Genomic DNA, 288,358 nt, shown 5'->3' on the forward strand with positions numbered 1-288,358 from the left:
AACACTAAGGAAGGGGGAGTGAAGACCCCTAGGCAGATCTAACATCACCCTGTCTGCCCTATCGCTCCTATATAGCTTCTGAACTTATCGCCGAACAGGATTCCTAATCCCTGCTTGACCCTGGCGATAAACCCTGCATAGGGAAGGACAGGATGATGAGCAATAGTCAATCCCCAGTACCACTAAAGACAGATGAGATGCACAAACAAGGGGAACACTTAGCTTGAATAGACTCAGAGAGAAATGCCAACGTCCTCCAAACACCAAAGACGAAGATATCCGGCCCTCCAAGCCTCAACAGGGAAATGGAAATATCACCGGCAACTTCAAGCAGCAAGCTGGGAGTTATAAACACCCCAGTCCAGTTGTGTCAACTAGAGCCAGGGGAGGTTGCCACTGGGTCCTAAAGTAAGAAGGACTAGGAAGGAGTCTGCAAAGCCAACCGCTGAGACCTTCTGCAGCTAGATGCAGTGCGACTTTCTGCAGCCTCTGACACACCCGTGACAAGAAGTCATTGTACATGGTTTTATTTTTTGTGTTTCATGGGCTCAACCAAAAACAATGATGGAGGTCTTTATAGTCTGCATGTCAAAGGGGAGATATGGTGTATTATTTTAAAATATAGTCCTAACATATTAGGGAACTTTGGAATAGTAAAGAAGAGTCTGTCATTTCAGTCATCCATCTGTTAGCTAGAAGGGAGAGTGGCTAGAAACATTCTCTGTCTCTGGAGGGCCCAGCATGATTTTAGATTACATAGCCCATCGAATTCAATGAGCACCATATTATGCTTCATTTTTCCTGTGATGGCACTAAAGGGAAATAAAAGACTTATTGTAAGGTTCTCTCAGCTGATTGCCTGCTTGTCCCAGCAGCTGAACAACTTGGTATTGGTTATGTACAGGTGTTTGTTCAGAAAAAAGAACCACTTTGAGAATTAATTGGTAGCAACCTAAAAAAAAGTTACTGTTCAAACTATTCTTATGAAAGAAATAAAAGCTCACCACTGACAAACTGATATAAAACATAATTTCTGTAATAAATGTCGGAAAGCACAGAATTGAACCATTTTGAATCTTTAAAAATACTTAGTCACAGTTTAATAGCTAGTCTCTAGCTGTGACTAAGAATTCACGACGACTCGAAATGCGTCAGCTGTCTTTCTGAAATGAATTTAAATGTATTGTTTTGCATAGTGATGGATACGAGGGCACCTACATTATACAGTACTTACACATCTAAATTCTAGTAGTAAGTAAAACATTTCATAGATACAAGACAGTAGCAGTAACCTGGAGCCTAAAGGGGCCCAGGAGCCCTCTGCCAGATAGAAAGATGCATGCTTTGCTGCATTGGGCCCCTGGAGCTAAATGTTACAACGTAGGTGCCATCTGCACAGGGTTTGACCTTTCTGGAGAATATGGGCTGATCATACATGATACAAAAATATGAGCTATTCATTTGATGGCACCTCATGCATTACTCTCCAAAAAGTCCCTCACCATTGTGTATCAATCTATCAATCTACCATTAATCATCAGCACTATCCAATGCATAAATCAAAAGGCAGTAAGGAACATTTTTGTTTTTTAATGTGGTAGCCTCTAGTGTGGATCGTGATCCCATGACAAGACACAAATGGTATACATTACAATATATTGTTATGCATCTAAGACCTAGTTACACTACCCTATACATACAGATCAAATAATATGATCGTTCAAAGTAGAGTTGAGCGACTTTTACTTTTTTCTGATCGAGTCGGGTTTCGCGAAACCTGACAAAAGTCGGGTCGGGTGAAATCGGACGATTATTGCGAAAAGTCGGGGGCCGACTGAAACATGAAACCCAATGCAAGTTAATGGGGAATCAAAGTCGGCAGTGAGTGGAGGACAGGAAAACACCTACAGTGCCCATTTTAATGCCAAAAACATCAATTCTTATTACTTAAGCTTGTCAATCTTAATTTACTTTATAATAATAGTTAGGCATTGAAAACTGGGGGTCATTTGGCTAAAGTTGTGGGGCGTAGGGCTGGCTCAAGATTTTCGTGGGCCCAGGAAATGCGGAATACATCACGGCGGTGGAGCAGGGAGAGGTAAGTATTTAAACTTTGCAAGTGATGTGATCCTGAGCAAGCAGGGGGGGCCCACTCGTTGGCACTGGCACAGGGCCCCTCATAGTACGGCAGTGTGTTTGACGGCGGGTGGCACCTCCCACTGGCAGAGACACTTTTGCGTACTATGAGGGGCCCTGTGCCAGTGACATCGCCAATGAGTATGCCCCCCCACCTGATGAAGGAACCTGCACTTTCATCTGCACCTTCCTCTTTGTCCCTGTGTAAGGTGGTATAGTATGCGGGAAGGGGAACCTGACTTTCAGCAGGGTCAGATTCTGGCTGTGTAGAGTGCAAGGGGAATGTAGTGTTCTGGGTCAATGTACCAGCAGACTCAACTAGCAGTGGCTGGGCAATGGGCAGGATGAGGAGGAAACACAGATATAGGCCCAAATAATAAAGTAGGCTAAATGTAGTTCAAATGTGGTAACAGGACTAAACAGGCAGCATTGCTTTGTTCAGTGGAGGAAAACTGTAATGAGTGGCAGACACAGTTAGTAGGCCCAAATAATAAAGTAGGCTAAATGCAGTTCAAATGTGGTAACAGGACTAAACAGGCGGCATTGCTTTGTTCAGTGGAGGAAAACTGTAATGAGTGGCAGACACAGTTAGTAGGCCCAAATAATAAAGTAGGCTAAATGCAGTTCAAATGTGGTAACAGGACTAAACAGGCGGCATTGCTTTGTTCAGTGGAGGAAAACTGTAATGAGTGGCAGACACAGTTAGTAGGCCCAAATAATAAAGTAGGCTAAATGCAGTTCAAATGTGGTAACAGGACTAAACAGGCGGCATTGCTTTGTTCAGTGGAGGAAAACTGTAATGAATGGTAGACACAGTTAGTAGGCCCAAATAATAAAGTGGGCTAAATGTCTGCCAAAAAATTGTTCATAAATAAACAGGTGGCATAGCTAGGTACAGGGGTGGGCTCCTCTGCTGAGTAGCAGACAGTGGTAGTAGGCACAAAGTATTAACTGGTCTAAATGGAGGCCAGGGCCCCAGTATATTTTAACTATCATCTATCATTTCAACAAATTTGTATTGGCAGTGCCATTGAAGGATTTAACAGCACAGACTACACAGTGGTGGAGCAGGGAGAGGTAAGTATTGCAAGTGGTAGAGCACTGTTCGAGCTGGGGGGAACAATCTCTTGTGGGCGGCGGTACTGGCACAGGGCCCCTCATATTACGATGGTGTGTCTGACGTTGGTTGTGCACCACCACCGTCAGAGACACTGAGGGACCCTGTGCCAGTGCCGTCGCCCAAGAGTGGGCCCACCCACCTGTCCAGGCAAACGGCACTCGCACGGGTGCTTGCGCCAGGTTGGTGACCACGGCCCTGTGGGGGGAGTCAGCCCTTTAAGGGAGGTATAAAAATGGCCTATGGTGGACATTCAGCAGCTGCAAATGGAGGAATTGGAGAAGTCAGTAAGAGGAGGCCAAAAGCAAGACATTTTTCAGGCAAGCTACGTGTCAGCAGGAGAAGGTGGGGCAAAATAATTTGAAATCCATGATTGGTTCATTTTAATGAAGGTTAGATCATCAACATTTTGGGCAGCCAGACGTGTCCTTTTTTTGGTCAGTATTGAACCAGCAGCACTGAAGACTCTTTCTGATAGCACACTAGCAGCAGGGCAAGCGAGCTCCTGTAATGCATATTCTGCCAATTCAGGCCAGGTGTCTATTTTAGATGCCCAGTAATCAAAGGGGAATGACCTTTGAGGGAGAACAATGAAAAGGGAGGAAAAGTAGTTCGTAACCATACTGGACAAATGCTGTCTCCTGTCACTTTGAATCGATGCAGCAGTAGTGCACTCCATGTCCGATTCATCTTGTAATGGGCAGTTAACAATTTCCCTTTCTAACCCAGGCATGGTATGTGTAAAGAGCTCCATGGAGTAACCTGTAGTGTCGCCTGACGCATTCTTCACATTTGGTTTGGGTGAAGGACACAAGGAAACGTCTTGTTCCTGACCGGGAGCATCCACTGACGACTCGCTGCTTTTATATTTGGAACTTTCTGAAGAGGAGACGAAACAGCTAGAGGCTGAGTCAGCGAGGAAAGCCAAAACTTTTTCCTGCTGCTCCGGCTTTAAAAGCTGTTTTCCTACTCCCAGATAAGGGAGCCTTCGAGGCCTTGTGTAGCCAGATGATGACGCTGGCTCAACACCTCCAGCCTTAGGTGCTATTGTGCTTTTGCCACTACCACCAGATGCACCACCACCACCATCACTACCAGCTGGCAACCACCGCCCACAGGCTCTTCCACCAGACTTCCTCATTTTTTGGAAAATGTAACCAAAATAACAACCGTTATATGGTACTGTAAAACAAGGTAGAAGGTGTATATAAACTTGTTGAGAATTTAAATCTCCCTTTTTTTGGGGAGACTGAACCAAAACTCAGGCCCTGTGCATAAAACAACACAATGTAAGTGGCAGAAAGTGGCTGGCTGACATACGACAAACTAACAGGACTGAAGTATATCCACTTTGTGAGAATTTGAATCTCACTTTTTTTTGGGAGGGAAACTGAACCAAAACTCAGGCCCTGTGCATAAAACAACACAATGTAAGTGGCAGAAAGTGGCTGGCTGATATACGACAAACTAGCAGGACTGAAGTATATCCACTTTGTGAGAATTTGAATCTCACTTTTTTTTGGGGAGACTGAACCAAAACTCAGGCCCAGTGTATAAAACAACACAATGTAAGTGGCAGAAAGTGGCTGGAAGATATATGAAAAAATACAAGGACTGTAGTACGATTTCAATCTCCCTACAATGATCTCAGGACAAGTATGGCAGCAATAAAAAGGACTGCTGCACACAAAAGTGTGGACAAATAAACAAGATAACTGTGCAGAAAGGAGCAACAGGATTTTTGCTTTTAAAAAAGCAGTTGGTTTGCACAGCAGCATGCAAACAGCAATGCAGCTATCAGGGAGCCTTATAAGGCTGCCTAATAAGCTACAAAGCTGATGCACAAAAATATAGCCTCCACTGTCCCTGCAAAAAAAAGGTGGTGTTGGACAGTGGAAATCGCTACAGCACAAGCAGTTTGGGGGTTAATCTTCCCTCCCTAACTATATCCCTTCTTCTGATGAAGCTGCAGCAACCTCTCCCTATGCTAAGATCGGCAGAAGTAAGATGGCGGTTGGCGTGCATGCCCCTTTATAGCCCCTGTGACGCCGCAGAAAGCAAGCCAATCACTGTCATGCCCTTCTCTAAGATGGTGGGGACCGAGACCTATGTCATCACGCTGCCCACACTCTGCGTCCTCCTTCATTGGCTGAAAAATGGCGCTGAAAGCGTCATATGAAACGCGTCTTTTGCGCACAGATCGGCGACCTCATGGCTGATTCCACACTAGGGTCGAGTTTCATGAAACCCGACTTTGCCGAAAGTCGGCGATTTTTGAATTTGTCCGATCCATTTCGCTCAACCCTAGTTCAAAGTTCTAGCCAATAATGAATTTGGCTCCAACATATTTTAAGTTTCTGGGGTTTTGGGCACAATTTTTGGCCTTAAAGGGTTAATCCTGGACTTTTTTTAATCTATTGGATTAAAAATTAACCGGCAGTCCTGCAACTCAGCTGCTCAACATCAACAGACAGCTCTACCGGGCTGTTCTGTCAATGGGAAGTGACTACGAACATCATGCTGATTGACAGGTGGCTTCCTGCAGTTAGACAGCGTGAAGTCGGCTGTCAGTCAACATGATGCCATCAGTCACACCCCATCAAAAGGGCAGAGCAAGAAAGAAGCCACTGTTCTGTCAATGTGACGTCAGCGGAAGCTGCTGAATCATCAGCAGGAGTGTAAGAGTGTAACAAGGTGGCATGCGGTGGTAGTTATGGTCGAAGCCACAAAGTCACAGTCAGTGAGCACCCCGGCACCTTGCACATAAAATGACAGGTGAAGTCCCAGTCCTGTGGTACAGTCAGTTACCTTCATCACACACTCACTTCAGCTGCTGGTGATGAGTATTCAGGAAAACACCACGGGCTACAGTTCTATTCCAACAGGAAAACTTTACTATAAACAATCCAATGCTTCCGGCTCTGTCCCTGCAATGTCAGGAGGCTGCACACCATCAATGGCTCCCATCCAGGTTTGGGAGCCACAAAAGTCTTTCTGGGGACGGTCCCAAAACACTAGGGCCCGTTCACACTTCCTGGCAGTCCTTGGCAGCTTGTATCCCCCAGACTGGGGTACTTTCTGTTCCGGGCTGTGATAGGCATCCTGCCTCGGGCAAGCCTGACCGGGCTCTGCTCCAAGAACAGGAAATCCTTCTCCTGTAATCCTGCGGGGCTGCCCTCCTTCTTAACCCCTTCTGTCACAAAACTTGTGCACAACAAACACAGCACATTATAATATACACAGTATAAGAAAAGGCATAACAAACACAGCACATGACACATTGCACATTACACATTAATACATGACATCAATATACAACATTAGTGAGCCATCAGGGTGCCGCATGTGTTATGATCCTTAGTGGCTGAGGATCACAGAATGAACTAGCTAAGTTACTGAACATAGAACGAGCTCTAGGGAGGTGGTAACTGGACTGACCACAAACCTGATCCTAGCCAAACACACTGCAGGTAGCCGGTGAACGTGCCTCAATTCCTGGACGTCTCGATGCAGCCTGAGAAACTTGCTACCCCTATAGAGAAAGTAAGACCTCACTTGCCTCGGAGAAATGACCCCAAAGATATAGGAAGCCCCCAACAAATAATAACGGAAATGAAAACAGATTCAGCAAATGAGGCCCACTAATACTAGATAGCAGAAGACAGGCAGGGAACTGTGCGGTCAGTAAAAAACCCTATACAAAATATCCACGCTGAGAATTCAAGAACCCCCACACCAACTAACGGTGTGAGGGGAGAAACTCAGCCCCCTAGATTTTAAAATGCGCGCGTGTCCAGCCTCCCGTGACGTCACGGCTTGTGATTGGTCGCGTCGCCCATGTGACCGCGACGCGACCAATCACAAGCCAGAACGTAATTTTAAAATCCTGAAGGACCTGAAATTACGTCACGGCTTGCTGTGATTGGTCGCGTCGCGGCCACATGGGCGGCACGCAACCAATCACAAGCCGGGACTTCACGTAAGGAAGTAAACGCGCGAATTTTAAGCAAACAACGCTGCCGGTTCCCTCGGTGAGGTCCAGGCTGCGTCGGAGAGGTGAGTATAGCAATATTTTTTATTTTAATTCTTTCTTTTACACATTAATATGGATCCCAGGGCCTGAAGGAGAGTTTCCTCTCCTTCAGACCCTGGGAACCATCAGGGATACCGTCCGATACTTGAGTCCCATTGACTTGTATTGGTATCGGGTATCGGTATCGGATTGGATCCGATACTTTGCCGGTATCGGCCGATACTTTCCGATACCGATACTTTCAAGTATTGGACGGTATCGCTCAACACTAGCAGCACTCGTCGCAAATCTGGGGAAATGGCAGACAAAACCACTCCCTCTCTGAGGATACCAGCCGACTCTGAAACGCCCGGAGACTCAGGCACAAAACTCCTAGAAAGAGCATCAGCCTTCACGTTCTTCGAACCAGGCAGGTACGAGACCACGAAATCGAAACGGGAGAAAAACAACGACCAACGAGCCTGTCTAGGATTCAGCCGCTTGGCAGACTCGAGATAAATCAGATTTTTGTGATCAGTCAAGACCACCACACGATGCTTAGCTCCCTCGAGCCAATGTCGCCACTCCTCAAATGCCCACTTCATAGCCAACAACTCCCGATTACCAACATCATAATTCCGCTCGGTAGGCGAAAACTTTCTTGAAAAGAAAGCACAAGGCTTCATCACAGAGCAATCAGAGCTTCTCTGCGACAAAACAGCCCCTGCTCCAATCTCAGAAGCATCAACCTCGACCTGAAAAGGAAGAGAGACATCAGGCTGACACAAAACTGGAGCCGAAGAAAACCGGTGCTTCAGCTCCCGAAAGGCTTCCACGGCCGCAGGAGACCAATTAGTCACATCAGAACCCTTCTTGGTCAAATCTGTCAAGGGTTTAACCACGCCAGAAAAATTAGCAATGAAGCGACGGTAAAAATTAGCAAAACCCAAGAACTTCTGAAGACTCTTAACAGATGTAGGCTGGGTCCAGTAATGAATAGCCTGGACCTTGACTGGGTCCATCTCAATAGTAGAAGGAGGAAAAATAAAGCCCAAAAAGGAAACCTTCTGTACTCCGAAGAGACATTTTGAGCCCTTCACAAATAAGGCATTAGCACGCAGGACCTGAAATACCATCCTGACCTGCTTCACATGGGACTCCCAGTCCTCAGAAAAGACCAAAATGTCATCCAGATACACAATCATAAATTTATCCAGATATTCTCGGAAGATGTCATGCATGAAGGACTGGAACACAGAAGGAGCATTAGAGAGTCCAAAAGCCATCACCAAGTACTCAAAATGGCCTTCGGGCGTATTAAATGCTGTTTTCCATTCATCCCCCTGCTTAATACGCACAAGGTTATACGCACCACGAAGATCTATCTTGGTGAGCCAACTGGACCCCTTAATCGGAGCAAACAGATCAGATAATAATGGCAAAGGATACTGAAATCTGACCGTGATTTTATTTAGAAGACGATAATCTATACAAGGTCTCAGAGAACCATCCTTTTAGGCCACAAAAAAGAATCCTGCACCAAGAGGGGAGGAGGACGGGCGAATATGTCCCTTCTCTAAAGACTCCTTTATGTAACTCCGCATCGCGGCATGTTCTGGTACAGACAAATTAAATAGTTGTCCCTTAGGGAACTTACTACCCCTATAGAGAAAGTAAGACCTCACTTGCCTCAGAGAAATTACCCCAAAGATATAGGAAGCCCCCAACAAATAATAACGGTGAATGAAAACAGATTCAGCAAATGAGGCCCACTAATACTAGATAGCAGAAGACAGGCAGGGAACTGTGCGGTCAGTAAAAAACCCTATACAAAATATCCACGCTGAGAATTCAAGAACCCCCACACCAACTAACGGTGTGAGGGGAGAAACTCAGCCCCCTAGAGCTACCAGCAAGCAAGGAAATCACATATTAGCAAGCTGGACAAGGACAAGTAAATAACCAAGAAACATATTGAACACTGATGAGCAAAAAATAACCAAACAGAAAACTTAGCTTCTCTTGGAGAGACTGATAGCGAAGGAATTCAGGAGAGATCAAAATAGCACTGAATACATCGACAGCAGGCAAACACTGAAAGTCCAGGTGAGCTAAATAGGAAACCAGCTAACAGATAACGAGACAGCTGATCCAGCCTCAGACCTGCAGAATGACACAAAGAGCCACCAGAGGGAGCCCAAAGACAGCACTCACACAGTACCACTTGTGACCACAAGAGGGAGCCCAAAAACAGAGTTCACAACACGCATGGGCTCGGTGTGTAGGAGAGAGGAGGCAATTGAGGGTCCCCGCCACCTCCTTACAAGAGGGCGACCAGTGCTGAAGAAGACGCCGTGGCAAGAGAGAGTTGAATTTTATATATGTTCATGTTTTATATCTAAAAATATGCATTTTATCCTTATGGTCGGTTTGTGTCTCGGTTTCCTGGAGATTTTACCTCAAGGCCGTCACCAGGGATTGGGGAGGGCTGCCCATAAAGGAAACAGTGGAAGGCATAGGGATATATTTAGTAGCACTTAGGGCAACAGATAGTTAAATGGTTTGGGAATAGGCTATATACTGGGAGATGTTAGAACAGATAAAAAAGGGAAGCAGTTCCTGGGGAAGAGATAGTTAGGTTCAGTCAGAGTTTCAGTGACAAGGTCCAAGTTCAAGTACAAGCTGCGATGAGGCCTAGCAGTACTAAGCTTCCAAACCACGAGAGGGCACACTGAGAGTCTACTATAGATCCCTGGATGGTTTGGGGCCTATGACCTGGAAGAGGCATTGGAATCCATGCCTCATTCTCTCCTAAGAGGAAAAGGCTGGTCAAGGAAAAGATGAAATTGTAGCAGGCCTCAGGAAAGCTGGTTTGCTGCACATGGAGTCCGCAGTGCCAGCAGGAGCTGTTTAGGTGGGGACAGTTTGGGCTGTCCCTTGGCAAGACCTAGAAATGTATTGTGAAATGGGAACAATAACCATTGAGGGCTCTGCCATATACTGTGTAACGCAGCTAAATGTACCTGAACTGTACAGGAAAACTGAACCTGTTGAACTGGACCTAAGGTCTCCTGGTGCATGTGGTACTAATCCCAGTCCCAAGGACACAGATGTAGCAGAGGCTTCCAGCAAACAAGTAAGTGCAGATCAAGCACAACAGCGCAATACACATGGGAAAAATATCTGTTTAGAAGAGATGTCTCGGGGTGAAGAGAAATCAGGACCGGTCTACAGCACCGGCCTTGAGCCCCCCTTCAGGAGCGGTTAGCGACTTCTCTGCTCCAGCAGAGATTGGCGCCGAGCACCACAATCAGGTAAGTTGCATCTACCTGCCTGTTAGATTTTAAGCCCATAAATAGAGAGAAAACATAGTCTTGGATATTCGTGAATAGGGTTGAGCGAAACGGATCGGTCATTTTCAGAACTCGCCGACTTTTAGGCAAAGTCGGGTTTCATGAAACCCGAACCGATCCTAGTGTGGGATCAGCCATGTGGTACACGATCAGAGCGCCAAAGTCGCGTTTCGTATGACGCTGTTACCGCCGTTTTTCATCCAAGGAAGAAGGACGCAGAGTGTGGGCAGCGTGATGACATAGGTCTCTGTCCCCACCATCTTAGACAAGGGCATGGCAGTGATTGGCTTGCTGTCTGCGGCGTCACAGGGGCTATAAAGGGGCGTGCACGCCGACCGCCATCTTACTTCTGCCGATCTGAGCATAGGGAGAGTTTGCTGCAGTTAGTCAGAAGCAGGGACAGAGTTAGGGAGGAAATATAAACCCCCAAACCGCTTGTGCTGGAGCGATTTTCACTGTCCCACACCACCTTTTTGTGCAGGGACTGTGGAGGTCGTATTTTAGTGCAGCAGCTGCATAGCTTTGTGCACGGTGCTGTGCAAACCAACTGCTTTTTTCAAAGCAAAAATCCTGTTGCTCCTTTCTGCACAGTTACCTGTCTTGTTTATTTGTCCACACTTTTTTGTTCTGAAGTCCTTTTTATTGCTGCTATACTTGTCCTGAGATCATTGTAGGGACTAGGGAGCGTGTTACTGCAGTAATTTTTTTTTTTTTTTTTATAATAATTACAGCCACTTTCTGCCACGTTCATAGTGTTGTGTTATACCACTGGGCCAGAGTTGTGGTTCAGTGTCTCCCCCCAAAAGTGAGATAGTATTTCTCACACAGTTTATATTCTGCAGTACTGCTAGTGTGTCATATATAAGGCAGCCACTTTCTGCCACGTTCATAGTGTTGTGTTATACCACAGGGCCACAGTTAGGGTTCAGTGTCTCCCCCCAAAAAATGGAGATTCAAATTCTCACACAGTGTATATTCAGCTGTACTGCTAGTGTGTCATATATCAGGCAGCCACTTTCTGCCACGTTCATAGTGTTGTGTTATACCACAGGGCCAGAGTTAGGGTTCAGTGTCTCCCCCCCCAAAAATGGAGATTCAAATTCTCACACAGTGTATATTCAGCTGTACTGCTAGTGCGTCGTATATCAGGCAGCCACTTTCTGCCACGTTCATAGTGTTGTGTTATACCACAGGGCCAGAGTTGTGGTTCAGTGTCTCCCCCCAAAAAATGGAGATTCAAATTCTCACACAGTGTATATTCAGCTGTACTGCTAGTGCGTCGTATATCAGGCAGCCACTTTCTGCTACGTTCATAGTGTTGTGTTATACCACAGGGCCAGAGTTGGGGTTCAGTGTCTCCCCCCAAAAGCAAGTCATCTTTCAGGCAAGCTACGTGTCAGCAGGGGAAGGTGGGGAAAAAGAATGTGAATTCCATGATTGGTAATTTAAATGAAGGTTAGCTAATCAACATTTTTGGTAGCCAGACGTGTCCTTTTTTCGGTCAGTATTGAACCAGCAGCACTGAACACTCTTTCTGAAAGCACACTGACAGCAGGGCAATCGAGGTCCTGTAATCCATATTCTGGCAATTCAGGCCAGGTGTCTAGTTTAGATGCCCAGTAATCAAAGGGGAATGACCTGTGAGGGAGAACATCGATAAGGGCGGAAAAGTAGTTTGTAACCATACTGGACAAATGCTGTCTCCTGTCACTTTGAATCGATGCAGCTGTCCCTGTCGTGTCAGCGGTCATTGCGAAATCATTCCACAACCTTGTCATAAAACCCCTCTGTCCAACGCCACTTCGGATTTCTGCACCTCTGGAACCTCTGCCATGTTGCCCCCTGCAGCTCGTGTGAGAACCATCACCGCCGCTGTGTGCTGGGAATGCCTGAACCAAACGGTCTACAAGAGTTGCTTGTTTGGTAGCCAATATTTGACCTAGGTTCTCATGTGGCATGATATTTTGCTGTTTTCCTTTATATCTTGTATCCATGAGGCAGGCCAACCAGTTGTCGTCATCGGTCATCATTTTAACAATGCGGGGGTCCCTTTTTAGGATACTCAAGGCATACTCAGCCATGTGGGCCAATGTTCCAGGTGTCAATTAACTGTTTCTGCTGGGTTGAGGACCACTTTCTTGCAAATCAACATCACAAGTGTCCCGCAATAAACCTGTACCAGACCTTGCAATGCCACCAGTTTCTATTGCCACCTGAGAATCATCCTCCTCCCATACATATTCATCCCCATCATCCTCATCCTCTTCGTCCGCCAATTCGTCCTGGACAGTTCCCTGAGCAGACAATGGCTGACTGTCATCAAGGCTTCCCTCTTCCTCGGCTGCAGACGCCTGCTCCTTAATGTGCGTCAAACTTTGCATCAGCAGATGCATAAGTGGGATGTTAATGCTTATGATGGCGTTGACCACTGCACACCAGACAACTCCATGTCTGCCATCCAAGTGCCTGCCCGTGTATCTCCCACAAATTAATTACAGCACGCCTCTGTTCGCACAGCCTCTGAATCATGTGCAGTGTGGAGTTCCACCTTGTTGCAACGTCGATTATTAGGCAGTGCTGGGGAAGATTCAGCGATCGCTGATGGTTCAGCATACGGCTGGAGTGTATGGGCATCCGGCAGATGTGCGAGCAAAGTCTTCACACCTTCAGGAGCAGGGCTGGGCCCTGCACCACCAGGTTAAAGGTGTGAGCCAGGCAAGGTATGTGTTTCAGTTCTGAAAGGGCTATGGCAGCCATAAAATTCCTTCCGTTATCACTGAATACCTTGCCTGCCTCAAGATGTACACTGCCCAGCCATGACTGAGTTTGTTGCTGCAAGTACTCCACCAGTACTTCCGCGGTGTGTCTGTTGTCGCCCAAACACTTAATTTGAAACACAGCCTGCTGACGCTTACCACTAGCTGTTCGATAATGGGACACCCCGTGTGCAACACTGGCAGCTGCGGATGGAGTGGTAGGGCGACTGCGCTCTGTGCACGAGCTTTCGCTTCTGGAGGAGGAGGCGGAGGAGTGGCGAACACCTTATGCCAACTGTTTCCTTAGACTGTGGGATAGGCTGAACTGTCCCACTATGGCTGCCCCCTGTGGACCCTGCATCCTACACATTAACCCAGTGCGCCGTGATGGACACGTAACGTCCCCGGCCATGCCTACTGGTCCATGCATCTGTTGTGAGGTGCACCTTTCCACTGACTGATTGCCTCAAGGCATGGACAATGCGGTCTTTGACATGCTGGTGGAGGGCTGGGATGGCTTTTCTCGCAAAGAAGTGGCGACTGGGTAGATCATAGCGTGGTACTGCGTGGGCCATCAGGTCTTTGAAAGCTTTCAACCAAACGGTAGGGCATCATCTGTAATGAGATTAGTATAGCAATGTGAGCGTTCAAATCCTGTGTACGCGGATGAGAGGATGAGTACTTTCTTTTCCTAACGAGAGTCTCTTGTAGGGTGAGCTGGACTGGAGAGCTGCATATGGTGGAACTAGAAAAAACACCACAGAAAAACAGGCAAAGGTGCTTACTTGTCTAGGCCTCAAATCAAATGCACTCTCATGGTGTGCATACTCTGTGTGAACATTGCCGCAGATTATTTATTTGCACTGGTGTGCCCAGCGGCCAATCCCTGATTGTAGGCTGGCTGTCTCATTTGGTATTACCACACCTGTGTAGTCGCCATCTTTACTTGGGACCCACTGCACCATGAGAGTGCATTTTATTTGAGGCCTAGACAGGTAAGCACCTTTGCCTGTTTTTCTGTGGTGTTTTTTCTAGAATAGTGGAGGTTTTTTCCTCCTTTTTTTTCCTCCTGTTGTGGTATATGGTGGAACTAGCGGTGGTGGTGGTGGACATGGCGGACTGAGAGAGAGTTTGTTATGGTATTCTTGTTGTTGGCCTACATACAGTCTTTCCTACCAATAACCTTGTGATTCCCTGACTGCTTTGGCCTTACGATGATACCTCCACATTTGCTGCTGCTGGTGTCCTAACCGGTGGGCTTACAGTGAGGGAAGCAATGTAGCATTGCTGACTACCTTCATTCCGAGCAGGTGCACCAACGGTACGGGACGTTTGGTAGTTAGTCCACGCTTGCAAGTGCATGCTGGTTAAATGTCTAAGCATGCACGTTGTATTTAAATTTTGAAGATTCTTCTCTCTGCTAAAGGTCTTTGAGCATTTCTTACAGATAACTTTTGACTGATCATTCTGATCTTGGTTAAAAAATTGCTACACTACACTCTTCCTACTATCAAAAACCTTTTCAGGCATTGTGCGCTGTGCTACTTTCACCGAATGGCCACGCTCTCCTAAAACTGTTTTTGTTTTACGCAAACATTTTTGGCCTGATACGGGCCTGCCAGATGACAGCTGTTGCAATGTAGATGGCTGCTGCGGATCATCCTCCTCCGCTTCTGAGCTAGTGGCAGCGGCACCCTCTTCCCCCAATGGCTGCCAATCTGGGTCAACAACTGGGTCATCTATCACCTCCTCCTCAATGTCATGTGCACCTTCCTCAGTGTCACCGTGTAAGGTGCTATAGCGTTCGGGACAGGGCCCCATAGTCTCATCAGGGTCACATTCTGGCTCAGTAAACTGCGAGGGCAATGTAGTGATCAGAGTCAATGGAACAGCATCACAATCTAGGTGTGGCTGTGCATCAGTGCACTCCATGTCCGATTCTTCTTGTAATTGGAAGTGTACAAATTCCCTTTCTAACCCAGGCACGGTATGTGTAAAGAGCTCCATGGAGTAACCTGTAGTGTCGCCTGATGCATCCTTCACTTTTGGTTTGGGAGAAGGACACAAGGAAACGTCTTTTTCCTGACCGGGAGCATCCACTGACGACTGGCTGCTCTTACATTTAGAACTTTGGGAAGAGGATGCGAAAGAGCTAGAGGGTGAGTCAGCAAGGAAAGACAACACTTTTTCCTGCTTCTCCGGCTTTAAAAGCTGTTTTCCTACTCCCAGGTAAGGGAGCCTTCGAGGCCTTGTGTAGCCAGACGATGACGCAGGCTGAACACCTCCAGCCTTAGGTGCTACTGTGCTTTTGCCACTACCACGAGATGCAGCACCACCAGCACCATCAGTACCAGCTGGCAACCCCCGCCCATGGCCTCTTCCACCAGACTTCCTCATTTTTTGGGGGGAGACACTGAACCACAACTCATATTACACCGTCGTAATATGAGGGGCCCTGTGCCAGTACCGCCGCCACGAGAGAGTGTTCCCCCCCAGCTTCAACAGTGCTCTACCACTTGCAATACTACCTCTCCCAGCTCCACCACTGTGTAGTCTGTGCGGTTAAAACCTTAAATGGCACTGCCAATACGAATTATTTGAAATGATAGATGATAGTTAAAATATACAGGGGCCCTGGCCTCCATTTAATACTTTGCGCCTACTACCACTGTCTTTATTATTTGGGCGTAATAACGGTGTCTGCCGCTGCTTCTTTTTTTTCCTTCACTGAATAAAGCTGAACTTCAACTGTTGTCCCGTTTCAAATATTAAACTGCATTGGCCTACTTGTTGGGTTGGGGCCTACTAACGGTGTCTGCCGCTCCTTGGTGTTCTCCTGGTTTATTTTTCTTGCTCTTCAATCTTCAGGCTTTCGTTTAAATATTTTTTATATTAAACTGCATTTGGCCTACTTGTTTGGTTGGGCCTAGTAACATTGTCTGCTGCCGCCTCTTGTTTTCCTCTACTAAACAAAGCTGAGCTTGAAGCTTCAGGCTTTCGGCCTGTAACAACAATATGAAACTACATTTGGCCTAGTTCTTGGTTTGGGCCTAGTAACGTTGTCTGCTGCTGCCTCTTGTTTTCCTCTACTACACAAAGCTGAGCTTCAATCTTCAGGCTTTCGGCCTATATTTAGAATATGAAACTGCATTTGGCCTACTTGTTTGGTTGGGCCTACTAACGGTGTCTGCCGCTGATTGTTGTTCTCCTCCACTGAACAAACCAATGCCGCCTGTTTACTCCTGTTACCAATTTTTAACAGCTTTTAGCGTACTTTTTTATTTTGGGCCTATATCTGTGTTTCCTCCTCATTCCTGCCCATTGCCCAGCCACTGCTAGATGAGTCTGCTGGTACATTGACACAGACCACTACATTCCCCTTGCACTCTACACAGCCTGAATCTGACCCTGTTGAAACTCAGGTTCCCCTTCCCGCATACTATACCACCTTACATGGAGACAAAGAGGAAGGTGCAGATGATAGTGCAGGTTCCTTCAACAGGTGGGGGGCATACTCATTGGTGACGTCACTGGCACAGGGCCCCTCATAGTACGCAAAAGTGTCTCTGCTGGTGGGAGGCGCCCCCGCCGTCAATCACAACGCCGTACTTTGAGGGGCCCTGTGCCAGTGGCAATGCAAACGAGTGTGCCCCCCCTGCTTGCTCAGGATCACAGCACTTGCAAAGTTGAAATACTTACCTCTCCCTGCTCCACCGCCGTGACATAGTCCGCGTTTCCTGGGCCCACGAAAAACTTGAGCCAGCCCTACTCCCCCCACAACTGTTGCCAAATGACCCCCAAATTTTCAATGGCTAACTATTATTATAAGGTAAATTAAGATTGACAAGCTTAAGTAACAAGAATTGATGTTTTTGGCATTAAAATGGGCTCTGTTGGTGTTTTCCTGTCCTCCACTCACTGCCGACTTTGATTCTCCATTGACTTGCATTGGGTTTCGGGTTTCGGTCGGATCCCCAACTTTTCGCAATAATCGGACGATTTCACCCGACCCAACTTTTGACAAAGTCTGGTTTCGAGAAACCCGACTCGATCCTGAAAAAGTAAAAGTCGCTCAACCCTATTCGTGAATATTTTTCTTTACCAGTTTACCTGACTGTTCTCCCTATATTCATATATTAATATTGCTCCAGCCTATGAGTGAAAGTGGTTGTCAATTATTGGGAAGCCATATTCATCCTTTTTTTTTTAATTGAAAAAAATGGCTGAATGTTTTTGTAGATTAAGTTGCCTGATTGATGTAAATATTGGGTTGTATGTAATGACAAATTATAATGGCCACCATGTCCACTGTTTGTGTTGGCTTAGTGTGTTATAGTGAGTCAGGAATATTCTTTGGCAAGATGAATCATTTGAAGTGTTTTCCAAGTCACAAAACCTAAGAAAGTGATATGTATAAAAATCACTGGTTCAGTGTCACAATTTACAAATTCTGTACCAAACATTCTGAGAAAAAGCGATGTGGTAAATTTCTAGAAGTTAGACCTTTTTCCAGGAACATTAATTCTCCTAGGACCTTAACCTTTTTTTTTTTTCTTTTACTGAAATTCTCTGGCCAAAGCTGTAGTCCAAAAGCTATAAAATCAGACTGTTTTTATGAGATAATGATCCTATGTAAAACAGGAACAATTATTGCTGCGCCTGCAGTCACTTGAAGACCTTTGATCTTCAACATAATCCTTGCTGAGTTAAAAGAAATAAAGTATAGGATTTGTAAACCCTACAAGTTCTAAATTCAATAAATAAAAAAATCCAAATGTACATAAAAAACTTATTGGTAGTTCCTATGATCGTCAGCGAGGACTAGCATCCAACTAGACCTTTATTCAATGGCACCATAATTTTCATTGACATCAACCAACCACCTCTCCCTGAGATGCTAACAAAACTTCACCTAAAGTCATACTGCAGCGCCCCAGAGTCCTGGTCGTTGCAGTACTGTCGCTCCGCCACTAAGGGGAGTGATGGTACGTCTGATGGCACTAAAGGAGTTCACCTGACCAGGTATCACAGTCACACATTACACTTCACACTCCGGCCACCAGGGGGAGCAAAGAGTTCTATGTATTAGGCCACTCCTCACACTCTGGTAAAACTGGGGGTTGGATAGGAAGTTAGGGAGAAGCTGACTGGGTTTTGCCCAGGTAACATCTAGTGAGAGAAGAGCGTTGCTTGGGAAGATCCAGGGGGGTCCCTGTCAGGGGTGGGATCCTGACAGAGGCCTAGCGAAAGGACAGATCGTTACGGAGCCGTGCCTGCACTTCATTGCGGCGGCATCTTAAGAAAGGACACGTAGCAAAGTATATTGTGGAGAAGTGAGAAACAAGATCACAGCACAAAGGCAATAGAACCAGTAGGAGTCGTGCCCCGAGATCGGCAACATCCTACTGAGGCGCGTAGCCGGTGGCCGGAACGCCGAGGAAGTATTGGGCTCTACGCATTACTTCAAACCAACGGCAGGGCAGTTAATTTTAGGTTGGCTGCCTCACCTAATGAAGACAATGGAGTCAATTGTGGGAGAGGGGTGTCTCTAGGGTCCCTATAAAATAACTCCAGGCCTACCCCTTCATACGGGTGCGTCCTATCCAAACCATCTGGGGGATGGAGAGAAAGAACAGAAACATTCACGACAGTTGTGAGGACTATCCCGTGGTGCTCAGCAGGGAAGTACTACAACACCCAGGCGCTAGTAGGTAGGCACTGATTTCCACCTGCAAGGGGAACTCTGGATGTGCCTTCGGACCGGCCGGTCTCAGCCAGCCCTGTTAGCAGTGCTCTGGATTGCGGATGCCGAAGCCTTCAGTAAAGAGGTAAAGAGACTGCAACCCTGTGTCCTCGTTATTTACTGCGACCTACACCACCACCTACACCTTTTATTGGGCGCCCCTTAGCAGGGCCACGGACCGGGTCGGGCCACCGTGACATCCTCAGAACCGAGAGACCCGGATCCGAGTACCCCGCTGTCCTGCATCTGGGGGCCGCTCCAATACCATACCATTTAAAGGCTTTTGCTAAAACCTTCCAACAAGAGCTTCCACCAAACAATTATCTAAAGGGCTGAAGGTCCAACCAACAATTGTCTAAGCATATGACATATTTGCTCGAGATCTTATCAATGTGGTCTACCAGCAAGCAAATTTCGAAGGAACGGTCAGACCTTGAAGGTCCTACCAACTATAACTTTTCTACAAATCTTACAGACTTTTGATGAAAGTTGGCCATACATGTTTAGATGGCTGTCAGCCAAATGATAGATACTCTAGCCGATCCTTCAGCAGACAGCCATCTTATCTGACACTCCCATACGTAGGAGCGTTCGCTCGGCCAAGTGCTAATACCACCAAGGACATCTGCAAAGAGTTTGTAGGTTCTCCCCGTGTTTGTGTGGGTTCCCTCCGGGTTCTCCGGTTTCCTCCCACACTCCAAACACATACTGATAGGGAATGTAAATTGTGAGCAGCAATGGAGAAAGTGCTGATATTGTCTATAAAGTGCTGTGGAATTAATGGAGCTATATAAGTGAGCAAAATAAATAATCTCTGGTCTCTACATAAAATCCTTAACTTCACCCACAGTAACTCAGCTCTGTAAGATTCCTGGAAAGAATGTGAAATGTCATGTTAAGGTTGCTGATGGTGCATATTGTCAGGAAGCTGGGAGTATTAGAAGCACATGGCAGCACAGCTGGACCCGGAGAGCCGCTCTTACGTCACTGCATCTATACCAGCAATGATAAATGAAAAGTCAAGTGTGGAGTTACAGAAGAAAGAGCCTTCTGCTACCCGGGTCTATCAATTCTATGCTCTCCAGGCAGATAATTACTGGAAAATGACATATCATATGTTCATCACAATTATTCTTCAAACCGCAGTAAATGAACAGAAGCCGATTCATGTCAGATACAGCAAATGTCATATATTGTCATTTATAATGTTCTGTAAATGTAGAGATGAGTGACAGGAGGAGATAGTGTATGAAGGAAGCTCAACGTTGTCTACAAATAATAAGCTTGTCCACCTGTCTATTATCTATCTATTATCAATTTATTATCTGTCTATTATCTATCTAAAAAAAAAAATGGAACAGCACCGCATATATGCATTCAGGGTGCAGGGCCCTCCAAATATCCATTTGTATAACTAAGAAAAAAAGAGGCAGCACTCCAATAAATGATGAAAAAAAGTGGACTTTATTAACCCATATGGTGTGGTAACGTTTCGGCTGTGAACAGCCTTTCTATTTAAAAAAAAAAAAAAATTAGAAAAAAAAATGGTGTGCGTTCCCGCGCAATTTTCTGTGCCAGAGAAGGAAAGCCAGCAACTGGGGGCTGATGTTTATAACCTAGGAAGGGGTTAATACCCATGGATCTTCTCAGGCTATGAACATCAGCCTGCAGCTGTATATTTAGCCTTTACTGGCTATTAAAATAGGGGGACCCCCCAAAAAAACATGGGGTCCCCCGGTAATTAACACCCAAAAAAGGCTATGCAGACAGCTGTGGGCTGATATTCATAACCTAGGATGGGACCATGGATATTGGACCCCCGGCTACAAATACCAGCAGACAGCCGTCTCAGAAATGGGGCATCTGTAAGATGCGCCAATTCTGGCAGTTAGCCTCTCTCTTCCCACTGCCCTGTAAGGGTGGCATATGGGGTAATAGTTGAGGGTTGATGTCACCTTTGTTTTGTAAGGTGACATCAAGCTGGCTTAGTAATGGAGAGGCATCAAAAAGATACCTATCCATTACTAATCCTATAGTTGTTAATGGGATAAAAAAAGACATAGCCAGAAAAAAGTATTTTAATGAAATAAAACACTACACAGTTTTGCCATCTTTATTGTTCTGCCAATCCATGCGACGCCCTCAATTTCCTGTAAAAAAAGAAAAAATAATAAACCAACACAAATACTCCCTGGTCCGATGCAGTCCATTTAATAATTAGTGTCCCACGACGATCTCCCTATAGAGCTGTCACATCAGGAGATGTGACCACTTTACAGGGCCTCCAGTGACACTCTACAGGGCCTCCAGTGACACACTGACAGGAGACAATGGCTCCTGAAGTGTTATCACTGAGGGTGCAATGGGCTTTCACTTTACGGCACGCAGCGGTGCCACAAGTGACAGTATGAACTGTGCTGAACTCAGCGGAGGGATACAGTGCGGAGGATTACCTGCCATCAGTGTATCACTGGAGCCCCTGGAGAGCGGTCACATCTGCCGATGTGACAACTCTCCACGGGAGATCGTCGTGGGTCATTTATTATTAAATGAATTACATCGGACCAGGGAGTATACTGTTGGTTTATTATTTTTCTTTTTTTACAGATGATCGAGGGCTTCAGGAACTAGGTGTATGGTGAGTATGTACTGTATGTTGTATGTATGTATGTACTGTATGTGTATATGTGTGTATGTGTTTTTTTTATACAGTAGCTGGATGATGGGACTACTGATGTCCCATCATCTGGCTAGCTGTCACTGTAGCAGGCATAGCCAGATGGGACTAGTAGTCCCATTGGACGATGCCTGCCTACACACAGCCGCACACACACACACAGCCCCGCACACCCATGCACACATACACAGCCCCGCAGACACTCGCAGACCCTGCACACACACAGATACACACAAACACCCACACACAGATCTGCACATCTTCTCCGCCTCCGCACACACAGTCTCCACCCACACACATAGTCTCCGCCCACACACTCTTCCTCTTCCCGATCTACCGTGTTTCTCGCACCCAACTCTGCAGCAAAACTGCAGATCTTTTTAAACCTGCGCTTTTGCTGTGGATTGTCCTGACACAATGGTAGTCAATGGGTGCAGAAACTCTGCAGATCCGCAAAAATTTGACATGATGAGGAAAATAAAATGCTGCGAATCCACGCATTTTTTTCTGCAGCATGTGCACACCAAATGTCAATTTTCCATTGACTAACATTGCTTGTGCACTACACTGCGGATTTGATGCAATTCTACATGTCTAAAAATGCTACGGAAATGCATCAAAATCTGCAATGTGTGCACATAGCCTATTGGTCACGAGTGGCTTGATACAAGTAATGCGACACTTGTAGCCCATGTCCTGGATACATCTGTGTGTGGTGGCTCTTAAAGCAATGACTCCAGCAGCAGTCCATTCCTTGTGAATCTTCCACAAATTTTTGAATGGTCTTTTCTTAACAATCCTTTCAAGGCTGCAGTTATCCCGGTTGCTTGTGCACCTTTTTCTACCACACTTTTTCCTTCCACTCAACTTTTCATTAATATGCTTGGATACAGTACTCTGTGAACAGCCAGCTTCTTTAGCAATGACCTTTTTTGGCCTCCACTCCTTGTGGAGTGTGTCAATGACTGCCTTCTGGACATCTGTCAAGTCAGCAGTCTTCCCCATGATTTTGGAACTGCTGAAACAAACTAAGGGACCTTTTTAAACGCTTAGGAAGCTGTCATGATTCCCCAATGGCATGGGAACATCAGAAACACAAAATAACAGACTAGCCCTCGGGTGATGGAAACTCAAGCTGACCGTGACCTAAATCTACCACACAACTAACAGTAGCCAGGAAGCATTCCTACGGCTGCCTAGATGCCATGCGCCAGCCGGAGAACTAACTACACCTGGAAGAGGAAGGAACAGACCTGGCTTACCTCTAGTGAAATTCCCCAAAGATGATAGTAGCTCCCACATATATTAACGGTGAGTTCAGAGGAAAAGACACACACAGTATGAAGGTAGATTTAGCAAAGCGAGGTCCACTTACTAGATAGAGGAAGGATACAAAAGAGGACTTCACGGTCAGCTGAAAAACCCTTTCAAAAACCCATCCTGAAATTACTTTAACCCCTTCCTGACATTTGACGTACTATCCCGTCGAGGTGGGGTGGGCCCGTATGACCGCCGACGGGATAGTACGTCATAGCCGATCGGCCGCGCTCACGGGGGGAGCGCGGCCGATCGCGGCCGGGTGTCGGCTGCATATCGTAGCTGACATCCGGCACTATGTGCCAGGAGCGGTCACGGACCGCCCCCGGCACATTAACCCCCGGCACACCGCGATCAAACATGATCGCGATGTGCCGGTGATGCAGGGAAGCATCGCGCAGGGAGAGGGCTCCCTGCGGGCTTCCCTGAGCCCCCCGCAGCAACGCGATGTGATCGCGTTGCTGCGAGGGTCTTACCTCCCTCCCTGCCTGCTCCAGACCCGGATCCAAGATGGCCGCGGATCCGGGTCCTGCAGGGAGGGAGGTGGCTTCACAGAAGCCTGCTCAGAGCAGGCACTGTGAAGCAGCCTGTACTTCTCGCAGATCGGTGATCTGTCAGAGTGCTATGCAAACTGGCAGATCACCGATCTGTATTGTCCCCCCCTGGGGCAAAGTAAAAAAGTAAAAAAAAAAATTTCCAAATGTGTAAAAAAAAATAAAAAAAAATATTCCAAAATAATGAAAAAAAAATATATATATTATTCCCATAAATACATTTCTTTATCTAAATAAAAAAAAAAAAACAATAAAGTACACATATTTAGTATCGCCACGTCCGTAACGACCCAACCTATAAAACTGCCACACTAGTTAACCCCTTCAGTAAACACCGTAAGAAAAAAAAAAAAAAAACGAGGCAAAAAACAACGCTTTATTACCATACCGCCGAACAAAAAGTGGAATAACACGCGATCAAAAAGACTGATATAAATATCCATGGTACCGCTGAAAACGTCATCTTGTCCCACAAAAAACAAGCTGCCATACAGCATCATCAGCAAAAAAATAAAAAAGTTATAGTCCTGAGAATAAAGCGATACCAAAATAATTATTTTTTCTATAAAATAGTTTTTATCGTATAAAAGCGCCAAAACATAAAAAAAATGATATAAATGAGATATCGCTGTAATCATACTGACCCGACGAATAAAACTGCTTTATCAATTTTACCAAACCCGGAACGGTATAAACGCCTCTCCCAAAAGAAATTCATGAATAGCAGGTTTTTGGTCATTCTGCCTCACAAAAATCGGAATAAAAAGCGATCAAAAACGGTCACGTGTCCGAAAATGTTACCAATAAAAACGTCAACTCGTCCCGCAAAAAACAAGACCTCACATGACTCTGTGGAGCAAATGTGGAAAAATTATAGGTCTCAAAATGTGGAGACGCAAAAACTTTTTTGATATAAAAAGCGTCGCTGGTTTCACACTTGCGTTTTTGTCTGCAGCGTTTTTTGCACAAAAAAACGCATGCGTTTTTTCCCTATATTTAACATTGAAAACGCATGCGGTTTTTTTGTACGCGTTTGGTCGCGTTTTCAAACCCATGCGGTTTTTTTCTGCATGCGTTCATTTTCAGAAATACAACCTGCAGTATTTTCTTGCGTTTTTAAGCACATGCGTTTGTTTGCGTTAAAAACGCATGCATTTTTATCGAAAAAAACAGAAAACACACTGAAAAGCCACCCACCACCATCAAGGTGATAAAGGGATCCAAACCCTAACCCTAACTCTACCCCTAACCTCACCCCTAACCGTTTAATGAACATTTTCTGACAGTCATAGTGCCACGTATTTCAGTGCCACGTATTTCAGTGCCACGTATTTCAGTGCCACGTATTTCAGTGCCATGTATTTCAGTGCCACGTATCACGTATTTCAGTGCCACGTGTTTCAGTGCCACGTATTTCAGTGCCACGTATCACGTATTTCAGTGCCACATATTTTAGTACCACGTATTTCAGTTGCACGTATTTCAGTGCCACGTATTTCAGTGCCACGTATTTCAGTGCCACGTATCACGTATTTCAGTGCCACGTGTTTCAGTGCCACGTATTTAAGTGCCACGTATCACATATTTCAGTGCCACGTATTTCAGTGCCACGTATTTCAGTGCCACGTGTTTCAGTGCCACGTATTTCAGTGCCACGTATTTCAGTGCCACGTATTTAAGTGCCACATATCACATATTTCAGTGCCACTTATTTAAGTGCCACGTATTTCAGTGCCACGTATTTCAGTGCCACGTATTTCAGTGCCACGTATTTCAGTGCCACGTGTTTCAGTGCCACGTATTTAAGTGCCACGTATCACGTATTTCAGTGCCACGTATTTCAGTGCCACGTATTTCAGTGCCACGTATTTCAGTGCCACGTATTTAAGTGCCACATATCACATATTTCAGTGCCACTTATTTAAGTGCCACGTATTTCAGTGCCACGTATTTCAGTGCCACGTATTTCAGTGCCACGTATTTCAGTGCCACGTATTTCAGTGCCACGTGTTTCAGTGCCACGTATTTAAGTGCCACGTATCACGTATTTCAGTGCCACGTATTTCAGTGCCACGTATTTCAGTGCCACGTATTTCAGTGCCACGTATTTCAGTCACGTTTAGGGTTAGGGTTAGGGGTAGGGTTAGGGTTAGGGCTAGGGTTGGAGGTAAAGTTAGGGTTGGGGCTAAAGTTAGGGTTGGGGCTAAAGTTAGGGTTAGGGTTTGGATTACATTTACGTTTGGATTAGGGTTGGGATTAGAATTATGGGTGTGTCAGGGCTAGGGGTGTGGTTAGGGTTACCGTTGGGATTAGGGTTAGGGGTGTGTTTGGGTTAGGGTTTCAGGTAGAATTGGGGGGTTTCCACTGTCCAGGCACATCAGGGGCTCTCCAAGCGCGACATGGCGTCCAATCTCAATTCCAGCCAATTCTGCGTTGAAAAAGTAAAACAGTGCTCCTTCCCTTCCGAGCTCTCCCGTGCGCCCAAAAAGGGGTTTACCCCAACATATGTGTTATCAGCGTACTCGGGACAAATTGAACAACAACTTCTGTGGTCCAAGTTCTCTTGTTATCCTTAGGAAAATAAAAATTTGGGGGGCTAAAAATCATTTTTGTGGGAAAAAAAAGATGTTTTATTTTCACGGCTCTGCATTATAAACTGTAGTGAAACACTTGGGGGTTCAAAGTTCTCACAACACATCTAGATAAGTTCCTTGGGAGGTCTAGTTTCCAATATGGGGTCACTTGTGGGGGGTTTGTACTGTTTGGGTACATCAGGGGCTCTGCAAATGCAACGTGACGCCTGCAGACCAATCCATTTAAGGCTGCATTCCAAATGGTGCTCCTTCCCTTCCGAGCTCTGTCATGCACCCAAACAGTGGTTCCCCCCCACATATGGGGTATCAGCGTACTCAGGACAAATTGGAAAACAAATTTTGGGGTCCAATTTATTCTGTTACCCTTGTAAAAATACAAAGCTGGGGGCTAAAAAATCATTTTTGAGAAAAAAAAAAAAATTATTTTCACGGCTCTGCGTTATAATCTGTAGTGAAACACTTGGGGGTTCAAAGCTCTCAAAACACATCTAGATAAGTTCCTTAGGGGGTCTACTTTCCAAAATGGTGTCACTTGTAGGGAGTTTCAATGTTTAGGCACATCAGGGGCTCTCCAAACGCAACATGGCGTCCCATCTCAATTCCAGTCAATTTTGCATTGAAAAGTCAAATGGCGCTCCTTCCCTTCCAAGCTCTGCCATGCGCCCAAACAATGGTTTACACCCACATATGGGGTATCAGCGTACTCAGGACAAATTGAACAACATTTTTTGGGGTCCAATTTCTTCTCTTACCCTTGGGAAAATAAAAAATTGGGGGCAAAAAGATCATTTTTGTGAAAAAATATGATTTTTTATTTTTACGGCTCTGCATTATAAACTTCTGTGAAGCACTTGGTGGGTCAAAGTGCTCACCACACATCTAGATAAGTTCCTTAGGGGGTCTACTTTCCAAAATGGTGTCACTTGTAGGGAGTTTCAATGTTTAGGCACATCAGGGGCTCTCCAAACGCAACATGGCGTCCCATCTCAATTCCAGTCAATTTTGCATTGAAAAGTCAAATGGCGCTCCTTCCCTTCCAAGCTCTGCCATGCGCCCAAACAATGGTTTACACCCACATATGGGGTATCAGCGTACTCAGGACAAATTGCACAACATTTTTTGGGGTCCAATTTCTTCTCTTACCCTTGGGAAAATAAAAAATTGGGGGCGAAAAGATCATTTTTGTGAAAAAATATGATTTTTTATTTTTACGGCTCTGCATTATAAACTTCTGTGAAGCACTTGGTGGGTCAAAGTGCTCACCACACATCTAGATAAGTTCCTTAGGTGGTCTACTTTCCAAAATGGTGTCACTTGTAGGGAGTTTCAATGTTTAGGCACATCAGGGGCTCTCCAAACGCAACATGGCGTCCCATCTCAATTCCAGTCAATTTTGCATTGAAAAGTCAAATGGCGCTCCTTCCCTTCCAAGCTCTGCCATGCGCCTAAACAATGGTTTACACCCACATATGGGGTATCATCGTACTCAGGACAAATTGTACAACAACTTTGGGGGTCCATTTTCTCCTGTTACCCTTGGTAAAATAAAACAAATTGGAGCTGAAATAAATTTTGTGTGAAAAAAAGTTAAATGTTCATTTTTATTTAAACATTCCAAAAATTCCTGTGAAACACCTGAAGGGTTAATAAACTTCTTGAATGTGGTTTTGAGCACCTTGAGGGGTGCAGTTTTTAGAATGGTGTCACACTTGAGTATTTTCTATCATATAGACCCCTCAAAATGACTTCAAATGAGATGTGGTCCCTAAAAAAAAATGGTGTTGTAAAAATGAGAAATTGCTGGTCAACTTTTAACCCTTATAACTCCGTCACAAAAAAAAATTTTGGTTCCAAAATTGTACTGATGTAAAGTAGACATGTGGGAAATGTTACTTATTAAGTATTTTGCGTGACATATGTCTGTGATTTAAGGGCACAAAAATTCAAAGTTGGAAAATTGCAAAATTTTCAAAATTTTCGCCAAATTTCCATTTTTTTCACAAATAAACGCAAGTTATATCGAATAAATTTTACCTTTAACATGAAGTACAATATGTCACGAGAAAATAATGTCAGAATCGCCAAGATCCGTCAAAGCGTTCCAGAGTTATAGCCTCATAAAGGGACAGTGGTCAGAATTGTAAAAATTGGCCCGGTCATTAACGTGCAAACCACCCTTGGGGGTGAAGGGGTTAAGACTCCTGTGTCAACTCATGACACAGGAGTGGCAATTTCAGTCCACAAGAGCTTCCAGTGTCATGATTCTCAATGGCGAGAGAACATAGCCCAGCATATATGAGAACTAGCTCTTGGAAGATGGAAACTATACTGACCATGAACTAAACCTGCCGCACAACTAGAAGTGGCCGGGTAGCATGCCTACGTTTTTTAACCCTAGATGCCCAGCGCCAGCCGGAGAACTACCTAATCCTAGCAGAGGAAAAGACAGTCCTGGCTCACCTCTAGAGAAATTTTCCCAAAAGGCAGACAGAGGCCCCCACATATATTGGCGGTGATTTTAGATGAAATGACAAACGTAGTATGAAAATAGGTTTAGCAAAATCGAGGTCCGCTTTCTAGATAGCAGGAAGACAGAAAGGACACTTTCATGGTCAGCAGAAAACCCTATCAAAACACCATCCAGAAATTCCTTTAAGACTCTAGCATTAACTCATAACACCAGAGTGACAATTTCAGATCACAAGAGCTTTCCAGACACAGTAACGAAACAGCAGCTATGAACAGGAACAAAATGCAAAAACACACAAGGACAAAAGTCCAACTTAGCTGGGAGTTGTCTAGTAGCAGGAACAAGCACAGAAGGCTTCTGATTACATTGTTGACCGGCAAGAAACTGACAGAGGAGCAAGGTTATATAGCGACTCCCACATCCTGATAGGAGCAGGTGAACAGAGGGGATGATGCACACAAGTTCAATTCCACAAGTGGCCACCGGGGGAGCCCAGAATCCAATTTCACAACAGTACCCCCCCCTCAAGGAGGGGGCACCGAACCCTCACCAGAACCACCAGGGCGATCAGGATGAGCCCTATGAAAGGCACGGACAAGATCGGAGGCATGAACATCAGAGGCAGTGACCCAAGAATTATCCTCCTGACCGTATCCCTTCCATTTGACCAGATACTGGAGTCTCCGTCTGGAAACACGAGAGTCTAAGATCTTTTCCACAACGTACTCCAACTCACCCTCAACCAACACCGGAGCAGGAGGCTCAACGGAAGGCACAACCGGTACCTCATACCTGCGCAACAATGACCGATGAAAAACATTATGAATCGAAAAGGATGCAGGGAGGTCCAAACGGAAGGACACAGGGTTAAGAATCTCCAATATCTTGTACGGGCCGATGAACCGAGGCTTAAACTTAGGAGAAGAAACCCTCATAGGGACAAAACGAGAAGACAACCACACCAAGTCCCCAACACAAAGCCGAGGACCAACACGACAACGGCGGTTGGCAAAAAGCTGAGTCTTCTCCTGGGACAACTTCAAATTGTCCACCACCTGCCCCCAAATCTGATGCAACCTCTCCACCACAGCATCCACTCCAGGACAATCCGAAGATTCCACTTGACCGGAGGAAAATCGAGGATGAAACCCCAAATTACAGAAAAACGGGGACACCAAGGTGGCAGAGCTGGCCCGATTATTGAGGGCGAACTCCGCCAAAGGCAAAAAAGCAACCCAATCATCCTGATCCGCAGACACAAAACACCTCAAATATGTCTCCAAGGTCTGATTAGTCCGCTCGGTCTGGCCATTAGTCTGAGGATGGAAAGCAGACGAAAAAGACAAATCTATGCCCATCCTAGCACAGAATGCCCGCCAAAATCTAGACACGAATTGGGTCCCTCTGTCAGAAACGATATTCTCCGGAATACCATGCAAACGAACAACATTTTGAAAAAACAGAGGAACCAACTCGGAAGAAGAAGGCAACTTAGGCAAGGGAACCAGATGGACCATCTTAGAGAAACGGTCACACACCACCCAGATGACAGACATCTTCTGAGAAACAGGCAGATCCGAAATAAAATCCATCGAGATGTGCGTCCAAGGCCTCTTCGGGATAGGCAAGGGCAACAACAATCCACTAGCCCGAGAACAACAAGGCTTGGCCCGAGCACAAACGTCACAAGACTGCACAAAGCCTCGCACATCTCGTGACAGGGAAGGCCACCAGAAGGACCTTGCCACCAAATCCCTGGTACCAAAGATTCCAGGATGACCTGCCAACGCAGAAGAATGAACCTCAGAGATGACTCTACTGGTCCAATCATCAGGAACAAACAGTCTACCAGGTGGGCAACGATCAGGTCTATCCGCCTGAAACTCCTGCAAGGCCCGCCGCAGGTCTGGAGAAACGGCAGACAATATCACTCCATCTTTAAGGATACCTGTGGGCTCAGAATTACCAGGGGAGTCAGGCTCAAAACTCCTCGAAAGGGCATCCGCCTTAACATTCTTAGAACCCGGTAGGTACGACACCACAAAATTAAACCGAGAGAAAAACAACGACCAGCGCGCCTGTCTAGGATTCAGGCGCCTGGCAGACTCAAGGTAAATTAAATTTTTGTGGTCAGTCAATACCACCACCTGATGTCTGGCCCCCTCAAGCCAGTGACGCCACTCCTCAAAAGCCCACTTCATGGCCAAAAGCTCCCGATTCCCAATATCATAATTCCGCTCGGCGGGCGAAAATTTACGGGAAAAAAAAGCACAAGGTCTCATCACGGAGCAGTCGGAACTTCTCTGCGACAACACCGCCCCAGCTCCGATTTCAGAAGCGTCGACCTCAACCTGAAAAGGAAGAGCAACATCAGGCTGACGCAACACTGGGGCGGAAGAAAAGCGGCGCTTGAGCTCCCGAAAGGCCTCCACAGCATCAGGGGACCAATCAGCAACATCAGCACCCTTCTTAGTCAAATCAGTCAATGGTTTTACAACATCAGAAAAACCAGCAATAAATCGACGATAAAAGTTAGCAAAGCACAAAAATTTCTGAAGACTCTTAAGAGAAGAGGGTTGCGTCCAATCACCAATAGCCTGAACCTTGACAGGATCCATCTCGATGGAAGAGGGGGAAAAAATGTATCCCAAGAAAGAAATCTTTTGAACCCCAAAAACACACTTAGAACCCTTCACACACAAGGAATTAGACCGCAAAACCTGAAAAACCCTCCTGACCTGCTGGACATGAGAGTCCCAGTCATCCGAAAAAATCAGAATATCATCCAGATACACAATCATAAATTTATCCAAATAATCGCGGAAAATGTCATGCATAAAGGACTGGAAGACTGAAGGGGCATTTGAAAGACCAAAAGGCATCACCAAATACTCAAAATGGCCCTCGGGCGTATTAAATGCGGTTTTCCACTCATCCCCCTGCTTGATTCGCACCAAATTATACGCCCCACGGAGATCAATCTTAGAGAACCACTTGGCCCCCTTTATACGAGCAAACAAATCAGTAAGCAGTGGTAACGGATATTGATATTTGACCGTGATTTTATTCAAAAGTCGATAATCAATACACGGCCTCAAAGAGCCGTCTTTCTTAGACACAAAGAAAAAACCGGCTCCTAAGGGAGATGACGAAGGACGAATATGTCCCTTTTCCAAGGACTCCTTTATATATTCTCGCATAGCAGCGTGTTCAGGCACAGACAGATTAAATAAACGACCCTTAGGGTATTTACTACCCGGAATCAAGTCTATGGCACAATCGCACTCCCGGTGCGGAGGTAGTGAACCAACCTTGGGTTCTTCAAAAACGTCACGAAAGTCAGACAAGAATTCAGGAATCTCAGAGGGAATAGATGATGAAATGGAAACCAAAGGTACGTCCCCATGAGTTCCTTTACATCCCCAGCTTAACACAGACATAGCTCTCCAGTCGAGGACTGGGTTATGAGATTGCAGCCATGGCAATCCCAGCACCAAAACATCATGTAGATTATACAGCACCAGAAAGCGAATAACCTCCTGGTGATCCGGATTAACACGCATAGTCACTTGTGTCCAGTATTGTGGTTTATTACTAGCCAATGGGGTGGAGTCAATCCCTTTCAGAGGTATCGGAGCCTCCAGTGGCTCCAAATCATACCCACAGCGTTTGGCAAAGGACCAATCCATAAGACTCAAAGCAGCGCCAGAGTCGACATAGGCGTCCGCGGTAATAGATGACAAAGAACAAATCAGGGTCACAGATAGAATAAACTTAGACTGTAAAGTGCTAATTGAAACAGACTTGTCAGGCTTCTTAGTACGCTTAAAGCATGCTGATATAACATGAGTTGAATCACCACAATAGAAGCACAACCCATTTTTTCGTCTAAAATTCTGCCGCTCGCTTCTGGACAGAATTCTATCACATTGCATATTTTCTGGCGTTTTCTCAGTAGACACCGCCAAATGGTGCACAGGTTTGCGCTCCCGCAGACGCCTATCGATCTGAATAGCCATCGTCATGGACTCATTCAGACTCGCAGGCACAGGGAACCCCACCATAACATCCTTAATGGCATCAGAGAGACCTTCTCTGAAAATCGCCGCCAGGGCGCACTCATTCCACTGAGTAAGCACAGACCATTTGCGGAATCCTTGGCAGTATATTTCAGCTTCATCCTGCCCCTGAGACAAGGACATCAAGGCCTTTTCCGCCTGAAGCTCTAAATGAGGTTCCTCATAAAGCAACCCCAAGGCCAGAAAAAATGCATCCACATTGAGCAACGCAGGATCCCCTGGTGCCAATGCAAAAGCCCAGTCTTGAGGGTCGCCCCGGAGCAAGGAAATTACAATCCTGACCTGCTGTGCAGGGTCTCCGGCAGAGCGAGACTTCAGGGACAAAAACAATTTGCAATTATTTTTAAAATTTTGAAAGTGAGATCTATTCCCCGAGAAGAATTCAGGCAAAGGAATTCTAGGCTCAGACATAGGTGCATGAACAACAAAATCTTGCAAATTTTGTACCTTTGTGGCGAGATTATTCAAACCTGTAGCTACACTCTGAAGATCCATTTGAAACAGGTGAACACAGAGCCATTCAAGGATTAGAAGGAGAGAAAGAGAGGAAGGCTGCAGTATAGGCAGACTAGCAAGTGATTCAATTAAGAGCACACTCAGAACTAGAGGAAAAAAAAAAAAAAAAGTTGTAGCAGACTTCTTTTTTCTCTCCTTTCTCAGCCAGTAATTTAACCCTTTTTTGGGCCGGTCAAACTGTCATGATTCTCAATGGCGAGAGAACATAGCCCAGCATATATGAGAACTAGCTCTTGGAAGATGGAAACTATACTGACCATGAACTAAACCTGCCGCACAACTAGAAGTGGCCGGGTAGCATGCCTACGTTTTTTAACCCTAGATGCCCAGCGCCAGCCGGAGAACTACCTAATCCTAGCAGAGGAAAAGACAGTCCTGGCTCACCTCTAGAGAAATTTTCCCAAAAGGCAGACAGAGGCCCCCACATATATTGGCGGTGATTTTAGATGAAATGACAAACGTAGTATGAAAATAGGTTTAGCAAAATCGAGGTCCGCTTTCTAGATAGCAGGAAGACAGAAAGGACACTTTCATGGTCAGCAGAAAACCCTATCAAAACACCATCCAGAAATTCCTTTAAGACTCTAGCATTAACTCATAACACCAGAGTGACAATTTCAGATCACAAGAGCTTTCCAGACACAGTAACGAAACAGCAGCTGTGAACAGGAACAAAATGCAAAAACACACAAGGACAAAAGTCCAACTTAGCTGGGAGTTGTCTAGTAGCAGGAACAAGCACAGAAGGCTTCTGATTACATTGTTGACCGGCAAGAAACTGACAGAGGAGCAAGGTTATATAGCGACTCCCACATCCTGATAGGAGCAGGTGAACAGAGGGGATGATGCACACAAGTTCAATTCCACAAGTGGCCACCGGGGGAGCCCAGAATCCAATTTCACAACATTCCAGTAACAGGAAATGACAAACTGTAAACTGGACAAAAATACAAAACAAAAAGGACAAGAGTCCACTTAGCTGATCAGCAGACTGGCAGCAGGAACATGCAACTGAAAGACTCAGGTTACAATGATGACCGGCAAGGAAGTGACTGGAGAGCAAGGCTAAATAGGGAACTCCCAAAACTGATGGAAGCAGGTGAGCTGAGGCAGAAAAGAACACACAAGTCTCCAGTACCACCAGCCACCACTAGATGAGCCCAAAAAGCGGATCACAACAGTACCCCCCCCTTAAGGAGGGGGCACCGAACCCTCACAAGAACCGCCAGGGCGACCTGGATGAGCCCTATGAAAGGCACGAACCAAATCCGAGGCATGAACATCAGAGGCAGTTACCCAAGAATTATCTTCCTGACCATAGCCCTTCCATTTAACCAGATACTGGAGTCTCCGCCTGGAAATACGGGAGTCCAAGATCTTCTCTATAACGTACTCCAATTCACCCTCAACCAGCACAGGAGCAGGAGGCACAGCAGAAGGAACCACCGGCACCTCGTATCTCCGCAACAACGACCGATGGAACACATTATGGATAGCGAAAGATGCCGGGAGGTCCAAACGAAAGGAAACAGGGTTAATAATCTCCAAAATCCTATAGGGACCGATGAACCGAGGCTTAAACTTAGAAGAAGAAACCCTCATTGGGACAAAACGGGAAGACAACCACACCAAGTCCCCAACACGAAGGCGAGGACCAACCCGACGTTGGCGGTTAGCAAACCGCTGAGTCCTCTCCTGGGACAAATTCAAATTGTCCACCACTTGTTCCCAAATCCGATACAACCGATCCACCACAGCATCTACTCCAGGACAATCCGAAGACTCCGCCTGACCAGAAGAAAAACGGGGATGAAACCCCGAATTGCAAAAGAAAGGGGAAACCAAAGTGGCCGAACTAGCCCGATTATTAAGAGCAAACTCCGCCAACGGCAAAAAGGCAACCCAATCATCCTGATCCGCAGACACAAAACACCTCAAATACGTCTCCAGTTCGCTCCGTCTGGCCATTAGTCTGAGGATGGAAGGCAGACGAAAAAGACAAATCAATGCCCAACCTGGCACAGAATGCCCGCCAAAATCTAGAAACGAACTGGGTACCCCTATCAGAAACGATATTTTCAGGAATACCATGCAAGCGAACCACATTTTGAAAAAACAAAGGAACCAACTCAGACGAGGAAGGCAACTTCGGCAATGGCACCAAATGAACCATCTTAGAAAAACGGTCACACACCACCCAGATAACAGACATCCTCTGAGAGACAGGAAGATCAGAAATAAAGTCCATCGAGATGTGCGTCCAAGGCCTCTTCGGAATAGGCAAGGGCAACAACAACCCGCTAGCCCTAGAACAACAAGGCTTGGCCCGAGCACACACATCACAAGACTGCACAAAAACACGCACATCTCGAGACAGAGATGGCCACCAGAAGGATCTAGCCACCAAATCCCTGGTACCAAAAATTCCAGGATGACCCGCCAGCGCAGAAGAATGAACCTCCGAGATGACTCTACTGGTCCAATCATCAGGAACAAACAGTCTACCAGGTGGACAGCGATCAGGTCTATCCGCCTGAAACTCTTGCAAAGCACGTCGCAGATCTGGGGAAATAGCGGATAATATCACCCCATCCTTAAGGATACCTGTAGGTTCCGAATCACCAGGGGAATCAGGCTCAAAACTCCTAGAAAGGGCATCTGCCTTCACATTCTTAGAACCTGGTAGATATGAGACCACAAAATTAAACCGAGAGAAAAACAACGACCAGCGCGCCTGTCTAGGATTCAGGCGCCTGGCAGACTCAAGATAAATCAGATTCTTGTGATCAGTCAAAACCACCACCTGATGTCTAGCACCCTCAAGCCAATGACGCCACTCCTCAAATGCCCACTTCATGGCCAAAAGCTCCCGATTACCGACATAATAATTTCTTTCGGCGGCAGAAAATTTTCGAGAAAAGAACGCACAAGGTCTCATCACTGAGCAATCGGAACTTTTCTGCGACAAAACCGCCCCCGCTCCGATCTCGGAAGCATCGACCTCAACCTGAAAGGGGAGAGAGACATCAGGCTGGCGCAACACAGGAGCAGACGAAAAGCGGCGCTTAAGTTCCCGAAAGGCCTCCACAGCGGCAGAGGACCAATTGGCAACATCAGCACCCTTCTTAGTCAAATCCGTAAGAGGCTTAGCAACACCAGAAAAACCAGTTATAAATCGACGATAAAAATTAGCAAAGCCCAAGAACTTCTGAAGACCCTTTAGAGAAGTAGGCTGCGTCCAGTCACAAATAGCCCGAACCTTGACAGGGTCCATCTCAACAGAAGAAGGGGAAAAAATGTACCCCAAAAAGGAAATCTTTTGAACCCCAAAAACACACTTAGAACCCTTTACACACAGAGAATTCTCCCGCAAGACCTGAAAAACCCTCCTGACCTGCTGAACATGAGACTCCCAGTCCTCAGAAAAAATCAAAATATCGTCCAAATACACAATCATAAATTTATCCAGATATTCACGGAAAATATCATGCATAAAGGACTGAAAAACTGAAGGCGCATTAGAAAGGCCGAAAGGCATTACTAAATACTCAAAGTGGCCCTCAGGCGTATTAAATGCGGTTTTCCACTCATCCCCTTGCTTAATTCGCACCAAATTATACGCCCCACGGAGATCAATCTTGGAGAACCACTTAGCCCCCCTTATGCGAGCAAACAAATCAGTAAGCAGCGGCAACGGATACTGATATTTGACAGTAATTTTATTCAGGAGTCGATAATCAATACAAGGCCTGAGCGAGCCATCCTTTTTAGAGACAAAGAAAAACCCAGCTCCTAAAGGTGATGAAGAAGGACGAATATGTCCCTTTTCCAGGGACTCCTTAACATACTCTCGCATGGCAGCATGCTCAGGTACAGATAGGTTAAACAAACGACCCTTTGGAAATTTACTGCCTGGAATCAGATCTATGGCGCAATCACACTCTCTGTGGGGAGGGAGAGAACCAATTTTAGGCTCTTCAAAAATATCCCCAAAATCCGACAAAAATGCCGGAACCTCAGAGGGAATAGATGACGAGATAGAAACCAAAGGTATGTCCCCATGAGCCCCCCGACATCCCCAGCTTAACACAGACATAGTTTTCCAGTCCAGTACTGGGTTATGAGATTGCAACCATGGTAATCCAAGCACTAACACATCATGTAAATTATGCAACACGAGGAAGCGAATCATCTCCTGATGGTCTGGAGTCATACGCATAGTCACTTGCGTCCAGAACTGTGGTCTATTACAAGCCAGAGGTGTACAATCAATACCCTTCAGAGGTATAGGGACTTCCAGAGGCTCCAAATCAAACCCACAGCGCCTGGCGAAGGACCAATCCATGAGACTCAGAGCGGCGCCAGAGTCCACATAGGCATCCACGGTAATAACTGATAATGAACAAATCAGAGTTACAGACAGAAGAAATTTAGACTGTAAAGTGCCAATAGAAACAGACTTGTCAACCTTCCTAGTACGTTTAGAGCATGCTGATATAACATGCGCGGAATCACCACAGTAGAAGCACAAGCCATTTTTGCGCCTATAATTCTGCCGCTCGCTTCTTGACAGAATTCTGTCACATTGCATTTTCTCTGGCGTCCCTTCAGAAGATACCGCCAAATGGTGCACGGGTTTGCGCTCCCGCAAACGCCGATCAATCTGAATCGCCATTGTGATGGACTCATTCAGACCTGTGGGCGTAGGAAACCCCACCATGACATCCTTAACGGCATCAGAAAGGCCTTCTCTGAAAATTGCCGCTAGGGCACACTCATTCCACTGAGTAAGCACAGACCATTTACGAAATTTTTGGCAGTATATCTCAGCTTCATCTTGCCCTTGAGACAGGGCTATTAAAGCTTTTTCAGCTTGAATCTCCAAATTAGGTTCCTCATACAGCAACCCTAAAGCCAGAAAAAACGCATCCACATTGAGCAACGCAGGATCCCCTGGTGTCAATGAAAATGCCCAATTTTGAGGGTCACCTCGCAGCAAAGAAATCACAATCTTAACCTGCTGAACAGGATCTCCAGAGGAGTGAGGTCTGAGAGAAAGGAATAATTTACAATTATATTTGAAATTCAGAAACCGAGATCTATCTCCGGAAAATACCTCTGGTGTAGGAATCTTAGGTTCAGAAATAGGAGTACGTATAACATAATCTTGTAAATTCTGAACCTTCGTAGCAAGATTATTTAAACCTGCAGCCAAACTCTGAGAGTCCATCCTTACACCGGAGAGATCAGAGCCATTCAAGGATTAGAAGGAGAGAAAGGCAAGGCTGTAAATAGAGCAGAAATACAACTGAGCCAACTAAGTAGCAAACATGTGAGAAAAAAAAAAAAAAAAAATCTACAGACTTCTTTTACTCTCCTTTCTTCTGCCAATTACTTTAACAGTGGCCGGTCATACTGTCATGATTCCCCAATGGCATGGGAACATCAGAAACACAAAATAACAGACTAGCCCTCGGGTGATGGAAACTCAAGCTGACCGTGACCTAAATCTACCACACAACTAACAGTAGCCAGGAAGCATTCCTACGGCTGCCTAGATGCCATGCGCCAGCCGGAGAACTAACTACGCCTGGAAGAGGAAGGAACAGACCTGGCTTACCTCTAGTGAAATTCCCCAAAGATGATAGTAGCTCCCACATATATTAACGGTGAGTTCAGAGGAAAAGACACACACAGTATGAAGGTAGATTTAGCAAAGCGAGGTCCACTTACTAGATAGAGGAAGGATACAAAAGAGGACTTCACGGTCAGCTGAAAAACCCTTTCAAAAACCCATCCTGAAATTACTTTAAGACTCCTGTGTCAACTCATGACACAGGAGTGGCAATTTCAGTCCACAAGAGCTTCCAGTAACAGGAAATGACAAACTGTAAACTGGACAAAAATACAAAACAAAAAGGACAAGAGTCCACTTAGCTGATCAGCAGACTGGTAGCAGGAACATGCAACTGAAAGACTCAGGTTACAATGATGACCGGCAAGGAAGTGACTGGAGAGCAAGGCTAAATAGGGAACTCCCAAAACTGATGGAAGCAGGTGAGCTGAGGCAGAAAAGAACACACAAGTCTCCAGTACCACCAGCCACCACTAGAGGAGCCCAAAAAGCGGATCACAACAGGAAGCCTTTGCAGGAGGTTTTTTTGTTAAATATTCTAATTTACTGAGATAATGACTTTTGGGTTTTCACTGGCTGTAAGCCATAATCACCAACATTAACAGAAATAAACACTTGATATAGATCACTGTTTGTATTGACTCTATATAATATATGAGTTTCACTTTATGTATTGAAGAACTGAAATAAATTAACTTTTTGATGATATTCTAATTTTGTGAGAAGAACTTGTATCTATCTATCTATCTATCTATCTATCTATCTATCTATCTATCTATCTATCTATCTATCTATCTATCACCTCATCTGTCTAACCTCATTTTCAGCATTATCCTTTTTCAGTGACTTTATCCGCTTTGGCCCTTTCAGTGGATTTCACCTGCGGCCCATTTTTCAGAGCTTTGGACGAAAGCCCCGACAGCTAAAATGTGATGTGAACATAGCCTAAGGATATGTTTAGTTAATGCTGTTTGTCTTTGTCTCTTTTCAGGCTATTTTGTATAGCATTCAATATTAAGGAAAGCTGAATACATATCTATATTCTCACAGCACACATCAGCCTTCTTGTTGAATAGATACATGCGTACAGGGTTTAAATGAGGACACTCGAGTCTGAAAATCAATTGTAGGTCAATAAGATTTACCTCTTTCACTGTTGGATTCTCTGTGCCAGTTTCTAAGGAGCAATTTATATGATAAATTCTTTTAAAAAAAGCAGAGAAGCTGAGAGGCAGCTAATATTGGCAGAAGGCGCCCAGGCTGGTGGGTCTTAAGAGTGGTGGTGTGTCAAACCATCAACACTATAAGAACAATACCAATAGCTATTGGCAATCATTGACTGGTTCCCAGTTGAGATTCATTGTTTTCCAGTGTAATATTTCCTCTAACTTCTGGTTAGAAGGCAAGAATGATTGCTTGGCTATTAGGAACTGTAACAAGAGTTGTTGTTCCACTACAATACTACAAGCCAATCCAAGAACAAACCTCAATTTTACATATTTTTTAGAATTTCAAAATCCGAAATTCCATGGTGATTAATTTCTTAGTATTCATAGTTTCCAGTTCTATTTTCATTATACTGAGCTCCAAATCTTCTGCATAGAGGTCATTCCATTATAACATTGTGTCTACTTGCTAGCACCACTAAAGAAAAAAATCCATATGTAGTGAAATCCCTCCATTGATGGTGATAGGTAAACTTTTATCATTTAAAGGGAACCTGTCATGTCCGCAAACACTGTTAACGGGGTTAATCTGCATGTAAATATTAGAATTAGAAACACACAGAACACCCAAAACTATCCAACAGATATGATATATATATTTAAAAAATATTATTATATATGTATAAATAAAAAAGGGGGATGTCAAGGTGTGCTGTGAAGGATTAGTGGGATCCACTATAGAAATACGGGTTTAACCAAAACAAATACAGAACATGAAAACCACCAAAAAGTGTACAGGCTAGAATAGGATTTAAAAAAATGTGCCTTTATTCTATAGAAGTGGCAAATGGTTACACAATATTAAAATATATGTACAAAAGTGCGCAAGACAGGACTACAAAGAAAGCATAAATCGTATAATTGTAATCATTAGCAGCAACCTCAGAAGAATCAGTACAAAAATGCCTATATACTATATTATCCAGCTATGCATACCAACTGTGCAAAGTAGCAAAAAAATAAATAATAAAGTGAAAATGTGCGTACAGAGTTTAAGCAACATATGGTAGAAAATTGTCAAATAAGGTGCAACACAGTGCTTAGTGTAAAATATCATCAGCCAAAGCCAACCAATGACCGAAACATATATAAAAAAATAAATTCACACAGGTTAGCATAAAGTGCAAAAGATATCACAGTGGTATATAGTATACCTGAGGGGTATGCTGAATAAAGTATATAAACAAGAATCACCAAAGATAGACAAAGTGTGCGATGATAATGAGGTTTATCTCAGCAATATATATATATATATATATATATATATGTACCATATTTTTCTGACCATAAGATGCACTTTTTTTCCTCCAAATTTGGGAGGAAAGTGTGGGTGTGTCTTATGGTACAGGCGTAAAGTGGGGAGGGGGCAGCGGCTAGTGGGATCACACTGTTATCCCACTTGCAGGAGCAGAAAAATGTCCCCACTGCCGGAATCCAGTGCTGGGGAAACCACATGGTCCCGATGATTAAAGTGCAGTGAATATTCATTAGCTGCTTCCCCGCCCACCTGTCAGCTGAGCAGTGAGCAGGGAGCAGCAAATGAATACTCCTTCACTTAAGCAGCGGACACACATGGTTTTCCCAGCACTGGATTGCTGCAGCAGCTGGGGAGAACTGTGTCCAGTGGAGGAGGGGTCAGCAGCAGGGGGCCAGGGGAGACACAAGATCGCTGCATACCTGCCTGGGCTGTGCTGGATGCTGATGCTTAAGGGCCTGTGTGATGTCATGAAGTGGGCGGGCTGGAGCATCACATGACAGGACAGAGCCCTCCCTCTTCTTGACGTCATCACAGGTCCTTCAGACTCCCCACTAGAATCTGCTGGCTTCCTCTTATGACATGTGGAGAGGCAACAAGAGGGAGGGCTCTGTGTTTGCAGTCATGGGATGCTCCAGCTTTTTACCTCACCACAGCGTGGCTGGCAGGCTGCCACAATTAAAAGGTTAGTCTTTACAACACACAATAAAGCACTCTGCCACTCCTGTAGTGAACTATAACTCCCAGCATGCCATAGCATCTGCAAGACATGCTGGGAGTTATAGTTCTCCCATGGATTCTTAAAGCAGCACTCCAGTGTTATTTTTCAGTGCTGGAGTGGTGCTTTAAATATAAGCCCTGTGCCCCCATTCTTATACTCACCCTCCCTTCATATAGTACTTTACAGACACTACACTGGTCCCACAGCACCTTCTTCTACCCGTAGCTTCCAACATAATAACATACTATTATATATAATAGCAACACATATAATAGTATGTTAATTATGTTACTAAATATTTTACCACTTTTTTTGCTTCAAATATGTTTTTCCCTATTTTCCACCTCTAAAACCTGGGTGTGTCTTATAGTCCGGTGCGTCTTATAGTCCGAAAAATACGGTATATAAGATATACCTAAGGGGTATGTTAAATAAGGTGTACTCAGCAGAATAAATATAAGGCACAATAATAGTGATGGAGGTATTACAGAGAGAAAGGCTCATTTGAAGCCGAAATGTTGCCCAGACATGTGGGTCTAAATAAATCCTGCATATCACTTGAAAGAATATGGAGTGCTGCCTGCTTTTTTGAATTATATGGACTAATGACAACCAGTGGACAGGCTGTTGGAGGGCTTTGCACCCGAAGATAAGTAAAGGATTTGTGCTGTTCCTTTTTTTACTAATATATATATATGGGTTTGAAAATTGTACCTGGAAGGTATGCTGAGTCCCGTGCCTGTGCACCCCGATGCGAGTTTCGGAGAAATTCCTTCATCATTGGGTCCATCCACCAAACTGAAAGTGCGGTGCCGGTTACTGGGAAGAACTTTACTTCTCCTGGCAGCCTGCAGCTTTTAATCATAGATGGGTGCATGGAGCTTCTTCAGTCGCACTGTATTCAACACAAGAATTTGCTGTCGGCTAAGTCAGCGTAGGGTATTCAACCATTAATTACAATTTGCCAAAGACAACAAAAATCCTATCTAAACACCATAAAAATTAACTTGTAACTCATTATCTAAAAGGAATATTATTATTATTATTATTATTATTATTATTAAAAACCTGTAGAGATCAGTGTGTGTAAGGCTTCTTTCACACTTGCGTCGTTTGGCATCTGTCGCAATCCGTCGTTTTGGGAAAAAAAACGGATCCTGCAAATGTGCCCGCAGGATGCGTTTTTTTCCCATAGACTTGTATTAGCGACAGATCGCGACGGAAAGCCACACGTCGCGTCTGTCGTGCAATGGATCCGTCGTGTTTTGGCGGACCATCGTCACGAAAAAACGATTAAGGGCACGTTTTTTCGTACATCGCGTCCACAATTTTCTACAGTGCATGCGCGACCGGAACTCCGCCCCCTCCTTCCTGGACTTCACAATGGGCAGCGGATGCATTGAAAAACTGCATCCGCTGCCCACGTCGTGCACAAATTTCACAACGTGCGTCGGTACGTCGGCCCGTCGCTTAGTGACGGACCCATACCGACGCAAGTGTGAAAGTAGCCTAAGGGACAAATCAGGTATATCCTTATCTCTCACTGATCATAATATCATTATTATACTTATCTCCTTATCCCATTCATTAATGCTGTATACTTATTGTTCACAGGAATAGTTTGGCGTGACCGCTACCTTCCTTCAGGCTGAACATACACAACTGGCCAATGCTAATTAAAATGTGCCCGAAGCATCCCCAAAGGGGAACAAGCAGCCGCTCTTCCAAAATAATAGTGGCTCCACTTTGTTCACTTGAACTGGTTGGCTTCAGGGATCATGTGACACAACGTCACATGACCTGCTGTCATGGCCTGCTACAGGAGGTGAGCGTAGGTTGTTTTTATTCTTTGGGGATTAAGCAGGAGTTGTCCAGTCGTAGACAATACCTTTAGCCGTTTATTTGTAAGCTGGGTAACAACCAATATGGGGCTATTGTAGTTCACATAACGATTATCAGATCTTTTTTAACAACCCATATGGGGCTCTTGCAGTTGACTTAAGGATTATCAAATCTTTTTTTTTACACTCATAAATGGCAAATTTGTGTTGTTGTGCAGCTATAAATACCATCTTACCATATTCTTCAACCATTGATATGTATAGGGATCAGTGTTTGTATTTTGTTCCTGTGCCTCCCCAATATAGCCTTCTCTGCCCTGTATGTATGCCTTTTCTTCAGCCAACCAGATGTGGTCCTGAAGAGGATGTTCACTGACAACATATGAAAACCACACCCACTTGGCTAAAAACACCTAGATTTGATCCAGCTAAATAAAAACATCAACAGATTCAGGAGAACAGCGGCTTTCACACCATGAAAAAGCGAAGGCAAGTGTGAGGTCGGTATGGTCTCCTGAAAAACTCTGGGACATCTCATCCTGGAGAAGTTGTTTAATGGCTAATATATCTCCTCTGTGGGCTTGTCAGCCAGCTCGCCAAGACTCCTGAATGGCAGATCAGTCCGATTATGCCGAGATACTGCTCCTTTATGGTATAAAAGGCAGTTTCTTCATCAGGACGAGACCTGTAAATTCAGGTCGGTTATTCGTAATCCAACTTTCCCGGATGCAGATAAATCAGACACGATCTAAGGTTTCGATTCCTTTAATCCTAATACACAACATTGGTGAGCAGCGGCACTGCGGCATCCTGCGTCCTCCAGATAATAATGAAGCTGTGATGAATAGTGCGCGGCTGTGGCGAGGTGGCGGCTCTTTCTCCGATGTGAAATCTGCAGTTACATAAAGTTTTACCCTGTCCTGAAATAACCTCAGGATTTGTGCAGCAGCAGCAGGCGGCGAGCGTCTCCTCTCGCTGTAACTTATGTCTTCGCTGTGAGGATTTCTGCACGTTCCCCTCTTATTCTGACATGACACCTGACAGGTGCTAAGCAAATTCATTTTGGATTTTTTTTTTTGTGACCTGAAACAATATAGAAAATGAATTTCAGGGTGGCAGCCTCATGTGATCCGAAACGGATGACAATGGCATTGTAGGCGGCAAGATGGTGTTTATAATCTGTTAGTTTAAATGAAGACTGTGCTGCAACCAAAAGAAAATGTGCTGTGACTTCTGCTAATTCTCGCTGGCTCTTACCGGCAATCACAGACAAGAGATTTAGAAATGTTGAAGTATTTATTTAAAGAGTATCTGTCATTTTAATTACTGTATATATTCATATATTAATAGTGAATGTGAAAATAAGAAACTTTGTAACCTATATTATTAGATTAATCTTCCTTTTTCTCCTGAACTGATCATTCATTCATTCATTCATTCATTCATTCCCGTCATTCTCAATTAATGAGTAAAATCTGTTTTCAGTGAAGACCTAATTTCCTATTACTGAGATAGAAGATGGCATTTGGTGCTCATGAAGTTCTAAATGTCTGTGCCGGCCTCTATCTTCTTAAAAGCACCAAATGTCGTCGCCCATCTCAGTAATGAATACATTTTCTTCACTAAAAACTGATGTCATCCATGAATAGCAAATCTTGGAGTAGAAAGAAGCACATTTTTCTGATTCTTGATTTATGAATAAAAAACTGAAATGGTGGCTACTCTTGAAGTCATGATATCTGTCATTTTGCACGTTTCAGTGTTTCCTTTTATATTTTTGTGTAGCCTTATCAGTTGAGTTTGACTTTGTACAGTCAAAATGTGTTACAATAAGATGTCCATTTTACTTGTGGTCATCTGTAGGGTGTGATTGCTATAATTTTGGCTACACTCACACATTCGTATGACGCGTCCTTGTGCCGTCTGCTTTTTTCTTGGACAACACGTGGACCCATACAGTTTTGTTGATCCATACATACTCCAATTTTTGAAGTCATGACAAAGGACCATGTGGGTCTGAAACATGTTGCCTGGGAGTGCAGTGAATATTTCTTTTCTCTCTTTTTAATTTATGTGCTCCTGTGTTCAACCATTTTTGTGCCTTTTTTATACTGTTGGATTGATTTTAAAAACTGATCCATCTCTTCAGTGTGTAACTCAGAGCAGTTCCTATTCTCATCCATATTGCGGATCAGTCATTAAAGTCTATGGGGATCTGTGTAAATGAGATGACACACTGAAATCATACTTTGCACTTCAATCTGTTATCCAAGTTTCATCTGTTTTTAACTAATACATTGTTAAGAGTCAATGAATAAAGTTCAGACAGCAACTTGGATGACACCTGAAAAAAAAAAACAGTCCGTTTGTCTTGGATGGTAAAACTCACAAGAATGTTTTAATGTAATCCTAAAGAGTTAGTTCCAAGATAGAAATTTCTCTAATACCCATAGAAAAGGGGATAACTTACTAATTGCTGGGGCTTTGAGCACTGTGACTCCTGAGGAAGGGGCTCTGGGCACTGTGACTCCTGAGGAAGGGGCTCTGGGAACTGTGACTCCTGAGGAAGGGGCTCTGAGGACTGTGACTCCCGAGGAAGGGGCTCTGAGCACTGTGACTCCTGAGGAAGGGGCTCTGAGCACTGTGAGTCCTGAGGAAGGGGCTCTGAGCACTGTGACTCCTGAGGAAGGGGCTCTGAGCACTGTGACTCCTGAGGAAGGGGCTCTGAGCACTGTGACTCATGAGGAAGGGGCTCTGAGCACTGTAACACCTGAGGAAGGGGCTCTGAGCACTGTGACACCTGAGGAAGGGGCTCTGAGCACTGTGACTCCAGAGGAAGAGTCTCTGAGCACTGTGACTCCTGAGGAAGTGGCTCTGGGCGCTGTGACTCCTAAGGAAGGGACTCTGGGCTCTGTGATTCCTGAGGAAGGAGCTTAAGCTCTGTGAATCCTGAGGAAGGGGCTCTGAGCACTGTGACACCTGAGGAAGGGGCTCTGAGCATTGTGACTCCTGAGGAAGGGGCTCTGAGCACTGTGACACCTGAGGAAGGAGCTCTAGAACCCAAGCGTAGTCTCAAGGCTCAACCTCCTTTCCATTCATTGTCTATGGGTCAGCCAGAGAAAGCCCAGTTCATGGATAGGGGAATAACTTACTCTATTGGGAATAACCCATTAAAGTTATCACTTATCTACAAGACAGGTGATGACTTGTGGATCGGCAGGGGTCTGACCACAGGAACCCTCTACCAACCTCCAAGCTGAACTGAGTGCAGCAATTGGACAGTCCTCAAGTAAGCCTTAAGAGAATGAATGCAAAAGAGGCAAAAGTGGCACACGCATTACAGAACTCCATTCTTGGGTAGTCCCTGGAGCTCACCGTGGTAGGATACCCTCCAATACACAACAAATCATCTGTCCTTTAGATAGGTAATTACATAGTTACATAGTTGGGAATGATGCACTAAGGTCTTTGCAGACCCTCTGGGCAAAATGGAAAAGCATGTGGACATAATATACTGTCAGATTATGTCTGAATAGTCACAGTATGACAAGACTATATATAGTGTACAGACAGTATTACCATATAATTAACTTGAATGTTTCCGTACTATACGGTTAATATATAATAGTGCTTTATAGTACATGACACTGCCAGCACAATATCACCAAGCAGACTAAATCGTAGAACCATTCAGCATCTACATAATACTTGCATACATTGTTACATAATAATACCGAACAATAGCCATATCATTTCTGCCTGACTGTACCTCGCAGTGCCTATGTAACAATGGCAAAGAGTTAACACATAAGAGTGTAGCGCCTCAGGGTCCTGGTCATTACAGTGGTATTGCTTTCCTCCCGGGGAGAGTGATACTACGTTTGGAGGCAAGGAAGGATAACTGCAATCAGGTATCACAAACATGCAACACTTCACACTCCAGGCCACCAGGGGGAGCTTTTCATCTTATTTACTAGGTGGCTCCCTATATATAAGGTAGTTTGGAGGGAAAGTGAGTTCAAGTCCTGTCAGAGAAACAGAGAGGAAGGAAACAGAAAGATGTGCTAGAGAGAGAGAGATTGCCAGAAGGGAGCTTGTTGTGGAACATCAGCTGAGGCGGAGCTGGTTCGATAGGAGAATAGCTGAGCAGACGTGGGGGGTCTGCAGCTCCTGGCAGCAAGAGGAAACTGAGAAGGAAAGAACATCGGTTAGTTCCAAACAGGAGTCAGTTCCAGACATCCGTCTAAGGAGGAAAGAGAGTCCACGAAGCTGTGCATGCCCACAGAGCTGCAGCTCCCAGAAAGAGACATTTGATGGCCGAATTGTTTGCAGCGAGCATGCAGGAGAGGAAGCACAGGAGAGGATATCAGGAGGGGACCAGCCCCATGCAGGCTGCCTCCTTCTGAGACGCAGACACCGGTAGCCGGAACACTGAGGTTGTAAGGACCTCTATGACTTACATCAGAGACCGGCCGGACAGTTGAACTCTACGTTACCTGTCCAACCTAACACCCAGGAGGCACGGTGACAACCTTAGAGGCTGGGGCGTGCTAGAGTCCCTATAAACTGCCTCAAGTCACCCGTCATACGGTATGTCCTATCCAATCGGGTGAAAGAGAGAGATAACATCTGTGAGGACCTCATGAGAAGCTTAGCAGTAAGGGACTACACCACCATGGCGCTAGAGGAAAGGCTTTGATTCTCCACCTGGATAAGTGGACTCTGGATTTGCCTCCAAACCGGCCTGACTCTGCCTGCCCTGTGGTCTGGTGCTCTGGACTGTGGATGCTGAAGTCTTCAGAAAAGGTAAAGAGACTGCAACCCTGTGTCCTCGTTCTTCTTTGCACCACTCACCATTCACCATCTATACACCAGGAAGCCCTGGGGATACACTTCACCTGTGGGAAGGTATACCATCTAGCTGCCATAACATCACCTGAACAGACCCCTTAAAGCAGCGTCGGTCACCCTGACCAAATACCACAGGTGGCATCACGAACATAAACTTTATCCCTTTAAAGACTTTTCCCTTTTATACGGACGTCCCAGGGCCACGGACCGGGTCAGCCACCGTGACATCCCCCCTTTGAGCAGACCGGACCTGGTACCCCACAGCCCTGACGACGAAGAGACATGACTTAACCCCTTTCTGCCATTGGACGTACTATTCCGTCCATGTGGGGTGGGCCCTAATTCCCAAGGACGGAATAGTACGTCCAGCGCGTTCGGCCGCGCTCACGGGGGGAGCGCGGCCGGGTGTCAGCTGCCTATCGCAGCTGACATCCGGCACTATGTGCCAGGAGCAGTCACGGACCGCCCCCGGCACATTAACCCCCGGCACACCGCGATCAAACATGATCGCGGTGTGCTGGCGGTACAGGGAAGCATCGCGCAGGGAGGGGGCGCTCCCTGCGGGCTTCCCTGAGACCCCCGGAGCAACGCGATGTGATCGCGTTGCTGCGAGGGTCTCTTACCTCCTATCCCTGCAGGCCCCGGATCCAAAATGGCCGCAGGGCTGCATCCGGGTCCTGCAGGGATTACTTCCGGGTGCAGACCAGGCTCAGGTAAGCCTGCAGCACTGGAACTGAGATCGGTGATCTGACAGAGTGCTGTGCAAACTGTCAGATCACCGATCTGTGATGTCCCCCCCTGGGACAAAGTAAAAAAGTAAAAAAAAAAATGTCCACATGTGTAAAAAAAAAAAGAAAAAAAAAATCCTAAATAAAGAAAAAAAAAAAAAATTATTCCCATATTCTTTGTCTAAATAAAAAAAAAATCACACAATAAAAGTACACATATTTAGTATCGCCGCGTCCATAACGACCCCACCTATAAAACTATATCACTAGTTAACCCCTTCAGTGAACACCGTAAAAAAAAAAAAACGAGGCAAAAAACAACGCTTTATTCTCATACTGCCAAACAAAAAGTGGAATAACACGCGATAAAAAAGACGAATATAAATAACCATGGCACCGCTGAAAATGACATCTTATCCCGCAAAAAACGAGCTGCCAAACAGCATCATCAGCAAAAAAATAAAAAAGTTATAGTCCTCAGAATAAAGCGAAGACAAAATAATTATTTTTTCTATAAAAATAGTTTTTATCGTATAAAAGCTCCAAAACATTAACAAAAAGATATAAATGAGGTATCGCTGTAATCGTACTGATCCGAAGAATAAAACTGCTTTATCAATTTTACCAAACGCGGAACGGTATAAACGCCTCCCCCAAAAGAAATTCACGAATAGCTGGTTTTTGGTCATTCTGCCTCACAAAAATCGGAATAAAAAGCGATTAAAAAATCTCCCGTGCCGGGACATGTTACCAATAAAAACATCAACTCGTCCCGCAAAAAACAAGACCTCACATGACTCTGTGGACTCAAATATGGAAAAATTATAGCTCTCAAAATGTGGTGACGCAAAAAATATTTATTGCAATAAAAAGCGTCTTTCAGTGTGTGACAGCTGCCAGTCATAAAAATCCGCTAAAAAACCCGCTATAAAAGTAAATCAAACCCCCCTTCATTACCCGCTTAGTTAGGGAAAAATTAAAAAAATTTTAAAAATGTATTTATTTCCATTTTCCCATTAGGGTTAGGGTTAGGGCTAGGGTTAGGGCTAAGGTTAGGGTTAGGGCTTGGGTTAAGGCTACAGTTAGGGTTGGGGCTAAAGTTAGGGTTAGGGTTGGGGCTAAAGTTAGGGTTAGGGTTTGGATTACATTTACGGTTGGGAATAGAGTTGGGATTAGGGTTAGGGGTGTGTCTGGGTTAGAGGTGTGGTTAGGGTTACCGTTGGGATTAGGGTTAGGGGTGTGTTTGGATTAGGGTTTCAGTTATAATTGGGGGGTTTCCACTGTTTAGGCACATCAGGGGATCTCCAAACGCGACATGGCGTCCGATCTCAATTCCAGCCAATTCTGCGTTGAAAAAGTAAAACAGTGCTCCTTCCCTTCCGAGCTCTCCCATGCGCCCAAACAGGGGTTTACCCCAACATATGGGGTATCAGCGTACTCGAAACTCATTGGAGAACAACTTTTGGGGTCGAATTTCTCCTGTTACCCCTGGGAAAATACAAAACCGGGGGCTAAAAAATAATTTTTGTGGAAAAAAAATATTTTTTATTTGCATGGCTCTGCGTTATAAACTGTAGTGAAACACTTGGGGGTTCAAAGCTCTCACAACACATCTAGATGAGTTCCTTAGGGGGTCTACTTTTCAAAATGGTGTCACTTGTGGGGGGTTTCTACTGTTTAGGTACATTAGAGGCTCTGCAAACGCAATGTGACGCCTGCAGACCAATCCATCTAAGTCTGCATTCCAAATGATGCTCCTTCCCTTCCGAGCTCTGCCATGCACTCAAACGGTGGTTCCCCCCCACATATCAGGTATCAGCGTACTCAGGACAAATTGGACAACAATATTTAGGGTCCAATTTCTCCTGTTACCCTTGGAAAAATACAAAACTGGGGGCAAAAAAATTATTTTTGTGGAAAAAAAAATATTTTTTATTTGCACGGCTCTGCGTTATAAACTGTAGTGAAACACTTGGGGGTTCAAAGCTTTCACAACACATCTAGATGAGTTCCTTAGGTGGTCTACTTTCCAAAATGGTGTCACCTGTAGGGGTTTTTTACTGTTTAGGTACATTAGGGGCTCTGCAAACGCAATGTGACGCCTGCAGACCATTCCATCTAAGTCTGCATTCCAAATGGCGCTCCATCCATTCCGAGCCCTCCCATGTGCCCAAACGGTGGTTCCCCCCCACATATGGGGTATCAGCGTACTCAGGACAAATTGGACAACAACTTTTGGGGTCCAATTTCTCCTGTTACCCTCGGGAAAATACAAAATTGGGGGATAAAAAATAATTTTTGTGGGAAAAAATTTTTGTTTTATTTTTACGGCTCTGCATTATAAACTTCTGTGAAGCACTTCATGGGTCAAAGTGCTCACCACACCTCTAGATAAGTTCCTTAGGGGGTCTACTTTCCAAAATGGTGTCACTTGTGGGGGGTTTCAATGTTTAGGCACATCAGTGGCTCTCCAAACGCAACATGGCGTCCCATCTCAATTCCTGTCAATTTTGCAGTGAAAAGTCAAACGGCGCTCCTTCCCTTCCGAGCTCTCCCATGCGCCCAAACCTTGGTTTACCCCCACATATGGGGTATCAGCATACTCAGGACAAATTGTACAACAACTTTTGGGGACCAATTTCTTCTCTTACCCTTGGGAAAATAAAAAATTGGGAGTGAAAAGATAATTTTTGTGAAAAAACATGATTTTTTATTTTTACGGTTCTGCATTATAATCTTCTGTGAAGCACTTGGTGGGTCAAAGTGCTCACGACACCTCTAGATAAGTTCCTTAGGGGTCTACTTTCCAAAATGGTGTCACTTGTGGGGGGTTTCAATGTTTAGGCACATCAGGGGCTCTCCAAACGCAACATGGCGTCCCATCTCAATTCCAGTCAATTTTGCATTGAAAAGTCAAATGGCGCTCCTTCGCTTCCGAGCTCTGTCATGCGCCCAAACAGTGGTTTACCCCCACATATGGGGTATCGGCGTACTCAGGACAAATTGTACAACATCTTTTGGGGTCCATTTTCTCCTGTGACCCTTGGTAAAATAAAACAAATTGGAGCTGAAGTAAATTTTGTGTGAAAAAAAGTTAAATGTTCATTTTTATTTAAACATTCCAAAAATTCCTGTGAAACACCTGAAGGGTTAATAAACTTCTTGAATGTGGTTTTGAGCACCTTGAGGGGTGCAGTTTTTAGAATGGTGTCACACTTGGGTATTTTCTATCATATAGACCCCTCAAAATGACTTCAAATGAGATGTGGTCCCTAAAAAAAATGGTGTTGTAAAAATGAGAAATTGCTGGTCAAATTTTAACCCTTATAACTCCCTAACAAAAAAAAATGTTGGTTCCAAAATTGTGCTGATGTAAAGTAGACATGTGGGAAATGTTACTTATTAAGTATTTTGTGTGACATATCACTGTGATTTAATTGCATAAAAATTCAAAGTTGGAAAATTGCCAAATTTTCAAAATTTTCGCCAAATTTCCATTTTTTTCACAAATAAACGCAGGTAATATCAAAGAAATTTTACCACTATCATGAAGTACAATATGTCACGAGAAAACAATGTCAGAATCACCAGGATCCGTTGAAGCGTTCCAGAGTTATAACCTCATAAAGAGACAGTGGTCAGAATTGTAAAAATTGGCCTGGTCAATAACGTGCAAACCACCCTTGGGGGTGAAGGGGTTAAAGCTTCACAGATCTAATGCAAAATCTGTAACATTGCCCTCAAAGTATCTCTGGTCATTTATACTACTGGTCTTCTTCTATGAGAAAACTGTAATTGAAAAGTTGCAGCTGCAACCCCCTTCTCTCCCCTCCCTATGTCTTCTATGTACTGTATTACATTAGATGGATTTTATAGGTGACTCAAGAAGTTTCTAAACATTTGACCAGATCCTGCGAGCATGGAAAGGGAAATGCTTCTAAAGTATGTAGAATGTTTCATACAATGCAAGACGAAAACTTAAAAAGAATGGAAAACATAAACCTATATTCAAAAACGTAATCCCTGCTAAAGCAGTGGACTGGCATGGCAAAGGAACTTTTCATGTTGTCGTAGTGAGGGGGAGCAAAAAAAAAAATAGCAAAAGCTTTAGACGAGGAAAAGGTTCACTTTAAATCCAAATCCGTAAAAGCCAATCACACACAGTGAAAACAAGAAAAGCAGCAGGACGAGTGGAGGATCGAGGACAAGACTTAAACTCTGAGTAGCGAGCAAAAGCCATGAAAATAAAAATGACACAAAATGCAAATATTTGGAATAGGAGGAGGTCTGGGGGTGACCCAGAGTCAGAAAAGAAAGAGCTTATGCTGATCGGATCATAAAATCCAAGTTCTTGGAAAGTTTCCTTGTCCTGTATAGACGAGCGCGCACGTACTCGGAAATTCCCACAGGTCTTTACATTAGACTCGAACTGACTGACAGCTCAGAGCTACGGGACTCATTACTCAAAGCCGAGTGACCAGAGAAAGTGCACATAAACTTTTAATAACCTGACAATCGGAAAAAAATACATGTGTGCAGGAAATCCACAAACACACCTCGCATGACTTGCTGCAAGAATTTGCCCCCCGAGCAATGCTGCCATTTTGGATTGGAGATGAGACTTTGGTATCTTGCGCTAGGATGATTAATATATAAAAGGAGGTTTGGAACAAAATGGGGAAATGTTGCCTTTCTTATCCACCATTTGGGGATACATATAGAACTGTGTGCAATTTATATGATTTGTTTGCAGCATAGATACATGAAAAGAATTCATTCTTTTACACCTCTCACAGTTCACCGTAAATAACCTTTATAATTCTTTAGGTTATTGTAGTCGTGGGCAATGCCTGTCTTTAAGTATGTGTGATGCCATTTTTTGGTGTGCCAGTGATTTTTAATTCCATTTTGATTGGTAACATCGTTTTTATCATCCTCTCATTATGATACACAGCCAAACCTGACTGCAGTGAGCACATGGCTGAATGGCGGAGACCATAGTACTGACTCCACAAACCATTACAAGGTGATTTTGGAAAACAAAACTACTCAATGAATGCTGTAGAAAGTACATTGGAGGCCCAAAATATTTTGTGAATAGAAGATGGCTAATTTCTACCCGGCACAGCGCCATATCTATGGGTTATGTCTGGTATTACTGCTCAACATTATGGAAGTGAATGGGGCTGAAATCACTGAGGGCAGGTGCTGTTGTGTTTAAAAAAAAAAGCAGCCATGTTTGCCCAAATCTAGGTTACCCCTTTAAGGGCTTAAAATCAGGAAATCAAATTTACTTGTCAACAGAATATAGGTTGTAAAAGTTCTTTGTGAGGCAGAACGACATGGCGGAGTGCAGAGAGCAGAGTATGGACACAATAATAAGTCATAGGGTTTCTAATTAATACGCCCTCCGTTCCGTGTGCGCTCAACCAGGCACCTTGTGCTCTTGCCTTTCAAGCTACACTCTTCCCTGCCATCTTTTGAGCAATCAGTGCGGTCTCAGGACTTGTACCTGCACTGATCTGCAGGCATCCAAAGTGCCTGCAATAGTAAAAAAAAAAATGCATAAATGGTTAGTAAACGCTTTAAAAACATTTAGTCCCTTTCAGATTTTTCTTGCTGCCTCTTTAATACAACATTCTGCTTATTTTCAAATCTCCAGATGAAGCAAAGAGGAAACAAACTAAATTGTTGTTACAACCCCGACGACATAATCCCAGTACCACCATATAACTAAGCGCTCAGTACACGGATCTCTAAACCAGACAGCATAAAATCTTATGAAGGTACAAAAATATTGTCTTGTCACTACACCCGCCAATATAAGGGTAAAGTTATGCATGCAAAGCCTTTTCCCCATTCACAGTGTCCACCAGAATAGGGTCGTGGGGATGCCTGATTTTCTGCACAAGCTCCAGAGGTAGGAACAAAAACTATCAAGCATTTATGACATTTTCTTTTAATCTGCCATGAATGTCTGAGATAGGAATACTTAGAATCCCAGATCCCAGTTCCAGAACAGACCCACCCCTTAATAAAGACCCCAGGCCAGACCTCCCATCTACACGGATTCCATACTAGACCCTGACTTAATATACAAGAAACCACCTTAAGACAGACAGACTCCTTAGCAAACCCCTCTTAACATAGACCTCAAACTGGACCCATCTTAAGATAGAAAAACAACTAAACCCCTTAGGCTTCTCTGGTTGTACGCTCAGTATTTGGTCAGTATTATATCAGTATTTGTAGCCAAAACCAGGAGTGGAACAATCAGAGGAAAAGTATAATAGAAACACGTCACCAATGCTGCACCTCACCTGGTTTTGGCTTACAAATAATGATGTGAAATACCGACCAAATACTGATGATAGTGTGACTGTAACCCTATAGGGGTTGTCCACTACTTCATTCATTATATTTAGCCCATTTAAAATAAAAACACATATATTCACATTCGGCGCCATTTCAGCGGTGTCGGCACTGGTGTTCCCAGGGTTCATGTAAGTTTATGTCACATGGGCCCTGAGTCCAATCAGCGCTGGTGTCACTGGCCCTGCCATCAGACATTTATAACATCAATAGGAAGTCATGTCTGCAGCTGCTCGCTCACCTCCTCTTGATGTTCGAGTTGTCTGAAGGCGAGGACAGTGATGGTGGCGGGGATTGGGCTCTCTTAATTCAGAATCAGAGGTAAAACCAGACCCCACTTGAGACACAGCCAATACGATATTGTTTTTCTCCCAAGGAACAAGTTGGTCCAACTTGAAAATGTGTAGAGAACATGCGAATAAATCACATGAACCCATATTGTTTTTTCCCGGCTTCTTGGCATCCACATCGACAGCGCGGACTACCACCCTCATTCTGCCACCAATGATAAAACTAATACAGTGTAATAGATGTACAAAAAGTGAATGTGATTGAGATAAATGCATTGTATCACACAACTCATGGAAACCATTAACAAAGCTTCCCAGTTTCTACAACCCACGGTCTTGGACTAGATCGTAGGAGGGATATACCGTCAACTTTAAAATGCTAGTAGATTCTAAAATACATCTCGTCCTAAATATCACTCATGTGTGCCTAAGCAGCTACTTGTGGTCGAACCCACAAAGGCAGCTCTTTGGCTTCTGGGCTTGTCCAAGTGTGTTGGACGTAGTGAAATATGTTCTGTTGAGCACATTCCAATGGTTGGAAAGGCTAAAGTACAAAATGGAGAAATATTTACATGCCACAAAAGCAAAACATGTTTTCAGCAGAAGAATGTCATTTATGGGAAACACTCTGCCTACGGTACAGGACATCTCCCAGGCCTGGATAACCAGCATTTATTGAAATGTAACTCGCATTGGCCCACACAAAATGAAGCATATGTCAAAATAAGTGCGATGAATTGTGGTCAACCTCACCCGCTGTTTATATGGCAAGCTGGGCTAATTTGCTTTATGTACTATGGACACCACGGGTACTCAATTGAGCTGCATTCAGCCGTCCTCCAGGTCCATTGGCTAGCTATTTTAGGACTTGAGGAAATGCAATAAAATTGGGGTCCAGTTATAAATACAGCTTGTGCTGCCCTTGGCGCTCAGACTACATACACCCCATTACTCTTGCCAATGATCCATCATGGCTGTGGAGATTAGTGGACTCGATTTGGCATAATTAATGACTTTTCAAGGCAATCTTTAGAATTTATAGTGGAAGGAGTTGAAAGATACCTGTTGATACCTGTTGTTCACTTCAACAAACACATTGTCTCTTAGTCACGTGTGCTATGCAGATTACAGGATACTTTGTGTGCCCCAGATTCTGCCATCTTTTTTTAATGCATAAGGGTACCGTCACACAGTGCCATTTTCATCGCTACGACCGTACGATTCGTGACGTTCTAGCGATATCGTTACGATATCGTTGTGTCTGACACGCAGCAGCGATCAGGGACCCTGCTGAGAATCGTACGTCGTAGCAGATCGTTTGGAACTTTCTTTCGTCGCTTGATCACCCGCTGACATCGCTGGATCGTTGTGTGTGACACCGATCCAGCGATGTGTTCGCTTGTAACCAGGGTAAACATCGGGTAACTAAGCGCAGGGCCGCGCTTAGTAACCCGATGTTTACCCTGGTTACCAGCGTAAACGTAAAAAAACCAAACAGTACATACTCACATTCTGGTGTCTGTCCTCCGGCGTCTCAGCTTCTCTGCACTGTGAGCGCCTGCCGGCCGGAAAGCGAGCACAGCGGTGACGTCACCGCTCTGCTTTCCGGCTATGGTGCTTACACAGTGGAGAGAAGCACAGCGCCGGGGGACAGACACCGGAATGTAAGTATGTACTGTTTGTTTTTTTTACGTTTACGCTGGTAACCAGGGTAAACATCGGGTTACTAAGCGCGGCCCTGCGCTTAGTAACCCGATGTTTACCCTGGTTACCCGGGGACCTCGGCATCGCTCCAGCGCCGTGATTGCAAAGTGTGACCGCAGTCTACGACGCTGGAGCGATAATCATACGACGCTGCGACGTCACGGATCGTGCCGTCGTAGCGATGAAAATGGCACTGTGTGACGGTACCCTTACAATCAGCTACTTTGCTTGCTTACATAATAGTACAGTTTGTATTTGTAGAAAAGTGGGTTGACCACATGGGCATTTTAGCACAAGCGCAAGGCATGCCTGTCCTGCATCTTGGTAGCTGTGGAATTAACAAAAAGCATAGCTCAGGTGCAACAAGCAGATATAAGAAAGAAAAAAAAAGTTCTAATTTTTTAAACTAGCATTTGCCCTGCATAATCATACACTGTGTGCAGAATTATTAGGCAAGTTGTATTTTTATCACATGATACTTTTTATACATGTTGTCCTACTCCAAGCTGCACAGGCTTGAGTGCCAACTACCAATTAAGTAAATCAGGTGATGTGCATCTCTGTAATCAGGAGGGGTGTTGTCTAATGACATCAAAACCCTATATAAGGTGTGCTTAATTATTAGGCAACTTCCTTTCCTTTGGCAAAATGGGTCAGAAGAGAGATTTGACGGGCTCTGCAAAGTCCAAAATTGTGAGATGTCTTGCAGAGGGATGCAGCAGTCTTGAAATTGCCAAACTTTTGAAGCGTGATCACCGAACAATCAAGTGTTTTCATGGCAAATATCCAACAGGGTCGCAAGAAGCGTGTTGGACAAAAAAGGCGCAAAATAACTGCCCATGAATTGAGGAAAATCAAGCGAGAAGCTGCCAAGATGCCATTTGCCACCAGTTGTGCCACATTTCAGAGCTGCAACGTTACTGGAGTAACAAAAAGCACAAGGTGTGCAATACTCAGGGACATGGCCAAGGTAAGGAAGGCTGAAAAACGACCACCTTTGAACAAGAAACATAAGATAAAACGTCAAGACTGGGCCATGAAACATCTTAAGATTGACTTTTCAAAGGTTTTATGGACTGATGAAATGAGAGTGACCCTTGATGGGCCAGATGGATGGGCCAGAGGCTGGATCAGTAAAGGGCAGAGAGCACCACTCCGACTCAGACGCCAGCAAGGTGGATGTGGGGTACTGGTATGGGCTGGTATCATCAAAGATGAACTTGTGGGACCTTTTTGGGTTGAGGATGGAGTGAAGCTCAACTCCCAGACCTACTGCCAGTTTCTGGAAGACAACTTCTTCAAGCAGTGGTACAGGAAGAAGTCGGTATCGTTCAAGAAAAACATGAATTTAAGTGCAGAACAATGCAACATGACATGCCACCAACTACTCCACAGCGTGGCTGGCTAGTAAAGGTCTCCAAGAGGAAAAAATAATGACATGGCCCCCTTGTTCACCTGATCTGAGCCCCATAGAGGACCTGTGGTCCCTCATAAAATGTGAGATCTACAGGGAGGGAAAGCAGTACACCTCTTGGAACAGTGTCTGGGAGGCTGTGGTGGCTGCTGCACGCATTGTTGATCGTAAACAGATCAAGCAACTGACAGAATCTATGGATGGAAGGCTGTTGAGTGTCATCATAAAGAAACTATATATATTGACTATATTGGTCACTATTTTTTGGGGATTTTGTTTTTGCATGTCAGAAATGTTTATTTCTAAATTTTGTGCAGTTATATTGGTTTACCTGGTGAAAAAAAACAAGTGAGATGGGAATATATTTGGTTTTTATTAAAGGGAACCTGTCACCACGTTTTTGGAAGATGGGATAAAAATAGCGTTAAATAGGGGCAGAGGTGGGCGTTACATTAGTGTGTTTGTTATGCGTTTATTACCCACCTAAGTTGCCGAAATACCTTTGCAAAGTCTCCGTTTTCGCCTGTCAATCAGGCTGGTCTGGTCAAAAGGGCGTGTTGTCTTCCCCCAGATTTTGCGTAGTTTTCCGTTGGTGGCGTAGTGGTGTGCGCATGCCCAAGGTCCCAAATCCTCTGCCAGGGGATTTAAAAGAGCGCGCTGTTCGTTATTTCATTGGTGATCAGTGGGCGCGGCCATCTTCCTTTGGCCGCGCGTGCGCAGAAGCGGCGCTCTGCTGGCCGCGGCTTCAGGAAAATGGCCGCGGGATGCCGCGCGTGCGCAGATGGATATCGCGGCGGCCATTTTCCTGAAGCCGCGGCCAGCAGAGCGCCGCTTCTGCGCACGCGCGGCCAAAGGAAGATGGCCGCGCCCACCGATCACCAATGAAATAACGAACAGCGCGCTCTTTTAAATCCCCTGGCAGAGGATTCGGGACCTTGGGCATGCGCACACCACTACGCCACCAACGGAAAACTACGCAAAATCTGGGGGAAGACAACACGCCCTTTTGACCAAACCAGCCTGATTGACAGGCGAAAACGGAGACTTTGCAAAGGTATTTCGGCAACTTAGGTGGGTAATAAACGCATAACAAACACACTAATGTAACGCCCACCTCTGCCCCTATTTAACGCTATTTTTATCCCATCTTCCAAAAACGTGGTGACAGGTTCCCTTTAAGTTGCCTAATAATTCTGCATAGTAATAATTACCTGCAAAAACAGATATCCTCCTAAGATAGCCAAATCTGAAAAAAACCCACTCCAACTTCCAAAAAAAATAAGCTTTGATATTTATGAGTCTTTTGGGTTGATTAAGAGCATAGCTGTTGATCAATAATAAAAATAATCCTCTAAAATACAACTTACCTAATAATTCTGAACACGGTATAGACGTGAATGATAAAATTCTGTCTTTCTGTTGACACCACTAGGTGGAGCTCAGGAGCTATATTGGAGACTATATTATAGTGCATCTAAAATGATAAGACACCAGAAAGTTGGATACATTTCTCATAAGATTCAGCAGAGACTGGGCAAAAATGGCTTGCACGGCACAGCTCCAAGACAAAACCCACTGCCGAGCAATAAAAGCGTAAAGGCATGTCTCAGTTTTGCCAGAAAACATCTTGATGATCCCCAAGCCTTTTGGCAGAATACTCTATGGATTGACGAGATAAAAGTTGAACTTTTAGGAAGATGTATGTCCCATTACATCTGGCATGGAAGTAACACAGAATTTCAGAAAAGGAACATCATACCAACAGTAAAATATGGTGGGGGTAGTGTAATGGTCTGGCTTGCTTTGCTGCTTCAGGACCTGGAAGACTTGCTTTGGTAAATGAAACCATGAATGCTGCAATGTACCAAAAAATCCAGAAGGAAAATGTCCGGCCATCTGTTCATGACCTCAAACTGAAGCACAGTTGTGGTATGCAGCAGGACAATGATCCAAAGCATACCAGCAAGTCCAACTCTAAATAGCTTAAGAAAAACAAAATTAAGACTTTGGAGCGGCCTCGTCAAAGTGCTGACCCTACTACTATTGACATGCTGTGGCATGACCTTAAAAAAGAAGATTCATGCTCGGAAACTTCCAATGTGGCTGAATTACAACAATTCTGCAAAGATGAGAGGCCAAAATTCTTCCAGAGCATTGTAAAAGACTAATTGCCAGTTATCGCAAATGATTGATTGCAGTTGTTGCTGCTAAGGGCGGCCCAAACAGTTATTAGGTTTAGCGGGTAATCACTTTTTCACACAGAGCCCCGTAGGTTTGGATTTCTTTTTTCCTTAATAATAAAGACCTTAATTTATAAATTGCATTTTGTGATTACTCATGTTATCTTTGTCTAATATTTACATTTGTTTGGTGATCGGAAATATTTAAGTGCGACAAACATGCAAATGAATATGAAATCAGGAAGGGAACAGACACTTTTTCACACCTCTGTAGATATCTGTCATCTTAATGTTGACTGAGTCCAATTTGCAATTAGCAGAACTCTGAATGCAGCTCTGGAGGTGACACATGTGCACCACAACTCAAAAGTTGCAAAGTATTTATGAAGTTATTCCACATTTATATGCAGAATATTTTTGTAAGGTAATAATATTAAAAATGTGCTCACAGCACAAAAATATAATCATTAAGTTTCAACTTGAAAAGCCCATCTCCACATATTGCAAAATCCACAATATTTCCTGTTATTTACTTAGTTTTTGTAGTTTTTTCCTCTACCAAAAATTATAAGAGTAATTTTGGAACTTCGCTTTTCTCCATTAGTTGATTTATAACACTTGCTTGAATAGGACCTTGCACGAACTAATAGAGATGAGAACCACCTGGAGCGAGGGCTGCACTTACTTGCCAGAAGACTTCTTATCCCAAACAGCAGACTTGCCGTCAGGCGCTCCGAGTCTTGGCTGCTTTTATTGGCCTTCAGTCCCATGAATGATTTGTTTTTTTACTGCGAGCAGTAGTAGAACAACAAATTATGCAATCTTTATTTTTAAAGGGGAACTGTCACCCGCTTTCTTGCTTATAAACCCTGCCCATCCCTATATGTGGATGAAGTCTTGCACCTGTGCAGTGGAATCAGAGAGGTGCGCAGGCGCACCTCACTGTGCCCTATTGAACTGCGCAGCTGTGAGACTTCAGGCACTACACGGATAACGAGAGACACCATCCACTTATATGCATTTAGAAGAGGCGGCTTTTGAAGGACGGGGTTGGTGTTTGAGGGCAAATGGGGCGGCACTGATCACAATGTTGAAACACCCATTGAGTTGGACTGCACAATCCTTATATATTATTTCTAAACACTCTTTTTTGGTGACTACTTTGTATCTCCGTTCATACTGCACCCACACACACAAATGATATACCATTTGAAAGGTAAACTTGCCCCCTTCAGCAAGAAAATAGCCAAACAAACCACACATCCACGATGTGATCACAAAATACAGTTTAATCACTAATTTTCATAAACCTGCAGTAAGGAAAAATGACCTGCAGGTGGCACCACACTACCCCAAAGCACACTACCACAAAGCTGCTTACAGACATCACAAACAAATACTAACCTTTGCCTTGGGGGCTTTCCAGCTTGCCGAACTCCTTGCCCAGCCGATTTCAGGCACATTGGAGGATTGCACACTTCACTGCAGGTGAGTCACATATGCAAACACATTTGTAAACATGCACTGCCTATTCAATTGCACACTTGCTCCATTTACACACACAAATGATACACCATTTCAAAGGTCAAATTAACTGCAGGTGGCATTTGCCTTAGGGTACCATTACACTAAACGACTTACCAACGATCACGATCAGCGATACGACCTGGCCGTGATCTATGGTAAGTCGTTGTGTGGTCGCTGGGGAGCTGTCACACAGACAGCTCTCTCCAGCGACCAACGATCAGGGGAATGACTTTGGCATTGTTGAAACTGTCTTCAACGATGCCGAAGTCCCCCTGCAGCACCCGGGTAACCAGGGTAAACATCGGGTTACTAAGTGCAGGGCCGCGCTTAGTAACCTGATATTTACCCTGGTTACCATTGTAAAAGTAAAAAAAAAAAACACTACATACTCACATTCCGATGTCTGTCACGTCCCCCGCCATCAGCTTCCCGCACTGACTGTCTCAGCGCCGGCCGTAAAGCAGAGCACAGCGGTGACGTCACCGCTGTGCTCTTCTTTACGGCCGGCACTGACAGTCAGTGCGGGAAGCTGACGGCGGGGGACGTGACAGACATCGGAATGTGAGTATATAGTGCTTTTTTTTTTAACTTTTACAATAGTAACCAGGGTAAATATCGAGTTACTAAGCGCGGCCCTGCGCTTAGTAACCCGATGTTTACCCTGGTTACAAGTGAACACATTGCTGGATCGGCGTCACACACGCCGATCCAGCGATGACAGCGGGTGATCAGCGACCAAAAAAAGGTCCTGATCATTCCCTACAACCAACGATCTCCCAGCAGGGGCCTGATCATTGGTCGCTGTCACACATAACGAGATCGTTAGCGGGATCGTTGCTACGTCACAAAAAAGCGTGACGTTGCAACGATATCGTTAACGAAATCGTTATGTGTGAAGGTACCTTTAGGGTATTTCCAGCTTACCGAAGTGCTTGCCCAGCCTATTTCAGGCAAATTCAAGGATTTCACACTTCACTGCAGGTGAGTCACATATGCAAACACATTTGTAAGCATGCACTGTTCTTTCGGTGATTACTTCGCCCCACACACACAAATAATACACAATTGAAAGGTAAACTTGCCCCCTTCAGCAAGAAAAGATACAAATAAACCACACATTCACGATCTGATCAATAAATACAGTTTAAACATTCATTTTCAGAAACCTGCAGAAAAAAACAATAACAATCAAACCAATTTATTGAATTACCAATCTACATATATACAGTAAATACCTGTCTGTGTTCTTCATCTCATTAAATACATTAACATTTGACCAGCTTGATTTTCCTGAAATTGCCTGCGCCCCCGACAACCAATGTGCGAAAATTTCACATGGCCAACTAGTTTAGATATATCTATGATTAATTACAAACTAGATGAAGGCCCGATGCTATTGCATCGGGAGGGCGATAATGTCACGATGGGGACAGGCATGCGGCGCTGTTGTTGCCTAATGGCATCCTGTGATAATCTAATGACTTTTGCATCAGGTGACTCATGTGCTTGACGCCAACATTGTGCCTTTGCTGCTTTCCTTTCATTGTCATTGGCATACTTTTTATGATGAGCCATGTTGGCATTGATATTTCCTTTTTAAAGGGGTTTTCCCACGAACAAAAGTTCATTTTAAAAATTGTCTGTGTCTGACCGTGTACAGAACATACCACAGCTCCTGGGCAGGGAGAAAGCAAAAGACAATACTGACATTACAGCAGATCGCAGAGGATACATTTTGTGAGGTAAAATGTTTTTTTATAAACAGTCAGTGAAATATTTTACCTCATAAAATGAATCCACTGTGATCCCCTGCTGTAATGTCAGTATTGTCTTTTGCTTCCTCCCCTGCCCAGGAAATGTGGTATGCTCCGTAGATGGTCAAACCTAGGGTTGAGCGACCTTTACATTTATAGGATCGGGTCGGGTTTCACGAAACGCGACTTTTTCAAAAGTCGGGTCGAGTGAAATCGGCCGATCCTATAAAAAAGTCGGGGTCGGGGTCGGCCGAAACTCGAAACCCAATGCAGTGCATTGGGTTTCCAATGGTTCCCAGGGTCTGAAGGAGCGGAAACTCTCCTTCAGGCCCTGGGACCCATATTTAAGTGTAAAATAAAGAATTAAAATAAAAAATACCGCCATACTTACCCTCTGATGCGCCCTGGTACTAAGCGGGAACCTTCCTTCCTTAGAATCAGCCTTCCAGGACCTTGCGGTGACGTCGCGGTGACGTCGCGGCTTGTGATTGGTCGCGCGGCCGCCCATGTGACCGCTCGCGCGACCAATCACAAGCCGCGACGTCACCGTGACGTCACCGAAGGTCCTGGAAGGGCTGATTCTTAGGAAGGAAGGCTGCCGGAAAGAAGCCGAGGGTGAGTATATTCCTATTAGGTATATACTCACCCTCGCATGCGCCATGCTTCTTTCCGGCAGCCTTCCTTCCTAAGGAAGGTTCCCGCTTAGTACCAGGGCGCATCAGAGGGTAAGTATAGCGATATTTTTTATTTTAATTCTTTATTTTACACTTAAATCTGAATTCCGATACCAATTCCCGATATCTTAAACATATCGGGAATCGGTATCGGAATTCCGATTCCAGATTCAGAAGATCGCCGACTTCATGGCCGACCCCACACAGGGGTCGGGTCGGGTTTCATGAAACCCGACTTTGCCAAAAGTCGGCGACTTCTGAAAATTGCCGACCCGTTTCGCTCAACCCTAGTCAAACCTACTCACCCCTGTGTCTGGCCATGTACAGAACATACCACAACTCCTGGGCAGGGGAGGAAGCAAAAGACAATACTGACATTATAGCAGGAAATTGCAGAGGATACATTTTGTGAGGTAAAATATTTTTTAAAAACAATCAGTGAAATATTTTACCTCACAAAATGAATCCACTGTGATCCCCTGCTGTAATGACAGTATTATCTCTTGCTTCCTCCCCTGCCCAGGAGATGTGGTATGCTCCGTACATGGCTTTTAAAATGAACTTTTGTTCATGGGAAAACCCCTTTAATCCCTCAATGACTGCCGATACACCTTTTAACGGCGGTAGTTAAGGGTACTTAAACCACAGTACCGTTAATTAGCAGTGCTGTGGAAAAAGTGTATAGCGCCCCCCAGAGTCAGATTTTCTCTGGGGTCTCGGTTGCCGGGGGTAGCCAAGACCCCAGAGAACATGATTCTGGTCGTTTTTTACCGACCCCCGGGTTGCGATCCTCTGTAATTAACCGTTCACCATCAGCCGCAAAAAAAACAAAATGCGATTTGCCATTTAATTTCTCTGTCCTCCGATGTGATCGCACATCAGAGGACAGAGAAATGGGGTCCCCGATCGCCCCCGGATACTCACCCGTCTCCCCCGGTGCCCCTCGTGGTTCCCCATGGGCTGCCATCTTCTTCCGGCAAAAAAATGGCGGGCGCATGTGCAGTGCGCCCGCCGGGCGGCATCCAGCAGATCTTTGGGGTCTCGGCTGCCAGGGGTAGCTGAGACCACAAAGAACATGATCGGGGTCGGTTTTTACTGACCCCTGTTTTGCGATCACCGGTAATTAACTGTTAACCGGCGACCGCAAAAAAAATGCGGTGTGTCATTCTCTGTCCTCTGATGTGATCGCACATCAGAGCACAGAAAAATAGGGGGATCGGGGACCCTGTCATACTTACCGGTGTCCCTGGGTCCTCCTGCTTCCTCTCCTGGCCGCCGGCTTTTTACTTCGGTAAGAAAATAATTTTTGTGGGAAAAAAAGATTTTTTATTTTCATGGCCCTGCGTCAAACTTCTGTGAAGCAATTGGGCTTTCAAAATGCTCACCAAGTATCTAGATAAGTTCCTTGGGGGGTCTAGTTTCCAAAATGGGGTCACTTGTAGGGGGCTTCTACTCTTTAGGTACATCAGGGGCTCTGAAAATGATGCCCGCAGACCATTCCATCAAAGTCTGCATTTTAAAACGTCACTACTTCCCTTCCGAGCCCTGACGTGTGCCCTAACAGTGGTCACCCCCACACATGGGGCATCAGCATACTCAGGAGAAATTGGACAACTTTTGGGGTCCAATTTCTCCTGTTACCCTTGGGAAAATAAAAAATTGGGGGCTAAAAAATCATTTTTGTGGAAAAAAATATTTTTTATTTTCACGACTCTGCATTATAAACATAACGCCCGCAGACCATTCTATCAAAGTCTGCATTCCAAAACGGCGCTCCTTCCCTTCCGAGCTCTGCCATGCGCCAAAACAGTGGTGTCCCCCACATATGGGGTATCAGCGTACTCATCATAAATTGCACAATAAATTTTGGGGTCCAATATCTCCTGTTACCCTTGTGAAAGTAAAAATTTGGGGGTGAAAAGTTAATTTTTGTGGAAAAAATATGATTTTTTATTTTCATGGCTCTACATTATAAACTTCTGTGAAGCAGTTGAGGGTTCATAGTGCTCACCACACATCTAGATAAGCTCTTTGGGGGGTCTAGTTTCCAAAATGGGGTCATTCGTGGGGGGTTTCTACTGTTTAGGTACATCAGGAGCTCTGCAAATGCAACATGACGCCCGCAGACTATTCCATCAAAGTCTGCATTTTAAAACGTCACTACTTCCCTTCTGAGCCTCAATGTGTGCACAGACAGTGGTTTACCCCCACATATGGGTTATCAGCATACCCAGGACAACCAGGACAACAAATTTTGGGGTCCAATTTCTCCTGTTACCCTTGAGAAAATAAAAAATTGCGAGCTAAAAAGGCTCTACGTTATAAATTTCTGTGAAGTACTTGGGGGTTCAAAGTGCTCACCACACATGTAGATAAGTTCCTTAATGGGTCTAGTTTGCAAAATGGGGTCACTTGTGGGGGGTTTCCACTGTTTAGGCACATCAGGGGCTCTCCAAACACGACATGTCGTCCGATCTCAATTCCAGCCAATTCTGCATTGAAAAAGTAAAACTGAATTCCTTCTCTTCCAAGCTCTGCCATGCGCCCAAACTGTGGTTTACCCCCACATATAGGGTATCGGCGTACTCAGGACAAATTGCACAACAACTTTTGTGGTCTAATTTCTCCTGTTACCCTTGCGAAAATAAGAATTTTGGGGTGAAAAATCATTTTTGTGCAAAAAATGCGATTTTTTATTTTCACGGCTCTACGTTATAAACTTCTTGTAACAACTCTGCTGGCATCACGGCATGGCCTCTCATCTCTCACACTACCTTACCCACTGCTCCAGGTCATGACGTGGTTTCTGTTTCTTGCCAGCTCCATATTCTGTGCCTCTGCTCTCTGCATGCTTCCTGGCTATGTGCATAGGGGGGCGGCGCCTGAACTCTCTGGTTCTTATTGGAATCAGGTGCACCTGTCTAATCTGTTCCTGACCAATTACCAAGAGGCCTCCAGTATTTAGTGCAGCTCCACCCAGTGGACTGGGCCTGTGCAATGTGTAAACTCAGTGTTTAGTGTTGTGAATTAGACTTTTTTGGCTCCCTCTTGTGGTCACTAGTGGTATGACTCTGAGATTGTCTTTCCCTAGTTTGGCACCCACCTGGGTCGTTAGTCCAGGGGTGTTGCTATATGAACTTCCTGAATTCTTAGTCTGGTGCCTGGCATCGTTGTAATCAGTCCTTTCTGTTTGCTCCTGTCTGCTGGTCCTGGTTCATGCAAAATTAAGCTAAGTCCTGCTTCCTTGTTTTTTGGTTATTTGTATTGCTCTTATTTTTGTCCAGCTTGTACTAAATGTGATTCCTGATTTTGCTGGAAGCTCTAGGGGGCTGGTATTCTCCCCCCGGGCCGTTAGACGGTTCGGGGGTTCTTGAATATCCAGCGTGGATATTTTTGATAGGGTTTTTGCTGACCGTATAAGTCATCTTACTATATTCTGCTATTAGTCAGTGGGCCTCTCTTTGCTAAATACCTAGTTCATTCTTACGTTTGTCTTTTCTTCTTACCTCACCGTTATTATTTGTTGGGGGCTTGTATCCAACTTTTGGGGTCTTTTCTCTGGAGGCAAGAAAGGTCTATCTTTTCCCTTCTAGGGTTAGTTAGTTCTCCGGCTGGCGCGAGACGTCTAGAACCAACGTAGGTACGTTCCCCGGCTGCTGCTATTTGTGGTGCTAGGATTAGCTATACGGTCAGCCCAGTTACCACTGCCCTATGAGCTGGTTTTTTGTGTTTGCAGACTTGGTATTCATAGCAGAGACCCTCTGCCATTGGGGTCATAACAGTATGCCAGGCCAAAGTTGAATGTTTAATGCATTGCAGAAGTGGGATAATAAGAAAGGAAATTCTGAGTTTTTTTTTTTTTTCCTCTCTTTCTTCCTCCCCTTTACCTCTGAGTGGCTTAAGCTTGCTGCAGACATGAATGTCCAGACTCTGATTACAAGTGTGGATCAGCTTGCTGCTCGTGTGCAGGGCATACAAGATTTTGTTACCAGTAGTCCTATGTCTGATCCTAAAATACCTATTCCTGAACTGTTCTCTGGAGATCGATTTAAGTTTAGGAATTTCAGGAATAATTGTAAATTGTTTCTTTCTCTGAGACCCCGTTCGTCTGGAGACTCAGCTCAGCAAGTTAAAATTGTTATCTCTTTCTTGCGGGGCGACCCTCAGGATTGGGCTTTCTCGCTAGCGCCAGGAGATCCGGCATTGGCGAATATTGATGCGTTTTTTCTGGCGCTCGGATTGCTTTACGAGGAACCCAATCTTGAAATTCAGGCAGAAAAAGCCTTGCTGGCTATTTCTCAGGGCCAGGATGAAGCTGAAGTGTATTGCCAAAAATTTCGGAAATGGTCCGTGCTTACTCAGTGGAATGAGTGTGCTCTGGCCGCAAATTTCAGAAATGGCCTTTCTGAAGCCATTAAGAATGTGATGGTGGGTTTCTCCATTCCTACAAGTCTGAATGATTCCATGGTTCTGGCTATTCAAATTGAACTTCGGAAGTTCCTGAGTATTTGTCTGATTATCAGGATGTATTCAGCGAGTCCAGGTCCAGTGCTCTGCCTCCTCATAGGGACTGTGACTGCGCTATAGATTTGATTCCGGGTAGTAAATTTCCTAAGGGAAGATTATTTAATCTGTCTGTACCTGAGCATACCGCAATGCGTTCGTATATCAAGGAATCTCTGGAGAAGGGGCATATCCGTCCATCCTCTTCCCCTCTTGGTGCGGGATTCTTTTTTGTGGCCAAGAAGGACGGATCTTTGAGACCTTGTATTGACTATCGGCTTCTGAATAAAATCACTGTTAAATTTCAGTATCCTTTGCCTCTGTTGTCGGACTTGTTTGCCTGGATTAAAGGTGCCAAGTGGTTCACCAAGATAGATCTTCGTGGTGCGTACAACCTTGTGCGCATTAAGCAAGGAGATGAATGGAAAACTGCATTTAATACGCCCGAAGGTCATTTTGAGTACTTGGTGATGCCTTTTGGGCTCTCTAATGCTCCTTCAGTGTTTCAGTCCTTTATGCATGATATTTTCCGGAAGTATCTGGATAAATTTATGATTGTTTATCTGGATGATATTCTGGTTTTTTCTGATGATTGGGACTCGCATGTAGAGCAGGTCAGGATGGTGTTTCAGGTTTTGCGTGAGAATGCTTTGTTTGTTAAGGGCTCAAAGTGTCTCTTCGGAGTACAGAAGGTTCCCTTTTTGGGTTTTATTTTCTCCCCTTCTGTGGTGGAGATGGACCCAGTCAAGGTCCGAGCTATTCATGATTGGACTCAACCCACGTCAGTTAAGAGTCTTCAGAAGTTCTTGGGCTTTGCTAACTTCTACCGTCGTTTTATCGCTAATTTTTCTAGCGTTGTTAAACCTTTGACGGATATGACCAAGAAAGGTTCTGATGTTGCTAACTGGGCTCCTGCAGCCGTGGAGGCTTTCCAAGAGTTGAAGCGCCGGTTTACTTCAGCGCCTGTTTTGTGCCAGCCTGATGTCTCACTTCCCTTTCAGGTTGAAGTGGATGCTTCTGAGATTGGGGCAGGGGCCGTTTTGTCGCAGAGAGGCCCTGGTTGCTCGGTAATGAGACCATGTGCTTTTTTCTCTAGGAAGTTTTCGCCTGCTGAGCGGAATTATGATGTTGGCAATCGGGAGTTGCTGGCCATGAAGTGGGCATTTGAGGAGTGGCGTCATTGGCTCGAGGGTGCTAAGCATCGTGTGGTGGTCTTGACTGATCACAAAAATCTGATGTATCTCGAGTCTGCTAAACGCCTGAATCCTAGACAGGCCCGTTGGTCATTGTTTTTCTCCCGTTTTGACTTTGTGGTCTCGTATTTACCAGGTTCAAAGAATGTGAAGGCTGATGCTCTTTCAAGGAGCTTTGTGCCTGACTCTCCTGGAGTCGCAGAACCGGTTGGTATTCTTAAAGAGGGAGTAATCTTGTCAGCTATTTCTCCGGATTTGCGACGTGTGTTGCAGAGATTTCAGGCTGGTAGACCTGACTCTTGTCCACCTGACAGACTGTTTGTTCCTGTTAAATGGACCAGCAGAGTCATTTCCGAGGTTCATTCCTCGGTGTTGGCAGGGCATCCGGGAATTTTTGGCACCAGAGATTTGGTGGCTAGGTCCTTTTGGTGGCCTTCTTTGTCGCGGGATGTGCGGTCATTTGTGCAGTCCTGTGGGACTTGTGCTCGAGCTAAGCCTTGCTGTTCTCGTGCCAGCGGGTTGCTCTTGCCCTTGCCTGTCCCGAAGAGGCCTTGGACACACATTTCCATGGATTTCATTTCAGATCTTCCGGTGTCTCAGGGCATGTCTGTCATCTGGGTGGTATGTGATCGCTTTTCCAAGATGGTCCATTTGGTATCTTTGCCTAAGCTGCCTTCCTCTTCCGATCTGGTTCCTTTGTTCTTTCAGAATGTGGTTCGTTTACACGGCATTCCTGAGAATATCGTGTCTGACAGAGGATCCCAGTTTGTTTCCAGGTTCTGGCGATCCTTTTGTGCTAAGATGGGCATTGATTTGTCGTTTTCGTCTGCCTTTCATCCTCAGACTAATAGACAAACGGAGCGAACTAATCAAACTTTGGAGGCTTATTTGAGGTGTTTTGTTTCTGCGGATCAGGATGATTGGGTGACCTTCTTGCCGTTGGCTGAGTTTGCCCTTAATAATCGGGCTAGTTCCGCTACTTTGGTCTCGCCATTTTTCTGCAACTCTGGTTTCCATCCTCGTTTTTCCTCGGGACATGTGGAGCCTTCTGACTGTCCTGGGGTAGATTCTGTGGTGGATAGGTTGCAGCAGATTTGGAATCATGTGGTGGACAACTTGAAGTTGTCACAGGAGAAGGCTCAGCGTTTTGCCAACCGCCGCCGCGGTGTGGGTCCCCGACTTAGTGTTGGGGATTTGGTATGGCTGTCTTCTCGATTTGTTCCTATGAAGGTCTCCTCTCCTAAATTCAAGCCTCGCTTCATCGGTCCTTACTAGTGTTGAGCATTCCGATACTGCAAGTATCGGGTATCGGCCGATACTTGCTGTATCGGAATTTCCGATACCGAGATCCGATATTTTTGTGATATCGGGTATCGGGTATCGCAACAACATTAATGTAATAATGTGTAAAAAAGAGAATTAAAATAAAAAATATCGCTATACTCACCTGTCCGACGCAGCCGGGACCTCAGCGAGGGAACCGGCAGCGTTGTTTGTTTAAATTTTGCGCTTTTACTTGGTTACGTGAAGTCCCGGCTTGTGATTGGTCAGGGCGGCCATGTTGCCGGGACGCGGACCAATCACAGCAAGCCGTGACGAAATTACGTCACGGCTTGCTGTGATTGGTCCGCGTCCCGGCAACATGGCCGCCATTAACCAATCACAAGCCGTGACGTCACGGGAGGCTGGACATGCGCGTATTTTGAAAAGCGCGCGTGTCCAGCCTCCAGTGACGTCCCGGCAACATGGCCGCCATTAACCAATCACAAGCCGGGACGTCACGGGAGGCTGGACATGCGCGTATTTTGAAAAGCGCGCGTGTCCAGCCTCCAGTGACGTCCCGGCAACATGGCCGCCATTAACCAATCACAAGCCGGGACGTCACGGGAGGCTGGACATGCGCGTATTTTGAAAAGCGCGCGTGTCCAGCCTCCCGTGACGTCACGGCTTGTGATTGGTTAATGGCGGCCATGTTGCCGGGACGCGGACCAATCACAGCAAGCCGTGACGTAATTTCGTCACGGCTTGCTGTGATTGGTCCGCGTCCCGGCAACATGGCGCCGTGACCAATCATAAGCCGGGACGTCACTGGAGGCTGGACACGCGCGCTTTTCAAAATACGCGCATGTCCAGCCTCCCGTGACGTCACGGCTTGTGATTGGTTAATGGCGGCCATGTTGCCGGGACTCGGACCAATCACAGCAAGCCGTGACGTAATTTCGTCACGGCTTGCTGTGATTGGTCCGCGTCCCGGCAACATGGCCGCCCTGACCAATCACAAGCCGGGACTTCACGTAACCAAGTAAAAGCGCGAATTTTAAACAAACAACGCTGCCGGTTCCCTCGCTGAGGTCCCGGCTGCGTCGGACAGGTGAGTATAGCGATATTTTTTATTTTAATTCTTTCTTTTACACATTAATATGGTTCCCAGGGCCTGAAGGAGAGTTTCCTCTCCTTCAGACCCTGGGAACCATCAGGAATACCGTCCGATACTTGAGTCCCATTGACTTGTATTGGTATCGGGTATCGGTATCGGATTGGATCCGATACTTTGCCGGTATCGGCCGATACTTTCCGATACCGATACTTTCAAGTATCGGACGGTATCGCTCAACACTAGTCCTTACAAGATATTGGAAATCCTTAATCCTGTGTCCTTTCGCTTGGATCTTCCGGTGTCGTTTGCCATTCACAACGTGTTCCATAGGTCTTTGTTGCGGCGGTACGTTGTACCTGTGGTTCCTTCTGTTGAGCCTCCTGCTCCGGTGTTGGTTGAGGGCGAGTTGGAGTACGTGGTGGAGAAAATCTTGGATTCTCGTCTCTCCAGACGGAGGCTTCAGTATCTGGTCAAGTGGAAGGGCTATGGTCAGGAGGATAATTCCTGGGTGGTTGCCTCTGATGTGCATGTGGCCGATTTAGTTCGTGCCTTTCACGCTGCTCATCCTGATCGCCCTGGTGGTCTTGGTGAGGGTTCGGTGACCCCTCCTTAAAGGGGGGGTACTGTTGTGAATTAGACTTTTTTGGCTCCCTCTTGTGGTCACTAGTGGTATGACTCTGAGATTGTCTTTCCCTAGTTTGGCACCCACCTGGGTCGTTAGTCCAGGGGTGTTGCTATATGAACTTCCTGAATTCTTAGTCTGGTGCCTGGCATCGTTGTAATCAGTCCTTTCTGTTTGCTCCTGTCTGCTGGTCCTGGTTCATGCAAAATTAAGCTAAGTCCTGCTTCCTTGTTTTTTGGTTATTTGTATTGCTCTTATTTTTTGTCCAGCTTGTACTAAATGTGATTCCTGATTTTGCTGGAAGCTCTAGGGGGCTGGTATTCTCCCCCCGGGCCGTTAGACGGTTCGGGGGTTCTTGAATATCCAGCGTGGATATTTTTGATAGGGTTTTTGCTGACCGTATAAGTCATCTTACTATATTCTGCTATTAGTCAGTGGGCCTCTCTTTGCTAAATACCTAGTTCATTCTTACGTTTGTCTTTTCTTCTTACCTCACCGTTATTATTTGTTGGGGGCTTGTATCCAACTTTTGGGGTCTTTTCTCTGGAGGCAAGAAAGGTCTATCTTTTCCCTTCTAGGGTTAGTTAGTTCTCCGGCTGGCGCGAGACGTCTAGAACCAACGTAGGTACGTTCCCCGGCTGCTGCTATTTGTGGTGCTAGGATTAGCTATACGGTCAGCCCAGTTACCACTGCCCTATGAGCTGGTTTTTTGTGTTTGCAGACTTGGTATTCATAGCAGAGACCCTCTGCCATTGGGGTCATAACAGTTTAGCTTCTGAGCTGCCAGGCCTTGCTCTGTATTCCTCCATCTCTGGAGGCTCTACTCTTAGCTTTGCCTTGTTCTTGTTGGTCTGCCCTCCAGGATGCTGTATATCCTGGTATCTGTGTCTGTGTCCTTGCTTTGCCTTGTTTAGGTTTGTCCGCCCTCCAGGAGGCAGAATATCCTGGTCCCTGTGTCTTTGTTCTTGTACCTCGTCTTGTTCCATTACCTTGCCTGAAGTTTGTCCTACCTTTGTCTCCTTGTCTGTGGCTTCCTTCCCTGCTGTATCTTTCCTTGCGTCCTTTCTGTTTGCTTATGCTCTGCACTCTTGCGGCTCTTGTGGCTTTGCCTGTGCTCCGCTCTCTTGCAGCTTTACCTCTGCTCCGCACTCCTGCGGTTCTGCTCTGTTCTACTCTGCTCTGCTCCTGTTGCTGCAGGAATCTCTTGTTGCAGCTCCTCTCCACATTCCTTGTGGCTCCGCTCTGCTTAGCTTCTGCTGCTGCAGTAATCTCTTGCTGCAGCTCCTCTCCGCATTCCTTGTGGTTCCGCTCTGCTTAGCTTCTGCTGCTGCAGTAATCTCTTGCTGCAGCGCCTCCGCATTCCTTGTGGTTCCGTTCTGCTTAGCTTCTGCTGCTGCAGTAATCTCTTGCTGCAGCTCCTCTCCGCATTCCTTGCGGTTCCGCTCTGCTTAGCTTTTGTTGCTGCTCTATCTCCTGCTGCTCTTCCGCTCCTATCTGCAGCCTTGCACTTCTCTTCCTGTGTGAACAGGTCCCAACCTGTTCCTTCATACTACTTTCCTTCATACTTCATATTCATACCTGCATCTCCCGTGTGAACAGGTCCCAACCTGTTTCTTCATACTACTTTCCTTCCAGCTTGCATCCTTACCTGCACCTCTTATGTGAACAGGTCCAAACCTGTTCTTTCATAGACCACTCCTGCCAGCCCTGTGTCTCTGCCAGCCCTGTGTCTCAGCCGTGCCAGCCTACTTGTCTAAGTTTCATCCGTGCTCATCTGCCAGTCCTGCCTGATGCCCGCACCTGTCCTAGTGTTCCTGTTCTCCAAGTGGGATCAGCAGCCACAGCCAGACACCATCTTGGAGTAGCACCTGGCAGCTGCCTGCCACACAAGTCTGACCTGACCATCAGAGGCTCCAGCGAAGACCAAGGCAGCTGTCATAGTTACACCCCTTCCAGGGTAGTCTGGTTCATGGCACAGTGGTGCCACAAACCCCTTGAGCTCGCGCCCACCAGTCAGGGCGTGAGCGTGACACTTCTATGAAGCACTTGGGGGTTCAAAGTGCTCACCACACATCTAGATCAGCTCCTTAAGGGGTCTAGTTTCCAAAATGGTGTCACTTGTTTTATGCGCAGGTTCAGTGAATCATTCGGCTGATCCCGGCGGCAGATGCACGATGTGTCTACAGGCAGAGGAAGCCGATCACATTAACCCCTTAGTGACAGAGCCAATTTGGTATTTAATGACCGAGCCAATTTTTACAATTCTGACCACTGTCACTTTATGAGGTTATAACTCTGGAATGCTTTAACGTATCCCCCTGATTATGAGACTTTTTTGTCTCATAATCAGATGTGTGGTGTGAGCACTTTGAACTCCCAAGTGCTTCATAGAAGTTTATAACGTAGATTCGTGAAAGTAAAAAAATTATATTTTTCCCACAAAAATGATCTTTTCGCCCCCAAATTTTGATTTTCATAATGGTAACAGGAGAATTTAGACCACCAAACATGTTGTGCAATTTGTTCTGAGTACACCGATACCCCATATGTGGGGGTAAACCACTGTTTGTGCGCACAGCAAAGTTTGGAAGAGGAGTGCCGTTTGACTTTTTCAATGCAGAATTGGCTGGAATTGAGATTGGACGCCATGTTGCACTTGGAGAGCCCCTGATGTGAAAAAACAGTGGAAATCCCCAACAAGTGACACCATTTTGGAAACTGGACCCCTTAAGGAACTTATCTAGATGTGTTATGTGCACTTTGAACCCCCAAGTGATTCACAGGAGTTTATAACGCAGAGCCGTGAAAAGAAAAAAATATTTTTTTTTTCCTCAAAAATGATTTTTTATCCCTCAATTTTTTACTTTCACAAGCATAACAGAAGAAATTGGACCCTAAAAGTTGTTGTTCAGTTTGTCCTGAGTACACCGACATCCTATATGGGGGGGAACCACTGTTTGGGCACACAGTGGGGCTCGGAAGGGAAGTAGTGATGGTTTAAAATGCAGACTTGGAATGGTCTGCGGGTATCATGTTGCATTTGCAGAGCCCCTGATGTTCCTAAACAGTAGAAACCCCCACAAGTGACCCCATTTTGGAAACTAGACCCCTCAAGGAGCTCATCTATATGTGTGGTGAGCACTATGAACCCCCAAGTGCTTCACAGACGTTTATAACGTAGAGCCATGAAAATAAAAAATCATATTTTTTCCACAAAAATAATCTTTTCACCCCCAAATTTTTACTTTCATAAGGGTACCAGTAGAAATTGGACCATGAAAGTTGTTGTGTAATTTGCCCTGAGTACGTTGATACCCCATATGTGAGGGGGACCACTGTTTGGGCACATGGCAGAGCTCGGAAGAGAAGTAATGATATTTTGGAATGCAGACTTTGATCGAATGTCTGCGGGCGTCATGTTGTGTTTGCAGAGCCCTTGATGTGCCTAAACAGTAGATACCCCCCACAAGTGACCCCATTTTGGAAACTAGACCCCCCCAAGAAGCTTATCTAGATGTGTGGTGAGCAATTTGAACCCCCAAGTGCTTCACAGAAGTTTATAACGCAGAGCTGTGAAAATATAAAATCCTTTTTCTTTCACAAAAATGATTTTTTAGCCCCCAATTTTTTTATTTTCCCAAGGGTAGCAGGAGAAACTGGACCCCAAAAGTTGTTGTCCAATTTGTCCTGAGTATGCTGAAGCCCCATATTGGGGGTAAACCACTGTTTGGGGCGCACGGCAGAGCTCAGAAGGGAGGGAGCACCATTTGACTTTTTCAAAGCAAAATTGGCTGGAATCAATGGTGGAGGCATATCGCGTTTGGAGACCCCCTGATGTACCCAAACAGTGGAAATCCCCAATTCTAACTCCAACCCTAACCCCTACACACCCTAACCCTAATCCCAACCCTGACCATAACCCTAATCACAACCCTAACCCCAACACACCCCTAACCCTAATCCCAATCCTAACCCTAATCACACCCTTAACCCCAACACACCCCTAACCCTAATTCCAACCCTAACCATAACCCTAACCACAAACCTAACCCTAATCTCAACACACCCATAACCCTAATCCCAACCCTAACCATAACCTTAATCCCAAATCTAACCCTAATCTCAACCCTAACCCTAATCCCATCCCTAACCATAACCCAAATCCCAAACCTAACCCTAATCCCAAACCTAAGGCTTCTTTTACGCTTACCGGGGTTTTTTGTGGCCAATTATTGCGGGCCTTTTTTGTGGGCTGTATTGACGCAATTTTCACGGTCTGCCGCAATAACTGACCGCAAAAAGCGGATCACCGTTTTTCAGGTTTGCAATACTAGGGCAAAAGTATTGGAAAAAAAATGGCAGTCTGCAAAACCGGAAATCACGGTGCAAGGCAAAAACAATCTTCCGTTGTTTTTGCGGCCCCATTGAATTACAATGGGGGCTGTGTCCATAAGCCATGAAAAATATCGAGCAGGCTCAATAATTTTTTCACAGCCGTAAATACGGCCCTCAAGGCGCTCCGTGGAATTATAGAAATCTATTGGGACTGCAAAAACGGTACGCAAAACCACGGTAAGTGTAAAAGAAGCACTCCCCTAATCCTAACCCTAATTTTAGCCCCAACCCTAACCCTAATTGTAGCCCCAACCCTAGCCCTAACCCTAATTTTAGCCCCAAACCTAATTTTAGCCCAACTCTAACCCTAATGGGAAAATAGAAATACATTTTTTTTATTTTATTATTTTTCCCTAACTAAGGGGGTGATAAAGGGGGGTTTATTTACTTTTTTTTTTTTTTGATCGCTGTGATAGGGTTTCTCACAGTGACCAAAATGAAACAATAGGAAAAATCTTCCTATTGTTGCCGGGTGCCAGCTAGCAGATCACAGAGGGCGCACTGCGCATGTGCCCACAATTTTTTTCCCCGATGAAGATGGTGGTGCCCACCAGAGGAAGAAGGAGGGCCGAAGAGCACTGGGAGGTACTGGGGGTGATTGGGGACCCTATTTCTCTCTCCTCTGATGTGCGATCACATCAGAGGAGAGAGAAATTAAATGGTGCATCAGACTTTTTTTTGAGGCCACCGCTTCCTGGTTAGTACCGGCGATCGCAAAACCGGGGTCGGTAAAAACCGACCCGAATTATGTTCTTTGGGGTCTCGGCTACCCCCGGCAACTGAGACCCCAGAGAAAACCTGACTCTGGGGGGCGCTATAAAAACTGTTACCACAGCACCGTTAATTAACGGCGCTGTGGTTTAAGTACCCTTAACAACCACCGATAAAATGCGTATCGGCGGCCGGTTTAAGTGGGGACAGAACAATCATTTCTCTGACAACACTTTCTGCTATGCAGCTATTGGCAGAAACTGTAATTCCAAGACTTCTGCCTGTCATAGATAGATAGAAAGGTTACATAACTATATAGAAAAGAAATAGAAAGAGATAGGTTGATAGATCGAGTTGAGCACAATAATTCACAATAGCCCGATCCTGCGGCCACGTCGGTAGTCTGTGACAGCCAGACCAGAACCCTGTGAACTTCCTACTACCTACTGGCATCCTGGCCTTCACTTCTGATTCGTGAAACCCTGTGATTTCATGGCTATATCAGAATGCATGTAGTGACATTATGACATCACACCAGATCTACTATTCAGAAGAAAGCCTAGTATGCCAGCAGGTAGTAGAAAAGTTGCAATGCACAGGATGCCACAGAGCACCAATATGGTTACAGGCAGGGGCTGGCTGGCACTTTTCAGCCTGGGGGCAATCACAAGACAGTGGCCCTCGAGTTGCGGTGGCCCTCTTTTTTCCTGCTTATCTCTGGCCATTTCAATAAAGCAGCAGAGATAACAGGCATTAAAAACAGGCTGGTACATAGATATGGGATATACAATATGAAGTTCCCACTGCCTCCTATATATAGTATGAAGCTTTACAGTTTTCTACAAACCATATGCTATAGCTCCCCACAAATAGATTGTCTCCAAAACCCCTATACCCTATATATAGTATGATGGTCCCCTACAGCTCTCTAATTGCAATATTAAGTACCTCACAGCTTCCTATATATAGCATGATGATCCCTCATCCCCTCTATATATACACTCCCTGACAGAAGTTATGTCACTTATCCATGTTATGTAAATAAAAGCTTATAACCTGACATTAAATTCATCCATTGGTTGTATAAATTATTCTTTTGAAACCTGAAACCCTCCGAAATGTGGTTTAGGTTAAGAAAATAAATTGGCATCAATGCAGAAATATTGATCAGTTAATGGACACAAAATGGTCAGATTTTAGCAAGACAAAAGTTTTGTCGCCTGATCATATAATGCACCCAATCCTAGTTTACATCCTCACCTGTGCTCAGTAAATGATTGGTTAATTAGTGTGTGTGTATAAAAAGAAACCTAGCACTCCAGACCTTCACTTGAATTGCAACTTGAGCTCTGACAATATGCCAAAAATCCACCCTGTGACCAAAGCCTGGATTATCAAGATGCTGAAGACCAGATCCACTGCAGAGGTGGCTGGCACCTTTAATGTGTCTCAGCATCAAGTACAAAGAATTAAAAAAAGATTTGAAGAGACTGGAGATGTGTTTGACAAGCCCAGGTCCGGCAGACCCCGCAAGACAACTGCTCAGGAGGAACGTTTGTTGGTTAGAAAATCCAAAGCAAGCCCCTCTTCCACTGCAGCAGAGCTGCAACAGGCCTGGTCACCTCAAGTCCCTGTGTCAACAAGGACAGTTTGTAGGATTCTGTCTCGAAATGGCCTCCATGGTCGAATCAGTGCCCAGAAGCCAGCACTAAACAAAAGGCAAATAAAAAAATGTGTGGCATTTGCAAAGTCCCACAGCCTGCTAAACAGATGAATGCTGGAAAAGTGGCAGAAGGTGGATTTCTCTGATGAATCTTCAGTAGAATTACACCGCAGCTGACGCAAATACTTCAGACCTACTGGAGCCCATATTGATCCAAAATACACCAAGAAAACAGTTATATTTCGTGGTGAAAAGATCATGGTCTGGGGTTACATTCAGTATGGGGGTGTGCGAAACATTTGCAAGGTGGAAGGCAATATCAATAGTCTAATATATCAAGAAGTATTAGCTACCTCTTATATTCCAAATCATAAAAGGGGTCAAATTCTGCAGCAGGATGGTGCTCCTTCTCATACATCCATCTCTACAACAAAGTTCCTCCAGGCAAAAAAGATCAAGGTGCTCAAGAACTGGCCAGCCCAGTCACCAGACATGAACGTCATTGAGCATGTTTGGGGTAGGATGAAAGAGGAAGCTTGGAAGACAAATCCAAAGAATCTACATGAATTCTGGGAGGCATGTAAGACTGCATTCTTTGCTATTCCTGATGACTTCACTAATAAATTGTATGAATCATTTTTGAACCGCATGGATGCCTTCCTTCAAGCTTATGGAAGTCACACAAAATATTAAATATGACTCTAATTGCACCACAACTTCACTCACCAATGTTATGCAACATATATTTGTACTTTAAGGTAATTATTTGCTTGAATATCACATTACTTTCTGTGGGCGACAAAACTTTTGTCTTGCCAAAACCTGACCATTCTGTGTCCATTAACTGATCAATATTTCTGCATTGATGCCAATTTATTTTCTTATCCTAAACCACATTTCGGAGGGTTTCAGCTTTCAAAAAAATAATTTATACAACCAATGGATGAATTTAACGTCAGGTTATAAGCTTTTATTTACAGTGGGGCAAAAAAGTATTTAGTCATTCAGCAATAGTGCAAGTTCCACCACTTAAAAAGATGAGAGGCGTCTGTAATTTACATCATAGGTAGACTTCAACTATGGGAGACAAACTGAGAAAAAAAAATCCAGAAAATCACATTGTCTGTTTTTTTATCATTTTATTTGCATATTATGGTGGAAAATAAGTATTTGGTCAGAAACAAAATTTCATCTCAATACTTTGTAATATATCCTATGTTGGCAATGACAGAGGTCAAATGTTTTCTGTAAGTCTTCACAAGGTTGCCACACACTGTTGTTGGTATGTAGGCCCATTCCGCCATGCAGATCTCCTCTAGAGCAGTGATGTTTTTGGCTTTTCTCATGGCAACACGGACTTTCAACTCCCTCCAAAGGTTTTCTATAGGGTTGAGACCAGGACCTTGAAATGCTTCTTACGAAGCCACTCCTTCGTTGCCCTGGCGGTGTGCTTTGGATCATTGTCATGTTGAAAGACCCAGCCACGTTTCATCTTCAATGCCCTTGCTGATGGAAGGAGGTTTGCACTCAAAATCTCACGATACATGGCCCCATTCATTCTTTCATGTACCCGGATCAGTCGTCCTGGCCCCATTGCAGAGAAACAGCCCCAAAGCATGATGTTTCCACCACCATGCTTTACAGTAGGTATGGTGTTTGATGGATGCAACTCAGTATTCTTTTTCCTCCAAACACGACAAGTTGTGTTTCTACCAAACAGTTCCAGTTTGGTTTCATCAGACCATAGGACATTCTCCCAAAACTCCTCTGGATCATCCAAATGCTCTCTAGCAAACTTCAGACGGGCCCAGACATGTACTGGCTTAAGCAGTGGGACACGTCTGGCACTACAGGATCTGAGTCTATGGTGGCGTAGTGTGTTACTTATGGTAGGCCTTGTTACATTGGTCCCAGCTCTCTGCAGTTCATTCACTAGGTCACCCCGCGTGGTTCTGGGATTTTTGCTCACCGTTCTTGTGATCATTCTGACCCCACGGGGTGGGATTTTGCGTGGAGCCCCAGATCGAGGGAGATTATTAGTGGTCTTGAATGTCTTCCATTTTCTAATTATTGCTCCCACTGTTGATTTCTTCACTCCAAGCTGGTTGGCTATTGCAGATTCAGTCTTCCCAGCCTGGTGCAGGGCTACAATTTTGTTTCTGGTGTCCTTTGACAGCTCTTTGGTCTTCACCATAGTGGAGTTTGGAGTCAGACTGTTTGAGGGTGTGCACAGGTGTCTTTTTATACCGATAACAAGTTTAAACAGGTGCCATTACTACAAGTAATGAGTGGAGGAAAGAGGAGACTCTTAAAGAAGAAGTTACAGGTCTGTGAGAGCCAGAAATCTTGATTGTTTGTTTCTGACCAAATACTTATTTTCCACCATAATATGCAAATAAAATGATTAAAAAAAACAGACAATGTGATTTTCTGGATTTTTTTTTCTCAGTTTGTATCCCATAGTTGAGGTCTCCCTATGATGTAAATTACAGACGCCTCTCATCTTTTTAAGTGGTGGAACTTGCACTATTGCTGAATGACTAAATACTTTTTTGCCCCACTGTACATAACATGGATAAGTGACATAACTTCTGTCAGGGAGTGTAGTATCATGTTCCTACAGCCCCCTATACGGAATATGGTGGCCCCACAGCCCCAATATGATGGTCACCACAGTTTCTTTTATTTATATATATATATATATTATATATAGTATGTAGGTATCCCTCTGCCCCACATATATATAGTATGATGGTCCCCACAGCCCCACATATACTGTATATACTATGTAAGTTCTTATGAATTTTTGGGAGTGTGTAAAAAACAGGAGTGACAGGGTAGCTTTTAGTCAGAAAATCGCATGTTTTGGTGTCAAGGACACCCAGACTTGAGTACCTGTATAGAATGTCGGTAATTTGTTCCTGAATACTCTCTGTGGGATCCCTGGGTAGTTTAGTATAAATTGTAGTGTCATTAAGCTGTCTTTGTATTTCATTCACATAATCAGTCTTATCCATAACTACTCTTGCACCCCCTTTGTCAGCCGGTTTGATGACCAAATTCTGGTTATCCCGTAATGATCTAAAGGCTTCACGGTCCAAAGAAGACAAAATGGAGGGGTAATGTAGTTGACTATGGTCAAAATTGTTACATAGATCAAGAAATGATTTGTTGACAAAGCCTATAAAAGTCTCTAAAGCATGGGAACCATGCGGTGGTCTAAAATGACTTTCAGGCCTAAGACTGGCTGATAATAGCAGTTTAGGATTGTTCCCTACAACCACATCAGAAACGAGTGGTGAGGGGGATTCTGAGAAATAGACCTTAAGTCTTAGACATCGGAAAAAAATGTTGGAGATCCATCTCCAAATCGAAAGTCCTACATCTGTAGGACGGGCAATAGGATAATCCCTTCTGTAGGACATTATATTCCGCTACTCCCATGTTCTGGAGGAAATATTAACTGCTAGTGGCCATGTACCTGAGATCTGGTCATGCGCATCTGTTTGTTGTTTCGGCCTGTGTCCATGCCCGCGTCTGGTCCTCTTCTTCTGGGTTGCCACCTTCCTTTGGTTAAAAGACGACTGGTAGGTATTGGATCTCTCCTCTCTTGTTCTGAACCGGAAGCAGAAAGATCGGTGGATGATCTGAAGCCAGTCCTGATGGGGACCCGCCTGGTGGAGGGCTTGTTGTGCCATTTATAGACTCTGTCTAATTCGTAGTCCTCAGTGTCACGTGCAAACTTGCTTCCAATACTCTTCTGGATAATCCAAATGCTCTCAAGCAAACTTCAGACGGACCTGGACATGTACTGGCTTAAGCAGGGGGACACATCTGGCACTTCAGGATCTGAGTCACTGGCAGCCTAGAGTTTACTAATGGTAGCCTTTGTCACGGTGGTCCCAGCTCTATGCCGGTCAGTCACTAGGTCCCCACGTGTGGTTCGGAGATTTTTGCTCACCGTTCTTGTGATCATTTTCACCCCACGGGGTGAGATCTTGCATGGAGCCCCAGATCAAGGGAGATTATCACTGGTCTTGTATGTCTTCCATTTTCTTATTATTGCTCCCACTGTTGATTTCATCACACCAAACTGCTTGCCTCTACATGATTTACACTTTACATCACGCGAGCACCTCCATTCATCTTCGGACGGCCATTTGCTCTGTGTATTCCACGCTTTTGATCATCTCTGGACATTTAGGCTGTGCTGCTCTCTTTGCTCTTTTTTTATTGGACAGTTGTTGTTTCGAGCACGCACGCCTTCATTAAGAGTTTTTGTGGATTGATGTTACGGTGAGATTATTTCTATTTGTTTCACCACATCATGGAGTCCGATTTGGCACCTGTACGAGGCAGTTTGCAAGCCGTCCGGGAGGACGCTGTTAATTACTTTAAGGAGTGCGAACAGACGGACGAAGTGCATATGCTAAGCACAAGGTCTTTGGAGCATAAATTGACCAATCTCTCAGAGAGAGAGATTAGACTATTCTGGACAAACAACTCGTTACAATCATATGTTGATAATAATCGAGTCCCGAGAGGATTACGGGTAAGGAAAGAGATCTCTCATTACAGTAGTGATATGTCTTTTAAGACTGAATGGGAGAAGATTATGCTTAAATGTTCTCAAGACCTGCTGGAATTGGTCTTAAAGTCTAATATACAGAACTACGAATTACTTAATACAGAGATATTGAAAACGCAATCAGAACTACAGAATAGATTGACGGATAGCCAATGGGCGGCCTTTAATAAGAAATTGGACTCTAGGCTGATTCTCATACAGGCGGAAACAAAACAAAGGAAGAGGGACAAATTCCTGCGGGATAAGAATGATTATGATTCTGGCAACATCTTTACTTGGAATAAGCTGCCAAAAGATTAGGCTGCTTTCACACTAGCGTCGGGCTCGGCCCGTCGCGGTGCGTCGGGCCGAGGTTCCCGACGCTAGAGTTGTCTCTGCCGCACAACGGGGGCAGCAGATGCATTTTTCCAGCGCATCCGCTGCCCCATTGTGAGGTGCGGGGAAGTGCGGAGAGGTGGGGGCGGAGTTCCGGCCGCGCATGTGCGGTCGGAAAAAGCGGACCGCCGTGAGCAAAAAACGTTACATGTAGCGTTTTTTGGTCCCGACGGTCCGCCACAACACGGCGCAACCGTCGCACGACGGTTGCGACGTGTGTCAATCTGTCGCAATACATCACTTATTGTAAGTCTATGGGGAAAAAACGCATCCTGCAAGCACTTTTGCATTGTGGCGGATTGCAGTTAACGCTAGTGTGAAAGTAGCCTAACCGGTCTGTACATGCCCAAGGGGGAAAATTCAGACAAAGAAAACGCAATTACAATAAGAAAAGACATAATCAGCAGAGTGGTAAAGACTATTTAACGACCAAATCAGATTCTAGTCTCAGTGAGGGTCTGACTACTAACGCAGGATCTTCAGAGGATATGTCCTTGGAAATTCAAACTACTGCTCCGATCCCTTTAGGAGGAAAACACGGAGGGGCAAACGTAAACACCAGCCCCGAATGGCGGCGCAAAGGGAAGTACGTCTCTTGGAGACAGGAACGGTATTAAAGACTTCTCCTGGTGACTTTGTAGTTAATTGGACACATCACAGTCTGGACTCTGCCCAACTATCTTTGCTATCTAAGGGCTTGAATTACTGCATACCTGATGGGTTTGATTTTGTTTCTTTCCAAATAGATTTATTCAACGCTACGAGGAAAATGCACTTGTACAAATTCTTTCTTTCTAGTTCTACAGAGTCTACAATCTTAGAAGGAGAACGCCCTTGTAATGTGGGTCCTCTAGGCTTTATGGCTAATGCTCAGGAAGATGCCCTCGTAGATTTACATGAAGACGCGAAATGCCTGCTTAGTAGTGTTGAGCATTCCGATGCTGCAAGTATCGGGTATCGGCCGATACTTGCTGTATCGGAATTCCGATACCGGGATTCCGATACTCTTGTGGTATCGGGTATCGGGTATCGCAACAACATTAATGTTAAAATGTGTAAAAGAGAGAATTAAAATAAAAAATATCGCTATACTCACCTCTCCGACGCAGCCGGGACTTCAGCGAGGGAACCGGCAGCGTTGTTTGTTTAAAATTCGCGCTATTACTTGGTTACGTGAATTCCCGGCTTGTGATTGGTCAGGTCGGCCACGTTGCCGGGACGCGGACCAATCACAGCAAGCCGTGACGAAATTACGTCACGGCTTGCTGTGATTGGTCCGCGTCCCGGCAATATGGCCGCCCTGACCAATCACAAGCCGTGACGTCACGGGAGGCTGGACACGCGCCCATTTTAAAATGAGCGCGTCCAGCCTCCCGGCTTGTGATTGGTTGACCGCGGCGCAACCAATCACAAGCCGTGACGTCACGGGAGGCTGGACACGCGCCCATTTTAAAATGAGCGCGTCCAGCCTCCCGGCTTGTGATTGGTTGACCGCGGCGCAACCAATCACAAGCCGTGACGTCACGGGAGGCTGGACACGCGCCCATTTTAAAATGAGCGCGTGTCCAGCCTCCCGTGACGTCACGGCTTGTGATTGGTCAGGGCGGCCATATTGCCGGGACGCGGACCAATCACAGCAAGCCGTGACGTAATTTTGTCACGGCTTGCTGTGATTGGTCCGCGTCCCGGCAACATGGCCGACCTGACCAATCACAAGCCGGGAATTCACGTAACCAAGTAATAGCGCGAATTTTAAACAAACAACGCTGCCGGTTCCCTCGCTGAGGTCCCGGCTGCGTCGGACAGGTGAGTATAGCGATATTTTTTATTTTAATTCTTTCTTTTACACATTTATATGGTTCCCAGGGCCTGAAGGCCTGAAGGAGAGTTTCCTCTCCTTCAGACCCTGGGAACCATCAGGAATACCGTCCGATACATGAGTCCCATTGACTTGTATTGGTATCGGGTATCGGTATCGGATTGGATCCGATATTTTGCCGGTATCGGCCGATACTTTCCGATACCGATACTTTCAAGTATCGGACGGTATCGCTCAACACTACTGCTTAGCCTTACCAATATGGCATTAGATGCTGAACCCCCTGGTTCTAGTGATAGTGCCCCGTTCATGGGTGGGGTTCCTTCCACGTATATACCCCCGGTTTCCCCTGGCAATATGATCGATTTATTTGAAACGTTGGTCCTAAAAGACATGGAAGCTTTGTTATATAAAAAAGCTACCCCCAATCTTACCACCAGCGAAACAAAGGCGTTGAGGGAAATAGCTAGCTGGACGGATGTGATCGTACGCCCCGCTGACAAAGGGGGAAAAATGGTCTTATTGCCTACGGAATCTTATCTGGCAGAAGCCGATCGACAATTGTCAGACACGTCAACTTACATCAAGTTACAGGGTGACCCCACTCATAAATTTAAAGGGGAGTTGTGTACATTTCTTAGGAAAGCAGTAGAAGATGGGGTTATTTCAAAAAGGAAGGCAGAAAAGTTGCTCCCCATTTTTCCTACAAAACCTCATTGGTATTACCTCCCCAAAATCCACAAATCCATGACTGCTCCCCCTGGGAGACCTATTGTGTCTGGGGTAGGTTCGCTCACTGAACCCCTATCCCAGTACATTGATTGGCTATTACATCCCTTACTTGTTGACGTTCCATCTTATATCAAAGATACAAATTCGTTTTTAGGTCATGTCCAATGGTTCGAATGGCAGCCGGGGTTCTCCCTGGCATCCATTGATGTGGTAAGTCTGTACACTAACATCCCGCAGAGGTTAGGTGTAGACACCATTAGACGTATTTTAAGGACTACTGATAAGAGTCAGGGGTACATTGATTTCGTATGTGGAGGTTTAGATTTTATACTAACCCACAATGCCTTTACCTTTCTTGACACCTGGTACAGACAGACCACTGGGACTGCCATGGGGACCCCGGCTGCATGCACTTTTGCTAATCTGTACATGGCCGTTTTTGAAGATTACATCTACTCGATTGACAATATTTTTTTGAAACATATCACTTTTTTGAGGTACGTCGATGATTTATTCTTGGTATGGGATGGTACTGAGGCGGAGTTTGATTCATTTGTGAATTACCTCAACAGTTGTAATACCATGGGAATGTCTTTTACCCAAAAATTTGGGGGTATGAGCTTAGAATTTTTGGATGTTTTTGTGAAGGTTTTAGAGGGTAGTATCTGTACTTCCATATTCCGTAAACCTACTGCAGTGAATTCTATTCTACATTTCAACAGTTTTCACCCTAATCACACTAAGCGGTCACTACCTTATAGCCAGTTGTTAAGGACACGGCGTGTAAATAATACGCAAAGAGGTTTCGAACGGCAGTCTGAGGAGCTCTTTTGTAGGCTCCGTGACAGAGGGTATCCGGATGAGCTGTTGGAATCCGCATTAGAACGGGTAGAAACCACACCATGTGGTCAGAGAGAGAAGCCGTCTGATATTTCCAAACAACAGTTCACTTTCTGTTTCCAGTACGGCCCCTTGGACAGAGAGATAAGATCCACTATCTGTAAGCATTGGCATATACTAGAGAGAGATAGGGAGCTAGTAGGGAGGACTGCAGGAGGACCATTGGTATCTAACAGATGGGGGACACGCATTAGAGACACGTTGGTGCATAATCGTGTGGTTAAAGACAGAACCACTTGGTTAGAACGAGCTGTCCCAAAAGGTAACTATCGTTGCGGCCATTGCCAATATTGTCAGTTTCATATTCTGGGTCAGATGCTGAATATTGGCCCTGTAACACACTATGTTCGGCAATTTATTTCATGTAAGACAGAATATGTGGTTTATGTAGTGTTCTGTCCCTGTAAAAGGTTGTACATTGGTAAAACTATCCACAAGTTATACATGCGGTTTAGAGAGCACTTCAAATCAGTCCTTTCAGGTAAAGGTGTTCCGAGACTGATTGACCACATCAGAGAGAGCCACGGTGGGAATCCTGAAGTGTTAACATTCGCAGGTATTGAAAAAGTGATCCTACCCGTGCAGGGCGGTTATCTCCATAAAATGTTGTTGAGACAAGAGGCTAGGTGGATTATGCAGACACGAGCAACTGGCCCAGCTGGCCTGAATGATAGAATAGATATGTCCGTGTTCTTATAAGGCAGCTTTGTAATGATATTTCCAAGTCATTGTTTCTATTCTCATACCTTTTCCCAATCTTACCTGTATATCTATGATGTTGCGTTTCCTTTTTCGTTTCATATATTTTTTCTGCAGGTTTTGCTGATGGACATTTCTTTCCATGTTATACGATAGGCAGGATCTGGCACTGGTTGTTTGAGATGTCCTTGCCATGATATATTGTATCGTGATAGTATATTGATCACAGTAATGTAAGACTGTATTTATTATTTGTTTTTTGTTCATTATGGTAATGTGCTTTTGTATTTGTTTTTAAATTGTTTTTATGAGCACTGTGCACTTTTTGTCCGATTGGAGGTTGGCGCAGGAGGAGTTCGTGGTTACTCACCTACTTATCCCGGCGTCACTTCCTCTCTGACATGACCCGTAAAAGCGCTCTCTTGTAGCGTGAAACGGCCGTCGTCTCGTCCGTTGCACTCCTGTTTCCATTCACTCCCCCGAGCCGTGAAGATATGTTGCAGTGTGTTTCAATAAAGGACACTTGAACTGCAGGATTGGTGAGTGCTGCCGCGTTTGTTCTATTGCCTCTACGTGTTTATTGTTATGCTTAATGTCCATTGTCTGTACAAGTCCCCTCTAAAATGTAAAGTGTTGCAGAACATGCTGGCGCAATAGAAATAAAATTATTATTATTAGTATTATTATAATTATTATTAACCCACCATTCCAAATATAAATTATAATCCACCACTGTACACCCACTAACTATAAATAGCCACTTTCCCCATTTAATATATAAATTAATTAGCACCTATACTCTTTCTCCCAATTCATTATCAGTCACTTTATCCTCAACGCCCCCCACTATGTACCTCCAGCTCTAACCCTAACCCCGATTCATTATATTAACATGCCCCTCCCACCCCAATTCATTATCATGTCTTTCTCTCCCACCCTCTATTCATTATCAACTGCTCTACCCCACATTCAATACATCATTTACTCCCCCACCATTTGCTCTCTCCACCCCCTTCAATTCATCATTTGCTCTCCCCACCCCCACCTTTAATTAAATTGCTGTCCCCCATCCCTCATACTGAATTCATCATTTGCAATTCTCCATCCTCTCCCCACTTCATCATTTGCTGTCCCCTGTCCTCTCCCCACTTCATCATTTGCAGTCACCCCACTTTAATTTGAAGCCCCCTTACTTCATCGATTGCAGTCCCCTATCACCCCCTCACTTCATTTGCAGTACTCCTTCATCATTTGCAGCACCTTATCCCCCTTCAATTTCATCATGTGCAGTCCCCCCTCAGACACACTTCATCATGTGCAGTCCCCTTCCCCCACTTCATCATGTGCGGTCACCCTTACCCCCACTTCATGTGCAGTCCACCTTACTCCCCACTTCATCATGTGCAGTCCCCTTAACCCCAATTCATCACGTGCAGTCCCCCTTACCCCCAATTCATCATGTGCAGTCCCCTTAACCCCAATTCATCATGTGCAGTCCCCTTTACCCCCAATTCATCATGTGCAGTCCCCCTTACCCCCCACTTCACGTGCAGTCCCCTTACCCCCAACTCCATCATGTGCAGCCCCACTTCCCCACTTCATCATGTGCAGCCCCACTCCTCCTTCATCATGTGCAGCCACTTACCTCCCCAGTCCATCATATGCAGTCTCCTTTAATCCCCAAACTCCTTCATGTGCAGTCCTCCTTACACCCCCCACTTCATCACTTGCAGTTACCCCTATCCATTGAATTCATTTTATAAAGAAAACAAAAATGTTTTTCATACTTTCCTCACCAGTCGCTCCCTTGCAGCGCCTCTCTGCTTCCAGCATCCGGGACATGTCAGCGTGTGCGCGATGATGTCATTGCGCACACCCGACACCTGACATGGAAGTACAGAGAACATGGAGGGAGCAGGAGCTGTGCAACCGTCAAGGTGACGGCTGGCACAGCTCCCGGCCCGGTGCAGGGATGTGGGCGCTGATGACTGTGATGCAGCTGTGTCTGCTGCCAGCCGCATCACAGTACAGCGCACACACAGCCGTGCACAATTTCCATCAGGCTGACGGCCCTGTACTGCTGCTGGGGGAGTAGCCCGGGGACCATTTGCCTCTCTGCCACCCAGCACAGCCCGCCCCTGGCTGCAGGACAAGAGTCCTTTGAATTTTTTTCCTCAGCTCTAATACAGTGGTCAAAATAAGTATTTGATAGTCTGCCGATTTTGCAAGTTTTCCCAGCTACACAGAATGGAGAGGTCTGTAATTTTTATCGTAGGTACACTTCACCTTTGAGAGACAGAATCTTGAAAAAAATCAGGAAATCACATTGTATGATTTTTACATAATTAATTTGCATTTTATTGCATGAAATAAGTATTTGATACAATAGAAAAATAGAACTTAATATTTGGTACAGAAACCTTTGTAATTAGAGGTCAGACATTTCCTGTAGTTGTTGACCAGGTTAGCACACACTGCAGCAGGGATTTTTGCCTACTCCTCCATACATATCATCTCCAGATCTTTCAGGTTTCGGGACTGTCACTGAACAACATTGAGTTTCAGCTCTCTTCAAATATTTTCCACTGGGTTGAGGTCTGGAGACTGGCTAGGCCACTCCAGGACCTTGAAATGCTTCTTATGGAGCCACTCCTTACTTGTCCTGGCTATGTGTTTCTGGTCATTGTCATGCTGGAAGACCCAGCAACGACCCATCTTCAATGCTCTTACTGAGGGAAGGAGATTGTTGGCCAAAATCTTGCGATACAAGACCTCATCCTTTGCAGAAAAGCACCCCCAAAGTGTGATGTTTCCCCCAACATGCTGCCCAGTAAGGACTGTGTTCTTGGGGTTGTACTCATCTTTGCTCTTACTCCAAACACGGCGAGAGGAGTTGATGACAAAAGTTGTATTTTGGTCTCATCTGACTACATGACCTTCTCCCATGCCTCCTCTGGATCATCCATATAGTCATTGATGAACTTCAAACATTCCTGGACATGTGCTGGTGTGAGCAGAGGGACTTTGCATGCCCTGCAGTATTTTAATCCATGACGACGTTGTGTGTTACCAATTGTAATGTTTGGTACTGTGGTCCCAGCTCTCTTCAGGTCCAAGGATGATTTTGGACCTATCTCAGAATCATCCTTACCCAACAAAGCCAGACCTTGCATGGAGCCCCAGACCAAGGAAGATTGACAGTCATCTTGTGTTTCTTCCATTTTCTAATAATTGTGCCAACAGTTGTTGCCTACTCAGCAAGTTGCTTGCCTATTGTCCTGTAGCCCATCCCAGCCTTGGGCAGGTCTACAATTTTGTCCCTGGTGTCCTTAGACAGCTCTTTGGTCTTGGCCATGGTGGAGAGTTTGGAGTGTGTTTGAGTGTGTGGGCAGGTGTCTTTTATATAGGTATTGTGGTCAAGCAGGTGCAATTAATACAGGTAATGAGTGCAGAGTAGGAGGCTTCTTAAAGAAAAACTTAACAGGTCTGTGAGAGCCAGAATTCTTGCTGGTTGGTTGGTGATCAAATACTTATTTCATGCAATAAATTGCGTATTAATTATGTAAAAATCATACAATGTGATTTTATGGATTTTTTTAAGATTCTGTTTCTCAAAGTTGAAGTTTATCTGCAATAAAAATTACAGACCTCTCCAATATTTGTAGGTGGGAAAACTTGCAAAATCGTCAGTGTATCAAATACTTACTTTCCCCACTGTAGATAGATATGCTGTAGTGGATTTAGAAAGTCCCTGTTAAAATGCCAGGTTTTTACTATGTAAAAAATCATACCAAGAAATATAATTTTAGAACTTTTTCTACTTTTAACCCCTTTACCCCGGGTTGTTTGCATGTTAATGAACGGGCCAATTTTTACAATTCTGACCACTGTCCCTTTATGAGGTTATAACTCTGGAACGCTTCAACGGATCCTGGTAATTCTGACATTGTTTTCTCGAGACATATTTTACTTCATTATAGTGGTAACATTTCTTTGATATTACCTGCGTTCCGTACGGAAATTTGGCGAACATTTTGAAAATTTAGCAATTTTCCAACTTTGAATTTTTATACAATTAAATCACAGAGATATGTAACACAGAATACTTAACAAGTAACATTTCCCACATATCTACTTTAAATCATCACAATTTTGGAACCAAATTTTTTTTTTTGTTAGGGAGTTATAAGGGTTAAAAGTTGACCAGCAATTTCTCATTTTTACAACACCATTTTTTTTTAGGGACCACATCTCATTTGAAGTCATTTTGAGGGGTCTATATGATGGGAAAATACCCAAGTGTGACACCATTCTAAACACTGCACCCCTCAAGGTGCTCAAAACCACATTCAAGAAGTTTATTAGCCCTTCAGGTGTTTCACAGGAATTTTTGGAATGTTTAAATAAAAATGAACATTTAACTTTTTTACACAAAAAATTTACTTCAGCTCCAATTTGTTCTATTTTACAAAGGGTAACAGCAGAAAATGGACCCCAAAAGTTGTTTTACAATTTGTCCTGAGTAGAACAATACCCCATATGTGGGGGTAAACCACTGTTTGGGCGCATGGCAGAGCTCGGAAGCGAAGGAGCGCCATTTGACTTTTCAATGCAAAATTGAAATTCAGATGGGACGCCATGTTGCGTTTGGAGAGCCCCTGATGTAACTAAACATTGAAACCCCCCACAAGTGACACCATTTTGGAAAGTAGACCCCCTAAGGAACTTATCTAGATGTGTGGTGAGCACTTTGACCCATTAAGTGATTCACAGAAGTTTATAATGCAGAGCCGTAAAAATAAAAAATCATATTTTTTCACAAAAATGATCTTTTCGCCTCCAATTTTTTATTTTTCCAGTAGTAAGAGAAAAAAGTTGACTCCAAAAGTTGTTGTACAATTTGTCCTGAGTACGCTGATACCCCATATGTTGGGGTAAACCACTGTTTGGGCGCAAGGGAGAGCTCGGAAGGGAAGGAGCGCCGTTTGACTTTTCAATGCAAAATTGACTGGAATTGAGATGGGACGCCATGTTGTGTTTGGAGAGCCCCTGATGTGCCTAAACATTGAAACCCCCCACAAGTGACACCATTTTGGAAAGTAGACCCCCTAAGGAACTTATCTAGATGTGTGGTGACCACTTTGACCCACCAAGTGCTTCACAGAAGTTTATAATGCAGAGCCGTAAAAATAAAAAATCATATTTTTTCACAAAAATGATTTTTTCGCCCCCAATTTTTTATTTTTCCAAGGGTAAGAGAAGAAATTGGAGTTGTTGTCCAATTTGTCCTGAGTACGCTGATACCCCATATGTGGGGGGGAACCACCGTTTGGGCGCATGTGAGAGCTCGGAAGGGAAGGAGCGCCATTTGGAATGCAGACTTAGATGGAATGGTCTGCAGGCATCACGTTGCATTTGCAGAGTCCCTAATGTACCTAAACCGTAGAAACCCCCCACAAGTGACCCCATATTGGAAACTAGACCCCCCAAGGAACTTATCTAGATGTGTTGTGAGAACTTTGAACCCCCAAGTGTTTCACTACAGTTTATAACGCAGAGCCGTGGAAATAAAAAATCCTTTTTTTTCCCCACAAAAATTATTTTTTAGCCCCCAGTTTTGTATTTTTCCAAGGGAAACAGTGTAAATTGAACCCCAAAAATTGTTGTCCAATTTGTGCTGAGTACGCTGATACCCAATATGTGGGGGGGAACCACCGTTTGGGCACATGGCAGAGCTCGGAAGGGAAGGAGCGCCATTTGGAATGCAGACTTAGATGGATTGGTCTGCAGGCATCATGTTGCATTTGCAGAGCCCCTGATGTAACTAAACAGTAGAAACCCCCGATAAGTGACCCCATATTGGAAACTAGACCCCCCAAGGAACTTATCTAGATGTGTTGTGAGAACTTTGAACCCCCAAGTGTTTCACTACAGTTTATAACGCAGAGCCGTGAAAATAAAAAATATTTTTTTTTACACAAAAATTATTTTTTAGCCCCCAGTTTTGTATTTTCCCAAGAGTAACAGGAGAAATTGGACCCCAAAAGTTGTTGTCCAATGTGTCCTGAGTACGCTGATACCCCATATGTTGGGGTAAACCCCTATTTGTGCACCCGGGAGAGCTCGGAAGGGAAGGAGCACTGTTTTACTTTTTCAACGCAGAATTGGCTGGAATTGAGATCGGACGCAATGTCGCATTTGGAGAGCCCCTGATGTGCCTAAACAGTGGAAATCCCCCAATTATAACTGAAACCCTAATCCAAACACACCCCTAACCCTAATCTCAACTGTAACCCTAACCACACCCCTAACCCTGACACACCACTAAACCTAATCCCAACCCTATTCCCAACTGTAAATGTAATCCAAACCCTAACCCTAACTTTAGCCCCAACCCTAACTTTAGCCCCAACCCTAACCCTAACTGTAGCCCTAACCCTAACCCTAGCCCTAACCCTAGCCCTAACCCTTACCCTAGCCCTAACCCTAGCCCTAACCCTAACCCTAGCCCTAACCCTAGCCCTAACCCTAATGGGAAAATGGAAATAAATACATTTTTTTAATTTTTTAATTTTTCGTAACTAAGGGGGAGATGAAGGGGGGGTTTGATTTACTATTTATAGCGGGTTTTCTAGCGGATTTGTATGATTGGCAGCCGTAACACACTAAAAGATGCTTTTTATTGCAAAAAATGTTTTTTGCGTTACCACATTTTGAGTGCTATAATTTTTCCATATTTTGGTCCACAGAGTCATGTGAGGTCTTGTTTTTTGCGGGACGAGTTGATGTTTTTATTGGTAACATTTTCGGGCACGTGACATTTTTTAATCGCTTTTTATTCCGATTTTTGTGAGGCAGAATGACCAAAAACCAGCTATTCATGAATTTCTTTTAGGGGGGGCGCTTATACCGTTCCGTGTTTGGTAAAACGGATAAAGCAGTTTTATTCTTCGGGTTAGTACGATTACAGCGATACCTCATTTATATAATTTTTTTACGTTTTGGCGCTTTTATACGATAAAAACTATTTTATAGAAAAAATAATTATTTTTGCATCACTTTATTCTGAGGACTATAACTTTTTATTTTTTCGCTGATGATGCTGTATGGCGGCTCGTTTTTTGCGGGACAAGATGACGTTTTCAGTCAGCAGTACCATGGTTATTTATTTCCGTCTTTTTGATCGCATGTTATTCCACTTTTTGTTCGGCGGTATGATAATAAAGCGTTGTTTTTTGCCTTGTTTTTTTTTTTTTTTTTTTTTACGGTGTTCACTGAAGGGGTTGACTAGTGGGACAGTTTTATAGGTCGGGTCGTTACGGACGCGGTGATACTAAATATGTGTACTTTTATTGTTTTTTTATTTTTATTTAGCTAAAGGAATGTATTTATTGGAACAATATTTTTTTATTATTATTATTATTTATTTAGGAATTTATTTTTTTTTTTTTACATTTTCACTTTGCCCCAGGGGGGGACATCACAGTAAAGTGACAGATCGCCGATCTGACACTTTGCTGTGCACTGTGTCAGATCGGCGATCACACAGCACAGCAGGGAGGACCACATCGCCTTGTACCGATCGTCTCAGGGAAGCCCGCAGGGAGCCCCCTCCCTGCGAGATGCTTCCCTATACCGCCGGCACACTGCGATGTTTGATCGCAGTGTGCCAGGGGTTAATGTGCCGGGGCGGTCCGTGACGGCTCCTGGCACATAGTGCCGGATGTCAGCTGCGATAGTGAGCTGACACCCGGCCGCGATCGGCCGGGCTCCCCCCGTGAGCGCGGCCGATCGTGCTGGACGTACTATTCCGTCCTTGGGAAGTAGGGCCCACCCCACATGGACGGAATAGTACGTCCGATGACAGAAAGGGGTTAATGTTGTCCATAGTCTGTAGAAATCTATTGAGAAAGAAACTGAAATCATTTGGGGGTGGGATATAAAAATGGCAATCGTAAAATATCGTGGTTGCATAAGTGTGAACCACCTTCCTCTGGGAATGTGGTTGTGTTCAGAATTAGCCAATCACATTTACACTCATGTTACACTGAAGTCAGTGCATGACCACCATCATTTACAGGGATTCTGATTAACCCTGAATAAAGTTTTGCAGTTCTAGAAGGATATTCCTGACATTTTCTTAGTTGTATTTTTAGCTAAATCCATGGTCCATAAACCGCTGACAACACAGCAAAGGGATCCTATTGTTGAAAGTTATCAGTCAGAAAAAAGGTTACAAATTTTTTTAAGGCATTAGATCTACCATGGATCACTGTGAAGACGTCATCAATAAGTAGTTAAAAAGTTGCACAATATTGACATTACCTAGGAACTGATGTCCCTGAAAAAAAATGACAAAAAGGAAAGAAGAAAATTGGTCCGGGAAGCTGCTATGAGGCCTAAAGCAGAATTTAAGAAGCTGCAGGAATTTCTGGCAAGTACTGGTTGTGTACTGCATTTGACAAAAATGTCCCATATTCTTCTTATGTCTGATCTGTGGCATAAGGTGCAAGATGGAAGCCTTTTCTTACAAAGAAAAATCATTCAAAGTCAAATGTTACATCAAGTCTGCCAAAAGCATGTAGGAAATACAGTATGTTATGATCTGATGAGACCCAGATTGAACTTTTTGGTCATAATTTCATAAGGTATGTTTGGCGCAAATCCAACACTGCGTATCACCAAAAGATTGCCATACCCACAGTGAGGCATGGTGGAGACAGCATTATGCTTTGGGGCTTTTTTTCAGCAGCTGAAAGTGGGGCATTAGTCAAGGTAGGGGGATTTATGGAAAGTTCCAAATATCAGTAAATTTTGCACCAAAAACCTTCAGGCCCCTGCTAAAAAATTGAAGATGAAGAAGAATTTCACCTTTCAGAATGACAACGACTCTATGTGACCTACAAATCAGCAAAAGAACAGTCAGACAAAGATCAAAGTTTCAGAATGCCCTAGCCAGTGTCCAAACTTGAATGCAATGGAAAAACTGTGGGTGATATTAAGATGGTGCTGTAAACAGGAGATACCCCCACAATCTCACAGATGTTCAGTTACTGCAAGAACAGCAAAGATCGCCAATTCTAGATGTTGCACAGTGTTGGATTTCGACTCAAAAGACTGAATGCGGACATAAGTTCAAAGGGAACTTCAACAAAGTATTAGAGTAAAGGTATACAGATTTATGTATCATGATTATTTTAGTTCTTTATTTTTCGTTAAAAAGATTGCAGTTTTAATTTTGATATAATTGTACAGATTATAGGGGACAGTGAAGGTGCAAAAAGTTGTGAAATTATTCTTTTTGGTAAGATTTTTTTTACATGACAAAAACCAGGCATAGTAATATAGGTAGACTTTTTATATCTACTGTAAATAGAAAGATAGATACATACATACATAGATTGCACATTTAGCGTCTCCCACTCCCACTCTACCTCTTCATCTCGCCCTCTCTGTTGGTGTCCCTCAAGGCTCTGTCCTAGGACCCCTACTCTTCTCCATCTATACCCTTGGCCTAGGACAACTAATAAAGTCCTATGGCTTCTAATACCATCTGTACGCTGATGACATTCATGTCTACCTCTCTGCCCAGACGTCACCTCTCTGCTGTCCAGAATCCCAGAGTGTCTATCAGCCATATCCCTCTTCTTCTCCTCTCGCTTCCTCAAGCTCAATGTGGACAAATCTGAACTAATTATCTTTCCTCCATCTCGTGTATCTTCCCTACCTGATCTATCTATCTATCACAATAAATGACATCACACTTTCCCCTGTACCGGAAATCCACTGCCTCGGAGTAACCATTGACTTTGCCTAGTCCTTCAAACCATACATCCAATGTGTCACCACCTGCTGTCGCCTCCAGGTCAAAAATATTTCCAGAATCGGTCCATTCCTCAACCCTCACTCTACCAAAATTCTTGTGCATGCCCTAATCATCTCCCACCTCGACTATTCAACATCCTCCTCTGTGTCCTACCTTCTAACACTCTCGCACCTCTCCAATTCATCCTTAAATGGAACCTGTCACCCCCAAAATGGAAGTTGAGCTAAGCCCACCGGCATCAGGGGCTTATCTGGAGCTGCACCATGAAGACAAGAAGAGGACGTCATCGTAAGAAGATGGGAGGCCCGGGACTGGACCGCGATGCCCATCGAATTGGACCGCCCGCCCAGGTGAGTATAGTCTAACCTCTTTTTCTCATCTTTCAGGTTACATCGGGGGCTTATCTATAACATTCCAGAATGCTGTAGATAAGCCCCTGATGCCGGTGGGCTTAGCTCACCTTCGATTTTGGGGGTGACAGGTTCCCTTTAACTCTGCTGCCTGACTAATTAATCTCTCTCCTCGTTACTCCTCCACTACCCCCCTTGCAAATCTCTTCACTGGCTCCCAATTTCCCAGCTTATCCAGTTCAAACTACTAACACTGACCTATAAAGCCATCCATAACCTTTCTCCTCCGTATATCTCTTCACTAATCTCCCAATATCTTCCCTCACATAATCTCCGGTCCTCCCAAGACCTCCTTCTCTCCTCCGCACATATCTGTTCCTCACCCAGTCTCCTCCAAGACTTGTCCCCCATTCTCTGGAATTCTGTGCCTCAACACATCCGACTATCCACCACATTCGGATCCTTCAGACGGAACCTGAAAACCCATCTCTTAAAGAAAATTTACACCCTGCAATGTCCGCACTGCCACCTCAACACCATCGGAGCTGCTGCAACCCCCGACCTACTGTCTCCTTCCCCATCATCCTGTAGAATGTAAGCCCATGGGGCTGGGTCATCTTCCCTCTATACCAGTCTACCGTTGTTAGTTTGTTTACTGTAAGTGATATTTGTATTTTTATGTGGGGTAGGTATTCAGCTTTAATATGGCATTGGCGAGTGTCTGAATGCAGCACATGGCGGAGATTACTTAGTTTATCCTCAATGCTACAGAGAGAACTTTATATAATTGTTATCAAGCGCAGTACTATAAAGCCATCTGACTGAGCTATCAAACAAGTGGCGCCCCTACGAAATTCTTGCACCTTCCTTATTATATTGGCAGTCCAGTGTAGTCTGTGGGTCTCATCAGACATTCCAGCCATATGACCCCACTTATTGAAAAAACAGTGGTCTGTACAGGAAAGGTGGCCAAGTGGAGCCGCAGACTGGATGGAGAAGTGGCGCACAAGCTTGATGGCACATCCACTAACTACAGTAGCCACACATATACCTGGCCGGCTCCTCTATTCTTAAGTTGGATTTGTCTTCTCTATTAGGTTGGAATTTAGTCGATCCTAATTCTGTGATAGATGCAGACACCATGGATAATATCACCCATATGAAACATGAAGAAATATTTTTGGATGTGCCTTGAAAAAAACCTTCTTTATCTTGATTTCTATTTGCTGTCAATAAATGGAAACTCTCACAGCTGAAGGTTGTTACAATTCTATCCAGTCTAGATAATTCTCAGAATAGGAAAACGTCTTTTCTGTTGTGGACTCCTCTGCCGATAGCTCACACCTTCCATACATTTTGCTCCCATATAGGGGAAGAAGGTCAAGTAAAGACAGGTTTTCAGCCTTTTGTTTTAGCAAAGGTATTGACAGAGAGTATATTAGAAACTTTCAGAAATATTCCTTATGTATGGCTTCATTCAATGACTTGCATGTCTGAATACAGGAAAAATGTATGATCCTCAAAAACTTAATCTATGCTATGTGATCAAATCATTTCATCAACAGGGGAAGTTTGACTACACAAATCCCTCTTTACTTGCGTATTTGCAGACCTTTATTTTACATCTGAGAATACAAAACCTTAACATTCAAAAGCCGTAGTGCAACCTAGTGCTGGAAATCTGAATGACATGTTAAATGAAAAGTGACTAAAGACAGATAAGAAATGTTGAAATATCTTATATATCTGCAAAATTGTAAAAGAGATTGTGTATATGCGGTCATAGCATTACACTGGGAAGACTAGAATACACTGCATAGAGCTGCAATTACCAATGGGATTTGTAGTAAAATAGTCACTTTCATTTTAACAAACGTTCATAATTCAACAGTACAAGCAAATATAATAAACTTGGTAATACATCTTAGAAACATATGCTTCTTTCTCCACTTCTTTCTCAAGACTAAACAGCTGTCCTCTTTCCTGCTGTCTGTAAGTCTTGGGGAATGTAATATAGCAATGGATTTGCTGACAGGTCCCATAATAACACATTGTACTGTACTGTGTCCATATAAGCTACTGTTGCAATATTATGTACTTCTTATGAGCCACTTCTTCCTCCTATTACCTCCTTCCTCCAGGGCTTTCCAGATGTGTAGGTGGTGATGGTGGACGATGTAAGGCGCAGTGAATAACGCGGATACAAAGGTTGCAGTCTCTTTACCTTTTACTGAAGACTTCAGCATCCACAGTCCAGAGTACAGATCACAGGGCAAGCAGAGTCCGGCCGGTCTGAAGGCAAATCCAGAGTTCTCTTATCCAGGTGGAAATCAGTAGCCTTCCTACTAGCGCCTGTGTGTTGTAGTCAGGGCTGCCACTAGAAATTTCGGGGCCCCATACTGGCAAAATTTCCGGGGCCCCCTTGAGACTCCGCCCAGGCTCCACCCCAGCCCCGCCTCCACGCTCCACCCCTCAAACTGTCCACAGTCCCACCGCTCTCTCTTGGAAAATCTCCACTTCTCACCTATCACACATTGACAGTTCCCATCACCAGATCACACATGTAGCCGTCAGCTTTTGTTTTGGCCAATAGATTTTTTTAAGCCACCAAAATGACAAGGTAGACACTTTTGGCCGGGCCCAACTCTACTGTAACCTATTAAATATTTGTTAAAATATGCAGTACAATTTAGGTATATTTTTATTTTTCAATTTTTAAAATGACCTATAATACCACATACAAGGAACAAATACCACAGCACCATGACCAGACACCATATTATCACCACAGTGACCTATAATACTATCTACAAGGCACAAATACCGCCACACCATGACCAGATGACATATTACCACCACAGTGATCGAATAATATCAAATACAAGGAACAAATACCACAACATCATGACCAGACCACATATTACCACCACAGTGATCGAATAATATCAAATACAAGGAACAAATACCACAACATCATGACCAGACCACATATTACCAACACATAGTGACTGAATACTACAATACTGATCAATAATAAAAAAAAACACAATACTATCACCATAAGTGCCATTATACACAGGAGATCTGTACTTAGTATGCAGTGTCTGTGTACAGGTAATACAGTGATCACCAGTGACATTATACACAGGAGCTCTGTATATAGTCTATAGATAATCCAGTGATCACTGGTGATATTATACACAGGACCTCTGTATATAGTATACAGTGTATAGTGTCAATGTATAGGTAACACACTGACTCACCAGTGATGTCTCTAGGTGAAGTCCTTCATCTTTCATCCCGCACAGACCACCATCACTTCATGCAGCCAGGACTCGTTTCTGCAGGAAATAACAGTTATCTCAAGTTCCACTTGCAGAACACATTACTTAATTTTCCCAACTTCTACATTACACCACATGAAGAAGGCGACATAGTGTCAATCTACACAGTAATAGGACCGCCCCTCCATTTAAAACAGTGTACTCAAAAAATAAAATAAATACATCACTGCAGTAATAATATCCCTTAATTAGCCCCTATGGTAATAATATTCGCCATCCTGGCCCCGTGTGTCTCATTACTGGGGTCAGCCATATGTTCTCCCATCCTGCCCTAATGAGTATCCATCCTGACCCATATGATCTCCCCATCCTGCCCCATCTGTCTCCATCGTATCCATCCTGCCCCATGATCCTGCCCCATCTGTCTCCAATCCTGCCTCCAGTGTCTCCAATTATGCCCGTATTATCATTCTGCCCCGTCTCCAATCAGGCCCCCATTTCTCAATTCTGCCCCATCTGTTTCCATTCCTGCCCCAGTGTCTCCAGTCATGCCCCAGTGTCTGTCATCCTGCCCCGTGTCTCCAATCATGCCCCGTTTCTCCTTTCTGCCCCCCTGTGTCCAGCTTTCTGCCCCTGTGTCCAGCTTTCTGCCCCTGTGTCCAGCTTTCTGCCCATGTCCAGCTTTCTGCCCGTGTCCAGCTTTCTGCCCCTGTGCCCAGCTTTCTGCCCCCCTGTGCCCAGCTTTCTGCCCCCCTGTGCCCAGCTTTCTGCCCCCCTGTGCCCAGCTTTATGCCCCCCCGTGCCCAGCTTTCTGCCCCCCCATGTCCAGCGTTCTGCCCCCTCCTGTGTCCAGCGCTCTGCCCCCTCCTGTGTCCAGCGCTCTGCCCCCTCCTGTGTCCAGCGCTCTGCCCCCTCCTGTGTCCAGCGCTCTGCCCCCTCCTGTGTCCAGCGCTCTGCCCCCTCCTGTGTCCAGCACTCTGCCCCCTCCTGTGTCCAGAGCTCTGCCCCCTCCTGTGTCCAGAGCTCTGCCCCCTCCTGTGTCCAGAGCTCTGCCCCCTCCTGTGTCCAGCGCTCTGCCCCCTCCTGTGTCCAGCGCTCTGTCCCCTCCTGTGTCCAGCGTTCTGCCCCCTCCTGTGTCCAGCGTTCTGCCCCCTCCTGTGTCCAGCGTTCTGCCCCCCCTGTGTCCAGCGTTCTGCCCCCTCCTGTGTCCAGCGCTCTGCCCCCTCCTGTGTCCAGCGCTCTGCCCCCTCCTGTGTCCAGCGCTCTGCCCCCTCCTGTGTCCAGCGCTCTGCCCCCTCCTGTGTCCAGCGCTCTGCCCCCTCCTGTGTCCAGCGCTCTGCCCTGGGCCCAACCCCCCCCCCCCCCCCCCCCGGATCGCTGCTCTCAATTGAAAAAAAAAAAAGTCCTACTTACCTCCCGTCCCGCGCTCCTGCTCTCTGCACGCAGCTGCAGCGTGCACTCGCCGGCGACTGACAATGAAGTCAGACGCCGGCGACATGCACGCTGCGGCTGACGTCAGCTGCCAGCCTCAGATTGGCTGGCGGCTGTTAACTATTGACGTGCGGGCTCAGGCCCGCACTTCAATAGCGCTGCAGCGCCGGCCGCAGCTAAGGGCCCGGTTCAGCCTGCGGCTGCCGGTAGGGGCCCGATGGGCAGATGAGACGGGGCCCGATGCGGGCCCCTCTGCCCACCGGGCCCCATACGCCAGTCACGGCTGTAATGCCCTGATGGCGGCCCTGGTTGTAGTACCTCCCTGCTGAGCACCACGGGATAGTCCTCACAACCTTTGTAGATGTTCTAGATGTTATTTCTTCCTTTCTGTCCCCCAGATGGTATGGATAGGACATACCCGTATGACTGATGGCCTAAGGCTTGTTTATAGGGACCCTAGAGACGCCCCGACCACCACAATTTGCCACTGTGTCTTCTTAGGTTTTAAGGTCGAGCAGCCAACTTGGAATTGACTGTCCTGCCGGTCTTTGAAGCAATGCGTAGAGTCAATTACTCCCTCGGTACTCCGGCCACCGGCTACACGCCTCAGAAGGAGGCAGCCTCTTACAGGACAGAACTCCTTCTGGTGTTGTCTCCTTGTGCTGTGACTTCGTTTCTCACTCCCTGCAACACAATTCCTTTTTTGTCCTTCCTTAGGATGCTGCCGCATGTGGGGCAGGCGCAGCTCCGGGTCTTTCTGTCTCGTGCAGGATCCCACCCCTGACAGGGACCCTCTGTCTGCAGCTCAGATGTTCCTCCTCTCCCCGTCTGCCTGACAGGTCTTGCCTGGGCCGAGCCCAGTCAGCTTCTCCCTAACTTTCTATCCAGCCCACCAGTTTTACCCAAGTATGAGGAGTGTCCTAATAGATAGAAACAAGGCTCCCCCTGGTGGACTGGAGTGTCAAGTGTAGGGTGTGTTTTGTGATACCTGGAAAGATGAACTCCTTTACTACCATCAGACGTAATATCACTCACCCTGGTGGAAGAGCGTCATTACTGCAACGAACAGCACTCTGGGGCGCTGCACTCGCAGTTTCGGTCTGGCCCATAGGATAACAAGGGAATCCCCTGGAAGGCCCCCAACCACACTGTATGGGCAGTACTTGGCATAATTCACTTGATTCACTCTGTACAAAAAAAAACAGCATCTCATCATTCATTCACCAAACTAGCCTGTTTATTATTATATAGAGATTTAGGTAAATTTGTGAACAAGGGTCATGTAATATTGTATGCAGATAAAAAGTGGACCCCCCCAATGTCAATGTTACTGATGGGCCCTTGGCACCCCAGTCCGACACTGCCCCCACATATAGTTTGGCCTAGAACAGTTTATCCCTCAGGGTATACTCTGGCCTGGGCCAAACTATACCCAGCTTTAATCTGGACAGGGGTTAATTTAGTCTGTTACACCAGGCTAGCACCAAGAGATCACAATTGTAAGGAGATTTGATAGTTTGAATTCCGGATCAGTACCAAATGGTCAGGATCAGGAACAAAATTGTAGGCCAGTAGGGTAGTCTAAACACAAGTCAAGGTCAGTGATGGAATAAACAGGCTAAGCCAAAGCAGTGCAACAGGAGAGAACTAAATATCATCTAAAACTGGCAAGACACAGACTATTAAGGGTTTAAACTGTGTGTAGCCCTGCACAATGCTCACAGCAGGGAGTTAATAAGACCGTAATGTTCAGAAATGAAACCATAATTTCTCTGCCCGGATGGCATCACCAGTCCTACAATACTAAACCAAACTGCTTCATTGTCACTCAGCATCATCTGCAATGAAGACAAGGCAGTAACTATTGACACACCTCCTAATAAAAATGAAATTTAACATTGCTCCATAATCCACATGCAGCGCCCCAGAGTCCTGGTCGTTGCAGTACTGATGCTCCGCCACTAAGGGGGGCTATGGTACGTCTGATGGCACTGAAGGAGTTCACCTGACCAGGTATCACAGACACCAATACACTTCACAGTCTGGCCTCCAGGGGGAGCTAAGGGTGCTATGTATTAGGCCACTCCTCACAATCTGGTAAAACTGGGGGTTAGATAGGAAGTTAGTCAGAAGCTGACTGGGTTGGAACCAGGCAACATCCTGTGGCAGAGGGTGTTGCAGGGGAAGATTCAGGGGGGTCCCTGTCAGGGGTGGGATCCTGACAGAGGCCTAGCGAACAGGAAGAATGTTACGGGACTGCGCCTGCACTTCATTGCGGCGGTACCCCAAGAAAGGACAAGAAGCGAGGTTTATTGTGAAGAGTGAGAAACTAGATCAACGCAACAAGGAGATAACACCAGTAGGAGTCGTGCTGTAAGATCGAGGCAACATCCTACTGAGGCGCGTAACCGGTGGCCGGAAACGCCAAGGAAGTATTAGGCTCCAAGCTATACTTCAAACCTACGGCAGGACAGTCAGTTATAGGCGGGCTGTCTCACCTAAATCACCTAAGCAGACATAGGGGGCAACAGTGGGAGAGGGGCGACTCTAGGGTCCCGGAAGAACTCCAGGCCTACCCATCATACGGGTGCGTCCTAGCCATATCATCTGGGGGACGGAGAAGAACATCAGAATCAGTTGTGAGGGAACTTCAGAAGCAGACACAACAGTTGTGAGGACTATCCTGTGGTGCTAAGCAGGGAAGGACTACAACACACAAGCGCTAGAAGGAAGGCACAGATTTCCACCTGCAAAGGGAACTCTGGAGGTGCCATCGGACCGGCCGGTCTCAGATATCCCAGTTAACCGTACTCTGGATTGAGGATCCTGAAGCCTTCAGTAAAGAGGTAAAGAGACTGCAACCTGGTGTCCTCGTTATTCATCGCGACCTGCACCACACCACTATCACTCTCAACTTTCATTGGACGCCCCTCAGCAGGGTCACGGACCGGGTCTAGCCACCGTGACAATCCCAGAACCGAGACAGAAAGGCCTGGTACCGGGTACCCCTCGGCCCTGCGGCGGTGGGGGCGCTCCACACATATGTATCAAGAAGTCTTATTCTCCAAATTTCAGTGATTATTTTTTCCCCATATATATTAATATCTATCCATCAAAGAAAACAAGGTGAATGTCAAACTCAGTTTAAAGGGGCATATCCTGGTCTTCAAGTCACCATTCACAAACTGCTTCCTGCTCAATACCAGGTAGCTGCCTGCCTTCTGCTCTCTTTTATTAATGTCTTGGTGAATTTCATATAGCAATAGACTTCCTGACAGATCCTCTTATGTGTTCATTAAACTTCTGTTGCAATAATTTGTGCCTCTGATAATGTAGAACTGCTGTATAAGTCCAAACCAGTCCAACAGTTTCTAATTGTTCTCCGCACAACAGATGCATGACCCCAGAGCAGTGCATACATAAGATGGCTGTACAGTGCAGCGTAGATTCACGGTCTATGTGCTCATATCCCAATGGGACTCTGATTGTGCTTAGTTGCCTAATTACCCGAACCTGCCCAACGCTGTGTGCAGGCGACAGTCAATCCACTGCATGCTGCACACAATGGCATTATTGTATGATCACATTGTTTTACAATAGACATACCAGACATTGCTGAACACAATTTCCCAAAATTTTGCAGAACATTTCCCATAATCTCTGGCTCATTTGTAACAGTCGATTATAAAATAATCAGTTTCATGCCTCCCCCTCATTAGTCATTGTATTTTTAATATGCATCACCTGGCACCATTCCCCGGTCTGATCGCACACTCTCCTGCTACTGAATACTTATGCTCATGTTCAATCCTATTTTAATCAACCACAGATTCATAATTTAATTGAAATGAGTAAATATTAGAAGAGCATAGTCCAGGAATAGTTTGCTACCGCTGGCGAAACTCCATTTTTAACCCCAAAGTGTTGGCCTTATCTTTATTCTCTCCTTACATCAGGTCTCTGCACTTCTCACTTGCAGCCCTTAATTGCATGAGTCACTACTTCCTACAGAATTAGCTACTAGAGATGAGCGAACTTGCTCCGAAAACTTTTGCCAATCTCAAACATCGGTGCGAACGTAGCACATTCGGATTCGTGTTCGGCATCCTGAGCATTTTTCCTTAAAGTCGGCAAATTTTGGTCACAGAAATGATCACATTTCCACTAATGCTTTTGTTACGACTTTGGCCATGATTGTGCTGCTGTATGATGAGCGGGGGACATGTTTTATGAGAGGAGGTGGGGGTGTCTAGCTCAGTGGAGCGGCGGAGTGTACTTTTTTTAATAACTTAACGTGTTGTGACAGGGTCACTGGCATGGTGTGTGAGGGGAGATATGCGTCACAGAGACTGCTTTCCTCCGTGATCTAGAAACCCATAAGTTTCTTTTCAGCATGATATGTGCTGAAGGAGTTAAGCAGCCATGTTATGGGTGGGTTTTTAGGTGAGTAGGTAAGAAATGGGCAGGGCACCTACTTTCCTTATCTCCACCTCAAGGGTGGGGCTGGGGAAATAAATGTCCAGCCAGTTTTTTTTCTTTGGTCTGTGTTTTGTGGAGGCAAGCAGGCCTCTAGGCTGATGCTCCTGTGAGAGCTGCCATATGTTTTGGCCCAGAAGTCCTGGGCAGTACTGTTTATGAGCTTTTTATTTCCTTTTGAGACAGAAAGGCTGTTTTCTGTTACTATTTTGGGTTTATGATACAGTAAACCACACAGAGACTTTAACGCCACGTGTGCCTGTGTCTACCTCGAGGAGCAGGTAAGTGAGCCGACCTTCCACAAGTGGTGTTTTGAATGCGGGCAAACGTTCCAGGAACACGTGTAGCAGCAGTGGACAAATCATAAGTCCTGGGTTAAGGCAGCTATGGAGATGGAACAGCGGTCGGAGAAAATGGACCAGCTACTCAAGCACTTGATTCTGAGCCAGCAGCAACAGCACCAGGTACAGCAGGAGACTAATAAACTCCTAATGCAACAGCTGCAATAACAGCAAAGTCAGATGGAACTACTGATGGGAGAGGTCCACAGCAGAGAATCCGCCCCTCCCCAGGTGATGACTTCTGCACCACGCAAGACGAGCCAAGCAAAAGATGACCCATAGGGATGATATAGAGGCATTTTTGACTGTTTTTGAATGGGCTGCAGAGTGGGAGAGGCTGCCCCCGGAGCAGTGGGTGGAGGTGCTGGCCCCTTATCTGACAGATGAACCCCAAAAAGCCTATTTTGACTTAGCCTCACAGAATGCCCAGGAATATGTTAAGTTGAAAACGGAGATATTGGCATACTCAGGGGTCACTATGTCTGTGACAGCCCAAAGGGTTCATCACTGGGCATATTGTGGTGACAAGCCTCCCCACTCACAAATATTTGAATTGTTGCATTTGGTCTAGAAATGGTTGCAGCCGGAGTCCTCCACTCCAGCCCAGATGGTCGAGTGGGTCATGATGGACAAATTTATTCACTCTCTCCCAAGCCAGTGCAGACCTGGATTGCCCATGGAGACCCCCGGAAAGCAGATGACCTGGTGGGTCTCATAGAAAGGTACAAGGTGGTCGAGAGGTGCCTGAGGAAGCCAGGGAGTGTTACTTCTCCATACTGGCATACCCAGCGGGAGTCCGAGTACCAAAAGAGAGGTAACAGAGTCACCACGTGGGGGAGTCCGAGATACCAAGGAGCCACTGAGGAGCTACCAAAGGCTGCTGGTTTAGACCTGATCTGCTAGCAGTGTCACAGTCCTGGACACATAGCGGCCTATTGTCCTATGTCTGCCGAGCAGATGGATTGTAGCCTGGGCAGGTGCTGCTCGTATTATGCCTACCCAGCCTGCAGTGTGGACTATCAGCTCCGAGAGGGGCCGCAGTCATGCTCCGTGACCATAAACAGAGTACTGGTATCAGGAATCTTAGACTCCGGGAGTTTGGCTACCATGATAAGGTCCATGTTTCCCCATCAGTTGATCCCCAGGAAATATGTGGGCATACGCTGTATCCACGGGGATGCTAAGGACTACCCGGTTGCCAGAGTGTTGATTAAAATGAGCCGTGGTACGGAGTTCCATGAGGTCGAGGTGGTCAGAGACTCTGACTTACTAATAATCGGGTAGGACTTCTGCCTGTTTTGGGAGTTGTGGGGAAGGGCAGGGTTGCCCAGTGGCTCTGGCAGGAGCCAGCACCTCCCTGAAGAATTTCCATCGCAGTCAAAGTTGAAGGAGTTCGACTTGTGTGTCTTAGCTGGTGATTAGGACAAAACGGTGACCAGGGAGGCCAAGGTTCCTGAGCTGGGGGTTTCTGGGGAAAATTTTGGGACTGCTCAAATGCAGGATCTTATCCTAAAAGGGGCCTTCGAAAATGTGCCTGTGATTGATGGGGTTGCTCAAGAGCCAGGGGCTGACACCAGGTACCCACACTTTGCAGTCAATAGCGAATTGCTGTACAGAGTGACTACACTGAGGGAAGGTGAAATAGTGGAGCAGCTGTTCTAGGGCCATACCGGCAAAGGGTTCTAGACATGGTCAATTTACATGTTTTGGGTGGACTTCTGGGGGTGGAGAAAATGCAGGAAAGAATACTGCAAAGGTTCTATTGGCTGGAAAGTTACTGGGAGATCCTGAATTATTGTAGGTCCTGCCCCACCTGCCAGATAACCACTCCCTCTGTGCACTTCCGAAGTCCTCTAGTCCTGTTACCGGTAATAAAGATACCTTTGAGTGAATTGCCATGGACCTAGTAGGTCCATTAGTTAAGTCTGCACAGGGGCACCAACATATCCTAGTGGTAGTGAAATATGCAACCTGGTACCCTGAAGCAGTACCCCTAAGGAACTCTTTGGGTAATTGTATCGCCTGGGAACTTGTCCATATTTTTGCTAGGATGAGCCTGCCGAATGAGATTCTGACAGACCAGGGAACCCGCTTCATGAGTAAGGTTATGAAAGAACTCTGTAGGGTCCTCCAGATTGCCCAGCTGTGAACCTCAGTGTACCATCCACAGACCGATAGCCTAGTAGAGTGCTTCAATAAAACCCTGAAAGCCATGCTCAAAAAGGTCAGTGAGGTCATGCCACACCATAGCATCATAAAGCATGTCACCCAGCTGGAGGAGAGAATAGCGAAAGTGATGCCTATTGTGAAGGAGCATCTTCTCCAGGCACAGGAGGCACAGGCAAGGGTGTATTCCAGCCAGGGGACCGCATGCTAATGCTTATCCCCACAGTGGAGAGCAAGATCCTAGCCAAATGGCAAGGCCCATACGAGGTGGTGGAAAACCAGGACGAAGTTAATTGCAAGGTACACCAGCCAGGGCGAAGGAAGCCGCACCAGGTCTATCATGTGAACTTGCTAAAACCCTGGAGTGACTGAGAATCACTGGACACCCCTTGCCTGAGAGCCAGTCCCAAAGTCACCGTGGATGATGTCACCATTGCAGAGACTCTGACGTCGGCCCAGAGGCAACAGTGTCGGAAGCGGAACAGGGACCTATTCTCAGAGTTGCCGATTCATATGCAGGTGGTCGAGCATGACATGTTGACAGAACCGCACGTAAGGGTGAACCTCAAGCCCTATAGAATTCCAGAAGCATGGAGAGAGGTAATATCCAATGAGGTGAAGAGGATGCTAGACCTCGGGGTGATAGAGGAGTTGAAAAGTGGATGGTCGAATCCCATCGTCCTCGTACAGAAGCACGACAGTGAGTGGCGGTTCTGCAACGACTACTGCAAGCTGAATTGCGTCTCTAGTTTTGATGCTTACCTGATGCCTAATGTGGATGAACTCATTGAGAGACTTGGACCCGCAAGGTATATTACAACCCTGGACCTGACGAAGGGCAGATACCCATATCCCAGAGTGCCAAGGAGAAGACAGCCTTGTCGATGCCTGATGTGTGTTTTCAATACACCAGGATGCCCTTTGGTCTGCAGGGGACCACGGCCACCTTCCAGAGGGCGATGGATCGGATACTGGCTACGCATAAGAAGTATGCTGAAGCGTACCTCGATGACATAGTGATCTTTAGCCCTACTAAGGTAGGGCAGTTCTGGGTGCCTTAAGAAATGCGGAGTTCATGATAAATCTGAAAAAATGTGCCATACGGAAGGAAGAGGCCAAGTACCTAGGGTATGTCGTCGAAGGGGCGAAATTAAGCCACAAATCAACAAGATTGAGGTGATTCAAGAGTGGCCGCAACCGCTTTCCAAGAAGTGAGGGCCTTTCTTGGAATTGTGGGGTACTATCGGCGATTCATTACAAATTTTGCTATGATCGCCGCACCAGGGACAGATCTTCTTAAAGGCACCAAATTGATGTTAGTTAAATGGTCTGATGGCACAGAGATGGCATTCCAGTAGCTGAAGAGAACTCTGTGTAAACATCTGGTTCTGGTAGCACCAGACTTCAGCAAAGAGTTTGTGGTCCAGACGGATGCGGCAGAGATTGGCTTGGGAGCCGTGCTGTCTCAAGTAATAAATGGAGAAGACACATCCCATCCTGTATTTGAGCCAAAAGCTCTCGTCATGCGAGAAGAACTACATCATCATAGATTGTGCTGAAGGGATAGTGTATGACAGGATAGGGCTAATTGCAAATCCTTTATGCTGCATCCTGCAACTGATACCAAAACCCCTTCTCAGGCTAATAATATTGTTTTTGCTCTTAATTCTGGAAATTGTTCCAGTCCATCTGAGGTGTGCAAATATTCCTGCAATAATAATACTGCAGTTTTTTTCAGCAGTTGAATTTAATATGGTATTTATCATGCTAGAGTTATGCCTCAAACATCCCAAAAAATGTTTGATTACAAATAGTATTGCTATATTGATACTGCAGTCTTATATGTTCATTTGAAGTGAGATAATTTAGCTGTCAGTGTAACACTGCAAATTTTTTCAGCAGCAAAATTTTATATGCATTTATCATGCTAGAGTTGTGCCTCAAACACCCCCAAAAACTGTTTGGTTACAAATTCCATTGCTATATTGAGACTGCAGTCTTATATGTCCATCTGAAATGGCTAAAATAGCTGGCGTTGTAATTTTTTTCAGAAGTTAAATTTTATGTGGCATTTATTGTGCTACAGTTGTGCCTCCAAAACAAAACAACCCCAATGGTTACAAATAGCATCATTATATTAATACTGCAGACTAAGACGTCCATCTGAAGTGGGTAAATTTTCCTGCCATAATACTGCAACGTTTTCTCAACAGGGATATATCATACGTAATTTAAAATGGGCAAGGCGAAAGGTAAGAAACAGGGAAGTGGACGTGATGCTGATGGTGAGCACAGAGGCTGAGGTAGTGGGCAAGGTGAAACTGCCTGCCATAGGAGCAGAACAAACACACATCATGTTGATCTAGCTTCCTGTCACACTTTGTAGGGGGGCATGGAACACTCTTGAAGCCATACCAGTGTGAAAAAGTTCTTGGATGGATAGCAGATAATCCTTCCCGTTTCCTAGCACCACCTGTCTTCCACACGGTCCAGTCTCAGTAGCTGTGATTCTGGACCACAATCCTCTCTCTGATACTCCTGACTCCCACTATGCTGAGTGCTCGGAGACAAGTGATCTCAAACTTGGACACTCTAAAGAGCTGCTCACATTTCCATTCATAGATTTTGGCCTCTCGCCGTGACCGTTTCAAGCGGAACATGAGGAGGTCACATGTAGCGATGCCGAAATATTTGAGCAGCCACACTCACAGGAAGGTGGGAAAATGCAATTACTATCCCAAGAGGTGGATGATTCATAATTGTCAACAAGTGGTGTTATGTCTGCAAGTCAGGAGGAGGACCAGGGTGCGGAAGTGGAAGACAAGGTGGTGGACAATGAAATCACTGACCCAAACTGGGAAAGTGACATGCAGTGCAAGGTTAGCAGTGTGTAACAATCCAGTCAGCGAGACCCATCTCCAGGGTACTGGGAGATCGGGCCCCGTCTGGCCGCAGTCATTCCCCTGTTCCCTGCAATCTTACTTATCCTTACTCCCGCGATATTCCCTCAGGCTGCAGCATCTTCCCGATGTGTCTCCACCACCTCCACTCTCCCGGGCTGTGGGGGAGTGAGCATAGGGCGCTCGTGCCACTGTCAAACTATTTAAAGGGCCAGTTCCCCCTTTTCCTATACTCCCCTCTCAGCCAATCGCTGTGAGGCCTGTGTATACTTAAGGCCCTCACTTCCTTTGGGAGGTGCCTGGGAAACTTTGTGCATTGTTCTATGTTGCAGTTCTCAGGTCCCAGACCAGCGCCTGCTTGCTCAGTCTTGTCTTGCCTTGAACTAATACCCAGTGTTTTCCCTAGTGCCAGTGTCCTGTCTGCATACCATCTACCTGCGGCCTCTGACGGTACCTTCTGAACCTTTAGGTTCATTTTCTCTGGTTCCCTGGACCTCTCACTCCTTCCTCCTGAGTTCCACTGTTCCTCTTGGGTCAGATCCTCTGGTCTTGGAACTGCTGCACTTGAGCCTCCTTGGCTGTGCTGGGTCAATCCATGTTAAGGGGTTTGCTTGCCGGTGCTCCCTCAGGGGAATTCGGTGTTTCAGTCCAGGGAGTTCTCCCTTGTGGGTTCTACTGCTTAAGTGTCTCAATAAAGCCTTGCAATTAATCTGACTGGCTGGTTCCAAAGTTTCAGCTTCCACAGGGTTGTCTGTGGTCTAGTGGGTTCACTAACCTCACTCCGCCTGCCTTGGCATGACAGATTTTGCCCAGGCCATGGACCCCCCGATACCCAATTCTCTGCCCAAAGGGAACTAGCTGGTCTTTGACAAAGTCAAGACCAACTGGTGACTTTCATACAGACCATTGGTGCCTGTTTCAGTTCTCTTCAGGCTGCCGAACCCACCAGTGCTATTCAACTTGCGAATTTACATCTGGAACTTGATCGGCAATGTGAGATGCAAACCCGGATGTTGAATTATATGACCTCTGTGGATGAACACCTATCCAACATGCAAATGACTGCCGCTCCTCCTCCTGTACCGGTACCAGTGCCCAATCCAGTGATTGCAGCTGTATCCGGTCCTTTTCCTCGTCTCTGCAAACCCACTCGGTACTCTGGTGATCCCAAGTTGTGCAGGGGGGTTCTGAACCAGTGTCAGCTGCATTTTTGGTTGTTGCCCCAGCCATATCCGATGGACATAGCTAAAGTGGCATTCCTTGCCTCCCAATTGGAGGGAGAAGCCTTGGCATGGTTTAATCCCAAGAAGCCAAAAAGCTTCTCCACCTAGGTCTGGAAAGAGAGGCCTTCCTAGGTGAGAGTGAATCCTCTCTACCTCTTACTGTGTGTGTCTATACAGGTGTCAGCTGGTGTCGGGCCATTTTCTGAGATGGCGTACTTGGATTCCGATTCTGAAGGTAACTTTGTGCCGCAAGCTGTGGTTAATTAGATTGGGATTCCTGTTGTTCCTTTGCAGCATCCTCATCTCATCACCTCCATGGATGGAACACCCTTTCAAGATTCCATCCTAGGCATCACAGAGGAAGTGGAACTTCAGATTGGGGCTCTCCATAAAGAGAAGACCGCCTTCTATGTACTACCAAACTTTTCTCCTTCATTTCTGCTAGGTCTTCTTTGGCTTCGTACCCACGAACCAGTTCTGGATTAGCAGACAGGAGACATCCTTCGTTGGGGTCAGTCGTGTCATCTTCACTGTCTCACTCCTGTGCAACTAAGTCGCGACCTCCTTCAGCCCTGCCCAGGTTACCATCGCCTACTGGTCCTTTGTGGATATGTTTGACAAATGTGAGGCAGAGACTCTACCTCCACACACGTCGTATGACTGCCCCATTGATCTCATTCCAGGTTCTACTCCTCCCAGAGGCTGGATTTATCCTCTGTCACCTGTAGAGACTCAGACCATGTCCGACTACATCAGAGAAAACCTGGCTCAAGGGTTCATTCAGAAATCCTGCTCCCCAGCTGGTGCAGGATTCTTCTTTGTGAAAAAGAAGTATGGGTATTTGCGTCCATGCATCGATTATTGAGGCCTCAATGCTATCACGGTGAATAACAAACCTTTGCCTCTTATTCCAGAGCTCTTCGAATGCCTTCGTGGGGCCAGGATCTTCACCAAATTGGACCTCTGAGGTTACAATCTCGTTAGGATTCGTTCCGAGGACGAGTGGAAGACCGCCTTCAACACTCATGACAGTCACTACAAACACCGTGTAATGCCTTTCGGGCTCAGTAACACATCAGCAGTATTTCAGAGTTCGTCAATAATGTCTTCCAGGATCTTCTCTACGTCTGTGTAGTCGAATATCTAGATGATATCCTGGTGTTTTCTCTGGACGTTCCTACTCATAGAAGAAATGTCCGCCAGATCCTCCTACGGTTGAGAGAGAATCGTCTGTGTGCCAAGTTTGACAAGTGCCTCATTGAGCGCAGCTCTCTGCCCTTTCTGGGATACATCATCTCTGATGCGGGCTTCAAAATGGATCCTGAGAAGGTGTCTGCTGTTCTCATGTGGCCATGTCCAGTTGGAGTCAAGGCTATTCAGTGATTCCTAGGGTTTTCCAACTACTACCAGCAGTTTATCCCCTACTTCTCGGATCTGACCAAACCTCTCACCGCTCTGACTCGAAAGGGGTCCAATCCTAAAGAGTGGTCTCCAGAGGCAGAGTCTTCCTTTTTGTCTCTCAAATAATCTTTCTCTACTGCTCCCGCTCTCCATAGGCCAATGGTCAATAAGCAGTTATTCGTGGAGGTAGATGCTTCCTCTTCTGGAACCAGAGCCGCACTCATGCAGAAGCTTCCTTTCAGGAAGATGGTGACCTGTGTGTTTTTCTTCAATGCGTTTTTGCCCTGTGAATGCAACTACTCCATTGGTGACAGGGAGTTGTTGACCATCAAATTGGCCTTGGAGCAATGGCATTACCTTCTGGAAGGTACAGTTCATCCAGTTATTATCTAAACTGACCATAAGAACTTGTCCTACCTTCAGTCAGCTCAGAGGCTTAATCCTCGTCAAGCTCAATGGTCATTTTTCTTCGCCTGGTTCAACTCCTGTCTCCACTAATGTCCAGCCAAAAAGAACATCAAGGCTGATGATTTGTCCAGGTCTTTTATCTCCGATATCCTAGATGAGGAACTCCGCCACATTGGTGATCTTCCTAAAATGATCACCGTAGCACCTGTCCGGCTTTTGCAATCGTCTCCGGGTAAGACGTTCGTCCCTGTCTCAGACAGGAAATGTGTACTTCTGTGGGGACATTCATCTAAGCTTGCCAGTCATGCGGGGCTGAAGAAGACCTTGCAGCTGATTTAGTGGTACTACTGGTGGCCCAAGATGCATCTAGATGTCAGCAATTTTGTCGCTGCTTGTCCTTCATGTGCCCTCAAAAAGTCCTCCAAAAGGCTTCCTACTAGTCATCTTCTGCCTCTTCCCATACTGTCTGCTCCCTGAAGGCACATCGCAATGGATTTCTTCCCTGGCTTGCCTGTGTCTTCCGGTTGTACTGTGATATGGGTCGTGGTCGATTCTTCAAGATGGGTTACTTCATCCCTTTTTCCGGTCTTCCATCCACACCCAAGCTGGTGGAGTTGTTTGTTCAACATATTCTTCGTCTTCATGATTTACCGCTTCGTTTTGTGTCCGACAGGGAAGTACAGTTTGTGTCCCGGTTCTGGTGTTCCCTCTGCAAGCAGCCGGAAGTGTCTCTAGATTTCCCCTAGGCATATCACCCACAATCCAATGGCCAGGTGGAACGGGTGAACCAGGTACTCACCAACTAACTGCGTCACTTTGTTAACACACACCATAGTGACTGGGTTGCCCTGTTGCCATGGGCGGAGTTCTCTTACAACCATGTCAGTGAGTCTTCTTCTAATTCTCCATTCTTTGTTGTTTATGGGTGTCACCTTAGGACTTCGACTCCCTTGAACACTACTTCCAGTAATCCAGCAGCCGAGGATCTAGCTAGAGACTTCTCCAAGATCTGGTCTGAGGCCAAGGCTTCTTTGGAACGGGCATCTGTGTGGATGAAAGATCACACAGACAATAGATGTCTGGATTTCCCTCCATTCCAACCTGGGGACAAGGTATGGCTCTCTTCTAGGCACATTCGCCTCAGTGTTCCCTCCTACAACTTTGCTCCGCGGTTCATCGGTCCATTTGAAGTACTTCAGAGATTCAATGAGGTATGCTACCGGCTGAAGTTGCCTTCCTCTTTGCGGATCCACAACTCTTTTCATGTCTCTCTCCTTAAGCCTGTCTTCCTCGGACGCTACTTACGGGATCCTGGTACTCTTCCTTCCCCTGTCTCTTCGGGTGATGTCTTTGAGGTCAAGGCCATACATGATGTGAAAGAGGGAATAAACGCTGTTTTTGGTCGACTGGAAGGGTTTTGATCCAGAGGAGCGGTCTTGGGAACCGAGAGAAAATATTAATGCTCCCCGTCTCATGTATAGGTTCTTGGCTGGCTTGAAAAGGAGGGGGCGTAAGGGAGGGAGTACTGTAATGATCCGGTCAGCAGGACTGGGTGACCAGGCCCCATCTGGCTGCAGGCATTCCCCGCAATCTTACTTACCCTGTTTGCGCTCCCACGATGTTCCCTCAGGCTGTGGCATCTTTCCGACATGTCTCCGCCGCCTCCTCTCTTCCGGGTTGCGGGGGAGCGAGCATAGAGCGCATGTGCAGAGACTATTGAAGCATGCCAAAAGTAAAAAGAAAATGCTTTTAAAAATATATAAAAATATATGAAAGTTCAAATCACCCCCTTTTCGTCCAATTCAAAATAAATCAATAAGAATAAAATCAAACATACACATATTTGGTATCGCCAAGTTCAGAATCGCCCGATCTATCAATAAAAAAAGGATTAACCTGATCGCTAAACGGCGTAGTAAGAAAAAAAAGTAAAAACGCCAGAATTACTTTTTTGGGTCACTGCGACATTGCATTAAAATGCAACGGGCGATCAAAAGATCATATCTACACCAAAATGGTATAATTAAAAATGTCAGCTCAGCACTCAAAAAATAAGCCCTTACCCAACCCGACATCACGAAAACTGGAGACGCTAAGGGTATCGAAAAACAAAGTTTGGAATTTTTTTCACCACTTAGATATAAAAGAACCTAGACATACTGTATTTGTTGTCTATGAATTCGTAATGACCTGGAGAATCATAATGGCAGGTCACTTTTAAAGGGAACCTGTCACCCCCCTGGCGTTTTTTAACTAAAATAGCCACCTTATGCAGCACTAATGCTGCATTCTGTGAAGTTGGCTCTTCTTTTTGTGGTCCCTTCCAACGCTGCAATATTAGTTTTCATAATTTGTGTGCCATACCTTTAGTCTGTCTGGGAGAGCACGTCTTTTCCCTCGGACACAACCACCTCCCAGCCATCACTCATCTGCCTTCAGTAGCGTACCCGGCACCTGCGTTGTGCTTTCCTTTTTCAGGCAAATGGTGCATGCCCAAAAAAGAAAGCACAGTGCAGGCCACCTTCACAGAATGCAGCATTAATGCTGCACATAGTGGTTCTTTTAGTTAAAAATGCCTGGAGGGGGTGACAGGTTCCCTTTAACATTTAGTGAACCTAGAAAAAAATCCAAACAAAAAACAAGTGTGGGATTGCACTTTTTTTGCAATTGCACCGCACTTGGAATTTTTTAGTACACGACATGGTAAAATCAATGATGTAATTCAAAAGTACAACTCGTCACGCAAAAAATAAGCCCTCACATGGCCATATTGACGGAAAAGTAAAAAAGTTATGGCTCTGGGAAAGAGGGGAGCAAAAAACGAAAATGCAAAACTGAAAAAAGCTCCGGGTTTAAGGGGTTAATGTACTACTGTACCGAATAAAAGTTTTTTCATTTTTTTACAAAAAAGATGACTTTCCTTCTTGATTTCATCACTGGAGGTTTCTTTTCCCACCTTTTTCTATTTCGCCGATGTCCAAGACTGAGACGGCTCCGGGCGATGCTACTTCATCCGGCAAGGTGCTGCAACAGATGGTGAGCTGACGTCTTTCCTCACTATTTTCCCTCTATTGTTTTTTTAAAGACTGTCCTGTTAAATCAAAAAAGGCCATTTGCAACATCTGCCATGCCAGCATCAGCAGGGGCAGCAAAATACCAGCCTGACCACCAGCAGCATGCTCAGGCCCATGAAAGCAAAGCACCATACTACTTTGGACGAGCGCCATGGCCTAGAAAGTGTCTGCAGGTGACATTACTGCCTCTTCACCTGTTCTATGTGCATGCCAATCCCCTGTCCATGATGTAGGCGAACATGACTCCTATCCTGCACCTGTCGTTGCACACTTGTAACCACTGTCAGCAACCACATCTATATCCTTGTCCCAGCATAGCATTCAGTTGTGCCTATTCCAGTCATGGGAACACAAGTAAGTATGCAACCACCCACAGGCTAAAATGCTATACGGCCACATTTCCAGACTGTTTGCCCTATTAACAGTGCCTTTTAGGCTTTTTGAGACAAGAACTTTCTGCAACATCATGGTGGCCGTACTTTGGTACTCAGTTCGCAGCCTCCACTATTTCTTCCAGTGTGCTGTACCCGTCTTACACAAGCACGTGTCCCATAACATCAGCCGTGTCCTGACCAACGCTGTGACTGGGAAGGTCCACTTAACCACGAACACCTGGTGTTAGAGGCCAGGGATGCTGCATTTCTCTTGTTAGGTTGAACAATAAGAAATGCTCACTAGTTGCCTTTTCCTGGCCTAATTGGATATTGATCAAGTGCACACTAAAGAAATAACACGAGACAGACACAGTCGGATGTAAGCTCTCCTTGATCAATCTATGGCTCAGCTTCAAGAGACTTTATTTAATCCGAACGTAGATTTACATAACCCCTGTAAGTAGGCTCAGTTAGCTCTAAAATAGGAGTGATTGATTAGTGGGTTGGGCAATGAGCTAGTCCATGGGTGGATCCATGAGGTCATCAGGGTGGGTTGGTCCATGAGGTCATCAGGGTGGGCATCATCCTGGGTGGATCCATGAGATCATGGGCGGATCCATGAGATCATCAGGGTGGGCGTCATCTTGGATACCAGAGCATGGTGTGTTGTGAAACAGAAAATGGTAGCCATCTTTAGTGTCACACTTTGATCCGAGCAAGCTTATGTAAGGTGAAATAATACACTTTATGGGTCATTTCTCTCAATCTTTTATGTCTTGAGGTTAATTATGTATTTGATCTTATGGCTCTCCTCAACACTGATGGTAAACTGGGTGAACCATGTTTCCCCCACCTTCTACACCAGTTCCTGCAATTACCCCTCCTCACCCTCCATCTCAGAAACTTCAATATCAGTCACAAGTTGGAAGCACTGCAGCACTGCCTCTACCAAGCGGCAGCAAGCTATGCTGAAGCTAATCTGATTAGGGGACAAAACCGCACACCACACCGCACTGAGTTGTTGAAAGGTCTAACAGACCAGACTGATCTGTGGCTCTCGCTCCTGAACCTACAACCAGGCATGGTCATGTGTGAGAATGTAGTAAATATAGGAAAACTGACTGAACAGCGATCTAGTCTGAACTGGTGCATAACCAAAAAAGTCATATAGCAAATAGATAATGGCTGCACTCAATTTTACTGTGCTAAAGCAAGGAAATGTGCGGTACATGAAATGTGAATAGCATACTGGCTTGTGAAATCTATGAAAAAACACATGAGATGCTTAGCACAAGATTTGGCCAAAAATAGTGAGCCCATCCACCAAACGTCAAGGTAATCTCAGATCGGATGGGTAACTAACCTGTCTGCCTAGTGTGAACACTTACCTCTGGCTAATAACATGGTAAAGCCTGCATTTATAGGAAGGTTAGAACCAACTGTGTTTGGATGTAATTAAAATCACAGCATGGTGAAGGGCGGGGCGTTCAAGTCAGAAAAAACAGTACATAGTAAATATAGGAAAACTGACTGAACAGCGATCTAGTCTGAACTGGTGCATAACCAAAAAAGTCATATAGCAAATAGATAATGGCTGCACTTAATTTTACTGTGCTAAAGCAAGGAAATGTGTGGTACATGAAATGTGAATAGCATACTGGCTTGTGAAATCTATGAAAAAACACATGAGATGCTTAGCACAAGATTTGGCCAAAAATTGTGAGCCCATCCACCAAACATCAAGGTAATCTCAGATCAGATGGGTAACTAACCTGTCTGCCTAGTGTGAACATTTACCTCTGGCTAATAACATGGTAAAGCCTGCATTTATAGGAAGGTTAGAACCAACTGTGTTTGGATGTAATTAAAATCACAGCATGGTGAAGGGCAGGGCGTTCAAGTCAGAAAAAACAGTACATAGTAAATATAGGAAAACTGACTGAACAGCGATCTAGTCTGAACTGGTGCATAACCAAAAAAGTCATATAGCAAATAGATAATGGCTGCACTCAATTTTACTGTGCTAAAGCAAGGAAATGTGCGGTACATGAAATGTGAATAGCATACTGGCTTGTGAAATCTATGAAAAAACAAATGAGATGCTTAGCACAAGATTTGGCCAAAAATTGTGAGCCCATCCACCAAACGTCAAGGTAATCTCAGATCGGATGGGTAACTAACCTGTCTGCCTATGTGTGAGAATGGCCATAACTTGTTTGCAGCCCTGAAACTTGGCAACCTGGCACATGTGCCATGGCTGGCCCACGTGCTCAAACTTAGTGGTTCAATGGTTTCTCAAAACTTACACAGATCTGCCTGAGCTACTTTTGAAAGCACTCCATGTGTGTGCCCATTTCTGCAAGTCAGCTACAGTTGCCGCCATGTTGGCAGTGCTGCAGCAGCGTTTGCAATTTCCATCTCACCGACTGGTGTGCGATGTCCCCACATGTTGGAACTCAACATTACATATGTTGGCAAGGATTTGTGAGCAGAGGGCAGTAGTTGAATGCCAGTTACACCATGCCAGTCTGTATTCCTGTCAGCCTCTGCATATAAGAGCTTGTAAGAAGGACCGTACCCAGGGTACCTGTCCTGTGCCGGGTCCGGAACTGTCGGGGCTGTCTCCTCGGTTGTCTGGGGGAAAACTTAGAGACCTGGACCAACCTTTGCACTACAGAGCAAGGGGTGTGGCTACTATAAAGAAGCCTGAGTGCGCACGTTAGCAGACAGACTTGGCGGGAAGAAGCAGCGCGCGGCAGGGACAAGAGAGTGCTCCAACTTCTTAGCACCGAAATGGCGCAGGCCCGCACTCGTGTTTCCCTGCGGTAACTCACAAAGACTGTGGCGAGTATCTTGCTGTGTGCCCACTGGCTCCTGCAACACGAGGTGCCAGACGCTCCGGGGCCGTGAGTGACTCACCGCCAACTGTGCTCTTACCCCCTGGTATACATCCGTACAGCCACGTTAGATGTCGAGGACAAGCCGCTGCCGTCAGGATTCGACTCAAGTATGCCTCCGGGATGACACCGGATCCGTCCCGCGCTGACCGTGGTTGGCGCCACCGTATCCACTGTGGACTCTTCAGTCAGGAAGTCGTCTGACTGATAAGTTAACAATTGAGAACTGTTGTTATTCCTATTACATACTTTACCCCTATCCTGTATACCAACTGTTAAACCCCAGTTTTATCCTATCTCCTCCCTGTGTGGACTATACCCCTGTTCTAGTAAAACACGTTAACTCTTGCTCTGTCTCCTGTCTGTTACTGCATCACGCAACTTGCTCACAAGCTGATGAGTGGGCATGAATGTCTGACAACTGTGGTGTGTCACGGGGTTACCACAACAGAGAGGAGAAAGAAGACTTCAGCATCTGATTGCTCCTACTCCTGTGCTGAAAAGAAGCACTTCACATTCTTTTAAAATGGTGTTAATTTCTTTTGCCAGAACAGGGGTTAATCGGCCATATTGAGAGCTCTGTGAGTCTGAGCTCTCAGCTGAGCATGGTTAGCCACTCACATCCCCTATATAATCTGGGTCCTGATTGAAACACATCTTCAGAGCTAGCTTATGCTGCATGGCTTGGAGGAGAGGTGTTTGGTGGTTATATGATAAGGAGTTTGGAGGAGTTGAGTTATCTGTGACTGTTGCATGGATTTGTAAGTGTGATAATTCCTTTCCCTCCTTTTACTTTGGGTTTTCCCAAACCTCCACTCACCAGTGCATTCCTCTGTTATATGTGAGTGAATATTTATATGCTTGGTATTTTCAGTTACTCTTGTTCGTGTTGCCTTATTCACCGGGTTGGTGTACTGCGGTGCACGGCAGAGGACTCGACCAAGATGGTGAGCGGAGATGACGCCATAATCAGCATCACATCCCACTTCTCTGTCTACTGAAATGCTCGCTGCTAACAATTAAAGAGGAGGCTTTGCAGCCAGAGCCAGTTCAGCTGGAGCAAGAAACTATATTGAGTGATGCTACACAGCCCAGCCTCATCTCATCTTCTCAACTAGGATTGGGTGATAATGAGGAGAAAGAGGAACAGGAGCTGGTTGCCTGCTCTACAGACGATAGTATCCACACCACCTTCATCCCATCCATTCAGCATGGATGGGCTGAAGACAAGGAGGAGAGGGAAGAGGAGTATGAGGAGGACATCATCGACAGTCATCCTCTTGGTGGGGGCAGGGAAGTCTTGGCTGTTGGCAGTCTTACACACATGGTTGAGTTTATGTTCTGCTGCCCATGACCCTCGCGTTGTAGGCATTTTGGCCAATACTAATCAGTGATTGGTCTTTACAGGACTTTATAGGACTTTACATCTCTCCTTTCCATGGCAGAGAGGTCTAATATAATGTTGCAGTACCAGAAGGCCCTAGTTGAAGAATTATTAAAAAATTCCCATCTGACAAAGCTGGCAGAAGAGGTCACAGTTCCTTGGACAACCAAGGAGTGGAGGCTAGGGAGAAATATACCAGATGCAACAGAGGCAAGGGAATACTCTCAAAGGACTGTAATCAATAGACAGAGAAATGCCCAGATAGTTGTCGGCACTTCCGTCACAAGATTCTCGTGGTAATGAAATAAAATCGTTTATTTAGAAGTTACAGGATAAAACAACACGTTTTGACTCCAAACATCCAGGAGTCTTCTTCAGGTTATTTAAAAAATATGTATGTCATATATACACGGTCGCATCTTGGCACCTTCCAGGTTGAAAACTATTTAGTCCCCAGACATGGATTACAGTGTGGGACACAACGACGGACAGGTATGGTATATTGTTGTTTTTTTATTTTATTTTTATTACAGGAAATCGAGGGCGTCGTTGAATTAGTTATTGCAGTAAGTATGGTTTAATTTAGAATATTAAAGGAGTCTGTGTAATTTTTTAAAATAAAGGATTTTATTCTGGCTCTGTCTTTATTTAACATATAACTATAGGATTAGTAATGGATAGGTGTCTTATAGACACTTCTCCATTACTAAGCCGTGGGATTAATGTCACCTGATATTACAGAGGTGACATCAACCCCACAAATATGAACCCCACTTGCCACCGCTACAGGGCAAGTAGGAAGAACCGGGAAAAGTGCCAGAAAAGGCGCATCTAATAGATGCGCCTTCCCTGGGAAGCTGCGGGCTGCTGTTTTTAGGCTGGGGGGTGCCTATACAATGGCCCCTTACCAGCCTGAGAATAGCAGCCCCCAGCCGTGAGCTTTAGCAAAGCTAGTTGTCAAAAATGGGGAGGGGGGGACCCATGCTGTTTCTTTAAAATATTCATTTAAATAATTTAAAAAAACAGTGTGGGGACCCCTCCATTCTTGATAACCAACCTTGCAGATGCTGACAGCTGAGGGTTGCAGCCTGGTTGGTTCAAGAAAGTAGGGGGGAACCCACGTCAGGTTTTTCATTCATTTATTCGTTTGATCTCAGGCAGCGGCTGTGGAGTACCCCAATCATCCGCTCGTGCTGTCACTGTTATTAGCGGCAGCAGGTGTCGGATGATGGGAGTAAGAGTCCCAAAAGCCCCCACCTGCTGTCATCATTTGGACTTTAAGATACCGTGGGGAAAAAAGTATTTAGTCAGCCACCAATTCTGCTAGTTCTCCCACTTAGCAAGATGAGAGAGGCCTGTAATTGACATCATAGGTAGACCACAACTATGAGAGTCAAAATGAGAAAACAAATACAGAAATTCACCTTGTCTGATTTTGCAAGATTTATTTTGTAAATTATGGTGGAAAATAAGTATTTGGTCACTTTAAAACATGCAAGATTTCTGGCTGTCACATACCTGTAACTTCTTCATTAAAAGGCTCCTCTGTCCTCCACTCATTACCTGTAGTAATGGCACCTGTTTGAACATGTTATCAGTATAAAAGACACCTGTCCACAACCTCAAACTGTCACACTCCAAACTCCACTATGGTGAAGACCAAAGAGCTGTCGAAGGACACCAGAAACAAAATTGTAACCCTGCACCAGCCTGGGAAGACTGTATCTGCAATAAGCAAGCAGCTTGGTGTGATGAAATCAACAGTGGGAGCAATAATAAGAAAATGGAAGACATACAAGCCCAGTGATGATCTCTCTTGATCTGGGGCTCCACGCAAGATCTCAACCTGTGGGGTCAAAATGATCACAAGAACGGTGAGCAAAAATCTCTGGACCACACGTAGGGACATAGTCAATGACCTGCACAGAGCTGGGACCTCTGTAACAAAGGCTGCCATCAGTAACACACTACGCTGCCAGGGACTCAGATCCTGCAGTGCCAGACGTGTCCCCCTAATTAAGCCAGTACATGTCCGGGCCCATCTGAAGTTTGCTAGAGAGCATTTGAATTATCCAGAAGAGTATTGGGAGAATGTCATCAAAGTAGAACTGTTTGGTAGAAACAAAACTCATAGTGTTTGAAGGAGACAGAATGCTGAGTTGCATCCAAAGAACACCATATCAACTGTGAAGCATGGGGGTGGCAACATCATGCTTTGGGGCTGTTTCTCTGCAAAGGGACCAGAACGACTGATCCGTGTAAATGGAAGAATGAATGGGACCATGTATTGTGGGATTTTGAGTGCAAACCTCCTTCCATCAGCAAGGGCATTGAAGATGAAATGTGGATGGGTCTTTCAACATGATAATGATAACAAGCATACCACCAGGGCAACAAAGGAGTGACTTTGTAAGAAGCCTATGAAAGTCCTGGAGTGGCCTAGCCAGTCTCCAGATCTCAACCACATAGAAAACTTTTGGGGGGAGTTGTTAGTCCATGTTGCCCAGCAACAAGCCCAAAACATCACTGCTCTAGGGGAGATCTGTATGGAGGAAGGGGCCAACATACCACCAACAGTGTGTGCCAACCTTGTGAAGAATTACAGAAAACGTTTGACCTCTGTCATTGCCAACAAAGGATGTATAACAAAATATTGAGATGAACTTTTGTTAATGACCAAATACTTATTTTCCACCCTAATTTACAAAATAAATCTTGCAAAATCAGACAAGGTGATTTTCTGGATTTGCTTTCTCATTTTCACTCTCATAGTTGTGGTCTACCTATGACGTCAATTACAGGCCTCTCTCATCTTGTTAAGGTAGAGAACTTGCACAATTGGTGGCTGACTAAATACTTTTTTCCCAACTGTAACTCTCATCATTCTCCTCTTCTTGCACCGATTGCCGGCAGAGCAGGGGAGAATGATGTGAGCCGGTTTCAGCACCAGCCGGCGGGGAACAGCGCTTACTTTAACGCTTGTTTGCTGGCGGCCATCCGTGTGATACTGATGCATCCCATGGATGGCATTCATGTGCGGTACGTGTTTACATGGACCCCATTGACTTGAAAGGGTCCGTGTGCAGCTGCACAAAAACAGACATGTCTACGTGTGGGTCACTCGGACACACGGTCCGTGAAAAAACACAGATATGTGCACAGACCCATTCATTTGAATGGGTCTACAGTACATGTATCAGTGTCTCTGGTAGGTGTGAAAACTGCATCACACATACTGGAGACACTGGCGTGTGAAAGAGGCCTGAAGGTTGATGGATAAAGTCCTAGGAGACTTCAGAGTGTCATACATGACTTTTCAGTGCAATTGAAGGATTGTTTTCATTTATTTATTTAATCATAAAAAGCTGTCCAATAAGAAATTTTATTATGTTTTGGGTTGAGTTGTGCAATTACCATATTTTTTGAACTATAAGATGCACCCCAAATTTTCAGGAGGAAATTAGGGGAAAAAAATGTAATGCATCAAATTGGGATCTGTCTTACAGTTGGCATTCAGGTTACCGGCAGTGAAGGGGAGGTTTTGGTGGTGGTGGAGTGGCGTCACAGGAGGTGTTCAGTCCATAGTCATCTATGCAGAATAGTGAACAGTCCATAGTCAGCTATGTAGTAAAATGCATAGCCCACAGTCATCCATGTAGTATAAAGCATAGTCCAAAGTGATCCATGTAGTATAATGCACAGCCCACAGTCATCCATGTAGTATAAAGCATAGTCCAAAGTGATCCATGTAGTATAATGCACAGCCCACAGTCATCCATGTAGTATAAAGCATAGTCCAAAGTGATCCATGTAGTATAATGCACAGCCCACAGTCATCCATGTAGTATAAAGCATAGTCCAAAGTGATCCATTCTATAACACAATTCCCCCTTTGTGTGTGGGGAAACAAGGGCATATACAAAGGAATAAAATTGAAAATACTTTATTAAACAGACGATGAACAACAAAATCCATGAAAATAACCAAACAAGGAGTCTCAATAAAAACAAGCAGACATAAGGCCAACACAAAAAACCTAGTCACAAAAAAAGGATATTAATGTGAACCTATTGTGAACATTTAAATAAACACCAGCCAATGTTTTGTATAGACTAAAAAATTAGTCATACAATAGAATGTATATTACCTGACCACAAGCAGTTAAAAACTGCCAAAAGATAGCGGACCTGTAAATAGCAGTGTCATATGACCAAAGTTGTGTGGGCCATATAAATAAGCTGAAATATATGTATACAGCCGAGGATTATAAAACCGGAGCCGGTGCAAATTTGGAAAAAGTAAGCTTAAATAGAAATATGGCTGTAAAACTAGGTTTTAATATGAAGACTACTGCAGCAAAACAATCTAAGTTTGTATTAAGGATATGCCGTAAAGTGCAAACAGTGCTAAAAACCTACGGTTGAAATGCAAGCTGATAGGTACAAAACGCTATCCCTGTAAGGATACTGCAGATGTCATAACATCTATACAAATTGAACAACAGCCATAAATCAAAAAGTGGTTCACATATAGATGAGGTTTAACTTACATGAATACAGTGACCGGTATCGTGTGCCTATGCTGCAACCCCGACAGCGCTGTGTATGGGAAAGTGCTCTTTATAAATGGCAAAAATCAGCCTAAGTGCTGCGAACAGCTGATAGCTACGATCGCGTCCCGGATGTTATACGGCGCATGAGCTGGTTATGCGCCGCTCGTGCAAAGTAAGTGGCTTTCCAAATCCCGCCCCTGACACGCAAGCGTGTAACGTTCGCGTCATCCTGTGGGCGGGGCTGGAAGTCACCGAGCGGCCAAATCCAGGGCATGCACACTAATCCAAGTATGCGATCAATGGATATAAGTATCACTGCTAAAGGTAAGTATCGCTGCTAAAAAATCGCAGCTTGTGAAAGACGTGATGAAATATGAAAAATAAATAGAATTCATATATATTACCATAAATTATACCAAAATATAAAGATAATAATCCTAATATGTATATGAAAAAAGAAAAATTGCATATAAACACGCCCAATAGCAGTATGCAAATAGCTATGTTGCGCCAACAAGCTGATCTATAACACTTATATTACACTATAAAATCTAGATATACAATCATCCAATATAGAATAATATACAAATATATAAGTATGCCGATGTAGATGCCATGAACATGAACAGAGAGTCTTTTTTAAAAAGAACATCTATCAATATGGGCAACAGCCAGTTTGTTTAATATAAATCCAAAATGAAATAGCACAGGGACTGAATTTTGCTTGAAGAGACTCCAACCAAACACATGGGTCCAAAAATCATTGCCTGCTGCCCAAGTTCCAGACCTGAAGATAAAATAGTTTCCAAATGCAACACAATCCTAAAACAATATAAACAAAAAAATCTAAAGTGATCCATGTAGTATAATGCACAGCCCATAGTCATCCATGTAGTTTAATGCACAGCCCATAGTCATCCATGTAGTATAATGCATAGCCAACAGTCATCCGTGTAGTATAAAGCACAGCCCATAGTCATCCATGTACTATAATGCACAGTCCATAGTCATCTATGCAGTATAATGCACAGTTCATAGTCATCTATGTAGTATAATGCACAGCCCATAGTCATCCATGTAATACAATGCAGAGCCCATAGTCATCCATGTAGTATAATGCATAGCCAACAGTCATCCATGTAGTATAAAGCACAGCCCATAGTCATCCATGTACTATAATGCACAGTCCATAATCATCTATGCAGTATAATGCACAGTCCATAGTCATCTATGTAGTATAATGCATAGCCCATAGTCATCCTTGTAGTACAATGCAGAGCCCATAGTCATCCATGTAGTATAATGCACAGCCCATAGTCATCCATGTAGTATAATGCATAGCCCACAATCATCCATGTAGTATAAAGCACAGCCCATAGTCTTCCATGTAGTTTAATGCACAGTCCATAGTCATCTGTGCAGTATAATGCACAGTCCATGGTCATCTATGTAGTATAATGCACAGCCCATAGTCATCCTTGTAGTACAATGCAGAGCCCATAGTCATCCATGTAGTATAATGCATAGCCCACAATCATCCATGTAGTATAAAGCACAGCCCACAGTCATCCATGTAGTTTAATGCACAGTCCATAGTCATCTATGCAGTATAATGCAGAGTCCATAGTCCTCTATGCAGTATAATGCACAGCCCATAGTCATCTATGCAGTATAATGCACAGCCCATAGTCATCCATGTAGTATAATGCATAGCCCACAATTATCCATGTAGTATAAAGCACAGCCCATAGTCATCTATGCAGTATAATGCACAGCCCATAGTCATCTATGTAGTATAATGCACAGCCCATAGTCATCCAAGTAGTATAATGCACAGCCCATAGTCATCTATGCAGTATAATGCACAGCCCATAGTCATCTATGTAGTATAATGCACAGCCCATAGACATCCATGTAGTATAATGCATAGCCCAGTCATCCATGCAGTATAAAGCACAGCCCATAGTCATTTATGCAATATAATGCACAGTCATCTATGTAGTAATGCGCTGCAATACACTTCAGCTGAATGTTTCCTCAGACGCACAATCTCTTGAGGAAAGAGTCCAACATCAGTCTGGTGATGTGGTGCATTTTAGGAGAAAGCTTCTTGTCTGTATGAGTAGCTCCCACTGTGGTATTTGATAAAGGCATAATGATAGTCTGGAATTGTGAGCTCTCTACTTTGTCACAAAATGAAAGGGATATTTTCATCTCAGATATTCCCCAAAATATGCCATAAATAGTTATCAAGTAAGATCCAAATCAGTAAAACAGAGTCCCGTCTTGCACCACTGGGAACTGGGAATACTTGTCTATTCACTGCTTTGGGAGTTCTGAAAATGCACAGGATTTTTCCTTGGCTATTTTTTTTAATCTCCTATAGAAGTGAATGAAGAGGCTGACACACACATAGCTATAAATGTCTCAGATGAGAATATCCTTTTAAGACTACCTCATCAACTACATTATAGTGTAAATTATTCTAATGACGTGAACCTGCAAGACTCACTTAATAAAAAATGTCATCCTTCCACTAAATTAAAATTAAACTAGAACTCTAGCGCCACTTATAGGAAGCAGAAATCCTAAAAGTCAATATGAACTCTCCTAGAAGTCTTGTCACATGACTTAGGATGAAAGCCACTAAGCAATAAGTGAGAACAAAAAAAGATAGTTCACCTGTGCTAACATTTGCTGCATGCCCCTTATTCTAAGTTTTAGACTCAGACTCCACTTGATTCCAATTTTCAGCCTAAAATATACAAGAAGTGGTCATCTATGAACTTGGCTGTTTCCAATAAAGTCTCCAAGCGTTATAGAAATAGTCAACTCACTGATTTCCTTAGTCTTCAAAACCGAAAGCCACAAAAATACTTGTCCACCCAACTTACACCTATTCTCAACTGGATTAGTAAAAAAAACATCAGGGAAGGCAGGCTAGGTCTCCAAATACTTGAGATCCCGCTGTAGGTGTTCTTTGCATACTCTCGATAATCACATATTTTTTGGATCTCCAATGTAGAGGAACATGGATGAGAATCCATGTTTCAAAATCAAGAAGGTGGACTGTGATGGTGGGAGCTAGAAATGAGCAAATCCATTATAAGGCCCATGGTCTGCTTCAGATTTGAAGGGGTCATATACATTAGTATTTTAAGGACCTTAAATGTAACAGTTGGATGAGAATTCATGTTTCAAAATCAATAGGAAATCTCCGAAGGGGGCAGTCGTGGTAACCAAGAAACTAGGGTTGAGCTAAATGGATCGGACAAATTCAAAAATCGCCGACTTTCGGCAAAGTCGGGTTTCATGAAACCCGACCGATCCTAGTGTGGGATCGGCCATGAGGTCGGCGATCTTCGCGCCAAAGTCGTGTTTCGTATGACGTGTTCAGCTCCATTTCTCAGCCAATGAAGGAGGACGCAGAGTGTGGGCAGCGTGATGACATAGGTCTCGGTCCCCACCATCTTAGAGAAGGGCATGACAGTGATTGGCTTTCTTTCTGCGGCATCACAGGGGCTATAAAGGGGCGTGCACGCCGACCGCCATCTTACTTCTGCCGATCTCAGCATAGGGAGAGGTTGCTGCAGCTTCGTCAGAAGAAGGGATGTAGTTAGGGAGGGAAGATTAACCCCCAAACCGCTTGTGCTGTAGCGATTTCCACTGTCCAACACCACCTTTTTTTGCAGGGACAGTGGAGGCCATATTTTTGTGCATCAGCTCTGTAGCTTATTAGGCTGCCTTATAAGGCTCGCTGATAGCTGCATTGCCGTTTGCACGCTGCTGTGCAAACCAACTGCTTTTTTAAAAGCAAAAATCCTGTTGCTCCTTTCTGCAGTTATCTTGTTTATTTGTCCACACTTTTGTGTGCAGCAGTCCTTTTTGTTGCTGCCATACTTGTCCCGAGATCATTGTAGGGAGATTGAAATTGTACTACAGTCCTTGGATTTTTTAAGATATCTTCCAGCCACTTTCTGCCACTTACATTGTGTTGTGTTACACCCTGGGCCTGAGTTGTGGTGCTGTCGCCCCCCAAAAAAAGGGAGATTCAAATTGTCACAAAGTGGATATACGTCAGTTCTGTTAGTTTGTCGTATATCAGCCAGCCACGTTCTGCCACTTACATTGTGTTGTGTTATACACTGGGCCTGAGTTGTGGTGCAGTCTCCCCCCAAAAAAAGGGTGTTTCAAATTGTCACAAAGTGGATATACGTCAGTTCTGTTAGCTTGTCGTATATCAGCCAGCCATGTTCTGCCACTTACATTGTGTTGTGTTATACACTGAGCCTCAGTTGTGGTGCAGTCTCCCCCCACAAAAAAGGGAGATTCAAATTGTCACAAAGTGGATATACGTCAGTTCTCTTAGTTTGTCGTATATCAGCCAGCCACATTCTGCCACTGACATTGTGTTGTGTTATACACTTGGCCTGAGTTGTGGTGCTGTCTCCCCCCCAAAAAAGGGAGATTCAAATTGTCCCAAAGTGGATATACGTCAGTTCTGTTAGTTTGTTGTATATCAGCCAGCCACGTTCTGCCACTTACATTGTATTGTGTTATACACTGGGCCTGAGTTGTGGTGTAGTCTCCCCCCAAAAAAAGGGTGTTGCAAATTGTCACAAAGTGGATATACGTCAGTGCTGTTAGTTTGTCGTATATCAGCCAGCCATGTTCTGCCACTTACATTGTGTTGTGTTATACACTGGGCCTGAGTTGTGGTGCAGTCTCCCCCCCAAAAAAGGGTATTTAAAATTGTCCCAAAGTGGATATATGTCAGTTCTGTTAGTTTGTCGTATATCAGCCAGCCACGTTCTGCCACTTATATTGTGTTGTGTTATACACTGGGCCTGTGTTGTGGTGCAGTCTCCCCCCAAAAAAAGGGAGATTCAAATTGTCACAAAGTGGATATACGTCAATTCTGTTAGTTTGTCGTATATCAGCCAGCCACGTTCTGCCACTTACATTGTGTTGTGTTATACACTGGGCCTGAGTTTTGGATCAGTCTCCCCAAAATAAAAAGGGAGATTTAAATTCACAACAAGTTTATATACACCTTCTACCTTGTTTTACAGTACCATATAACGGTTGTTATTTTGGTTAGATTTTCCCAAAAATGAGGAAGTCTGGTGGAAGAGGCCGTGGGCGGTCGTTGCCAGCTGGTACTGATGGTGGTGGTGGTGGTGGAGCATCTGGTGGTAGTGGGAAAAGCAAAATAGCACCTAAGGCTGGAGGTGTTGAGCCAGCGTCATCGTCTGGCTACATTAGTCCTCAAAGGCTCCCTTATCTTAGTAAGGAAAACCGCTTTTAAAGCCGGAGGAGCAGGAAAAAGTTTTGGCTTTCCTTGCTGACTCAGCCTCTAGCTCTTTCGACTCCTCTTCAGAAAATTCAAAATATAAAAGCAGCGAGTCATCAGTGGATGCTCCCGGTCAGGAACAAGATGTTTCCTTGTGTCCTTTACCCAAACCAAATGTGAAGGATGCGTCAGGCGACACCACAGGTTACTCCATGGAGCTCTTTACACATACCGTGCCTGGGTTAGAAAGGGAAATTGTTAACTGCCCATTACAAGATGAATCGGACATGGAGTGCACTGATGCACAGCCACAGCTAGATTATTATGCTGTTCCATTGACTCAGATCAGTACATAGCCCTCGAAGTGTACTAAGCCAGAATCTGACCCTGATGAGACTATGGTGCCCTGTCCCGAATGCTATAGCACCTTACACGGTGACACAGAGGAAGGTGCACATGACATTGAAGAGGAGGTGATAGATGACCCAGTTGTTGACCCAGATTGGCAGCCATTGGGGGAAGAGAGTGCCACTGCCAGTAGCTCAGAAGCGGAGGAGGATGATCTGCAGCAGCCATCTACATCGCAACAGCTGTCATCTGGCAGGCCCGCATCAGGCCAAAAACGTGTGTCAAAAACAGTTTTAGGACAGCGTGGCCATCCGGTGAAAGTAGCACAGCGTGCAATGCCTGAAAAGGTATTCGATATAGGAAGAGTGCAGTGTGGCAATTTTTTAACCAAGATCCGAATGATCAGTCAAAAGTTATCTGTAAGAAATGCTCAAAGACCTTTAGCAGAGGGAAGAATCTTCAAAATTTAAATACAACATGCATGCATAGACATTTAACCAGCATGCACTTGCAAGCCTGGACTAACTACCAAACGTCACGTACCGTTGGTGCACCTGCTCAGAATGAAGGTAGTCAGCAACACTACATTGCTTCCCTCACTGTAAGCCCACCGGTTAGGACACCACCAGCAGCAAATGTGGAGGTATCGTCGCAAGGAAAAAGCAGTCAGGGAATCACAAGGTTATTGGTAGGAAATACTGTATGTAGGCTAACATCAAGAATACCATCACCAACCCTCTCTCAATCTGCCATGTACACCACCACCTGCCAGGACTCTGAACATTTTTTATTACCTTTTGTGCATTACTGCCCTTTTCCAAGATGGCGTCTTTGGTCTCATGTGCACTGTGTCTTCCTGCTCTAAAACTCCACCCCATCCTTCAGTCTGTGCTAGAGTATTCTGCCTTGCATTCAGTTCCTGACCTCTGGTTACTTCCTGGCTATATACCTGCTCCTGTGAACCTGTGGGGTTATCCTGCTATTTTCCTCTGAGTTCCTGCTGCATACACCAGTTCCAGTAATCCTCCTTCATCTGCTGCTCATGTTTACTTCCATCTGCATTTGCTGGACATGTAAGCTGTTGCTGCTCTGCAAGAACCTGAGACTATTACCCAGGCCTCCATGGTTGAGCTAAGATATTATTTGAACTGCCTTATAAGCATATCTATCTGTGTTTTGGACTAAGCAAGGACTTATTCGTGTCAAGTATCTTCAAGAATAATTGTGCTTCATAGACTTTCTGCGTGATTGCATTTTCCTCTGAAGTTTCCTATAGACTGCTAAGCTGCATTTAATATTTACTCCAAGTGTTGTGGACTTGAGTTTCTCTCTGCACCTGTTTGAATCACCGTGTGATAATATAGACTTTACCACTTATAAAACTGTGTCCTGTAGTTGTCTTGTTCCACGCAAAGAGTCTCCTGAGTTATCCCCTATAATTATTACACCACCGCTAGTTCCACCATATGCAGCTCTCCAGTCCAGCTCACCCAACAAGAGATTCTCATTAGGAAAATAAAGTACTCATCCTCTCATCCACGTACACAGGGTTTGAATGCCCACATTGCTAGACTAATCTCGTTAGAGATGATGTCCTACCGGTTGGTTGAAAGCGAAGCTTTCAAACACCTGATGGCCTACGCAGTACCATGCTATGACCTACCCAGTCGGCACTTCTTTGCGAGAAAAGCCATCCCAGCCCTCCACCAGCATGTCAAAGACCGCATTGTCCATGCACTGAGGCAATCAGTCATTGGAAAGGTGCACTTCACAACAGATGCATGGACCAGTAGGCATGGCCAGGGATGTTACATGTCCATCACGGTGCACTGGGTTAATGTGGTGGATGCAGGGTCCACTGGGGACAGCCATAGTGGGACAGTTCTGCCTAGCCCACGGTCTAGGAAACAATTGGTTGTAGGCGTTCGCCAGCCCTCCTCTTCCTCCTCCAGAAGCGAAAGCTCATCCACAGAGCGCAGTCGCATGACCACTCCATCCGCAGCTGCCAGTGTTGCACACAAGGTGTCCCATTATCGAACAGCTAGTGGTAAGCATCAGCAGGCTGTGTTACAAATGAAGTGTTTGGACGACAACAGACACACCGCAGAAGTACTGGCCAAGTACTTGCAGCAAGAAACTGAGTCATGGCTGGGCAGTGTACATCTTGAGGCAGGCAAGGTAGTCAGTGATAACGGAAGGAATTTTATGGCTGCCATAGCCCTTTCAGAACTGAAACACATACCTTGCCTGGCTCACACCTTGAACCTGGTGGTGCAGTGCTTCCTGAAAAATTATCTGGGGTTACCAGCCCTGCTCCTGAAGGTGTGAAGACTTTGCTCGCACATCCGGCGGTCGCCCGTACACTCCAGTCATATGCTGAACCATCAGCGATCGCTGAATCTTCCCCAGCACCGCCTAATAATCGACGTTGCAACAAGGTGGAACTCCTCACTGCACATGCTTCAGAGGCTGTGCGAACAGAGGCGTGCTGTAATTTATTTGTGGGAGGATACACATACACGGGCAGGCACTTGGATGGCAGACATGGAGTTGTCTGGTGTGCAGTGGTCGAAGCTACAAGACCTCTGTCAAGTCCTTCAGTGTTTTGAGGAATGCACTTGGCTGTTAAGTGCAGACGACGACATCATAAGCATGAGCATCCCACTAATGCGTCTGCTGATGCAAAGTTTGACGCACATTAAGGAGCAGGCGTCTGCAGCTGAATGGGAAAGAAGCCTTGATGACAGTCAGCCATTGTCAGCTCAGGGAACTCTCCTGGATGAGGTGGCAGACGAAGAGGAGGAGGAGGAGGAGGATGATGGGGATGAATATTTATGGGAGGAGGATGCTTCTCAGGGGGCAATAGAAACTGGTGGCGTTGCAAGGTCAGGTACAGGGTTTTTGCGGGACACAAGTGATGTTGATTTGCAAGAAAGTGCTCCTCAACCCAGCACAAGCAGTGATTTGACACCTGGAACATTGGACCACATGGCTGAGTATGCCTTGCGTATCCTAAAAAGGGACCCCCGCATTATTAAAATGATGACCGATGACGATTACTGGTTGGCCTGCCTCCTGGATCCACGACATAAAGGAAAATTACAAAATATCATGCCACATGAAAACCTTGAGCAAATATTGGCTACCAAACAAGCAACTCTTGTAGACCGTTTGGTTCAAGCATTCCCAGCACACAGCGGCGGTGATGGTTCTCACATGAGCCGTAGTCGGCAACATGGCAGAGGTGTACAAATCAGAAGTGGCGTTGGACAGAGGGGTTTAATGACCAGGTTGTGGAGTGATTTCGCAACGACCACTGACACGACAGGTACTGCTGCATCGATTCAAAGTGACAGGAGACAGCATTTTTCCAGTATGGTTACGAACTACTTTTCCGCGCTTATCGATGTTCTCCCTCACAGGTCATTCCCCTTTGATTACTGGGCATCTAAAATAGACACCTGGCCTGAATTGGCAGAATATGCATTACAGGAGCTCGCATGCCCTGCTGCTAGTGTGCTATCAGAAAGAGTATTCAGTGCTGCTGGTTCAATACTGACCGAAAAAAGGACACGTCTGGCTACCCGAAATGTTGATGATCTAACCTTCATTAAAATGAACCAATCATGGATTTCAAATTATTTGGCCCCACCTTCCCCTGCTGACATGTAGCTTGCCTGAAAAATGTCTTGCTTTTGGCCTCCTCTTACTGACTTCTCCAATTCCTCCATTTGCAGCTGCTGAATGTCCACCATAGGCCATTTTTATACCTCCCTAAATGGGCTGACTCCCCCCACAGGGCCGTGGTCACCACCTGGCGCAAGCACCCGTGCAAGTGCCATTTGCCTGGACAGGTGGGTGTGCCCACTCTTGGGCGACGGCACTGGCACAGGGTCGCTCATAGTACAATGAAGTGTCTCTGACGGTGGTGGTGAACAACCAACGTCAGACACACCGTCGTAATATGAGGGGCCCTGTGCCAGTACCGCCACCCACGAGAGAGTGTTCCCCCCAGCTCGAACAGTGCTCTACCACTTGCAATACTTACCTTTCCCTGCTCCACCACTGTGTAGTCTGTGCGGTTAAATCCTTCAATGACACTGCCAATACAAATTTGTTGAAATGATAGATGATAGTTAAAATATACAGGGGCCCTGGCCTCCATTTAGACCAGTTAATACTTTGCGCCTACTACCACTGTCTGCTACTCAGCAGAGGAGCCCACCCCTGTGCCTAGCTATGCCATCTGTTTATTTATGAAAAAATGTTTGGCAGACATTTAGCCTGCTTACTTATTTGGGCCTACTCACTGTGTCAGCCACTCCTTACAGTTGTCCTCCGCTGAACAAAGCAATGCCGCCAGTTTAGTCCTGTTACCAATTTTGAACTGCATTTAGCCTACTTACTTATTTGGGCCTACTCACTGTGTCAGCCACTCATTACAGTTGTCCTCCACTGAACAAAGCAATGCCGCCAGTTTAGTCCTGTTACCAATTTTGAACTGCATTTAGCTTTAACTCCTACTTACTTATTTGGGCCTACTCACTGTGTCAGCCTCTCATTACAGTTGTCCTCCACTGAACAAAGCAATGCCGCCTGGTTAGTCCTGTTACCAATTTTGAACTGCATTTAGCCTACTTACTTATTTGGGCCTACTCACTGTGTCAGCCACTCCTTACACTTGTCCTCCGCTGAACAAAGCAATGCCGCCTGTTTAGTCCTGTTACCAATTTTGAACTGCATTTAGCCCACTTTATTATTTGGGCCTATATCTGTGTTTCCTCCTCATCTTGCCCATTGCCCAGCCACTGCTAGATGAGTCTGCTGGTACATTGACCCAGACCACTACATTCCCCTTGCACTCTACACAGCCAGAATCTGACCCTGCTGAAAGTCAGGTTCCCCTTCCCGTATACTATACCACCTTACACGGGGACAAAGAGGAAGGTGCAGATGAAAGTGCAGGTTCCTTCATCAGGTGGGGGGGCATACTCGTTGGCGACGTCACTGGCACAGGGCCCCTCATAGTACGCAAAAGTGTCTCTGCCGGTGGGAGGCGCCACCCGCCGTCAAACACACCGCCGTACTATGAGGAGCCCTGTGTCAGTGCCAATGCCAACAAGTGGGCCCCCACTGCTTGCTCAGGATCATAGCACTTACAAAGTTTAAATACTTACCTCTCCCTGCTCCACCACCGTGACGTATTCCGCGTTTCCTGGGCCCACGAAAAACTTGAGCCAGCCCTACCCCCCCCACAACTTTAGCCAAATGACCCCCAGTTTTCAATGCCTAACTATTATTATAAAGTAAATTAAGATTGACAAGCTTCAGTAATAAGAATTTATGTTTTTGGCATTAAAAGGGGCACTGTAGGTGTTTTCCTGTCCTCCACTCACTGCCGACTTTGATTCCCCATTGACTTGCATTGGGTTTCGTGTTTCAGTCGGCCCCCGAATTTACGCAATAATCGGCAGATTTCACCCGACCTGACTTTTGACAAAGTCGGGTTTCGCGAAACCCGACTCGATCCGAAAAAAGTAAAAGTCGCTCAACTCTACAAGAAAGGACTGACTACTTCTTAATGCCTATGGTCTTGTCTTGTTCAATATTCATCTACTTTTTTAATAAGTTTTTTGTGAAAAAAAAAGAACCAGAATGGACAAAACAACAATGTTCCCATGTCCTTTGCTAAGTACAGAACACCAGAATTAATAAGAAGCAGCCAATTTCTTACAAATTAGGGCTATAATAATCTTGGGGTCTGAGACGTCTTAGAGGATTAATGATTGAATGTCTTTATATAAATTGCTAAAAATAGCCTCACATAATACCGAATCAGCTCGCCCAGTGGGGTCCGCAACAGAATACCTTCATAAACATCTCTCCAAACAAATACCGAGTACATTCTTTGATAAGATTACCACTGGGCTCTACTGTGGGAAAAGGGTCCGGGAAGCTTAAAAATTGAATTTTCCAAAATAGTTCATTAATTGGGGATTTTTGTACTTTTAGCTTCTATTTATAAACTGCTTTAATATTGCACCTATTTTTTTTTTGCTCTCTTTTTAGGGTTGAAGTAAACAATTACCGGTAGTCAGATTTAATCATTATTTTGTGGCTGCTCTATGTTGATATCTGGAGTGGCTGAACGGGCTTGGGAACGGAACAGATTGGGTATTTAATTGAAGCTGGCAAAGGTTTCTACCTATGAGTCATCAACGAGGGCAATAATGATAATGGTGTCTGACGGGGGGGATATTTTTTGGGTGGGATCCTATTAAAATGATGATGAATAGAGCTCCAGTGAAGAGTGACACGTATATAACATCACTAATGATTGGAAGAATGTTATCACATGTATGTGTATACCATTTGCAGCGCCCCAGAGTCCTGGTAGTTGCAGTACTGTGGCTCCGCCACTATGGGGAGCTATGGTGCGTCTGATGGCACTGAAGGAGTTCATCTGATCAGGTATCACAGACACCAATACATTTCACAGCTGGGCCTCCAGGGGGAGCTAAGGGTGCTATTCATTAGGCCACTCCCCACCATAGTGGGTAAACTGGGGGTCAGGCAGGAAGTTAGATCAGAAAGCTGACTGGGTTGGAACCAGGCAACACCTTGTGGCAGAGGGTGTTGTAGGGGAAGATACAGTAGGGTCTCTGTCAGGGGTGGGATCCTGACAGAGGCTTGGCACCAAGAACGAACGTAACGGGACCGTGCCTGCTCCGGGTAGCGGCGGTGCCCAAGAAAGGTTTAGAAGCGAGATAGATTGTGCTGAGTGAGAAACGAGATCACGCAATGGAGAAATACCAGTAGGAGTCGTGCTGTAAGACCGAAGCAACATCCTACTGAGGCGCACTACCGGTGGCCGGAACGCCGAGGGAGTAGAATAACATTCAGCTTCAAGCAATACTCCAAACCGCGGCAGGACAGTCAGTTTAAGGCGGGCTGTCTAACACATATCACCTATGCAGTCTTGGGGGGCAACTTGTGGAGAGGGGCGACTCTAGGGTCCCGGAAGAGCTCCGAGCCTACCCGTCAAACGGGTGCCGTCCCAACCAGAACATCAGGGAGGGACGGAGGATTAGCAGAACATCATCTAATCGAGTTGTGAGGGAACTTAAGAAACAGACACAACAGTTGTGGGGGACTTTTCGTAAGCACAGCAGGGAAGGACCACAACACATAGCGCTAGAAGGAAGGCACCAATTTCCACCTGTGAAGAGAACTCTGGAGGTGCCATTGGACCGGCCGGACTTGCGCAGCCTGGTGAACCGTGTTCTGGACTGAGGACCCAGAGATCTTCAGTAAAGAGGTAAAGAGACTGCAACCTGGTGTCCTCGTTATTTACTGCACCGCACCACCACAGCATCCCCACCATCATCCACACCTATTATTCACTGTGCGCCCCACGGCAGGGTCACGGACCGGGGCCTAGCCGCCGTGACAACCCCAGAGCAGAGACTCAGAGGCCCGGTACCGGGTACCCCTCGGCCCTGCGGCGGTGGGGGCGCTCCAATTTGGCGTCACGAACAGGATCTACTTAAGCCTGAAGAATCAGGTCATGTGTGCTTTGGAACTGTGATTTACTGTGCTTGGACTGTACTTTATTGAGAGACTGTGTGCTGCGCCATTTGCCGCCAAGAATCCGCCGCCATTATAGCGCTGAGGAGAGCGCAGGAGAAGAAGAGGGGCGTGGAGTGGGCGTAGGCAAGCTGAAAAGCGCGAAAAGCAATGGCCGCCCAGTCTAAATATTTCTGCACCGTGAGGACGTGTCCGTCAGCCGCAGAGATCCGCCTCCTAATCCTCAATGGAGGGCGGAGACCGAGAAAACGACACCGCCCACGAAGGAGAGAGCGGGAAAAAGACCAGGAAGTGGCCCACGTGGAGGACGCTATGGCCAGCAGCTCTGAACCCGACAGTGGGGTTGAAGTGGAAGTCTTCCCCGACTACCCGGATGAGCCCAGCAGCCCGTTCTCCGTGGACAGCACTGAACTTCTGCGGGTCGAGATGGAGAGCCTGATCGACCAACTCCTCCAACTGAACATGAAGGCCCAGGCTCCGCACCAGGCAGCGCCGGAAGAAGGTCTTCAGGCGTCGGATCCTACACCGTTACCGGAGCAACCGCTGGGATCCTCGCCGACACCGCCGGAAGAACCCGCCGCGGAGGAGGAACCTGCATCGGCTGGTGAGTTCGCCGACCCCGTCCCGCTGGCCGAGGATTTGCTGGTGGGTCCCGTAGCCACACCACCTCTCCCGGGAACCCATAGACTCCAGCGCCTGTTACCATGGGAGGAAGCCACGGGCATGGAACACCGTATGCGAGCCCCAATCACCCCTACTCCCTTGCTGTGTGAGGTCCATGCGGAGCGCACAGTGTGCCGCTGGGTGAACCCTGGATCCAATCTTATGGGGTTCCCCGGGGTAGAGACCCAAGAGGGGGAGATGGTGCAGGCCCTAAGCTGGGAGGAATACCGGGTCCAGCTAGAACAACAGTGGAAAGAGGAGGAGAAAACACACCAGGCCGGGCGGGAGGCCCACCATCAAAAAGACTTGGCGGTCAAGGACCGGGCCCGCAAGGACCCCACCACTCACCAGGCCCCGCGCAGGCAGGGCATTGTAGTTGACTTTAAGCTCCGTGGAGGCTGGGGCTTCATTAAAGAGCCGGGATTATACGCAGAGATCTTTGTCAACCGCCGGGATGTCGGGTCTCATCTTAGAGAGGGCCACCCTGACCGGGACCTCTACCCGGGGGACAGTGTTACCTACACCAGGCACCTTGGTGAGAAGGGGTGGTTTGCTTTAAACGTTTACAAGAGGAAGCCAACGGAATCCCCGACCAAGGTGCCAGCAAAATCGTCCCCTGTGGCTAAGGTGCTGCCTTGTGGTTGGCCCACGACCACCACCCAGACCACCGTGGTCACTCCCACTTGTACACTTGTGAAGACCACGACCTGCAGTATTACTACCACCACCGCTGTGGTGGCCAAGGAGGCGCTTCCCCAGGTGACCAGTGTTCCTGCTGTGCCAGAGCGGAAGACGGTGGGTACGCAGAGCCCCAGATGGGACAACACTCCCCCTTATGCAGTACCAGGTGGTGCGCAGTATCCTGCGGGGTTGCCTCCACCGGTGCTGCCACCTGCGTGGTTCCAGTAAGAAAAACACTGCATTGTATGTAAATAGTTCTTTAACTGTTTGTTTTCTGATTTTTGTTGCTGAACCTGTCCAGGGTTAACTCTTAAGGGGATCCTTCTGTGGACTTGGGATCCCTATTGTTTTGCTTTTGTTGATTTTTCTAAGTTTTGGTACAAGTTTATAGTTGAAAAGAACTGCTGAAATCATGAACAGTGCATGATCCGAACTTCTTGTACATAGTTTGCACCTTATTAAAGGCGCTCCCTACTGGTTTTACTTAAAGAAGGACTCTTTGTGAAGATACCACACTGGAACCTTTGCTGAGTATGGACTGGTAGCTTGAGAAGGCGTGCTACCTCATAGAGACTTGGTCCCCTCTTAAAGGGGATGTTCATTTGTTGCGTTTAAACCGTGATATTGCTTTAAGATAGGAAGCAATAATGTCTTGACAAAGAAAGAGATGATAATGTTTACATGAGAAAGTTATATGTATTTAATTAGTTAATTGTGAAGAAATACTGATGATGTTCTCTGAGAAGAAAAAGGTGAAAGATAGAAGAAGGATGCAGTGGGCCCGTAGGGATAGACGTGGTGTCCAGCATGCATGATAGAAAGAAAGATAATGAGAAGGCTTAATGTTCAATAGAAAATGTTTTGATAATGTTGATAGATAGTTAGGATAGAAGGTAAACCCTGAGTCCTCATAGGAGTCATGCAGAGATGGCTCAGTGCTCTTAAACTGAAAGTAATGTTATGTTCTATACTGTGTATAGTAGTTGAAAAGGCAGTAGGCCCTGGCTGAACGGGGCGGTCCTGTAACTGAAAGGAGAGGCAGAAGGTCTGGTGCCGATAGGACAGGCGGTCCTGCAGATCTAAAGAAGGAGAATGAAAAAGTTAAATTACCTTATAATGTGATTATAGGAAGGTCTTTAGTGGGTTCAGAGTGTATATCCTTAAAGGCAATGTTAAATTATTGTTCAACAATTTTGCACTTAGTAGAATACCCGGTTGGGTAACAGGAGTTATTTATAGCCTGTAATTTATAATGTTAACCATGTTTGTAACGTTCAAGTGTCCTTACCTCCCATAAAGGGAAGCCTGTTCAAGTATACTTATTGTTATTGCACTCAACAAAACTGTATGTCTTTTTGCTAACTTGTATTGTTGTTTTCTTCCCAGTCCCGGAGTACTGTGTTTAACCAGGGGGGAGTGCAGCGCCCCAGAGTCCTGGTCGTTGCAGTACTGTGGCTCCGCCACTATGGGGAGCTATGGTGCGTCTGATGGCACTGAAGGAGTTCATCTGATCAGGTATCACAGACACCAATACATTTCACAGCTGGGCCTCCGGGGGGAGCTAAGGGTGCTATTCATTAGGCCACTCCCCACCATAGTGGGTAAACTGGGGGTCAGGCAGGAAGTTAGATCAGAAAGCTGACTGGGTTGGAACCAGGCAACACCTTGTGGCAGAGGGTGTTGTAGGGGAAGATACAGTAGGGTCTCTGTCAGGGGTGGGATCCTGACAGAGGCTTGGCACCAAGAATGAACGTAACGGGACCGTGCCTGCTCCGGGTAGCGGCGGTGCCCAAGAAAGGATTAGAAGCGAGATAGATTGTGCTGAGTGAGAAACGAGATCACGCAAAGGAGAAATACCAGTAGGAGTCGTGCTGTAAGACCGAAGCAACATCCTACTGAGGCGCACTACCGGTGGCCGGAACGCCGAGGGAGTAGAATAACATTCAGCTTCAAGCAATACTCCAAACCGCGGCAGGACAGTCAGTTTAAGGCGGGCTGTCTAACACATATCACCTATGCAGTCTTGGGGGGCAACTTGTGGAGAGGGGCGACTCTAGGGTCCCGGAAGAGCTCCGAGCCTACCCGTCAAACGGGTGCCGTCCCAACCAGAACATCAGGGAGGGACGGAGGATTAGCAGAACATCATCTAATCGAGTTGTGAGGGAACTTAAGAAACAGACACAACAGTTGTGGGGGACTTTTCGTAAGCACAGCAGGGAAGGACCACAACACATAGCGCTAGAAGGAAGGCACCGATTTCCACCTGTGAAGAGAACTCTGGAGGTGCCATTGGACCGGCCGGACTTGCGCAGCCTGGTGAACTGTGTTCTGGACTGAGGACCCAGAGATCTTCAGTAAAGAGGTAAAGAGACTGCAACCTGGTGTCCTCGTTATTTACTGCACCGCACCACCACAGCATCCCCACCATCATCCACACCTATTATTCACTGTGCGCCCCACGGCAGGGTCACGGACCGGGGCCTAGCCGCCGTGACAACCCCAGAGCAGAGACTCAGAGGCCCGGTACCGGGTACCCCTCGGCCCTGCGGCGGTGGGGGCGCTCCACATTCATGGTCTCTGGAAACCTGGGTAATAAATGTAAGGTAATGACTTTTAGGTGTTAATGAAGTGGGATATTGGGTCAGTCTCTGCAAGGAGAAGCTCCAGCAAGAAGTCTCCTAGTTGATCCCCTCTTCTCCATACAATACACAGTCATGGGTTTAGATAAAGGGTGCAAGCGTACCAGTCACACATGGGTTCCAGTGCCGAAAATGATCCAAATTATAAATGGCACATGATAGGCCATGGGCTGCTATTACAGGTTTTGCATTGAGAGTCTAGAAAATAAAGTTGTCTAGGCTAAACTAATGTATTGCATAAGAGATCAAATAATGACAGAATCAAGTACCCTAAAAATAAAAGTTAAGAAAAAAATAAGTATTTAAAAATATTGAAATATATAGAAAACATAACAGTTTGAATTGCCTCGTTTCTAGTGATGAGCACAATTGCTCGTTACTCGAGTTTGCCAAGGGTGCTTGCACATATTTTGTGGCTGTCTAACAGCCGCAAAACATGTGGCCACGAGAACTTGAACATGTCACTTAAGCACCTGAGATACTCGGTCCATACCCGAGCACCCTAGGCAAACTCGAGCAAGAAGCACTTGTACTCATCAATACTCATTTTCCCAGTATAAAAATAAAGAAAAAGAAACATATTTGGTATCACCATGTGTGCAAAAGTCTAATCCAGGAAAATATAATATTACTTAGCCTGTACAGTAAATGCCAGAAAGCAGAAAAGTAAGTCGAAACTCCAGAATTGCCGTTTTCAGGTTGGCGCTCCACACCAAAAAAGTGCAATAAAAAATGATTTAAAAAATTCTATTTACTCCGTGCAAAAAGGAAAACCATGTGCTGATACGGCTGCATCTTGATAAACATGAAAAGGATGCAGGTATCAATAAATCATTTTTTTTAAATTCTGAGTCTTTTTTATCCACTTAAATATAAAAATAAACTGAACATATTTGGCATCTCCACAATTTTGCGGACTTGGAGTTATCAAGAAATTTTTGCAGCACAATGAGCGCTGTAAAAACGAACCACAAAGGAAGAATTACATTGTTTTTCACCACACTATTTTTTTTTTCAGATGTTTTTCAGTAGTTTATATGGTAAAATGAATGGTGTCATTCAAAACTACAACACGTCTCAGAAAAAAAGTCATTATTTGGCTATGTTGATGTAAAATGTAAAAAAGTAATGGCACTGTGGCTAGGGCATTCTGCTGGTTGGGCTGGGGTTTTGCTGCTCAGTCTAGGAGTTGTACTGCTCGGGCCGGGGTTCTGCTGCTCTGGCCAGGAAATCTGCTGCTTGGGGCAGAATTCTGCTACCCAATCCAGTGATTCCTCTGCTCAGTGCAGGGCACTGGCCAGGAGCTCTGCCGCTCAGGCCAGGGGTTCTGCTGCTCAGGCCGGGGGTTCTGCTGCTCAGGCCAGAGGTTTTGCTGCTCAGGCCAGGGAATCTGCTGCTAGGGGCAGAATTCTGCTACCCAATCCAGTGATTCTTCTGCTCAGTGCAGGGCTTGGGCTGGGAGTTCTGCTGCTCAGGCCAAGGGTTTTCCTGCTCAGGCTGGGTGTTCTGCTACTCAGGCCAGAGGTTCTGCTGCTCAGGCTAGGGGTTCTACTGCACAGGCCAGAGGTTCTGCTGTTCAGGTCGGAGTTCTGCTAATCAGTCAGGGGGTTCTACTGCTCAGGCCACGGGTTCTGCTGCTCCAGCCAGAGGTTCTTCTGCTAAGGCCGGGGGTTCTGCTGCTCAAGCAACGGGTTCTGATGCTCAGGACAGAGGTTCTGCTGCTCAGGCCACGGGTTCTGCTGCTCAGGCCACGGGTTCTGCTGCTCAGGCAGGGGGTTCTGCTGCTCAGGCATGGGGTTCTGCTGCTCAGGCCAGGGGTTCTGCTGCTCAGGCCAGGGGTTCTGATGCTCAGGCAGGGGGTTCTGCTGCTCAGGCACGGGGTTCTGCTGCTCAGGCCAGGGGTTCTGCTGCTCAGGCCGGGGGTCCTGCTGCTCAGGCTGTGGGTTCTGCTGCTCAGGCCAGGGGTTCTGCTGGTCAGGCCAGGGGTTCTGCTGGTCAGGCCAAGGGTTCTTCTGGTCAGGCCAGAGGTTCTGCTGCTCAGGCCAGCGGTTCTGCTGCTCAGGTCGGGGTTCTGATGCTCTGACCAGGGGTTCTGCTGCTCAAGCAGAAGGGTTTGTGCAACCTGTTTTGCATTTTCAGGTGGTTGTTTTGATGTTTTGACACATTATACAAAAGGTAGAGAAATATTTGGGAAGATACATTGTCTAAACACCTCCATAGTAATGTTCCCTGTGGGGCTGCAGCCTAGCAACAGCCTCCGATTATCCTATTTGCTTCTCTGAATTACGTTGGTTTCGATTATCCTATTTGCTTCTCTGAATTACGTTGGTTTACGCTGCTAAATAAACAAAAACGTCTGTGGTTGCGCTGGTTGTGGCTGTGGGTAGGGGTGACAGGTGTGCAACATACTGTAAATTCTCAATGTCATCATTCCCATGTTCTCTGCAATTTCACAGCAGCTTTCTTCACTTAAACAAGAGGGAGTGGGCTTCAGATAATACACAGCACAGTCACTTTTACTATGGCACTTATCTTCTCCGGATATCAATCCAGAGCAAAAGGATTATTATACATTATGATCTGCTGCCACGAGTGTGCCTCCTTGGCTGTAAGTGGCAGCTGCAGAAGACATGTGGGTACAGGATTTCAAGTGATTTGACAGCGATGTAATATGTATTATATGGTTTGTCTGAGCCTTTAAATTATACATTTTACAATGTGCCATAAGCCATCACTCTATGTATATCTACAGGATGGGCCACGTGTAGGGCCCGTGTTCCCCTGCAGCGGTTTGTATGGGATGACGATTATCAGGCCTTGTTCTTCAGAACAGTCTGTGTTGTGCATAGAGATGAGTGGTGTTCGAGTCGAACTGTTCGCCAATTTCAAATTCGCGCAGTTTTGGGCGGTGTTCGAGTCGTTTGATGAACTTGAACAATTTGCTTAAAATTCGGATGTTCGAGTTTCTGTTAGATAACTGTTCGTTCACCAAAAGCCTAACTTGATTTTCACATTAAAGCTGTTTATCAATGTTAATAGACTGTTTCAGTGTATAGTGGGCGGGGCGGGGAATAGATCTGTGCTGAAATAATGCGGATCTCCATTTTTTTCTTTCTTTCCTGCATTTACAGTGGGGAGGTGCGGTCTATCAGCCTATCAGCAGTGCACACACACACAGCAATGTACATGTGATGAACACAAGCAAGGGCATGTGTCATTGGCTGTGTATGTCACATGTCCTTGCCCTATAAGAACCAGCCATTTTCCCCGTCGCCACCATTTCCTCACTGCTGCAGCTTAGTGTTAGACGGCACCGCTGCTGCTGTGGGCGCTATAGAGTAAGTAGTAGAGAAGAGGTATGATTCATCAAACTCAATTTGACAGGTGGGCCCGCCCCTATCAAAGTGTATCAAAAGTGTGTAACCCCTCCCTGTCTGGCAGCTTTCCCTCCCTGTCTGGCTGCTTTCCCCTTTTGATAGTGTTTGATATTGTTACCACAGTATTTGATACATTGTTTTTATATCCTATTAGATTTTCATTTTATATGAAGTTGTTATGAGATTGCTGCTGTAATCAGAGCAATGTATTTTATTCCCAATGTTCATGGCTGCTTTCCCCTTTTGATAGTTTTTCATATTGTTATCACAGTATTTGATACATTGTTTTTATATCATATTAGATTTTCATTTTATATGAAGTTGTTATGAGATTGCTGCTGTAATCAGAGCAATGTATTTTAGAACCAGTGTTTTATAACACACCATGCTGTTTATATAATTTTATATCCTAGTCGTGTATTTATTTGATACTGGGATTCTCATTTTTACACGTGGTTTATAAAACCAGTCTCATTATATGGGCATATTATGTATATGGCCATATTACAACACCCGCAAGTATGAAGCGGTGTGTTTTATACGATTATAAAAACCAAAGACACGATATTGTAAAAGTTTAAAAGATTTTATTGTAAAATAAATACATCTCAAAGACATTTCAATACTATAAAAATTCTTACAGAGTATAAAAGCAAAAACATTAAATAGTACAATGATCATACATCAACACACTTGTTACAAAATAAATAAATAGTATCACAAATACAATGAACATACATCATTACACTTCTTACAAAATAAATAATATAGTGTTACAAGCCAAGTACAGCATTTATCCAGTACATTCTTTACATCGTGAGCCACATGGTTTGAGGCATCGGTAAAGGCCTTATTTTTTAGGTAGCAGAGTTCCGCGTGTGGTACCTAATGATGGGGAATGTAAAGAATGAATTGTACGTGGCGTTGGGGCTAGCTTCTGTGGTGTAGATACAGCGTGTGTCTCACTGCTGGAAATTTTTAATTCATCTAAATGCTTCCTAGTAGTGGGATTACCCACAACTGTAGACGGTATAATTAGCTCGGCCATAGCCTGCATAAATGAATCCCAACCCGGAGGTAAATTTCTGCCGGTCAGAGCATGACTCTGCATTGTACTATGTACCAAATCCAGTAACTTAGACCCGGGTATTATGGATCCTTTGAAAATAAATTCAGCTTTATTATTCCAGGCTGTAACATTTTTATTCTGCAGTAACCTGTTTAGTAAAAATTCAGCATTCTTTTTATATCTTTGGTTTATATGGCTGACAATTTCAGCGACCTCTTGATTTTTATCAGAGTCGGTATTTGACAATTGTTGCTGATCAGGATCAGGAGTGCTAACGAGATTTAAAGCCGTTACTTCTTTTGAGCTGTGTCGCGTATGTACCAAGTAGCGCTGTAGCACGGTGCTATACATTTTAATTTTCACATCATCGGGAATGTCACGACGTTGTAAAATGGCGCTAATTGCACCATCAAGCCGCCGAATAACACTGTCGCGTATGTTATCTGCAGTACAGGGCCTTAGTTTGTCTAGCTCCTGTTTGGGCACTAGATACATTTTCTCTGTATGCTCCATTATTTTCCTGCGAGCAGGCTTGTTATTATTGGAATTGCAAAAGCTAAGAGGGCCGATAAACCCGCCGGCCTGCTTTAGTAGCCGCTTCTTTTTCTTTATGGGCTGAGATCTGTCGCTCAGGGTTCTTATAGCTTTACGCCACTTCTTTAATATGCCTTTTTGATGCTCTTTCAGCAGAATCTGGCCTTTTAAGATGTTTAAAGCAATCTCGCCTATGGCTGTAATTAAATCATTGCTTGCATTGCGCAAAATAGACTTTCTGACAGTGGGGGTTGCTTTCACCAGAGTTTTTAAGAGAGCCCAGTTATGGTGGAGTCTCTCAGACATCATTACATCACAACGCACACAGCGTAGAATGTCTGATACCGGGCAAAATTCACTTTTTAGAAGACAGCAGGCAACGCTGGTGGAAACAACCCGGTCCTTAAGCGCAGATCCTCAGGGGTATTAGCTCTCAAATCTACAAGCAAATACCCATAAGGCTCCCGCGTGGCATCCTCAAAAGCTTCTAGGAAAAAACGTGTTTTTCCTGGATACATCTGGTGAGCTAGAGTTAAAATTTGTAATTGATCTCGGGGGTTATTAAAAAGCACCATGTATTTTGTGTTTAAATTTATCGTGCGGCTTTTCTTACCCTGACAAAATATGTTTTGTACCAGGTAGAAAATGCTGAGATTTCTGTGGTGCACATACTTGGTAAAGGCTTTTTCTATTTTCCCATGCCAGATTTGTGGAGGGTCTGCCAAATACATTCGTAGATGACGAATTATTCCCGCCGGAGAAGGTGAATTTGGCTATTGTTGATGATCTCATGGAGAGTGCTAGTGAAAATTGTGAGATAGAAAAAGCCTTTACCAAGTATGTGCACCACAGAAATCTCAGCATTTTCTACCTGGTACAAAACATATTTTGTCAGGGTAAGAAAAGCTGCACGATAAATTTAAACACAAAATACATGGTGCTTTTTAATAACCCCCGAGATCAATTACAAATTTTAACTCTAGCTCGCCAGATGTATCCAGGAAAAACACATTTTTTCCAAGAAGCTTTTGAGGATGCCACGTGGGAGCCTTATGGGTATTTGCTTGTAGATTTGAGAGCTAATTAAAGAAGTGGCGTAAAGCTATAAGAACCCTGAGCGACAGATCTCTGTTATGATCCTTAGTGGTTGAGGATCACAAATTACTCCAGCTAAGTAACAAACATAGGACAAGCTCTAGGGAGGTGGCAAACTGGACTGACCGCAAATCTGAACCTATCCAAACACACTAGAAGTAGCCGGTGAACGTGCCTAAAATCCTAGACGTCTCGAGCCAGCTTGAGGAACTAACTACCCCTAGAGAGAGAGAAAGACCTCACTTGCCTCCAGAGAAATAATCCCCAAAGATATAGAAGCCCCCAACAAATAATAACGGTGAGGTAAGAGGAAGGCACATACACAGGGGTGAAAGCAGATTCAGCAAATGAGGCCCACTAATACTAGATAGCAGAAAATAGAAAAGGGGTCTGTGCGGTCAGTAAAAAAACCTTACAAAATATCCACACTGAGATTTCCAAAACCCCCGCACCAACTAACGGTGTGGGGGGAGAAACTCAGTCCCCTAGAGCAACCAGCAAGCGAGAAAATCACATTTTAGCAAGCTGGACAAGAAACATGATGAATGCTGATAATCAAAAAATGAACAAACAAAAACTTAGCTTGTCTTGGAGAGACTGGGAGCTAGGTAGTCACAAGGAATCTGAAGAGCACTGAATACATTGATAGCAGGCAAGGAACTGAGTATCCAGGTGAGCTAAATAGGAAACCAGCCAAGGATAAAGAACCAGCTGATGCTGCCAACCTGCAGAAAGACAACACTACACAGTACCGCTTGTGACCACTAGAGGGAGCCCAAAAATAGAGTTCACAACAGTACCCCCCCCCCCTTGAGGAGGGGTCACCGAACCCTCATCAAGACCCCCAGGGCGATCAGGATGAGCCGCGTGGAAGGCACGAACCAAATCGGCCGCATGAACATCAGAGGCGACAACCCAGGAATTATCTTCCTGACCATAGCCCTTCCACTTAACCAAATACTGAAGCCTCCGTCTAGAGATACGAGAATCCAAAATCTTCTACACCACGTACTCCAATTCGCCCTCGACCAGCACCGGAGCAGGAGGCTCAACAGAAGGAACCACAGGTACCACATACCTCCGCAACAAAGACCTATGGAACACATTATGAATGGCAAACGATGCTGGGAGATCCAAACGAAAAGACACCGGGTTAAGGATTTCCAAGATCTTATAAGGACCGATGAAGCGAGGCTTGAATTTAGGAGAGGAGACCTTCATAGGAACATACCGAGAAGACAGCCACACCAAATCCCCAACACGAAGTCGGGGACCCACACCGCGGCGGCGGTTGGCAAAGCGCTGAGCCTTCTCCTGTGACAAACTCAAATTGTCCACCACATGGTTCCAAATCTGCTGCAACCTATCCACCACAGAATCCACCCCAGGACCGTCAGAAGGCTCAACCTGACCTGAGGAAAAACGAGGATGGAAACCAGAATTGCAGAAAAAAGGCGAAACCAAAGTAGCAGAACTAGCCCGATTATTAAGGGCAAACTCGGCCAATGGCAAAAAAGTCACCCAATCATCCTGATCAGCAGAAACAAAACATCTCAAATAAGTTTCCAACGTCTGATTAGTTCGCTCGGTTTGGCCATTAGTCTGAGGATGGAAGGCCGACGAAAAAGACAAATAAATGCCCATCTTAGCACAAAAAGTCCGCCAGAACCTGGACACAAACTGGGATCCTCTATCAGACACAATATTTTCAGGAATGCCGTGCAAGCGAACCACATTCTGAAAAAGTAGAGGAACCAAATCGGAGGAAGAAGGCAACTTAGGCAAGGGCACCAAATGGACCATCTTGGAAAAACGATCACACACCACCCAGATGACAGACATTTTCTGAGATACTGGAAGATCCGAAATAAAATCCATGGAAATGTGCGTCCAAGGCCTCTTCGGAACAGGCAAAGGCAAAAGCAAACCGCTGGCACGAGAACAGCAAGGCTTAGCCCGAGCACAAATCCCACAAGACTGCACAAAGGAACGCACATCCCGCGACAAGGAAGGCCACCAGAAGGACCTAGCCACCAAATCTCTGGTACCAAAAATCCCAGGATGACCCGCCAACACCGAAGAATGGACCTCGGAAATAACTCTGCTGGTCCATCTATCCGGGACAAACAGTCTCTCTGGTGGACAACGGTCAGGTCTATCCGCCTGAAATTTCTGCAGCACTCGTCGCAAATCTGGGGAAATGGCAGACAAAATCTCTCCCTCTCTGAGAATACCAGCCGGCTCAGAAACTCCCGGAGAGTCAGGCACAAAACTCCTAGAAAGTGCATCAGCTTTCACGTTCTTCGAACCAGGCAGGTATGAGACCACGAAGTTGAAATGGGAGAAAAACAACGACCAACGAGCCTGTCTAGGATTCAGGCGCTTGGCAGATTCAAGATAAATCAGATTTTTGTGATCAGTCAAGAGACCACCACACGATGTTTAGCTCCTTCGAGCCAATGTCGCCACTCCTCAAATGCCCACTTCATAGCCAACAACTCCCGATTACCAACATCATAATTCCGCTCGGCAGGCGAAAACTTTCTTGAAAAGAAAGCACATGGCTTCATCACAGAGCCATCAGAGCTTCTCTGCGACAAAACAGCCCCTGCTCCAATCTCAGAAGCATCAACCTCGACCTGGAAGGGGAGAGAGACATCTGGCTGACATAAGACTGGAGCTGAAGAAAACCGGTGCTTCAGCTCCCGAAAGGCCTCCACGGCCGCAGGAGACCAATTAGTCAAATCAGAACCCTTCTTGGTCAAATCCGTCAAAGGTTTAACCACACTAGAAAAATTAGCGATGAAACGACGGTAAAAATTAGCAAAACCCAAGAACTTCTGAAGACTCTTTACAGACGTGGGCTGAGTCCAGTCATGAATAGCCTGGACCTTGACTGGGTCCATCTCCACAGTAAAAGGAGAAAAAATAAAACCCAAAAAGGAGACCTTCTGTACTCCGAAGAGACATTTTGAGCCCTTCACAAATAAAGCATTAGCACGCAAGACCTGAAACACCATCCTGACCTGCTTCACATGGGACTCCCAATCATCAGAAAAGACCAAAATGTCATCCAGATAAACAATCATAAATTTATCCAGATATTCTCGGAAGATGTCATGCATGAAGGACTGAAACACAGAAAGTCCAAAAGGCATCACCAAGTACTCAAAATGGCCTTCGGGCGTATTAAATGCTGTTTTCCATTCATCTCCCTGCTTAATGCGCACAAGGATATACGCACCACGGAGATCTATCTTGGTGAACCAACTGGCACCCATAATCCGAGCAAACAAATCAGACAATAGTGGCAAAGGATACTGAAATTTGACTGTGATTTTATTCAAAAGACGATAATCTATACAAGGTCTCAAAGAACCGTCCTTCTTGGCCACAAAAAAAAATCCTGCACCAAGAGGGGAAGAGGATGGGCGAATATGTCCCTTCTCCAAAGACTCCTTTATATAACTCCGCATCGCGGCATGCTCTGGTATAGACAAATTAAAAAGTCGTCCCTTAGGAAATTTACTACCAGGAATTAAATTTATAGCACAGTCACAATCCCTATGAGGGGGCAGGGCACTGGACCTGGGCTCATCAAATACATCCTGGTAGTCAGACAAAAACTCAGGGACCTCAGAAGGAGTGGAAGAAGCAATAGACACCAACGGAGTATCGCCATGAATTCCCTGACAACCCCAACTTGACACAGACATAGCTTTCCAATCTAAAACTGGATTAAGAGCCTGCAGCCATGGCAGACCCAAAACGACAACATCATGCAAATTATACAAAACAAGAAAGTGAATCACCTCCTGATGTACGGGAGTCATGCACATGGTCATTTGCGTCCAATACTGAGGCTTATTCTCAGCCAATGGCGTAGCATCAATTCCCCTCAGAGGAATAGGAAATTCCAAAGGCTCCAGGACAAAACCACAGCGCCTGGCAAACGACAAATCCATCAGATTCAGGGCAGCACCCGAATCCACAAAAGCCATAACCGGGTAGGACGACAAAGAACAAATCAAAGTAACAGACAAAATAAATTTAGGCTGTATAGTACCAATGGTGACAGGTTTAGCGAATTTTTTTAAGCGTTTAGAGCATGCTGAGATAACATGAGTAGAATCACCACAGTAAAAGCACAACCCATTTTGACGTCTATGACTTTGTCGCTCAATTCTGGTCAGAGTTCGGTCACATTGCATAGACTCAGGTCTCTGTTCAGAAAATACCGCCAAAAGATGAGCAGATTTGCGCTCCCGCAAACGCCGATCAACCTGAATGGCTAAAGCCATAGAATCACTCAGACTTGTAGGGGTGGGAAACCCCACCATAACATTCTTAACAGCCTCAGAAAGACCTTCTCTGAAATTTGCAGCCAGAGCACACTCATTCCATTGAGTAAGCACCGACCATTTCCGAAATTTTTGACAATACACCTCTGCTTCATCCTGACCTTGAGAGATAGCCAGCAACGCTTTTTCTGCCTGATTCCCAAGATCAGGCTCCTCATAAAGCAGTCCAAGAGCCAGAAAAAATGCATCTACATTAAGCAATGCAGGATCTACTGGCGCCAGAGAGAAAGCCCAATCTTGAGGGTCGCCACGCAACAAGGAGATAACAATTTTAACTTGCTGAGCGGAATCACCAGAGGAACGAGGTCTCAGAGATAGAAATAACTTACAATTATTCTTAAAATTTAGAAACCTAGATCTATCTCCAGAAAACAACTCCGGAATGGGTATCTTTGGTTCTGACATAGGGCTATGAATAACAAAATCCTGAATACTTTGCACCCGTGCAGTAAGATGATCCACACTAGAAGTCAGAGTCTGAACATTCATGTCTGCAGCTGAGCTCAAAACCACCCGGAGTTCAAGGGGATGAAAGAAGCTGAACAGACTGCAGCAAAGGAAAAGTGGGAGGAGAAAAAAAAATGTACTCAGGTCTTCTTTTTATCCCACTTCTGCGATGCATTAAACACTTTTTGGCCTGCTATACTGTTATGATCCTTAGTGGTTGAGGATCACAAATTACTCCAGCTAAGTAACAAACATAGGACAAGCTCTAGGGAGGTGGCAAACTGGACTGACCGCAAATCTGAACCTATCCAAACACACTAGAAGTAGCCGGTGAACGTGCCTAAAATCCTAGACGTCTCGAGCCAGCTTGAGGAACTAACTACCCCTAGAGAGAGAGAAAGACCTCACTTGCCTCCAGAGAAATAATCCCCAAAGATATAGAAGCCCCCAACAAATAATAACGGTGAGGTAAGAGGAAGGCACATACACAGGGGTGAAAGCAGGTTCAGCAAATGAGGCCCACTAATACTAGATAGCAGAAAATAGAAAAGGGGTCTGTGCGGTCAGTAAAAAAAACCTTACAAAATATCCACACTGAGATTTCCAAAACCCCCGCACCAACTAACGGTGTGGGGGGAGAAACTCAGTCCCCTAGAGCAACCAGCAAGCGAGAAAATCACATTTTAGCAAGCTGGACAAGAAACATGATGAATGCTGATAATCAAAAAATGAACAAACAAAAACTTAGCTTGTCTTGGAGACACTGGGAGCTAGGTAGTCACAAGGAATCTGAAGAGCACTGAATACATTGATAGCAGGCAAGGAACTGAGTATCCAGGTGAGCTAAATAGGAAACCAGCCAAGGATAACGAACCAGCTGATGCTGCCAACCTGCAGAAAGACAACACTACACAGTACCGCTTGTGACCACTAGAGGGAGCCCAAAAATAGAGTTCACAACAGATCTCAGCCCATAAAGAAAAAGAAGCGGCTACTAAAGCAGGGCGGCGGGTTTATCGGCCCTCTTTTAGCTTTTGCAATTCCAATAATAACAAGCCTGCTCACAGGAAAATAATGGAGCATACAGAGAAAATGTATCTAGTGCCCAAACAGGAGCTAGACAAACTAAGGCCCTGTACTACAGATAACATACGCGACAGTGTTATTCCGCGGCTTGATGGTGAAATTAGCGCCATTTTACAACGTCGTGACATTCCCGATGATTTTGAAAATTAAAATGTATAGCACCGTGCTACAGCGCTACTTGGTACATACGCAACACAGCTCAAAAGAAGTAACGGCTTTAAATCTCGTTAGCACTCCTGATCCTGATCAGCAACAATTGTCAAATACCGACTCTGATAAAAATCAAGAGGTCGCTGAAATTGTCAGCCATATAAACCAAAGATATAAAAAGAATGCTGAATTTTTCCTAAACAGGTTACTGCAGAATAAAAATGTTATAGCCTGGAATAATAAAGCTGAATTTATTTTCAAAGGATCCGTAATACCCGGGTCTAACTTACTGGATTTGGTACGTAGTACAACACAGAGTCATGCTCTGACCGGCAGAAATTTACCTCCGGGTTGGGAATCATTTATGCAGGCTATGGCCGAGCTAAATATACCGTCTACAGTTGTGGGTAATCCCACTACTAGGAAGCTTTTAGATGAATTAAAAAATTTCCAGCAGTGAGACACACGCTGTATCTACACCACAGAAGCTAGCCCCAACGCCACGTACAATTCAATCTTTACATTCCCCGTCATTAGGTACCACACGTGGAACTCTGCTACCTAAAAAAAGGCCTCTACCGATGCTACAAACCATGTGGCTCACAATGTAAAGAATGTACTGGATAAATGCTGTACTTGGCTTGTAACACTATATTATTTATTTTGCAAGAAGAGTAATGATGTATGTTCATTGTATTTGTGATACTATTTATTTATTTTTTAAGAAGTGTGTTGATGTATGATCATTGTACTATTTAATGTTTTTGCTTTTATACTCTGTAAGAAGTTTTATAGTATTGAAATGTCTTTGAGATGTATTTATTTTACAATAAAATCTTTTAAACTTTTACAATATCGTGTCTTTGGTTTTTATAATCGTATAAAACACACCGCTTCATACTTGCGGGTGTTGTAATATGGCCATATACATAATATGCCCATATAATGAGACTGGTGTTATAAACCACGTGTAAAAATGAGAATCCCAGTATCAAATAAATACACGACTAGGATATAAAATTATATAAACAGCATGGTGTGTTATAAAACACTGGTTCTAAAATACATTGCTCTGATTACAGCAGCAATCTCATAACAACTTCATATAAAATGAAAATCTAATATGATATAAAAACAATGTATCAAATACTGTGATAACAATATGAAAAACTATCAAAAGGGGAAAGCAGCCATGAACATTGGGAATAAAATACATTGCTCTGATTACAGCAGCAATCTCATAACAACTTCATATCAAATGAAAATCTAATAGGATATAAAAACAATGTATCAAATACTGTGATAACAATATCAAACACTATCAAAAGGGGAAAGCAGCCAGACAGGGAGGGGAGGGGTTACACACTTTTGATACACTTTGATAGGGGCGGGCCCACCTGTCAAATTGAGTTTGACGAATCATACCTCTTCTCTACTACTAGAGTATAAGAGTGTGAATTGCGAGCGAATTTGCAGTTAGATAGAGAGAGATAGGTTTAGGGAGTCGGGACTAGTTTTTTTCAGGGTAGGTTACAGCAGTCCATAGCACTTTTTGCCAGGTAGGTCTGTGCCAGTGCTGTGCAAGTGTTTGTCACGGCATTTGGTGTAATCTAGCTCAGCCAATCATTTTGGGCTAGTAGCATTGCCTGTTAGTCATCTGAGTAGCCCGCCTTGAAGCTAGCTACACCACCTGTGTATCTAATAATTTTTTACTGCATCTAACCCAGTAAATCCTTTTGGGCTTAGTAGCAGTGTCTGCACGTCAGCGGTGTAGCCTGCCTGTGAAGCTAGCTATACCACCTGTGTATCTAAATTTTTACTGCATCTAACCCAGTAAATGGTTTTGGGCTTAGTAGCAGTGTCTGCATGTAAGCGGAGTAGCCCACCTGTGAAGCTACTGTAGCTACACCGCCTGTGTATCTAATTTTTACTGCATCTAACCCAGTAAATCATTTTGGGCTTAGTAGCAGTGTCTGCACGTCAGTGGAGTAGCCCGCCTGAGAAGCTAGCTACACCGCCTGTGTATCTAAATTTTTACTGCATCTAACCAAGTAAATCGTTTTGGGCTTAGTAGCAGTGTCTGAACGTCAGCAGAGTAGCCCGCCTGTGAAGCTAGCTACACCGCCTGTGTATCTAATAATTTTTTACTGCATCTAACTCAGTAAATCGTTTTGGGCCTAGTAGCAGTGTCTGCAGGTCAGTGGAGTAGCCCACTCGTGAAGCTAGCTACACCGCCTGTGTATCTAATAATTTTTTACTGCATCTAACCCAGTAAATCGTTTTGGGCTAGTATCACAGTTTGGCCACTCAGCACTGTTCGGTTTCCATCCATCGTTTTTTGTGCCAACAACTACAGAGTTGCCCATTAGTTAAGCACCAAAATGAGTGGCAAAAGGCCTGCTGCTGGTGGAAAGGGGAATAGGCGTGTTGGAAAGGGAAAAAAAGGTTGTGTCCGTGGGGTAAGTGGTAAAGCAACAGTAACATCTGCAGAAGAAAGACCATCTTCCAGCCAAAGTAAGATGTCTATTTCTTTTTGTGGACAATCTGATATGATCCCTTTCTTACGAGCATCGCTACAAATTCCAGATGAGGCACAAAAACAGCAGGTGCTTGAACGGATATCAAGTGCTCGTTCAAGTGGGCTCTCCTCCACCTCAACTTCAACATCACAAATACTTCAGTCCTCAGAGGTGTCACCCCAATTGCACTTGCTTCCTCACAGCTCCCAAGTCTCCAGCCGCCCGTCTGAGTATGGGGTAACACAGATGGTTGAGTCTGCAGAGCTGTTTACTCATACTACAGTATAGCCTGGGAATCAGAGGTCTGCTCCAGAGCTTCTGTGAATCCAGATGAGGAAATGATCTGCACTGATGCCCAGAATCTTTGTGAGTCGGATCCAGGCCCAGATGAAGAAGGTTCTGAGCATAATGTAGACCCTCGTTCCCAAACTGTAACTTCTGTTGGTGGAGACAATGAGGAAGATGATGATGAGACTGAGATACCTGATTGGAACAAAAACTTGACTTTTCGGTCAGGGCAAGAAGAGGTTGGCTCTGAGGATGACGGGTGTGAGAACACACCGGGTGATGATGACAAGGTTGAAGACCCTACTTACTGTCAACCCACAGTCCGCCAGTCCATGAGGTCAGCAGAGGAGGTGGAGGAGGATGCTAGTGACAATGTGGTTAGGTTGCGCCTTCCTGGACAGAGATGGAGTACTGGAAGCACGTCAACAACTGCATCCTCAACCACAACTGTGCCTCTGAGCACAAGTCGTGGTGGCTCTTCAGGTCGCCTGGGCTCTAAGCCTTGCATAGCCTGGGCATTATTTGAGATCGCAAAGGATGACCCAACTCATGTTGTCTGTAAGATTTGTCAACAAAATCTCAGTAGAGGCCAAAAAATGAATAGTTTGAGTACTTCATGCATGAACCGTCAGTTGGATATAAGGCATAAGTTGCAGTGGGAAGCTCACTGTGCTACCATGCGGCCTAGTAGGCCGGGTCAACCACTGTCTGCCCCATCAAATGCATCTGCGTCCTCTTCATCCTCTGACTGTGGGGACAGCAGTCGCACATGGTTTTGGATGCAGACACCTGCTGGTGTTGAGCGCTCTCCGACATTGAGACCACCACATTTTGATCAAAGCAACATAATATCCCTGCCTGCACCTTCCTCACAGACCAGCAGTTTGCCGGGGACACCCTACTCAACCCCGTCTAAGCACGGCAGCCAGCCCTCGGTCCCTCAGATGTGGACAAGTAAAAGACCATTTCCTCCTAGCCATGACAAAGCTAAGAGGTTGAATTTCACCATCTGCAAGCTGTTGGCTACAGAAATGTTGCCTTTCTGCCTGGTGGACACAGAGGATTTTCGAGACCTTATGTCCGTCGCAGTGCCCCAGTACCAGATGCCCAGTTGCCACTACTTCTCAAAGAAAGCTGTGCCTGCGCTACACCAGCATGTCGCACGCAACATCACCACTTCCTTGAGAAACTCTGTGTGTGACAGGGTGCATTTAACCACAGACACTTGGATGAGTAGACATGGACATGTTGGTGACTGGGCACTGGGTAACTATGGTGACAGCAGGAGAAGGGGCTGCTGTCCAAGTCTTGCCGTCCCCTCGAGTTGCGCGTTGATTCTCTGTATCTATAAGTTCCTCCACTGCTTCTGCCTCCTCAACCTCCTCTTGGTCCTCCACCTGCACCCAAAGCCTGTCTGGTAATGCCGCCCGCGTTCTAAGGCCGGCGTCACACTCAGCGTATGAAAATACGGTCCGTTTTTTACGGCCGTAATATGCAGAAATGTTCCCAAAATAGTGATCCGTATGTCATCCGTAGGCAGGGTGTGGCAGCATATTTTGCGCATGTCATCCTCCGTATGTAATCCGTATGGCATCCGTACTGCGATATTTTCTCGCAGGCTTGCAAAACCGACATCTAATGGATTTATGGGTTCAAATGTTCGTTAAAACATATATACAGTCTATATATATATATATATATATATATATATATATATATATATATATATATATACAGTGGGGCAAAAAAGTATTTAGTCATTCAGCAATAATGCAAGTTCCACCACTTAAAAAGATGAGAGGTGTCTGTAATTTACATCATAGGTAGACCTGAACTATGGGAGACAAACTGAGAAAAAAAAATCCAGAAAATCACATTGTCTGTTTTTTTATCATTTTATTTGCATATTATGGTGGAAAATAAGTATTTGGTCAGAAACAAAATTTCATCTCAATACTTTGTAATATATCCTTTGTTGCCAATGACAGAGGTCAAACGTTTTCTGTAAGTCTTCACAAGGTTGCCACACACTGTTGTTGGTATGTTGGCCCATTCCTCCATGCAGATCTCCTCTAGAGCAGTGATGTTTTTGGCTTTTCGCTTGGTAACACGGACTTTCAACTCCCTCTAAAGGTTTTCTATAGGGTTGAGATCTGGAGACTGGCTAGGCCACTCCAGGACCTTGAAATGCTTCTTACGAAGCCACTCCTTCGTTGCCCTGGCGGTGTGCTTTGGATCATTGTCATGTTGAAAGACCCAGCCACGTTTCATCTTCAATGCCCTTGCTGATGGAAGGAGGTTTGCACTCAAAATCTCACGATACATGGCCCCATTCATTCTTTCATGTACCCGGATCAGTCGTCCTGGCCCCTTTGCAGAGAAACAGCCCCAAAAGCATGATGTTTCCACCACCATGCTTTACAGTAGGTATGGTGTTTGATGGATGCAACTCAGTATTCTTTTTCCTCCAAACACGACAAGTTGTGTTTCTACCAAACAGTTCCAGTTTGGTTTCATCAGACCATAGGACATTCTCCCAAAACTCCTCTGGATCATCCAAATGCTCTCTAGCAAACTTCAGACGGGCCCGGACATGTACTGGCTTAAGCAGTGGGACACGTCTGGCACTGCAGGATCTGAGTCCATGGTGGCGTAGTGTGTTACTTATGGTAGGCCTTGTTACATTGGTCCCAGCTCTCTGCAGTTCATTCACTAGGTCCCCCGAGTGGTTCTGGGATTTTTGCTCACCGTTCTTGTGATCATTCTGACCCCACGGGGTGGGATTTTGTGTGGAGCCCCAGATCGAGGGAGATTATCAGTGGTCTTGAATGTCTTCCATTTTCTAATTATTGCTCCCACTGTTGATTTCTTCACTCCAAGCTGGTTGGCTATTGCAGATTCAGTCTTCCCAGCCTGGTGCAGGGCTACAATTTTGTTTCTGGTGTCCTTTGACAGCTCTTTGGTCTTCACCATAGTGGAGTTTGGAGTCAGACTGTTTGAGGGTGTGCACAGGTGTCTTTTTATACTGATAACAAGTTTAAACAGGTTCCATTACTACAGGTAATGAGTGGAGGAAAGAGGAGACTCTTAAAGAAGAAGTTACAGGTCTGTGAGAGCCAGAAATCTTGATTGTTTGTTTCTGACCAAATACTTATTTTCCACCATAATATGCAAATAAAATGATAAAAAAACAGACAATGTGATTTTCTGGATTTTTATTTCTCAGTTTGTCTCCCATAGTTGAGGTCTACCTATGATGCAAATTACAGACGCCTCTCATCTTTTTAAGTGGTGGAACTTGCACTATTGCTGAATGACTAAATACTTTTTTGCCCCACTGTATATATGTGTCATTGAGACACACACATATATATATATATATATATATATATATATATACACACTGTATTTATATTTAATTCAGCGCGAGATAGCACAAAAGCCGGTAATTCAATTGCCGGCTTTTGCTATCTCCTTCACAAACCCGACATGATATGAGACATGGTTTATATACAGTAAACCATCTCATATCCCTTTTTTTTTTACATATTCCACACTACTAATGTTAGTAGTGTGTATGTGCAAAATTTGGGCCCTCTAGCTATTAAATTGAAGGGTTAAATCGCGGAAAAAATTGGCGTGGGCTCCCGCGCAATTTTCTCTGCCAGAGTGGTAAAGCCAGTGACTGAGGGCAGATATTAATAGCCTAGAGAGGGTCCATGGTTATTGGCCCCCCCTGGTTAAAAACATCTGCCCCTAGCCACCCCATTAAAGGCACATCTGGAAGATGCGCCTATTCTGGCACTTGGCCACTCTCTTCCCACTCCCGTGTAGCAGTGGGATATGGGGTAATGAAGGGTTAATGTCACCTTGCTATTGTAAGGTGACATTAAGCCAGATTAATAATGGAGAGGCGTCAATTATGACACCTATCCATTATTAATCCAATAGTACAAAATGGTTAATAAAACACACACATTATTACAAAGTACTTTAATGAAATAAAGACACAGGGTGTTTTAATATTTTATTAGACTCTTAATCCACCTGAAGACCCTCATTCTGTAAAAAAGGATAAATAAAAAAACAACAATATCCCATACCCTCCGTTGTTCAGGTCACGTCCCACGATGTAAATCCATCTGAAGGGGTTAAATCATTTTACACCCAGGAGCTCTGCTAATGCAGTATAATGCATATATATACCTATTCTATGTGTAGACATTTATTCTACCTATTCTATTCTATTCTGACAGTGTGATTTTACTGTACACCGCACTGAATTGCCGGCTTTTCTCTATAACACCGGTGCGTATTTCTCGCAAGTCACACGCATGGTCCGTGTGTAATCCGTATTTTTCTCGCCCCCATAGACTTTCATTGGGTATTTTTTGCGCAATACAGTGACAAACGCAGCATGCTGCGATTTTCTACGGCCGTACAAGACCGTATAATACGGATCAGTAAAATACGGCAGATAGGAGCTGGGCCATAGAGAATCATTGTACCGTATGCAATCCGTATTTTCTGCACCTCTCATACGTCCGTAAAACTCGCTAGTGTGACGCCGGCCTCACTGTGCAGAAGGAATCCTGCACACCTCCTTACTATGCTGTCACCAGGGCTCAACGGCATCAGGTGGTATTTACCTTGACGTGTCTGGGAAATGTGAGTCACACAGCTGAGGAGTTGTGGTCAGCTCTGGAGACCGAGTTCCATCAATGGTTGTCTCCACTGAACCTGCAGCCAGGGAAGGCCGTGTCCAAAAATGCGAGATCCAGAGGTGGGGAAAATCACGCTGCAGGAGTGGTCTCAGATCAGGGACCTATGCACCCTTCTGAACAGTTTTGAAATAGCGACGAAGATGTTTAGTGCTGACGATGCCATTATCAGCATGACTATTCCAGTCATTTACATGCTGGATGTCACGCCCTACCGAAGGATCAATCGGGTGGACCCACTGGACCGCAAATACAGCGGTTGCTGATACCAGGAAGGGAGAGCCAGACTAGGGAAGCAGGTTCAAAAGCTTTATTGTAAAGAAATACAAATATACTAGGGGAGACACCCCAAAGGAAGGCCACAGGACCAAAACACCAGGGTGCCTCTAAGGAGTCCAAGGCTTGGAGTGACCCCTATACAGGGATTTCCCCTTGACCTCCAATAGAGGGTCCGATGAAGCAGAAACCTGTGTTAAACCGACCTAGGAGGTTGGGAAGAAATGAACGGACAAAAACGGGGCAGAATGAGGAACTTGGAAGCAGGCTGAAGACTACAGGGAACCGCACTGGATACGGGACTCAGGATGCCGAGTGTTATGACCCCAATGGCAGAGGGTCTCAGAAATAATTACTAAGTCTGCAAACACAAAAAACCAGCTCATAGGGCAGTGGTAACTGAGCTGACCATATATCTAATCCTAGCACCACAAATAGCAGCAGCCGGGGAACGTGCCTACGTTGGTTCTAGACGTCTCGCGCCAGCCGGAGAACTAACTAACCCTAGAAGGGAAAAGAAAGACCTTTCTTGCCTCAGAGAAAAGACCCCAAAAGTTGGATACAAGCCCCCAACAAATAATAACGGTGAGGTAAGAGGAAAAGACAAACGTAAGAATGAGCTAGGTATTTAGCAAAGAGAGGCCCACTAGCTAATAGCAGAATATAGTAAGATGACTTATATGGTCAGCAAAAACCCTATCAAAATATCCACGCTGGATATTCAAGAACCCCCGAACCGTCTAACGGCCCGGGGGGAGAACACCAGCCCCCTAGAGCTTCCAGCAAAGTCAGGAATCACATTTAGTACAAGCTGGACCAAAAATAAGAGCAAAGCAAATAACCAAAAAACAAAGAAGCAGGACTTAGCTTAATTATGCACGAACCAGGACCATCAGACAGGAGCAAACAGAAAGGATCTGATTACAACGATGCCAGGCACTGGACTAAGGATCCAGGAAGTTTATATAGCAACACAACTGGACTAACGACCCAGGTGAGTGCCAAACTGAGGAAAGACAATCCCAGAGTCATATCACTAGTAACCACAAGAGGGAGCCAAAAAGTCTAATTCACAACAGTACCCCCCCCTTAAGGAGGGGTCACCGAACCCTCACCAAGACCACCAGGGCGATCAGGATGAGCAGCGTGAAAGGCACGAACTAAATCGGCCGCATGCACGTCAGAAGCAACCACCCAGGAATTATCCTCCTGACCATAGACCTTCCACTTGACCAGATACTGAAGCCTCCGTCTGGAGAGACGAGAATCCAAGATCTTCTCCACCACGTACTCCAACTCGCCCTCAACCAACACCGGAGCAGGAGGCTCAACAGAAGGAACCACAGGTACAACGTACCGCCGCAACAAAGACCTATGGAACACGTTGTGAATGGCAAACGACACCGGAAGATCCAAGCGAAAGGACACAGGATTAAGGATTTCCAATATCTTGTAAGGACCGATGAAGCGAGGCTTAAATTTAGGAGAGGAGACCTTCATAGGAACAAATCGAGAAGACAGCCATACCAAATCCCCAACACGAAGTCGGGGACCCACACCGCGGCGGCGGTTGGCAAAACGCTGAGCCTTCTCCTGTGACAACTTTAAGTTGTCCACCACATGATTCCAGATCTGCTGCAACCTATCCACCACAGAATCTACCCCAGGACAGTCAGAAGGCTCCACATGTCCCGAGGAAAAACGAGGATGGAAACCAGAGTTGCAGAAAAATGGCGAAACCAAAGTAGCGGAACTAGCCCGATTATTAAGGGCAAACTCAGCCAGCGGCAAGAAGGTCACCCAATCATCCTGATCTGCCGAAACAAAACACCTCAAATAAGCCTCCAGAGTCTGATTAGTTCGCTCCGTTTGTCCATTAGTCTGAGGATGAAAGGCAGACGAAAACGACAAATCAATGCCCATCCTAGCACAAAAGGATCGCCAGAACCTGGAAACAAACTGGGATCCTCTGTCAGACACAATATTCTCAGGAATGCCATGTAAACGAACCACATTCTGAAAGAACACAGGAACCAGATCGGAAGAGGAAGGCAGCTTAGGCAAAGGCACCAAATGGACCATTTTAGAAAAGCGATCACATACCACCCAGATGACAGACATGCCCTGAGACACCGGGAGATCTGAAATGAAATCCATGGAAATGTGTGTCCAAGGCCTCTTCGGGACAGGCAAGGGCAAGAGCAACCCGCTGGCACGAGAACAGCAAGGCTTAGCTCGAGCACAAGTCCCACAGGACTGCACAAATGACCGCACATCCCGTGACAAGGAAGGCCACCAAAAGGACCTAGCCACCAGATCTCTGGTGCCAAAAATTCCCGGATACCCTGCCAACACCGAGGAATGAACCTCGGAAATGACTCTGCTGGTCCACTTATCAGGAACAAACAGTCTGTCAGGTGGACAAGAGTCAGGTCTACCAGCCTGAAATCTCTGCAACACACGTCGCAAATCAGGAGAAATGGCCGACAAGATAACTCCCTCTTTAAGAATACCAACTGGTTCTGCGACTCCAGGAGAGTCAGGCACAAAGCTCCTTGAAAGAGCATCAGCCTTCACATTCTTTGAACCTGGTAAATACGAGACCACAAAGTCAAAACGGGAGAAAAACAATGACCAGCGGGCCTGTCTAGTATTCAGGCGTTTAGCAGACTCGAGATACATCAAATTTTTGTGATCAGTCAAGACCACCACACGATGCTTAGCACCCTCGAGCCAATGACGCCACTCCTCAAATGCCCACTTCATGGCCAGCAACTCCCGATTGCCAACATCATAATTCCGCTCAGCAGGCGAAAACTTCCTAGAGAAAAAAGCACATGGTCTCATTACCGAGCAACCAGGGCCTCTCTGCGACAAAACGGCCCCTGCCCCAATCTCAGAAGCATCCACTTCGACCTGAAAGGGAAGTGAGACATCAGGCTGGCACAAAACAGGCGCCGAAGTAAACCGGCGCTTCAACTCTTGGAACGCCTCCACGGCTGCAGGAGCCCAGTTAGCAACATCAGAACCTTTCTTGGTCATATCCGTCAAAGGTTTAACAACGCTAGAAAAATTAGCGATAAAACGACGGTAGAAGTTAGCAAGACCCAAGAACTTCTGAAGACTCTTAACTGACGTGGGTTGAGTCCAATCATGAATAGCTCTGACCTTGACTGGGTCCATCTCCACAGCAGAAGGGGAAAAAATAAACCCCAAAAAGGGAACCTTCTGTACTCCAAAGAGACACTTTGAGCCCTTAACAAACAAAGCATTCTCACGCAAAACCTGAAACACCATCCTGACCTGCTCCACATGTGAGTCCCAATCTTCAGAGAAAACCAGAATATCATCCAGATAAACAATCATAAATTTATCCAGACACTTCCGGAAAATATCATGCATAAAGGACTGAAACACTGAGGGAGCATTAGAGAGCCCAAAAGGCATCACCAAGTACTCAAAATGACCTTCGGGCGTATTAAATGCTGTCTTCCATTCATCTCCTTGCTTAATGCGCACAAGGTTGTACGCACCACGAAGATCTATCTTGGTGAACCACTTGGCACCTTTAATCCGGGCAAACAAGTCCGACAACAGAGGCAAAGGATACTGAAATTTAACAGTGATTTTATTCAGAAGCCGATAGTCAATACAAGGTCTCAAAGATCCGTCCTTCTTGGCCACAAAAAAGAATCCCGCACCAAGAGGGGAAGAGGATGGACGGATATGCCCCTTCTCCAGAGACTCCTTGATATATGAACGCATTGCGGCATGCTCAGGTACAGACAGATTAAATAGTCTTCCCTTAGGAAATTTACTACCTGGAATCAAATCTATGGCGCAGTCACAGTCCCTATGAGGAGGCAGAGCACTGGACCTGGACTCGCTGAATACATCCTGATAATCAGACAAATACTCAGGAACTTCCGAAGGAGTAGAGGAAGCAATAGACACCGGCGGGGAATCAGCATGAATTCCCTGACAGCCCCAACTTGACACAGACATTGCCTTCCAATCCAAGACTGGATTGTGGGTCTGTAACCATGGCAGACCCAAAACGACCAAATCATGCATTTTATGCAGAACAAGAAAACGAATCACCTCCCGATGTTCAGGAGTCATGCACATGGTTACCTGCGTCCAAAACTGCGGTTTATTTTCCGCCAATGGCGTAGCATCAATACCTCTAAGAGGAATAGGATTTACCAATGGTTCAAGAACAAAACCACAGCGCTTGGCAAATGACAGATCCATAAGACTCAGGGCAGCACCTGAATCCACAAACGCCATAACAGGGTAAGAAGACAATGAGCAAATTAAAGTCACAGACAAAATGAATTTAGGTTGCAAATTACCAATGGCGACAGGACTAACAACCCTTGTTAGGCGTTTAGAGCATGCTGATATAACATGTGTAGAATCACCACAGTAAAAACACAACCCATTCTGACGTCTATGATTTTTCCGCTCATTTCTAGTCTGAATTCTATCACATTGCATTAAATCAGGTGTTTGTTCAGACAACACCACCAGAGGATTAGCGGTTTTGCGCTCCCGCAAACGCCGGTCAATTTGAATAGCCAGCGCCATGGAATCATTCAGACTTGTAGGAATGGGGAAACCCACCATCACATTCTTAATGGCTTCAGAAAGGCCATTTCTGAAATTTGCGGCCAGAGCACACTCATTCCACTGAGTAAGCACGGACCATTTCCGAAATTTTTGGCAATACACTTCAGCTTCATCCTGGCCCTGAGAAATAGCCAGCAAGGCTTTTTCTGCCTGAACTTCAAGATTGGGTTCCTCGTAAAGCAATCCGAGCGCCAGAAAAAACGCATCAATATTTGCCAATGCCGGATCTCCTGGCGCTAGCAAGAAAGCCCAATTCTGAGGGTCGCCCCGTAAAAAAGAGATAACAATTTTAACTTGCTGAGCTGAATCTCCAGATGAACGGGGTCTCAGAGATAGAAACAATTTACAATTATTCCTGAAATTCCTAAACTTAAATCGGTCTCCAGAGAACAGTTCAGGAATAGGTATTTTAGGTTCAGACATTGGACTACTGGTAACAAAATCTTGTATGCCCTGCACACGAGCAGCAAGCTGGTCTATACTTGTAATCAAGGTCTGGACATTCATGTCTGCAGCAAGCACAAGCCACTCAGAGGTAAAGGGGAGGAAGAGAGGAAAAAAAAAAAAAAAAAACTCAGAATTTCCTTTCTTAATATCCCACTTCTGCAATGCATTAAACATTCAATGTCGGCCTGGCATACTGTTATGACCCCAATGGCAGAGGGTCTCAGAAATAATTACTAAGTCTGCAAACACAAAAAACCAGCTCATAGGGCAGTGGTAACTGAGCTGACCATATATCTAATCCTAGCACCACAAATAGCAGCAGCCGGGGAACGTGCCTACGTTGGTACGTCTCGCGCCAGCCGGAGAACTAACTAACCCTAGAAGGGAAAAGAAAGACCTTTCTTGCCTCAGAGAAAAGACCCCAAAAGTTGGATACAAGCCCCCAACAAATAATAACGGTGAGGTAAGAGGAAAAGACAAACGTAAGAATGAGCTAGGTATTTAGCAAAGAGAGGCCCACTAGCTAATAGCAGAATATAGTAAGATGACTTATATGGTCAGCAAAAACCCTATCAAAATATCCACGCTGGATATTCAAGAACCCCCGAACCGTCTAACGGCCCGGGGGGAGAACACCAGCCCCCTAGAGCTTCCAGCAAAGTCAGGAATCACATTTAGTACAAGCTGGACCAAAAATAAGAGCAAAGCAAATAACCAAAAAACAAAGAAGCAGGACTTAGCTTAATTATGCACGAACCAGGACCATCAGACAGGAGCAAACAGAAAGGATCTGATTACAACGATGCCAGGCACTGGACTAAGGATCCAGGAAGTTTATATAGCAACACCCCTGGACTAACGACCCAGGTGAGTGCCAAACTGAGGAAAGACAATCCCAGAGTCATATCACTAGTAACCACAAGAGGGAGCCAAAAAGTCTAATTCACAACAGCCGAGAAGACCAGACACGATCCTAGGGAAAAAGGTAAACAGAGTAAGACAGGCAAATTGGACTGGTAAGCCTAGCTAGACAAGACCTGGAGCAGAGACTTCAGGATAATAGAAGTTGCCCAGGCAGCGTCCAGGAGTGACTGAGATCCTTATATACCTCCAGCCTCAGGTGATAGGCCGGAAGGAGGGGCAGTGAGTGGAGAGGGGCTGGCCCTTTAAGAAGCCAGAGAGCTCGCCTGCCTGCCCCCTATGCACTCCCTAGGAGAGGAAGAGGAAGGAGGAAGTACAGCAGACATGGGAGCAAGGACCCGGGCAGCATGTCTGCAGGGACGGACCCCGGAGCGCCGGCGGACGAGCGGAGCGTGACCCTGCTGGCTCAGGACAGGACCAGAAGAGGTATGAGCAGGCAGGGAAGAGAAAGTGGGCGCCCCGGACCGCGAGGTGGTGACAGTACGCCCCCCTCTAGGCCCCCCGGGCGGTGACTGGCAAGGAACCGACGTAGGAGACGAGGAGCATGGATGTTGCCCTCCGGTTCCCAGGACCTCTCATCAGGTCCAAACCCCTTCCAGTCGACCAGGTACCATGTGGCACGCCCTCTCTTCTTCACGTCCAGAATGGCACTGACCTCATACTCATCATTGGCCGAAATCGGAGGCGGACGCTCTCCCGGATCCTGGGAGAAGCGGTTGAGGATCACAGGTTTGAGGAGGGAATGGTGGAAAGAATTATGTATTCGCAGAGAAGGAGGCAGTAGTAGCTGATAGCACACATCGTTGAGTCTCCGGGACACCTCGAATGGTCCGATGTACCGAGGTCCGAGCTTGAAGGAGGGCACCTTAAGGCGGACGTACTTGGCTGATAACCATACCTTGTCACCCGGTTGAAACATCTGGGCATCAAGTCTTCTCTTGTCGGCATGGTCCTTCATACGCAGGGATGCTTTCACAAGAGCTTCACGAGTCTTGTTCCAGATGTTGGCGAAGTCGCGAGCCACAGCCTCTGCTGCAGGATTGGGAGTCGCGATGTCCAAGGGAGTCGGGATCCTCGGGTGCTGTCCATATACAATAAAAAATGGAGTGTTACGAGAGGACTCACCAACATGATTATTGTACGAGAACTCCGCCCAAGGCAGTAGGGACGTCCAGTTGTCGTGGTGTGCGTTGACAAAGTGTTGTAGAAAACCTGCCAACACCTGGTTTACCCGTTCCACCTGTCCGTTAGACTGTGGATGATAAGCCGAAGAGAAGTCCAAGGCAATATCGAGTTTCCTGCAGAGAGACCGCCAGAATCGGGACACGAATTGTACTCCCCTATCGGAAACAATGTTGGAGGGTAAACCATGCAACCGGAGGATATGTTGAACAAACAACTCGGCCAGCTTGGGTGCCGAAGGAAGACCAGGCAGAGAAACGAAGTGACTCATCTTGGAAAATCTGTCCACCACGACCCAGATGACAGTATTCCCGGAGGATGCAGGGAGATCCGTGATGAAGTCCATCGCAATGTGTTGCCATGGTTTTGATGGTATAGGCAAGGGCAAGAGTTGACCAGCGGGAAGCTGTTTGGGGGTCTTGTTGCGGGCACAGGAAGAACAGGCAGAGACGTAGTCTGACACCTCTTGATGCATCCCAGGCCACCAGTAGTGCCGACCGATCAACTGTAGAGTCTTTGTCAGGCCCGCGTGACCGGCTAGTAAGGAGGAATGTCCCCAGCGAAGGACGCGTTCTCGATTCTGTTCGGGAACCAGCGTCTTACCAGGAGGTACCTGCGACAGTAGAAGCGGTGCAACCATGATCACCTTGGATGGATCGATGATGGGACGAGGTTCCTCCTCCTGATCGTTGGTAAGAAAAGACCGGGAAAGGGCGTCAGCCTTGATATTCTTATCTGCGGGACGTAAATGAAGACGGTAGTCAAACCGAGCAAAGAATAAAGACCAACGGGCCTGGCGAGGATTGAGCCTCTGGGCAGACTGGAGATAGGCCAAGTTCTTGTGGTCGGTGTAGATCACCACTGGGTGCACCGCGCCCTCTAGGAGGTAACGCCACTCCTCCAAGGCCATCTTGATGGCAAGCAACTCGCGGTCACCAATGGAGTAGTTCCGCTTACAGGGGGTAAAGGCCTTCGAAAAGAAGCCGCAAGAAACCATACGTCCGGAGGCGGCTTTCTGCCTGAGGACGGCCCCGGCACCTGTGGAGGATGCGTCCACCTCCAGAAAGAACTGCTTCTCCGCGACGGGCCTGTGCAGGGCTGGTGCGGAGGAGAAGGCCCATTTGAGTGCCTGGAAGGAACACTCGGCCTCTGGAGTCCATCCATTAGCAGGTACTCCCTTGCGTGTGAGTCCTGTGAGAGGCTTGACCAGATCCGAGAAGTGCTGGATAAACTGCCGGTAGTAGTTGGCGAATCCTACGAACCGCTGGATGGCTTTGATCCCAACCGGCCGAGGCCAGTTCATGATGGCCGACACCTTGTCAGGATCCATCTCCAGCCCAGAGTCAGAGATGATGTATCCAAGGAACGGCAGAGAAGACCACTCAAAGAGGCATTTCTCATACTTGGCATACAAGCGATTCTCCCGTAATCGAAGGAGAACTTGTCGGACGTCTCTTCTGTGTGTGGGTAGGTCTGGGGAGAAAACCAAGATGTCATCCAGGTATACCACTACACATACGTACAGCATGTCACGGAAGACGTCGTTCACGAACTCCTGGAAAACGGCTGGTGCGTTGCACAGTCCGAAGGGCATCACCCGGTACTCGAAGTGACCATCACGGGTGTTGAAGGCGGTTTTCCACTCGTCACCGGCCCGGATGCGGACTAGGTTGTAAGCCCCTCGCAAGTCCAGCTTGGTGAAGATCCGGGCTCCCCGGAGCCGATCGAAGAGTTCTGGAATAAGAGGTAGTGGGTACTTATTCTTTACCGTGATAGCGTTTAATCCGCGGTAGTCAATGCAAGGACGCGAAGACCCGTCCTTCTTTTTCACGTAGAAGAACCCGGTTCCCACAGGGGATGTGGACCTCTGGATGAATCCCCGGGCCAAGCTGTCTGTGACGTATTCTGACATCGCCTGAGTCTCAGCAGGGGACAGAGGGTAGATTCGTCCTGTAGGAAAAGAAGCACCTGGAACCAAATCGATGGGACAATCATAAGGCCTGTGCGGGGGCAAGACCTCTGCTTCTCGTTTATCGAAGACATCCGCATATGCCCAGTAGGCCTCCGGAAGTCCGGGCAAGGACGTAGGTGAGGGAGGCAAACGGATAGGCCGGACGGACAGCAGGCAATGGCTATGGCAGGCCGAACCCCAACGCTGGACCTCCCCATTACGCCAGTCTATGACTGGCTCATGCGTACGCAGCCATGGCAGACCGAGCATGAAAGACGGGGAGAGAGTGGGTAGCACGTAAAAGGCAATCTTCTCAGCATGGAGAGCTCCGATCTGAAGCTCCACCTCACTGGTAATGCCCTCAACGGAATCTTGTAGGGGTCTCCTGTCTATGGTGGTGATGATGCGGGGATGCTGCAGGGGGTGTATAGGAATGCCGAGGCGGAGAGCCATGTCTCGCTGAATAAAGTTACCTGCAGATCCCGAGTCCAAATACGCCAACTCTGAGAATCGCCTGTCACCGACCTTCACCTGTATGGAAACAGTTAACGGTTGAGAGGTATCACTCTCACCTAGGATGGCCTCTCTTACCTGTCCTAGGTGGAGGAGTTTTCCAGTCTTCTGGGACATTGCCGGCGAAAATGGTTGGAGCCACCACAATAGAGACACAACCTCCGGGCGACTCTCTCCTCATGCTCCCGGAGACTCAGCCGGAGACGATCCACCTCCATGGGTTCGGGTGCTTCAGCAGATGAAGTGTTACCTGGTAACAGAGGCCTCTGAAAAGAGGGTGCCAATCGAGGTGGTCTTCTCTCCTGGGTTCTCTCCTTGGTGTGTTCTTGTAGGCGGCGATCTATCCGGACGGCAAGGGAGATGTATTCGTCGAGGGTACCGGGAAGATCTCGTACGGCGAGCTCGTCCTTCAGGTGACTGGATAACCCTCTCCGGAAGACACCGATCAGGGGCTCGTCAGACCAGCGAAGCTCAGAAGCCAAAGTGCGAAACTGTATGGCGTATTGGCCAACCGACAGAGTACCTTGCTGTAAGTTGAACAACTCCTCCGTGGCAGAAGCCACCCGACCTGGCTCATCAAAGATCTTCCGGAAGGTGTCCAAGAAGGCCCGCAAATCGGAAACAATGGGGTCCTCTCTCTCCAGTAGTGGGTTGAACCAGGCCAAGGCCTCGCCCTCCAAGTGTGATGCCAGAAAGGCCACTTTCGCCACATCCGTAGGGTATTGATGAGGGAGAAGCCTGAAATGCAGCTGGCATTGGTTGATAAAACCCCTGCACATTTTTGGATCCCCAGAGTACCTGGAGGGTTTGCAGAGACGAGGGGAAGAGAAGACACCTCCTACGGCACCGGAACTCAACACGGATGCAGCAACCGGGGCAGAAGGAGACCGCTGCAGATTCGAGAGCCGCTCGTCCACAGACATCATGTAATCCAGCATCTGGGTCTGCATCCGTCCTTGTTGATCCAGCTCCTGATGGAGATCTGCAAGATGAGAGGAGTAAGATGCATCCACCCCCTGAGGGGAACTTAGACGGCCCTCAAGGGTCCGCATGAACGCAACAAGCTGTTCCTGGCTCTGGCGAAGACTAGCGAGCTCCCTCTGAGCATCGAACCTGGCATCAGCGGGGTCCAGTGCCTGGGCAAAATCTGTCATGCCCTACCGAAGGATCAATCGGGTGGACCCACTGGACCGCAAATACAGCGGTTGCTGATACCAGGAAGGGAGAGCCAGACCAGGGAAGCAGGTTCAAAAGCTTTATTGTAAAGAAATACAAATATACTAGGGGAGACACCCCAAAGGAAGGCCACAGGACCAAAACACCAGGGTGCCTCTAAGGAGTCCAAGGCTTGGAGTGACCCCTATACAGGGATTTCCCCTTGACCTCCAATAGAGGGTCCGATGAAGCAGAAACCTGTGTTAAACCGACCTAGGAGGTTGGGAAGAAATGAACGGACAAAAACGGGGCAGAATGAGGAACTTGGAAGCAGGCTGAAGACTGCAGGGAGCCGCACTGGATATGGGACTCAGGATGCCGAGAAGACCAGACACGATCCTAGGGAAAAAGGTAAACAGAGTAAGACAGGCAAATTGGACTGGTAAGCCTAGCTAGACAAGACCTGGAGCAGAGACTTCAGGATAATAGAAGTTGCCCAGGCGGCGTCCAGGAGTGACTGAGATCCTTATATACCTCCAGCCTCAGGTGATAGGCCGGAAGGAGGGGCAGTGAGTGGAGAGGGGCTGGCCCTTTAAGAAGCCAGAGAGCTCGCCTGCCTGCCCCCTATGCACTCCCTAGGAGAGGAAGAGGAAGGAGGAAGTGCAGCAGACATGGGAGCAAGGACCCGGGCAGCATGTCTGCAGGGACGGACCCCGGAGCGCCGGCGGACGAGCGGAGCGTGACCCTGCTGGCTCAGGACAGGACCAGAAGAGGTATGAGCAGGCGGGGAAGAGAAAGTGGGCACCCCGGACCGCGAGGTGGTGACACTGGAGCACATCTTAAACAGTATTCGGAGTCAGGTGGTGGGACAAGAGGAGGAGGAGGAACAGGAGGAGTCGTATGCGGAAGGGATAATATTTTCAAGGTCCAGAGGGTCGGCAGCACCAAGGCAGCTGCATTGGAGGGTGGGGGAGAGGGATTAACAAGAGCGCATGGTAGCAGCCAAACTGTTGAGGAAGGTGCAGGAGCTGAGGAAGAAGTAGAGGACGAACTGGCGCTGGGCATGGAAGACTCATCAGATGAGGGAGACCTTGATCAAATTTCTGTTGTGCGAGGTTGGGGGGAGAGGGCAGAGGAAGGAAGCATGATTCTCACCTCGCCACCACCAAGACAACAAGGACTTGGTCCTCCTGGATGCGCAAGACACATGAGTGCCTTCTTGCTGCACTACCTGCAACATGACCCTCGGATTTTCAGAACCCGAAGTAATGCCAACTACTGGGTTGCCACACTCTTAGATCCCCGATACAAAAGTAAATTTGGTGAAATAATTCCTTCCATTGAAAGGGATTCACGCATGCAGGAGTATCAGAAGAGATTGTTACAGAATCTTACATCTGCTTTTCCACAAAACACCAGTCGTGCACGTAGTGAATCTCTGAGTTCTAACTTGCCAACCGTGGGACTGTCGAGTCATCACTCAAACCGTAATAGTAACATTGTATCTGGTAGTAACAGCAATTTTTTTCTAATTGTTTCAAGAATTTTTTAGACCATCCTTTGCAAGGCCACAGGAGACAAGAAGTCTGACGCATAGCCAACGCCTGGAGATGATGGTACAGGAGTATCTCCAAGTTAACATCGATGCCATGACTATGGAACTGGACCCTTGCTCATTTTGGGCTTCCAATCTGGAAAAATGGCCTGAGCTCGCCACTCACGCCTTGGAGATCTTGTCGTGCCCCACAGCCAGCGTTCTCTCTCTGAACGTGTGTTCAGCACTGCTGGTGGTGTGCTGAGAGATAAGCACACGCGGCTGTCCAGTGAGAATGTAGACAGACTAATGGAGCACCCCCACCGTCGCAGGGCCGTGGGGTACCCAATACCGGGCCTCTCTGTCTCGGTTCTGGGATTGTCACGGTGGCTAGACCCGGTCCGTGACCCTGCTAAGGGGCGTCCAGTAAAAGTTGAGAGTGATGATGTGTGGTGCAGGGTGCGAGGAATAACGAGGACACAGGGTTGCAGTCTCTTTACCTCTTTACTGAAGGTTTCAGGATCCTCAATCCAGAGTACGGTTAACAGGGCTGTCTGAGACCAGCCGGTCCGATGGCACCTCCAGAGCTCCCTTTGCAGGTGGAAATCTGTGCCTTCCTTCTAGCGCTTGTGTGTTGTAGTCCTTCCCTGCTGAGCACCATGGGATAGTCCTCACAACTGTTGTGTCTGTTTCTGATGTTCCTTCACAACTGATTCTGATGTTCTTCTCCGTCCCCCAGATGATATGGCTAGGACACACCCGTATGACGGGTAGGCCTGGAGTTCTTCCGGGACCCTAGAGTCGCCCCTCTCCCACTGTTGCCCCCTATGTCTGCTTAGGTGATTTAGGTGAGACAGCCCGCCTGTAACTGACTGTCCTGCCTTTGGTTTGAAGTAAGGCTTGGAGCCAGTACTTCCTCTGCGTTTCCGGCCACCGGCTACACGCCTCAGTAGGATGTCGCCTCGATCTTACAGCACGACTCCTACTGGTGTTTTCTCCTTGTTGCTTTGATCTCGTTTCTCACTCTTCACAATAAACCTCGCTTCTTGTCCTTTGTTGGGGTACCGCCGCAATGAAGTGCAGGCGCGGTCCCGTAACGTTCTTTCCGTTCGCTAGGCCTCTATCAGGATCCCACCTCTGACAGGGACCTCCCTGAATCTTCCCCTGCAACACCCTCTGCCACAGGATGTTGCCTGGTTCCAACCCAGTCAGCTTTCTGTCTAACTTTCTATCTAACCTCCAGTTTTACCAGACTGTGAGGAGTGGCCTAATACATAGTGCCCTTTGCTCCCCATGGAGGCCAGACTATGAAGTGTATTGGTGTCTGTGATACCTGGTCAGGTGAACTCCTTCAGTGCCATCAGACGTACCATCACTCCCCTTAGCGGCGGAGCGGTGTTACTGCAACTACCAGGTCTCTGGGGCGCTGCACTCCCCCCCCCCCCGGTTAAATCCAGTACTCCCGGACTGGGAAGAAAACAACAATACATGTCAGCAAAAAGACATACAATTTTGAAATGCAATAACAAGTAATAAGTAATAAGAACAGTGCTTCCCTTTATGGGAGGTGAGGACTCTTAAACGTTACAAACATGGTTAAATATTTTAAATAACAGACTATAAATAACTTCTATTACCCAACCGGGTATTCTACTAAGTGCAAATTCTGAATACCAACTTATACAGCTAGCCACCATGGCAATATATAATATACCAGTAATCTGTACCATTGGTGACCCAGACCCATAGGGCCTATCATCGATTATATATAGCTACTTCAGAACAATGATGATATATGGTCCAATAAAGTAGATGAAAAAATACAAACTTTATTAGATGATAAAAACACACAAGTGAATGGAAGGACAATTAGTGACACTATACAGGTAATACTGGATAAATAGCAGGAGGCGCATGCCCAGGAAGGCCTGTACATTGGAGAATTAGTGGCATATTGGTATATTAACTATAAGAAAAAATCAGCAAAAGAGAGCAACCAAAGAATTAAACAACAAAATATACATAACAAAAATATATACCATAGATAGAGTAGCCATGTGAGAGACTATACTGCGAGCTGCCCATAAATGACACCCATATACCAATAGTGGAAGTAAAGAATATCATAATAGGCCACAAGCCAGGCACCTATCCACTACCGGGAACCAGAGGTATATGCAGAGAGTCTAAAAAAATGGAAAAGTTACTGCCGCAAAGTACCCACCGCACAATGAACAGGGACTCCTGGGGACGCGCCTCCGCCCCAACGCGCGTTTCGGCGATTACACCTTCGTCAGGGGGCATTAAAACCGTATGCACACTCAGCTTATAAGCACCTGTACCGGAAGTACCGGTACGCGATAACCGGAAGTGGTCACGCGGTGCCATGGAAACCCGGGCGCCGGCCGCAGCCGAGGATAGCCGAGGGATGCCGAAGATCACAGGGGCCCCATGTGACCCAAAGCATCACCACAGCAACCACCGGGGCGCGCAGGCGCACAGGGCTCCAATACACCAGCGCCACCACTGAACCCGGTAACATATTAACAAACGCTGATTCTATAAGTTACAGAGATGGAACCGATAACTTAATTAAATGGTGAAGTAGACAACGAAAGCCATATTAGAAAGGGGTTTGTGTTAGCGACACACAAATATTAAAGAAAAAAATTTAAAAATAGAATAAAGAATTAACTGAATAATAAAGTAAGAAAAGAAAAAAAAAAAAAAAAAAAAGGAAAAAAAGAGAAAAGAAAAAAAGAAGAAATCATGAGAAGATCACTTCACTTGACACCCAACCAATTAAACTGCGGGGGACTACCAAATAGCAAATAAATTAGTGGTATCCCCATAGTCCAATACATGTATCATAGAATTATTCCCACGGCTCAAAGTACAGAAACATACAATTGCAGGACTTAATAGATAATATACAAAGCATTACACTACGTGTATATAATAATACGAAGCTATACATGCTAACACAGCCATAAAAGTATCATGCTAAACAGGCAGTGAAATATTGGTTGGATAAATGGTTGATTAATCAATTGGAGTCCATCCTTTCTTCTTCTTCCTTTTCTCCTTTATAGCAGACACCCAGTCAACACCGAAGTCATCACCACAACCGAAGTATATTTCAGCAATACCAGAATCTTGACATAATAAAATGAAGTAAGTAACAGGTGCTAGAATGTGCTAGGAACAAACAAAAACACAATTAAAAACAAGATAATAAAAACAAAACAGTACCACTATGGCAGTGCCACTACGCAGCCTAAAATAGCGACCGCAAAGCTAGAATAGGATGGGGAATAGACTAGAGATGTTAAAACTAGAGATGTTAAAATGGCTTAAGGGTCACTCAGATAAATGGGGCAAAACTGATATTGTCATTAAGTCCAGCAGGCTGGACCGTGCCCAAGGTCCAAATCCACTTAGACTCAACACGGGCCAGCCGCTGGAAAGTGCCCCCACCACGAATACCCACCTCTAAGAGGTCAATCCCCCTAGCCTTAAGTAGGCTGGCGTTGCAGCCATGAAATCTCTTGAAATGGCGTGGTAGGGTTTTAAGGGTGGAAATGTCATCAACCTCAGCCACTGCGTCGATGCCCAAAACATGTTCACGGATACGTGTTTTGAGTTGGCGGGTCGTCATACCAACATACATCTTAGCGCATGGGCATGTGACCACATAGATCACGTTTTTGCTTGTACATGTAATCCTTTTCTTAATCTTGTACTCACATGATCCGTCATAATTGAAAAATACCCCAACTCTCTCTATGTTAGGGCAAGCGACGCAGCGGCCGCAGGGGACGCACCCCACCTGTACAGCCATAGAGTCAAGAAAAGTAGATACCCTGTTACCGGTGTAATGACTATGGACCAGGACATCTCTGAGATTCCTGGACCTCCTGACCGCAACACCAGCCCTTTTAGGTAAGTATCGTGCAATAACTGGGTCTGCCCTCAACACATGCCAAGATTTTTGTAAAATATCTTTCATCATCGGAAACTGAGAACTATATTTGGTTACAAATCGGACAATATCACGATTTTGTTTTTCATTGCTTTTATATAGCAACGTGTCCCTTGAAGTATGCTTCGCCCGGTTAAATGCTTTCTTAATACTTCGATTGCTGTGGCCACGAGATCGCAGCCTACATTTAAGGTCCTCAGCCTGACTCAAAAAATCGGTCTCCGTGGAACACAATCTACGTAAACGAAGGAATTGGCCTGTTGGAATTGCATGGATAATATGGCCAGGGTGTGAGGAGGAGGCGTGCAACAAAAGATTGGTTGACGTTGGTTTTCTGTAAATAACCGTCTGCAGGTCACCACATGAATCACGTTTAATCATGACATCCAAAAATTCAATTTTTTGACCATCATATTTATAGGTCAACATGATGTTATTATTATTGGTATTCAAGGATGTCATAAAGGCCTGCAGACTAGAGACTGAACCCCGCCAGATCATCAATATGCACATTGACTCCGGATGATCCGGCAAGGAGAGGTCCCTCTCCCACAGCCCCAGGAACAGGTTGGCGTAGGCAGGGGCAAACGGTGCCCCCATTGCTGTTCCTTGGAGCTGCAGGAAGAAGGACCCCTTGAAAACAAAAAAATTATGTGTCAAAGAAAATTCAAGTAAATCACAAATGAGACCCTTAATTTCAATTGAAAGGTTGGATGTATCCAGAAAGAACCTAACTGCACGGAGGCCGTCCTGATGTCGAATACTGGTGTACAATGATTCGACATCAGCCGTCACCAGTAATTCCTCTGCCTCGAGGTGTACACCATCCATCAATCTCAGAAATTCCCCAGTATCTTTCAGATACGAGGGTAGGCTTTCAACCAATGGTTGCAATTTAGAGTCAATCCATTGGTTTACCTTTTCAAGGTAATTACCCCTGCCAGATATTATAGGCCGTCCAGGGGGCGTCCTCATGTCCTTATGAACCTTGGGGAGAAGGTAAAAGGTAGGGATTGTGGGTTCACTAACCACCAATGCTGAAGCCAATTCGCCAGTGATCGTGCCCACATCCCTGGCAACCTTAATAATATCCAAAAGCTGTTTGGAAAAGGCGGACAAGGGGTTATACGTAAGTTTTTTTATAACAAACCTGGTTGTTAAGCTGTCGAAAGGCCTCTTTTTCATACATAACATTCGGCCACACGACTACGTTACCCCCCTTGTCCGCCGGTTTAAAGACAACATCCCTCAGGTTCTGAAGGACACGAAGGCGCCCCCTCTCCTCCACAGTTAAATTATCCCTATAGATGTACCTAGGGATCCTCTGAAATTCCTTGGTCACAATTTGTACAAACAAATCTATATTTGGACAAGAAGAGAGCGAGGGAAACTTCCTAGATCTAGGGCGGATGGAGGTCGGAATCATACCTCCCAAATATCATTCTCAGTTTCCGATGATGAAAGATATTTTACAAAAATCTTGGCATGTGTTGAGGGCAGACCCAGTTATTGCACGATACTTACCTGAAAGGGCTGGCGTTGCGGTCAGGAGGTCCAGGAATCTCAGAGATGTCCTGGTCCATAGTCATTACACCGGTAACAGGGTATCTACTTTTCTTGACTCTATGGCTGTACAGGTGGGGTGCGTCCCCTGCGGCCGCTGCGTCGCTTGCCCTAACATAGAGAGAGTTGGGGTATTTTTCAATTATGACGGATCATGTGAGTACAAGATTAAGAAAAGGATTACATGTACAAGCAAAAACGTGATCTATGTGGTCACATGCCCATGCGCTAAGATGTATGTTGGTATGACGACCCGCCAACTCAAAACACGTATCCGTGAACATGTTTTGGGCATCGACGCAGCGGCTGAGGTTGATGACATTTCCACCCTTAAAACCCTACCACGCCATTTCAAGAGATTTCATGGCTGCAACGCCAGCCTACTTAAGGCTAGGGGGATTGACCTCTTAGAGGTGGGTATTCGTGGTGGGGGCACTTTCCAGCGGCTGGCCCGTGTTGAGTCTAAGTGGATTTGGACCTTGGGCACGGTCCAGCCTGCTGGACTTAATGACAATATCAGTTTTGCCCCATTTATCTGAGTGACCCTTAAGCCGTTTTAACATCTCTAGTTTTAACATCTCTAGTCTATTCCCCATCCTATTCTAGCTTTGCGGTCGCTATTTTAGGCTGCGTAGTGGCACTGCCATAGTGGTACTGTTTTGTTTTTATTATCTTGTTTTTAATTGTGTTTTTGTTTGTTCCTAGCACATTCTAGCACCTGTTACTTACTTCATTTTATTATGTCAAGATTCTGGTATTGCTGAAATATACTTCGGTTGTGGTGATGACTTCGGTGTTGACTGGGTGTCTGCTATGTCTGCTATAAAGGAGAAAAGGAAGAAGAAGAAAGGATGGACTCCAATTGATTAATCAACCATTTATCCAACCAATATTTCACTGCCTGTTTAGCATGATACTTTTATGGCTGTGTTAGCATGTATAGCTTCGTATTATTATATACACGTAGTGTAATGCTTTGTATATTATCTATTAAGTCCTGCAATTGTATGTTTCTGTACTTTGAGCCGTGGGAATAATTCTATGATACATGTATTGGACTATGGGGATACCACTAATTTATTTGCTATTTGGTAGTCCCCCGCAGTTTAATTGGTTGGGTGTCAAGTGAAGTGATCTTCTCATGATTTCTTCTTTTTTTCTTTTCTCTTTTTTTCCTTTTTATTTTTTTTCTTTTCTTACTTTATTATTCAGTTAATTCTTTATTCTATTTTTAATTTTTTTTCTTTAATATTTGTGTGTCGCTAACACAAACCCCTTTCTAATATGGTTTTCGTTGTCTACTTCACCATATAATTAAGTTATCGGTTCCATCTCTGTAACTTATAGAATCAGCGTTTGTTAATATGTTACCGGGTTCAGTGGTGGCGCTGGTGTATTGGAGCCCTGTGCGCCTGCGCGCCCCGGTGGTTGCTGTGGTGATGCTTCGGGTCACATGGGGCCCCTGTGATCTTCGGCATCCCTCGGCTATCCTCGGCTGCGGCCGGCGCCCGGGTTTCCATGGCACCGCGTGACCACTTCCGGTTATCGCGTACCAGTACTTCCGGTACAGGTGCTTATAAGCTGAGTGTGCATACGGTTTTAATGCCCCCTGACGAAGGTGTAATCGCCGAAACGCGCGTTGGGGCGGAGGCGCGTCCCCAGGAGTCCCTGTTCATTGTGCGGTGGGTACTTTGCGGCAGTAACTTTTCCATTTTTTTAGACTCTCTGCATATACCTCTGGTTCCCGGTAGTGGATAGGTGCCTGGCTTGTGGCCTATTATGATATTCTTTACTTCCACTATTGGTATATGGGTGTCATTTATGGGCAGCTCGCAGTATAGTCTCTCACATGGCTACTCTATCTATGGTATATATTTTTGTTATGTATATTTTGTTGTTTAATTCTTTGGTTGCTCTCTTTTGCTGATTTTTTCTTATAGTTAATATACCAATATGCCACTAATTCTCCAATGTACAGGCCTTCCTGGGCATGCGCCTCCTGCTATTTATCCAGTATTACCTGTATAGTGTCACTAATTGTCCTTCCATTCACTTGTGTGTTTTTATCATCTAATAAAGTTTGTATTTTTTCATCTACTTTATTGGACCATATATCATCATTGTTCTGAAGTAGCTAAGTGCAAATTCTTTAAGGACGTATAAGCTGAATCCACTAAAGGCTTACTATAAGACTAACTTTTTCTTTAAGGGTGTATAAGCTAAACCCACTAAATACTTACTCATAAAATACTACAATGCTAATCAACTTTTCTTAATTTTTCCAACTTTACATTCGCAGGACCGCCTGTCTATCTGCCCCAGGCCTACTGCCTCTCGCTCTTTTGCAGGACCGCCTAGTTCCTCGTCTGGGCCTACTGCCTTTCTCTTTCTATACACAGTATAGGACTTATCAACCTTCTCTCAGCACAAGATCACTGAGCCATCTCTGTATGGCTCCTAGGAGGACTCACCATCTAACCCCGTACGGGTTCACTTCCCTGTCCTCAATCTCTAGCAACATTATCAAACATTTTCTTATAACTAACTAACTATATATTACTTCTACATATAAACATTATTGCTACTTTTCTTAAGGCAACATTATACTTTAAGTGCTATTGGTGAACGTTCCCTTTAAGAGGGAGCCAAGTCTCTTTGAGGTAGTGCGGCTTCTCAAGCTGCAAGTTTGTGTAAGGCAGGGACTCCTGTACTGTTTCCAGGAACAGATTCTTCGCAAAGAGTCCTTTTTCTTGTAAAACCAGTAGGGGGCACCTTTAAGAAGGTGCAAACTATTTACAATAAGTTTGTAATCATGCAGTGTTCATGATCCAGCAGTTCTTTCCAACAGTGATAAACAAAAACAAGACAAAAAGGCAAAAATAGGGATCCCGGGTAAACTAAGGGATCCCTTTAAGAGTTAACCCTAGTGGGGTTGTAGCAGCAGAAAAACACCAAAAGACGAACAGTTAACTATATACAATAAGTCGAGCTGTAGGGCTTCATAGTAAGTTGCAAGACATCAGCCGATAGTGGACGTCTCCTGGAGGCTTCAGTCCCTGGCCCCCGGCTGATGCGGTGTCAATGTCAGTGGTTCGTCTCTCAGGTGCAGTCAGGTCACCCGGTGTCTGGATTCGAAGGCTAACCCTGGTTGCAAGCTCGGTAGCAGCAACAAGGCGCATGGTGGCGATAGTAGCAAGATCTGTCAAGTCCGGATCGGTCACGTTCGGGGCAACAGGTGATACCTCTACAGGCCCACAATGTTGGACGTTCCGAGCGCACCATCCTTGTGCACTCCGGTGGCGAGTGTAGGTCACCTGGTCCCCCCTTTGCAATAATGGGTCACCATATCGGTTGCGGAAGGGAGTCTTCACATTGTAACTGGTAACGAAGATGTCAGTTGGTAGTCCCGGTTCCTGTATGGAGCCCCAACCCCGCTTTGGGTGAAAGGCTAGCACAGTTCCCCGCTTTACCACGTCTTTCCTGCCGTGCGCAGGCTTTGGGTGTTGCACTTTTGGTGGGTCAATTTGTTCTGTCTCTGCTCGGTTTTTCCAGTGTAGGATCAAACATTGTTTATACTGTTCCCAAGTGAGCACAGCAAGGGTGAGGCCCTCCTCTCGGGCTCCATCTAGCCCAATCCGGGGGGTGTCCCACTGGAAGATCACCCCCTCTGAGCTCACATCTAAGGGTTCCCCCATCTTGGTCGGTAGCGGAGACACCAGCTTCTCCATCGTGTCGGGGGTTAGCACCACCAGCTCCGCTGAGAGGAACCGGTCACTGTCGGGGTTAGGAGCGGTCACGGGAGCGGGAGCGGTCGGTGGGGCAGGGACGCTTTCCATACCTGCATCTGATGTGGTTCCACCGGTGCCGATCTGCTCCACTAACGAGGACACTGGAGTCGGCAGCAGCTCAGACCACGGTTCCTCCAAGACGTCCCCCCGACACGGCTCTGCCCTCCGCGGCTTTGCATCTGCTGGCTCCGTGGTCGGGATAGGTGGACTCGGCTCCTCCGCCGGCGGCTCCAAGGAGTTCGGATCCTTCAACTGCGGTGGATTCGGGTCCGTCTCCGGTCGATGGGGATAATCCGGGATCACTGCGTCGTCGCTCAGGCACTCGCTGGTCACCTTCGCTGTCTCGAGGTCGATAGCTGCACATGCACCTGGCTCCGCCATTTCGTGGGGGTCGGACTTCTTGCCTGAGTTCCCGCGGTTGCACACAAGGGGGTGGTTCTTCTCTGCTTCGGGGCAGATCGTCAATTTGCAGCAATAATCGGAGGGGGCGGTCGCCGTTTCTGGCGCCACTTTGGTAATCTCCTCCCATGGCACGCCCTTCTTCTTCTTCTGCGCTCCCCATGGCACAGCAATGGCGGCGGTTTTGGCGGGAACTCTTGGTGGCAGGTAGCAATATACAGTCTTTGCAATAAGACACAGTCCAAGCACAATAAATCACAGTTCCAAGGCACACATGACCTGATTCTTCAGGCTTAAGTAGATCCTGTTCGTGACGCCAAGTTGGAGCGCCCCCACCGTTGCAGGGCCATGGGGTACCCGGTACCGGGCCTCTCTGTCTTGGTTCTGGGATTGTCACGGTGGCTAGACCCGGTCCGTGACCCTGCTAAGGGGCGTCCAGTAAAAGTTGAGAGTGATGATGTGTGGTGCAGGGTGCGAGGAATAATGAGGACACAGGGTTGCAGTCTCTTTACCTCTTTACTGAAGGCTTCAGGATCCTCAATCTAGAGTATGGTTAACAGGGCTGTCTGAGACTGGCCGGTCCGATGGCACCTCCAGAGCTCCCTCTGCAGGTGGAAATCTGTGCCTTCCTTCTAGCGCTTGTGTGTTGTAGTCCTTCCCTGCTGAGCACCACGGGATAGTCCTCACAACTGTTGTGTCTGTTTCTGATGTTCCCTCACAACTGATTCTGATGTTCTTCTCCGTCCCCCAGATGATATGGCTAGGACGCACCCGTATGACGGGTAGGCCTGGAGTTCTTCCGGGACCCTAGAGTCGCCCCTCTCCCACTGTTGCCCCCTATGTCTGCTTAGGTGATTTAGGTGAGACAGCCCGCCTGTAACTGACTGTCCTGCTGTTGGTTTGAAGTAAGGCTTGGAGCCAGTACTTCCTCGGCATTTCCGGCCACCGGCTACACGCCTCAGTAGGATGTTGCCTCGATCTTACAGCATGACTCCTACTAGTGTTTTCTCCTTGTTGCTTTGATCTCGTTTCTCACTCTTCACAATAAACCTCGCTTCTTGTCCTTTCTTGGGGTACCGCCGCAATGAAGTGCAGGCGCGGTCCCGTAACGTTCTTTCCGTTCGCTAGGCCTCTGTCAGGATCCCACCCCTGACAGGGACCCCCCTGAATCTTCCCCTGCAACACCCTCTGCCACAGGATGTTGCCTGGTTCCAACCCAGTCAGCTTTCTGTCTAAATTTCTATGTGAGGAGTGGCCTAATACATAGTGCCCTTTGCTCCCCATGGAGGCCAGACTATGAAGTGTATTGGTGTCTGTGATACCTGGTCAGGTGAACTCCTTCAGTGCCATCAGACGTACCATCACTCCCCTTAGCGGCGGAGCGATGTTACTGCAACGACCAGGTCTCTGGGGCGCTGCACTAACGTTCATCAAGATGAACAAATCTTGGATCCGCAAGGACTTTTCTACCCCTGTGTCATCCTTGATATCTTGTTGACTGCGCCTGCATGCACGCGCTGCCCGAGATCCCGCGGATGCACGCAGGCGCAGTAAACAAGACATCAAGTGATGTCAGTTGTCGGGCAGCGCGAACTGCGCATGCCTAGGGCAGAATATGACTGTGCAGGCGCCTGGACAACTGAATAACGCCGAGAAGGCGGCGCCCTTCTTGCAGAGTGTAAATATAATTTTGCCTGCACTCTAAATTTAGATCGGGGTGCTGGTGAGACAGACCGTAAGGTCTAGTATCAGTATTATTGAAATCCACCGCACTCCCTGTGTGGAATATCTTAGAAACAAAAGGATTTTTTGAAATTTGCTAATTTATTCAAGTGAAAAACAGAAAATCAAATGTGACAGATCAAATAGTAGGCAGTACAAGCGACTCAGTGATTTGACGTTTCGACCCTCCCGGGTCTTACTCTAAAGTCGCACTTAATCCAGGATTTATGAGTGGCTCTTATGGTAACGAGGATGTTATCCCTGTAGTGTCAAGGTGCAGGTACAGTCTTTTTGATACCAAGTATGGCCTAATAGTTGATTTTTCTCTGAGTATGACCTTGCTGAGGAATAGAAGCGGTGCATCAGCGTCTTGCTGCTGTTTGCATATGCGATTTAAATAGAAAGTTGGTATGTCACTGGAGACAACCTTTTTTGCAGGTGCCAATCTATCAGCCTTAGTGTTGAGCATTCCGATACCGCAAGTATCGGGTATCGGCCGATACTAGCGGTATCGGAATTCCGATACCGGGATTCCGATACTTGCCGCGTATCGGATACCGGAATCGGAAGTTCCCAGATTCAAAATGCAGAAATTCAGCCAATGAGAATGATTTCAAGTGTGGGCACATCCTGTTCAGCATGGAGGGCATGAAACTACTGGCATGGCTGTGATTGGCTGCTGAAATGATGTCATGATGCAGTTTAAAAGTCGCTGGCGCCATTTTGCGATCACTCTGCTGTGAATTCAGTTAGTGACAGGACGCTGTTTGCTGACTGAGGGACAGTTTAGAGATAGCGATTTGCTTCTTTGTGCTTTCCAAAGGCTAATTTAGCAACCGCTGTGTTCACCTACTATTCACCTTCCTTTTGCCTTGTAGCGCTGTTTTCACAGCGATCTGCAAGGTCTCTCTGTGTGTGTGTGTGTGAGTGCAGCCCACTCTCTAGTCTGAGTGCAGCCACATAGGCCATCCATAGCTGGTTGTATTCAGTTCAGGGAGGGTGGTTCATTGCCTCATACTGTTCTTTTTTTTTTTTTTTTTTTGAAGTAGTGCAGGCTGCTGCACATTTTTTCCAAAAATTCCTATTAGTGTCTTTCCACCCGTCTCCAGCTAATTTGTGGAAAAACACTACATAGGATAAAGTAGAGGAGGGTTTTTGGGCCTTGCAGCGCCGTTTACGGCTGTCTGCACGGTCTCCGTGTGACTGCAGCTCGCCCTGTAATCTGTGAGCAGCTATAGCCTGGTTGTCTCCAGCTCAGGGTTTTTCACTGCGTCATACCGCCAAATCAATTTTCTTTTTTTTCAAAGTAGTGTAGTCTGCTGCTAATTTATTTTAAAAAATCCTATTAGTGTCTTTCCACCCGTCTCCAGCTAATTTGTGGAAAAACACTACATAGGATAAAGTAGAGGAGGGTTTTTGGGCCTTGCAGCGCCGTTTACGGCTGTCTGCACGGTCTCCGTGTGACTGCAGCTCGCCCTGTAGTCTGTGAGCAGCCGTAGCCTGGTTGTCTGCAGCTCAGGGTTTTTCACTGCGTCATACCGCCAAATCAATTTTCTTTTTTTTCAAAGTAGTGTAGTCTGCTGCTAATTTATTTTAAAAAATCCTATTAGTGTCTTTCCACCCGTCTCCAGCTAATTTGTGGAAAAACACTACATAGGATAAAGTAGAGGAGGGTTTTTGGGCCTTGCAGCGCCGTTTACGGCTGTCTGCACGGTCTCCGTGTGATTGCAGCTCTATCCGTTGTCAGTTCAGCCCCAAAAAAATAAATAAATAATAAAGTTCACCAAACACACCAGTTACACACCACTTTACATTTGTGTAGGCCACATTAGCTCATATTCAAGTCTAGTCCACACTTTAGAAAATTAGTGTGTCTTATACCTGTTAGGAGGAGTTGCTCAGGAATAAGCACACAAAGCCGTTAGTACTTTTCTGCTTATCTTTATCAGTCAACCAAGATGAAGAAGGCAGTGAGTAAGGCACGTGGGCGTGGGCGTGGGCGCGGAGCAGGGAGGGGACGTGGGGATTCTGTGCCTGCTGCGGGCACCGGTGAGTCATCAGCACCCACTTTCACAAGGGAACAGTCGTTCATGCGCAGCTTTGTCGCCGAGCGCCGTACACCGCTGCTGCGTGAAGACCAAATTGAAGCCGTTGTGGGATGGATGGCAGCTAATGCATCAACTTCCATTAGTGCCACATCCTCTCAGACACAGAGCACTGGAGAGCAGCCATCTGTCTCTTCACCACCTGCAAAATTGCCCAGGCAGACAGAGATCCCAGGACAGGAGCAGTCTCTACTTCTGTTCTCTGAATCATCTCTTGGCTTGGAAACAGGGGGCCAGCCAAGCAGCATTGGAGAAATGGAAGAAGAGGCAGGGTGCAGTGATGCCCAACCGCTTTTTCTGTCTTCCTCTGAAGAGGCGGGTGGGCCAGTGGCTCCGGTCACCACCTCGCAGGCCGCATCAGCTGATGATGACACTCAGGTGCCACTTACTGGTGCGTGCTCTGCTGCTGAGACTACCCAGGAGGAGCAGTTGGGGGCAGAGGGTAGTGTAGATGATGAGGTCCTTGACCCATCTTGGCGTCAGGGACAGGAAGGTGGTGGGAGCAGCTCTGAGGAAGAGATTCCCCGTACGGCCCAAAGAGGGAGAGGGAGGGGGAAGACTGCGGATCCTGCAGCCTCCGCTTTGGCACCCGTAAGGAGCATGTCTCTTCCAAAAGTCAAAAGGGGGGCTCCCAAGACTTGCAGTGCCTGGTCCTTTTTTGACCCAGTTGCAGATGACATTTGCTATGTCAGATGCAAGGTGTGTCATCAAAAAATCAAAAGAGGTCAAAAAGTCGCCAACCTCAATACCTCCAACATGTGGAAACATGTGCGCAACAGGCACCCGGCGGAGTTAGACAAACACACTGAAGAGCTAGGCCAACCAACAGCGGCAGCTACCACCTCTTCAGCTCGTGTTGCCTCTTCCTCTAGCTCACACGCAGCTGGTTCGGCTTCCTCCCAGGATCGCCGTGGAAGAACCTCTGGCCCTGTTGTCCAGAGACCCGCTGTCATTCCACCCGCAGCACCACTTTCCCAGTCATCCACACACTCCCAGCCCAGTCTACAGCCATCGGTAGTACAGGCATGGGAGAAAAGGCGGCCTTTCTCGTCAAACCACCCACGAGCACAGGCTCTGACTGCAGGCATTGCCAAACTTCTGTCACTGGAAATGCTGTCATTCAGGCTGGTGGAGACTGACAGCTTCCGTGACTTGATGTCATTGGCAGTCCCACAGTACAATGTGCCCAGCCGCTTTTACTTCAGCAGGCAAGCCGTCCCTGCCCTGCACAAGCATGTGGAGGGACACATAAAACACGCGCTACTGAACGCCGTCAGTAGCAAGGTCCACCTCACCACCGATGCGTGGACCAGTCAACATGGACAGGGGCGATACCTTTCCCTCACTGCCCATTGGGTTAATGTAGTTGAGCCGGGTACAGACCGTGCGAGTGGCGCAGGACGTGTCCTGCCCACTCCAAGGATTGCAGGAATCCATTCTGTACGCATTGACTCCTCCTCTTACACCAGTTCCTCAGAATCATCGCTGCAGGAGCCGTCACAGTCCACCTCCACATGGACCCGTGATGAACGTGTACCTGTTACGACCGACATGAGCACAGCCGTGGCCAAACGTCAACAGGCCGTCTTGAAATTAATTTTTTTGGGGAATCGTAGCCACACAGCGCAGGAGCTCTGGAATGCCATCAAGCAGGAGAGCGATGTGTGGTTTGAGCCAGCGAATCTCCAGCCAGGCATGGTAGTGTGTGATAATGGCCGAAATCTGGTGGCAGCCCTGGGCCTCGGCAACCTCACTCACATCCCATGTCTGGCACATGTGCTCAATTTGGTCGTGCAGAGTTTTTTGAGGGACTATCCGGATCTTGATGCACTGCTGCACAAGGTCCGCCTAGAGTGTGCTCACTTGCGGCGTTCCAGCACGGCAAAAGCGCGCATTGCGGCTCTGCAGCGCCGACACCGCCTGCCGGAACATCGCATCATATGTGACCTACCTACCAGGTGGAATTCCACGTTACATATGTTGGAGCGGTTGTGTGAGCAGCAGCAAGCTGTAATGGAGTACCAGCTGTATCAGGCGCAAAAAAGTCGCAGTCAGCGCCGTACAGACTTCACAACCACAGAGTGGGCCACTATGAAGGATGTCTGCCAGGTTTTGCGTCCCTTTGATTATTCCACGCGGATGGCGAGTGCAGATGATGCACTAGTCAGCATGACTGTCCCCCTTATCTGCCTGCTTGAAAAATCACTGCAAGCGCTAAGGGATGATGTTGTGGAAGAGGTGGAGGATGAGGATTCACCACTTCCATCATCTTCTGGACAGTCAGCGCCACGTGGTTCCTCACAAACGCGTAGGCAGGGGACAGTTTGTGAGGAGGATGAGGAGGAGTCAATGGAGGAGGAAGACATCCGTCCAGAGGAGGGAGTTACACAATTGTCCAGTACTCAGTGTGTACAGCGAGGGTGGGGTGATGACGAGCGGGCAGAGATCACGCCTCCAGCTGGGGACAGCGTTTCTTGGGCAGTTGGCAGTCTGCAGCACATGGTGGATTACATGCTGCAGTGCCTGAGAAACGACCGCCGCATCGACCACATTCTCAACATGTCTGATTATTGGGTGTTCACCCTCCTCGATCCTCGCTACCGGGACAACGTAGAAAGCCTCATCACACCGTTGAACCGGGAGCGAAAAATGCGGGAGTACCAAGACACACTGGTCAGTTCCATCATCTTCTCCATTCCAACTGAGAGAAGTGCTGCTACTGCATTCCAAAGCAGCTCAGTGCGTCCAGGCAGTGGTGGAGGCTCTGCACAAAGAGGGAGCAGAAGCAGTGCCTCTGCCCAAGGCAAGACCAGTATGGCCCAACTGTGGCACAGTTTTGTGTGCCCCCCACAAAAGTCTACACCATCACAGACGGCTCCAGTCAGCAGGAGGCAACGGTTCCGTCAGATGGTGACAGACTACATGTCTTGCCCTCTTGCTGTACTCCCAGACGGCTCTTCCCCTTTCAAGTTTTGGGTCTCAAAGCTGGATACATGGCCAGAGCTAAGCCAGTATGCATTGGAGGTGCTGTCTTGCCCTGCGGCCAGTGTATTATCGGAATGTGTCTTTAGTGCTGCAGGTGGTGTACTAACTGACCGTCGCATGCGACTATCCTCCGATAACGTTGACCGGCTTACTTTTCTGAAAATGAACAAGGCCTGGATCTCGCAGGAATTTGCCACTCCTCCTCCTGATTAAATAATTAGGTCACTGTATACGTTATCCAGGTCTCCTGTTGTGTTCATCTTTCTACCACCTGAACTTAAATTCCTGGGCTCCAACACCGCCAGTTGAGGCTCAGACGTGCCGTCTGCACAGTCAAAACATACGACCCAGTGTTATTGGGTTTCAGTAACGTCAGCTGATCCCCAGCTGTGTAGCCGGCAATGTGTCATGCGACCGCCACGCTGACACAACAACTGAAATGTAAGGGAATCTGTCCCCCCCCCCCCCAAGGCGTTTGTTACTGAAAGAGCCACCTTGTGCAGCAGTAATGCTGCACAAGGAAAAAGGTAGCTATTTTGGTTTTGCTCCTTGCACACGCAAAACTTAACACTTATAAAATGTGTCCACTGATACCGTAAAACCGTCCCGGAGGTGGGACTTTCCTTCGTAATATGACGCAGCACAGCCGTCATTCCTACCCCCCCGGCGCCGCGCCCCGGCTCCTCAGCGTTGTTTGATTCCGTCCCGGAGCCTGCGCTGTTATGTTATCCCGTGGCCAGGCACACTTAGCGCTGCCCGTCTTCTGGCATCATTTGGTGTCAGGCTGGCTGCGCCTGTGCGGCCACGCTGGCCGAGAGCCCGCCTCGCAGTGTCTTCTGATTTAATCCCACTGGGGGCCTGGGATCTATGGACATGCGCAGTGCATATCTGAACCTCCACCTCTCACTCATCTCCCTATGGCTTCTTCAGACTGTTCGGTGTCAGCTGGTCCCTAATAGCATGCCACGGCCGTGACACCGCACAGTCTGGAAAAGAAGCCGTAGGGAGGGGAGTGAGAGGCGAGGATATGCACTGCGCATGGCCATGGATCCCAGGCCCCCAGTGGGATTACATCAGAAGACACTGCGAGGCGGGCTCTCGGCCAGCGCGGCCGCACAGGCGCAGCCAGCCTGACACCAAATGATGTCAGAAGATGGGCAGCGCTAAGTGTGCCTGGCCACGGGATAACATAACAGCGCAGGCTCCGGGACGGAATCAAACAACGCTGAGGAGCCGGGGCACGGCGGCGGGGGGGTAGTAATGATGGCTGTGCTGCGTCATATTACGAAGGAAAGTCCCACCTCCGGGACGGTTTCACGGCTTCAGGGGACACATTTTATAAGTGTTTAGTTCTGTGTTTGCAAGGAGCATGATGAAAAGAGCCACCTTTTCCTTTTGCATCTTTTGTGCTGCACAAGCTGGCTCTTTCAGCTACAAACGCCTTGGGGGGGGGGTTAAAGGTTCCCTTTCGACTTTCTCAGGCTTCGGCCTACATTGTGTTCCTCTGCTTTTCCACCTGCCCCTGGGCTCCAACACCGCTAGTTGCCGTCCAGAAGTGCTGTACGCACAGTCAACAGTCGCTCCTCTGTTATTGGGGTTCAGTAACGTCAGCTGTTCCCCTGCTGTGTGTGTGGCAATCCCTCCTACCTCCTCCAACCTCCTCCTCCTCCACCTGTCCCTGGGCTCCAACACCGCCAGTTGCCGTCCAGAAGTGCTGTACGCACAGTCAACAGTCCCTCCTCTGTTATTGGGGTTCAGTAACGTCAGCTGTTCCCCTGCTGTGTGTGTGGCAATCCCTCCTACCTCCTCCAACCTCCTCCAACCTCCTCCTCCTCCACCTGTCCCTGGGCTCCAACACCGCCAGTTGCCGTCCAGAAGTGCTGTACGCACAGTCAACAGTCCCTCCTCTGTTATTGGGGTTCAGTAACGTCAGCTGTTCCCCTGCTGTGTGTGTGGCAATCCCTCCTACCTCCTCCAACCTCCTCCAACCTCCTCCTCCTCCACCTGTCCCTGGGCTCCAACACCGCCAGTTGCCGTCCAGAAGTGCTGTACGCACAGTCAACAGTCCCTCCTCTGTTATTGGGGTTCAGTAACGTCAGCTGTTCCCCTGCTGTGTGTGTGGCAATCCCTCCTACCTCCTCCAACCTCCTCCAACCTCCTCCTCCTCCACCTGTCCCTGGGCTCCAACACCGCCAGTTGCCGTCCAGAAGTGCTGTACGCACAGTCAACAGTCCCTCCTCTGTTATTGGGGTTCAGTAACGTCAGCTGTTCCCCTGCTGTGTGTGTGGCAATCCCTCCTACCTCCTCCAACCTCCTCCAACCTCCTCCTCCTCCACCTGTCCCTGGGCTCCAACACCGCCAGTTGCCGTCCAGAAGTGCTGTACGCACAGTCAACAGTCCCTCCTCTGTTATTGGGGTTCAGTAACGTCAGCTGTTCCCCTGCTGTGTGTGTGGCAATCCCTCCTACCTCCTCCAACCTCCTCCAACCTCCTCCTCCTCCACCTGTCCCTGGGCTCCAACACCGCCAGTTGCCATCCAGAAGTGCTGTACGCACAGTCAACAGTCCCTCCTCTGTTATTGGGGTTCAGTAACGTCAGCTGTTCCCCTGCTGTGTGTGTGGCAATCCCTCCTACCTCCTCCAACCTCCTCCAACCTCCTCCTCCTCCACCTGTCCCTGGGCTCCAACACCGCCAGTTGCCGTCCAGAAGTGCTGTACGCACAGTCAACAGTCCCTCCTCTGTTATTGGGGTTCAGTAACGTCAGCTGTTCCCCTGCTGTGTGTGTGGCAATCCCTCCTACCTCCTCCAACCTCCTCCAACCTCCTCCTCCTCCACCTGTCCCTGGGCTCCAACACCGCCAGTTGCCGTCCAGAAGTGCTGTACGCACAGTCAACAGTCCCTCCTCTGTTATTGGGGTTCAGTAACGTCAGCTGTTCCCCTGCTGTGTGTGTGGCAATCCCTCCTACCTCCTCCAACCTCCTCCAACCTCCTCCTCCTCCACCTGTCCCTGGGCTCCAACACCGCCAGTTGCCGTCCAGAAGTGCTGTACGCACAGTCAACAGTCCCTCCTCTGTTATTGGGGTTCAGTAACGTCAGCTGTTCCCCTGCTGTGTGTGTGGCAATCCCTCCTACCTCCTCCAACCTCCTCCAACCTCCTCCTCCTCCACCTGTCCCTGGGCTCCAACACCGCCAGTTGCCGTCCAGAAGTGCTGTACGCACAGTCAACAGTCCCTCCTCTGTTATTGGGGTTCAGTAACGTCAGCTGTTCCCCTGCTGTGTGTGTGGCAATCCCTCCTACCTCCTCCAACCTCCTCCTCCTCCACCTGTCCCTGGGCTCCAACACCGCCAGTTGCCGTCCAGAAGTGCTGTACGCACAGAGCCAAACACCTCGCCTATGTGTTAGTGGGGTTCAGCACCGCCAGCTGTTCCCCTGCTGTGTATACGGCAACGTGTACTGCGACCACCACGCAGGCACAACAAGTTAAATTTAAGGGAACCTGTCCCCCCCCCCCATGCGTTTGTTACTGAAGGAGCCACCTTGTGCAGCAGTAATGATGCAAAGGGAAAAAGTGCCTCTTTTCGTGGTGCTCCTTGCATATGCTGAACCTAACACTTATGAAATGTGTCCCCTCACAGCGTTCAACCGTCCGGTAGGTGGAACTTTCCTTTGTCATGTGACGCAGCACAGCCGTCATTTTTACCCCCTTGTCGCCGTGCGCCGCCTCCTCAGCGTTGTTTGAATCTGTCCCGGAGCCTGCGCTGTTAGGTTACCCCTTGGCCATGCACACATTTTGCGCTGCCCGTCTTCTGACATCATTTGCTGTCAGGCTGGCTGCGCCTGTGCGGGTGCGCTGTCCGAGATTCAGCCTCGCGGTGTCGTCTAATGTAATCCCACCGCGGGCCTGGGATCCGTGTCCATGCGCAGTGCATATCCTCGCCTCTCACTCCCCTCCCTACGGCTTCTAATGACTGTTCGGTGTCAGCTGGTCCCTAATAGCATGCCACGGCCGTGACACCGCACAGTCTTTAGAAGCCGTAGGGAGGGGAGTGAGAGGCGAGGATATGCACTGCGCATGGACACGGATCCCAGGCCCGCGGTGGGATTACATTAGACGACACCGCGAGGCTGAATCTCGGACAGCGCACCCGCACAGGCGCAGCCAGCCTGACAGCAAATGATGTCAGAAGACGGGCAGCGCAAAATGTGTGCATGGCCAAGGGGTAACCTAACAGCGCAGGCTCCGGGACAGATTCAAACAACGCTGAGGAGGCGGCGCACGGCGACAAGGGGGTAAAAATGACGGCTGTGCTGCGTCACATGACAAAGGAAAGTTCCACCGACCGGACGGTTGAACGCTGTGAGGGGACACATTTCATAAGTGTTAGGTTCAGCATCTGCAAGGACCATAATTAAAAGAGCTAAGTTTACCTTTTCCAGCATTAGTGCTGTACACGATGGCTCTTCCAGCTACAAACGCCTGGGGGGGGGGGTTAAAGGTTTCCTTTCAACTTGCTCCAGTGCAGGCTTCGGCCTACACTCCGCTCCCCCTGCTCCTCCTGCTGACCCTGGGCTCTAACACCGCCAGTTGGGGCCCAGATGTGCTAGCTGCACAGAGAAAAACACCTCGCCAATGTGTCAGTGGGGTCCAGCACCGCCAGCTGTTCCCCTGCTGTGTAGCCGGCAACGTGTCCTGCAAAAGCCACGCAGACACAACAGACCCAAAGCTGCCGCCAGTGCAGGCTTCGGCCTACACTCCCCTCCCCCTGCTCCTCCTCCTCCTGCTCCTCCTCCTGCTGACCCTGGGCTCTAACACACCGCCAGTTGGGGCCCAGATGTGCTAGCTGCACAGAGAAAAACACCAGCCAATGTGTCAGTGGGGTCCAGCACCGCCAGCTGTTCCCCTGCTGTGCAGCCGGCAACGTGTCCTGCAAAAGCCACGCAGACACAAGAACTGAAATTGAAGGGAACCTGTCCCCCCTCCCCCAGGCGTTTTTACGTTATCCAGCCACCTTGTACAGCGGTAATGCTGCATGTGTGCAAGGTGGCTCAGAAACGTATTCTCCTCGCACATGTGGAACTGAAAACACGTCTGAAATGTGTCCTCTGTGTGACCAGTTAACCGTCCCGGTGGTGTGACTTTCCTTTGTAATGACACGCTGCAACCCCCTTGGTAGCGCTGCCCGTCTTCTGGCATCATTGTTTGGCTGGCTGCGCCTCTGCGGCCGCCCTGACCCACACAACGCCCCTCGGTGTCTTATTTATTGGGACTGCGAGGGTGTGATTCATGGGCAGGATCAGTGCATCAGTTCGCCTGTCCCTCCTCTCCTTCCGCCTTCTTCGGACTGTGCGGCTTCATGGCCGTGGCATGCGATAAGGGATCAGATGACGCCGCACAGTCTGAAGCGGGTGTAAGGACCCGAGTGTGAGAGGCCAACATATGTGCTGCGCCAGGCCCTGAATCCCAGCCCCGCAGTGTTTTAACAATGTTAAGACACTGCGGGGCTGGGATTCATGGTCATCGCGAACCGCACCGGCCGACATTACATGATGCCAGAAGATGGGCAGCGCTAACGGCGCTAGGCCAGGGGATAACACGACAGCGCAGACTCCTGTACAGCAAATAACAACGCTCGGGAGGCTGCACCCAGCACCAAGGTGGGATTCTTGACACCTGTGCTGCGTCTCATTACAAAGGGAACTCGCGCCTCCATTACACAGTTTGACTGTATAAAGGGCTGAATGTTATACGTGTTCCATTCAGCGTGTGCAAGGAGAAAAATTACAAGAGCAACCTTTGACTTGCGCAGCACTGCTGCTGCATAAGCTGTGGCTCTTCTACTTTGTAACCCCTGAGGGGGGGTTAAAGGTGACTTTTGAAATCGGTTCAATTAGGCTTCGGCCTACACTCTGCTCCACCTGCAGAGCCCGGGCTCCAACAACGCTAGTTGCTGTCCGGAAGTGCTGGCTGCACAGAGCCAAACACCTCGCCAATGTGTCAGTGGGGTCCAGCACCGCCAGCTGTTCCCCTGCTGTGTAGCCGGCAACGTGTCCTGCAAAAGCCACGCAGACACAACAGACCCAAAGCTGCCGCCAGTGCAGGCTTCGGCCTACACTCCCCTCCCCCTGCTCCTCCTCCTCCTGCTCCTCCTCCTGCTGACCCTGGGCTCTAACACACCGCCAGTTGGGGCCCAGATGTGCTAGCTGCACAGAGAAAAACACCAGCCAATGTGTCAGTGGGGTCCAGCACCGCCAGCTGTTCCCCTGCTGTGCAGCCGGCAACGTGTCCTGCAAAAGCCACGCAGACACAAGAACTGAAATTGAAGGGAACCTGTCCCCCCTCCCCCAGGCGTTTTTACGTTATCCAGCCACCTTGTACAGCGGTAATGCTGCATGTGTGCAAGGTGGCTCAGAAACGTATTCTCCTCGCACATGTGGAACTGAAAACACGTCTGAAATGTGTCCTCTGTGTGACCAGTTAACCGTCCCGGTGGTGTGACTTTCCTTTGTAATGACACGCTGCAACCCCCTTGGTAGCGCTGCCCGTCTTCTGGCATCATTGTTTGGCTGGCTGCGCCTCTGCGGCCGCCCTGACCCACACAACGCCCCTCGGTGTCTTATTTATTGGGACTGCGAGGGTGTGATTCATGGGCAGGATCAGTGCATCAGTTCGCCTGTCCCTCCTCTCCTTCCGCCTTCTTCGGACTGTGTGGCTTCATGGCCGTGGCATGCGATAAGGGATCAGATGACGCCGCACAGTCTGAAGCGGGTGTAAGGACCCGAGTGTGAGAGGCCAACATATGTGCTGCGCCAGGCCCTGAATCCCAGCCCCGCAGTGTTTTAACAATGTTAAGACACTGCGGGGCTGGGATTCATGGTCATCGCGAACCGCACCGGCCGACATTACATGATGCCAGAAGATGGGCAGCGCTAACGGCGCTAGGCCAGGGGATAACACGACAGCGCAGACTCCTGTACAGCAAATAACAACGCTCGGGAGGCTGCACCCAGCACCAAGGTGGGATTCTTGACACCTGTGCTGCGTCTCATTACAAAGGGAACTCGCGCCTCCATTACACAGTTTGACTGTATAAAGGGCTGAATGTTATACGTGTTCCATTCAGCGTGTGCAAGGAGAAAAATTACAAGAGCAACCTTTGACTTGCGCAGCACTGCTGCTGCATAAGCTGTGGCTCTTCTACTTTGTAACCCCTGAGGGGGGGTTAAAGGTGACTTTTGAAATCGGTTCAATTAGGCTTCGGCCTACACTCTGCTCCACCTGCAGAGCCCGGGCTCCAACAACGCTAGTTGCTGTCCGGAAGTGCTGGCTGCACAGAGCCAAACACCTCGCCAATGTGTCAGTGGGGTCCAGCACCGCCAGCTGTTCCCCTGCTGTGTAGCCGGCAACGTGTCCTGCAAAAGCCACGCAGACACAACAGACCCAAAGCTGCCGCCAGTGCAGGCTTCGGCCTACACTCCCCTCCCCCTGCTCCTCCTCCTCCTGCTCCTCCTCCTGCTGACCCTGGGCTCTAACACACCGCCAGTTGGGGCCCAGATGTGCTAGCTGCACAGAGAAAAACACCAGCCAATGTGTCAGTGGGGTCCAGCACCGCCAGCTGTTCCCCTGCTGTGCAGCCGGCAACGTGTCCTGCAAAAGCCACGCAGACACAAGAACTGAAATTGAAGGGAACCTGTCCCCCCTCCCCCAGGCGTTTTTACGTTATCCAGCCACCTTGTACAGCGGTAATGCTGCATGTGTGCAAGGTGGCTCAGAAACGTATTCTCCTCGCACATGTGGAACTGAAAACACGTCTGAAATGTGTCCTCTGTGTGACCAGTTAACCGTCCCGGTGGTGTGACTTTCCTTTGTAATGACACGCTGCAACCCCCTTGGTAGCGCTGCCCGTCTTCTGGCATCATTGTTTGGCTGGCTGCGCCTCTGCGGCCGCCCTGACCCACACAACGCCCCTCGGTGTCTTATTTATTGGGACTGCGAGGGTGTGATTCATGGGCAGGATCAGTGCATCAGTTCGCCTGTCCCTCCTCTCCTTCCGCCTTCTTCGGACTGTGCGGCTTCATGGCCGTGGCATGCGATAAGGGATCAGATGACGCCGCACAGTCTGAAGCGGGTGTAAGGACCCGAGTGTGAGAGGCCAACATATGTGCTGCGCCAGGCCCTGAATCCCAGCCCCACAGTGTTTTAACAATGTTAAGACACTGCGGGGCTGGGATTCATGGTCATCGCGAACCGCACCGGCCGACATTACATGATGCCAGAAGATGGGCAGCGCTAACGGCGCTAGGCCAGGGGATAACACGACAGCGCAGACTCCTGTACAGCAAATAACAACGCTCGGGAGGCTGCACCCAGCACCAAGGTGGGATTCTTGACACCTGTGCTGCGTCTCATTACAAAGGGAACTCGCGCCTCCATTACACAGTTTGACTGTATAAAGGGCTGAATGTTATACGTGTTCCATTCAGCGTGTGCAAGGAGAAAAATTACAAGAGCAACCTTTGACTTGCGCAGCACTGCTGCTGCATAAGCTGTGGCTCTTCTACTTTGTAACCCCTGAGGGGGGGTTAAAGGTGACTTTTGAAATCGGTTCAATTAGGCTTCGGCCTACACTCTGCTCCACCTGCAGAGCCCGGGCTCCAACAACGCTAGTTGCTGTCCGGAAGTGCTGGCTGCACAGAGCCAAACACCTCGCCAATGTGTCAGTGGGGTCCAGCACCGCCAGCTGTTCCCCTGCTGTGTAGCCGGCAACGTGTCCTGCAAAAGCCACGCAGACACAACAGACCCAAAGCTGCCGCCAGTGCAGGCTTCGGCCTACACTCCCCTCCCCCTGCTCCTCCTCCTCCTGCTCCTCCTCCTGCTGACCCTGGGCTCTAACACACCGCCAGTTGGGGCCCAGATGTGCTAGCTGCACAGAGAAAAACACCTCGCCAATGTGTCAGTGGGGTCCAGCACCGCCAGCTGTTCCCCTGCTGTGCAGCCGGCATCGTGTCCTGCAAAAGCCACGCAGACACTTGCTCTTGTACCTTCTGCTCCCCATCCTGGTTCCAGTACCGTCAGCTGGTTCCGGGCAGAGCCTTTGGCTTAGGTGCCTCCCTTTGGTATCCGAGTTCCACCAACGTCAGGTGGTCCTTGGTAGTGCTTTCAGGCACGGGTACCTCCTGCTTAGTAACCGGGTTCCAGTAACGTCAGCTGGTCCTCGGTAGTTCCATTGGCTCTTGGACCTTCGGCTACCCATCCGGGTTCCAGCACCGTCAGCTGGTTCTCGGCAGTGTCTTTTGCTCTTGTACCTTCTGCTCCCCATCCTGGTTCCAGTACCGTCAGCTGGTTCCGGGCAGAGCCTTTGGCTTAGGTGCCTCCCTCTGGGTATCCGAGTTCCACCAACGTCAGGTGGTCCTTGGTAGTGCTTTCAGCACAGGTACCTCCTGCTTAGTAACCGGGTTCCAGTAACGTCAGCTGGTCCTCGGTAGTTCCATTGGCTCTTGGACCTTCGGGTAGCCATCCGAGTTCCAGTTCCATCAGCTGGTTCTCGGCATTTTCTCAGCCTTCTTGTACCTTCTGCTACATTTCCAAGTTCAAGAGACTAAACACAATGACCCAGAAGACCACCCCTAAGATGACGACGACACCAGAGACGACAACCACCGTGATGACGACGACCCTGGAGACGATGACCCCGAAGACCACCCCGATGACGACGACCCCGGAGACGACGACCCTGAAGACCACCCCGATGACGACGACCCCGGAGACGACGACCCTGGAGACGACGACGACCTGGAAGACCGAGAAGCAGAAGAACAAGAGGCTGCAGAACAAAGAGCAGAAGGACATTAAGCATAACACAAAATATCAGAGCAAAAAATATTATGTAAATTATAAGCAGAAGAAGACTAAGCAGTGTATGGGGGTGAGTCCGTTCCTCCTCGTGGTGCCCCTGGATAAAGCCTGATGCTGCAGGCCAAACTGAACGCGGACAAATGTAACTGTTTTGTGACAGGCAGAACGGAAGGTGTAATCTTCAAACTTTTATAGATAACAACTACGGGAATGCCTGTCACAAATAAGAATATGATGAAGAAGTTGAATATGATGAAGATAATAGTAAAATAAAAAGAATATGAACAATGTAACCCAAAAAATAATAGGTAGAAGATGAAGAAGAAGATGAATAAGGTGAAGAAGTTGATGTCAAAGAAGCTGATGATGAGGATAATTAAGAAGAAAGCGTGGGAGAAGTAAAAAAGAAGGTGAAGGGCGTGGAAGTAGTGAAACATCAATATCTGACATAAAAAAAAAAAAAAAAACATAGTCAAATTCTTTCTAACGCCGAACTTCATAAAAAAAAATAAAAAATCCTGCTATTCTATTACATTGGGCTAAACCTCTGTCCCTTTAATATCTCCGCCACGTCCCCCAATACATCCTACAATATTCTTAGTTGTTTTCCTTCATGTAGAATGAACCTACAAGTGTATAAAGGGTTTATTTTAATTCCGATATTTTCGTCCCATTGACTTGCATTGGGATCGGGTATCGGTATCGGATTGGATTCCGATACTGTGACGGTATCGGCCGATACTTTCCGATACCGATACTTTCCGATATCGGAAAGTATCGCTCAACACTAATCAGCCTTAAATTGCTGGTAAGTTGTATGTAGTTTAATGGATTTGCCAGTTCTGGATAAAGCCTTGTAGAGGGGTAACAGCGGCGCATCTGCATCTTGCTGGTGGACATGTAGGCTTAATACCCTTAGTGGATGGGGGATAGCGCTCCTGCGTCCTGTGGGAAGGCTTCTCGCAGAGTGACGGCTGGGAGGCGTTTGGATGAGGGGGGAAAGACCTGCCTCCCTGGCGATTTCACAGGTATGAGGGACCAAATTCAAAAGTGATTGTTTCTGCAGTGCAACGAACAATAACTAAAAGAGCCACTATGTCAGAATGCAGCATTAGTGCTGCACAAGATGGCTCTTTTAGTTACAAACGCCTGGGGGGGGGGGGGGTGACAGGTTTCCTTTAGGAAACTCTGGGGAAATTGATGCCACTTAAGTGGTGTCTGTGCCCCAATTTTTGGAAAAAATGGAGACTCTTTTTGGAGTCCCCTTGCTGTGTTTTATGTGACGTTGAAATCGTCAATTCCAGGTGGGTGGGGTCGCTCCCCCCCCTTTTAACCTTTAGAAACTACATACACTATGGCTTGGGGTAACACAAATGGTTGAGTCTGCAGAGCTGTTTACTCATACTATGGCCTGGGTTTCTGAGGTCTGCTCCAAAGCTTCAGTGTCTGCTAGTCAGCAGAGTACCCCACCCATGAAGCAAGCTACACCGCCTGTTTATCTAATTACTAATTTTTTACTGCATCTAGCCCAGGCAATAATTTGGGCCTAGTAGCAGTGTCTGCTACTCAGCAGAGTACCCCATGAAGCAAGCTACACCGCCTTCTTCCTTTCTCAATCTAACCCCTCAGCTCTGGGGTGTCCGCTCTCCCTCCAGCTCTCTCCTTCTCACAAGTGGACTACCGTGTGTATTCACACTGTGGCGTATCTTTTGGGCCCAGGCATAAGCAGTCATCGAGGTAATGGATAATATGTGCATGCCTGACTGAGGCCGTCCTCTCTTTCCTGTCAGTCAGGTGTTTCTCTAGAAAGGGCGATCGTGTTGTGTGCGAGTCCAACATGGCGCATTGTGATTTTGGAGGTGATGTATACACAAAATCATTTACAGGAACACACGGCTGCTCTGCTGGTGTTACACACATGTCCTGGGTTCAGGCTCTGTTTTCTACTCGTGGGTCCTCTGCTCTCTGTTGTGCTCCACATCAGGTTTTGCAGGTTATCTGGTGTTTATCAATGACATCATCTCCCTACACCTATTTGAGCCCCTGTAGGACACACACCTGTGTCTTGGGATTGAGTCTCCAGTCCTCCAGGTTTGATGTGCTCCACTTTTTGTCCATACTGTGCTTTACTTGCTTTCATCCCTGATGGCTTCCACCTCATCCATCCTGTTGCTCCTGACATTCCTGAGTGTGCCAAGTCCTCACTGGTCACGTGCCTTCCAGCTTTCTTCATCATCGCCCAGGGTCCCTGCCCCCACCTGGGACCTGCGGGTCAGATTCACCTCACCTGGTGAGCCTGACAGCTGGGTATTATGTAGACACTGTATTGTGATGTTGTGTGCGGTATTCTGCAAACACTGAATAATGTTAGCATACACTAGGAGAAACGTCCCAGGTGGTCACAATTCGTGAGTCCATACCCCGTCCTCTCTGTCTGAAATTAAGGTAATTGTTTCTATAACATCAATGTTCTGGTGAACTCAGTAAGAAAATAAGCACAGGATAATTGGGGCACATAACACAGAGATATAAGAGATGACTTTCTGACTGAGCCTGAATAACATGTCACCTAACAATTACGTAACAGATATCACATTAACCAGTAACACATCCGTATAAACTACATGGCCATGTACAATCCTCCCCCACAGCAAGCAGGCAGATAGCAAAGCCTTTCCCGACGTAATTAATGGGTACAGATTGCTAAAGTTTGGTTTTGTCTTTTTTTTTAATTTTGTTGAAGGATTCAGAATAACGTTGCCATGGCATTCAAGCTTTACAATGTGCCAAATATCTTAAATTTCGTTCCTCAAAAAGCAATGTTACTCTGTAGATGGAACGCTACAGCTGATATTTGTGATTTTAAAGAAAAAAAAATGATATTATTAGTCTGATAATGTCATCTATCTATTTCATATCTATTATCATCTATGTAAACTATAAAATTCTGTTGGTTGAATGCTTATATGGTCATCAGCTGTTACTCCTGACCCCTCCATATAAGTGCACGCTCAGTTTCATCAAGCATACATTTGTTTTCTTTGCAGAGAAGGGATTAAGTAGCGGCCAGACACTCCTTTTCTCTACGGAGAACAAATTTATTGAGCATTAAACTTCCACATTCTCATCCATTCCCTCACCAGACGGTTTGTCAGGAAATAGTAAAGTTATAATTTCCAACCAAGTTACTTTTGCAACCGCACATTCAGCGTCTCCTACTCCCACACTACCTCCTCATCCCACTCTCGCACACCTCCAGTCCATCCTTAACTCTGCTGCCCGACTAATTCATCTCTTTCTTCGCTACTAGTGATGAGTGAGTATACTCGTTGCTCGGGTTTTCCTGAGCATGCTCGGTTGGTCTCCGAGTATTTGTGAGTGCTCGGAGATTTAGTTTTTGTTGACGCAGCTGTATGATTTGTGGCTACTAGACAGCTTGAATACATGTGGGGATTCCCTAGCAACCAGGCAACCCCCACATGTACTTAGGCTGACTAGCAGCCATAAATTATGCAGCTGCGTTGACAAAAACTAAATCTCCGAGCACTCACAAATACTCAAAGACCACCCTAGCATGCTTGGGAAAACCCGAGCAACGAGTGTAATCGCTCATCATTACTCGCTACTCCTCTGCTTCTCCCCTCTGCAAATCTCTTCACTGGCTCCCATTCCCTCAGCGTTTCCAGTTCAAATTACCTATACTGACCTACAAAGCCATCCATATCCTGTCTCCTCCATATATCTCTGAACTAATCTCCCGATATCTTCCCTCACGTAATCTTCGGTCCTCCCAAGACCTTCTTCTCTTCTCTACACTTATTCGCTCCTCACCTAATCGCCTCCAAGACATCTCCCTAATATCCCCCATCCTCTGGAATTCTGTGCCCTAACACGTCCGACTATCAACCACATTCAGATCCTTAGTAATAATAATAATAATAATAATAATAATAATAATCTTTATTTTTATATAGAGCTAACATATTCTGCAGCGCTTTACAGTTTGCACACATTATCATCATTGTCCCCGATGGGGCTCACAATCTAAATTCCCTATCAGTATGTCTTTGAAATGTGGGAGGAAACCGGAGTACTCAGAGGAAACCCACGTAAACATGGGAAGAACATACAAACTCCTTGCAAATCTAGTTTGTGGCGCCCCTGAGGGTCCAGTCACCACACAGGTAGTGCCCCTCAGGAAGAGTATTAGTAGCTAGACTCTAAATAATGCAAGAACCTATAGATTCTTCCAGACCAAAAAAGCGGGTTCTTGAGTTATAAAACTTAACTTTTATTACTAAAATACTAAAAAAGTGCAAACATATAGTGCTGACAAAGTGCTTAGTGCAAACAACGACAAAAACAGAAAAACGCATAAAATACATCAGTGCCAGGGAGTTATGTCCAGTTATCAGCAAAAACAGTATTTTTTATGAACCAATAACATACTCATAGATAGTTCACCACAATCCCCAAAAGGGCATATACAGTCATCAGCGATAACAGTATTTTTTATATATAAGCCCATACAGTACTCATGGATAGTTCACCACAATCTCCACAGGGCAACCAATCCTGGTATTACCAAAATTATGAGTATACTGTATTTAAATATATGCCCTTGGTGGCCAAGGAGTTTCAACACCAAGTTGATTAAACCCTCACAAATATGACTTTTACAGCATGTGGAGTGGGAGATACTTCCTAGAACCCACTTCCAACATCTAGTCATATCCATCCTTTTGGCTCCACAGGGGTGGCAGTGTCTCTCATTAACAGCATGCTCATAAAGGGAGAAATGTTTCTCCTTTAAATACAACAGCCGCACAACAGGAAGTATACCAATGTACCATTTCTATAGTCAAAACTCTCTAAGGCACATGTTTTTTATAAATACGCTGTAAAGTGTGGTTCAAATAGATATTATATCATTTTTATACTCATCTGACATATATCGATTATCATCCCGATTTAGTACAGTCTGAGTTCATATGGAACCTTTTGCGGCTCTCAGCATACATCCGCATTCTTTTGAGGTCATCTTCAATGAATAGTGTCTCCCAATGCATTTCATCCAACTTAGAATCATCAGGGGATTATGTCACCTTCATGAATAAAAATGAGCATTTCGCTAACGTGGCAACCCTCATGCCGTCCTTTTATACACTACTCACAGGCGCTTGTAGCCACATGCTTCTGGACGCCGGGAGCTGAATTTCCGCTTTGTTCAGGCATGTGCACCATGCATAACTGCGCGCACACTACTTCCGGACACTGAGACGCCGGCACACAGTGCCGTAACGTCATGTCCGGTGGGCGGACACCTTCACATTAATACCGCCTCCCATTCAGTAACATGCACAGAGCGTATTACGCTCAATAAGGTACAGAATAAGATTAAACGCTATTTTAACACCTTTACTCCTTTATCTTCGCTTAGTAATACCAAAGGGGGAAAATTTCTTTCTCCCGAGCCCAAAAATCAGGATGTGCAGGCAATCTAACCGTATTTATTGTTATACCCGCACGAATCGAGGAACATATAGAGCTTCAGAAAAAATACTAATCATCACTCAAAAAAATTAAATACACACTCAGTAGACATAGGAAAATTCAGAAAGAGTGACTATAACCATGATTATGACACATGACATTATGACACAGCGGACCCTAAGTGAAGGAATGATAGACAAAAGGGTGCAACTGTCAAAATCCCTAAAAGAGCCTCACTAGATTTACTCCTACCTATGGCGGAGGTTGGCACCTTATTCCTGCGCAATGGCGCCCCCACTCAACGACGGCTGTCCCTATTATAAGTGTGCCCTGTTGTTCCCTATCTTATAGGAAGGAAGAAAAGCTCAACTGGTCAATCAAACCCCGCGATGTTACTGTTTGGAGGTGAAAAATCCATTTACTCTTTCTTTTGAAGTATACTTTTATCCCAGTTACCCCCTCTCTGGGACTGGTATACCCTGTTTACAGTTTGCACACATTATCATCGTTGTCCCTGATGGGGCTCACAATCTAAATTCCCTATCAGTATGTCTTCGAAATGTGGGAGGAAACCGGAGTACTCAGAGGAAACCCACGTAAACATAGGAAGAACATACAAACTCCTTGCAAATCTAGTTTGTGGCACCCCTGAGGGTCCAGTCACCACAGAGGTACTGCCCTTCAGGAAGAGGTGTGGTATCTCACTCTCTGGTAAGGAGGGGGCACTACCCAGTACCTGCACACTAGCATCCAACACCACACCACACCACTCCAGGCCAGGGGATCTGGGAGGACCTTTTTAGTGAGGGCCCCATCTCAGATTGGAGGTGGAACTAAGTAGAGGGTGTGGGTGGATGAGGTAGAGTGACAGTTGGGAGTTAAGTGTTGTCATGAAAACGGGAGGAGGAGTTAGTCAGTGAGAGGAGTGAGAGGAGGATGAAGGTGTCTGAGAGGCGCTCCAGAGGGAAGGGGTGTTAGGGGCCAGGGAAGTGAAGAATCCACCTCCTACAACCCCTAAAACCTGGCCATGTGTTTAGGGATTTAGCCTGGGACCAGACAACAGACACCGGGGATAGACTAGCGGTTCCACCACAGCCTGAACCCATACCCTGGGAGGTGCACAGTGAAAAGGGAGGTTTACTTTGGGAACACCTGGGGATGGAACTGATGTGGTTCCCTGAGGAGACCCAAGTGGGAGCAGCCTGGGTAGAGGCCCTCAGTTGGGAGGACTATTGTTGTCAGAAACAACCCAACTTGGAAGAGGAGGAGCAAATGATTTGCCTGCCAGGGCAATGGGGTACTCGGTACCGGGTCCGGTCTTAAAGGGGATATCACGGTGGCTGCTACCCGGTCCATGACTCCGCTGGGGTCAAATTTGCGGGCTGCAGGTCTTTCGTCGGCGCTGCCATCTTTTTCAGCAGTGCCGCTCTTTCCTGCTCCGGACCAGACGAGGCTGCCGACAGATGTCCGGTAAGGCTCGCGATGATGGCCTTCTTCCACCCGACCACAGCTTCCATCTGGCTCCATCCCATGCTCCAGTGTCCGCTCACCCTCCGCCATGTTGATTCCCAGTTCTGCCTCCTCGGTGTTGTTTCCAGCGGTTTTGCTGTACCAAGCCCGTCTTCGTGGGCGGTTCCTTTTCTTCTCTCCGCCATCCCAGATCAGGAGGCGGACCTCTCTAGTTGATGGGCATATTTCTCTCACATAATAATACTGATGAGGGGCGGCCATGGTTTTCACGCCGTTCCTCCAGGTGCCGCCCACGACAACGCGCCCATTTCCTCCTGCACGCCACATGGTGCTATAATGGCGGTGGTTTTGGTGCAATTTACAGTTCAATAGTCACACAGCAAATCACAGTCTCCTAGGAGCACATGACCCACTTCAATGGGTCGGTTCATCCTGTTCGTGACACCAAAGTTGAGTCGCCCGCCTGGGAAGTGGGGTATTCGGTACCAGGTCTTAAAGGTGATGTCACGGTGGCTGCGACGAAGTCCATGGCCCTGGGCGCCCAATTAAAGGGAAAGTCTTTTAGGGGTTTTATGAAAGAAAGTTTGTGACGCCACCTGTGGTATTCGGTCAGTAGGGACCGACACTGCTTAAAGGGTTCCTCTGGGGTGATGGTATTGCAGCTAGATGGTATAACTTCCCACAGGTGAAGTAGGTCCCCAGGGCTCCCAGTGTATGGTGAAGATGGCGGGTGGTGCAATGAAGAACGAGGACACAGGTTTGCAATGTCTTTACCTGGTTTACTGTAGGCTTCAGGCAACCGCAGTCCAGGGCACCAGACAACAGGTACAGGCAGGGTCTGGCTGGCTTGGAAGTGAATCCAGAGTCTCCCTTACCAGGTAGAGATCAAAGCCTTCCTCCAAGTGCGGAGGTGTTGTAGTCCCTTACTGCCTAAGGCTTCCAACAAGGTCCTCACAGTTCCTCTCTGTCTCCCATAAAGGTTAGGACACAACCCATATGACAGGTGAACTGGGCCTTTTTACAGGGTCTCTATCATGACCCGGGCCCTATAAATATCACTGTGTCTCCTCGGTATCAATGCGGACAGGTGATGTACAATCCAGCTGTGCTGCTGGTTTCAGCTATGCCACTATAGAGTTCAGAACGGCCACGGTCTTCCGGTTACTGGAATCTGCACTAGTCAAGGAGAGAGCCACTTCTCAGCTCTGTTCCACTGGTGTTATACACCTGCGCTTTCTCCCTCCTGCATTCTTCTTACAAGCTGTTTGTTATTTCTAGTTCTATTAATCCTGGAGCTGCAGCACCTCAGGCTGCACGGCTCCAAACCCGTCTCTCTGCCTCAGACTGCTCCAGTCTGCGGTCAGGCACTCACTGCTCACTAACTTCCCCTCCAGCCAGAATATATCAGAGCAGCTCCTCTCAATCCCAGTTCAGAGATCCCCCTTCTGGCCTGGAGTATGAACATGTTATATGTAGTGTTTACCTAGTGAAAGATATCCTTCATCGCTTCCAAGCGTGACACCACTCTCCCCGTGGGGAAAGCAATGCCACTGTGACAGCCAGGACCCTGGGGCATCACACAAAGCCCTGTGGAGAGCTATGAAGGACAGAAATATGAAGGTCTAGGCCCAGGCCCGCAAGGCTAGATCCGCCAACCGAGGTCCGCAGAGGCAAGGCACAGTGGTCTACTTTGACTTAAAAAGGGGCTGAGGGTTTCTCAAGGAGCCCTGAGTGGCCTCCGAACTCTTCGTGAGTCACACTTGCTAGAGGGACCCCCTGACGTGGAGTCACACTTGCTAGAAGGATACCCTGATTGTGACTTGTACCTGGGGGATCTTGTGACCTTCACGCGGCATGTGGGCGAAAGGGGGTGGTATGCCCTCAATGTGAGAAAGGGTAAGTGGGAGCGTGTTGCCGCCATGCCAGTGGTTGAAATGCCTGAAAAGCAACCAGCGGCTTCAACCCTGGACACTGCATCAGTCCCTGCAGCTTCAACTAAAGTTGCAGTGCAGACACAGACAACTCAGACCCCGGCTGCAGGCTCTGCTCAGTTTGTGTCACTCGGTGTGATACTTGAGGAAGAACATCAAGCCTAAAGAACTGATTGTTAGAGTTAAAGATAATTCGGTCATGGACAGTGAATGGCCAGAACATTTCTTGTGTATAGTTAGCACTTAATGTGCTCCTTGTGGGTTTTACACTTTACAATTGACCAGAGAATAAAAACCGTGCCAGAAAACTGGTAAAACACGTTGACCAGGTATATCCTGTAGCCACTCCCAGGGCCAACCTTGGGGGTTTGACAATTGGGAGTAAAGTGTTTTCATGGAAATGTGAGGAGGAGTTAGACAGTGAGAGGAGTGAGAGGAGGACGGAGGTGTCTGAGAGAAGCTCCAGAGGGAAGTGGTCCTTGGAGCAAGGGAAGTGAAGAATCCACCCGTGGCGCCCAAATACACGCCGACCATAGTCGGGTGGAGGGACCAGGTCACAGTGGGGACTGGCCCCAGACTAGTGGAGAGACTGTAGGACTCAGCTAGCAAACCGGAGGCTGTGGTGCCATGGCCAAATCTACACATAATCGCTAAAAAGGCAGTCACATAGGGTCAAGGGGACCAAGAGGACATCACCTGACAGGACCTGAGGCTGCTGGCTTGGGACACTGCGTATAAGGCGCAAGGCAGGAGGGTGAGAGCCAGCGGAGAGAGAGATGACCTGAAAAGGTACACATGAAGGGGGTCCCAGAAAAGTGCACCCCAAACTACCCGAGAGCTGGCTGGACCACAGACCTGGAGGACACAGCACCCGGCTGGTGATTGTAACCTGGAGACCGTGAGTAAAGTGAGAAAACTGCACCTTGCTGTGTCCTCAGAATTATTTACTGCGTCACCTGCCCTGCACTACAACAGTTCCCATCAACAAATTAACCCTATAACTGCCCTGGGGCCCGCTCTACCCGTGATGAGCTGTACTACAGTATCTTTGCTGCGTCACCATCGGCCCCAGTGGGCCTGAACTGCAGTGTCGGCCATCTATTGCCGAACACTACGGGCCACGAATCAATCCCATATAACTTTTCCCCTTGCATTTTCATTGCACGCCAAGGCCACGGAGTCGGGTCACCGCCCCGTGACTTCTCAATAGAACTGTTCGATCCAGTTCCGAGTACACCACTGCCCTGGTGGGTGTCGCATTGCTTCCTTCAGACGGAACCTGAAAACCCACCTCTTCAAGAAAGCTTATAGCCTGCAATGAACCCGCTGCCTCCTCACCACTACCGGAGCTACCGCCTCACCAACACTGGAGCTGCTGCAACCCCCCAACCCACTGTCTCCTTTCCCACAATCCTGTAGAATGTAAGTGCAGCGCCCCCACTGCCGCAGGGCCGAGGGGTACCCGGTACCGGGCCTCTGAGTCTCTGCTCTGGGATTGTCACGGTGGCTAGACCCGGTCCGTGACCCTGCTGAGGGGCGTGCAATGAAGGTGGAGGTATGGGATGTCGTTATGGTGCGGTGAAGTGCCGGTCACGGTAAATAACGAGGACACCAGGTTGCAGTCTCTTTACCTCTTTACTGAAGGCTTCAGGATCCTCAGTCCGGAATACGGTTAACCAGGCTGCGCAAGTCCGGCCGGTCCGATGGCACCTCCAGAGTTCCCTTTGCAGGTGGAAATCTGTGCCTACCTTCTAGCGCTTGTGTGTTGCGGTCCTCCCCTGCTGTGCTCACGGGATAGTCCCCACAACTGTTGTGTCTGTTTCTCGTGTTCCCTCACAACTCGATTCTGATGTTCTTCCACGTCCCCCAGATCTTATGGTTAGGATGCACCCGTATGACGGGGAGGCTCTGAGCTCTTCCGGGACTCTAGCGTCGCCCCACTCCTGTTGTTACCCCCCCTGTGTCTTCCTAGGTCAATTGGGTGAGACAGCCCGCCTATAACTGACTGTCCTGCCGTAGGTTTGAAGTTTGGCCTGGAGCTCTATACTTCCTCGGCGTTCCGGCCACCGGTTACGCGCCTCAGTAGGATGTTGCCTCGTCTTACAGCATGACTCCTACTGGTATTCTCCTTGTTGTGTTGATCTCGTTTCTCACTCAGCACAATAAACCTCGCTTCTTGTCCTTTCTTGGGGTACCGCCGCTATATCGTGCAGGCGCGGTCCCGTAGCGTTCTCTCTGGTTGCTAGGCCTCTGTCAGGATCCCACCCCTGACAGGGACCCCTCTGAATCTTCCCCTACAACACCCTCTGCCACAAGGTGTTGCCTGGTTCCAACCCAGTCAGCTTTCTGATCTAACTTCCTATCCAACCCCCAGTTTTACCAGACTGTGAGGAGTGGCCTAATGCATAGTGCCCTTAGCTCCCCCTGGAGGCCAGACTGTGAAATGTATTGGTGCTGTGATACCTGGTCAGATGAACTCCTTCAGTGCCATCAGACGTACCATAGCCCCCCTTAGTGGCGGAGCAACAGTACTGCAACGACCAGGACTCTGGGGCGCTGCATAAGCCCACAAGGGCAGGGTCCTCTCCCCTCTGTATCAGTCTGTCATTGTTAGTTTGCTTATTGTAAGTAATATCTGTTATTTGTATGTAACCCCTTCTCATGTACAGCACCATGGAATCAATGGTGCTATATACATAAATAATAATTACCATATCCTTAATACAACAGCTAGCCCAACCCAAATCAACACGTTCAGCCGACTTAGCTCTACGATTTGGACAGAGAGTTTTCACAGGTTGTTTCACAAAGCCTCTGTGGGCTGTCGTGGATATTCCTACAGTTCCATCGACATATACTGTATGTGCTTTTACACTTTGTAGTTAAAGGGACTTGTACACCATACTTGTCACTATCCTGACAGTCCTATAATCCAAAACTCAAAAATAACTTGGTTTATGCTCTCTTTTACATCTCACACCACACTTTGAGGTGTTTGCGGATGCATTGGCTCAGATCCTAATTTTCCTATGACTTGGGTTTCCAATGTTGACAGACACAAGATGGGCAATAGGAGTTAAGAGAGGAAACTGTGGCAATGAGTGACACCAGACAGCTCGGCATAAAGCCAATATGACTGTATTTATTTATTCCAGTTACATTAGGAAAAGCAGCTCTACAACACAAACTTCTGTTCCACCAAGTCAAATACTGTGCAGACTAGGGTTAAGCGAAACAGATCAGACAAATTCAAATATCGCCGACTTTCGGCAAAGTCGGGTTTCATGAAACCCGACCCGATCCTAGTGTGGGATCGGGCATGAGGTTGCCGATCTGCGCGCAAAAGTCGCATTTCATATGACGCATTCAGCGCCATTTTTCAGCCAATGAAGGAGGACGCAGAGTGTGGGCAGCGTGATGACATAGGTCTCAGTCCCCACCATCTTAGAGAAGGGCATGACAGTGATTGGCTTGCTTTCTGCGGCGTCACAGGGGCTATAAAGGGGCGTGCACGCCGACCGCCATCTTACTTCTGCCGATCTTAGCATAGGGAGAGGTTGCTGCAGCTTCATCAGAAGAAGGGATATAGTTAGGGAGGGAAGATTAACCCCCAAACTGCTTGTGCTGTAGCGATTTCCGCTGTCCAACACCACCTTTTTTTTTCCAGGGACAGTGGAGGCTATATTTTTGTGCATCAGCTCTGTGGCTTATTAGGCTGCCTTATAAGGCTCCCTGATAGCTGCATTGCTGTTTGCACGCTGCTGTGCAAACCAAGTGCTTTTTTAAAAGCAAAAATCCTGTTGCTCCTTTCTGCACAGTTATCTTGTTTATTTGTCCACACTTTTGTGTGCAGCAGTCCTTTTTATTGCTGCCATACTTGTCGTGAGATCATTGTAGGGAGATTGAAATTGTACTACAGTCCTTGTATTTTCCAGCCACTTTCTGCCACTTACATTGTGTTGTTTTATACACTGGGCCTGAGTTTTGGTTCAGTCTCCCCATAAAAAGTGAGATTCAAATTCTCACAAAGTGGATATACTTCAGTCCTGTTAGTTTGTCGTATGTCAGCCAGCCACTTTCTGCCACTTAGATTGCGTTGTTATATACACTGGGCCTGAGTTTTGGTTCAGTCTCCCCAAAAAAAGTGAGATTCAAATTCTCACAAAGTGGATATACTTCAGTCCTGTTCGTTTGTCGTATGTCAGCCAGCCACTTTCTGCCACTTACATTGTGTTGTTTTATGCACAGGGCCTGAGTTTTGTTTCAGTCTCCCCCAAAAAAAGGGAGATTTAAATTCTCAACAAGTTTATATACACCTTCTACCTTGTTTTACAGTACCATATAACGGTTGTTATTTTGGTTAGATTTTCCAAAAAATGAGGAAGTCTGGTGGAAGAGCCCGTGGGCGGTGGTTGCCAGCTGGTACTGATGGTGGTGGTGGTGGTGGTGCATCTGGTGGTAGTGGCAAAAGCACAATAGCACCTAAGGCTGGAGGTGTTGAGCCAGCGCCATCGTCTGGCTATACAAGGCCTCGAAGGCTCCCTTATCTGGGAGTAGGAAAACAGCTTTTAAAGCTGGGGCAGCAGGAAAAAGTTTTGGCTTTCCTTGCTGACTCAGCCTCTAGCTCTTTCACCTCCTCTTCAGAAAGTTCCAAATATAAAAGCAGCGAGTCATCAGTGGATGCTCCCGATCAGGAACAAGACGTTTCCTTGTGTCCTTCACCCAAACCAAAAGTGAAGGATGCGTCAGGCGACACTACAGGTTACTCCATGGAGCTCTTTACACATACCGTGCCTGGGATAGAAAGGGAAATTGTTAATTGCCCATTATAAGATGAATCGGACATGGAGTGCACTGATGCACAGCCACAGCTAGATTATTATGCTGTTCCATTGACTCAGATCACTACATTGCCCTCCCAGTGTACTGAGCCAGAATCTGACCCTGATGAGACTATGGTGCCCCGTCCCGAACGCTATAGCACCTTACACGGTGATACAGAGGAAGGTGCACATGACATTGAAGAGGAGGTGATAGATGACCCAGTTGTTGACCCAGATTGGCAGCCATTGGGGGAAGAGGGTGCAGCTGCCAGTAGCTCAGAAGCGGAGGAGGATGATCTGCAGCAGCCATCTACATCGCAACAGCTGTCATCTGGCAGGCCTGTATCAGGCCAAAAACGTTTGTCAAAAACAAAAACAGTTTTAGGACAGCGTGGCCATCCGGTGAAAGTAGCACAGCGTGCAATGCCTGAAAAGGTATTCCATAGTTGGAAGAGTGTAGTGTGGCAATTTTTTAACCAAGATCCGAATGATCAGTCAAAAGTTATCTGTAAGAAATGCTCAAATACCTTTAGCAGAGGGAAGAATCTTCAAAATTTAAATACAACGTGCATGCTTAGACATTTAACCAGCATGCACTTGCAAGCCTGGACTAACTACCAAACGTCCCATACCGTTGGTGCACCTGCTCAGAATGAAGGTAGTCAGCAACGCTACATTGCTTCCCTCACTGTAAGCCCACCGGTTAGGACACCACCAGTAGCAAATGTGGAGGTATCGTCGCAAGGCCAAAGCAGTCAGGGAATCACAAGGTTATTGGTAGGAAACACTGTATGTAGGCCAACATCAAGAATACCATCACCACCAACCCTCTCTTAATCCGCCATGTCCACCACCACTGCTATTTCCACCATATGCAGCTCTCCAGTCCAGCTTACCCTACAAGACACTCTCGTTAGGAACATAAAGTACTCATCCTCTCATCCGCTTACACAGGGTTTGAACGCCCACATTGCTATACTAATCTCGTTAGAGATGATGCCCTACCGGTTGGTTGAAAGCGAAGCTTTCAAAGACCTGATGGCCTACGCAGTACCATGCTATGACCTACCCAGTCGGCACTTTTTTGCGAGAAAAGCCATCCCAGCCCTCCACCAGCATGTCAAAGACCGCATTGTCCATGCACTGAGCCAATCAGTCAGTGGAAAGGTGCACCTCACAACAGATGCATGGACCAGTAGGCATGGCCAGGGACGTTACGTGTCCATCACGGCACACTGGGTTAATGTGGTGGATGCAGGGTCCACTGGGGACAGCCATAGTGGGACAGTTCTGCCTAGCCCACGGTCTAGGAAACAGTTGGTGGTAGGTGTTCGCCACCCCTCCTCCTCCTCCTCCTTCAGAAGCGAAAGCTAGTCCACAGAGCGCAGTCGCATGACCACTCCATCCGCAGCTGCCAGTGTTGCACACGAGGTGTCCCATTATCCAACAGCTAGGGGTAAGCATCAGCAGGCTGTGTTACAAATGAAGTGTTTGGGCGACAACAGACACACCGCGGAAGTACTGGCCGAGTACTTGCAGCAACAAACTCAGACATGGCTGGGCAGTGTACATCTTGAGGCAGGCAAGGTAGTCAGTGATAACGGAAGGAATTTTATGGCTGCGATAGCCCTTTCAGAACTGAAACACATACCTTGCCTGGCTCACACCTTGAACCTTTTGGTGCAGTGCTTCCACAAAAATTATCCGGAGTTACCAGCCCTGCTCCTGAAGGTGCGAAGACTTTGCTCGCACATCCGCCGGTTGCCCGTATACTCCAGCTGTATGCTGAACCATCAGCGATCGCTGAATCTTCCCCAGCACCACCTAATAATCGCCGTTGCAACAAGGTGGAACTCCACACTGCACATGGTTCAGAGGCTGTGCGAACAGAGGCGTGCTCTAAATAATTTGTGGGAGGATACACATACACGGGCAGGCACTTGGATGGCAGACATGGAGTTGTCTGGTGTGCAGTGGTCGAAGCTACAAGACCTCTGTCAAGTTCTTCAGTGTTTTGAGGAATGCACACGGCTGGTAAGTATAGACGACGTCATCATAAGCATGAGCATCCCACTAATGCATCTGCTGATGCAAAGTTTGACGCACATTAAGGAGCAGGCGTCTCCAGCCGAGGAGGAGGGAAGCCTTGATGACAGTCAGCCATTGTCTGCTCAGGGAACTCTCCTGGACGAGGTGGCGGACGAAGAGGAGGAGGAGGAGGATGATGGGGATGAATATTTATGGGAGGAGGATGCTTCTCAGGGGGCAATAGAAACTGGTGGCGTTGCAAGGTCAGCTACAGGGTTTTTGCGGGACACAAGTGATGTTGATTTGCAAGAAAGTGCTCCTCAACCCAGTACAAGCAGTGAATTGACACCTGGAACATTGGCCCACATGGCTGAGTATGCCTTGCGTATCCTAAAAAGGGACCCCCGCATTATCAAAATGATGACCGATGACGATTACTGGTTGGCCTGCCTCCTGGATCCACGATACAAAGGAAAATTACAAAATATCATGCCACATGAGAACCTTGAGCAAATACTGGCTACCAAACAAGCAACTCTTGTAGACCGTTTGGATCAGGCATTCCCAGCACACAGCGGCGGTGATGGTTCTCACATGAGCCGTAGTGGGCAACATGGCAGAGGTGTAAGAGGTGCACAAATCCGAAGTGGCGTTGGACAGAGGGGTTTTATGATCAGGTTGTGGAGTGATTTCACAATGACCGCTGACGCGACAGGTACTGCTGCATCGATTCAAAGTGACAGGAGACAGAATTTGTCCAGTATGGTTGCGAACTACTTTTCCTCCCTTATCGATATTCTCCCTCACAGGTCATTCCCCTTTGATTACTGGGCATCTAAGATAGACACCTGGCCTGAATTGGCAGAATATGCATTACAGGAGCTCGTTTGCCCTGCTGCTAGTGTGCTATCAGAAAGAGTCTTCAGTGCTGCTGGTTCAATACTGACTAGTGTTGAGCGATACCTTCCGATATCGGAAAGTATCGGCCGATACCGTCAAAGTATCGGATCTCGCCGATTGCGATACCCGATCCCAATGCAAGTCAATGGGGCGAAAATATCGGAATTAAAATAAACCCTTTCTTTCCTTGTAGGTTCATTCTACATGAAGGAAAACAACTAAGAATAATGTAGGATGTATTGGGGGAGGTGGCGGAGACATTAAAGGCATAGAGGTTTAGCCCAATCAAATAGAATAGCAGGAATTTTAATTTTTTTTAAAGACGATCGGAGTTACAAAGATATTGACTATGTTAAGATTTTTTTATTTTGTCAGATATTGATGTTTCACTACTTCCACGCCCTTCACCCTCTTTTATACTTCTCCCACACTTTCTTCTTCATCATCATCAGCATCTTTGACATCAACTTCTTCTTCACCTTATTCATCTTCTTCATCATCTACCTATAATTTTTTTTTTTACATTTTTCGTATTCTTTTTATTTAACTATTGTTCTTCTTCATATTCAACTTCTTCATCATATTCTTATTTGTGACAGGCATTCCCGTAGTTGTTATCTATAAAAGTTTGAAGATTACACCTTCCGTTCTGCCTGTCACAAAACAGTTACATTTGTCCGCGTTCAGTTTGGCCTGCAGCATCAGGCTTTATCCAGGGGCACCACGAGGAGGAACAGACTCACCCCCATACACTGCTTAGTCTTCTTCTGCTTATAATTTAGATAATATCTTTTGCTCTGATATTTAGTGTTATGCTTAATGTTCTTCTGCTCTTTGTTCTGCAGCCTCTTGTTCTTCTGCTTCTCGGTCTCCCATGTCGTCGTCGTCTCCAGGGTCGTCGTCTCCAGGGTCGTCGTCTCCGGGGTCGTCGTCATCGGGGTGGTCTTCAGGGTCATCGTCTCCAGGGTCGTCGTCATCTCAGTGGTTGTCGTCTCTGGTGTCGTCGTCATCTTAGGGGTGGTCTTCCGGGTCGTCGTCTTTAGGGTCTTGAACTTGGAAATGTAGCAGAAGGTACAAGAAGGCTGAGAAAATGCCGAGAAACAGCTGATGGAACTGGAACTCGGATGGCTACCCGAAGGTCCAAGAGCCAATGGAACTACCGAAAACCAGCTGACGTTACTGGAACCCGGTTACTAAGCAGGAGGTACCCGTGCCTGAAAGCACTACCAAGGACCACCTGACGTTGGTGGAACTCGGATACCCAGAGGGAGGCACCTAATCCAAAGGCTCTGCCCGGAACCAGCTGACGGTACTGGAACCAGGATGGGGAGCAGAAGGTACAAGAGCAAAAGACACTGCCGAGAACCAGCTGACGGTACTGGAACCCGGATGGGTAGCCGAAGGTCCAAGAGCCAATGGAACTACCGAGGACCAGCTGACGTTACTGGAACCCGGTTACTAAGCAGGAGGTACCCGTGCCTGAAAGCACTACCAAGGACCACCTGACGTTGGTGGAACTCGGATACCCAGAGGGAGGCACCTAAGCCAAAGGCTCTGCCCGGAACCAGCTGACGGTACTGGAACCAGGATGGGGAGCAGAAGGTACAAGAGCAAAAGACACTGCCGAGAACCAGCTGACGGTACTGGAACCCGGATGGGTAGCCGAAGGTCCAAGAGCCAATGGAACTACCGAGGACCAGCTGATGTTACTGGAACCCGGTTACTAAGCAGGAGGTACCTGTGCCTGAAAGCACTACCAAGGACCACCTGACGTTGGTGGAACTCGGATACCCAGAAGGAGGCACCTAAGCCAAAGGCTCTGCCCGGAACCAGCTGACGGTGCTGGAACCAGGATGGGGACCTATTCAAGCTTGTCTTCCTAGAGCCCCAACTAGCGGTGTTGGAGCAAAGGGTCAGCAGGGGGAGCAGAGTGTAGGCCGAAGCCTGCACTGGAGGCATTTGTAGGTCTGTTGTGTCTGCGTGGCGTTTGCAGGACACGATGCCGGCTACACAGCAGGGGAACAGCTGGCGGTGCTGAACCCCACTGACACATTGGCGAGGTGTTTGGCTCTGTGCAGCTAGCAGTACCGGGCACCAACAGGCGGTGTTAGAGCCCAGGCTCTGCAGGGGGAGCAGAGTGTAGGCCGAAGCCTAATTGAACCAAGTTTAAAGGTAACCTTTAACCCCTCCTCAGGTGTTACAAACTAGAAGAGCCACGCCTTATGCAGCAGTAGTGCTGCACAAGTCAAAGGTTGCTCTTCTAATTTTGTTCCTTGCACAAGCTGAATGAAACACGTACAACATTTTGGCCCTTATACAGTCAATCTGTCTTGGAGGCGGGAGTTCCCTTCGTAATGAGACGCAGCACAGCTGGCAAAAATACCACCTTGGTGCTTGGCGCGGCCTCCTGAGCATCGCATTTTGATGTACAGGAGTCTGCGTTGTTGCGTTATCCCTTGGCCATGCGCTGCCCGTCTTCTGACATCATTTCATGTCGGCTGGTGCGGTTCGCGATGCCCATGAATCCCAGCCCCGCAGTGTCTTTACAGTGTTTCACACTGCGGGGCTGGGATTCATGGCCTGGCGCAGTACATATGTTCGCCTCTCGCTCGTGTCCTTACACCTGCTACAGACTGTGCGGCGTCAGCTGATCCCTTATCGCATGCCACGGCCATGAAGCCGCACAGTCTGAAGAAGGCGGAAGGAGCTGAGTGACAGCCTGGCGAAGATATGCACTGCTCATGCCCGTCAATCACACCCTCGCAGTCAAAATAAATAAGACACCAAGGGGCGTTGTGTCGGGCAGGGCGGCCGCAGAGGCGCAGCCAGCCAAACAATGATGTCAGAAGAAGGGCTGTGCTACCAAGGGGGTTGTTGCCTGTCATTACAAAGGAAAGTCACACCTCAGGGACGGTTCAATGGTCTCAGAGGACACATTTTAGATGTGTTTCGTTCGCCGTGTGCAAGGAGAGTAACTTAATGAGCCACCTTGTACAAATGCAGCATTACTGCTGTACAAGGTGGCTGTTATACATACAAACGCCTGGGGGGGGGGACAGGTTCCCTTCAATTTCAGTTCTTGTGTCTGCGTGGCTTTTGCAGGACACGTTGCCGGCTACACAGCAGGGGAACAGCTGGCGTTGCTGAACCCCACTGACACATTGGCCAGGTATTTGGCTCTGTGCAGCCAGCACTCCCGGGCGCCAACTGGCGGTGTTAGAGCCCAGGGTCAGCAGGAGGAGCAGAGTGTAGGCCGAAGCCTGCAGTGGAGCAAGTTGAAAGGGAACCTTTAACCCCCCCCCCCAAGGCGTTTGTAGCTGAAAGAGCCATCTTGTACAGCACTAATGCTGGAAAAGGTAAACTTAGCTCTTTTAATTATGGTCCTTGCAAACGCTGTACTTGACACTTATGAAATGTGTCCCCTCCCATCATTAAACCGTCCGGTAGGTGGAACTTTCCTTCGTAATGTGACGCAGCACAGCCATCATTCTTACCCCCTTGGCGCCGTGCGCCGCCTCCTCAGCGTTGTTTGAATCTGTCCCGGAGCCTGCGCTGGTATGTTAGCCCTTGGCCATGCACACATTTTGCGCTGCCCGTCTTCTGACATCATTTGGTGTCAGGCTGGCTGCGCCTGTGCGGCCGCGCTGGCCAAGATCCCGCCTCGCTGTGTCATCTAATGTAATCACTCTGCGGACCTGTGATCCATGGGCATGAGCAGTGCATATCCTCGCCTCTCACTCCCCTCCCTACGGCTTCTTCAGACTGTGCGGCGTCACGGCCGTGGCATGCTATTAGGGATCAGCTGACGTTGCACAGTCTGAAGAAGGCGTAGGGAGATGAGTGAGAGGCGGATGTTAAGATATGCACTGCGCATGTCCATGGATCACAGGCCCGCAGTGGGATTAAATCAGAAGACACTACGAGGCGGGATCTCGGCCAGCGCGGCCGCACAGGCGCAGCCAGCCTGACACCAAATAATGTCAGAAGACGGGCAGCGCTAAGTGTGCATGTCCAAGGGCTAACATAACAGCGCAGGCTCCGGGACAGATTCAAACAACGCTGAGGAGGCGGCGCACGGCGCCAAGGGGGTAAGAATGACGGCTGTGCTGCGTCACATTACGAAGGAAAGTTCCACCTACCGGACGGTTTAACGGTGGGAGGGGACACATTTCATAAGTGTTAGGTTCAGCATGTGCAAGGAGCACCACGAAAAGAGGCACTTTTTCCTTTTGCATCATTACTGCTGCACAAGGTGGCTCTTTCAGTAAGAAACGCCTGGGGGGGACATGTTCCCTTAAATTTAAGTTGTTGTGCCTGCGTGGCGGTCGCATGACACGTTGCCGTATACACAGCAGGGGAGCAGCAGGCATTACTGAACCCCACTAACACATTGGCGAGGTGTTTGGCTCTGTGCGGACAGCACTTCCGGTCAACAACTAGCGGTGTTGGAGCCCAGGGACAGCAGGAGGAGGAGGTGGAGGAGAGAGGAGGGTTTGCCACACACACAGCTGGGGAACAGCTGACGTTACTGAACCCCAATAACAGAGGAGTGACTGTTGACTGTGCGGACAGCACTACCAGGCAACAACTAGCGGTGTTGGAGCCCAGGGACAGCAGGAGGAGGAGGTGGAGGATAGAGGAGGGATTGCCACACACACAGCTGGGGAACAGCTGACGTTACTGAACCCCAATAACAGAGGAGCGACTGTTGACTGTGCGGACAGCACTACCAGGCAACAACTAGCGGTGTTGGAGCCCTGGGACAGAAGGAGGAGGAGGTGGAGGAGAGAGGAGGGATTGCCACACACACAGCTGGGGAACAGCTGACGTTACTGAACCCCAATAACAGAGGAGCGACTGTTGACTGTGCGGACAGCACTACCAGGCAACAACTAGCGGTGTTGGAGCCCAGGGACAGCAGGAGGAGGAGGTGGAGGAGAGAGGAGGGATTGCCACACACACAGCTGGGGAACAGCTGACGTTACTGAACCCCAATAACAGAGGAGCGACTGTTGACTGTGCGGACAGCACTACCAGGCAACAACTAGCGGTGTTGGAGCCCAGGAACAGATGGAGTAAAGGAACAGATGATTGGCCTCGGGGAGACCAAAACATCCAACACCGCGGAGACACCATCACATGTTTCTCAACGCAGTGATCCAGAACACTGCCCCCATCCCTTATGGGAAATATGCAAATGCATGTAGGATAGCTGCGGAGACACCATCACGTGTTTCTCAACGCAAGCAGTGAATAGCCAGACCTTTCCCCGGGAAGGAACAACCACGGGAATTGCAGCATCCAATAAAGGAAAACATCCAATACAGGAAAACCACCTATGCCAAGCATGGTATCCATCCACAGACAGCTGTTTCGGGGTGTTTGCCCCTCATCAGTGTGGAGTAGGAATCTGGCTATTAGGAGCAGTGCCTAGTAAAAGGCTGTAAAGGAACAGATGATTGGCCTCGGGGAGACCAAAACATCCAACACCGCAGAGACACCATCACGTGTTTCTCAATGCAGTGATCCAGAACACTGCCCCCATCCCTTATGGGAAATATGCAAATGCATGTAGGATAGCTGCGGAGACACCATCACGTGTTTCTCAACGCAAGCAGTGAATAGCCAGACCTTTCCCCGGGAAGGAACAACCACTGGAAGGGCAGCATCCAATAAAGGAAAACATCCAATACAGGAAAACCACCTATGCCAAGCATGGTATCCATCCACAGACAGCTGTTTCGGGGTGTTTGCCCCTCATCAGTGTGGAGTAGGAATCTGGCTATTAGGAGCAGTGCCTAGTAAAAGGCTGTAAAGGAACAGATGATTGGCCTCGGGGAGACCAAAACATCCAACACCGCGGAGACACCATCACGTGTTTCTCAACGCAGTGATCCAGAACACTGCCCCCATCCCTTATGGGAAATATGCAAATGAATGTAGGATAGCTGCGGAGACACCATCACGTGTTTCTCAACGCAAGCAGTGAATAGCCAGACCTTTCCCCAGGAAGGAACAACCACGGGAAGGGCAGCATCCAATAAAGGAAAACATCCAATACAGGAAAACCACCTATGCCAAGCATGGTATCCATCCACAGACAGCTGTTTCAGGGTGTTTGCCCCTCATCAGTGTGGAGTAGGAATCTGGCTATTAGGAGCAGTGCCTAGTAAAAGGCTGTAAAGGAACAGATGATTGGCCTCGGGGAGACCAAAACATCCAACACCGCGGAGATGCGCCCCCTGCTGGCTGTCCTCATGAACAGCAGCCTGGGAACTTTTTCCCACGCTCGATGTCATATGAGGACAACCACCAGGGGGCGCATCACCGCGACTGAAGGTAACTATAGGTCATTGACCTACATTTCCTTCATTCCCTGGGGCTTACAGGCACGGAGCACAGCTGCATTAGCAGGGCTCCTGCTTGTAAAATATTTTAACCCCTTCAGATGGATTACCTCGTGGGACGTGACAGGTCATCTGAAGGTATGTATATTGTTGGTTTATTATTTTTCCAAGCGAGGGTGTTCCGGATGGATTGAGAGAGCAATAAAATATTAAAACAACCTGTGTGTTTATTTCATTAAAATACTTTTTAATCATGTGTGTGTGTTTTTTTAACCCTTTCATACAATTGGATTATTAATGGATAGGTGTCATAATTGACGCCTCTCCATTACTAATCTGGCTTAATGTCACCTTACAATAGCAGGTTGGCATTAACCCTTCATTACCCCATATCCCACCTCTACACGGGAGTGGGAAGAGAGTGGCCAAGTTCCAGAATTGGCGCATCTTCCAGATGTGCCTTTTCTGGGGTGGCTATTAAGAAGGATATGTCAGGGATGTTATGTACTGACATCTACCGCAAGAAAACGTCCACAAACACATTATTACATGCCTCTTCAGGACATCCCAAGCATATGATCAGATCGATCCCGGTGGGGCAGTTTCTCCGTCTCAAGCGGATCTGCTCCACCGGGGTAGATTTTGAGAGACGGGCTACGGAGCTTAAGATGCGTTTCAAGGCTCCTGGCTATAGTGGGAGATCTATTAAAAAAGCCTATCTGAGAGCTAAATATACCCCACGTGAAAATCTTTTATACGGTGCCCAGGACAGCACTGTGGGACGTAAAGCGAGTAATAATGATAAGGTCAGATTCATCACTGACTTTAGTGTAAGGGCTGACGAAGTACGGAGGGTCATAGAGAAGGCATGGCCAATCTTGATGGTTGACCCCACTATGAAAAAGTTCCTTCCAATTCGACCATCTTTAACATTTAGGAGGGCTAGGAACCTTAGGGATCTGTTGTGAATTTGGTTTTTGGGCTCCCCCGGTGGTCACTGGTGGTACTGGACTTGTGTGCTTCACTTTCTCTGTTCACCTGTTTCCATCAGGATATGGGAGTATCCTATTTAGCCTTGCTGCTCAGTTATTCTAGTGCCGGCCATCAATGTAACCAGAGCCTTTCTGTTGCATGTTCCTGCTTCTAGACTACTATCAGCTAAGTTGGACTCTTAGTCCTAAGTTTGTTTGCATTTTTGTTCCAGTTCACAGTTACGTTATGTTTCTGTAGCTGGAAGCTCTTGTGGGCCGAAATTACCACTCCGGTGTCATGAGTTGACACATGAGTCTTAAAGTAATTTCTGGATGGTATTTTAATAGGGTTTTCAGCTGACCGTGAAGTTCCCTATTGTATCTTCTTGCTATCTAGTAAGCGGACCTCGCTTTGCTGAACCTACCTTCATACTGCGTATGTCTTTTCCTCTGAACTCACCGTCAATATATGTGGGGGGCTTCTGTCTCCTTTTTGGGGGAATTTCCCTAGAGGTAAGCCAGGTCTGTTTTTTCCTCTATTAGGGTTAGTTAGTTCTCCGGCTGGCGCTGGGCGTCTAGGGATAAAACGTAGGTACGTCACCCGGCCACTGTTAGTTGTGTGGTAGGTTTAGCTCACGGTCAGCTCGAGTTTCCATCACCCAAGAGCTAGTCTGTTATTTAAGTTCTCTGACGTTTCCTTGCCATTGGGAACCATGACAGTATGGCCGGCCAAGGGTTAAAACCGTTGGCAGAAGAAAGGAGAGAAAAAGAAGTCTGCAGATTTTTTTTTATTTTTTTTCCTCTGAGCTTGCTCTATAGTTGACTTAGTTGCATTTCTGCTCTAATTGCAGCCTTTGTCTCTCTCTCTCCTTCTAATCCTTGAATGGCTCTGATCTCACCTGATTAAAATGGATCCTCAGAGTTTGGCTACAGGTTTGAATAATCTTGCTACGAAGGTTCAAAATTTACAGGATTTTGTTATTCATGCTCCTATATCTGAACCTAGAATTCCTATACCAGAATTTTTCTCCAGGGATAGATCTCGTTTCCTGAATTTCAAAAATAATTGTAAATTATTTCTTTCCCTGAGATCTTGCTCCGCTGGAGATCCCGCACAGCAGGTTAGGATAGTAATTTCCTTGCTGCGGGGTGACCCTCAAGACTGGGCATTTGCATTGGCACCCGGGGATCCTGCGTTGCTCAATGTGGATGCGTTTTTTCTGGCTTTGGGGTTGCTTTATGAGGAACCTAACTTAGAGATTCAGGCTGAAAAAGCCTTGATGGCCCTATCTCAAGGGCAAGATGAAGCTGAAATATACTGCCAAAAATTTCGTAAATGGTCTGTGCTTACTCAGTGGAATGAGTGCGCCCTGGCGGCGAATTTCAGAGAGGGTCTCTCTGATGCCATTAAAGATGTTATGGTGGGGTTCCCTGCACCTACAGGTCTGAATGAGTCCATGACAATGGCTATTCAGATTGATCGGCGTTTGCGGGAGCGCAAACCTGTGCACCATTTGGCGGTGTCTTCTGAGAAGGCTCCAGAAAATATGCAATGTGATAGAATTCTGTCCAGAAGCGAACGGCAGAATTTTAGGCGAAAAAATGGGTTGTGCTTCTATTGTGGTGATTCAACTCATGTTATATCAGCATGCTCTAAACGTACAAAAAAGGTTGATAAGTCCATTTCAATTGGCACTTTACAGTCTAAGTTTATTCTGTCTGTGACCTTGATTTGTTCATTATCGTCAATTACCGCGGATGCCTATGTCGACTCTGGCGCCGCTTTGAGTCTTATGGATTGGTCCTTTGCCAGGCGCTGTGGGTTTGATCTAGAGCCTCTGGAAGTTCCTATACCTCTGAAGGGTATTGACTCTACACCATTGGCTAGTAATAAACCACAATACTGGACACAAGTGACTATGCGTATGAATCCAGACCATCAGGAGACGATTCGCTTCCTTGTGTTGTACAATCTACATGATGTTTTGGTGCTCGGATTGCCATGGTTACAATCTCATAACCCAGTTCTTGACTGGAAAGCAATGTCTGTGTTAAGCTGGGGATGTCAGGGGGCTCATGGGGACGTACCTTTGGTTTCCATTTCGTCATCTATTCCCTCTGAGATTCCGGAATTTTTATCTGATTATCGTGATGTTTTTGAGGAGCCTAAGCTTGGTTCACTACCTCCTCACAGAGATTGCGATTGTACCATAGATCTGATTCCGGGCAGTAAATTTCCAAAGGGTCGTTTATTTAATCTATCTGTACCTGAACATGCTGCTATGCGAGAATATATTAAGGAGTCCCTGGAAAAGGGACATATTCGTCCTTCTTCATCTCCCTTAGGAGCCGGTTTTTTCTTTGTATCTAAAAAAGATGGCTCTTTGAGGCCGTGTATTGATTATCGACTCTTGAATAAAATTACAGTCAGATATCAGTATCCTCTGCCACTGCTGACTGATTTGTTTGCTCGAATAAAAGGGGCTAAGTGGTTCTCTAAGATTGATCTCCGTGGGGCGTATAATTTGGTGCGAATTAAGCAGGGGGATGAGTGGAAAACCGCATTTAATACGCCCGAGGGCCATTTTGAGTATTTAGTAATGCCTTTTGGTCTTTCAAATGCCCCTTCAGTCTTTCAGTCCTTTATGCATGACATTTTTCGGGAATATTTGGATAAATTCATGATCGTGTATCTGGATGATGTTTTGATTTTTTCGGATGACTGGGATTCTCATGTCCAACAGGTCAGGAGGGTTTTTCAGGTTTTGCGGGCTAATTCCTTGTGTGTGAAGGGTTCTAAGTGTATTTTTGGGGTTCAAAAGATTTCTTTTTTGGGGTACATTTTTTCCCCCTCTTCCATTGAGATGGATCCTGTCAAGGTTCGGGCTATTTGTGATTGGACGCAACCTTCTTCGCTTAAGAGCCTTCAGAAATTTTTGGGCTTTGCTAATTTTTATCGTCGATTTATAACTGGTTTTTCTGATGTTGCTAAACCTTTGACTGATTTGACCAAAAAGGGTGCTGATGTTGCTGATTGGTCCCCTGCTGCTGTGGAGGCCTTTCGGGAGCTTAAGCGCCGCTTTTCTTCCGCCCCTGTGTTGCGTCAGCCTGATGTTACTCTTCCTTTTCAGGTTGAGGTCGATGCTTCCGAGATCGGAGCTGGGGCGGTCTTGTCGCAGAAAAGTTCCGATTGCTCCGTGATGAGACCTTGTGCGTTCTTTTCTCGAAAATTTTCGCCCACCGAGCGAAATTATGATATTGGTAATCGGGAGCTTTTGGCTATGAAGTGGGCTTTTGAGGAGTGGCGTCATTGGCTTGAGGGGGCTAGACATCAGGTGGTGGTATTGACCGATCACAAGAATTTGATTTATCTTGAGTCTGCCAGGCGCCTGAATCCTAGACAGGCGCGCTGGTCGTTGTTTTTCTCTCGGTTTAATTTTGTGGTCTCATACTTACCAGGTTCTAAAAATGTGAAGGCAGATGCCCTTTCTAGGAGTTTTGAGCCTGATTTCCCTGGTGATTCTGAACCTACAGGTATCCTTAAGGATGGGGTGATATTATCTGCTGTTTCCCCAGACCTGCGACGGGCTTTGCAGGAGTTTCAGGCGGATAGACCTGATCGTTGCCCGCCTGGTAGACTGTTTGTTCCTGATGATTGGACCAGTAGAGTCATCTCGGAGGTTCATTCTTCTGCGTTGGCAGGTCATCCCGGGATCTTTGGTACCAGGGATTTGGTGGCTAGGTCCTTCTGGTGGCCTTCTCTGTCTCGAGATGTACGAGTTTTTGTGCAGTCTTGTGATGTTTGTGCTCGGGCCAAACCTTGTTGTTCTCGGGCTAGCGGATTGTTGTTATCTTTGCCCATTCCAAAGAGGCCTTGGACTCACATCTCTATGGATTTTATTTCTGATCTCCCTGTTTCTCAGAAAATGTCTGTCATCTGGGTGGTGTGTGACCGTTTTTCAAAGATGGTTCATTTGGTGCCCTTGCCTAAGTTGCCGTCCTCTTCCGAGTTGGTTCCTCTGTTTTTTCAAAATGTGGTTCGCTTGCATGGTATTCTGGAGAATATCGTTTCTGACAGGGGGACCCAGTTCGTGTCTAGATTTTGGCGGGCGTTCTGTGCTAGGATGGGCATTGATTTGTCTTTTTCGTCTGCGTTCCATCCTCAGACTAATGGCCAGACTGAGCGAACTAATCAGACCTTGGAGACTTATTTGAGGTGTTTTGTGTCTGCGGATCAGGATGACTGAGTTGCCTTTTTGCCGTTGGCGGAGTTTGCCCTCAATAATCGGGCTAGTTCTGCCACTTTGGTTTCTCCTTTCTTTTGCAATTCGGGGTTTCATCCTCGCTTTTCTTCTGGTCAGGTGGAGTCTTCGGATTGTCCTGGAGTGGATACTGTGGTGGATAGGTTGCATCGGATTTGGGGACAGGTGGTGGACAATTTGGAGTTGTCCCAGGAGAAGACTCGGCATTTTGCTAACCGCCGTCGTCGTGTTGGTCCTCGTCTTCGTGTTGGGGACTTGGTGTGGTTGTCTTCTCGTTTTGTCCCTATGAGGGTTTCTTCTCCTAAGTTTAAGCCTCGGTTCATCGGCCCGTATAAGATTTTGGAGATTCTTAACCCTGTGTCCTTTCGATTGGACCTCCCGGCATCTTTTTCTATCCATAATGTCTTCCATCGGTCATTATTGCGCAGGTATGAGGTACCGGTTGTGCCTTCCGTTGAGCCTCCCGCTCCGGTGTTGGTTGAGGGTGAATTGGAGTACGTTGTGGAGAAGATCTTGGACTCCCGTGTTTCCAGACGGAAACTTCAGTATCTGGTCAAGTGGAAGGGCTACGGTCAGGAGGATAATTCTTGGGTGACAGCCTCTGATGTTCATGCCTCTGATTTGGTCCGTGCCTTTCATAGGGCTCATCCTGATCGCCCTGGTGGTTCTTGTGAGGGTTCGGTGCCCCCTCCTTGAGGGGGGGGTACTGTTGTGAATTTGGTTTTTGGGCTCCCCCGGTGGTCACTGGTGGTACTGGACTTGTGTGCTTCACTTTCTCTGTTCACCTGTTTCCATCAGGATATGGGAGTATCCTATTTAGCCTTGCTGCTCAGTTATTCTAGTGCCGGCCATCAATGTAACCAGAGCCTTTCTGTTGCATGTTCCTGCTTCTAGACTACTATCAGCTAAGTTGGACTCTTAGTCCTAAGTTTGTTTGCATTTTTGTTCCAGTTCACAGTTATGTTATGTTTCTGTAGCTGGAAGCTCTTGTGGGCCGAAATTACCACTCCGGTGTCATGAGTTGACACATGAGTCTTAAAGTAATTTCTGGATGGTATTTTAATAGGGATTTCAGCTGACCGTGAAGTTCCCTATTGTATCTTCTTGCTATCTAGTAAGCGGACCTCGCTTTGCTGAACCTACCTTCATACTGCGTATGTCTTTTCCTCTGAACTCACCGTCAATATATGTGGGGGGCTTCTGTCTCCTTTTTGGGGGAATTTCCCTAGAGGTAAGCCAGGTCTGTTTTTTCCTCTATTAGGGTTAGTTAGTTCTCCGGCTGGCGCTGGGCGTCTAGGGATAAAACGTAGGTACGTCACCCGGCCACTGTTAGTTGTGTGGTAGGTTTAGCTCACGGTCAGCTCGAGTTTCCATCACCCAAGAGCTAGTCTGTTATTTAAGTTCTCTGACGTTTCCTTGCCATTGGGAACCATGACAGGGATCACCTAGTGAGAAGTCACCATACAAGTCAACACCCTACAATGTTTTTTGATAGGATGAGGCCAGGACCTGGATGTACTCCGTGTGGCCACTGTGTCGCCTGTCCCAATGTTGAAAGATGTGATTCCTTCCTTAATTCTAATGGTTCTAAAGTATACACCATCAGGCAACATATTACGTGTAATGCACGATATGTTATATACTATGCTACGTGTCCCTGCGGGTTGATCTATGTTGGTATGACGACCCGTCAATTTAAGGTGCGAATTAGGGAACACGTACTTGGGATACAGGCGGCCGCTGGCCACACGGATGGATCGCTGCTTAAAACCATACCAAGACATTTCTGGGAATTTCATGACTGTAATTCATCGTTATTAAGGGTGAGAGGCATTGATGCCCTAAAAATTAATATCAGAGGTGGCCAATTGTTCAAAAGGTTGGGAAAATTGGAAACCCAATGGATATGGCGCCTCCGGACCATCCAACCAGACGGATTGAATGAAAATCTATCTTTTGCACCATATCTTTAGTCCATCGGCTGCTGCGTCTTTCCTCATTGTTATCCTTTTCTCATATGTTTTTATATGTTTGATTTTAAGGATTCTCTCTTTTCTACTTTTTAGTATTTTCTTGTGGTATCGCAAGGTGGGTCATTTGTTGAGCATCATGTCGACATTTTTCATCTCCGGACCTTGGAGGAAAAGGATCACCGGAGAATATGCTATTAGAACAGCTTCTCCATCTGTGGATGGTTATATATATTTATGGAGGGATATGTATATGTTACAGTTTATACATGTAATTTTTCTCACTATATTGTAACTATGGTGTTGCAGCCATTGGGTAATATTTTTACGTATCCATGTCCATGGTCGGTATAATGTCCACATTTATAGATGTTTTTTCGCTCCATAGTTCCCTTTATGTATGTATTTATGTGTGTTTATTGTTTTTAATCTTGTGTTCCATATTGTATGACTAGCTGTGTATGTACTATATACACTCACTGGCCACTTTATTAGGTACACCTGTCCAACTTCTTGTTAACACTTAATTTCTAATCAGCCAATCACATGGCGGCAACTCAGTGCATTTAGGCATGTAGACATGGTCAAGACAATCTCCTGCAGTTCAAACCGAGCATCAGTATGGGGAAGAAAGGTGATTTGAGTGCCTTTGAACGTGGCATGGTTGTTGGTGCCAGAAGGGCTGGTCTGAGTATTTCAGAAACTGCTGATCTACTGGGATTTTCACGCACAACCATCTCTAGGGTTTACAGAGAATGGTCCGAAAAAGAAAAAAAATCCAGTGAGCGGCAGTTCTGTGGGCGGAAATGCCTTGTTGATGCCAGAGGTCAGAGGAGAATGGGCAGACTGGTTCGAGCTGATAGAAAGGCAACAGTGACTCAAATCGCCACCCGTTACAACCAAGGTAGGCCTAAGAGCATCTCTGAACGCACAGTGCGTCGAACTTTGAGGCAGATGGGCTACAGCAGCAGAAGACCACACCGGGTACCACTCCTTTCAGCTAAGAACAGGAAACTGAGGCTACAATTTGTACAAGCTCATCGAAATTGGACAGTAGAAGATTGGAAAAACGTTGCTTGGTCTGATGAGTCTCGATTTCTGCTGCGACATTCGGATGGTAGGGTCAGAATTTGGCGTAAACAACATGAAAGCATGGATCCATCCTGCCTTGTATGGAGCATCTTTGGGATGTGCAGCCGACAAATCTGCGGCAACTGTGTGATGCCATCATGTCAATATGGACCAAAATCTCTGAGGAATGCTTCCAGCACCTTGTTGAATCTATGCCACGAAGAATTGAGGCAGTTCTGAAGGCAAAAGGGGGTCCAACCCGTTACTAGCATGGTGTACCTAATAAAGTGGCCGGTGAGTGTATATGTCTTGGATATTTCCTAAAAAAATGTTTTTTCCCCCTTTTGATTGATCTATCAAGTGGATAATTCCACACTGGTGGACAATAATATTTACAAGCGCCAATGGTTTATTGCTTTAGTTTTGGTACAACTGACCACTTATTATTATATATGGTGGCTAACTATGGGATTATATGTCCCTGTACTATACCATGATGGCTGCGGTGTACAGCCTTCTGTACCAATATGGCGCTTGTGCCTATGTTGTGCGCATGTGTGGTCTCACACTTCTGGTTTCGGATACTGAGGGCGGACATGCCGATAACTGGATGATTGCATGTCATAGCCCTCCTTAACACCTTGGTGCTATACCTGATATGCGCGTGTGCGCGCACGTCACTTCCGGCCGTGGGCGCTACAGTGCTGGTGACCCTGGATCACATGGGCCCATGTGTTTCCGGTGTCGCCGCACTGTGCGCCGGCGTCCGGTGCTGATGACATCATAGGAAGCCGCTTTTTTACAAATTGTGAGCATTTGGGGGCTATATATTGAATCCGGCAGTACAAGTTGATACCCCTTGAGAAAGGCATCCGCCGAAACGCGCGTTGGGGTGGGCGCGATAGGGTGTGCGCAGTGACCACTATTTCTATCTGCGGGTATGTACTATTCAAGTATTTATGCTTCATGGCGATTCATGTCACTTGACTGTTATATGTGTTGATAAAATGGGTGGTATATTATGCCTTGCATTGGATACTCTGCTGCACACCTATCTGTGTCCTTTCTAGATGTGTTGAGGCTATCATGGGGAATTCATCCCCTGCTGTCTGTTCACCTATATTTCTAATAAAGATTTTGATATTTTGCATATAATTGGACTTTTTGACTGCTTTTGTTCTTGTGGGTTTTTCGATATTCCGAATTGCAGTTGTCCACTACAAGTCCTATTCAGTGCCTGAACCTTATGATTTATGATTTATTATATTTATTATAGGCGGTGATATGTTTCCTATTTTGTATTAGATGGCACTTCTGAGCCTCAACTGGCGGTGTTGGAGCCCAGGAATTAAAGTTCAGGTGGTAGAAAGATGAACACAACTGGAGACCTGGATACTGTAGACAGTCACCTAATTATTTAATCAGGAAGAGGAGTGGCAAATTCCTGCGAGATCCAGGCCTGGTTCATTTTCAGGAAAGTAAGCCGGTCAACGTTATCAGAGGATAGTCGCATGCGACGGTCAGTTAGTACACCACCTGCAGCACTAAAGAAGCGTTCCGATAGTACACTAGCCGCAGGGCAAGCCAGCACCTCCAATGCATACTGGCTTAGCTCTGGCCATGTATCCAGCTTTGAGACCCAAAACTTGAAAGGGGAAGAGCTGTCTGGGAGTACAGCAAGAGGGCAAGACATATAGTCTGTCACCATCTGACGGAACCGTTGCCTCCTGCTGACTGGAGCCGTCTGTGATGGTGTAGACTTTTGTGGCGGGCACACAAAACTGTGCCACAGTTGGGCCATACTGGTCTTGCCTTGGGCAGAGGCACTGCTTCTGCTCCCTCTTTGTGCAGAGCCTCCTCCACTGCCTGGACGCACTGAGCTGCTTTGTAATGCACTAGCAGCACTTCTCTCAGTTGGAATGGAGAAGATGATGGAATTCACCAGTGTCTCTTGGTACTCCCGCATTTTTTGCTCCCGGTTCAACGGTGTGATGAGGCTTTCTACGTTGTCCCGGTAGCGAGGATTGAGGAGGGTGAACACCCAATAATTAGACATGCTGAGAATGTGGGCGATGCGGCGGTCGTTTCTCAGGCACTGCAGCATGTAATCCACCATGTGCTGCAGACTGCCAACTGGCCAAGAAACGCTGTCCCCTGCTTGAGGCGTGATCTCTGCCCGCTCGTCATCACCCCACCCTCGCTGTACACACTGACTACTGGACAATTGTGTAACTCCCTCCTCTGGACGGATGTCTTCCTCCTCCATTGACTCCTCCTCATCCTCCTCACAAAGTGTCCCCTGCCTACGCGTTTGTGAGGAACCACGTGGCGCTGACTGTCCAGAAGATGATGGAAATGGTGAATCCTCATCCTCCACCTCTTCCACAACATCATCCCTTAGCGCTTGCAGTGATTTTTCAAGCAGGCAGATAAGGGGGACAGTCATACTGACTAGTGCATCATCTGCACTCGCCATCCGCGTGGAATAATCGAAGGGACGCAAAACCTGGCAGACGTCCTTCATAGTGGCCCACTCTGTGGTTGTGAAGTCTGAACGGCGCGGAGTGCGACTTCTTTGCGCCTGATGCAGCTGGTACTCCATTACTGCTTGCTGCTGCTCACACAACCGCTCCAACATATGTAACATGGAATTCCACCTGGTAGGTAGGTCACATATGATGCGATGTTCCGGAAGGCGGAATCGGCGCTGCAGAGCCACAATGCGCGATTTTGCCGTGCTGGAATGCCGCAAGTGAGCACACTCTAGGCAGACCTTGTGCAGCAGTGCATCAAGATCCGGATAGTCCCTCAAAAAACTCTGCACGACCAAATTGAGCACATGTGCCAGACATGGGATGTGAGTGAGGTTGCCGAGGCCCAGAGCTGCCACCAGATTTCGTCCATTATCACACACTACCATGCCTGGCTGGAGATTCGCTGCCACAAACCACACATCGCTCTCCTGCTTGATGGCATTCCAGAGCTCCTGCGCTGTGTGGCTTCGATTCCCCAAAGAAATTAATTTCAAGACGGCCTGTTGACGTTTGGCCACGGCTGTGCTCATGTCGGTCGTAACAGGTAAACGTTCACGGGTCCATGTGGAGGTGGACTGTGACGGCTCCTGCAGCGATGATTCTGAGGAACTGGTGTAAGAGGAGGAGTCAATGCGTACAGACTGGATTCCTGCAATCCTTGGAGTGGGCAGGACACGTCCTGCGCCACTCGCACGATCTGTACCCGGCTCAACAACATTAACCCAATGGGCTGTGAGGGAAAGGTATCGCCCCTGTCCATGTTGACTGGTCCACGCATCGGTGGTGAGGTGGACCTTGCTACTGACGGCGTTCAGTAGCGCGTGTTTTATGTGTCCCTCCACATGCTTGTGCAGGGCAGGGACAGCTTGCCTGCTGAAGTAAAAGCGGCTGGGCACATTGTACTGTGGGACTGCCAATGACATCAAGTCACGGAAGCTGTCAGTCTCCACCAGCCTGAATGACAGCATTTCCAGTGACAGAAGTTTGGCAATGCCTGCAGTCAGAGCCTGTGCTCGTGGGTGGTTTGACGAGAAAGGCCGCCTTTTCTCCCATGCCTGTACTACCGATGGCTGTAGACTGGGCTGGGAGTGTGAGGATGCCTGGGAACGTGGTGCTGCGGGTGGAATTACAGTGGGTCTCTGGACAACAGGGCCAGAGGTTCTTCCACGGCGATCCTGGGAGGAAGCCGAACCAGCTGCGTGTGAGCTGGGGGAAGAGGCAACACGAGCTGAAGAGGTGGTAGCTGCCGCTGTTGGTTGGCCTAGCTCTTCAGTGTGTTTTTCTAACTTCGCCACGTGCCTGGTCCGCACATGTTTCCACATGTTGGAGGTATTGAGGTTGCTGACATTTCGACCTCTTTTGACTTTGTGATGACACACCTTGCATTTGACATAGCAAATGTCATCTGCAACTGTTTCAAAAAAGGACCAGGCACTGCAAGTCTTGGGAGCGCCCTTTTTGGCTTTTGAAAGAGACATGCTCCTAACGGGTGCCAAAGTGGAGGCTGCAGGATCCGCAGTCTTCCCCCTCCCTCTCCCTCTTTGGCCCGTTCGGGGAATCTCTTCCTCAGAGCTGCTCCCACCACCTTCCTGTCCCTCACGCCAAGATGGGTCAAGGACCTCATCATCTACACTACCCTCTGCCACCAACTGCTCCTCCTGGGTAGTCTCAGCAGCAGAGCACGCACCAGAAAGTGGCACCTGAGTGTCATCAGCAGAAGCGTCCTGCGATGTGGTGACCAGAGGCACTGGCCCACCCGCCTCTTCAGACTCAGAGAGAAAAAGCTGTTGGGCATCACTGCACCCTGCCTCTTCTTCCATTTCTCCAATGTTGCTTGGCTGGCCCCCTGTTTCCAAGCCAAGAGATTCAGAGAACAGAAGTAGAGACGGCTGCTGTTCTGGGCTCTCTGTCTGCCTGGGCAATTTGGCAGGTGGTGAAGAGACAGATGGGTGCTCTCCAGTGCTCTGTGTCTGAGAGGATGTGGCACTAATTGAAGTCGATGCATTAGCTGCCATCCATCCAACAACGGCTTCAATTTGGTTTTCACGCAGCAGCGGTGTACGGCGCTCTCCGACAAAGCTGCGCATGAACGACTGTTCCCTGCTGAAAGTGGGTGCTGATGAGTCACCGGTGCCCGCAGCAGGCACAAAATCCCCACATCCTCTCCCTGCTCCGCGCCCACGCCCACGTGCCTTACTCCCTGCCTTCTTCATCTTGGTTGACTGATAAAGATAAGCAGAAAAGTACTAACGGCTTTGTGTGCTTATTCCTGAACAGCTCCTAACAGGTATAAGAAACACTAATTTTCTAAAGTGTGGACTAGACTTTAATATGAGCTAATGTGGCCTACACAAATGTAAAGTGGTGTGTTTGGTGAACTTTATTTATTTATTTTTGGGGGGCTGAACTGACAACAGGGAGAGCTGCAGTCACACGGAGACCGTGCAGACAGCCGTAAACGGCGCTGCAAGGCCCAAAAACACTCCTCTACGTTGTCCTATGTAGTGTTTTTCCACAAGTTAGCTGGATACGGGTGGAAAGACACTAATAGGAATTTTTTGAAAAAATGTGCAGCAGCCTGCACTACTTAAAACAAAAGGAAAATTGATTTTACGGTATGACGCAGTGAAGAACCCCGAGCTGGATACAACTGGCTATGGCTGCACACAGACTACAGGGCGAGCTGCAGTCACACGGAGACCGTGCAGACAGCCGTAAACGGCGCTGCAAGGCCCAAAAACACTCCTCTACGTTGTCCTATGTAGTGTTTTTCCACAAGTTAGCTGGATACGGGTGGAAAGACACTAATAGGAATTTTTTTAAAAAATGTGCAGCAGCCTGCACTACTTAAAACAAAAGGAAAATTGATTTTACGGTATGACGCAGTGAAGAACCCTGAGCTGGATACAACCAGCTATGGCTGCACACAGACTACAGGGCGAGCTGCAGTCACACGGAGACCGTGCAGACAGCCGTAAACGGCGCTGCAAGGCCCAAAAACACTCCTCTACGTTGTCCTATGTAGTGTTTTTCCACAAGTTAGCTGGATACGGGTGGAAAGACACTAATAGGAATTTTTTGAAAAAATGTGCAGCAGCCTGCACTACTTAAAACAAAAGGAAAATTGATTTTACAGTATGACGCAGTGAAGAACCCTGAGCTGGATACAACCGGCTATGGCTGCACACAGACTACAGGGCGAGCTGCAGTCACACGGAGACCGTGCAGACAGCCGTAAACGGCGCTGCAAGGCCCAAAAACACTCCTCTACGTTGTCCTATGTAGTGTTTTTCTACAAGTTAGCTGGATATGGGTGGAAAGACACTAATAGGAATTTTTTGAAAATATGTGCAGCAGCCTGCACTACTTGAAAAAAAAAAAATTGAACAGTATGAGGCAGTGAACCACCCTCCCTGAACTGAATACAACCAGCTATGGCCTATGGCTGCACACAGACTAGAGAGTGGGCTGCACACACAAACACACACACACAGAGACCTTGAAAATCGCTGTGAAAACAGCGCTGCAAGGCAAAAGCAAGGTGATTAGTAGGTGAACACAAGGGTTGCTAAATTAGCCTTGGAAAAGAACAATGAAGCAAATCGCTATCTCTAAACTGGCCCTCAGTCAGCAAACAGCGTCCTGTCACTAACTGAATTCACAGCAGAGTGAGCGCAAAATGGCGCCAGCGACTTTTAAACTGCAGCATGACATCATTTCAGCAGCCAATCACAGCCTTGCCAGTAGTTTCATGCCCTCCATGCTGAACAGGATGTGCCCACACTTGGAATCATTCTCATTGGCTGAATTCGTGCAGTTTGAATCTGGGAACTTCCGATTCCGGTATCCGATACGCGTCAAGTATCGGAATCCCGGTATCGGAATTCCGATACCGCAAGTATCGGCCGATACCCGATACTTGCGGTATCGGAATGCTCAACACTAATACTGACTGAAAAAAGGACATGTCTGGCTACCCAAAATGTTGATGATCTAACCTTCATTAAAATGAATCAATCATGGATTTCAAATTATTTTGCCCCACCTTCCCCTGCTGACACGTAGCTTGCCTGAAAAATGTCTTGCTTTTGGCCTCCTCTTACTGACTTCTCCAATTCCTTCATTTGCAGCTGCTGAATGTCCACCATAGGCCATTTTTATACCTCCCTAAATGGGCTGACTCCCCCCACAGGGCCGTGGTCACCACCTGGCGCAAGCACCCGTGTGAGTGCTGTTTGCCTGGACAGGTGGGTGGGCCCACTCTTGGGAGACGGCACTGGCACAGGGTCCCTCATAATACAATGAAGTGTCTCTGACGGTGGTGGTGCACAACCAACGTCAGACACACCTTCGTAATATGAGGGGCCCTGTGCCAGTACCGCCGCCCACGAGAGAGTGTTCCCCCCCAGCTCGAACAGTGCTCTACCACTTGCAATACTTACCTCTCCCTGCTCCACCACTGTGTAGTCTGTGCTGTTAAATCCTTCAATGGCACTGCCAATACAAATTTGTTGAAATGATAGATGATAGTTAAAATATACAGGGGCCCTGGCCTCCATTTAGACCAGTTAATACTTTGCGCCTACAACCACTGTCTGCTACTCAGCATTGGAGCCCACCCCTGTACCTAGCTATGCCACCTGTTTATTTATGAACATTTTTTTGGCAGACATTTAGCCCACTTTATTATTTGGGCCTACTAACGTAGTCTGCTACTCATTACAATTTTCCGACACTGAGCAAAGCAATGTCACCTATTTATTTATCAACAATTATTTTGCAGACATTTAGCCCACTTTATTATTTGGGCCTACTAACTGTGTCAGCCACTCATTACAGTTTTCCTCCACTGAACAAAGCAATACCGCCTGTTTAGTCCTGTTACCAATTTTGAACTGCATTTAGCCTACTTTATTATTTGGGCCTATATCTGTGTTTCCTCAGTAGCCCAGTAGCCCAGCCACTGCTAGATGAGTCTGCTGGTACATTGACCCAGACCACTACATTCCCCTTGCACTCTACACAGCCAGAATCTGTCCCTGCTGAAAGTCAGGTTCCCCTTCCCGCATACTATACCACCTTACACGGGGACAAAGAGGAAGGTGCAGATGAAAGTGCAGGTTCCTTTATCAGGTGGGGGGCATACTCGTTGTTGACGTCACTGGCACAGGGCCCCTCATAGCATGCAAAAGTGTCTCTGCCAGTGGGAGGCGCCACCCGCCGTCAAACACACCGCCATACTATGAGGGGCCCTGTGCCAGTGCCAACGAGTGGGCCCCCCTGCTTGCTCAGGATCACAGCACTTGCAAAGTTGAAATACTTACCTCTCCCTGCTCCACCGCCGTGACGTATTCCGCGTTTCCTGAGCCCACGATAATCTTGAGCCAGCCCTACCCCCCCACAACTTTAGCCAAATGACCCCCAGTTTTCAATACCTAACTATTATTATAAAGTAAATGAGGATTGACAAGCTTAAGTAATAAGAATTGATGTTTTTGGCATTAAAATGGGCACTGTAGGTGTTTTCCTGTCCTCCACTGACTGCTGACTTTGATTCCCCATTGACTTGCATTGGGTTTCGTGTTTCAGTCGGCCCCCGACTTTTCGCAATAATCGGCCGATTTCACCCGACCCGACTTTTGACAAAGTCGGGTTTCGCGAAACCCAACTCGATCCGAAAAAAGTTAAAGTCGCTCAACTCTAGTGCAGACGCATAGACGATGGGTGTTCATGATGAAGATAAAATTAAGAGAGCAATAGATCAAATAATCTTTGCAACCCAAAATTAAGAGGGGAGGTTTTTAAAGAGGAATTCCAACTCTGAGCACTCAAGCTATTTTTCCTTATTAGGTGGGTTATATCGGTAGTATCGAGACCGCCGCAGATGTAAGATGTTATCTCCTTACATTCAATTGGACACATTTTTCTATAACACCTGGGAATGTACAGCAGCCATTTTTGCTTTCATAACAGTTGCTGATCAATGTTATATTGTTTTCGATGAAGACGGCCAGACTTGATCTAGGGTCAGCCATGAATGCTCTTTACTGGAAGTGCACAGAAATCTGCCTTCTGGTTTCATGTTTCACAGTACATATTACAGGATGTGTGACTGTTATAAGACCCCACATCTGTTCCAGTACTAAGACCCCCAAGTTTTATTCATGTTCCGGTCACAGACTGAGTCACTCAATAACTGAGTCACCCCCGACCCTAAAGCAGCCGGCCAAAACCTCACTGTATTGTGCGCCTCGCACTCGCCTCTGCTTCTCCTAATCAGTTTTGGTTCCGATACAGAAGTTACCAGTAAATTTCACTTACAGGAATTAGATGACAGAGGAAAATTCTGGCAAAAGGATGAAAGGTTGTGAGTTATATTTTCCCATTGTACAACTCTTGGGGGCGCAAATAACCATTACAGCAACACAGTCAATAGGTCATCATGATTAGAGATGAGAGTACGTGTTTGGAAAACATTCGCCAATCTCAATTTCGGCACAAACGTAGCACATTCGGATTTGTTGCTTTCACAAGCATTTTTACTCAGAGTCGGTCACAGTTCGATAAATCATTGCGTTTCCACTAATGCTTTCGTATTACTTTGGCTAGGTTAGTGCTGTTATATTGGTTGCTGAAGTCACACGTCCCTGGCCATATAAAAAGCGGACATCTTGTTTTGCTGGCACCATTTGCTCAGTGTCACAGTGCAGAGAGGTCGCTCCTGCCCTAGGGCTGCTGCTAAAAGTGAACTTGTCAGTGAAATAGATAGGATCCTGTCCTGTGTGAAATCGATCTTTCAGCATCAAAGTAGATTGTGCAAATATTATGTGGCAGTCTCCAGGGGCTCCATTAGTTACTCCAAATCGTTCGTGCTAAAACTATGTTTCAGTGGCAAATCAGAAGGCCAGATTTCCACATAAAAATCATTAGGCCTAATATAGTGCAGCCACGAGGCTCCATTAGTTACTCCAAATCGTTTGTGATAAAACTGTGTTTCAGTGGCAAGTCAGAAGGCTAGATTTCCATTTAAAAATAGTTAGGCATAACAGTGTTGTTCAGGCTCATTATCTAAGAAAATAAATAGTGATTGTTCATTTTGTGACAGATGACTGACTGTTGTGGGCCTAAGGTTGTGAAACAGTAGGGTACAAGAGGGGAAGCCTACATAGAACATGAGTGGGAAAAAGCGAGGTCATCGTGAAAGGGGGAATAGGCTTTCTCCACCTTAACATCACACACAGTACAATCTCAGAGGTAGCACCCTAATCACCCTTGTTTCTCCCTGTGTCAAAAATTTCCAAAAGCCCAACTGACTGTGGGGAACCTCAGATGGGCCTTTCTGAAGAGCTGTTCACACATTGTGTTCCTTGGGCATGAGAGGTCTTCTCAGAATAATCACAGAATGCAGAGGACAAAAGCATCTGCACTAATGCCAAAAAATTTGCCTTCGTGCCGAAACGCGTGTTGGGGAGGACGACATACAGGTACCTGGGAGTCTTACTACTTGTGTAAGTTACTTTATAATTGTATGCACTTGTTGTTTTATTGTATTATTTATTGTAACATTACACTGATGTGCAGCTATGTACATTGCACACTGTGCCGCACTTTGCACATGATTGTTTCTTAGGCTGCCGTCACACTAGCAGTATTTGGTCAGTATTTTACATCAGTATTTGTAAGCCAAAACCAGTGGGTGATAAATGCAGAAGTGTTGCATATGTTTCTATTATACTTTTCCCCTGATTGTTCCACTCCTGGTTTTGGCTTACAAATACTGATGTAAAATACTGACCAAATACTGCTAGTGTGACGGCAGCCTTACATACACAATGGGCACGTTATGTAATTTTCTATATTTGGGCATATATTATACACTCATATACACATATAATTTATGATCTAGATCTCCCTTTGCTGTTGCACTCTCTCTATATATTTTTTTATTTTTCATAATGTTTGCATATTCTTTGTCCACACATTTTTTCAGCAATTTTTTTCAGTATTTTCTGTGGGTGCCTCCTTGTTGTTTTTAACTATTTGGAACATATTGCTTATAAATTTTCCATTGTTATACCTGATTTATTTAATAAACTATTGTGGTTTTATACTCTAATTTATTGGACTCTTTGATCGGTTCCTTCCGCGGTTTTTTTTTCTGACTAACCCTATAAGCCTCCTTTAAACTAAACCAATCCTTGTGGAACTACAGGTCCTAGAACAAAATTACTTCAGGCTTACAGCGCAGAGTATCTACTCTGCAACACATACCGGCCATTTACAATGATGCAGGACGTTGTCTCATCATCAAAGTTATTCCTGCGACTATCATGCATTTTCATGGCCTCAATAAACCTCCGTGCGCAATCTGAGGAGAACATACAGCGCCCCCTAGCTGTAACAGGGGTCACTGCATCACAGAAGGCAAAAGGAGAGAGCAATTCCTATTGTGTTACTATTGTCTACCTGCCTACCAGTGGAGGTTGTCACCCTCAATCCTACACAGTGGCGCCCCAACTCATCAGCGGCTATCCCTCCCTCTCCCTAAACAACCCTATAAAGAAACATAGGGTGTAAAGAGTTTACAATAAAGTACCACGTTCAGGAAACGCTGCGTGTTTGACACTGCGTTGAGCCGCAGCGTCAAACACGCAGCGTCCAGATGTTACAGCATAGTGGAGGGGATTTCATGAAATCCCGTCTCCACTATGCATTAAAAGACGCATGCGGCAGACCCGTGAAAACGGACATGCGGCGCGTCTTTTAAGAACGCAGCATGTCCTTACAATGCTGAAACAACGCAAGGACAACGCAGGTGACCCGCCAGTGACCTCAGGTGCAGATTTGGTCAGGATTTTACCAGCATAAAATCCTGACCAAATCCTGAAACATTCCTGAACGTGGACACATACCCTTAGTGGTATTTTAACGTTGGTGCTATTCAAAACATATCAACCTAAATTTACCATTATCAAAGTATTATGTTGTCACGAAAAAAAAGTCTCATAATCAATAGGATATGTTGGAGCATTCCAGAGTTATTACTACATAAAGTGACTAGTGATGAGCGAGTATACTCGTTGCTCGAGATTTCCCGAGCACACTTGGGGGGTCTCCGAGTATATTTTAGTGCTCGGAGATTTAGCTTTCATCGCTGCAGCTTTACATCTGTTAGCCAGCATTAGTACATGTGGGGGTTGCCTGGTTGCTAGGGAATCCTCACATGTAATCAAGCTGGCAAACAGATGTAAATCATTCAGCTGAGGTGAGGAAAACTAAATCTCCAAGCACTAAGAAATACTCGGAGGACCCCTGAGCGTGCTCGGCAAATCTCGAGCAACGAGTATACTCACTCATCACTAAAAGTGACACGTCAGATTTTTTTTTTAAAAAATGGCCCGGTTACTAAGGGGTTAATCTCATCTCTCCATAAAAAATAAATGTATGCTCAGCTGAACTAACCGAGTACATTTATAGAGGATTCAGGAGAAACAGCTGTTAGTTGAATGCTTATATTGGCAACAGCTATTCAGTAGGTGTCACCAGCGCCATCTTGGTGGAGACTTTTTTTTTTTTTCTCTAGCAAAATGGCACCTGTACAGTAGCATCTATCGGATCAACAATAGATGCTATCGCAGACACGGCTGGCGCAATTTTGAGACAGAATTCTTTTTTTTCAATACATGTAATAATCAGTATGTAAAATAGGGGGCAGGTCACTGGAGGGATCAGTATGAATACCTAAGAAGAGCACCACCTAAAGCTCCGCCTACAGCTCCACTACAGCTCCACCCACAGCCCCGCCCACATGCCGCCACAAGCCACGAGAATCTCATTAACTCAAAAATGTAAATAAAGATTCCACAACAACCACAAGACAGATTTCATCACCAGGTATCAGTGTAAGGGCTCATACTCACATGCGAGAAACTCGGATGAGTCTCACACGTCAATACCCGGCACTGCACCCAGCACTCAGGATCGGAGCATGCGGCTACATATATTGCTACGCGGCTGCATGCTCTGCTCCTGAGTGCTGGGTGCAGTGCCGGGTATTGATGTGTGAGACTCATCCGAGTTTCTCATATGTGAGAATGAGCCCTAATCAGTATAATGGAGCCGACCTGACATTGTCTGTAGTTACTGTTCACAATCCTGCTGACAAGGGCACTTTAAGGGTATGTGCACACGTCAGGATTTCTTGCAGAAATTTCCTGAAGAAAACCGGAAATTTTCTGCAAGAAATCCACTTTTTTTTTTTGCGTTTTTTTCCCGTTTTTTTCTTAGCATTTTGCAAGCGAAATTAGCTTGCAGAATGCTAAAGTTTTCCAATCAATCTGTAGCATCGCTTGGAAAACTGACTGACAGGTTGGTCACACTTGTCAAACATACTGTTTGACAAGTGTGACCAACTTTTTACTATAGATGCTGCTTATGCAGCATCAAGAGTAAAAAGATATCATGTTAAAAATAATTAAAAAAATTAAAAAATGGTTATACTCACCCTCTGCAGACAGCCGATCTCCTCAGCGGCGTCCGTTCCTACAGATGGTGTGTGCAGGACCTTCGATGACGTCGCGGTCACGTGACCGCGACGTCATCGCAGTCACGTGACCGCGACGTCATCGCAGGTCCTTCACACACACCATCTATAGGAACGGAAGCGGCAGCATGCACCGCTGAGAGGCGGGAAGACTCCGGGGGCCATCGAAGGTGAGTATATGACTATTTTTTATTTTAATTCTTTTTTTTACCAATTATATGGTGCCCAGTCCGTGGAGGAGAGTCTCCTCTCCTCCACCCTGGGTACCAACCGCACATGATCCGCTTACTTCCCGCATGGTGGGCACAGCCCCGTGCGGGAAGTAAGCAGATCAATGCATTCCTAGGTGTGCGGAATCCCCGCAATTCCGCAAATTTAATGAACATGTTGCTTTTTTTTCCGCGATGCGATTTTTTCGGGGAAAAAAATGCAACATTTGCACAAGAAATGCGGAATACACTTAAAATAATGGGAGGCATATGTTAGCGTTTTTTCGCGTTTTTATAGCGAAAAATGCTGAACGTGTGCACATGGCCTAATACCCACCCTTTGTTTCCTAGCACTAAGACAGTTGTTAATCCAGTTATACATATTTTCCCCTTTATGTAGCACAATATAGACATCATCCTTAGGGCTCATACTTACACGAAACTCAGATGAGTCTCGCACAGCAATACCCGGCACTCAGGAGCGGAGCGTGCAGCTGCATGTATTCCTATGTGGCCGCACGCTCTGATCTGAGTGCCGACAGCAGCGCTGGGTATTGCGTGCAAGACTCATCCGAGTTTCGCACAAGTGAGTATGAGCCCTTAGCGTTACTGTCTGGAACTTACCTCCTCATAGAAGCTGGTCAGATTAGTTTGATAGGACCAATCCTTCATATACCCATCAGATACTCCAGGATGACATCGCTTTGTTAACCCTCAAAGATTTTGCCCACAGTAGGGGTTAAACCCTTAGGGTATGTGCACACGTTGCAGATTTCCTATGTTTTTTTCCACGCAGAAACGCTGCAGATCCACAAGTGATTTACAGTACAATGTAAATCAATGGCACATAAAAAAATGCTGTGCTAATGGTGCGGAAAAATCCGCACGGAAAACGCAGCAGATTCAAAAAGGACCATGTCAATTCTTTTTGCGGATCTGCTGCGTTTCTGCACCCATTCCATAATAGAAATCCGCAGGGGTAAAAAAAGGAAGAAATCCGCACAAAATCCGCAGCAAATCCCCCCCAAAAAAGCGCAGATTCTGACCTGCGTTTTCTGCCAGGAAATGCAGAATCTGCACAGAAAATTCCACAGGCAAATCTGCAACATATGCACATAGCCTTAGACCTAGAGTTTCCAGGCTCAGTTTTTGACTCCTTGGATTGTTGGTACCATATTTGCTCTGCGCCCATCCTGTGGTACAGACCCCATTATTATGGAATCTTTAGAAATAATGGTCTGTCTATCTCTGTACTTAATTCCTGCAGTACTTGGGGTGTGTCTGTCATGCGGTACTGATGATTTGTATGGTGTTTCCGAGATGGCACCACACTTCCTGCTGGGTTAAGCTAGTGACATTTAGTGGAAAATTAATGATATCCCTGACTATGACATCTGTCATGGGGTTTTCTTCTGTAAATACTAAAAAGAATTAGACATTTAGTAAATTGGCCTTTCTCTTATATTCTTCTATTATTTCACCCTGGCCATTTTTGAGGGGCCAATTTTTGACTTTTTAATGCAGATGAATATTATTTTTGGGCTCTGTTTGGATGTTATCCTGTCTGTTTCAAACATTGCTACCTTGATTTTTTTTATTACACAATTTATATTTTTTTCTTTATTTTATTGATTTTTATTACACCCTTGCTTTAATTCTGTAAATGCTGTCTTTTTGGTATGCGTTGCGCTACTTCGCAATGGTGATTTTCTCCAATCTCTAACCTGTTTAGTCGCATAGGGTATATATTGTGCACAATTAGGGTATGTGTATGCGTTCCGGTTTATTCGCGGATTTTTCGCGGTTTTTGCGTGTTTTTTCGGCGGCTTTTAAGCAAAAACGCTTAAAAAATGCATACATTAAGCATCCCATCATTTTTAATGGTTTCCGCAATTTTTGTGCACGTTTGCGGAAAAAAATGCATGCGGAAAAATTTGCAGCATGTTCATTAATTTTGCAGATTTTAAGCGGATTTCCCACTATATTATTGCATTGGGAACCTCCGGAAAAAAACGCGAAAAATCTGCACAAAAAACGCGCAAAATACACGATAAAAACGCAACAAAAACGCGTGCAGAATAACTGCAGAAAACCTCAGGATTTTCTCAGGAAATTTCTGCATACTTTCCGGACAAGTGCACATAGCCTTAAAATGATGCTTAAGAAAATGTCCCATTTTCTTTAGTTACTTTTATCTTTCAGGACACTGTCCTAGTTCATGGCGATAAAGATAGATGTGAGATGTGATATGGGCTCGCTCACACGAGCGATGATTCTCTCCTCCGATCAGAGTAATTTTACGGTGATCCTTTTCTCTTGGCTGAGAGAATCTTATCACAGGTGCAAAGTCAGTTTCCAGGGGAATCGGACTGCACTCATCACCCACTCCTGGTTTTTGCTTAGGGCTGTCCCACACGTCCAGATAATTCCGGTACCGGAATAAATCGGTACCGGAGTTATCCGTGTCCGTGTGCCTGGGAACTCACGGAGGCCATACCTGCGGCACACGTGTGCCGCCCGTATGGCGAGTGGGTACCACACGGAGCGTGTGGTACCCACTCTGCATGGTGCTGAAGCTGCGATTCATATCTTCCCTGCAGCAACGTTTGCTGTAGAGAAAATATGAAGAATAGTGTTTAAAATAAAGATCTATGTGTCCGCCGCCGCCCCCCCACCCCCTGTGCGCCCCCCCGCTGGTCAGAAAATACTTACCCGCTCCCTCGCTGCTTCCTGGTCTGGCCGCGGCTTCTCCTGCATGCGGTCACGTGGGCCCGATCATTTACAGTCATGAATATGTGGCTCCACCTCCATAGGGGCGGAGCCGACTATTCATGATTGTAATTGATCGGCCCCACGTGACCGCATACAGTAGGAGGCGCGGCCAGACCAGGAAGGAGCGACAGCCGACGGGGGACCCGGATAAGTATTTTCTGACCAGCGGGGGGGCGCACAGGGGGTGGGGGGGCGGCGGACACCTAAATCTTTATTTTTAACACTATTCTTCATATTTTCTCTATAGCAAACGCTGCTACAGGGAAGATATGAATACCGGCTTCAGCACCATGTGGGGGGGACAGCGCTTACTGTAGCGCTGTCTCCGGCACGCACACGGACCCCAGACGGAGAATGTCCGTGTGAGGTGCGTGTTTTACGCGGACCCATTGACTCTATTGGGTCCGTGTAAAACGTGCGCTCCCATGAACACTGACATGTCTCCGTGTTTGGCACACGGAGACACGGTCCGCAAAAAATCAATGACATCTGCACAGATGCATTGATTTTTATGGGTCTACGTGTGTCAGTGTCTCCGGTACGTGAGGAAACTGTCACCTCACGTACCGGAGCCACTGACGTGTGAAACCGGCCTAACAGATACTGAGGTAAAATACTGACCAAATACTGAACTTGTGAATGTGGCCTAAGGGTATGTGCACACGTTGCAGATTTCCTGCAGATCTGCCGCTTTTTTTCCGCGCAGAAACGCTGTAGATCTGCAATTGATTTACAGTACAATGTAAATCAATGGGCAAAAAAAAATGCTGTGCTAATGGTGCGGAAAAATCTGCACGGAAAACGCAGCAGATTCAAAAAAAGGACCATGTCAATTCTTTTGTGCAGATCTGCTGCGTTTCTGCACCCTTTCCATAATAGAAATCCGCAGGGGTAAAAAAGGAAGAAATCCGCACAAAAATCTGCAACGTGTGCACATACCAAAAAAAGGCGCAGATTCTGACTTGCGTTTTCTGCCAAGAAATGCAAAATCTGCACAGAAAATTCCACAGTCAAATCTGCAACATGTGCACATAACCTCAAACTGATTATTTCTTGCAGATAGTTAGTTTTATAAGAGCCACCTTGCATTTTGTATTGAACCACTGCCACCTTGTGGAAATGTGTTGATATGACATGTATAGTCTTACTAGAAATAGCAATGAACATGCACTGATAATATAAATATAACATAATATATTAATAAATATCTTATAAGTATGTAAATAATAAATCATGTTAGCTATATGGTAAAACCTATATTGCCCAAATTGAGTGCAGTTATATGAAAGGGAGAAATAGCATTCCTAGCTCATTCCTAAAGGAAAATGATCAATCTATGAGGAATCTATGAGGAATCTGCACTTAGCATATTTTCTGGTTTGTGCCAACTCTTTAGCACTGGCTCTTATTATAATATCATAAAGCTTGCCTGGGTTCTCTTATTAATCTGATGCGTAACGACTGACATTAAGGTGTTTTCCTACTGTAGTAAGTGATTGCATGTGGTTGGTGTATCAGTGGCTGATCCATGGGGGGCCATGTCTGCCCTCCTGCCCGACAGTCATTTCACAGACTCTCATAAGTTTCTCACATTCCTGCATTATGTATTATGAAAATATATATATATTCTAGATGTATTCATGATACATAATGCAGGAATGAGAGAATCGTAGGAGGGTCTGTGGAGTGACTACCGAGCAGGAGGGAGATTTCTAGGTCTGCTCTCAGCCATGTACATCAGGTGTATGGGAGTTATACAGTCAGATGTGCTATATCTCTACTAATCTCTTTACTTTCTACTTTGCTCTTACAACACCATCTCACGTCCGCTCTGGATGCCATGACCTTGTGTCCACATCGACAGACGTGGGAGTTGACCCATATGCTGCACTCTTGTTAGTTTAAACCTATGGATTATGTGCATTCTAGATTTTGGTACTAAGGCCAAAAAACAAGGTTACGTGCTGTTTGGGATCGGATAACCTTCCTCACCCAGCAGAACAAATATGTTTACTAGATTGCCATGACTAGCAATGTAAAAAGACCCTTCTGCTCCATGTTCCAGTGGTGACGGCACTGGTTTCCATAACTCAGGTGAGTATATGAGATGTTGTCATAAACCTTATTGGGGATGGGCTACATTACGTATCTTCCTTATGGTGATGAACATTGTCGTTACCCATTCTTTGACCACAATATCTCTGTAAGGGTATGGCTCCACGGTCCGGAGGGGCGGCGGTATCGCCGCAGCGGCGAAGCCGCTCGGCGCTAAGCCCCGCCCCCTTTCTGGGACGCGATGGTGCCGGATGTGTACAGTACACATCCGGGATCATCACACCCCTCGCCATAGGGCCCTGTGATATGCCTTGCGGGGACGCTGCGTCCCCGCAAGGTGTACGGACATGCTGCGATCTGAAAAGACGCGCAGCATGTCCGGAGTCGCAGGGCCGCCGCGTGCGGGTTTCCACGCATAGTGGAGACGGGATTTCCTAAAATCCCCTCCACTATGCTGGAACATCTGGACGCTGCTTGTTTGACGCTGCAGCGTCAAACAAGCAGCGTTTACTTACCGTGGAAACATACCCTTAGGCCCCTTTCTCACATCAGTTTTTTGGCCGTCAGTCACAATCCTTTGGCTCAACGGATTGACGGATCAGTCGCAGATTGTGAAAAACAGATGCGACGGATCCGTTTTTTGGACAGATCCGACTAGCGGATCTGGCTAGTTTGATCGGAGCATGCTCAGTTTAAAAAAGTTGATGGATCCGGCACCATAGGCTTCCATTCGAGCCATCGATGGATGGCGATGTAAACAAAAAACTTTACTATGTCCATTGTCTCCCACTGCCGGACAAACAATGTTCAATGTGTCGGTGAACGACGGATGAAACGTGAGGTCATCCGTCGCAATCCATCGCTAATACAAGTCTATGAGAAAAAAAACAGATCCGGTGGCAGCAGTCGCCAGATCCGTTTTTTCCAAAGTTTGACGGATTGCAACTGATGGTAAAAAAACTGATGTGTGAAAGGAGTCTTAATGTTCAAAACCGTCCTCAGTCTCCCCAAAACCATGGTACTGTAATGTAGTAATAAGGAGACGAGGAGGGGGAGACGTCTGATTAGTGCAGATCACATGAAGCAATGTATCAAAATTCAGAACATTTTATGTACGGTAGATTAATCCTACAAATTACTCATTGTATAGAATGGTCCTCCCAATGCATCAAATCGTGATAATTTGGGATTTTTTGTTGCTGTCTTTGAGCCCCCTCCAGTTTCCCTCATTATACCATGGCATTGTATGGCTTCTTCTTTCTGCTCCTGCCTAATACATGACCGGATACGTGTGTTGCTTAATCCACGTAACTGACACAATTATAGTAACTGGCAATGCGTCAGCGCCCGCGGGAACGCGTCCAGGTAATTGTCAGAAACTGGTATTTTATTCCCTGCAGCGTTATCTCACAGGAGGCGGCCATGAATCACGGCTCAACCAGAAATATTAACAACCTGACTCATTCCTGCTACAACTTCTATCATAAACATTAATACAGGCGTGCTGGAAATGACGTCATCTGTACAGTGGCTGGACGAGGAATGTAAAGGACGGCTATACGGGAACACAGGAGCTCAGATGTGAAGAGCGAATGCAACATGTCAGATTCTTTATTCATTTCTGTGTTCTGCTAAATGTACAAATCAATGAAGAAGAAAAAAAGAAAAAATATGTTGTCCATCATAAGGAGGTGTTGTGCTGTCTTATTGCTTAGTAAGGTGCATCTTTGTATCATTGGCTTTTTGCTGTATAGTTCATATACAGCAATTTAAAACAAAAAAAAGTGAAAAAAATTGAGTTAAAAAATTATTTCTAATATTTCCATCGCCAGCAGTTTAAATTGCCCCACACATAATAAGCCTACAGGTGACACTGAGCACTGGGGATGCTCAACAGGTGATGCTGTGCTATAATTTGGCTGAGGGATCGCTCACAGGAGCGTAAAACACGGCAGAGTGCTATCCGATGTTTTGTGAGATGGCACTTGGACCAATGTTATACTACACAGCAGGGCAGATCTGCAATTATCTCCTCATACCAATTCAGCCTGAGAAAAAATCGTGAGTGCATCCAAGAATCACCCAAGTCTGTGAGTGTGCGTGAAACATCGGACTGCACTCAGATGTCAACTGACTGAACATGGAGAAACTAAGTTCACATGCGAGAGAATCCGATCACACTAAGGTAACACTCGGATCAAACGCTGACAGTCTGAGCTGAGTGTCATTAATATAATCGGCCTGATTCTATCACATGCTCGTGTTACCCCGGCCTATCAAATGGGTTTTTGGCATACTGTTGCTCAGCAGGTGACATTCTGTTGTACTTTGGGTCAGCAGGTGGTGCTTTTTTCATTGGCTTTGTGTTAGCCAATTATAACAGGGGTATTGTGCTGTATTATCAGCCAAAGGCATTGTACCATACTGCTGGTGGATCGCCCCCACGTAAGGGCAATGGGGTACTCGGTACCGGGTCCTTCGGTTCAGGGGATGTCACGGTGGCCCGACCCGGTCCGTGGCCCTAGGGACGTCCGTATTAAAAGGGAAAGGTCTTTAAAGGGATAAAGTTCGTGACGCCACCTGTGGTATTCGGTCAGGGTGACCGACGCTGCTTAGGGGTCCACTGGAGAGATGTGATGGCAGCTAGATGGCATACCTTCCCACAGGTGAAGTGTATCCCCAGGGCTTCCCAGAAGCATAGATGGTGATGGTGGATGATGTAAAGCGCAGGGAATAACGAGGACACAAGGTTGCAGTCTCTTTACCTTTTACTGAAGACTTCAGCATCCACAGTCCAGGGTACAGACCACAGGGTCGGCAGAGTCCAGCCGGTCTGAAGGCAAATCCAGAGTCCCCTTATCCAGGTGGAAATCAGTAGCCTTCCTTTAGCGCCTGTGTGTTGTAGTACCTCCCTGCTGAGCTTCTCGGTAAGGTCCTCACAACTCTTGTAGATGTTCTAGATGTTATGTCTTCCTCTCTGTCCCCCAGATGGTATGGATAGGACAAACCCGTATGACTGATGGCCTGAGGCTTTTTACAGGGACCCTAGAGACGCCCTGGCCCCCACAAGTTGCCACCGTGCCTCCTGGGTATAAGGTTGGGCAGCCAACGTGGAATTAACTGTCCTGCCGGTCTCTGGAGCAAGGCTTGGAGACGGTTGCTCCCTTGGTATTCCGGCCACCGGCTTCTGCGCCTAAGAAGGAGGGTGCCTTCTACAGGGCAGAACTCCTTCTGGTTTTATCTCCTTGCGCTATGACTTCGTTTCTCGCCCGCTACAATACAATTCTCTTCGTGCCCTTTCTTAGGATGCTGCCGCACGTGGGGCAGGCGCAGCTCCGTAGCTTTCTGTCTAGGCCTCTGACAGGATCCCACCTCTGTCAGGGACCCTCTGTCTGCAGTTCAGATGTTCCTCCTTTCCCCTGTCTGCCTGACAGGTGTTGCCTGGGCAAAGCCCAGTCAGCTTCTCACTAACTTTCTATCCAGCCCACCAGTTTTACCCTATTGTGAGGAGTGCCCTAGTAGATAGGAGCAAGGCTCCCCCTGGTGGACTGGAGTGTGAAGTGTGGTGTATGGTTTGTGCACAAACCTGGTAGGAAGATCTCCTTTATTGCCATCAGACATAATATCACTCCCCCTGGTGGAGGAGTGACATTACTGCAACGACCAGGACTCTGGGGCGCCGCACAACTCTCCTCCCCCCCCGTTAAATCCAGAACTCCCGGACTGGGAAAAGAAAACAACGATTACAGGTTAACAAAAGACATGCAAAATTTTGAAATGCTATAAAACGAGTTAATATAACAGTGCTTCCCTTTATGGGAGGTGAGGACACTTGAACGTTGCAAACAATAACATATTTACATGACTAATAAAGACAATACAGATGCATAGCTATAAAATACTATTACCCATACAGGTATTCTATCTATTAAGTGCAAATAGGAAACGGTTATTAACTGACTATGAAACACAAGTATAAGTGCAATTACCCTCTAAGGGTGTACTACCATAAAACCTTAAAGTACCGATTAACATTTTCTTTATTCTCCCTTTCACATGCAGGACTATCTATCTACCCCTACGGGCTCACTGCATTTTTCTCCAGCTTACTCCCATAAAAACCTCAATTTTATTTAAAGTACATAATTAAATATTCTATTCTTGCAATACTTTAAACGTGCTATCCGGAGCTACAGACTCTCACGCCTGCTCAGCTATTCTCCTTACGTACCCGCTCCGCCTAGCTGATGTGCCTAGACTAGGGTTGAGCGAAACGGGTCGATCATTTTCAAAAGTCGCCGACTTTTGGCTAAGTCGGCGTCTCATGAAACCCGATCCGACCCCTGTGCTTGTCGGCCATGCGGTACGCGACTTTCGCGCCAAAGTCGCGTTTCAATGACGCGAAAAGCGCCATTTCTCAGCCAATGAAGGTGAACGCAGAGTGTGGGCAGCGTGATGACATAGATCCTGGTCCCCACCATCTTAGAGAAGGGCATTGCAGTGATTGGCTTGCTGTCTGCGGCGTCACAGGGGCTATAAAGGGGCGTTCCCGCCGACCGCCATCTTACTGCTGCTGATCTGAGCTTAGGGACAGGTTGCTGCCGCTTCGTCAGAAGCAGGGAGAGCGTTAGGCAGGGTCCACTAACCACCAAACCGCTTGTGCTGCAGCGATTTCCACTGTCCAACACCACCTTCGGTGTGCAGGGACTGTGGAAGCTATTTTTTTTTTTTTTTCCCCTCAGCGCTGTAGCTCATTGGGCTGCCCTAGAAGGCTCCGTGATAGCTGTATTGCTGTGTGTACGCCACTGTGGAAACCAACTGCTTTTTTCAAAGCACATATCCTCTTGTTCCTTCCTTTCTGCACAGCTATCTTTTTTGTTTGTCCACACTTTTTATTTAATTTGTGCATCAGTCCACTCCTATTGCTGCCTGCCATACCTGGCTTACATTACTGCAGGGAGATAGTAATTGTAGGACAGTCCCTGTTTTTTTTTTGTTTTTTTTGTGGGAGATTAAGATTGGCATTTCTGCTACAGTGCCATCCCTGTGTGTGCCATCTCTCACTGAGTGGGCCATAGAAAGCCTATTTATTTTTTCCGTGATTTGTGTTCTAAATTCTACCTCAACACAAAAACACTACATCAATCAGTGGGAGAAAAATATTGGCCTCAGTCAGGGCTTGTGTGCCACTGCTGTGTGTGCTATCTCTCATTCAGTGGGCTATAGCAAGCCTATTTTTTTTTTTTTTTTTTTAATATTATTTGGTTTCTAAAGTCTCCCTGAAAAAAAAAAATACCTAAAAAAACAGTGGGAGAGTAATATTGCCCTTTCAGCTTGTGTGCCAGTCTTGACTCCTGGGTGTGCCACCTCTCTCCCTCTCATTCAGTGGGCCATAGAAAGCCTATTTATTTTTTTTTTTAAATATTATTGGGTTTCTAAAGTCTCCCTTAAAAAACAAAAAATACATAAAAAAACAGTGGGAGAGTAATATTGCCCTTTCAGCTTGTGTGCCAGTCTTGACTCCTGGGTGTGCCACCTCTCTCTCATTCAGTGGGCCATAGAAAGCATTTTTTTTTTTTTTCCTTGATTTGTGTTCTAAAATCTACCTCAACACAAAAACACTACATCAATCAGTGGGAGAAAAATATTGGCCTCAGTCAGGGCTTGTGTGCCACTGCTGTGTGTGCTATCTCTCATTCAGTGGGCTATAGAAAGCCTATTTATTTATTTATTTTTTTCTTATTATTTGGTTTCTAAAGTCTCCCTGAAAAAAAAAAAAAACATAAAAAAACAGTGGGAGAGTAATATTGCCCTTTCAGCTTGTGTGCCAGTCTTGACTCCTGGGTGTGCCACCTCTCTCCCTCTCATTCAGTGGGCCATAGAAAGCCTATTTATTTTTTAAAAAAAATATTATTGGGTTTCTAAAGTCTCCCTTAAAAAAAAAAAAAAAAACATAAAAAAACAGTGGGAGAGTAATATTGCCCTTTCAGCTTGTGTGCCAGGCTTGACTCCTGGGTGTGCCACCTCTCTCCCTCTCATTCAGTGGGCCATAGAAAGCCTATTTATTTATTTTTTTAAATATTATTGGGTTTCTAAAGTCTCCCTGAAAAAAAAAAAATACATAAAAAAACAGTGGGAGAGTAATATTGCCCTTTCAGCTTGTGTGCCAGTCTTGACTCCTGGGTGTGCCACCTCTCTCCCTCTCATTCAGTGGGCCATAGAAAGCCTATTTATTTTTTTTTTTAAATATTATTGGGTTTCTAAAGTCTCCCTGAAAAAAAAAAAAATACATAAAAAAACAGTGGGAGAGTAATATTGCCCTTTCAGCTTGTGTGCCAGTCTTGACTCCTGGGTGTGCCACCTCTCTCCCTCTCATTCAGTGGGCCATAGAAAGCCTATTTATTTTTTTTTTTAAATATTATTGGGTTTCTAAAGTCTCCCTTAAAAAACAAAAAATACATAAAAAAACAGTGGGAGAGTAATATTGCCCTTTCAGCTTGTGTGCCAGTCTTGACTCCTGGGTGTGCCACCTGTCTCTCATTCAGTGGGCCATAGAAAGCATTTTTTTTTTTTTCCTTGATTTGTGTTCTAAAATCTACCTCAACACAAAAACACTACATCAATCAGTGGGAGAAAAATATTGGCCTCAGTCAGGGCTTGTGTGCCACTGCTGTGTGTGCTATCTCTCATTCAGTGGGCTATAGAAAGCCTATTTATTTATTTATTTTTTTTCTAATTATTTGGTTTCTAAAGTCTCCCTGAAAAAAAAAAAAAAAACATAAAAAAACAGTGGGAGAGTAATATTGCCCTTTCAGCTTGTGCGCCAGTCTTGACTCCTGGGTGTGCCACCTCTCTCTCTCTAATTGTGGGCCATAGAAAGCCTTTTTTTTTTTTTTTTTTTTAATATTATTTGGTTTCTAAAGTCTCCCTGAGAAAAAAAAATAAATAAATTAGGTGGGAGATTAATATTGACATTAGTGCTTGAGTGACAGTCCTGCGTGTGTGTCATCTCTGTGATTTTGTGCCACAGAAAACAGAGTGTGTAACATTGTGCCTGATTTTCCTTGTGGTCTCACCAACCTGTTAAGGGATATTGAAATCATACTGAAGTTATAGCTCACCGTGTAAGTTGTTTGACAGCAACAAATAAAGTTACTTTGGTTAAGATTTTAAAACAATGAGGAAGTCTGGTGCAAGAGGTCGTCGTGGGCGTTCATTGTCAGCTGGTAATGATGGTAGTGGTAGTGGAGCATCAGGTGGTCGTGGGGATAAAAATATTCCACCTAAGTCTGGAGCTGTGGAGCCAGTTTCGTCGTCAGGCTACACAAGGCCTCGAACGCTCTCTTTTCTGGGAGTAGGAAAACCGCTTTTAAAGGCGGAGCAGCAACAGCAAGTTTTGGCTTACATTGCAGACTCAGCCTCTAGCTCTTTTGCCTCCTCTTCCGAAACTGGTAAATGTAAAAGCAGCGCGTCGCTTGTGGATGTTCACGGTCAGGGACAAGTCGCTTCCTTGTCCTCCTCAGCAAAAACTACAACAAGAGAGAAGGATGCAGCAGGCGACACAACGGGTCACTCCATGGAGCTCTTTACACATACCGTCCCTGGCTTAGAAAGTGAAACATTTAACAGGCCATGCCCATTACAAGTATATTCTGACATGGAGTGCACTGATGCACAGCCACAGCCAGAGTACTATGCTGCTCCTTTGACTCAGACCACCACATTGCCCTCTCAGGGTACAGATCCACAATCAGACCCTGATGAGACTATGTTGCCCCGCCACGAACGCTATACCACCGACCGACACAGTGACACAGACGAAGTTGCACACGAGCTCGAAGAGGAGGTAATAGATGACCCAGTTATTGACCCCGATTGGCAGCCATTGGGGGAACAGGGTGCAGGCGGCAGTAGTTCAGAAGCGGAGGTGGAGGAGGGGCCGCAGCAGGCATCAACATCGCAACAGGTTCCATCTGCCGGGCCCGTATCTGGCCCAAAACGCGTGTCAAAGCCAAAACCTGTTGGAGCACAGCGTTGCCATCCGGTTAAAGCTCAGTCTGCAATCCCTGAAAAGGGATCCGAGTCTAGGAAGAGTGCAGTCTGGCATTTTTTAAAACAACATCCAACTGATCAGCGCAAAGTCATCTGTCAAAAATGTTCAACTAGCTTAAGCAGAGGTCAGAATCTGAAAAGTCTAAATACTAGTTGCATGCATAGACACTTAACCACCATGCATTTTCAAGCCTGGACTAACTACCAAACGTCCCTCAAGGTTGTAGCACCCTCGGCCAATGAAGCTAGTCAGCAACGCAACATCCCTTCCGTCACTGTAAGGCCACCATTTTCCGCACCACCGGCAGTATCTGTGCAGGTTTCTTTGCCAGCCAAAAGCAGTCAGGGTCAGGGAATCACCAGTTTTGTAGGAGGAAATATTGCATCTAGGGCACCGGCGGAAACAATACCGTCTCCAACCGTCTCTCAGTCTGCCATGTACACCGGCACACCCGAAAGTTCCACGATCTCCAGCTCTCCAGTCCAGCTCACCCTACATGAGACTCTGGTTAGAAAAAGGAAGTACTTATCCTCGCATCCGCGTACACAGTGTTTTAACGCCCACATAGCTAGACTAATCTCGTTAGAGATGATGCCCTACCGGTTAGTTGAAAGCGAAGCTTTCAAAGCCCTGATGGAGTACGCTGAACCACGATACGAGCTACCCAGTCGACACTTTTTTTCCAGAAAAGCCATCCCAGCCCTGCACCAGCATGTTAAACAGCGCATCGTCCATGCACTCAGGCAATCTGTGAGTACAAAGGTGCACCTGACTACAGATGCATGGACCAGTAGGCATGGCCAGGGACGTTATGTGTCCATCACGGCACACTGGGTGAATGTGGTGGATGCAGGGTCCACAGGCGACATCAATTTAGGGACAGTTGTGCCTAGCCCACGGTCTAGGAAACAGTTGGCTGTAGGCGTTCGCACCCCCTCCTCCTCCTCCTCCTCGTCCTCCTGCAGAAGCTACAGCTCTTCCACAGAACGCAGTCTGCCAACCACTCCATCGGCAGATGACACTGTTGCACACCAGTTGTCCCATTATGGGCCAGCTACTGCCAAGCGTCAGCAGGCTGTATTGGCTATGAAGTGCTTGGGCGACAACAGACACACCGCGGAAGTTCTGTCCGAGTTCTTGCAACAAGAAACACAGTCGTGGCTGGGCACAGTAGATCTTGAGGCAGGCAAGGTAGTGAGTGATAACGGAAGGAATTTCATGGCTGCCATCTCCCTTTCCCAACTGAAACACATTCCTTGCCTGGCTCACACCTTAAACCTGGTGGTGCAGTGCTTATTGAAAACTTATCCTGGGTTCTCCGACCTGCTCCTCAAAGTGCGTGCACTTTGCTCACATATCCGACGTTCGCCTGTACACGCCAGCCGTATGCAGACCTATCAGCGGTCTTTGAACCTTCCCCAGCATCGCCTAATCATAGACGTTGCAACAAGGTGGAACTCAACACTGCACATGCTTCAGCGACTGTGCGAACAGAGGCGTGCTGTTATTTATTTGTGGGAGGATACACGGGCAGGCAGTAGGATGGCAGACATGGAGTTGTCAGGTGTGCAGTGGTCTAAGATACAAGACATGTGTCAAGTCCTTCAGTGTTTTGAGGAATGCACACGGCTGGTTAGTGCAGACAACGCCGTAATAAGCATGAGCATCCCCCTAATGCGTCTGCTGATGCAAAGTTTGACGCACATAAAGGAGCAGGCGTCTGCACCAGAGGAAGAGGAAAGCCTTGATGACAGTCAGCCATTGTCTGGTCAGGGCAGTGTACAGGACGAGGTAGCGGGCGAAGAGGAGGTGGAGGACGAGGAGGATGATGGGGATGAGTATATTTTTAATGCCGAACCTTTCCCGGGGGCACAGGAAATTGGTTGCGTGTCACGGCCGGGTTCTGGTTTTTTGAGGGACACAAGTGACGTAGATTTGCCTGCAACTGCCCCTCAACCAATCACAACCGGAGATTTTACAACTGGAACTTTGGCCCACATGGCGGATTATGCCTTACGTATCCTAAAAAGGGACACACGCATTACGAAAATGATGAACGATGACGATTACTGGTTGGCCTGCCTCCTTGATCCACGCTATAAAGGCAAATTGCAAAATATTATGCCACATGAGAACTTGGAACTAATATTAGCAACCAAACAATCAACTCTTGTTGACCGTTTGCTTCAGGCATTCCCAGCACACAGCGCACGTGATCGTTCTCACACGAGCTCCAGGGGGCAGCAGACTAGGAGTGTTAGGGGTGCACACATCAGAAGTGGCGTTGGACAGAGGGGTTTTCTGACCAGGTTGTGGAGTGATTTTGCTATGACCGCAGACAGGACAGGTACTGCTGCATCAATTGAAAGTGACAGGAGACAACATTTGTCCAGTATGGTTACTAACTATTTTTCATCCCTTATCGATGTTCTCCCTCAACCGTCATTCCCATTTGATTACTGGGCCTCCAAATTAGACACCTGGCCAGAATTGGCAGAATATGCATTGCAGGAGCTTGCTTGCCCGGCAGCAAGTGTCCTATCAGAAAGAGTATTCAGTGCTGCAGGTTCAATATTAACCGAAAAAAGGACTCGTCTGGCTACCCAAAATGTTGACGATCTAACATTCATTAAAATGAACCACAACTGGATTTCGAAATCTTTTGCCCCACCTTGCCCGGCCGACACCTAGCTTTCCTATGAAAGGCTCTTGCCTGTGAATTACTTTTCTAATGTCTAATTTGCTGCAGCTGATTGTACAGCATACGACATGTTTACACCTCCCTAAATGGCCAAACTCCCCACACGGGGCCGTGGTATCGCGACTTGGCGCAAGCACCCGTGAGACTGTTGTTTGTCTGAAGAGGTGGGTGTGCTCGCTTTTGGTTGACGGCATTGCTACTGGGTCCCTCATAGTACAATGTAGTGTCTCTGGCGGTGGTGGTGCACACCCAACGTCAGACACACCGTTGTAACATGAGGGGCCCTGGGGCGGTCCCGCCGGCCTCTAGAGAGTTCCCCCCTACCCCAGCTCAAAATGTGCTCTACCACATGCAAAATTATGTCGCACAGCTCCACCAATCTTTAGTCTATTCGCTGACATCATTCAATGTCTGGCACTGACAATACAAATTTGTAGACATCTACGATGCAACTTAAAGTAGTCTGTGTCTGTGTCCTATATTGGCACCATTAAATAGTTACTGCCAAATTACTATGTCAGAAACTCAGCAGATGAGCCCACCCCTGTACCTAAGTATGCCACCTTTTTTTTTGTTTTGGTTGTTTTGCGAGACATTAACATCTATTTATATTTTGGGAGTACTGGGACAGACACTCCTTGCACTACTCCTCCACTCACCACCAAGCTGCCCGTGTATCCATGTAACCGCTGTAAAACTGCCATGAGCCTATTGTTTGTTATTTTAGGCCTTTGAAGCCTGTCTGCGGTCCCTCCTTCCACTAGTCCTCCACTGACCAGACCACTGCTGCCCGTGTACCCCTGGAACCAATTATAAAGTGCCTACAGCCAGCCCATTTTTTTATGTTAGGCCTTTGAAGCCTGTCTGCGGTCCCTCCTTCCACTAGTCCTCCACTGGCCAGACCACTGCTGCCCGTGTACCCCTGGAACCAATTATAAAGTGCCTACAGCCAGCCCATTTTCTTATGTTAGGCCTTTGAAACCTGTCTGCGGTCCCTACTTTAAATACTCCTCCACTGACCACCAAGCTGCCTGCCCATGTATCCATGTAACCGCTGTAAAACTGCCATGAGCCTATTGTTTGTTATTTTAGGCCTTTGAAGCCTGTCTGCGGTCCCTCCTTCCACTAGTCCTCCACTGACCAGACCACTGCTGCCCGTGTACCCCTGGAACCAATTATAAAGTGCCTACAGCCAGCCCATTTTTTTATGTTAGGCCTTTGAAGCCTGTCTGCGGTCCCTCCTTCCACTAGTCCTCCACTGACCAGACCACTGCTGCCCGTGTACCCCTGGAACCAATTATAAAGTGCCTACAGCCAGCCCATTTTCTTATGTTAGGCCTTTGAAGCCTGTCTGCGGTCCCTACTTTAAATACTCCTCCACTGACCACCAAGCTGCCTGCCCGTGTATCCATGTAACCGCTGTAAAACTGCCATGAGCCTATTGTTTGTTATGTTAGGCCTTTGATAGCCTGTCTGCGGTCCCTACTTTAAATACTCCTCCACTCACCACCAAGCTGCCTGCCCGTCTATCCATGTAACCGCTGTAAAACTGCAATGAGCCTATTGTTTGTTATTTTAGGCCTTTGATAGCCTGTCTGCGGCCCCTACTTGCAATACTCCTCCACTGACCACAATGCTGCCTGGAGTGCCTGCCTGTGTATCCATGTAACCGATGTAAAACTGCCATGACTGCCTACTGTTTGTTATTTTAGGCCTTTGATAGCCTGTCTGCAGCCCCTACTTGCAATACTCCTCCACTGACCACACCAATGCTGCCCGTGTACCCCTGGAACCTATTTAAAAGTTCATAGAGCCTAGTTATATATTTTATTTACTATTAATAAGGCCATGATGGACTACGCTGTACCACGCTACAAGCTAACCAGTCGACACTTCTTTTGCGAGAAAAGCCATCCCAACCCTCCACCAGCATGTAGAAGACCGCATTGTCCATGCACTCTGGCAATCTGTGAGTACAAAGGTGCACCTGACAACAGACGCATGGACCTGTAGGCATGGCCACGGAAGATTACGTGTCCATTACGGCGCAATGGGTTAATGTGGTGGATGCATGGTCCACAGGGGACAGCCTACTAAGTCTGTCTGCAGTCCCTAATTCAAATTGTCCTCCACTGTCTAAATCGGAGCTTCCACCTTCTGGCTTTCGGCCTATAGTATCAGAAATTAAACTGCATTTGGTCTTCAACTTTGGTTAGGGCCTACTAACGGCTTCTGCCCCTCCCTGGTGTTGCCCTCAACTAAATAAAGCTGAGCTTCAACCTTCCGGCTCTCATTAAGTGGTTTTAAAAAAAAAAAATGGTGGTTAGGGCCTACTAACGGCTTCTGCCCCTCCCTGGTGTTGCCCTCAACTAAATAAAGCTGAGCTTCAACCTTCTGCTCCAAATTACCATTTTAAAAAATGCAATAGGCTTTTCCGGCCTACTAAAGGTGTCTGTCTGTGTGCCCCTGCCTGGTGTTGCCCTCAACTAAATAAAGCTGAGCTTCAACCTTCTGCTCCAAATTACCATTTTAAAAAATGCAATAGGCTTTTCCGGCCTACTAAAGGTGTCTGTCTGTGTGCCCCTGCCTGGTGTTGTCCTCAACTAAATAAAGCTGAGCTTCAACCTTCCGGCTCTCATTAAGTGGTTTTAAAAAAAAAAAAGGGTGGTTAGGGCCTACTAACGGCTTCTGCCCCTCCCTGGTGTTGCCCTCAACTAAATAAAGCTGAGCTTCAACCTTCTGCTCCAAATTACCATTTTAAAAAATGCAATAGGCTTTTCCGGCCTACTAAAGGTGTCTGTCTGTGTGCCCCTGCCTGGTGTTGTCCTCAACTAAATAAAGCTGAGCTTCAACCTTCCGGCTCTCATTAAGTGGTTTTAAAAAAAAAAAAGGGTGGTTAGGGCCTACTAACGGCTTCTGCCCCTCCCTGGTGTTGCCCTAAACTAAATAAAGCTGAGCTTCAACCTTCTGCTCCAAATTACCATTTTAAAAAATGCAATAGGCTTTTCCGGCCTACTAAAGGTGTCTGTCTGTGTGCCCCTGCCTGGTGTTGTCCTCAACTAAATAAAGCTGAGCTTCAACCTTCCGGCTCTCATTAAGTGGTTTTAAAAAAAAAAAATGGTGGTTAGGGCCTACTAACGGCTTCTGCCCCTCCCTGGTGTTGCCCTCAACTAAATAAAGCTGAGCTTCAACCTTCTGCTCCAAATTACCATTTTAAAAAATGCAATAGGCTTTTCCGGCCTACTAAAGGTGTCTGTCTGTGTGCCCCTGCCTGGTGTTGTCCTCAACTAAATAAAGCTGAGCTTCAACCTTCTGCTCCAAATTACCATTTTAAAAAATGCAATAGGCTTTTCCGGCCTACTAAAGGTGTCTGTCTGTGTGCCCCTGCCTGGTGTTGTCCTCAACTAAATAAAGCTGAGCTTCAACCTTCTGCTCCAAATTACCATTTTAAAAAATGCAATAGGCTTTTCCGGCCTACTAAAGGTGTCTGTCTGTGTGCCCCTGCCTGGTGTTGTCCTCAACTAAATAAAGCTGAGCTTCAACCTTCCGGCTCTCATTAAGTGGTTTTAAAAAAAAAAAAGGGTGGTTAGGGCCTACTAACGGCTTCTGCCCCTCCCTGGTGTTGCCCTCAACTAAATAAAGCTGAGCTTCAACCTTCTGCTCCAAATTACCATTTTAAAAAATGCAATAGGCTTTTCCGGCCTACTAAAGGTGTCTGTCTGTGTGCCCCTGCCTGGTGTTGCCCTCAACTAAATAAAGCTGAGCTTCAACCTTCTGCTCCAAATTACCATTTTAAAAAATGCAATAGGCTTTTCCGGCCTACTAAAGGTGTCTGTCTGTGTGCCCCTGCCTGGTGTTGTCCTCAACTAAATAAAGCTGAGCTTCAACCTTCCGGCTCTCATTAAGTGGTTTTAAAAAAAAAAAAGGGTGGTTAGGGCCTACTAACGGCTTCTGCCCCTCCCTGGTGTTGCCCTAAACTAAATAAAGCTGAGCTTCAACCTTCTGCTCCAAATTACCATTTTAAAAAATGCAATAGGCTTTTCCGGCCTACTAAGGGTGTCTGTCTGTGTGCCCCTGCCTGGTGTTGTCCTCAACTAAATAAAGCTGAGCTTCAACCTTCCGGCTCTCATTAAGTGGTTTTAAAAAAAAAATGGTGGTTAGGGCCTACTAACGGCTTCTGCCCCTCCCTGGTGTTGCCCTCAACTAAATAAAGCTGAGCTTCAACCTTCTGCTCCAAATTACCATTTTAAAAAATGCAATAGGCTTTTCCGGCCTACTAAAGGTGTCTGTCTGTGTGCCCCTGCCTGGTGTTGTCCTCAACTAAATAAAGCTGAGCTTCAACCTTCTGCTCCAAATTACCATTTTAAAAAATGCAATAGGCTTTTCCGGCCTACTAAAGGTGTCTGTCTGTGTGCCCCTGCCTGGTGTTGTCCTCAACTAAATAAAGCTGAGCTTCAACCTTCCGGCTCTCATTAAGTGGTTTTAAAAAAAAAAAAAGGGTGGTTAGGGCCTACTAACGGCTTCTGCCCCTCCCTGGTGTTGCCCTCAACTAAATAAAGCTGAGCTTCAACCTTCTGCTCCAAATTACCATTTTAAAAAATGCAATAGGCTTTTCCGGCCTACTAAAGGTGTCTGTCTGTGTGCCCCTGCCTGGTGTTGTCCTCAACTAAATAAAGCTGAGCTTCAACCTTCTGCTCCAAATTACCATTTTAAAAAATGCAATAGGCTTTTCCGGCCTACTAAAGGTGTCTGTCTGTGTGCCCCTGCCTGGTGTTGTCCTCAACTAAATAAAGCTGAGCTTCAACCTTCCGGCTCTCATTAAGTGGTTTTAAAAAAAAAAATGGTGGTTAGGGCCTACTAACGGCTTCTGCCCCTCCCTGGTGTTGCCCTCAACTAAATAAAGCTGAGCTTCAACCTTCTGCTCCAAATTACCATTTTAAAAAATGCAATAGGCTTTTCCGGCCTACTAAAGGTGTCTGTCTGTGTGCCCCTGCCTGGTGTTGTCCTCAACTAAATAAAGCTGAGCTTCAACCTTCCGGCTCTCATTAAGTGGTTTTAAAAAAAAAAAATGGTGGTTAGGGCCTACTAACGGCTTCTGCCCCTCCCTGGTGTTGCCCTCAACTAAATAAAGCTGAGCTTCAACCTTCTGCTCCAAATTACCATTTTAAAAAATGCAATAGGCTTTTCCGGCCTACTAAAGGTGTCTGCCCCTCCCTGGTGTTGTCCTCAACTGAACAAAGCTGAGCTTCCACATTCTGGCTTTCGCCCTATACTATCAGATATTAAACTGCATTTGGCCTACTAGTGTGGTTAGGCCCTTGAAACAGTGTCTGCTGCTCTTGGGTTTGCTACTCCACTGAACAAAGCAATGCCGCCTGTTTAGTCCTGTTACCAATTTTGAACTGCATGTAGCCTACTTTATTCTTTGGCCCTATATCTGTTTCCTCCTCATCCTGCCCATTGCCCAGCCACTGCTAAATGAGTCTGCTGGTACATTGACCTAGACCACTACATTCCCCTTGTACTCTACACAGCCAGAATCTGACCCTGCTGAAAGTAAGGTTCCCCTTCCCGCATGTTATACCACCTTACACAGGGACAAAGAGGAAGGTGCAGATGAAAGTGCAGGTTCCTTCATCAGGTGGGGGGGCATACTCGTTGGCGACGTCACTGGCACAGGGCCCCTCAGAGTATGCAAAAGTGTCGCTGCTGGTGGGAGGCGCCCCCGCCATGCAAACACACCGCCGTACTTTGAGGGGCCCTGTGCCAGTGGCAATGCGAACGAGTGGGCCCCTCCCTGCTTGCTCAGGATCACAGCACTTGCAACTTTTAAATACTTACCTTTCCCTGCAACACCGCCGTGACGTAGTCCGCATTTCCTGGGCCCACGAAAAACTTGAGCCAGCCCTACTCCCCCCACAACTTTCCCCCAATTCCCTATGCCCAACTATTATTATACAGTTAATTAAGATTGGCAAGCTTCAGAAACAAGAATGGATGTTTTTGGCATTAAAATGGGCACTGTAGGTGTTTTCCTGGCCTCCACTCACTGCCGACTATGCTTCCCCATTGACTTGCATTGGGTTTCGTGTTTCGGTCGATCCCCGACTTTTAGCGATAATCGGCCGACTGCACTCGACTCGACTCTGGACAAAATCGGGTTTCCCAAAACCCTACTCGATCTTAAAAAAATGAAAGTCGCTCAACCCTAGCCTAGACAAACTCCCTTTATTTTAGTCAACAGTGCATTTTCAAACATTTTACTATTCTACATACTATCAGCTATATGAACATTATTACTATCTAACTATTCAAGGCAACATTATCACTTTTAAGGAAAGTGCAACAAACTAACATTCCCTTTAAGAGGAAACTCAAGTCTTTTTCTGAGGTAAGGCAAACAATCACTTCATCAATATTCAAGTCAGTTCAAAGGTGACATGATGCAATATGAGGGACCCGTTACGAACCCCCGAACGTTAGTCTTGGGTTGGCTACAAGACGTGTAATCCTGACCCGGAATTCTGCCGCACCAATGGGTTTTTCTTCAGGTCTGAAAGGCAAAGTTATTTTTACAGCATAATTAACAGCAGTTTCTGTTAAGAGGCAGTCTCTGTAAAAGCCTCCTTTGTAAAACCAGTAGAGAGCACATTTAAGAAGGTGCAAACTATTTACAGGCACAGTTTGTGATCATGCAACAGTCCATGATTCTGCAGTTCTTTAAAAGAAATAGAAAAACTTGTGCAGAAACATAGGATCTCTTTAAACAGGGGACCCCTTTAAGAGTTAACCCTAGACGGGTTCAAGCAGCAAAGAAAGAACAGTTAACTATTTACATTCAGTGTTTCGAGGTTTATTTAACCCCTTCACCCCCAAGGGTGGTTTGCACGTTAATGACCAGGCCAATTTTTACAATTCTGACCACTGTCCCTTTATGAGGTTATAACTCTGGAACAATTCAACGGATCCTGGTGATTCTGACACTGTTTTCTCGTAACATATTGTACTTCATGATAGTGGTAACATTTCTTTGATATTACCTGCGTTTATTTGTGAAAAAAATGGAAATTTGGTGAAAATTTTGAAAATTTCGCAATTTTCCAAATTTGAATTTTTATGCAATTAAATCACAGAGATATGTCAACAAAATACTTAATAAGTAACATTTCCCACATGTCTACTTTACATCAGCACAATTTTGAAACCAAAATTGTTTTTTGTTAGGGAGTTATAAGGGTTTAAGGTTGACCAGCAATTTCTCATTTTTACAACACCATTTTTTTTTTTAGGGACCACATCTCATTTGAAGTCATTTTGAGGGGTCTATATGATAGAAAATACCCAAGTGTGACACCATTCTAAAACCTGCACCCCTCAAGGTGCTCAAAACCACATTCAAGAAGTTTATTAACCCTTCAGGTGTTTCACAGGAATTTTTGGAATGTTTAAATAAAAATGAACATTTAACTTTTTTTCACAAAAAATTTACTTCAGCTTTTGTAATTTGTTCTATTTTACCAAGGGTAACAGGAGAAAATGGACCCCAAAAGTTGTTGTACAATTTGTTCTGAGTACGCTGATACCCCATATGTGGGGGTAAACCACTGTTTGGGCGCATGGGAGAGCTTGGAAGGGAAGGAGCGCTGTTTGACTTTTCAATGCAAAATTGACAGGAATTGAGATGGGACGCCATGTTGCGTTTGGAGAGCCCCTGATGTGCCTAAAATTGAAATCCCCACAAGTGACACCATTTTGGAAAGTAGACCCCCTAAGGAACTTATCTAGATGTGTGGTGAGCACTTTTACCCAACAAGTGCTTCACAGAAGTTTATAATGCAGAGCCGTAAAAATAAAACAAAAATTTTTTCCCACAAAAATTATTTTTAGACCCCAGTTTTGTATTTTCCCGAGGGTAACAGGAGAAATTGGACCCCAAAAGTTGTTGTCCAATTTGTCCTGAGTACGCTGATACCCCATATGTGGGGGGGGGGGACCACCGTTTGGGCGCATGGGAGGGCTCTGAATGGATGGAGCGCCATTTGGAATGCAGACTTAGATGGAATGGTCTGCAGGCGTCACATTACGTTTGCAGAGCCCCTAATGTACCTAAACAGTAGAAACCCCCACAAGTGACACCATTTTGGAAAGTAGACCCCCTAAGGAACTCATCTAGATGTGTTGTGAGAGCTTTGAACCCCCAAGTGTTTCACTACAGTTAATAACGCAGAGCCGTGAAAATAAAATTATTTTTTTTTTCCACAAAAATTATATTTTAGCCCCCAGTTTTGTATTTTTCCAAGGGTAACAGGAGAAATTGGACCCTAACTATTGTTGTCTAATTTGTCCTGAGTACGCTGATACCTGATATGTGGGGGGGAACCACCGTTTGAGCACATGGCAGAGCTCGGAAAGGAAGGAGCATCATTTGGAATGCAGACTTAGATGGATTGGTCTGCAGTCGTCACATTGCGTTTGCAGAGCCCCTAATATACCTAAACAGTAGAAACCCCCCACAAGTGACCCAATATTGGAAACTAGACCCCCCAAGGAACTTATCTAGTTGTGTTGTGAGAACTTTGAACCCCCAAGTGTTTCACTACAGTTTATAATGCAGAGCCGTGAAAATAAAAAATAAAAAATTTCCCCCAAAAATTATTTTTTAGCCCGCAGTTTTGTATTTTTCCAAGGGTAACAGGAGAAATTGGACCCCAAAAGTTGTTCTGCAATGTGTCCTGAGTATGCTGATACCCCATATGTTGGGGTAAACCTCTGTTTGGGCGCACGGGAGAGCTCGGAAGGGAAGGAGCACTGTTTTACTTTTTCAACGCAGAATTGGCTGTAATTGAGATCGGACGCCATGTCGCGTTTGGAGAGCCCCTGATGTGCCTAAACAGTGAAAATCCCCCCAATTATAACTGAAATGCTAATCCAAACACACCCCTAACCCTAATCCCAACGGTAACCCTAACCACACCTCTAACCCAGACACATCCCTAACCCTAATCCCAACCCTATTCCCAACCGTCAATGTAATCCAAACCATAACTTTAGCCCCAACCCTAACCCTAACTTTAGCTCCAACCCTAACCCTAGCCCTAACCCTAGCCCTAACCCTAACCCTAGCCCTAACCCTAGCCCTCACCCTAACCCTAACCCTAGCCCTAACCCTAGCCCTCACCCTAGCCCTAACCCTAGCCCTAGCCCTAACCCTAACCCTAATGGGAAAATGGAAATAAATACATTTTTTAAATTTTTTATTTTTTCCCTAACTAAGGGGGTGATGAAGGGGGGTTTGATTTACTTTTATAGCGGGTTTTTTAGCGGATTTTTATGATTGGCAGCCGTCACACACTGAAAGACGCTTTTTATTGCAAAAAATATTTTTTGCGTTACCACATTTTGAGAGCTATAATTTTTTCATATTTGAGTCCACAGAGTCATGTAGGTCTTGTTTTTTGCGGGACGAGTTGACGTTTTTATTGGTAACATGTTCGGGCACAGGAGATTTTTTGATCGCCTTTTATTCCGATTTTTGTGAGGCAGAATGACCAAAAACCAGCTATTCATGAATTTCTTTTGGGGGAGGCGTTTATACCGTTCCGCGTTTGGTAAAATTGATAAAGCAGTTTTATTCTTCGGGTCATTACGATTACAGCAATACCTCATTTATATAATTTTTTTTATGCTTTGGCGCTTTTATACGATAAAAACTATTTTATAGAAAAAATAATTATTTTTGCATCGCTTTGTTCTGAAGACTATAACTTTTTTATTTTTTTGCTGATGATGCTGTATTGCGGCTCGTTTTTTGCGGGACAAGATGATGTTTTCAGCGGTACATGGTTATTTATATCTGTCTTTTTGATCGCGTGTTATTCCACTTTTTGTTTGGCGGTATGAGAATAAAGCGTTGTTTTTTGCCTCGTTTTTTTTTTTTTTTTTACGGTGTTCACTGAAGGGGTTAACTAGTGATATAGTTTTATAGGTGGGGTCGTTACGGACGCGGCGATACTAAATATGTGTACTTTTATTGTATGATTTTTTTTATTTAGATAAAGAAATGTTTTTATGGGAATAATATTATTTTTTTTCTTTATTTAGGGATTTTTTTTTATTATTTTTTTTACACATGTGGAAATTTTTTTTTAAACTTTTTTACTTTGTCCCAGGGGGGGACATCACAGATCGATGATCTGACAGTTTGCACAGCACTCTGTCAGATCACCGATCTGAGTTCCAGCGCTGCAGGCTTACCAAGCACCTGCTCTGAGCAGGCACTTGGTAAGCCACCTCCCTCCCTGCAGGACCCGGATGCCGCGGCCATTTTGGATCCGGGCCTGCTGCAGGGAGGAGAGGTAAGAGACCCTCGCAGCAACGCGATCACATCGCGTTGCTCCAGGGGTCTCAGGGAAGCCCGCAGGGAGCCCCCTCCCTGCGCGATGCTTCCCTGTACCGCCGGCACACTGCGATCATGTTTGATCGCGGTGTGCTGGGGGTTAATGTGCCGGGGGTGGTCCGTGACCCCTCCTGGCACATAGTGCCGGATGTCAGCTGCGATAGGCAGCTGACACTCGGCCGCGCTCCCCCCGTGAGCACGGCCGATCGCGCTGGACGTACTATTCCGTCCTTGGGAATTAGGGCCCACCCCACATGGACGGAATAGTACGTCCAATGGCAGAAAGGGGTTAAACCATTCTGGAGGTAGTACCGGCGGGGTTAGTCCCTTTGGGTATTGGCTACCGCCTGGTACTACATAGGGAGCTCCCTCGCTCCATTTGGGAGTCTGAGTGCCCACAGTGTTCCATTCAGGAATAACCTTTGCATGGGTCACCACGGGAGTTGGCTCAGTAGCCACAACAGTTTCAGTCGTGGTGACAGTGCAGGTGGGGATCCGAGTAGCAGTGTATGTTGGGGTGACAGTGGTCGTGGTAGTTGTAGCAGTGGTTTTGACGCAAGGTGGCACTGTTGCCACAGGAGACGATTTAGCTGGAGCTTTGGCGTGATGTGCCACAGTGTCTCTTTTCTTGTGCACATTTAGAGCGAACCAGCCTTTCTCACCGAAATGTCTGGTGTAGGTGACGGTGTCTCCCGGGTAAAGGTCTCGGTCTGGGTGACCTTCCCAGAGGTGGGATTCCACGTCCCTCCTATTCACAAAGACCTCGGCGTACAGTTCTTGCTCCTTGATAAAACCCCATCCCCCTCGGAGTTTGAAGGTTATGACTGTGCCCTGCTTATGCGGGGCCTGGTGAGTGGTGCGGTCCTTGCAGGCCTTGGCCTTGACTGCTAGGTCGCTTTGATCATGAGCCTTTCGTTGGGCCTGGTGTCTCTCCTCTGTTTCCTCCCACTTGCGGACAAGCTGGGCCTGGTAGTCCTCGACAGAGTCCTCGACAGTCTCTCCCTTGTGTCGTTCTTCCCCAGGGAACCCCATGAAATTGGACCCGGGATTCACCCAGCGGTACACAGTCCGCTCTGCATATACCTCATCCGGCAGGGTGGTGGGCGCAATTGGGGCCTGCATAAACTGCTCTATCCCCGTGGCCCGGTCCCAAGGTTCGAGACGCTGCAGGTAGTGGATACCGTGAGGAGGTGGTGCTACGACGGGGCCTATCAGCAGGTCTTCAGTCACCGGGGCAGGGTGAGCTTTCTTACCTGCCGCAGCGGTGTCGTCGATGTCGGCTGGCTCTGCTGGCGGCGGCGTCCGCAATGGTATTGGCAGCGGCTCCTGTAGCGGTGCAGAGAGCGGTGGCGGTGCCGGTGGGTCCTCTGCAGGTGTTATCTGGCATGCGTTCTTGGTGGTCACCCACAGCTGCAGCAGTTGGTCGATCAGCTCGTCCACTCCGGCCTGCAGGAAATCACCGACAACTGTGGAGGCCTGGTTGCTACGTCTCTCCGGGTAGCTGGGAGAGTCCTCTGCTCCGACCCCACGCTCTGCTTCTGGGCGGCTTGCAATGGCATCCTCCACGTGGCTCGCTCCTTCCTGGTCCTTTTCCCGCTCTCTTCTTCGTGGGTGGTTTCGTTTTTGTTGTCTCCGCCCGCCATTGAGGATCAGGAGGCGGATCTCGGCTGCTGACAGACACGTCCTCAAGGTACAGAGATATTTAGACTGGGCGGCCATTGTTTTTCGCACTTCTCAGTTCGTTCACGCCCACAACTCTACGCCCTTCTTCTTCTCCTGCGCTCCTCGTGGCGCTGTAATCGTGGCAGTTTTGGCGGGAATATTTGCGGCAAATGGCAATACACAGTCTTTAAGCAAATCACAGTTCAAATACAGTTCTGGCACAGTTCTTAGGCACACATGACCCAATTTTCAGGCTTAAGTAGATCGTGATCGTGACGCCAACATGGATCGCCCCCACGTAAGGACAATGGGGTACTCGGTACCGGGTCCTTCGGTTCGGGGGATGTCACTGTGGCCTGACCCGGTCCATGGCCCTAGGGATGTCCGTATTAAAAAGGAAAGGTCTTTAAAGGGATAATGTTCGTGATGCCACCTGTGGTATTCGGTCAGGGTGACCGACGCTGCTTAGGGGTTCGCTGGGGAGATGTGATGGCAGCTAGATGGTATACCTTCCCACAGGTGAAGTGTATCCCCAGGGCTTCCCAGAAGTGTAGATGGTGATGGTGGATGATATAAAGTGCAGGGAATAACGAGGACACAAGGTTGCAGTCTCTTTACCTTTTACTGAAGACTTCAGCATCCACAGTCCAGGGTACAGACCACAGGGTCAGCAGAGTCCAGCCGGTCTGAAGGCAAATCCAGAGTCCCCTTATCCAGGTGGAAATCAGTAGCCTTCCTCTAGCGCTTGTGTGTTGTAGTATGTAATAACTATAGGGGATAACTCTTTGCATGGAACAAGACAACTACAGGACACAGTTTTATAAGTGGTAAAGTCTATATTATCACACGGTGATTCAAACAGATGCAGAGAGAAACAACACTTGGAGAAAATATTAAATGCAGCTTAGCAGTCTATAGGAAACTTCAGAGGAAAATGCAATCACGGAGAAAGTCTATGAAGCACAATTATTCTTGAGGATACTTGACACGAATAAGTCCTTGCTTAGTCCAAAACACAGATAGATATGCTTATAAGGCAGTTCAAATAATATCTTAGCTCAACCAGGGAGGCCTGGGTAATAGTCTCAGGTTCTTGCAGAGCAGCAACAGCTTACATGTCCAGCAAATGCAGATGGAAGTAAACATGAGCAGCAGATGAAGGAGGATTACTGGAACTGGTGTATGCAGCAGGAACTCAGAGCAGAGTAGCAGGATATCCCCACAGGTTCACAGGAGCAGGTATATAGCCAGGGAGTCATCAGAGTCAGGAGCTGGATGCAAGGCAGGATACTCTAGCACAGACTGAAGGCTGGGGTGGAGTTTTATAGCAGGAAGACACAGTGCATATGAGACCAAAGACGCCATCTTGGAAAAGGGCAGTAATGCACAAAAGGTAATAAAAAATGTTCAGAGTCCTGACATAGTACCTCTCTGCTGAGCTTCTCGGTAAGGTCCTCAACTCTTGTAGATGTTCTAGATGTTATGTCTTCCTCTCTGTCCCCCAGATGGTATGGATAGGACAAACCCGTATGACTGATGGCCTTTGGCTTTTTACAGGGACCCTAGAGACGCCCCAGCCCCCACAAGTTGCCACCGTGCCTCCTGGGTATAAGGTTGGGCAGCCAACGTGGAATTAACTGTCCTGCCGGTCTCTGGAGCAAGGCTTGGAGACAGTTGCTCCCTCGGTATTCCGGCCACCGGCTTCTGTGCCTCAGAAGGAGGCAGCCTTCTACAGGGCAGAACTCCTTCTGGTTTTAGGATCCTTTCTTAGGATGCTGCCACACATGGGGCAGGCGCAGCTCCGTAGCTTTCTGTCTAGGCCTCTGACAGGATCCCACCCCTGTCAGGGACCCTCTGTCTGCAGTTCAGATGTTCCTCCTTCCCCTGTCTGCCTGACAGGTGTTGCCTGGGCAATGCCCAGTCAGCTTCTCACTAACTTTCTATCCAGCCCACCAGTTTTACCCTATTGTGAGGAGTGCCCTAGTAGATAGGAGCAAGGCTCCCCCTGGTGGACTGGAGTGTGAAGTGTGGTGTATGGTTTGTGATACCTGGTAGGAAGATCTCCTTTATTGCCATCAGACATAATATCACTCCCCCTGGTGGAAGAACGACATTACTGCAACGACCAGGACTCTGGGGCGCTGCACTGGCATTCTGTCATATGGTGGTCTTCCAGGTGGCTTTGTGCTCTTTTACCCATGAACAGATAGAATTTTGCTGTATTGTTAGCATTCTGCTGCATCACTGCCCAATATCGTACTTTGTTGTGTAGTTGGCCAACAAGTGGCATTGTGCTGTATCATTGGCCAACAAGCAGTGTTTTACTGTGTCATTGGACAACCTGAAACGTTGTGTTACATTTTTGTCCATCAAAGACGCTATGCTTTATCATTGGCTAGCAGGTGGGATTGTGTTATATTATTGTCCAGGATCTGCTGTTGCAATATATCATTGAAGTAATGTATCACAACATGATGGGTTGTGCTATACTATCAGCCATCAAGTGGCATTATGCTTTATTGTTGGCCAACAGGTAGCAAAATACATGTTGGCTAAAGCACACTATTTTGATTAAGTCTTAGGCTAGTTTCACATTTGCGTTTAAAAACGCAGCGTTTTTAACGCAAACGCAGGTGGTGAAAAAACGCATGTAAACGCGTGGAAACGCTGCGTTTTTTAGATGCATGCGCTTTTGCATGCGGTAAAAAAAACGCAGCGTTTTGCAGCGTTTACATGCGTTTTTTCCTGCGTTTGCGTTTTTGAAACGCATGCTAAGAAGTGTGTGACAGTTGCCAATCATCAAAATTAGGGTTGAGCCAAACAGATCGGCCAATTTCAAAAGTCGCCGGGTTTCGTTTTATATATATATATCATTGAGACACACATATATATATATTTATATTTACTTCAGCGCGATATAGCAGAAAAGCCGATTGCCGGCTTTTCATTTCTCCTGCCTAAACCCGACATGATGTGAGACATGGTTTACATGCAGTAAACCATGTCATATCCCCCTTTTTTTTGCATATTCCACACTACTAATGTTAGTAGTGTGTATGTGAAAAATTTCGGCGCTGTAGCTATTAATTTTAAGGGTTAAATCGCCGAAAAAATTGGCGTGGGCTCCCGCGCAATTTTCTCCGCCAGAGTGGTAAAGTCAGTGACTGAGGGCAGATATTAATAGCCTGGAGAGGGTCCACGGTTATTGGCCCCCCCTGGCTAAAAACATCTGCCCCCAGCCACCCCAGAAAAGGCACATCTGTAAGATGCGCCTATTCTGGCACTTGGCCACTCTCTTCTCATTCCCGTGTAGCGGTGGGATATGGGGTAATGAAGGGTTAATGTCACCTTGCTATTGTAAGGTGACATTAAGCCAGATTAATAATGGAGAGGCGTCAATTATGACACCTATCCATTATTAATCCAATTGTATGAAATGGTTAAAAAAAAACACACACACAATATTGCAAAGTATTTTAATGAAATAAACACACAGGTTGTTGTAATATTTTATTGCTCTCTCAATCCACCTGAAGACCATCGTTCTGTAACAAATTAAAAATAATAAACCAACAATATACATACCTTCCGTAGATCTGTAACGTCCCACGATGTAAATCCATCTGAAGGGGTTAAAATATTTTACAGGCAGGAGCTCTGCTATAATGCAGCTGTGCTCCTGCCTGTAAACCCCGGGGAATGAAGGTAATGTAGGTCAATGACCTATAGTTATCTTCAGTCGCGGTGATGCTCCCTCTGCTGGATGTCCTCATATGACCTTGAGTCTGGGAACTTTTTCCCACGCTCGACGTCATTTTTTTACCGCATGCAAAAACGCATGCGTCTAAAAAACGCAGCGTTTGCACGCGTTTACATGCGTTTTTTCACCACCTGCGTTTGAGTTAAAAACGCTGCGTTTTTAAACGCAAATGTGAAACTAGCCTTAGATTTTCCTGATTAGGGGACCTGTTAGCAGGTCAAAAGTTTGCAGATTTTTTTAAAATTCCTGCTGCTCCCATGATTATACTGTTTTATTTTTAATCCGTCATATGGTTATGAGATATGAGGCTTTTTATTTCCTGCTAATTTTTATGGCCTTTACAAAAGGGCAGTGCACAAGGGATTTTGTGGAGCAGTTTGGTTAGGCTGCTCTGTATTAGTATCTACTAAAGGCCCATATTTCTGGAACTGAATTACAGATTTGTAAAAAAAAAAAAGGCAGAATAGTCCAGTAAGCAGCAGGAATAAAACAAGACCAAAACCTGCTCACTTTTGACAGGTCATCTTTAGAGAGGTATCAATATTTTATAGGGAAAATCAACAATGAAGCCACTGGACAAGGTCTTCAAATCGAGGAACATTTCACTGGCGAAGAAGACACAGCTCATTCATATTCTGGTCTTTTCTATACATATGGATATAAAATCTGGATGATAAAGAAACAAGACAGAAGAAGAATCAACGCCTTAAAAATGTGGTGCTGGAGAAAGACATTATCAACACCATGGATGGTAAGAAGAACAAACAAATCAATCTTGAAACAAATCAAGCCAGAATCTTGAAGCAAGGATCACCATACTGTGACTTCCCTACTCTGGACACATCATTCAAAGACAGCAATCACTGGAGAAGGACATCATAGTCGTAAGAATGGAAGGAACAAGACGAAGAGGAATACCAGCAATCCAATGGCTTGATACTATAAAGATAACAGCGGAGAAGACCCTGGTGGACCCACCTAGGTTTGCACAAGATTGTTCTTTCTACAAAGAGTTTATCCATCAGGTTGCCATGGCTCGAGGTCGAGCTGAAAGCAAATAATAATAATTATAATATTATGGTAATAACTAGGATAGTCCATGACAATATGATTTGTTTGTTTTTTTACCTATGGTACTTCTGCCCAAATGAGGACAAAGTAACCTAGGTCCCGATAGAACTTTTCCTCTGCTTTAATGGTAAGCTAAAGTGACTGATCGTACTTAGAATTATAGAATGTTAGAGTTGGAAGGGACCTCCAGGGTCCTCGTGTCCAGCCCCATACTCAATGCAGGATTCCCTAAACCATCTCAGACAGATGTCTGTCCAGCCTCTGTTTGAAGACTTCCATCTTATCTTCTCTCTTTCAGTTTCATTCCATTGCTTCTCGTGTTTCCATGTACAAATGAGAATAATGATGACCCCTCTACACTGTGACAGCCCTTCAGATATTTGTAAACAGCTATTAAGTCTCCTCTTAGCCTTCATTTTTGCAGCTAATCATTCCCAGTTCCTCATAGGACATACATTGCAGTCCGCTTACCATCCTGGTAGCTCTTCTCTGAACTTGCTCTTCTTTTTAGATGTCTTTTTTTAAATAGGAACACAAGATATAACCACTGGATCAAACGCAATATGTCTTTAACTCCAAACAATCAATAGCACAACCAAGAGAAACTCTAAATACACAGAGACCCAAAGGAGTATATTTCAGAAAATAGTATTTATTAAATATAAAATTTGGTAAACCATATCAGAGTAAATACTAACCAAGCAAGACTGGAGAATACAAGTTGACCACATGAAAATTGAATAAATAAACCACACTATATGGCACTATAATACAGTATCAATGCGGGCTAGCAATTCAAAGCTCATAATTTCTCTACACCGAAAGAGGCTGCGTATACATGAAGCCCTATTATATGCCAATGCTAAAAGCATACCAAATATGTCTATTTAGAATATACATATAACAAATTGCAAAGTGCAAGGAGTGCCAAGCAAAGGAAAGAATTAAGGAGCAAGCGGCAGTGCAGCGCCCCAGAGTCCTGGTTGTTGCAGTAGTGTCCCTCTTCCACCAGGGGGAGTGATATTACGTCTGATGGTACTAAAGGAGTTCACCTGACCAGGTATCACAGTCACACACTACACTTCACACTCCAGTCCACCAGGGGTAGCAAAGGTTCTATTTACTAGGCCACTCCTCACACACGGGTAAAACTGGTGGGATGGATAGGAAGTCAGTCAGAAGCTACCTGGGTTCAACCCAGAGAGGACCTGTCAGGCAGGCAGGGGGAGAAGGAGGAACATCTGAGCTGCAGACAGAGGGTCCCTGTCAGGAGTCGGATCCTGACAGAGGCCAAAGCACGAGATAGAACGTTACGGAGCTGCGCCTGCACTTCATTGCGGCAGCATCCTAAGAAAGGACACGAAGCGAAGTACATTGTGGAGAGTGAGAAACTAAGTCACAGCACAAGGAGATAATACCGGGAGGAGTTCTGCTTCAAGACCGGAAGCCTCCTTCTGAAGCGCGTAGCCGGTGGCCAGAACACCGAGGGAGTAATAGGCTCTACGCATTACTTCAGAGACCGGCAGGACAGTTGATTCCAAGTTGGCTGCCCGACCTTAATACCTATGAAGACACGGAGGCAATTTGTGGGAGAGGGGCGTCTCTAGGGTCCTATAAAATAGCTCCAGGCCTACCCCGTCATACGGGTTGTCCTATCCATATCATCTGGGGGACAGAGAGAGAGAGAACATCAGAAATATCCACGAAAGTTGAGGACTATCCTGTGGTGCTCAGCAGGGAGGTACTACAACACACAGGCGCTAGTAGGAAGGCTACTGATTTCCACCTGGATAAGGGAACTCTGAATGTGCCTTTAGACCGGCCGGACTTAGCCTGCCCTGTGAAAGGTACTCTCGACTGTGGACTCCGAAGTCTTCAGTAAAAGGTAAAGAGACTGCAACCTTTGTGTCCTCGTTATTCATTGCGCCTTACGACGTCCACCATCACCACCTTCACATCTGTGAGCCCTGGGGACATACTTCACCTGTGGGAAGGTACACCATCTCGCTGCCATTCCATCACCCCAGCGGACCCCTAGCAACGTCGGTCACCCTGACTGAACACCACAGGTGGTGTCACGAACACCGTACAAACAACTACACCCTTTAAGTGGATGCCCCTCAGAAGGGCCACGGACTGGGTCGGGCCACCGTGACATCCCCAGAACCGAGAGAGATAGACCCGGTACCGAGTACCCCATTGCCGTTACACGTGGGGGCGCTCCAGCATAATGGAACTAAAGTGCATATACAGTGCAAAAATGGTTAGATTATAATGGCAAAAATACCTACATGCGGTGAGAGACCATGGCAGGCTGGGGTTTCTGGTCTCTCACCGCATGTAGGTATTTTGGCCCTTAAGGTACCTTCACACGAAGCGACGCTGCAGCGATAGCGACAACGATGCCGATCGCTGCAGCGTCGCTGTTTGGTCGCTGGAGAGCTGTCACACAGACCGCTCTCCAGCGACCAACGATGCCGAGGTCCCCGGGTAACCAGGGTAAACATCGGGTTACTAAGCGCAGGGCCGCGCTTAGTAACCCGATGTTTACCCTGGTTACCAGCGTAAAAGTAAAAATAACAAACAGTACATGCTCACCTGCGCGTCCCCCGGCATCCGCTTCCTGTACTGTGTGAGCGCCGGCCCCTAACAGCAGAGCGGTGACGTCACCGCTGTGCTTTTACTTTCACTTTAGGGTCGGCGCTCAGTCAGAGCAGGAAGCGGACGGCAGGGGACGCGCAGGTGAGTATGTACTGTTTGTTTTTTTTACTTTTACGCTGGTAACCAGGGTAAACATCGGGTTAATAAGCAAGGCCCTGCGCTTAGTAACCCGATATTTACCCTGGTTACCAGCGTAAAACATCGCTGGTATCGTTGCTTTTGGTGTCAAACTTGACGATACACGCCGGTCTGACGACCAAATAAAGTTCTGAACTTTATTCAACGACCAGCGATATCACAGCAGGATCCAGATCGCTGCTGCGTGTCAAACACAACGATATCGCTATCCAGGACGCTGCAACGTCACGGATCGTTGTCGTTCTCGTTGTAAAGTCGTTTCGTGTGAAGGTACCTTTATAATCTAACCATTTTTGCACTGTATATGCACTTTAGTTCCATTATGTCGCTTGCACCTTAATTCTTTCCTTTGCTTGGCACTCCTTGCACTTTGCAATTTATTATATGTACAGTCATATGAAAAAGTTTGGGCACCCCCATTAATCTTAAGCTTAATGTTTTATAAAAATGGTTTATTTTGCAACAGCTATTTCAGTTTCATATATCTAATAACTGTTGGACACAGTAATGTTTCTGCCTTGAAATGAGGTTTATTGTACTAACAGAAAATGTGCAATCTGCATTCAAACAAAATTTGACAGGTGCATAAGTATGGGCACCCTTATCATTTTCTTGTTTTAAATACTCCTACCTACTTTTTACTGACTTACTAGAGCACTTTTTTTGGTTTTGTAACCTCATTGAGTTTTGAACTTCATAGCTAGGTGTATGCAATCATGAGAAAAGCTACTTAAAGTGGCCACTTGCAAGCTGTTCTCCTGTTTGAATCTCCTCTGAAGAGTGGCATCATGGGCTCCTCAAAACAACTGTCAAATGATCTGAAAACAAAGATTATTCAACATAGTTGTTCAGGGGAAGGATACAAAAAGCTGTCTCAGAGATTTAACCTGTCAATTTCCACTGTGAGGAACATAGTAAGGAAATGGAAGAACACAGGTACAGTTCTTGTTAAGGCCAGAAGTGGCAGGCCAAGAAAAACATCAGAAAGGCAGAGAAGAAGAATGGTGAGATCAGTCAAGGACAATCCTCAGACCATCTCCGGAGAGCTGCAGCATCAACTTGCTGCAGATGGTGTCACTGTGCATCGGTCAACTATACAACGCACAGTGTTTTTTTGCCGCCATGCATATATATGTATATGTATAATATGCCATGTATATTTGTATTACCAAACAACTCAATCTTGGTTTCATGAGTCCACAGAACCTTCTTCCAAAAATAAATTGGCTTCTCCAAATGTGCTTTTGCATACCTCAGCCGACTCTATGTGGCGTGCTTGCAGAAACGGCTTCTCTCGCATCACTCTCCCATACAGCTTCTCCTTGTGCAAAGTGCGTTGTATAGTTGACCGATGCACAGTGACACCATCTGCAGCAAGTTGATGCTGCAGATCTCTGGAGGTGGCCTGAGGATTGTCCTTGCCTGATCTCACCATTCTTCTTCTCTGCCTTTCTGATGTTTTTCTTGGGCTGCCACTTCTGGCCTTTGTTTTCAGATCATTTGACAGTTGTTTTGAGGAGCCCATAATGCCACTCTTCGGAGGAGATTCAAACAGGAGAACAACTTGCAAGTGGCCACTTTAAGTAGCTTTTCTCATGATTGCATACACCTAGCTATGAAGTTAAAAGCTCAATGAGGTTACAAAACCAAAAAAAGTGCTTTAGTAAGTCAGTAAAAAGTAGGTAGGAGTATTTAAAACAAGAAAATGATAAGGGTGCCCATACTTATGCACCTGTCAAATTTTGTTTGAATGCAGATTGCACATTTTCTGTTAGTACAATAAACCTCATTTCAAGGCAGAAACATTACTGTGTCCAACAGTTATTAGATATATTAAACTGAAATAGCTGTTGCAAAAAAAAACATTTTTATAAAACATTAAGCTTAAGATTAATATGTGTGCCCAAACTTTTTCAGATGACTGTATATTCTCAATAGACATATTTGGTATGCTTTTAGCATTTGCATACAATAGGGCTTCATGTATATGCAGCGCCCCAGAGTCCTGGTCGTTGCAGTACTGATGCTCCGCCGCTAAGGGGGGCTATGGTACGTCTGATGGCACTGAAGGAGTTCACCTGACCAGGTATCACAGACACCAATACACTTCACAGTCTGGCCTCCAGGGGGAGCTAAGGGCGCTATGTATTAGGCCACTCCTCACAATCTGGTAAAACTGGGGGTTAGAGAGGAAGTTAGGAGAGAGCTGACTGGGTTGGAGCCAGGCAACATCCTGTGGCAGAGGGTGTTGCAGGGGAAGATTCAGGGGGGTCCCTGTTGGGGGTGGGATCCTGACAGAGACCTAGCGAACAGAGAGAACGTTACGGGACCGCGCCTGCACTTGATCGCGGCGGTACCCTAAGAAAGGATAAGAAGCGAGGTTTATTGTGCTGAGTGAGAAACGAGATCAACGCAACAAGGAGAAACACCAGTAGGAGTCGTGCTGTAAGACGAGGCAACATCCTACTGAGGCGCGCAGCCGGTGGCCGGAACGCCGAGGAAGTATAGAGC

The sequence above is a fragment of the Ranitomeya variabilis genome, chromosome 1, assembly GCF_051348905.1.
Source record: "Ranitomeya variabilis isolate aRanVar5 chromosome 1, aRanVar5.hap1, whole genome shotgun sequence".
In the NCBI taxonomy this organism is placed as follows: domain Eukaryota; kingdom Metazoa; phylum Chordata; class Amphibia; order Anura; family Dendrobatidae; genus Ranitomeya; species Ranitomeya variabilis.